The 282,945-nt window shown below is 46.9% G+C and overlaps 11 protein-coding genes, 5 long non-coding RNA genes and 1 pseudogene across 38 annotated transcripts; 11 read left to right on the forward strand and 6 right to left on the reverse strand.

Annotated features, from left to right (window-relative positions):
* Nucleotides 1-22,288: 22,288 nt before the first annotated feature.
* Nucleotides 22,289-30,870, forward strand: LOC308486282 (uncharacterized protein). 3 transcript variants are annotated; one of them, XM_081022962.1, is made up of 4 exons: nt 22,289-22,564; nt 23,715-23,755; nt 26,196-26,340; nt 26,853-30,870. In XM_081022962.1, exon 4 carries the CDS (start codon nt 27,004-27,006, stop codon nt 28,816-28,818), a length of 1,815 nt encoding a protein of 604 aa, XP_080879088.1. In that variant the 5' UTR covers nt 22,289-22,564; nt 23,715-23,755; nt 26,196-26,340; nt 26,853-27,003; the 3' UTR covers nt 28,819-30,870. The 3 variants fall into 3 exon arrangements, with proteins under 3 accessions (XP_080879088.1, XP_080879087.1, XP_080879089.1); XM_081022961.1 differs by lacking the exon at nt 23,715-23,755; XM_081022963.1 differs by lacking the exon at nt 22,289-22,564 and having other exon boundaries at nt 23,359-23,755; nt 26,877-30,870.
* A 2,983-nt stretch (nt 30,871-33,853) lies between these two features.
* On the forward strand, nt 33,854-50,224 carry LOC308457787 (uncharacterized protein; the record flags this gene model as incomplete). Its single annotated transcript, XM_080971959.1, has 3 exons — nt 33,854-34,919; nt 47,634-49,478; nt 49,647-50,224. The coding sequence occupies exons 2-3, from the start codon at nt 47,879-47,881 to the stop codon at nt 50,222-50,224; spliced, it is 2,178 nt and encodes a 725-aa protein (XP_080828085.1). The 5' UTR covers nt 33,854-34,919; nt 47,634-47,878.
* On the reverse strand, nt 45,561-88,674 carry LOC308486502. The gene is made up of 2 exons (XR_013991102.1): nt 88,130-88,674; nt 45,561-45,635 (listed from the first exon to the last, which is right to left on the reverse strand). It is a non-coding gene; the product is annotated as an uncharacterized lncRNA (long non-coding RNA).
* On the forward strand, nt 52,234-53,982 carry LOC308486102 (endoplasmic reticulum resident protein 44 pseudogene; annotated as a pseudogene). The gene has a single exon. The product of its transcript is annotated as an endoplasmic reticulum resident protein 44 pseudogene (transcript).
* Nucleotides 58,272-63,240, forward strand: LOC308486287 (uncharacterized protein). Of its 2 annotated transcripts, XM_081022977.1 has the most exons (3): nt 58,272-58,454; nt 59,487-59,622; nt 60,965-63,240. In XM_081022977.1, the coding sequence occupies exon 3, from the start codon at nt 61,389-61,391 to the stop codon at nt 63,150-63,152; it is 1,764 nt and encodes a 587-aa protein (XP_080879103.1). In that variant the 5' UTR covers nt 58,272-58,454; nt 59,487-59,622; nt 60,965-61,388; the 3' UTR covers nt 63,153-63,240. The 2 variants fall into 2 exon arrangements, with proteins under 2 accessions (XP_080879103.1, XP_080879104.1); XM_081022978.1 differs by lacking the exon at nt 59,487-59,622.
* On the forward strand, nt 67,442-111,216 carry LOC308486242 (uncharacterized protein). Of its 7 annotated transcripts, none has more exons than XM_081022828.1 (4): nt 67,442-67,631; nt 90,510-90,672; nt 106,964-107,108; nt 108,070-111,216. In XM_081022828.1, the coding sequence occupies exon 4, from the start codon at nt 108,195-108,197 to the stop codon at nt 110,340-110,342; it is 2,148 nt and encodes a 715-aa protein (XP_080878954.1). In that variant the 5' UTR covers nt 67,442-67,631; nt 90,510-90,672; nt 106,964-107,108; nt 108,070-108,194; the 3' UTR covers nt 110,343-111,216. The 7 variants fall into 7 exon arrangements, 6 of the variants coding, with proteins under 6 accessions (XP_080878954.1, XP_080878958.1, XP_080878955.1 ...); XM_081022829.1 differs by lacking the exon at nt 67,442-67,631 and adding an exon at nt 76,966-77,166; XM_081022830.1 differs by lacking the exon at nt 67,442-67,631 and adding an exon at nt 89,407-89,572.
* On the forward strand, nt 85,715-133,433 carry LOC308486526. Its single transcript, XR_013991127.1, has 3 exons — nt 85,715-86,219; nt 130,597-130,741; nt 133,382-133,433. It is a non-coding gene; the product is annotated as an uncharacterized lncRNA (long non-coding RNA).
* LOC308486350 (uncharacterized protein) lies at nt 112,407-123,530 on the forward strand. 4 transcript variants are annotated; one of them, XM_081023130.1, is made up of 4 exons: nt 112,407-113,600; nt 115,216-115,336; nt 117,201-117,322; nt 121,229-123,530. In XM_081023130.1, the coding sequence occupies exon 4, from the start codon at nt 121,355-121,357 to the stop codon at nt 122,579-122,581; it is 1,227 nt and encodes a 408-aa protein (XP_080879256.1). In that variant the 5' UTR covers nt 112,407-113,600; nt 115,216-115,336; nt 117,201-117,322; nt 121,229-121,354; the 3' UTR covers nt 122,582-123,530. The 4 variants fall into 4 exon arrangements, with proteins under 4 accessions (XP_080879256.1, XP_080879255.1, XP_080879257.1 ...); XM_081023129.1 differs by lacking the exon at nt 112,407-113,600 and adding an exon at nt 114,005-114,260; XM_081023131.1 differs by lacking the exons at nt 112,407-113,600; nt 117,201-117,322 and adding an exon at nt 114,005-114,260.
* Nucleotides 133,434-141,793: 8,360 nt separating the features above from the next.
* On the reverse strand, nt 141,794-147,972 carry LOC308457857 (regenerating islet-derived protein 3-gamma-like). Its single transcript, XM_080972062.1, has 5 exons — nt 147,854-147,972; nt 146,547-146,659; nt 145,327-145,470; nt 144,087-144,198; nt 141,794-142,361 (listed from the first exon to the last, which is right to left on the reverse strand). Exons 1-5 carry the CDS (start codon nt 147,960-147,962, stop codon nt 142,288-142,290), a joined length of 552 nt encoding a protein of 183 aa, XP_080828188.1. The 5' UTR covers nt 147,963-147,972; the 3' UTR covers nt 141,794-142,287.
* Nucleotides 147,973-151,445: 3,473 nt separating this feature from the next.
* On the forward strand, nt 151,446-154,281 carry LOC308486476. The gene is made up of 3 exons (XR_013991064.1): nt 151,446-151,614; nt 152,650-152,761; nt 154,139-154,281. It is a non-coding gene; the product is annotated as an uncharacterized lncRNA (long non-coding RNA).
* Nucleotides 154,282-154,919: 638 nt separating this feature from the next.
* HDAC8 (histone deacetylase 8) lies at nt 154,920-173,108 on the reverse strand. Of its 2 annotated transcripts, none has more exons than XR_013991030.1 (11): nt 172,965-173,108; nt 170,830-170,882; nt 169,787-169,917; nt 168,226-168,367; nt 165,809-165,921; nt 162,674-162,751; nt 160,815-160,923; nt 159,597-159,769; nt 158,685-158,783; nt 157,578-157,683; nt 154,920-155,303 (listed from the first exon to the last, which is right to left on the reverse strand). XR_013991030.1 is itself a non-coding variant. In XM_081023171.1 (11 exons), exons 1-11 carry the CDS (start codon nt 173,076-173,078, stop codon nt 155,281-155,283), a joined length of 1,137 nt encoding a protein of 378 aa, XP_080879297.1. In that variant the 5' UTR covers nt 173,079-173,108; the 3' UTR covers nt 154,920-155,280. The 2 variants fall into 2 exon arrangements, 1 of the variants encoding a protein (XP_080879297.1); XM_081023171.1 differs by having other exon boundaries at nt 158,685-158,779.
* Nucleotides 173,109-177,859: 4,751 nt separating this feature from the next.
* Nucleotides 177,860-193,488, forward strand: LOC308486418 (ciliary microtubule associated protein 1A-like). Of its 3 annotated transcripts, XM_081023254.1 has the most exons (9): nt 177,860-178,043; nt 178,721-178,847; nt 181,058-181,146; nt 181,740-181,856; nt 183,110-183,313; nt 185,194-185,295; nt 187,095-187,216; nt 189,950-190,090; nt 192,199-193,488. In XM_081023254.1, the coding sequence occupies exons 4-9, from the start codon at nt 181,748-181,750 to the stop codon at nt 192,277-192,279; spliced, it is 759 nt and encodes a 252-aa protein (XP_080879380.1). In that variant the 5' UTR covers nt 177,860-178,043; nt 178,721-178,847; nt 181,058-181,146; nt 181,740-181,747; the 3' UTR covers nt 192,280-193,488. The 3 variants fall into 3 exon arrangements, with proteins under 3 accessions (XP_080879380.1, XP_080879381.1, XP_080879379.1); XM_081023255.1 differs by lacking the exon at nt 178,721-178,847; XM_081023253.1 differs by lacking the exons at nt 177,860-178,043; nt 178,721-178,847; nt 181,058-181,146 and having other exon boundaries at nt 181,602-181,856.
* Nucleotides 193,489-193,703: 215 nt separating this feature from the next.
* LOC308486505 lies at nt 193,704-195,721 on the reverse strand. Its single transcript, XR_013991106.1, has 2 exons — nt 194,619-195,721; nt 193,704-194,115 (listed from the first exon to the last, which is right to left on the reverse strand). It is a non-coding gene; the product is annotated as an uncharacterized lncRNA (long non-coding RNA).
* A 343-nt stretch (nt 195,722-196,064) lies between these two features.
* On the forward strand, nt 196,065-220,025 carry TYMP (thymidine phosphorylase). 2 transcript variants are annotated; one of them, XM_081023100.1, is made up of 10 exons: nt 196,065-196,896; nt 202,038-202,205; nt 207,971-208,173; nt 208,382-208,480; nt 208,620-208,749; nt 209,515-209,633; nt 211,053-211,215; nt 211,905-212,135; nt 213,493-213,633; nt 218,473-220,025. In XM_081023100.1, exons 2-10 carry the CDS (start codon nt 202,088-202,090, stop codon nt 218,640-218,642), a joined length of 1,374 nt encoding a protein of 457 aa, XP_080879226.1. In that variant the 5' UTR covers nt 196,065-196,896; nt 202,038-202,087; the 3' UTR covers nt 218,643-220,025. The 2 variants fall into 2 exon arrangements, with proteins under 2 accessions (XP_080879226.1, XP_080879227.1); XM_081023101.1 differs by lacking the exon at nt 207,971-208,173 and having other exon boundaries at nt 196,071-196,896.
* Nucleotides 220,026-220,738: 713 nt separating this feature from the next.
* On the reverse strand, nt 220,739-229,361 carry CIMAP1B (ciliary microtubule associated protein 1B). The gene is made up of 7 exons (XM_081024184.1): nt 229,248-229,361; nt 227,742-227,882; nt 226,572-226,775; nt 226,089-226,190; nt 224,429-224,550; nt 222,318-222,458; nt 220,739-220,885 (listed from the first exon to the last, which is right to left on the reverse strand). Exons 2-7 carry the CDS (start codon nt 227,848-227,850, stop codon nt 220,805-220,807), a joined length of 759 nt encoding a protein of 252 aa, XP_080880310.1. The 5' UTR covers nt 227,851-227,882; nt 229,248-229,361; the 3' UTR covers nt 220,739-220,804.
* Nucleotides 229,362-229,665: 304 nt separating this feature from the next.
* Nucleotides 229,666-231,028, forward strand: LOC308457581. The gene is made up of 2 exons (XR_013977016.1): nt 229,666-230,103; nt 230,427-231,028. It is a non-coding gene; the product is annotated as an uncharacterized lncRNA (long non-coding RNA).
* Nucleotides 231,029-237,081: 6,053 nt separating this feature from the next.
* LOC308486434 (C-type lectin lectoxin-Thr1-like) lies at nt 237,082-281,205 on the reverse strand. Of its 6 annotated transcripts, none has more exons than XM_081023283.1 (6): nt 278,807-279,333; nt 276,807-276,886; nt 274,776-274,910; nt 274,373-274,467; nt 256,000-256,016; nt 253,949-255,426 (listed from the first exon to the last, which is right to left on the reverse strand). In XM_081023283.1, exons 1-6 carry the CDS (start codon nt 278,982-278,984, stop codon nt 255,344-255,346), a joined length of 588 nt encoding a protein of 195 aa, XP_080879409.1. In that variant the 5' UTR covers nt 278,985-279,333; the 3' UTR covers nt 253,949-255,343. The 6 variants fall into 6 exon arrangements, with proteins under 6 accessions (XP_080879410.1, XP_080879409.1, XP_080879411.1 ...); XM_081023286.1 differs by lacking the exons at nt 253,949-255,426; nt 256,000-256,016 and adding exons at nt 272,849-273,787; nt 280,063-281,205 and having other exon boundaries at nt 274,356-274,467; nt 278,807-278,933; XM_081023284.1 differs by lacking the exons at nt 253,949-255,426; nt 256,000-256,016; nt 274,373-274,467; nt 274,776-274,910; nt 276,807-276,886 and adding exons at nt 237,082-238,247; nt 238,828-238,939; nt 239,252-239,386; nt 247,176-247,255.
* Nucleotides 281,206-282,945: the final 1,740 nt, after the last annotated feature.

A 282,945-nucleotide genomic window follows, 5' to 3' on the forward strand; every position in this document is an offset into this window, starting at 1 on the left:
GTGATTTACAATGAGTTAAAAAAGGTATTTAGATATACCTTTCCTAAGAAACCAGAGGCCTTCCTTCTGGGCATTGTGGACCAGAAAGTGTCAAAGAAGGACAAAACCTTTTTTATGTATGCAACTACAGCAGCAAGAATCTTAATTGCAAAGTACTGGAAGACACAAGATCTACCCACACTGGAAGAGTGGCAGACGCAATTGATGGACTATATGGAATTGGCAGAAATGACTGGCAGAATCCGTGATCTGGGAGAAGAAACAATGGAAGAGGACTGGAAAAAATTTAAGGATTATTTGCAAAAACATTTTAAACTATATGAATGTTAAGAATGTGCATGATTTGGAAATTATAGCTTCAGCAACTAGATTTGATGAATTGGAAATTAAGTTATAAGAAAGACAAGGTAGAAACGTGAAGTAACTTTATTATGTTTATTTAAAGGTATAAGTAATTGGGAAACAGCATTTTGAATTTAGAAACATAATAACTGAAAGATACAGCAAGGTATAAAACAAGGTAACAAATTGCTGATGTTTTTATTGTAAAGAACGCAGGGTCTGGAAGATGTGGGGAAGTCCGATTAGATTGGCAAAAATGGTTTGGAAAGTTGGTTCTTCTTATATCTTTTTTTTTTTTTTTCCTTTATTTTCTTTTTTTTGTATTACATTATTGACTTTGTATAAGAAAATCTAATAAAATATTTATTAAAAAAAAAAAATGAATGCATCAGGATTCAGTCCACCATCCCGATGGATTTCTGCCTGGGGCATGTGCTGCCCTTGATCGCCTCCTGCCTCCTAAGGGATTATGGAGTCAGGGAGCCCTGGAGACCCCAATTCCAGAGGAGTCATTAGGCATTGGAACCTGGGAAATCCGTCAAACCGTTGACTTTGGGCGATTATTTGACGTTTCTTCAGTTTTCTATATGTTACGGTAAAATCTGGGTGCGGGGCTACTCTGCCACCCAGGTCGTCAGACTAAGCCCTGCGGAAGAAACTGAGCTCAGCCGGAGACAGGAGCAAACTGCAGAAGATCCAAGTTTATTGCGTAACAGGTTCAAGACGAGATTGAACCCCGAGAAAGGGGTGACATGAGCTTTTGAAACTTCCCTCCATGTCCCAGAATACAGTGCAAAATACATCATAATTACATCATGAATACATTAAAGAGAGGTTGGGTTACACGGATTACATCATGAATATATTAATGAGAGGTTGGGTTACACCAGATTAACATATAGAGGAGGGAGGGGGAATATGCAGAGCCAGAGATATGCACAGATAAGCACTTCCTGAGTGCCGGTGATGGGAAGACAATGGTCCATGTATGCATGGTCTGTCACCTGGCATTGCCCGGAGGAAAGGCTTGGCAGAGCGATTTGACCGGATTAGGGTCTTCCTGAGTACGTGATGTCTCGCTCGAGGGATCATGGAGGCAGGGGAGGTGTCATGGAGTCCTGAGGAGACTGAGCCGATCGGCACCAAAAGCAAGGAAATTGGAGTTGTGGTTGATTTTATACGAATTTCTAAAGATTTTAGTCCTTTTTTAGTCCATTTGATATTGGTGATTGAAGTTGGAAACAGAATAGATACATTGTAGCAAGATTTGACACTTTTATGAGTTCACAAGTTTCGGTTCCATTGTTCTCCCAGCGGGGAGCCGTCAGCAGCTTGTCAAGAGGTTAAATGGGGCGTGCAGGAGCTCGCTGAGCTAGCTCTGCAAAGCGAATGCATGGTTCTGATTGGATAGATCGCAGCCATTGAAAGGAATGGGGGATACAGCTTTGTACGGTCAACCCACAGTAAAGATAGAGCGGGAAAGAGGCATAAGAATTTGGTCGTATTTCGCCCGTAATAGCGGATCGGTGTAGGAGAGGCACTTCATTTATGGGGCTTGGGGTAGAGTGTGGTGCTTGTGTAATGGTGTGGGGGCTGAGGGGTCCATGTGGGGTTGGGAGCCCTTGAGGTCATCGCCTCGGACCTTCTGGTGGTCGACAGAAGGGTGAAGGAAGGCATGCCCCCCTCCTTCCGTATCACTATACATTATTGGAGAGTCGGAGGACACAGTACGATTCATGGTATCCGCTTCTTGCTACAATTGTATAGGCTGCTTTTCTGAGCCTCTTTGCTGCTGTGCATGGAAGGTGCCTGTGCAAATGGTCATTGTCCTGGCCTTAGTCAGAGGCTGTGGTGGGGACTTGGGGTTTTGGGGGAGTCATATAACTGTCCCCCCCTCCTGGTTTGAAGAGCACCAATACCTAAAACACGGACACACGGCTCGTGGCGTAGAAGAAGAAGAAGAAGAGTTTGGATTTGATATCCCGCCTTTCACTCCCTTTAAGGAGTCTCAAAGCGGCTAACATTCTCCTTTGCCTTCCTCCCCCACAACAAACACTCTGTGAGGTGAGTGGGGCTGAGAGACTTCAGAGAAGTGTGACTAGCCCAAGGTCACCCAGCAGCTGCATGTGGAGGAGCGGAGACGCGAACCCGGTTCCCCAGATTACAAGTCTACCGCTCTTAACCACTACACCACACTGGCTCTCAAGTAGAGTGGGGGAGGGAAGGATTTTGCAATGTAAACATTGGGGGGAACCCCACTTTGTAATTGGATTGCGGGATCAGCCCCTCCCCCGCTCTCCTGATCCACAGATGGAAGAGGGGAGGAGGGAAACCTTCCTCTCCCTCCCCCCAATTCCTCCCCTCCCCTCCCGGCACTTCCTTCCCTCACCCCGCCCCCACAACCCCAAATCCGCTCCCCAATATGTTGCTCCTCCTCCTCGCCATCCGACCTCTCTTCCAGGAATGGGAGGAGGATGAGCCCCCCTCCCAACCTGCCTGCTTCTTCCGGAAGTGGAGCTTCCACTCCGGATTGCTGTTCTGCGCCGGAGCTCTAGGGGCGCGTGCTTTCGGAGAGGGTAGGAGGGGCAGCAGGGAAACCCCCCACCCCACCCCGAGGAAAGGAAAGGAAAGGAGAATCTGGAGTGAGGACGAAGAGGTAAAGGGGTCGCGTGGGGGGGGGAGAAAAGGACCCAGAGACCCCAGCCAGCTCCCCAAAGCGCCTTTCGCGAGTCCCACCGGCAGGACCTGGATCCCCGCACGAGTTCTGCGAACGGAGCTTTCCTTGGCTGGGGGGCGGACATGGACCCCCGAACCAGGGGGTCCCCACAAGGGTCCACTTGCCCCGTTTCCCCCACGCAGGCATCCCTGGGGCCCTGTGGGCTCCGCATGGAGAAAGGCGGGTCATGAATGGGTTAACGGGCGCGAGGGACGCCTGGATAGCGACCCCCATGTGGCTTGTGTTGGGGGGGTGCTCTGAATGGAGAGATGGGGCGCGCAAGGCGAGGGGTGAGCCCCGCCAAGGCAGCCTCTGGCTGCAGTGGAGACTCAATGAAAGAGGGAGGGGGTCGAGGAAGTCGGGGGGGAGCATCCGTGGGGCTGGGAAGGGCAGCAATGAGAGAGAGAGAGAGAAAGGAAGAACAGTCTGTAGGGAGAGGTCCGCGTGGCGGACGCGGGGATTCTCCGGAGGGGCCACCTTGCCTTATCCCTCCCGCCCAGGAATTGGCCACCCTTCAAGGCCACCAGAGAGGGATCCCTGGAAAGTGGGGGGTCCAGTCCCCCCACCCCTTCCTTCCTGCAAGCTCCATGCTCTTCCCACCCCATAAACACCTGCCCTGTCCAGACGCAGCGGTTTAAATCCGGAGAGGAAGAGGGGAGGGGAGAGCCCTTTTCAGAAGCGGCTCTTGGTTTCCACAATCCCACCAGGAAGCAGCCAGGAACCATTCCTGTCTCTCAGGCTTCCATCTTTATTGTCTTTTCCACTGTGTTATGGTAAAATCTGGGTGCGGGGCTACTCTGCCACCCGGCTCGTCGGACTAGGTCTGCGGGTCCCTGCGGAAGAAAATGAGCTCAGCCAGAGACAGGAGCAAACAGCAGAAGATCCAAGTTTATTGCGCAACAGGTTCAAGACGAGATTGAACCCCGAGAAAGGGGTGACATGAGCTTTTGAAACTTCCCTCCATGTCCCAGAATACAGTGCAAAATACATCATAATTACATCATGAATACATTAAAGAGAGGTTGGGTTACACGGATTACATCATGAATATATTAATGAGAGGTTGGGTTACACCAGATTAACATATAGAGGAGGGAGGGGGAATATGCAGAGCCAGAGATATGCACAGATAAGCACTTCCTGAGTGCCGGTGATGGGAAGACAATGGTCCATGTATGCATGGTCTGTCACCTGGCATTGCCCGGAGGAAAGGCTTGGCAGAGCGATTTGACCGGATTAGGGTCTTCCTGAGTACGTGACGCCTCACTCGGAGGATCATGGAGGCAGGGGAGGTGTCATGGAGTCCCGAGGGGACTGAGCCGATTGACACCAAAAGCAAGGAAATCGGAGTTGTGGTTGATTTTATACAAATTTCTAAAGATTTTAGTCCATTTTAGTCCATTTGATATTGGTGATTGAAGTTGGAAACAGAATAGATACATTGTAGCAAGATTTGACACTTTTATGAGTTCACAAGTTTCAATTCCATTGTTCTCCCAGTAGGGAGCCGTCAGCAGCTTGTCAAGAGGTTAAATGGGGCGTGCAGGAGCTCACTGAGCTAGCTCTGCAAAGACGAATGCATGGTTCTGATTGGGTAGAACGCAGCCATTGAAAGGAATGGGGGATACAGCTTTGTACGGTCAACCCACAGTAAAGATAGAGCGGGAAAGAGGCATAAGAATTTGGTCTTATTTCGCCCGTAATAGCGGATCGGTGTAGGAGAGGCACTTCATTTAAGGGGCTTGGGGTAGAGTGTGGTGCTTGTGTAACGGTGTGGGGGCTGAGGGGTCCACGTGGGGTTGGGAGCCCTTGAGGTCATCGCCTCGGACCTTCTGGTGGTCGGTAGAAGGGTGACGGAAGGCATGCCCCCCCCTTTCTGTATCACACTGCCTGCTTCATTGAGGATGAGGATAATGTACACCTGTCATCAGAAACAGGGGTGCAGAGTCCATGGAATGGCTCTCTGGATTGATACAGAAGTTGCACCTCAAAGGCATTTCTGTTCCTCTTATTCTTTGTAGGCAGTGTCAGAGTGACTGACAAGCTGAGATTCTTCCCAGTCAAATGAGACATTTTCATGGTAGACAGTGCCTGTGGCTGGAGGCTCTACATACAAGGTGTGCTTATACAGGCCAAAGAGTGCCAGTATTAGCACAGGTGAGGTGTGCGACCTCCCAAATTTACAGACTGTATGTGAATGAGAAGTTGTGGGTGGGATTACAGTTTACGGCAGCCCTGTGAGTTTCTCCACCCATGACATTTCGTGAGCTGATATTGCAGTACAAATTCAAAAATAACTACAAATAATCACAATATAATAAGAATGATTGTAGTATTTCTACCCAACCCATCTGGCTGGGTTTCCCCAGTCACTCTGGGCAGCTTACAGTACATATAAAAGACAGGAAAACATCAGACATTAAAAACCTCCTGATACAGGGCTGCCTTCAGCTGTCTTCCAAATGTCAGATAGTTGCCCCTTTCCTTGCCCTCTGCCTGCTTCCCTGTAACTTCGCTTCTCATGGGGGGGGGTTCAACCAGCAGAAGACCCTCGAAGGAGGACCTCAGTGTACAGACTGAGCGATGGGGGAGGAGACAAATTAAACGTCATCACCAACAATGTGAATTGTGCTCAGAAATGTACTGGGAGTCAGTGAAGATCCTTTTGGACTGGTGTTATGTTGTCTCAACGGCTGCTCCTATTCTGTTGTCTAGCTGCCGCATTCTGTATTAGTTGCAGTTTATGAGTCACCTCCAAAGGTAGCCCCATGTAGCACATGGCAGTAGTCCAAGCGGGAGATCACCAGAGCATGCACCACTCTGGAGAGACAGTCTGCGGGCAGGTAGGGTCTCATCCTGCATACCAGATTGAACTGGCAGACAGCTGCCCTGGACACAGAATTGACCTGTGCCTACATGGACAGTTGTGAGTCCAAAATGACCCGCAGGTTGCTCACCTGGTCCTTTGGGGGCACAGTTACCCCCATCGGGTCTAGGGAGTCTCCCACACCTGCCTGCCCCCTTTCCCCCGGGACAGTATTTCTGCCTTGTCAAGATTCAGCCTCCATCTGTTAGCCGCCATCCATCCTCCAACTGCCTCCAGACACTCACACAGGACCTTCAATGGTTCCAAATTAAAAGAGAGGAAGAGCTGGGTATCATCCACATACTGGGGATCACCCAGCCCAAACCCCCTGATGATCTCTCCCAGCGAGTTCGTATAAATATTAAAAAGCATGGGGGAGAGGATGGAGCCCTGAGGCACCCCACAAGTGAGCACCCAGGGGTCTGAACACTCATCCCCCAACACCACTTTCTGTACATGGCCCAGGAGGAAGGAGGGGAACCACTGCATAGCAGGGCCCCCAGCTCCCCTAGAGGGTCCAGAAGGACACCATGGTCAAAGGTCTCCAAAGCCGCTGAGAGATCCAGCAGAACCAGGAAAGAGCTTCCTCCTCTGTCTCTAGCCCATCAGAGATCATCAAGCAGCGCAACTAGGGCAGTTTCCGTCCCATGATGAGGCCTGAATCCCAATTGGAAGGATAATGGTGGCAGAAGCTTTCCTGGTCCTGCAGCCCACAAAAGCTCCAGGCACAAGACGTTCATTAGTTTTGAAGGGGCCATTGGATAATTGGCGGTCTTTTCTTCAAAAGACAAATATCTTGAATACCTTTACAGTGACGTATGATGTAAATCGCGCTTCTGTTTTCCTTGTTCTACATCGGAGAGACTTTGATACACAGGTCTGAGCTCATCTCTCTGCCTGAAACTGCTGTGTTAGCAGCACTGCCTGGGCAGTGTGTTTGTGGATCCTGGGCTGCCTAGACAACAAGACCCCCTTCTCAGCCTGGCTTATATGGTCCCAAGGAAAGCAGAGCAGTACTTTTGGCTCCAGCTTGACTGCAGGAGTTGCTGGAAGGAGGTGTGCAGGGCACCATCCAACCGTCATAGAGACTCCACTCTGGATTTGTGTAGGTTTTCCTCCACAGCTTTTTCTTCTCCTGAAGATAACTCACGAGGCAATTAAGGTTTAGGACCAGAGCTTTCCTTATTGATCGGCTCCCTTCCCCGGTTGACGATCCCATGTGCCCTTCACTTTCCTCTGCAGCATGGGCAGAATCTGCCTTCTAGACTGTGGGATTCACTGTTGTTCTCCTCCTCTCCATCCACCAGGGCCTGCCTTCACCTGCAGCAGAATTCCCCAACCCACCAAGGATTTGAGACCCATCAGGTATCCTCACCTGGTTTAATCGGCCGGTTGAAGCCGTTCCTGGGATTGCGGCCCATTTTGCATGCTGACAGCTTCTGAAAGCCACAGGTGAGAGCTGAGTGCAGGGTGCAGAAGGTGGACTACATTTCCTCCACCAAAAGTACTACTGCTCCCGTAACACCCCAAGACATCCTATAATTATAATATTTAAGACAGATCAGGAATAAATTAATATCTCAAGAAATAACACAACTTCAGGTTGTTAATGAATCAATACTACATATTCAAGGTTGACGTTTCCACTAAGTACAGTTATCTCCTTGCCTTTAATATCCAGCTTTGTCAGTGCCAGATTAGGATAGTTCTGTGTCAGCAGAGGGGCACGTGATCAGGCAGCACATCATTATTATAAGCAGCAATGGGGGCGGGTGTTTCCGTCTGAGATTCCCATGCGCCACCTGCTTTCATAGAATCATAGAATCATAGAATCATAGAGTTGGAAGAGACCACAAGGGCCATCGAGTCCAACCCCCTGCCAAGCAGGAAACACCATCAGAGCACTCCTGACATATGGTTGTCAAGCCTCTGCTTAAAGACCTCCAAAGAAGGAGACTCCACCACACTCCTTGGCAGCAAATTCCACTGTCAAACAGCTCTTACTGTCAGGAAGTTCTTCCTAATGTTTAGGTGGAATCTTCTTTCTTGGAGTTTGGATCCATTGCTCCGTGTCCGCTTCTCTGGAGCAGCAGAAAACAACCTTTCTCCCTCCTCTATGTGACATCCTTTTATATATTTGAACATGGCTATCATATCACCCCTTAACCTCCTCTTCTCCAGGCTAAACATTCCCAGCTCCCTTAGCTGTTCCTCATAAGGCATCGTTTCCAGGCCTTTGACCATTTTGGTTGCCCTCCTCTGGACACGTTCCAGTTTGTCAGTGTCCTTCTTGAACTGTGGTGCCCAGAACTGGGCAAAGTACTCCAGGTGAGGTCTGACCAGAGCAGAATACAGTGGCACTATTACTTCCCTTGATCTAGATACTATACTCCTATTGATGCAGCCCAGAATTGCATTGGCTTTTTTAGCTTTCCTTCTGCTTCCCCTGCTCTCTCCATGCAATGTGAGGCATGTAGACGGAGGTCCATCTCCAAGAACAGGAGCTTCCCTGAGCACCCATTCAGCTGACCCCAAGCACCAAGCCTTGTCACTAGTTCTCTGACTGACCCAGACCACAGTCCCTGGAAGAAACTTAGACCTGGGTCTCCCAAAATGGTCCACTTGGACCTCTTGAAGCCATTGGGACTGTGAACGTGACTCATGAAGATCTAGAGGTGGATGAAGGATTATGATGCTGAGGATGGGAAATGTCCAAAGGAACGATGGACCTGAGAAAAAGAGGGCCTTTTCATGGACAGAGAGCAGCTGCCTTTCCTTGTGAGGAAACAATTGATGTGAAAGCCTGTTTTCCAAGATCATGCTGCTTTATTAATGATGATTAAGGATTAAGGTTGCTGATGCATTACTATCATGTGATGACATTGCATTTTTATTTCCTAAAAATTCAGAACCTGGGTAGGATGCGGGAAAATGTAGGATATGTTGAAATATGAGGTGGTGCTAATTGCATCTGATATGCTCTCTTTTCCTTTGTTCTCTTCCTTGAAACCCAAACAGGATTTCCTTTCCTCCCTGAAGGGAAGTTTTCTTTCTGCAGTTTCCCTGAAGGGAAGTTTTCTTTCCTTTTAGGAGCTGTGCGCGCTGCGCTCTCTTTGGCAAGGCAAAAAGGGCTCCTGTCCTTAGAAGAGGAGTCTGAGTGGCCAGGTGAAATGCCGTCTGCTTTCCCTATCTCTTATTCAAACCCTGGAACTGCTCAACAGCAGATTTATTATGAATCGCTTCCTTATTCTGTAATGAGGGAATTAAGGAAAGCCATTGCTGATTCTGGTCTGAAATCCTCTTATGTGACGGGAATGCTAGAAGGCATAGCAACTGGTTACATTATGCTACCTCAGGACTGGAAAGACCTGATGCGCATGCTTTTGTCCCCTGCTCAGTATGTGGTGTTTGAGAGTGAATTTAAACATAGCGCTTCAGCCCTGTCTGATCCGCAACATACTGCCAATGAACTTTATGACGCTGGTCAGTTTGCTGATATAACTGCCCAAGCAACACTGACACCTGTACATTTTGTTCGCACCGCGACCTGTGTACAACGCGCCTTTCGGAAAGTCCCTGTTTCTGGGCAACCGCTGAGCTCCTTTGTAAATATTAAGCAACAGCATTCGGAGCCATACCATCAGTTTATAGATAGATTGAAAGAATCAGTCACTAGGCAGATTGATAACACCACTGCTCAAAATGAATTGACGAAAAAATTGGCCTTTGAAAACGCAAACACTGACTGCAAGAAAGCTTTGCAGTCAATAAAAAAAGGGTGAGTCTTGGGCGCATTTGGTGGTGCTCCCTTCTCATCCTACTGCTTCTATTATGGATACTAATTTGCACGAGCTCTCTTCTTTCCCTCCACAGCTGTTAGCTGTAGTCCAGAGGATTGGTGAGAAGAAACTTCTTCTTAAGTATAAAATCAATGGTATTGTGCTGGAAGGCTTGATTGACACAGGCGCAGACGTTTCTGTAATTTCTAGTAGTTGCTGGGACCCCACGTGGCCCCTTGAGTCTGCCTCTGCAGTCTGGGGTGTGGGTGGCCCCCAAACCTCTTCCAAAAGCGTACAGTGGCTGCCTGTTTCTCTGCCTGATAGCTCTGAAACCATTGCTTACATCCAGCCCTGTGTGCTGAAAATCCACCTCAATCTGTGGGGAAGAGACTTGCTACAGCAATTACAAGCTACCATTCAATTTAATGAGTAAGCTTGCACTTCCCCTCAACTGGAAATCTTCTGGTCCTGTCCTGGCTATACGTTTAATTACATTCCAACAATACATCAACCATGGCACACCTTGTTGTTTAAGCCGTTTGTCCATCATTTTACCCAAGAAACATCATTTATCCCGCTCTCGATATCGCTGCAATATTTAATTGACTAATGATTGTGATGCTTTTGTCTCTCTTCTCAGTAGGTCTGAATATATCTCTTTAGTTGTTTCTCTCTTAGGAGTCCCTGGATTGGCTGTACAGAATCGTATGAACATTAATTCTTTAGCTTGTTATGAAGCAAAAACCCTGAATTTTACTTCACAACCTCTTCACCTTTTGAATAAAGAACAGTGAACTCCACTATGGACTTTTATGAAATCGTGCTGCTATCACTATTTGCTCATGCTTCATCATTATGGCTGTGAACAAGTGAATGACATGTGTTGTTTCAATATTACTGACAATTCTAGAGCCATTCAAAGCCAAATCTCTCATTTGCAAAATCTTACACATCACATTAAACAGGACATTGGTTTTCCTGGCCTCTGGGATTCTTTCACCCAGTGGCTTACCGCTTGGTTGCCAAACCTGAATTGGCTTCGTAATCTTTTTCAATATGCTATTGTCATAATTGTCAGGAAAAAGCAGCAAGGCAAAAGCCAGCTCCAGATGGCTGGAATGCAAAACAGGATGTTGTGGTTTGCAGATGTACTGTTGGGGAAAAGGTGGAGCCTATTCTCTGTACTGAGCACCGGATGTTAGCTCAGAGTGTCATATGACCTGTACTGGAAGTACAGGGGAGGAGTGTGTGACTCTTCTAATGGAGACTGAAGGGTGCAGTCACATTTCTATGTACTGTTGAGTGACAGGAATAAAACATGTAGAAAGGACTCCTGTCTGTCTCATTTCTCCTCCCTGGGAGAATGCAGGGAGGGAGAGAGAAGCAGAGAAGCAGAGGGTGTGTTCTATCTCACGACTAATGAGAAGAATCGCCGGGTTTGTTTACCTAGCCTGCCGGAGGTCGCAGACGGACGGTAAACACAGTATCTCGCTCAATTGCCTCGGGGGAGGCCAGGTACCTCTGACTGTGAGCCGAAGATACTAACATATGGTAGCAGAGGATGGTTGCGATTCATCGGACATCTGCATGAGAGGCTGGTGGATTGTCCTCCTCTGCTCCAAGGAGGAAGAGAAGCGTCTGAAAGAAGCCAGAGGCTCAACAGACAGCTGGTGGAAAGAAGAAGTGTTTTCAAAGCAACAAAGATCAAGGTATGCTGCATTTCGGGCGAAAAGTGTGAACGCAATTTGATTAATTCACTGGTTCACGGAGCTACGTTTCAAAGAAAACAAAAGCTCCGGAAGGAAAGGCCTGCAGCTCAGAGGCTGAAGCCTGCATTCCACAAATTCTTGTGGTTGATAAACTGTCCTATTGGAATGCATTGTTGCTAAGTAACGGAAAGTTGGAAAGTTACTGGCAAAGGGGCTGGACTGTGAGTGTGAGCCTGGGAAAGCGAAACAAAACCAGAGAGTGTTTTGGCTACAAGTTTACGTGCCCTTGGAAGGGACTTTCCATAGCAGCCAGAGTTTAGCTGCCAGGAGCAAAAGAGCGTAAACAACTTGCAGTTTGCCTGCGTGAGAAAGAACAAAGAATTGCAAAAGGGGATGAATGCGCAATTGCTGAGTTCACATTTGCCACATGAATATTGGGCCGAATCGCTAGCGTCCTATCTTCATGTGTGGTTGAGAAAAGTCTCAACAGAGTTGGGATGTTCTCCTTTTGAGAAGCTGTTCAATAGAAAACCTTCTGTTGCCTATTTTAAGGTTTTCGGGTCTCATGTGAGAACAGAAGCTCCAGGTGGAGTAAAGAATGCCAGAGGCATTTTTGTGGGATATGAAAAGGGTCTCTACAGAGTAATTTTGTCTGAATCTGGTCAGGTGATTCTCACAAAGTTTCTAGAGAGTGCTCCAGAGCAAGAGCGGGTTGTAGAACAAACATTTCCCACAGGTGGCAATTCAGATGATGTTGATGATTTTTCTGATGTCACAGATTACAGTGGTACTGACGATGACAGTGATAGCTCAGAGAGTTCAGTTGTAACGGTCATTGAGAGAAAATCTCACACAATGGATAGACCTTCACAGGTGAAGGAAGAACCACTGATAGCTACTGGTTCTCAACAGAGTCCAAAGGTTGAACCAGTGAGCACAGAGGATCAGAACCTCAAACGCAGGTCTGGGAGAGTCACAAAGGGTGTACCATCAAAGAGGTACTCAAAAGAGTTTGCTAACTTAGCTGTTGCATGTGTTGCTATTGTTAACAACTCAAAGCAGGTTAAAGCAGTGTCTAAGTCAGAGACAAAGACACAACAGAGAGTAGCAAGCCAAGGTAATGCAGAGGCACTCATTCCTTGGAAGCCAGACAACCAGAGAGGTACACTGGTGAAACCAGTGGTGGGGAGTTCCAAGGGTGGAACTGAAACAACAGGGGACTGTTATATGTATAACAACTGTTTGTTTTCTTCTCTGGATCATGTTTTGCCTATTGATGCTTTTGGGGGAGGTTGTCAGGAAAAAGCAGCAAGGCAAAAGCCAGCTCCAGATGGCTGGAATGCAAAACAGGATGTTGTGGTTTGCAGATGTACTGTTGGGGAAAAGGTGGAGCCTATTCTCTGTACTGAGCACCGGATGTTAGCTCAGAGTGTCATATGATCTGTACTGGAAGTACAGGGGAGGAGTGTGTGACTCTTCTAATGGAGACTGAAGGGTGCAGTCACATTTCTATGTACTGTTGAGTGACAGGAATAAAACATGTAGAAAGGACTCCTGTCTGTCTCATTTCTCCTCCCTGGGAGAATGCAGGGAGGGAGAGAGAAGCAGAGAAGCAGAGGGTGTGTTCTATCTCACGACTAATGAGAAGAATCGCCGGGTTTGTTTACCTAGCCTGCCGGAGGTCGCAGACGGACGGTAAACACAGTATCTCGCTCAATTGCCTCGGGGGAGGCCAGGTACCTCTGACTGTGAGCCGAAGATACTAACAATAATTTGTATTCTTATTTTACTATGCTGTTTCCTTCAATGCGTTCCTAGCCTCATGAGTCTTTTCTCTCGGCTTCTCTCCCCCCCTCAACCACCCAGTAAACTCCTTGCTGCTTACATTGCGAAATGGCAACACCAACAGTAAACCTTAGGGGAGATGTGGGCGGATTTATTTTGGGCATGCGCTGGCAAACCACGTATCCTGAAGTATTTTTGTCCTATCGACCCTGGCAGGCTTATTTCGGGCATTCGCTGGCACACCACTAATCCCGAAGTATTTTTGCCTTATCCACCAGGAACGCCTCGCAAACAAGAAAAGAAAGGGGGAGATGAAGGGAAGTTTTCTTTCTGCAGTTTCTCTTACTGCACATAATGTGGCATTGTGGGAAGTCTTACTATGAAATCTTTCTATGCTTACTATGAGAACTTTTGCTTCTTTCCTCTTGGATTCTGGGAAGTCTTGCTCATAATCTTTTCTCTGCTTCTGCACAAGAGTCTGAGAATGTTCTGAACAGTTCCCATTGAGTTCATGAAACAGTGTATCCTGACCTGTTCTTAATGCATTGCTGACCACATTTACGGAACGTGATTGTTGTATTCCTTCATGTTATGTTCTCTCAATATCAATCTTTAGTTATAATTTAATTAGGAGGATTCATGCCTGTCTAGTTCCAGCTCCGTTCCCAGTCTTTGAACTATCAGTGATTAATGTAATATGTTATTCCCGCCTTGTACCTATGTTAACCAATCAGCAACAAGATGCTTTGTGTTTGTATCAACCAATCAGCCACAAGCACACCTGTGGCAATGTTTGTAATATTCAATAAAAGAGAGTTCCCGGGGCTTGCCCCGGCAGACGCCTCTCCTTTGACACTCACCACTCGTCTGTCGTGATTTCAACCCAACACTCCCACTCTGAGGAAGGTCATGGAGAAGACAGTCAGACTTCCAGGGGAAAGACCACATTTGGTTTCATAAGATATAGACATTAAAATGTGTGAAATGTGGAATATGCTTCATTGAATGAGCACACATAGCTCACATAAACAAACCCAAAAAGGGGAGAAACCATTTAAAGGTGTGGAGTGTGGAAAGACTTTCACTGATAGAACACATCAGCCTTCTCACATGGGAAAGAACAGATTCAAATGCAAGGAGTGCGGGAAGAACTTCAGTCAGAGTGGACACCTCTATATACATCAACGGACTCACACAGGGGAGAAACCTTTTAAATGTATGGAATGCGGAAAGAGCATTAGTCGGAATACAAACCTTAAATTACACCAGCGTACTCACACGGGTGAAAAACCATATGAATGTATGGAATGTGAAAAGCGCTTCAGTCACAGTGGACAATTAAATATACATCTACAGACTTCAGAAAGAGCTTCAGTCAGAATGGTGACCTTAAATCACACCATCGGACTCACACAGGGGAGAAACCCTTTAAATGCATGGAATGTGGAAAGAGTTTCAGTCAGAATGGAAACCTTAGAAGACATCAATGGAATCACACATGGAAGAAACCATTTAAATGTATGGAGTGTGGAAAGAGATTTAGTGATAATGGAACCCTTAGAACACATCAATGGACTGACACAGGGGAGAAACCATATGAATGTATGGAGTGTGGAAAGACCTTCAGTTTCAATGCAACCCTTAGATGACATCAACAGACTCACACAGGGGAAAAACCATATGAATGTAAGGAGTGCGGAGAGAGCTTCGGTTTCAGTGAAACCCTTAGAAGACATCAATGGACTCACACAGGGGAAAAACCATTTAAATGCATTGAGTGCGGAAAGAGCTTTAGTGATAATGGAAAACATCAACGGACTCACACAGGGGAGAAACCATTTGAATGTATGGTGTGTGGAAAGAGCTTTAGTGCTAATGGACAACTTAAAACACATCAACGCACTCACACAGGGGAAAAACCATATAAATGCATGGGGTGCGGAAGGAAATTCAGTCAGAGTGGGCAGCTCAATATGCATCAACTGACTCACACAGGGGAGAAACCTTTAGTCAGAATACAAACCTTAAATTACACCAGCGTACTCACACGGGTGAAAAACCATTTAAATGGATGGAGTGTGGAAAGAGCTTCAGTCGGAATGGAAACCTTAAATTACACAAGCGGACTCATAGAGGGAAGAAACCATATGAATGTATGGAGTGCGGAAAGAGATTTAGTGATAATTCAACCCTTAGAAGACATCAACAGACTCACACGGGGAAGAAACCATGTAAATGTATGGAGTGCGGAAAGAACTTTCGTGATAATGGAGCCCTTGCAACACATCAACGGACTCACACAGGGGAGAAACCATATGAATGTATGGATTGCGGAAAGAGCTTCAGTCACAATGGAAGTTTTAGAAAACATCAGCAGACCCACATCAGAGAAACCATTTAAATGTTTGGCCTCTGGAAGGAGCTTCAGTCAGAGTGGAACCCTTGATTTACATTAACAAACTCACACAAGAGACAAACCGTATAAGTGTCAGGAAGTTAGACAGAGGTAGAGGTCCAGTTCTAGTGGAAGTTCTAAATCAACAGACTCATGCACAGGATGAACTTTAAGAGCTGAACCCCTACAAACCATCAACAGACATGAGGAGAAGCAGTTTAAATGGAAAGATTACAGAAAGTTATTTAATTATAATGGAATGTTTAAGAAACATCTAGGGACTCTCACATGGGAGAAACCATTTAGATGTATGGAACGCGGGACATGTTCCTCTTAGAGTCCACTCTTCTTCCCAGCAATGAACTCCAAAGAAATCCGTATTCCTGCTTCTGGGCCAGCTGAGTCTGTTTCTCTTGTCATTATCTCTTAGCTAGGCAACTCCTGTCTAATCTGCTCTGTATCGGTGTCACTCCCTGCTTCTGAGACCACTGGAAAAGAGGGGGGAGAATTCCCCCCCTCCAGCCCCCAGTGAAGCACGTGAACGTAAGCAGGTACTCGCTTGGTGTTAAATAAGGATCAGGCAGACCCAGCAATGGAGAATAAGAAGGTGAAGTTTATTGCCAGGCAATAAGGACCCAGTTTGGAATCTCTTCCAAAAGGAATTGGGACCCCGATTGACAGAAATCCAGAGGTCTTTATACCTGAGCAGATCACAGCAAATCATAGATCATGAGACAACCATGAGGGACTCACGATATTGTCAGCGAGAATTAGCCAATTAGCAAGCTCCTTGCCACGCTACCAGCTCCTGGTCAAGCACTGGTCAAGCACGGAGTTCTAGTTCTGCTTTCCGATGCTTGCAGTGACGCTCTGTCTAACCTCTCCCCTAGTTATGACAGGACAGGGAGTTTGGAGATTTTGTGGTTTTGCTCTTCCTGTTCTGTGGATTAATTTAGCCTGTATCTGAGGGGATTTTGTACCAGTATCTCTGATTCATGACTTCCCCTTGTCCAGGGTACACGGATGTTTGTAGGGGAAAGGTCGGCTCCTAACTTTGCTGTTTCAAGCAGTTTGCAGTTAGCTAAGGCACAGCTTCCCTTTGATTCAAAATGGATTATAAAATACTGTAAGCCTTGATTATGTGTAAGCATATATGAATATATTGATTACTGATAACTGATTATATGGATAGCATAGGGGTAGCCCTTCTTCCTTGCCTCACCAGGAAAGCTGATCTGCCTGAGAATGCATTCCCCCGTACTCAGCTTCCGACCATTCCCTGACGCATCGCGAGAACCCTTGAAAAAGAAGTGATTTGGCTCACCATTGGAAGCTCAGACCCATAAAAGGTTGAATATGAAAGATACGTGGTTGCAGTATAATGCTATTCTGATGGAAGTAGGGGACCAATTTAGATTGAAATCTTATGATCAGTTGAAAGATAAATTAGATGATTGGTTCCAGTACATCCAGATAAATGAAGTGTTTAAAATGGACAAGAAAATTGGTTTTCAAACAGAGAAATCCAAACTGGAAATGGAATTATTAGATACAAAACCAAAAAACCTATCTAAGATGTATAATTTATTGCTGGAATGGCATACAAAAGATGAACAAGTGAAATCTGTAATGATTGAATGGGCCAGGGATGTGGGGCACAATATCATGATGATAGATTGGGAGAAATTGTGGGGAAAAGGAATCAAATTTACAGCTTGTAACGCATTAAGTGAAAAATTGATGAAAATGATGTATAGATGGTATTTAACGCCAGTGAAGTTAGGAAAAATGTATCATACTCATGATAATTAATGCTGGACATGTAAAGAGATAGAAGGAACCTTTTACCACATGTGGTGGACGTGCCCCAAGGTAAAAGACTTCCGAGAAAGGATTTATAATGAACTGAAAAAAGTATTGAAAAACACATTTGTTAAAAAACCAGAAGCCTTTTTACTTGGTATAGTGGGGAGTGAAATTCCCAAAAAGGATGTTACTTTTTTTTCTGTATGCCACAACTGCTGCGAGAATATTGCTAGCGAAGAATTGGAAGAAACATGATTTACCAACTATCGAAGAAGGGCAGATGAAGATGATGGACTATATGAAACTTGCCGAATGACCGGGAGACTCTGAGACCAGAGAGAAGAAATGGTGGAAGAAGATTGAAAGAAGTTTAAAGAATATTTGAAAAAATATGTTAATATTTAAATCTTCAAATAACTTTGGAAGTGGATATAGGCTGTAGGGTTTAAAGTAGAAGATAGTGTATTTTAAAAAAGTATTATTTGTAAGTGATAAAATGTGAAGTTATTTTAAGTGTGATATAAAAAAAATATGGTTAGAAACGATGATATATGTAAACTGCTAAAGATGAAGTAAAATGAAAATCAGATAGGTGGGACTTGGAGAAGCCCACTTAACAATGTTTAGGAAAATAAGGATATGACAAGAATTTGTTTGAATTGTTTGTTTTTCTGTTTGTGTTCTTTATTTGTGTTATAAAATGAATATTTTTTTTTTTTTGAAAAAGCAAAAGAAAAAAACAATTCATACAGCAATACACCACAGATCCCAGTGTGTGTTTCTGTGATGCCCATTTGCCTGGAAGCAGCCGGCAGAAAGCTGTTCTTCATGAAGCCCATGAATATGCTGAGTTGCTGACTTCCCTCCAAGACGACAGGAAGTGAAACACACACATCCATTGCTCTGTGTCCTTCCAGCCTCTTTCCTCCCTTGCTCCCTTCTGCCGGTTTGTGTGCCTGACTTAGATATCCTGTGTGCTGTATTTTTTTACTGCTGAAACTGGATTTGCTCTCAGGAGCTAAGTTTTGTGCCTCACTGGGGACCCAGTGAGAACTGTATGCTTTGAAAGCTCAGTAAACTGTTACTGAAGAAGTCCTGCTGCCTCTGTGTGTGTTTTTGACCTCAGCGTGGGAATTGCTCTACCCGTGGCCCCTACCACGCCGATACTTGGCTGGAGCCCTGGAGTTGCTGTACTCAAGCATTCAAGATGGGTGTTTGTGTGTCAGACTGGTTTTTGCACCAAATTCTGCCACCCCCTCACCCCCAGCAATGCATGATCTCCAAACACTACTTATTCAACAGAACTTCATCCCTGCCCCCTGCACATTCTGAAGAAAACTTAAAATTTAATGGGAGATTCCTCCTTCCCCACCCACAATAGTGGGAAGGATGGGTTGCAGGTACCAGGGAAGTCTCCTGCGGGGCCCATCTTCCCTCATGAACCCCCTGGAGGAACCCCAGAGCTGCTGCTTATTCTGTGGTTTGGGGAAGATAGTATTTTTCCATTGCCCCCGAAGTTATTATTCTTCCTACTAGAGGACTAGTGTGCATATTATTAACGTACTGAATTTACTGTTGTTGTTGCTGCTGCTGCTGTCATGGACTGGCTGGGTGAAAGGGGGGGAGGCACCAACTTGGGAACCCCCAAGGGAAGAAGGCTCGGCACCCGGGTCTTGTATGCCCCCGAAGTCTATCAAAACTCCTAGGACTGGCCAATAAAAGGCTAATTTGGTGTTGGGGTGGTGGGGCCCAGGTGCAAGGCTGCTCAGCCACCCAGCTTATTGGGGCAGAGCCCGTGGGTCCCTGCTGAATAAAGGAAGGAGTCCAGCCACCAACCAGAGCAAATAGCTATAGATCAAAGTTTATTGCTGGTAGCTTCGAGAACACTGTCCAACCATCTCGTCCTCTGTCGCCCCCTTCTCCTTGTGCCCTCCATCTTTCCCAACATCAGGGTCTTTTCCAGGGAGTCTTCTCTTCTCATGAGGTGGCCAAAGTCTTGGAGCCTCAGCTTCATGATCTGTTCTTCCAGTGAGCACTCATGGCTGATTTCCTTAAGAATGGAGAGGTTTGATCTTCTTGCAGTCCATGGGATCTTCTTGCAGTCCATGGGACACTCAAGATTCTCCTCCAGCACCATGATTCAAAAGCATCAATTCTTCGGCAATCAGCCTTCTTTATGGTCCAGCTCTCACTTCCATACATCACTACTGGGAAAACCATAGTTTTAACTATACAGACCTTTGTTGGCAAGGAGTAAGGTAAAGGTAAAGGGACCCCTGACCATTAGGTCCAGTCGTGGCCAACTCTGGGGTTGCGGTGCTCATCTCGCTTTACTGGCCGAGGGAGCCAGCGTACAGCTTCCGGGTCATGTGGCCAGCATGACTAAGCCGCTTCTGGCGAACCAGAGCAGCGCACGGAAACACCGTTTAGCGGTACCTATTTATCTACTTCCACTTTGACGTGCTTTCGAACTGCTAGGTTGGCAGGAGCAGGGACCGAGCAACGGGAGCTCACCCCATCGCAGGGATTTGAAGCGCCAACCTTCTGATCAGCAAGTCCTTTGGGGTTTAACCCACAGCACCTTTCTGTAAATACGTGACCTCCCGCTTGAGGGATTATGGCGGGGACCGAGTGGTTTCAAAGCCCTTAGCCAAGGACGCAAATTGTCGGTGGAATGAAGAGAATCGTTGAAAAACCAGTGATTTTCTATGAATTTCTAAGCGTTTTTGGCTATTCACAATACAAACAGTGGGTTCGGAAATTGGCCTCGCTACATTGGATCCAGTTTTATGAGTGGATTACAAGGTAATGAGGTTTCGATGAATTTAGCCCATTGTTCTCTCAGCAGGAGCTGTCGTCACCTTGTCAGCGCTCACTGAATCGTGGAAGATAGCTGCGCTGAGCAGCTCCTGCAGAGCCATAGCATTGCTGGGATTGGCTGAAGGGCCACATTTGACGCGATTTGATTGGTCAGGACGCATCCTCATGCATATAAATTGTTCATTCATAAAATACATTGTTCATTCATTCTGCCTGCCTGTATATAGCACCGGGATACGCTGTCAGAAATGGCGCTTTACTCTTGGGGTGTTGGGGTTTTGTGTGGTGCTTGGTGCAACGTTGTGACAGGACGAGGGGAGCCCTTGTATAGCGGGGTTCCCTTGAGGTCATCGCCTCGGGTCCTACATCATTTACTCAGGAGTAAACCTCTGTTTATATGCTCCCCTCCATTCCGTAACAGTGGGAACCGTTGGGGGCCACATTGGTTATTTCGTTTTCACCTCTCCTCTGGAAAAGTGCTCTTTCTTTTGGGGTTTGATGACTTTTTCCTCCTCTAGTGCCCACTGCACCATCAGCGAGGTACAATACTGTCCTTTCAATTTCTGTAGCCGTGTAGGGCTCTCTCTCAGGACCGCTACCCAGGAGTCTGCGTATGCAAACTGCTCCGAACATCCAGGGTGTTTTGTCACGCTTCAAAGGACCTGGTTGGTTAGGTCCAGGTCCTATGAGCCCGGGGGGGGGGGTGATCGCTGGGAGTTCTCAGTCGTTTGGGGTTCATCGCTCCATCGTATTTGCGGTCGAATTTGCCAAAATTATTCACCATGCCTTGTAACGGAGTCCATTCCTCTTGCGAGTGTGACCCCCCCCCAATATGAGCTCCTGCTTAAGTTGTTACACAAGGGAGACTCCCTGCCCTTCCAACATGTTGCAGATAAACTAAAAGGTGGGGGAACCTTTTGAAAAGACTGATGGCCAGCAAGGCCCACAGTGAGAAAGCCTATAGAAAGAAAAGACTCGAAAAGCCCCCCCCCCCCCCCGCTGCACAGCCCGCCAGTCCTGGGCAGAGAACTCGCAGTTGTGCGGGGGGGGGGGGGGAGAGAGCCTGATCTCTGCAGCCCTCAGTCGGACAGGAGCCTTCAAGCAAAACACAAAGCGAGAAAACTCCTCTTTCCTCACAGCCTCAGCCCCTCTTGGCCGAGATAGAGACAATAAAATACATAGACATACACAGAGCTGGGAGCCTGTTGTTGCGGGGTGGGGGGTGTCCTCTCTCTCTCTCTCTCTCTCTCTCTCTCACTCACACACACACACACACACACACACACAGCTGGCCCCCCAGTCCCAGCTCCCCTGGCTGAGCTGGAAACACAAGTCTCAATGCAAAGCACACAAAAATAATGCGCCCCCCCCAAATGTGCAATTTAACTGCTAGCAAAACACACAGAGCAGCCTCCCCCTTTGCCTGAGACACACACAGAGCCACAGCCCACGGCTCCCTACATTTCAAGGAATGGGGGTCCCGCACAGCCCTCAGGACGCCTCAGCATCCCGGAGATTGCCTTGTTCCGGTGGGGGGGGGGATATTTTGCTTGCTGAGGGCAGGAGTCACAATCCTGGCACATTGCGGGGTGTCAGGCTTTTAGGTAAGGGGGTGAGGCTTGGGTGGGCCAGTCCTGTTCACAGTGAATTCTCAGTCTTTGGGGTTCATCGCTCCACCACAACCCCAGTTTCCCACACCTTTTAACTACCCTCCTCCCCAAAGCACCATAATAGTATTCACACATCCCCCAGCTGCAAGGCTTCCCTGCGCTTCACCTTGGAAAGTATCAGGATTCAATCCACCATCCCGATGGATTTGTGTCTTGACTGCCCCCCCCCCTGGAGTTAACAGCAGCAATACCTAAAACAATACCTAAGCTCATGGCGTGGGGTGGGGGAGGGAAGGATTTTGTAATATAAACATTGTGGGGGGGAACCCCACTTTGCAGTTGGATTGCCGGGATCAGCCCCTCCCCCACTCTCCTGATTCACAGGAGGAAGAGGGGAGGGGGGAAGCCTTCCTCTCCTCCCCGCCCCCCAAATTCCACCCCTCCCGGCACATCCTTCCCACACCCCGCCTCCGCAAACACCAAATCCCCTCCCCAATATGTTCCTCCTCCTCCTCGCCATCCGGCTTCTGTTCCGGGAATGCGGGGGGGGGTGAGCCCCCTCCCAAACTGCCTGCTTCTCCCGGAAGAGGAGCTTCTGCGCCGGATTGCTGCTCTGCGCCGTAGCTCTAGGGGGGCGCGCTTTCGGAAAGGGGAGGAGGGGCGGCAGGGAAACTCCCCCCCCACCCACGTGGATGTTGCAGGAAAGGAAAGGAGAATCGCGAGCGAGGACAAAGAGGTAAAGGGGTCGCGGGGGGAGGCGAGAGAAGGATCCAGAGACTCCCTCCAGCTCACCAAAGCGCCTGTCGTGGATCTGGATCCCTGCACGCGTGCTGCGAAGGGGGTTTTCCTTGGACCCTTAGGAAGCCCACCCAGGGGATCCCAACGAAGCCCCCTCGCCCCATTTCCCCGCGCAGGCATCCCTGGGGCGCTGTGGGTTCCGCGCGGAGAGAGGTGGGCCATGAAAGGGTTAACGGGAGTGAGGGACGCCTGGATAGAGACCCCCCCTGTCCCTCCCCTGCTCGTCTTGGGGGGCCCCTCCGGACGGAGAGATGGGGGCGCAGGGCGCGGGGTAAGCCGCGCCAAGGGGGCCCTCTGGGTGCAGGGGAGACTCTGGGACAGAGGGAGGGAGTCGAGGAAGTGGGGAGGGGGAGCATCCCTGGGGCAGGGAAGTGCAGCAATTGGGGAGAGAGCGAGAGCGAGAGCTAGGAAGACCAGTCTTTGGGGACACATCTCCATCATGGCGCCCGCGGGAATTCTCTGGAGGGGCCGCATTGGCTTCTCCCTCCCACCCAGGAAACGGCCACCCCTTCAAGGCGACCAGAGAGGGATCCCTGGAAAGTGGGGGGTTGTGTCCCCACACCAGTTCCTTCCTGCAACCTCTATCCTCTTCCCACCCCATAGGCCCCTGCCCTGCCCAGACTGTTGCAGGAATGTATGTATAGGTTGGTAGTCTGTATATCATGCACATGCAGCCCACTACCGAAATCAGCACCATCACTTTTGTGACTTTTCTGATTTGTCCCCACAATCATCACAGTTTCTTCCTATCTATTCAAAGGGCCTTTGCTGCACGATACCAAATGTAGGAATTCACTGATAAATGTCTCTATGTACTGGCTCACAGGGAAAACTTCAGAAATTCATACAGACATGTGAGCTCAGCAGCCCCTCTGCCTGAGTGATAATCCCTGGCCTCCTGATACCTGAGTAACAGACAGGTAGCCATTCCAGAAAGAACCAACCCAGATGAAGACAAAAGGGTGGGATTAACTTGGCTTGGAAACAGGTCAGGGAGGACAATGAATGGCCAGCCGGGGGTGGGGCAAAGGCCAAAGAAAAGAGGCCGACCCCTTTGTCCAAGCCCCTTTTGGTTTTCTTCCTTCCAGGATCAGGATCATCAAGAGCGTGTCCTGGCAGCCGGATTAAGGTAACTTCTGGCCTGATTGGAAGGGGCAGGGCCCCTCCGCCAAGCTAGGGTGCAATTTTCTTTCTGGGCAGGCGCCCAGCTAGACCGCAGAGGGTGGCCTTCTTGTTTTTGTAGCGGCAGGGGGGGGGGATGGATCCCTCGAGGCCGCCATTCGCCACCCTCCAGCTGTAGGCCACATTTCAGCTGTTTCCTTTTTGCAGGCGTGGGGGAGCATGGCCGTGGGCTCCACTGGCCATGAATGGTGGTGTGCGACCCCAGACGTAGGCCACACGGCAGCTTTTAATTCTGCTGACGCCGCTTTAAACAACAGGCCGCATTTCTGCCATTTCCTTTCTTGTTGGGGGGGGTATAAGTCAGGCCGCATGGTGGTAATGTTTTTTTGCACTCCCCCCACCCCCACCCCCATTCTCGCACTTCTGCTCCTAGCAGGGAAATGTAAATATCTCTTTTGTTACACTTGATGGGTGTTTGGTGGAGGGCAAGGAGAACTATGGGGCAGGGTCCAGGATGCTCAGATTACTGCCACCAGACCTCCCCTTTCATGATGTAAGCATGATGTAGTTTGGGGGGGTGTAACATTGGCATTAGCAGCTAATAAAAGATTGGGTTCTCTTTTGTTCAGGGCTTCCATCTTGTTTCACCTGGTGGCAGGTGGGAGTCCTGTCACGACAGTCTTCAATAAAGACCAAGCCTACTGGCTGCTGTTTTGCTCTGGTATTCCTGGCTGGTGTCCTTGTTTTTTGTCCAGGGGGGCCCTCAGATTTCTCCGTTAACAAGACACACCTTCCTTCCTGCAAGCTCCACCCAATTCCCACCCCATAAGCCCCTGACCTGTCCATAATAATAATAATAATAATAATTTATATCCCGCCCTCCCCAGCCGAAGCTGGGCTCAGAGTAGCTAACAACAATAAAAGTAACACAGTTTACATATAATCACAATCAGTTAATTAAAATGCATTCTAAAATCAATTCATTCTAATATCAATTCAAAATCAAAATCAAATTAATGGTAGATACAGCGGTTTTGCCAAGTCCAACCATTGGTCTCCCTGGAGAGGTAAGGAAATTCCAAGAGGAAGAGAGGAGGAGAGAGGCCTTCTAGGAAGCGGCTCTTTGTTTCCGCAGTCCTACCCAGGAATCAGCCAGAAACCTTTTCCTCTCTCTCAGGCTTCCATCTTAAAGTGTCTTTTCCACTGCCTGGTTCATTGAGGATGAGGATAATGTATACCTGTCATCAGAAACAGGGGTGCAGAGTCAATGGAATGGCTCTCAGGCTTGATATGGAAGTCAAAAGCATTTCTGTTCCTCTTATTCTTTGTAGGCAGTGTCAGAGTGACTGACAAGCTGAGATACAACCCATCAGCATCCAATGATAGCCATTGCATGAATCTTCCCAGTCAAAGGACCCATTTTCATGATAGACAGTGCCTGTGGCTGGAGGCTCTACATACAGGGTGTGCCTATACAGGCCAAAGACTGCCAGTATTAGCACAGGCGAGGTGTGTGACACACACCCCAAAAACTTTACAGACTTTGTGTGAATGAGAGTTTGTGGGTGGGATTATCGTTTACGGCAACCCTGTTGCTCCCACAAGGGAGCACCCAGGGGTCAGAACACTCATTCCCCAACATCAATTTCTGGACATGGCCTAGGAGGTAGGAGGGGAACCACTGCATAGCAGGGCCCCCAGCTCCCTTAGAGAGTCCAGAAGGATACCATGGTCAAAGGTCTCCAAAGCCGCTGAGAGATCCAGCAGAACCAGGAAACAGCACAGCCTGAATCCCAATTGGAAGGATAATGGTGGCAGAAGCTTTCCTGGTCCTGCAACCCCAAAGCTCCAGGCACAAGACTTCCATTAGCTTTGAAGGGGCCATCGGATACTTGGTAGTCTTTTCTTCAAAAGACAAATATTCTGAATACTTTTTAATTGATGTATGATATAAGCAGCAGTTCTGTTTTACATATTCCACATTGGAGAGATTCTGATACACAGATCTGAGTTCATCGCCCCCCTGAAACTGCTGTGTTAGCAGCACTGCCTAGGCAGTGTGTTTGGGGGTCCTGGGCTGCCTAGACAACAAGACCCCCTTCTCAGCCTGGCTTATATGGTCCCAAGGAAAGCAGAGCAGTACGTCAGGCACCAGCTTGGCTGCAGGAGTGGCTGGAAGGAGGTGTGCAGGGCAGCATCCAACCATCTTAGAGAGTCCACTCTGGATTTGTCTGGGTTTTCCTCCATAGCCTTTTCTTCTCCTGAAGATAACTCACGAGGAAGCGAAGGAGTGAACCAAAGTATTACGACCAGAGTTTTCCTTCTTGATGGGCTCCCTTCCCAGGTTGACTAGCCCCATCTGCCCTTCACTTTCCTCTGCAGAATGGACATAATCTGCCTCCTTGACTGTGGGATTCACTGTTGTTCTCATCCTTTCCATCCACCAGGGCCTTTCTTCACCTGCAGCAGAATTCCCTAATACACCAAGGATTTGAGACCCATCATCTATCCTCACCTGGTTTTGCCGGCCAGTTGAAGCCGTTCCTGGGATTGTGGTCCCTATTCCATCCTGACAGCTTCTGGAATACACAGGTGAGAGCTGAGTGCAGGGTGGGGACCAATGGTGGATAAATTACTCCAGAAGGCGGACTACATTACCTCCACCAAAAGTACTAACACTCCCCTAACACCCCATGATATTGTATCATTCGGATCTTTAAGACATAACAGGAATTCCTCTCCGCAGAAATAACACAGCTTCAGGCCATCAGTGAATCAATACTACAATTTCAAGGTACTACACATTCCACGAAGCACAGTTTATCTATTTGCCTTGAATATCCTGCTTTTCAGTGTCATTTTAGGATAGTCCTGCGTCAGAAGACGGGCAAGAGATGAGACAGCACATCATTCTTTAAAAAAATCATGCTGCTTTATTCACATTGATTGAGGATTTTGAAAGTTGCTGATGAATTACTATCATCTGATGACATTGCAACTTCATTTCCTAAAAATTGGGAACATGGATAGGAGGTGAGGGAATGTAGGAGATGTTGAAATAGGAGAAGGTGCTAATGGAGCTTGATATGTTCTCTTTCCCTTAGTTCTCTTCCTTGAAACCTAAACAGGATTTCCGTTCCTCCCACTCTGAAGAAGGAGATGGAGAAGACACTTCAAACCCCAGTGAATGGGGCACCTTTCGTATCATTAGGAATAGAAAAAAAAAAGTGTGAAATGCAGAAAATGCTTCATTGAATGAGCACCCATAGTTCACATCAACGACGTCCAACAGGGGGGAAACCATTTAAAGGTATGGAGTGTGGGAAAAGTTTCCCTGATAGTGGAAAACTTAGAACACATCAGCGGACTCACATGGGCAAGAAAGAATTCCAATGCAGGGAGTGTGGGAAGAACTTCAGTCAACATGGACAGTTAAGTTTACATCAACAGTTTCACACAGGGGAAAATCCTTTTAAATGTCTGGATTGTGGAAAGAGCTTCAGTCGGAGTGATATACTTAGAACACATCAATGGACTCATACAGGGGAGAAACCATATAAATGTATGGAGTGTGGAAAGAGCTTCAGTACCAGTGGAAACCTTAGAACACATCAACGGATTCACACAAGGGAGAAACCATATAAATGTATGGAGTGTGGAAAGAGCTTCAGTCAGAGTGGAAACCTTAGAACACATCAACGGATTCACAGAGGGGAGAAGCCATTTAAGTGCCTGGAGTGCGGAAACTGCTTCAGTCAGAATGGAGTCCTTAAATTACACCAGCGGATTCACACAGGAGAGAAACCATTTAAATGTATGGAGTGCGGAAAGAGCTTTAGTGATAATGGAACCCTTAAAAAACATCAATGGACTCACACAGGGGAGAAACCATTTAAATGCATGGAGTGTGGAATGAGATTTGGTGATAATGGAACCCTTAAAAAACATCAACGGACTCACACAGGGGAGAAACCTTTTAAATGCATGGAGTGCGGAATGAGCTTTGGTGATAATGAAACCCTTAAAAAACACCAACGGACTCACACAGGGGAGAAACCATTTAAATGCATGGAGTGCGGAATGAGCTTCAGTCAGAGTGGAAACCTTAGAACACATCAACGGATTCACACAGGGGAGAAACCATTTAAATGCATGGAGTGCGGAAAGAGCTTCAGTCGGAATGGAGTCCTTAAATTACACCAGCGGATTCACACAGGAGAGAAACCATTTAAATGTATGGAGTGCGGAAAGTGCTTCAGTCAAAGTGCACACCTCAATATACATCAACAGACTCACACAGGGGAGAAACCATTTAAGTGCCTGAAGTGCGGAAACTGCTTCAGTCAGAATGGAGTCCTTAAATTACACCAGCGGATTCACACAGGAGAGAAACCATTTAAATGTATGGAGTGCGGAAAGAGCTTTAGTAATAATGGAACCCTTAAAAAACATCAACGGATTCACACAGGGGAGAAACCATTTAAATGCATGGTGTGCGGAAAGAGCTTTAGTTTCAATGCAACCCTTAGAATTCATCAACGGACTCACACAGGGGAGAAACTATTTAAATGCATGGAGTGCGGAAAGTGCTTCAGTCAGAATAGAACCCTTAGAAAACATCAACGGACTCACACGGGGGAGAAACCATTTAAATGCATGGAGTGCGGAATGAGCTTTGGTGATAATGAAACCCTTAAAAAACACCAACGGACTCACACAGGGGAGAAACCATTTAAATGCATGGAGTGCGGAAAGTGCTTCAGTCAGAGTGGAAACCTTAGAACACATCAACGGATTCACACAGGGGAGAAACCATTTAAATGCATGGAGTGCGGAAAGAGCTTCAGTCGGAATGGAGTCCTTAAATTACACCAGCGGATTCACACAGGAGAGAAACCATTTAAATGTATGGAGTGCGGAAAGTGCTTCAGTCAAAGTGCACACCTCAATATACATCTACAGACTCACACAGGGGAGAAACCATTTAAGTGCCTGGAGCGCGGAAAGAGCTTTAGTGATAATGGAAAACTTAGAAAACATCAGCAGACACACAGGGGAGAAACTGTTTAAATGTATGGAGTGCAGAAAGAGCTTCAGGCAGATTGGACACCTTGATTTATGGTAACAAACTCACACAAAACACAAATCTTATAAATATCAGGAAAGTAGATAGAGGTTCAGTCTTGGTGGAAATTCTAAATCAACAGATTCACGGACAGGAAGAACCTTTGGAGTTGAAACCCTACAAACCATCAACAGACTCAAAGAGGAGAAGCAGTTTAAATGAAAAGATTGCAAAAAGTGCTTTATTTACAATAGTGTTTAAGGAAAATCCAGAGACTCTCAGATGTAAGAACCCATTTAGATGTATGAAGTGTTGGACGTCTTCCTCTCAGAGTCCACCCTTTTCTTCACAGAAATGAACTCAGGAGGAAATCAGTCTTTAACACATGTTGTGTATGTGAAGTTCTGGTTTTTTATGTGTAAAACTCTATCATAATAAATATTGAAGGCAATGACAAACAATGTGATTATGATCTAAGATGTAAAGTACCTTTTGATAAAGAAGGGGAGAGGGTTTGTATGGATTGTTGGTGGTGAGTGAGGATTAGGGCTGGGCGATATATTGTCCAAACTGGTTTCTAGACCACATCGTGATAACCTTTCAAAAACAATTGATATGGCAACACACCAAGAATCACAGTGTGTGTTTCCAGGATGCTCATTTGCCTGGAAGCTGCTGGCAGAAAGCTTTGCTTCATGAAGCCCCTGAATATGCTGAGTTGCTGACTTCCCTCCCAGACGACAGGAAGCGAAAGACACACATCCATTGCCCTGTGTCCTTCCAGCCTCTTTCCTCCCTTGCTCCCTTCTGCTGGTTTGTGTGCCTGACATAGATATCCTGTGTGCTGTATTTGTTTACTGCTGAAACTGCTGTACTCAAGCATGAAAAATTGGTGCATATGTGTGTGACTGGTTTTTGCACCAAACTTTCTCAACCCCACCACGTGTGATCTCCAAACACTGCTTCTTCACTAGAACCTCTCCCTGTCTCCTACACATTCAGAAGAAAACTTAAAATACTGTAATTTAATGGGAGATTTCCCCCCAAGCCTTCTTGCAAGAGAGGGAAGGAGGGGCTGCAGGTACCAGGGAAGTCTCCTGATGGGTCCCATCTTCACTCATGTACCCCATGGGGCAACCCCAGATCTACTGCTTATTCTGGGATTTGGGGATAGTCCTTTTCCATAGTCCCAGAAGTTATTAATCTTCCAGCCAGAGGACCAGTGTGCATATTATTATCATACTTATTTTACTGATGTTGCTGCTGTTGCTGTCATGGACTGGCTGGGTGAAAAGGGGGGGGGGAGGCAGCAGCTGGGGAACCCCCAAGGGAACAAGGCTCGGATCCCGGGTCTTGTATGCCCCCTAAGTCTATCTAAACTCCTAGGTCTGTTCAATAAAAGGCTAATTTGGTGTTAAGGGGGGGGGACCCAGGTGCGAGGCTGCTCAGCCACCCAGCTCATCAGGCAGAGACCGTGGGTCCCTGCGGAATAAAGGAAGGAGTCCGGCCACCAACCGGAGCAAATAGCTGTAGATCAAAGTTTATTGCGCAACAGGTCCAAAGAAGAATTGAACCCCGAGGATGGGGTGACAAGGACTTTTAAAAGTTTCTATCTTATCCCAGCATGCAGTTCGTGGAGCATCATCACTACAACATCGCTACATCAGGAGGTGAAAAAACCTATCTGAGGATGTACAAATTCCAACGCGCTTTAGTTCTGGGCTGCTTCACTCCTTGCATGAATTTTACCTGGGTGTCGGGGTTGTGTGTGAAAAAGCCAAAGCCCCATTTCCCCCCGTAACACAGGAGTCACAGAGTCCAAGCCGCTGCTCAATGTACACCAGTACCTAAAACACGGACGGATCTAATCTCGTGGCGTGGGGTGGGGGAGGGAAGGATTTTGCAATGTAAACATTTTGGGGTGCGAGACCCCACTTTCCGAGTGGATTGCCGGGATCAGCCCCTCCCCCGCTCTCCTGATCCCCAGAAGGAAGAAGGGAGGGGGGAAACCTTCCTCTCCCCACCCCCATTCCTCCCCTCCCCTCCCGGCCCATCCTTCTCTCTTACCCCGCCACCTCAACCCAAATCCCGCCCCCCTACGTTGCACCTCCTCCTCGCCATCCGACTTCTGTTCCGGGAGTGGAGAGGGGGGGAAGAGACCCCTCCCAAATTGCCTGCTTCTCCCGCGCCAGTAGCTCTAGGGGCGCGCGCTTTCGGAAAGGGGAGGAGGGGCGGCAGGTAACCCCCACCCACCCACGTGGATGTTGCAGGAAAGGAAAGGAGCGAGGACAAAGAGGTAAAGGGGACGCGGGGGGAGGCGAGAGAAGGATCCAGAGACTCCCTCCAGCTCACCAAAGCGCCTGTCGTGCATCTGGATCCCTGCACGCGTGCTGCGAAGGGGGTTTTCCTTGGACCCTTAGGAAGCGCACCCAGGGGATCTCAACGAAGCCCCCTCGCCCCATTTCCCCGCGCAGGCATCCCTGGGGCGCTGTGGGTTCCGCGCGGAAAGAGGTGGGCCATGAAAGGGTTAACGGGCGTGAGGGGCGCTTGGATAGAGACCCCCCTGTCCTCCCCTGCTCGTTTTGGGGGGACCCTCCGGATGGAGAGATGGGGGGGCGCAGGGCGACGGGTGAGCCACACCAAGGGGGGACTTTGGGTTCAGGGGAGACTCTGGGACAGAGGGAGGGAGTCGAGGAAGTGGGGAGGGGGAGCATCCCTGGGGCAGCGAAGGGGGGGGGGAGTGCTAGGTAGACCAGTCTTTGGGGATACGTCTCCATCTTGGCGCTCACGGGGATTCTCTGGAGAGACCACCTTGGCTTCTCCCTCCCACCCAGGAATCGGCCACCCCTTCAAGACTACCAGAGAGGGATCCCTGGAAAGTGGGGGGTTGTGTCCCCCCACCCCCCTGCTTCCTGCAACCTCTATCCTACTCCCCCCCATAAGCCCCTGCCCTGTCCAGACTGTTGCAGGAATTTATGTATAAGTTGGGGAGGTTGCACCTTCAGCAGATATCATGCACATGCAGCCCACTACCAGAATCAGCACCATCACTTTTCTGATTTGTCCCCACAAAGCACTTGATCACAGTTTCTTCCTATCTATTCAAAGGGCCTTTGCTGCACGATACCAAATGTAGGAATTCACTGATAAATGTCTCTAGGTACTGGCTCACAGGGAGAACTTCAGAAATTCATATAGACATGTGAGCTCAGCTCCTCAGCAGCCTCTCTGCCTGAGTGATAATCCCTGGCCTCCTGATACCTGAGTGCCGAACAGGTAGCCATTCCAGAAAGAACCAACCCAGATGAAGACAAAAGGGTGGGATTAATTTGCCTTGGAAACAGGTCAGGGAGGACAATGGCTGGCTGGCTGGGGGGCGGATCAAAGGCCAAAGAAAAGAGGCCGACCCCTTTGTCCAAGCCTCTTTTGGTTTTCTTCCTTCAGGGATCAGGGTCATCAAGAGCGTGTACTGGCAGCCGGATTAAGGTAACATCTGGCCTGATTGGAAGGGGCATGGCCCCTCCGCCAAGCTAGGGTGCAATTTTCTTTCTGGGCAGGCGCCCAGCTAGACCACAGAGGGTGGCCTTCTTGTTTTTGTAGCGGCAGGGGGGGGGATGGATCCCTCGAGGCCGCCATTCGCCACCCTCCAGCTGTAGGCCACATTTCAGCTGTTTCCTTTTTGCAGGCGTGGGGGAGCATGGCCGTGGGCTCCACTGGCCATGAATGGTGGTGTGCGACCCCAGACGTAGGCCACACGGCAGCTTTTAATTCTGCTGACGCCACTTTAAACAACAGGCCGCATTTCTGCCATTTCCTTTCTTGTTGGGGGGGTATAAGTCAGGCCGCATGGTGGTAATGTTTTTTTGCACTCCCCCCATCCCATCCCCATTCTCGCACTTCTGCTCCTAGTAGGGAAATGTAAATATCTCTTTTGTTACACTTGATGGGTGTTTGGTGGCGGGCAAGGAGAACTATGGGGCAGGGTCCAGGATGCTCAGATTACTGCCACCAGACCTCCCCTTTCATGATGTAAGCATGATGTAGTTTGGGGGGGTGTAACATTGGCATTAGCAGCTAATAAAAGATTGGGTTCTCTTTTGTTCAGGGCTTCCATCTTGTTTCAACTGGTGGCAGGTGGGAGTCCTGTCACGACAGTCTTCAATAAAGACCAAGCCTACTGGCTGCTGTTTTGCTCTGGTATTCCTGGCTGGTGTCCTTGTTTTTTGTCCAGGGGGGCCCTCAGATTTCTCCGTTAACAAGACACACCTTCCTTCCTGCAAGCTCCACCCAATTCCCACCCCATAAGCCCCTGACCTGTCCATAATAATAATAATAATAATAATAATAATTTATATCCCGCCCTCCCCAGCCGAAGCTGGGCTCAGAGTAGCTAACAACAATAAAAGTAACACAGTTTACATATAATCACAATCAGTTAATTAAAATGCATTCTAAAATCAATTCATTCTAATATCAATTCAAAATCAAAATCAAATTAATGGTAGATACAGCGGTTTTGCCAAGTCCAACCATTGGTCTCCCTGGAGAGGTAAGGAAATTCCAAGAGGAAGAGAGGAGGAGAGAGGCCTTCTAGGAAGCGGCTCTTTGTTTCCGCAGTCCTACCCAGGAATCAGCCAGAAACCTTTTCCTCTCTCTCAGGCTTCCATCTTAAAGTGTCTTTTCCACTGCCTGGTTCATTGAGGATGAGGATAATGTACACCTGTCATCAGAAACAGGGGTGCAGAGTCAATGGAATGGCTCTCAGGCTTGATATGGAAGTCAAAAGCATTTCTGTTCCTCTTATTCTTTGTAGGCAGTGTCAGAGTGACTGACAAGCTGAGATACAACCCATCAGCATCCAATGATAGCCATTGCATGAATCTTCCCAGTCAAAGGACCCATTTTCATGATAGACAGTGCCTGTGGCTGGAGGCTCTACATACAGGGTGTGCCTATGGAGGCCAAAGACTGCCAATATTAGCACAGGCGAGGTGTGTGACACACACACACCCCAAAAAATTTACAGACTTTGTGTGAATGAGAGTTTGTGGGTGGGATTATCGTTTACGGCAACCCTGTTGCTCCCACAAGGGAGCACCCAGGGGTCAGAACACTCATCCCCCAACATCAATTTCTGGACATGGCCTAGGAGGTAGGAGGGGAACCACTGCATAGCAGGGCCCCCAGCTCCCTTAGAGAGTCCAGAAGGATACCATGGTCAAAGGTCTCCAAAGCCGCTGAGAGATCCAGCAGAACCAGGAAACAGCACAGCTAGGGCAATTTCAGTTCCATGGTGAGGCCTGAATCCCAATTGGAAGGATAATGGTGGCAGAAGCTTTCCTGGTCCTGCAACCCCAAAGCTCCAGGCACAAGACTTTTATTAGCTTTGAAGGGGCCATCGGATACTTGGTGGTCTTTTCTTCAAAAGACAAATATTCTGAATACTTTTTAATTGATGTATGATATAAGCAGCAGTTCTGTTTTACATATTCCACATTGGAGAGATTCTGATACACAGATCTGAGTTCATCGCCCCCCTGAAACTGCTGTGTTAGCAGCACTGCCTAGGCAGTGTGTTTGGGGGTCCTGGGCTGCCTAGACAACAAGACCCCCTTCTCAGCCTGGCTTATATGGTCCCAAGGAAAGCAGAGCAGTACGTCAGGCACCAGCTTGGCTGCAGGAGTGGCTGGAAGGAGGTGTGCAGGGCAGCATCCAACCATCTTAGAGAGTCCACTCTGGATTTGTCTGGGTTTTCCTCCATAGCCTTTTCTTCTCCTGAAGATAACTCACGAGGAAGCGAAGGAGTGAACCAAAGTATTACGACCAGAGTTTTCCTTCTTGATGGGCTCCCTTCCCAGGTTGACTAGCCCCATCTGCCCTTCACTTTCCTCTGCAGAATGGACATAATCTGCCTCCTTGACTGTGGGATTCACTGTTGTTCTCATCCTTTCCATCCACCAGGGCCTTTCTTCACCTGCAGCAGAATTCCCTAATACACCAAGGATTTGAGACCCATCATCTATCCTCACCTGGTTTTGCCGGCCAGTTGAAGCCGTTCCTGGGATTGTGGTCCCTATTCCATCCTGACAGCTTCTGGAATACACAGGTGAGAGCTGAGTGCAGGGTGGGGACCAATGGTGGATAAATTACTCCAGAAGGCGGACTACATTACCTCCACCAAAAGTACTAACACTCCCCTAACACCCCATGATATTGTATCATTCGGATCTTTAAGAGAGAACAGGAATTCCTCTCCCCAGAAATAACACAGCTTCAGGCCATCAGTGAATCAATACTACAATTTCAAGGTACTACACATTCCACGAAGCACAGTTTATCTATTTGCCTTGAATATCCTGCTTTTCAGTGTCATTTTAGGATAGTCCTGCGTCAGAAGACGGGCAAGAGATGAGACAGCACATCATTCTTTAAAAAAATCATGCTGCTTTATTCACATTGATTGAGGATTTTGAAGGTTGCTGATGAATTACTATCATCTGATGACATTGCAACTTCATTTCCTAAAAATTGGGAACATGGATAGGAGGTGAGGGAATGTAGGAGATGTTGAAATAGGAGAAGGTGCTAATGGAGCTTGATATGTTCTCTTTCCCTTAGTTCTCTTCCTTGAAACCGAAACAGGATTTCCGTTCCTCCCACTCTGAAGAAGGAGATGGAGAAGACACTTCAAACCCCAGTGAATGGGGCACCTTTCGTATCATTAGGAATAGGGAAAAAAAAGTGTGAAATGCAGAAAATGCTTCATTGAATGAGCACCCATAGTTCACATCAACGACGTCCAACAGGGGGGAAACCATTTAAAGGTATGGAGTGTGGGAAAAGTTTCCCTGATAGTGGAAAACTTAGAACACATCAGCGGACTCACATGGGCAAGAAAGAATTCCAATGCAGGGAGTGTGGGAAGAACTTCAGTCAACATGGACAGTTAAGTTTACATCAACAGTTTCACACAGGGGAAAAACCTTTTAAATGTCTGGATTGTGGAAAGAGCTTCAGTCGGAGTGATAAACTTAGGATTGTGGAAAGAGCTTCTGTCGGAGTGATACACTTAGAAGTCATCAGAGGATTCATACAGGGGAGAAACCTTTTAAATGTCTGGATTGTGGAAAGAGCTTCAGTCAGAATGGAGACTTAAGTTTACATCAGCGGACTCACACAGGGGAGAAACCATTTAAATGTATGGAGTGTGGAAAAAGCTTCAGTCAGAGTGGACACTTCAACATACATCAACGGACTCACACAGGGGAGAAACCATTTAAATGTATGGAGTGCGGAAAGAGCTTCAGTTGCAGTGGAAACCTTAGAAAACATCAAAGGATTCACATGGGGGAAAAACCATTTAAATGTATGGAGTGCGGAAAGTGCTTCAGTCAGAATGGAGCCCTTAAATTACACCAGCAGATTCACACAGGGGAGAAACCATATAAATGTATGGAGTGTGGAAACAGTTTTACTGTTAATGGAAGCCTTAGAAAACATCAACGGACACATTCAGGGGCGAAACCATATAAATGTATGGACTGCGGAAAGAGCTTTACTGATAATGGAAGCCTTAGAAAACATCAACGGACACATTCAGGGGAGAAACCATATAAATGCATGGAGTGTGGAAAGAGCTTCAGTCAGAGTGGAGGCCTCAATATACATCAACGGACTCACACAGGGGAGAAACCATTTAAATGTTTGGAGTGCGGAAAGAGCTTCAGTCAGAATGGACACCTCAATATACATCAACGGACTCACACAGGGGAGAAACCATTTAAATGTATGGAGTGCGGAAAGAGCTTTCATCATAATGGAAACCTTAGAAAACATCAGCATACACACAGGGGAGAATCTGTTTAAATGTATGGACTGTGGAAGGAGCTGCAGTCAAGAGTGGAACCCTTGATTTATGTTAACAAACTCACACAAAACACAAACTGTATAAATATCAGTAAAATAGATAGAGTTTCAGTCCTAGTGGAAGTTCTAAATCAACAGACTCAGGTACTGGAAGAACATTCGTATTTGAAACCCTAAAAACCATCAACAAAGAGGAGAAGCAGTTTAAATGAAAAGATTGCAAAAAGTGCTTTATTTGCAATGGAGTGTTTAACAAACATCCAGGGACTCTCACATGGAAGAACCCATTTAGATGTATGGAGTGCAGGACGTGTTGCTTTCAGTGTCCACTCTTTCTTCACAGCAATGAACTCAGCAAGAAATCAGTCTTAAACACACAACGTGTATTTGAAGTTCTTGTGTTTATATGTAAAACTGAACAGCAATGAAATATTGAAGGCAATGTCAAACAATGTGAGTATAATCTAAGATTATAGAGATTATATGGGGACCCAGTGAGAACTGTATGCTTTGAAAGCTCAGTAAACTTTTACTGAAGAAGTCCTGGTGCCTCTGTTTGTGATTTTGACCTAAGTGTAGGAATTGCTCTACATGTGGCCCTTACCCTGCTGCTACTTGGCTCATGCCCTGGAGTTGCTCTATTCAAGCATGCAAGACGGTTTTTGCACCAAAGTCTCTCATCCCCACCACTGCACTATCTCAAAACACTGCTTCTTCAACAGAACTTCATCCCTGCCCCTGCGTGTTCTGAAGAAAACTTACAATACTGTAATTTAACAAGGATTCCCCCCCCCCCAGCCTTATTGCAAGACGGGGAAGAAGGGAAGTCTCCTGGTGGGTCCCATCTTCACTCGTGAACCCCATGGGGCAACCCCAGAGCTACTGCTTGTTCTGGGGTTTGGAGAAGATAGTTCTTTTTCATAGTCCCAGAGGATTTTATTCAGTCATGCTGCTAGGGAGTTTCCCTACCAGAGTGCATATTACCATCATACTGATTTTACTGTTATTTCTGTTTTTGCTGTCATGGACTGGCTGGGTGTGGGGAGGGGGAGGCACCAGCCGGGGGACCCACAAGGGAAGAAGGCTCAGAGCCTGGGGGCTGGTTGTGGGGTGGCAATGAGCAGATAGAGGGATAAAGGGGAGCAGACCGGGAGGGGAGGTGTTGCAAGCTGAGGAGGAAACAGGGTTTGGTGAGCAGGAAGACGCTGGGGCAGAGAGCAGTTCAGGCTCAGAGGGAGGAGAGGAGGGGGCCAGGAGACCCAGAGGAGGCCAGCCCCTGAAGCATCCAGGGAGACCCCCCCTCCTGCTGTGACAGGCTCCCCTCTCCCATGGTCTTCTAGAACACACAGAGAAACCCGCTTCAGACCCCATGATCCTGCACATGATATTAAGAGGGTGTTTCCCTGCCCCCCAACATGCATCACTTTATTTTTTAAAAAAATAATATTTATTAAAGTTTTAGGAATATAACAAAAGAAAAAACAACAACAAAGACATCAACAAAGAACAGAAAACAGTCAAACAGAAAAGAAAAAAAAAAGAAAAATACAGTAAAATACAATAAACCTTCTATAACTTAACATTCATTTACTTGTTTCTTTGACCTCCTCACACCTCCCTTTTTTGTATTCTGCTTCAATTAGCTATTTCAGCAAATCCTTTCCATCTTTCCCAAATTTTATCCAATCAATTTGTCTTAACATAGTATAATTTTACCTTTCCTGCTTTCCTTCAACAATCTATTTAACTTAAATCCTTTATATTGATTATGCAATAGTCACATAGCTTCATTCCAGCCTCCTTCTAAACTTCCTTAATTTTACTATGTTTCTGTAAATAAACTTTAAATTTCTTCCAATCTTCTTGCACCGACTCTTCTCCCTGGTCTCGGATTCTGCCAGTCATTTCCACCACTTCCATAAGATCCATCACCCCAACATGCCTCACTTTAATCTCTTTGACAATGAACTGTATTTTCAGCCCAATCACCCTGTTTGGAGAGCTCTTTTAGGGGCTCCTTGCAATCTCTCTCTGTTTGAGCAACTCTGAACAATTTACTGACTTCAGAGGAATCACTCTTTGGGAATGGCGGAGCAGAATGGAAGTGGGCAAGGAAGACCCACACTCACTCCGGTTGGAGGAATAGAGTCACTGACCCCTATATTCAAAGGTGATGGCCACTTCTGGAATCCAGGAAGGAACTCCCCCACTCTTGTCACACGCAGCTGGGCTCACTTGCCAGAGCCACCTGGAGATCCTGACGGAAATAGTCATCATCCCTGACCACTGGTCTTGCCTGCTAGGGGTGATGGGAGCTGTAGTCCAAAAACAGCTGGAGACCCAAATTTGGGAAACCCTGTTCACCTTGAAGGAGAAAAGAGGGTTCACTTGCATCAGAACGTCAGGTGAGCCCTGCAGGATCAGGCCCAAGGGGCCCCTGTCCTCCCAGGGGCCAAGCAGAGGCCTCTTCTGGGAAACCCACCGGCAGCACTTGAGCACCAGAGAAGGAAGGAGGCGCATTTCTTCTAGGGACACATTTCTGGGGTCCCCACGGTGCCCCCAGCCTGGCTCTACTCTGCAGGGCAGCTGTGTGTTGTTTCACTGCAAGTGAGCCTGCCCCGTGCAACGTGGGGCTCTTAGAAGGAATTTGAGGGGGGCCGGAGGGACTAGAGCTTCCCCGCACTTGCAAAGGACCAGTAGAAGCGGAGGGGAGGCAGGCAGGAGGAGGGCGATGGGGAGGAACCAGCGAGAAGGAGCTTCTGGAGCCTGGGAAGCCCCCTCCCCGCCTGCTCCCTGAAGGTTTCCCGAGCCCCCCCCCCTTTTCATTTCAAGGACTGGGGGACCTCAGCATCCCGGGGTTGCTTTGCTCTGGGGGGGGGGGAGGGGGTCCTATTTTGTTTGCTGAGGGCAGGAGTCACAATCCTGTCACATTGTGTTGTGTCTGGCTTTTAGATAAGGGGGTGAGGCTCAGGTGGGAAAGAGTTGAGAAGGAAAATATCCCGGGGTGCGGATTTACTCCGCTGCCCAGCTCGTCAGGGTGCCACTCCCCGGGGGTCCCTCCGGTCAGCAAAAGAAGGAGAATCCAGCCAAGTTAAAGAAGCAAACGGCGGTCAGTTGACCTGATCTTTATTTGTTGCAACAAGGTTCAAACACACCAAGAGTAGGAACCCCGAGAAGATGGTTGCATGGATTTTTAAGACCTCTCCCCATTTCCCACAATACATTTCCCAATACATTTTCTTTGATGCATGACAGATTTGTCCCAAAGTAGGAGTCTTTGGCATTCAGAAACATGAGCCCGTCACCCACCCCTGTCAACAACCCCAGTTTCCCACACCTTTTAACTACCCTCTTCCCCTAAGAACCATAATAGTGTTTACAGATCCCTCTAGGTGCAAGGCTTTCCTGGGCTTCTCCTTTGGAAGTATCAGGATCCTCCTCCTCCTCCTCCTCCAATCCGGCTTCTGTTCCGGGAATAAGGGGGGGGGTGAGCCTCCTCCCAAACTGCTGCTTCTCCCGGAAGTGGAGCTTCTACGCCGGATTGCCGCTCTGCCCCGTAGCTCTAGGGGCGCGCCCTTTCGGAAAGGGGAGGAGGGGCGGCAGGGGACCCCCCCCCCAACAAAACATCGATGTTGCAGGAAAGGAAATGAGAATCGGGATCGAGGACAAAGAAGTAAAGGGGTCGCGGCGGGGGGGGGGGAGAGGGGAGGGGAGAGAAGGACCCAGAGAGGGACTCCGCGCCATCTCCCCAAAGCGCCTTCCGTGGGCCCCCCCGGCAGGGCCTGGATCCCTGAACGTGCGCTGCGAAGGGGGCTTTCCTCGCAGGGGAGGACATGGGGCGCCCACCCACGAGGTCCCACGAGGACTCCCTGGCCCCGTTTCCCCCGCGCAGGCATCCCTGGGGCCCTGTGCGCTCCGCGCGGAGAGAGGCAGACCATGAAAGGGTTAACGGGCGCGAGAAACGCCTAGAGACCCCCCCGTCCCTCCCCATCTCGTCTTGGGGGGCCCCTCCGGATGGAGAGATGGGTCGCGCATGGCGAGGGGTGAGCCGCGCCAAGGGGCCTCTGGGTGCAGGGGAGACTCCGGGAGAGAGGGAGGGGGCCAAGGGGCAAGGAAGCGCAGCATTGGCGGGGGGGGGGGAGACGAGTCTTTGGGGAGACGTCTCCATCATGGCGCCCATGAGGAATCTCCGGAGGGGCCGCCTTGGCTTCTCCCTCCCATCCAGGAATCGACCCCCCCCTTCAAGGCAACCAGAGAGGGATCCCTGGATAGTGGGGGGGTCCAGTCCCCCCACCCCTTCCTTCCTTCAATCTCCATCCTCTTCCCACCCCCATAAGCCCCTGCCCAGACCCAGGGGTTCTGCCCAGTCCAACCTTTGGTCCCCCTGGAGAGGAAAGGAAATCCCTAGAGGAAGAGGGCAGGGGAGAGGCCCTCTCAGAAGCAGCTCTTGGTTTCCGCCATCCCACCCAGGAAGCAGCCAGAAACCTTTTCCTCTTTCTCAGGCTTCCATCTTGATTGTCTTTTCCACTGCCTGGTTCATTGAGGATGAGGATAATGTACACCTGTCATCAGAAACAGGGGTGCAGGGTCCATGGAATGGCTCTCAGGGCTGATATGGAAGTTGCACCTCGAAAGCATTTCTGTTCTCTTATTCTTTGTAGGCAATGTCAGAGTGACTGACAAGCTGAGATGCAATCCTTCAGCATCCTATGACAGCAACTGAATGAATCTTCCCAGTCAAAGGACCCATTTTCATGATAGACAGTGCCTGTGGCTGGAGGCTCTACATACAAGGTGTGCCTATACAGGCCAAAGACTGCCAGTATTAGCACAGGTGAGGTGTGTGACCCTCCCCTCAATTTACAGACTGGGTGAATGAGAGTTTGTGGGTGGGATTCTAGTTTACGACAACCTTTTTTTAAAATCATTTTTTCAACACAAACATCAACCACAAAAAAACACATAAAACAAAAACCACAATAACACTAATAACGCACTTTAGCAATTCAAATTTGAGTACTGATATACGTATAACTACACCTTTTTAACAATATTTCCGCACCTCTCCTCCCCCTACTTCACACTACTTTCTGCCTTATCTCTTAAGTAATCCTTCCAGATTTCTTCATATTTATCCTTTCTTATGGACACGGGTGGCACTGTGGGTTAAACCACAGAGCCTAGGACTTGCATTTTTTCTAGGGACACATTTCTGGGGACCCCCAGCCTGGCTCCACTCTGCCAGGGCAGCTGCGTTTTGTTTCGCTGCAGGTGAGCCCGCCCCGTGCAACATGGGTCTCTTAAAGGAACTTGGGGGGGGCGGGGGGCTGCAGCTTCCCCGCACTTGCCAAAGACTGACAGTATTAGCACAGGTGAACTGTGCAACCTTCCCAAATTTACAGACTGTATGTGAATGAGAGTTTGTGGGTGGGGTTATAGTTTACACTGGGAGCCAGTGTGGTGTAGTGGTTAAGAGCCATAGACTCGTAATCTGGGGAACCAGGTTCGCTTCCCCGCTCCTCCACATGCAGCTGCTGGGTGACCTTGGGCCAGTCACACTTCTTTGAAGTCTCTCAGCCCCACTAACCTCACAGAGTGTTTGTTGTGGGGGAGGAAGGGAAAGGAGAATGTTAGCTGCTTTGAGACTCCTTCGGTTAGTGATAAAGCAGAATATCAAATCCAAACTCCTCCTCTTCTTCTTTATGGCAACCCTGTGATTTTCTCCACCCATAACATTTTGTGACCTGATATTGCAGTACAGATTCCAAAATAACTACAAAATATACAAGATAATAAGAATGATTGCAGTATTTATACCCCGCCCATCTGGTTGGGTTTCCCCAGCCACTCTGGGCAGCTTCAAGTACATAAAAAATACAATAAAACATCAAACGTTAAAAACATCCCAATGCAGCTGTCTTCTAAATGTCAGAGAGTTGCCCATTTCCTTCCCTCTGATGGGAGGGCATTCCATAGGGCGGGAGGCCCTCTGCCTGGTTCCCTGGAACTTCACTTCTGACAGCAAGGGAACCAGCAAAGACCCTCAGAGGAGGACCTCCCTGCCCGGACTGAGCGATGGGGGTGGAGATGCTCCTTCAAGTTTCCAGCGCCGAGGCTGTTTATGGCTTAAGGTTGCAGATCTTGCTCCTCCATAACAATCTGCAGAGCAAGTTCGACGTATAATTAGCAGAGTAGCAAAAAAACCCCACTCGGACGCAGCAAAAAAATAATTCAGCTGAGAAATTGATTACAGTGGTACCTCTGGTTGCGAATGGGATCTGTTCCGGAGGTCCGTTCGCAACATGAGCAGAACACAATCTACGTCTGCACATACGCGGGTCGCGATTCGCAGCTTCTGCACATGCGCGTGACATCATTTTGCATGTCTGCGCATGCCCAAGTGGCGAAACCCGGAAGTAACCCTTTCGGGTACTTCTGGGTTGCCTCCGGACGCAACCTGAAAACATGCAACCTGAAGCAAATGTAACATGAGGTATGACTGTACTGAAGCATAACAGGATCCAAAAAATAGCAAAAATATATCGTATTTTTCGCTCCATAGGGCGCACCTGACCATAAGGCGCACCTAGTTTTTAGAGGAGGAAAACACGGAAAAAAATATTTAGAATCAAATGTTGTACTAAACTATTTAAAGCAGCAAAGTGGGTGGCTCCTGTCCGCTTTGCTGCTTTAAAGCGAGCCTCAGAGGAGGGAAGGAAGGGGAACCATGGCTTATCTAAGTCCAGTTAACAATGCTGAGCCTGACTTTATATGCATCTCAAAGCCCTTGACGTTTATACATTATAATGACAAGCCGAGATAGGCCTCCTGCAGAGGAGGAGGGGTGGAGAAGGGAGGGAGCCATCATAGCTCAATAGGGAGAACATGGAGAAGATCCCAAGTTCAGTCCTTGAAAGCTTCTCCAGGTAGGGCTGAGGGTGTGTTTCCTGAAACCCTGGTGAGCCTCTGCCCATCAGTGAAGACAAAAGTGAGCTAAATGGACTCAGGGGTCCTGACGTGGTATAGGGAAGGTCCCTCTGTTCCTGCTTAAATTAGCCCTTTCTTCAGAACCATGAGGACCATGAGTTTGTTTTTAAAGGGAACAGCTGTAACCTCAGTGGCTTTGCATGCAGAACACCACACGTTCAATCCCCGGCTTCTCCAGGCCTGAAACTCTGGCAAACTGCTGCCAGTCAGTGTTGACATTACTAAGCTAGATGGAGTAGTGGGTCCAACTCCTTATAAGGCAGCTTCCTAGGTTCCCATTTACCGGTATGCTTCAGATCTGAGCGTGAGGCTTGCTGTCACATTTAGTGTTGAGAGGGTGGTTCTTTGCACATCTGGAAGATGACTGTGTCACCTCCCATCACCCTACTGAAGGTGCTTTTATAGCTCAGGGGAAAGGGCAGGCAGTCACAGCATCTGTAGACTGTAGCATCCTGAATTAAGGGAGGAATTCCCCTTGCAGCCAAAGGGTTGTTTGATGCCACCACGAAAGAGCTGATCTTAAGCTTGAAACCAGGACTTGCTCTTTAACCATGCTGCTCTTCCAGTTGCCAATGCCATCCATGTAACTTGTGTGGATATCAAACGTGGGTTGTGTCCAGGAACCTGGGAGGATTTCTTTCACGTGTGTGCATGTTTTCGTCTTTAAATAAACAGCCCATGCAAGTTTCCAGCTCTTATGGCCATCGAGATTAACCTGGCCGTCTCAGTGGAAATCTGGGGAGGCTGAGGTGGACTTTCGAGTGGTCAAAGTGTGGTTGTGTCTTCCTGCCTGGCATCTATTTCCTGCCCTCTTTCCCCCTGCACCCCCGCACCCTGCTTCAAAGCAAGCCACTGGAGAGCCATGGATCCTCTGCTTGCAACTGCAGCGGATTCCCTCCATTTTGAAGCAGGAAAGTGGGAGAGGAGCTGCTTACTCGAGTGTAAGCTGCTCCCTTCCCACTTTCCTGCTTCAAAGGGAGCCCAGGAGGAGGGAATCCACTGCATGGATCCCCTTCCTTCCCTCCTCCTTGGTTGCTTTGAAGCAGGAAAGTGGGAGAGGAGCTGCTGCTGCTCCCCTCCCACTTTCCTGCTTCAAAGGGAGCCTGGGAGGAGAGAAGGGAGGAGGGAATCCACTGCCTTCGCTAGCAGAGGATCCATGGTCCCCTTCCTTCCCTTCTCCGTGGTTGCTTTGAAGCAGGAAAGTGGGAGAGGAGCCGCTTACACGAGTGTAAGCTGCTCCCCTCCCACTTTACTGCTTCAAAGGGAGCCTGGGAGGAGAGAAGGGAGGAGGGAATCCACTGCCTTCGCTAGCAGAGGATCCATGGTCCCCTTCCTTCCCTCCTCCATGGTTGCTTTGAAGCAGGAAAGTGGGAGAGGAGCCGCTTACACGAGTGTAAGCAGCTCCCCTCCCACTTTCCTGCTTCGATGGGAGCCTGGGAGGAGAGAAGGGAGGAGGGAATCCACTGCCTTCGCTAGCAGAGGATCCATGGTCCCCTTCCTTCCCTTCTCCTTGGTTGCTTTGAAGCAGGAAAGTGGGAGAGGAGCTGCTTACACGAGTGTAAGCAGCTCCCCTCCCACTTTCCTGCTTCAAGGGGAGCCTGGGAGGAGGGAGGGATGGACAGAATCCCCTTCCCTCCCTCTTGCCTGGCTCAGCTCAGCAGCAGCGGCTCTTGCTGGCTTCGCTCCATAGGACGCACAGACATTTCCCCTTACTTTTTAGGGGAGGAAAAGTGCGTCCTATGGAGCGAAAAATACGGTAACATACAGTAAAACCCTGACTTAGCATACTGTTAGGGAAAAATCTAGGTGTGAGGCTGCTCAGTCCCCCAGCTGGTCGGGCAGAGCCCGTGGGTCCCGGCGGAATAAAGGAAGGAGTCCAGCCAACTGGAGCAAATAGCTGTAGACCAAAGTTTATTGCGCAATAGGTTCAAAGAGCAAATTTTGAACCCCGAGGATGGGGTGACAAAGACTTTTAAAACTTTCCCACCACATCCCAGAATACAGTTTGAAGGGGAGGGGTTAACCTTGGCAAACATGTCCAGACAAGTCCTTGGTACAAGATTAGCATAAGCAGACATGGTAGGGCAAGACTCAGGTATAAGATTAGCATAGACAAATATGTCTTAAGTACCCACCACCCAAAAGTACAATAGAAGTTCCTTTGCATGTCTGGAGCCTGAGGCGAGTCAGGTGATGAGATTTGGCTTCCTTTGGCTAACAATGAGCCCAGCAACTGTCACCTCTGAAAACTTCCTGGAGTCCTTTTTCAAGGGGAAAATAGCTTTGGAATGGGGGGAACTGGGAAAGGAGATGATTTTATACTGTTTTTAAAGCTAGGTGACTTCCCTGAGCTGTCAAGTTGGAAGGATATATTCAGGCATAATATTTGTAATATTTAACTTTAAACATGTGCCCCCCCCCCGTAATTTCCATAACAATACCAAAACAGTACGCAAGTAAGAAACAGACAAACAGAGTAGAGTAATAACAGAATATGACATGGGAGCAGGCGCATTTCAATACTGTAATTTATATATAATTCAATGTCAGAGAAACTCTGGGACTTGATAACAAGCCTCCAGGTTGACCAGCCCCATCTGCCCTTCACTTTCCTCTTCAGCACAGGCAGAATCTGCCTTCTGGATTGTGGGATTCACGGTTGTTCTCCTCCTCTTCATCCACAAGGTTGGATTCTGTTCACCTGCAGCAGAATTCCCCAACCCACCAAGGATTTGAGACCCATCAGCTTTCCTCACCTGGTTTAGCCGGCCGGTTGAAGCTGTTGCTTGAACCCCTTTTGCATGCTGACAGCTTCTGGAAGCCACAGGGGGAGCAGAGTGCAGGGTGGGCACCAAGGGTGGAAAAATGACCCCAGAAGGTGCAGGAAATGTCCCCCACCAAAGGAGAACTACTGCTCCCCAACACCCCATGACATCTAGATTCAGGTAGGTAGTCGTGTTGCACACTTCTTCAGATACACTGAAACAGATGTCACCAGACCCTTGTATATCGTGGGAGGGTGGGGTTTTCCCCAAAAGGGTACTCCTACTACCATCTCCTACCACCCTTCACTATATGAAGAAGTGTGCATGTACACGAAAGCTTATACCTAGAACAAACATAGTTGGTCTCTAAGATGCTACTGGACTTTAAAAAAAAGAATTATTTCAGCTGCGTCAGACCAGCAATGCTACCTACCATTAAGTACAGTAATCTCTTTGCCTTGAATATCCTGCTTTTCAGTGCCAGATTAGGATAGTCCTGTGTCAGAAGACGGTGCAAGAGATCAGGCAGCACATCATTATTATAAAGAACCATTGTGGTGGGTATTTCTGTCTGGGATTCCCATGCGCCAGCTGCTTTCCTTCTGCTTCTCCTGCTCTCTCCATGCCATGTGAGGCATGTAGACAGAGGTCCATCTCCAAGAAAAGCAGCTTCCCTGAGCACCCATTCAGCTGACCCACGCACCAAAACTGGTCATTAGTTCTCTGACTGACCCAGACCACAGTCCCTGGAAAAGATGTAGACCTGGGTCTCATGTAATGGTCCACATGGACTTCCTGAGGCCATTGGGACTGTGCAGGTGATTCATGAAGATCTAGAGGTGGAAACGGGTGGTGGTGGATGGAGGATTATGACGCAGAGGATGGGAATTGTCCAAAGGAACAATGAACCAGAGAAAGAGAGGGCCATGTCATGGACAGAGAGCAGCTGCCTTTCCTGTGAGGAAACAATTGATTTGAGAAGGCTGCATTCCAAGATCATGCTGCTTCATTAATGATGATTGAGGATTATGAAAGTTTGCTGCTGCATTACTATCATTTGACATCATTGCATCTTTATTTCCTCAAAACTGGGAACATGGGTAGGAGGCAGGGGAATGTAGGAGATGTTGAAATAAGAAAAGCTGCTAATGGCATTTGATGTGCTCTCTTTCCATTTGTTCTCTTCCTTGAAACTCAAACAGGATTTCCTTTCCTCCCACTCTGAAGAAGGAGATGGAGAAGACAGTCAGAAGTCCAGGAGATGGGACACCTTTCGTTTCATTAGAAAGAGAAATTAAAATGTGTGAAATGTGGATTATGCTTCATTGAATGCAGCACACATAATTCACATCAATGATCTCCGACAGGGGAGAAACCATTGAAAGGTAAGGACTGTAGAAAGAGTTTCACTGATATTGGAAAACTTAGAATACATCAGCACATTAACATGGGCAAGAAAGGATTCAAATGCATGCAGTGTGGGAAGAACTTCAGTCAGAGTGGATCCCTCAATATACATCAACGGATTCACACAGGAGAGAAACCATACAAATGTATGGAGTGTGGAAAGAGCTTTAGTCAGAGTGGACACCTCAATTTACATCACCAGACTCACACAGGGGAAAAACCATTTAAATGTATGGAGTGCGGAAAGAACTTCAGTCGGAGGGGATACTTAACTTTACATCAACGGACTCATACAGGTGAGAAACCATTTAAATGCATGGAGTGTGGAAAGAGCTTTAGTGATAGTAGAAACTGTAGAAAACATCAACAGACTCACACAGGGGAGAAACCATTTAAATGCATGGAGTGTGGAAAGAGCTTTAGTGAAAATGGAACCCTTAAAAAACATCAACAGACTCACAGAGGGGAGAAACCATTTAAATGCATTGAGTGTGGAAAGAGCTTCGGTTTCAATGCAGGACTTAGAAGACATCAACGGACTCACAGAGGGGAAAAACCATTTAAATGCATGGAGTGTGGAAAGAGCTTTAGTGATAGTGGAAACTGTAGAAAACATCAACAGATTCACATAGGGGAGAAACCATTTAAATGTATGGAGTGCGGAATGAGCTTTAATGAAAATGGAACCCTTAGAAAACATCAACAGACTCACAGTGGGGAGAAACCATTTAAATGCATTGAGTGTGGAAAGAGCTTCGGTTTCAATGCAGAACTTAGAAGACATCAACGGACTCACAGAGGGGAGAAACCATTTAAATGTATGGAGTGTGGAAAGAGCTTCAGTTTCAATGCAGAACTTAGAAGACATCAATGGACTCACAGAGGGGAGAAACCATTTAAATGTATTGAGTGTGGAAAGAGCTTCGGTTTCAATGCAGAACTTAGAAGACATCAACGGACTCACAGAGCGGAAAAACCATTTAAATGTATGGAGTGTGGAAAGAGCTTTTGTGAAACTGGAAAGCTTAGAAGACATCAACGGACTCACACGGGTGAAAAACCACATAAATGTATGGAGTGCGGAAAGAGCTTTAGTGATAATGCACACCTTAGAAGACATCAACAGACTCATACAGGGGAGAAACCATTTAAATGTATGGAGTGTGGAAAGAGCTTCGGTTTCAATGCAGAACTTAGAAGACATCAACGGACTCACACAGGTGAGAAACCATATGAATGTATGGAGTGCGGAAAGAACTTCAGTCAGAGGGGATACTTAACTTTACATCAACGGACTCATACAGGCGAGAAACCATTTAAATGCATGGAGTGTGGAAAGAGCTTTAGTGAAACTGGAAAGCTTAGAATACATCAACGGACTCACACGGGTGAAAAACCATATAAATGTATGGAGTGCGGAAAGCGCCTCAGTCAGAGTGGACACCTCAATATTCATCTACAGACTCACACAGGGGAGAAACCATGTAAATGTATGGAGTGCGGAAAGAGCTTTCGTGATAATGGCAACCTTAGAAGACATCAACAGACTCACACAGGGGAGAAACCATTTAAATGTATGGAGTGTGGAAAGAGCTTTAGTGAAAATGGAACCCTTAGAAAACATCAACGGACTCACACGGGTGAAAAACCATATAAATGTATGGAGTGCGGAAAGAGCTTCAGTCAGAGTGGACACCTCAATATTCATCTACAGACTCACACAGGGGAGAAACCATATGAATGTATGGAGTGCGGAAAGAACTTCAGTCAGAGGGGATACTTAACTTTACATCAATGGACTCATACAGGCGAGAAATCATTTAAATGCATGGAGTGTGGAAAGAGCTTTTGTGAAACTGGAAAGCTTAGAATACATCAACGGACTCACACGGGTGAAAAACCATATAAATGTATGGAGTGCGGAAAGAGCTTCAGTCAGAGTGGACACCTCAATATTCATCTACAGACTCACACAGGGGAGAAACTGTATAAATGTATGGAGTGTGGAAAGAGCTTTTGTGAAACTGCAAAGCTTAGAAGACATCAACGGACTCACACGGGGGAGAAACCATGTAAATGTATGGAGTGCGGAAAGAGCTTTCGTGATAATGGAACCCTTAGAAGACATCAACGGACTCACACGGGGGAGAAACCATGTAAATGTATGGCGTGCGGAAAGAGCTTTTGTGATAATGGCAACCTTAGAAGACATCAACAGATTCACACAGGGGAGAAACCATGTAAATGTATGGAGTGCGGAAAGAGCTTTCGTGATAATGGAACCCTTAGAACACATCAACGGACTCACACGGGGAAAAACCATTTAATTGCATGGAGTGCGGAAGGAAATTCAGACAGAGTGGACACCTCAGCAAGCATCAACTGACTCACACAGGGGAGGAACCATATCAATGATTTTTTCTCAGGAGCTAAGTTTTGTGCCTCACTGTTGTCCCAGTCATAACTGTAGTCTTTGAAAGCTCAGTAAACTATTACTGAAGAAGTCCTGCTGCCTGTGTGTGTCTTTTTGACCTCAGTGTGGCACTTGTTCTACACATGGCCCCTACCCTGCTGCTACTTGGCTCATGCCCTGGAGTTGCTCTACTCAAGCACACAAGATGGTTTTTGCACCAAACTCTGTCACCCCCACCACTACAAACACTTCTTCTTCGACGGAACCTCATCTTGAAATACTGAAATTCAATGGGAGATTTCCCCCCAAAGCCTAAGTTCAAGAGGGGGAATATGGGGCTGCAGGTACCAGGGAAGTCTCCTGGTGGGCCCATCTTCACTCATGAACCCCATAGGGCAACCTGCTTATTCTGGGGTTTGAGAAGCAGTTTAAATGAAAAGATTGCAAAAAGTACTTTATTTACAATGGAGTGTTTAAGGAACATCCAGGGACTTTCCCATGGAAGAACCCATTTAGATGTATGGAGTGCGGGACGTTTTCCTTTCAGTGTCCACTCTTTCTTCACAGCAATGAACTCAGCAGGAAATCAGTCTTAAACACACGATGTGTATTTGAAGTTCTTGTGTTTATATGTAAAACTGAACAGCAGTGAAATATTGAATGCAATGTCAAACAATGTGAGTATAATCTAAGAGGTAAAGAACCTTTTGATAGAGAGGATGAATCTGGTTTGCTGGTGGTGAGTGAGGATTAGGGCTGGGCGATATATTGATATCTGGTCCAATACTGGTTTCTAGACCACATCTCGATAACCTTTGAAGAACAACTTATGTGGCAATACACCGTGAATCAGTGTGTGTTTCTGGGATGTGCCTGCAAGCAGTGGCAGAAAGCTTTTCTTCATGAAGCCCCTGAATATGCTGAGTTGCTGACTTCCCTCCAAGACTACAAGAAGCGAAAGGCAGGCCTCCATTGCCCTGTGTCCTTCCAGCCTCTTTCCTCGCTTGCTCCCTATTGCCGGTGTGTGTGCCTGACTTAGATATCCTGTATGCTGTATGATTTTACCGCTGAAACTGGATTTGCTCTCAGGAGCTAAGTTTTGTGCCTCACTGGGGACCCAGTGAGAACTGTATGCTTTGAAAGCTCAGTAAACTATTACTGAAGAAGTCCTGCTGCTTCTGTGTGTGTTTTTAACGTCAGTGTGGGACTTGCTCTACATGTGGCCCCTACCCCACCGATACTTGGCTAAGGCCCTGGAGTTGCTGTGCTCAAGCATTCAAGATGGGTATTTATGTGTCAGACTGGTTTTTACACCAAACTCTGTCACACCCACCACCGCATGATCTCCAAACATTACTTATTCAACAGAACTTCTTCCCTGCCCCCTGCACGTTCTGAAGAAAACTTAAAATTTAATGGGAGATTCCCCCCCCCCCCGAAGCCTAACTGCAAGAGGGGGAATGATGGGTTGCAGGTACCAGGAAAGTCTTCTGGCGGGCCCATCTTCACTCATTAACCACTTAGGGCAGAGGTCGGCAACCCGCGGCTCTTTTGCACCTTTGCCGCGGCTCCGCAGATCCTCGGGGACCCTGAGCAGAAAAGCAGAAGCGCCAGAAAGAGGAGGGGGATGGAGCTGGGCAGCCGAGCCGGGCAAAGCAAGGCAGCGGCGGCAGCGGAGCTCGAGAGGCGGCGGCTGCTGGGATGGAGGAGGAAGCGGCGGCGGCGGCCAGAGAAGGGCTGCTGCTGCTGCTTCTGCCGCCGGAGGGAAGTTCTGCCAGGCGCCTTCATGGCTCATAGCTTCCCCCGCCCACCCAGGCCACGCTCTCCTCAGCCCCGCGCGCGAGGCACCTGAGGCGAGGGGGAGAGAGAGAGCGCGCTCGAGATGGCGGGGCGGTATGTGTGTGTGTGTGTGAGAGAGAGAGAGAGAGAGAGAGAGAGGGGTGGCGGTGGTGCTTCAGGATCTCCGTGTCGGCGCCCGCCCGCCCGCCCGCCGCGCACTTCCCCTGGAGGCCGGGGGAAAAGAGAGCCACAGAGCCGGAGCGGCAGGGAGACCGAGCAACCCACCGCCTCACGCCCCCCCCCCCCGCCATGAGAGCTGCCGCCATCTTCCCCGAGCCCGGGGGCCGCCGCCGCCTCCTCCTCTTTCTGGTGTCCTGGTTTTTTAATCCAGCAAGAAGTGAAATAACAAGCCTCGATGGTGGGAATATAGATGATACTTTAAACAATGCAGATGTTGCTTTAGTGAATTTTTATGCTGATTGGTGTCGTTTTAGTCAAATGCTGCATCCTATTTTTGAGGAAGCTTCTAATGTCATTAAAGAGGATTTCCCAGATAAGAATCAAGTTGTGTTTGCCAGAGTAGATTGTGATCAGCACTCGGACATAGCTCAAAGGTACAGGATAAGCAAATATCCAACTCTAAAATTGTTCCAGAATGGAATGATGATGAAGAGAGAATATCGGGGTCAGAGATCAGTGACAGCCATAGCAGATTATATCCGACAACAGAAAAGTAATCCTATTCGAGAAATACTCAGCTTGGAAGAAATTAAGTCTCTAGATCACAGTAAAAGAAATATTATTGGATACTTTGAACACAAAGACTCTGATAATTACAAGACTTTTGAAAGAGTAGCAAATATTTTGCATGATGACTGTGTCTTCCTTGCTGCATTTGGGTCTGTTTCCAAACCAGAACGATTTAGTGGGGACAACGTGATCTATAAGCCACCTGGGGAAAATGCTCCAGATATGGTTTACTTGGGCTCTATGACCAATTTTGACTTGGCTTATGCATGGACTCAAGATAAATGTGTTCCACTTGTTCGTGAAATTACGTTTGAGAATGGAGAGGAATTGACAGAAGAGGGTCTTCCTTTTCTTATACTCTTTCATATGAAAGATGACACAGAAAGTCTAGAGAAGTTCCAGCAGGAAGTTGCACGGCAGTTAATAAGTGAAAAGGGTACGATAAACTTTTTACATGCTGATTGTGACAAGTTCAGACATCCACTCCTCCACATTCAGAAGACTCCAGCAGACTGTCCTGTTATTGCTATTGACAGTTTTAGGCACATGTATGTCTTCCCAGACTTCAGCGATGTGGCTACTCCAGGTAAACTCAAGCAATTTGTACTAGATTTGCACTCTGGGAAACTGCACAGGGAATTTCACCATGGCCCAGATCCAACTGATGTAGCACCTGGTCAGCCACTTCAAGACATAGTAAGCAGCCCACCTGAAAGTTCATTCCAGAAGCTAGCACCCAGTGGACATAGATACACCTTATTGCGGGAAAAAAGATGAACTCTGAAAGCTCGAAACCATCTCATAAGCCTTTCAAAACAGCAGCCGTGACTCCTGTGGGGTGGAAATAGGAAACCTATATTTTCATAAATTCTCTGTGTTTTTATTTTTAATCTTTTTTTTTTCTTTGCTCCCTGCGGTTTGTAAATACGTTAGTGTCATTTTGGACAGCATCTTTCCAAAATTCTTATTTCATCAAACGGTTAAGTAAAACTTTTTTTAAAATCCAAATGAAGGTGTTGACATGGCCAGCAACATGCTGTTAACTTGCACTATCCCATTAACAGGACTTCTAGGTTTCCTTTGGTGTAATCTGACCGCCTTATCCTTTACTTCCACATGAACATCATTTTGTTAATTTGTTTATTGATGGGCTATTCTGGATACTTGGGAGGGAAATAAATTACAAAAATATCTATGTATTAATTTGTATAATGCCCTCTATGCACATGGTGCTTTGCAAAAAATGGATATGAGAGGTACCATACCCCTCTTTGCTATCTGAAATAGACTCAGGGAAAAGAGAGAGAATGGGGGAAGGGGAAGAATGTGTGGTTATTTACATTTGGCTTGTTTTGCGGCTCCCAGTTTTTTTTTCCCCTTCGGAAACGGGTCCAAGTGGCTCTTTTTGTCTTAAAGGTTGCAGACCCCTGACTTAGGGGAACCTCAGCGCTACTGCTTATTCTGGCGTTTTGGGAGGATAATATTTTTCCATAGTCCCAGAGGTTATTAGTCAATCATGCTGCTACCAGAGGACCACAGCGCTTATTACTATCCTACTGATTTTACTGTTGCTGCTGCTTTTGCTGTCATGGACTGGCTGGGTGAAAAGGGGGGGGGGGAGACACCAGTCTGGGGGACCCACAAGGGAAGAAGGCTCAGATCCTGGGGGAGCCACAAGGGAAGAAGGCTCAGATCCTGGGGACTGGTGGTGGGATGGCGATGAGCAGAAAGAGGAAGAAAAGGGAGCAGAATGGGAGGGGAGGTGTTGCCAGCTGAGGAGGAAACAGGGTTTGGTGAGCAGGAAGAGGCTGGGACAGAGAGCGGTTCATGCTCAGAGGGAGGAGAGGAGGGGGCCAGGAGACCATCAGAGGAGGCCATCAGCTGAAGCATCCAGGGAGACTCCCCCTCCTGCTGCGACCAGCTCCCCTCTCCCCTGGTCTCCTAGAGCACACAGAGAAATCCACACTGAGGTCCAGCGCCGAGGGCCTTCTGGCGGTTCCCTCATTGCGAGAAGCGAAGCTACAGGCAGAGGGCCTTTTCGGTGGTGGCGCCCGCCCTGTGGAATGCCCTCCCATCGGATGTCAAGGTGATGGACAACTACCTGACATTCAGAAGACATCTTAAGGCGGCCCTATTCAGGGAAGCTTTTAATGTATGATATTTTAGTGTTTTTTGGTTTCTGTGGAAGCCGCCCAGAGTGGCTGGGGAAACCCAGCCAGATGGGCGGGGTACAAATAATAAATTATTATTATTATTATTATTATTATTATTATTATTCATACTCATGAGCCTATACATTATATTAATGGGTGTAGGTTTTTTTGCATCACTTTATGATGCTGTATTTTCTGCCCATTCACCCCATTTGGAGAGGTCCTTTTGGAGCTCCTTGCATCTCTCTTTGTTTGAGCAACCCTGGACAATTCATATCAACTTTTAAAACCTCCCCCCCTTCACCCAGAATACTTTTCGAGTAGCATCTTCACTAGTATGTATCAAAGGGTTACACAAGCGCAACAGTTGGTCACTCTATCAGATACATCTCTGGACACCTCTCCAGTACCCATCACCTAAAGAACAAGAAAACTATCGACACAATACAGTAGTACCTCGGGTTAAGTACTTAATTCATTCCAGAGGTCTGTTCTTAACCTGAAACTGTTCTTAACCTGAGGTACCACTTTAGCTAATGGGGCCTCCCTCTGCTGCTGTGCCACCACCGCACGATTTCTGTTCTCATCCTGAAGCATAGTTCTTACCCCGAGGTACTATTTCTGGGTTAGCAGAGTCTGTAACCTGAAGCGTCTGTAACCCGGGGTGCCACTGTAATAATAATAATAATAATAATAATAATAATAATAAATAAATAAATAAATAAATAAAATAAAATATATTTATATCCCACCCTCCCCAGCCAAAGCCGGGCTCAGAGCGGCTAACAACAGTAAAAGTAACACAGTTTACATAAAATCACAATCAATTAATTGAAATACATTCTAAAATCAATTCATAATCAAATTACATCCTTGCCCTCAGGGCTACTCCTGAGCTGGGCTTTCAGAACACCTGTGTTAACGGAGGAATCCGAGGGCTCCGTTGGACAAAAAAGACGCCAACCAGGACAATTTGGAGCAAAACAGCAGCCTGTAGGCTTGGCCTTTATTGGAAACTGTCGCGACAGGACTCCCACCCACCACAAGATGAAGCAAAATGGAAGTCCCGAACAAAAGAAGACCCCAACTTTTATTAGCTACTAAACCCCCAAACTACACCCCTGGAACTACATCACAACTACATCATGACTACATCATTGACACATCACCAACAGGAGGGGTTGAGGGAGGGGTTGTGGAAGTAACCTGAGTATCTTGACACCTTGCTGGTTCCTCTTTCCCCCTCCCCATGAGTCTCTTCCAGAAGACAAAGGGGAGTTGACAGTTTCCTGTCCCCCTACGTGGCTATCCGCTTCCAAGGTCATGGAGGAGGGTGAAGCCTAAATTCACCTTAAAATGGCGTCGGAATGGGAAGAATTGGTTATAGAATGGCTATTATATGAATTAACAAATTTAGGAATCATTCCCTGAGCTGTCAAGTTGAAAGGACACATTCAGACACAATTTTGTAACTTTAGGCAATCAAAAGCAAAATGGCTTTAATATACCCATAGTTTGAGCAGCAGAAAGGTGCTCAGAAAATCGTGCAAAGGCTGAGCTGAAAGGCTGGTTTGGAGGCAGTTTCAGCCGTCTACGGATTCCCCCATTGGTTAGCTGTCAAAACACAGCGCTCTTGATTGGTGAGCTTCAGATATTCATAAATCTCATTCATAAAACACAAAGTCCGTAAATCCCATCCATAATATGCAGAGACCGTGTTTTCCTGTATTTATAAGATGTGTGAGTCGTGTTTTTGCGACTGAGGGGAGAGGGGTTTGGGGTTCCTCGTCCCAGGGGTTAATGTCAGATGGTAACCCCCTCCCCTGTAATTTCCATAACACCAGAAAGGAATCCCCCCCTCACCCTTGTCACTTGCAGCTGGGCTCACTTGCCAGAGCCACCTGGAGATCCTGACGACAAAAGCCATCATCCCTGAACACTGGTCTTGCCTGCTAGGGGTGATGGGAGCTGTAGTCCAAAAGCAGCTGGAGACCTAAGTTTGGGAAATCCTGTTCTCCCTGAAGGACAAAGGAGGGTTCACTTGCATCAGAACGTCAGGTGAGCCCTGCAGGATCAGGCCCACGGGGGGCCCCTGTCCTCCCAGGGGCCAAGCAGCGGCCTCTTCTGGGAAGCCCACCGGCAGCACTTGAGCTCCAGAGAAGGGGGGAGGCGCATTTCCTCTAGGGACACATTTCTGGGGTCCCCACGGTGCGCCCCAGCCTGGCTCCAGTCTGCCAGGGCAGCTGCGTTTTGTTTCACTGCAGGTGAGGCTGCCCCGTGCAACGTGGGGCTCTTAGAAGGAATTTGAGGGGGGCCGGAGGGACTAGAGCTTCCCCGCACTTGCAAAGGACCAGTAGAAGCGGAGGGGAGGCAGGCAGGAGGAGGGCGATGGGGAGGAACCAGCGAGAAGGAGCTTCTGGAGCCTGGGCAGCCCCCTCCCCGCCTGCTCCCGGAAGGTTTCCCGAGCCCCCCCCCCTTTCCATTTCAAGGACTGGGGGACCTCAGCATCCCGGGGTTGCTTTGCTCCGAGGGGGGGGGGAGGGGGTCCTATTTTGTTTGCTGAGGGCAGGAGTCACAATCCTGTTACGTTGTGCTGTGTCTGGCTTTTAGGTAAGGGGGTGAGGCTCAGGTGGGAAAGAGTTGAGAAGGAAGATATCCCGGGGTGCGGATTCACTCCGCTGCCCAGCTCGTCAGGGTGCCACTCCCAGCGGGTCCCTCCGTTCAGCAAAAGAAGGAGAATCCAGCCAAGTTAAAGAAGCAAACGGCGGTCAGTTGACCTGATCTTTATTTGTTGCAACAAGGTTCAAACACACCAAGAGTAGGAACCCCGAGAAGATGGTTGCATGAATTTTTAAAGACCTGTCCCCATTTCCCACAATACATTTCCCAATACATTTTCTTTGATGCATCACAGATTTGTCACAAAGTAGGAGACTTTGGCATTTAGAAACATGGACCCGTCACCCACTCCTGTCAACAACCCCAGTTTCCCACACCTTTTAACTACCCTCTTCCAATAAGAACGTCTTCCAATAAGAAAAATCCTTCCAGTAGCACCTTTAAGACCAACTAAGTTAGTTCTTGGTATGAGCTTTCGTGTGCAAGCACACTTCTTCAGATACACTTAGTTGGTCTTAAAGGTGCTACTGGAAGGATTTTTTTTATTTTGACTATGGCAGACCAACACGGCTACCTATCTGTAACTCTTCCAATAAGAACCATATTCACAGATCCCCCCAGCTGCAAGGCTTTCCTGGGCTTCTCCTTTGGAAGTATCAGGATCCTCCTCCTCCTCCTCCTCCAATCCGGCTTCTGTTCCGGGAATAAGGGGGGGGGTGAGCCTCCTCCCAAACTGCTGCTTCTCCCGGAAGTGGAGCTTCTACGCCGGATTGCCGCTCAGCGCCATAGCTCTAGGGGCGCGCCCTTTCGGAAAGGGGAGGAGGGGCGGCAGGGGACCCCCCCCCCAACAAAACATCGATGTTGCAGGAAAGGAAATGAGAATCGGGATCGAGGACAAAGAGGTAAATGGGTCGCGGGGGTGGGGAGGGGAGGGGAAAGAAGGACCTAGAGAGGGACTCCGCGCCATCTCCCCAAAGCGCCTTCCGTGGGCCCCCCCGGCAGGGCCTGGATCCCTGAACGTGCGCTGCGAAGGGGGCTTTCCTCGCAGGGGAGGACATGGGGCGCCCACCCACGAGGTCCCACGAGGACTCCCTGGCCCCGTTTCCCCCGCGCAGGCATCCCTGGGGCCCTGTGCGCTCCGCGCGGAGAGAGGCAGACCATGAAAGGGTTAACAGGCGCGAGAGACGCCTAGATAGAGACCCCCCTGTCCCTCCCCACCTCGTCTTGGGGGGCCCCTCCGGATGGAGAGATGGGTCGCGCATGGCGAGGGGTGAGCCGCGCCAAGGGGCCTCTGGGTGCAGGGGAGACTCCGGGAGAGAGGGAGGGGGCCAAGGGTGGGGGGAGCCGGGGGGAGGAGGGAGGGGAGCATCCCCGGGGAAGGAAGCGCAGCATTGGCGGGGTTGGGGGGAGGAGACCAGTCTGTAGGGAGACGTCTCCATCGTGCGCCCACGAGGAATCTCCGAAGGGGCCGGCTCCGCTTCTCCCTCCCACCCAAGTATCGACCCCCCCCTTCAAGACAACCAGAGAGGGATCCCTGGAAAGTGGGGAGTCCTGCCCCCCTTCCCTTCCTTCCTGCAAGCTCCAACCTCTTCCCACCCCATAAACCCCTGCCCTGTCCAGACACAGCGAATCTGCCAAGTCCAACGGCTGTTCACCCTGGAGAGGAGAGGAAAGAGGAAGAGAGGAGGGGAGGGGAGAGGCCTTCTCAGAAGCGGCTCTTTGTTTCCGCAATCCCACCCAGGAAGCAGCCAGAAACTTTTTCCTCTCTCTCAGGCTTTTATCTTCAAGTGTCTTTTCCACTGCCTGGTTCATTGAGGATGAGGAAAATGTACACCTGTCATCAGAAACAGGGGTGCAGAACCTATTTAATTGATCTCAGGATTGATATAGAAGGTGCACCTCAAAAGCATTTCTGTTCCTCTTACGTTTTGTAGGCAATGTCAGAGTGACTGAGAAGCTGAGGTTCTTCCCAGTCAAAGGACCCATTTTCATGATAGACAGTGCTTGTGGCTGGAGGCTCTACAGACAGGGTGTGCCTATGGAGGCCAAAGACTGCCAGTATTAGCACAGGTGAGCCCTGTGACCTTCCCAAATTTACAGACTGTATGTGAATGAGAGTTTGTGGGTGGGATTATTGTTTACCGCAACCCTGTGATTTTCTCCACCCAAAACATTTTGTGACCTGATATTGCACTACGAATTCCAAAATAACTACAAAAAAATCACAAGATAATACAAATGATTGTAGTATTTATACTCTGCCCATCTGGTTGGGTTTCCAGTACACATAAAAGACAGTAAAACATCAAACATTAAAAACCTCCTAATACAGGTCTCCCTTCAACTATCTTCTAAATGTCAGGTAGTTGTTCATTTCCTTGACCTCTGAAGGGGGGGTACCAGCAGAAGACCCTCAGAGGAGAACCTCAGTGTTCAGACTGAAGGATGGGGTGGAGACACTCCTTCAGGTCTACAGGGCCGAGGCTGTTTAGGGCTCTAGGTTGCAGAACTTGCTCCTTCATAACGATCTCCTAGACTGACATATAGTTAGCAGAGTAGGAAAAAACACTCAGATCAGGAATAAATTCATATCTCAAGAAATAACACAACTTCAGGTTGTTAATGAATCAGTACTACATATTCAAGGATGAAGTTTCCACTAAGTACAGTTATCCATTTGCCTTTAATATCCAGCTTTTCAGTGCCAGATTAGGATAGTCATGTGTCAGAAGACGGTGCAAGAGATAAGGCAGCACATCATTATTATAAGGAACAATGGGGGTGGGTGTTTCCCATTTGCCAGCTGCTTTCCTTCTGCTTCTCCTGTTCTCTCCATGCAATGCAAGGCATGTAGACAGAGGTCCATCTCCAAGAACAGGAGCTTCCCTGAGCACCCATTCAGCTGACCCCAAGCACCAAGACTTGTCACTAGTTCTCTGACTGACCCAGACCACAGTCCCTGGAAAAGATGTAGACCTGGGTCTCATATAATGGTCCACATGTACTTCCTGAGGCCACTGGGACTGTGCAGGTGATTCATGAAGATCTAGAGGTGGAAACAGGGGTGGATGGAGGATTATGATGCCGAGGATGGGAAATGTCCAAAGGAACGATGAACCAGAGACAGAGAGGGCCTTTTCATGGAGAGAGAGTAGCTGCATTTCCTGTGAGAAAACAATTGATGTGAAAAGGCTGTTTTCCAAGATCATGCTGCTTTATTAATGATGATAGAGGATAATGAAAGGTTGCTGATGCATTACTATCATTTGACATCATTGCATCTTCATTTCCTAAAAATTCGGAACCTGGGTAGGGTGCAGGGGAAATATAGGACATGTTGAAATATGAGGTGGTGCTAATTGCATCTGATATGCTCTCTTTTCCTTTGTTCTCTTCCTTGAAACCCAAACAGGATTTCCTTTCCTCCCACGCTGAGGAGGGTCATGGAGAAGAGAGACAGACTTCCAGGGGAAAGGGCACCTTTGGTTTCACTAGATATAGACATTAAAATGTGTGAAATGTTCAACATGCTTCATTGAATGAACACACATAGCTCACATCAACAAACCCCAAAAGTGGCGAAACCATTTAAAGGTATGGAGTGTGGAAAGACTTTCACTGATAGAACACATCAGCCGACTCACATGGGCAAGAAAGGATTCAAATGCAAGGAGTGTGGGAAGAACTTCAGTCAGAGTGGACACCTCAATATACATCAACGGACTCACACAGGGGAAAAACCATTTAAATGCACGGAGTGCGGAAGGAAATTCAGTCAAAGAGGATAGCTAAATAGGGATCAACTAACTCACACAGGGGAAAAACCTTTTAAATGTATGGAGTGTGGAAAGAGCTTCCGTTTCATTGGAAACCTTAGAAGACATCAACAGACTCACACAGGGGAGAAACCATGTAAATGTATGGAGTGTGGAAAGACCTTTCGTGATAATGGAACCCTTAGAGGACATCAAGAGACTCACACAGGGGAGAAATCATATGAATGTATGGAGTGCGGAAAGAGCTTTTGTGATAATGGAAACCTTAGAACACATCAACGGACTCACACAGGGGAGAAAACATATGAATGTATGGAGTGTGGAAAGAGCTTCAGTTTCAATGCAAACCTTAGACGACATCAACGGACTCACACAGGGGAGAAACCATTTAAATGCATTGAGTGCGGAAAGAGATTTAGTGATAATGGAAACCTTAGAAGACATCAAAAGACTCACACAGGGGAGAAACCATTTAAATGTATAGAGTGTGGAAAGAGCTTCATTCAGAATGGAGACCTTAGAACACATCAACGGACTCACACAGGGGAGAAACCATATAAATGTATGGAGTGCGGAAAGAGCTTCAGTAAGAGTGGAAACTTCAATATACATCAACGGACTCACACAGGGGAGAAACCATATGAATGTATGGAGTGCGGAAGGAGCTTTCGTAATAATGGAACCCTTAGAACACATCAACGGACTCACACAGAGGAGAAACCATATGAATGTATGGAGTGCGGAAGGAGCTTTCGTAAAAATGGAATCCTTAGAACACATCAGCGGACTCACACAGGGGAGAAACCATATGAATGTATGGAGTGTGGAAGGAGCTTTCGTAATAATGGAACCCTTAGAACACATCAACGGACTCACACAGAGGAGAAACCATATGAATGTATGGAGTGTGGAAGGAGCTTTCGTAATAATGGAACCCTTAGAACACATCAGCGGACTCACACAGGGGAGAAACCATATGAATGTATGGAGTGTGGAAGGAGCTTTCGTAATAATGGAACCCTTAGAACACATCAGCGGACTCACACAGGGGAGAAACCATATGAATGTATGGAGTGTGGAAAGAGCTTTAGTGATAATGGAAAACTTAGAAGACATCAAAGGACTCACACAGGGGAGAAACCATTTAAATGCATGGAGTGCGGAAGGAAATTCAGTCAGAGTGGACACCTAAATATGCATCAACTGACTCACACAGGGGAGAAACCATTTAAATGTATAGAGTGTGGAAAGAGCTTCATTCAGAATGGAGACCTTAGAAGACATCAACAGACTCACACAGGGGAGAAACCATGTAAATGTATGGAGTGTGGAAAGGCCTTTCGTGATAATGGAACCCTTAGAGGACATCAAGAGACTCACACAGGGGAGAAATCATATGAATGTATGGAGTGCGGAAAGAGCTTCAGTTTCAATGCAATCCTTAGACGACATCAACGGACTCACACAGGGGAGAAACCATATGAATGTATGGAGTGCGGAAAGAGCTTCAGTTTCAATGCAATCCTTAGACGACATCAACGGACTCACACAGGGGAGAAACCATATGAATGTATGGAGTGCGGAAAGAGCTTTTGTGATAATGGCAACCTTAGAAGACATCAACAGACTCACACAGGGGAGAAACCATGTAAATGTATGGAGTGCGGAAAGAGCTTTAGTGATAATGGAACCCTTAGAACACATCAACGGACTCACACAGGGGAAAAACCATTTAATTGCATGGAGTGCGGAAGGAAATTCAGACAGAGTGGACACCTCAGCAAGCATCAACTGACTCACACAGGGGAGAAACCATATCAATGATTTTTTCTCAGGAGCTAAGTTTTGTGCCTCACTGTGGTCCCAGTCATAACTGTAGGCTTTGAAAGCTCAGTAAACTATTACTGAAGAAGTCCTGCTGCCTGTGTGTGTCTTTTTGACCTCAGTGTGGCACTTGCTCTACACGTGGCCCCTACCCTGCTGCTACTTAGCTCATGCCCTGGAGTTGCTGTACTCAAGCACACAAGATGGTTTTTGCACCAAACTCTGTCACCCCCACCACTACATGATCTCCAAACACTTCTTCTTCAACAGAACCTCATCCCTGCCCCCGCGTGTTCTGAAGAAAACTTCCCCATGGGTCAACCTGCTTATTCTGGGGTTTGAGAAGCAGTTTAAATGAAAAGATTGCAAAAAGTGCTTTATTTACAATGGAGTGTTTAAGGAACATCCAGGGACTTTCCCATGGAAGAACCCATTTAGATGTATGGAGTGCGGGATATTTTCCTTTCAGTGTCCACTCTTTCTTCACAGCAATGAACTCAGCAGGAAATCAGTCTTAAACACACGATGTGTATTTGAAGTTCTTGTGTTTATATGTAAAACTGAACAGCAATGAAATATTGAAGGCAATGTCAAACAATGTGAGTATAATCTAAGTGGTAAAGTACCTTTTGATAGAGAGGATGAATCTGGTTTGCTGGTGGTGAGTGAGGATTAGGGCTGGGCGATATATTGATATCTGGTACAATACTGGTTTCTAGACCACATCTCGATAACCTTTGAAGAACAACTGATATGGCAATACACTGTGAATCAGTGTGTGTTTCTGGGATGTGCCTGCAAGCAGCGGCAGAAAGCTTTTCTTCATGAAGCCCCTGAATATGCTGAGTTGCTGACTTCCCTCCAAGACGACAGGAAGTGAAACACACACATCCATTGCCCTGTGTCCTTCCAGCCTCTTTCCTCCCTTGCTCCCTTCTGCCGGTGTGTGTGCCTGGCTTAGATATCCTGTATGCTGTATGACTTTACTGCTGAAACTGGATTTGCTCTCAGGAGCTAAGTTTTGTGCCTCACTGGGGACCCAGTGAGAACTGTATGCTTTGAAAGCTCAGTAAACTGTTACTGAAGAAGTCCTGCTGCCTCTGTGTGTGTTTTTCACCTCAGTGTGGGACTTGAAATAAACGTGGCCCCTACCCTGCTGCTACTTGGCTCATGCCCTGGAGTTACTCTTCTCAAGCATGCAAGACCGTTTTGCACCAAACTCTGTCACCCCACCACCGCACGATCTCTACACACATCATCTTCAACAGAACTTCATCCCTGCCCTCTACACGTTCTGAAGAAAACTTAAAATTTAATGGGAGATCCCCCCCCCCAGCCTAGTTTCAAGAAAGGGAAGGTGGGGCTGTAGGTATGAGGGAAGTCTCCTGGGGGACCCATCTTCAATCATGAACCCCATGGGGCAACCCTAGAGCTCCTGCTTATTCTGGGGGTTTGGAGAAGATAATACTTTTCCATAGTCCCAGAAGTTATTATTCAATCCTGCTGCTAGGGAGTTTTCCTACCAGAGGACCACAGTGCATATTACCATCATACTGATTTTACTGTTATTTCTGCTTTTACTGTCATGGACTGGCTGGGTTCGGGGGGGGGGGAGGCACCAGCCGGGGGACCCACAAGGGAAGAAGGCTCAGAGCCTGGGGGCTGGTGGTGGGATGGCAATGAGCAGAAAGAGGTAGAAAATGGAGCAGAATGGGAGGGGAGGTGTTGCAAGCTGAGGAGGAAACAGGGTTTGGTGAGCAGGAAGAGGCTGGGGCAGAGAGCAGTTCAGGCTCAGAGGGAGGAGAGGGGGGGCCAGAAGACCCAGAGGAGGCCGGCTACTGAAGCATCCAGGGAGACTCCCCCTCCTGCTGCGACCAGCTCCCCTCTCCCCTGGTCTCCTAGAGCACACAGAGAAACCCGGTTCAGACCCCATGATCCTGCACATGATATTAAGAGGGTGTTTCCCTGCCCCCCAACATGCATAACTTTAATCTCGTTGACAATGAACTGTATTTTCAGCCCAATCACCCCGTTTGGAGAGCTCTTTAAGGTGCTCCTTACAATCTCTCTTTGTTTGAACAACCCTGGACGATTTACTGCCACCAGCAAACTTTGCCCCCTCCCTGCTCACTCCTAACTCTAGATCATTTATGAACAGGTTGAAAAGCCACAGGTCCCAATACTGATCTATTGGGGACCCCACTTTCTGCTTCTCTCCATTCACAGGAGTGTTCGTTTATTAGTACGTGTTCCTCCCTCCCCCCATCCTTCTGTGCTGTGCAGGAGAGAACCCTGCGGAAAAGTTATGGAGGGGTGGTGGGGAAATTGTTATCAGCTCTCCCACTGGTTCGGTAGTGATGCAACCGTTCTTAGGATATGCACGGTGGTGTTGTTCTCGGGGTTGAGTTGCAGCATTTTCCCAATTTCCCGGCATCGACGGTGTTATCTGAATTGCTGGGACCATCGGGGGGTCTTCATCAAAGACAATTAAATCTGTCTCTGGCTTTCTGTGTGTCACATTTCCCTTGGGAGGAGCGTCACTTGGCATTGGCTGATCAGATTCCAACTGGGGTAAAGAGTGGTGAAATTCTGGATCTGCCAAAGGCGTAATGGAGTGTCCTATCATTGAATTATCTAGATTGGGCTGGCGTTCTTTGTGTGTTTGGCCTTTTTTGCTCTGATGTTTTCCTCTCCAAGGGAATGTTACCGCTGGGTTCACCGCATGTATCCATCTTTGACGGCCCTTCCAAATGAATCATGGCCCTATGGCGAAAGCCCTTCGGCAGAGAGGGCGTTGATTGCTTGGGGTCGGTCCGGCAGAAAGAAAAGCAAAGCCTACTCCAAGGAAAGCCGCTCCAGCTTCCAGCCCTTCTGCTCCCACAATGGCTGAAGAAGAATTGCCCTTTGGGAATGGCGGAGCTGAATGGAAGCGGGCGAGGAAGCCCCACAATCGCTCCTGCTGGAGGAATAGGGGCACTGACCCCAATACTCAAAGGTGATGCCCACTTCTGGAATCCGGGAAGGAATTCTCCCCACACTGGTCACATGTAGCTGGGCTCTCTTGCCTGGGCCAGAGCCACCTGGAGGGCCTGCCAACAATTCCCATCATCCCTAGTCTTGCTAGCTTGGGATGGCGGGATCTGTAGTCCAAAAACAGCTGGTGACCCAAATTTGGGAAACCCTGTTCTCCCTGAAGGACAAAGGAGGATTCACTTGCATCAGAACATCAGGCAAGTTCTGTAGGATCAGGCCCAAGAGGCCCCTGTCCTCTCAGGGGCCAAGCAGGGGCCTCTTCTGGGAAGCCCACCGGCAGCACTTGAGCCCCAGAGAAGGGGGGAGGCGCATTTCTTCTAGGGACACATTTCTGGGGTCCCCACGGTGCGCCCCAGCCTGGCTCCACTCTGCCAGGGCAGCTGCGTTTTGTTTCGCTGCAGGTGAGCCTGCCCCGTGCAATGTGAGGCTCTTAGAAGGAATTTGAGGGGGGGGCGGAGGGACTAGAGCTTCCCCGCACTTGCAAAGGACCAGTAGAAGCGGAGGGGAGGCAGGCAGCAGGAGGGCGATGGGGAGGAACCAGCGAGAAGGAGCTTCTGGAGCCTGGGCAGCCCCCTCCCCACCTGCTCCCTGAGGGTTTCCCGAGCCCCCCCCTTTTCATTTCAAGGATTGGGGGACCTCAGCATCCCGGGGTTGCTTTGCTCCGGGGGGGGGGAGCTATTTTGTTTGCTGAGGGCAGGAGTCACAATCCTGTCACATTGTGCTGTGTCTGGCTTTTAGGTAAGGGGGTGAGGCTCAGGTGGGAAAGAGTTGAGAAGGAAAATATCGCGGGGTGCGGATTTACTCCGCTGCCCAGCTCGTCAGGGTGCCACTCCCCGCGGGTCCCTCCGGTCAGCAAAAGAAGGAGAATCCAGCCAAGTTAAAGATGCAAAGGGCGGTCAGTTGACCTGATCTTTATGTGTTGCAACAAGGTTCAAACACACCAAGAGTAGGAACCCCGAGAAGATGGTTGCATGGATTTTTAAGACCTCTCCTCATTTCGCACAATACATTTTTCAACAGCATCTTCGATGCATTACAGATTTGTCACAAATTAGTAGTCTTTGGCATTCAGAAACATGAGCCCGTCACCCACCCGTCACCCACCCCAGTTTCCCACACCTTTTAACTACAGTCTTTCCCTAAGAACCGTAACAGGATTTACACATCACCTAGCTGCAAGTCTTCCCTGGGCTTCTCCTTTGAAAGTATCAGGATCCTCCTCCTCCTCCTCCAATCCGGCTTCTGTTCCAGGAATGAGGGGTGTGAGCCCCCTCCCAAATTGCCTGCTTCTCCCGCAAGTGGAGCTTCTGCGCTGGATTGCTGCTCTGCCCCGCAGCTCTAGGGGCGCGCGCTTTCGGAAAGGGGAGGAGGGGCGGCAGGTAAATCCCCCCCACCCACGTGGATGTTGCAGGAAGGGAAAGGAGAATCGTGAGCGAGGACAAAGAGGTAAAGGGGTCGCGGGGGGAGGCGAGAGAAGGACCCAGAGACCCCCTCCAGCTCCCGAAAGCCCCTTTCGTGGATCTGGATCCCTGCACGCGTACTGCGAAGGGGGTTTTCCTTGGACCCTTAGGAAGCCCACCCAGGGGATCCCAACGAAGCCCCCTCGCCCCATTTCCCCGCGCAGGCATCCCTGGGACTCTGTGGGTCCCGCGCAGAGAGAGGTGGGCCATGAAAGGGTTAACAGGAGTGAGGGACGCGTGGATAGAGACCCCCCTGCCCTCCTCTGCTCGTCTTAGTGGTCCCCTCCGGACGGAGAGACGGGGGCGCAGGGCGTGGGGTGAGCCACGCCAAGGGGGGCCTCTGGGTGCAGGGGAGACTCTGGGACAGAGGGAGGGAGTCAAGGAAGTGGGGAGGGGGCGTATCCCTGGGGCAGGGAAGGGCAGCAATTGGGGGGGGGGGAGAGCTAGGAAGACCCGTCTTTGGGCAGACGTCTGTTGGAATGAATCCACGACAGACGAGTGGCAGGTGTCATATGAGGCGTCTGCCGGGGCAAGCCCCGGGAACTCTCTTTTATTGAATATTACAAACATTGCCACAGGTGTGCTTGTGGCTGATTGGTTGATACAAACACAAAGCAACTTGTTGCTGATTGGTTAACATAGGTACAAGGTGGGAATTACATATAACCATTTATCACTGATAGATTAAAGGCTGGGAAACGGAGCTGGAACTAGACAGGCATGAAACCTCCTAATTAAATTATAACTAAAGATTAATATAACATGACTAAAACAATTACTAATGATTGATCATAACATGAAAGAATATAATAATCGAGTTCCGTAGATGTGGTCAGCTATGCATTAAGAACAGATCATATTGTTTGTTCAAGAACTTAAAATGAACTGAGGAATGAGGGAATGTCTTGGTGTGTTTAGAACAGGTTTGTACAGTGTGTGCAGAAGCAGAGAAAAGATTATGAGCGAGACTTCCCAGAATGCAAGAGAAAAGAAGCAATAGTTCTCATAGCAAGATTACCCATAATGCCACAGTTGTGTGCAGAAAGAGAACTTCCCTTTAGACGTCTCCGTGGTGGGGCCTGCAGGGATTCTCTGGAGGGGCCGCCTTGGCTTCTCCCTCCCACCCAAGAATCGGCCACCCCTTCAAGGCGACCAGAGAGGCATCCCTGGAAAGTGGGGGGTCGTGTCCCCCCACCCCTTCCTTCCTGCAATCTCTATCCTCTTCCCACCCATAAGCCCCTGCCCTGCCCAGACTGTTTCAGGAATGTATGTATAGGTTGGGGGGGGGTTTGCCCCTCCAGCAGATATCATGCACATGCAGCCCACTACCAAAATCAGCACCATCACTTTTGTGACTTTTCTGATTTGTCCCCACAATCATCACAGTTTCTTCCTATCTATTCAAAGGGCCTTTGCTGCACAATACCAAATGTAGGAATTCACTGATAAATGTCTCTATGTACTGACTCACTGGGAAAACTTCAGAAATTCATACAGACATGTGAGCTCAGCAGCCCCTCTGCCTGAGTGATAATCCCTGGCCTCCTGATACCTGAGTGCCAGACAGGTAGCCATTCCAGAAAGAACCAACCCAGATGAAGACAAAAGGGTGTGATTAACTTGGCTGGGAAACAGGTCAGGGAGGACAATGGATGGCCAGCCGAGGGGTGGGGGGTGGGGTGGGGGGTGGGGCAAAAGGCAAAGAAAAGAGGCCGACCCCTTTGTCCAAGCCCCTTTTGGTTTTCTTCCTTCCAGGATCAGGATCCTCAGGACCGTGTCCTGGCGGCCAGATTAAGGTAACTTCTGGCCTGATTGGAAGGGGCAAGGCCCTCCGCCAGGCTAGGCTGCAATTTTATGGCTTCTTTTTCTGGGCAGGGGGCCAGCTAGGCCGTGGGGGTGCCCTTCTTGTTTTTTGTAGCAGCGGGGGAGGGCATGGCTCCCCCGACGATGCCATCCAGCCGGCCATTTTCTTTCTTGTTGGGTGTGTGTGTGTGTGTGTGTGTGTGCATAAGTCAGGCCGCATGTTACTCATGTTGTTTTGCACTGCGCCCCCCCCCCCCGATCCGCTCTGGCTACTGACGCACTCCTGCTCCTAGCAGGGAAATGTAAATATCTCTTTTGTTACACTTGATGGGTGTTTGGTGGAGGGCAAGGGGCAGGGTCCAGGATGCTCAGATTACTGCCACCAGACCTCCTCTTTCATGATGAAACATGATGTATTAGTGATGTAGTTTGGGGGGCTGTAACATTGGGATTAGCATCTAATAAAAGTTTGGGTTCTCTTCTGTTCGGGGCTTCCATCTTGTTCCACCTGGTGGCAGGTGGGAGTCCTATCGTGACAGTATTCAATAAAGACCAAGCCTACTGGCTGCTGTTTTGATTTGGTATTCTGGCTGGTGTCCTTGTTTTTTGTCCAGAGGGGCCCTCAGATTTCTCCGTTAACAAGACACAACTTCCTTCCTACAAGCTCCACCCAATTCCCACCCCATAAGCCCCTGACCTGTCCAGATAATAATAATAATAATAATAATAATAATAATAATAATAATAATTTATATCCCACCCTCCTAGCTGAAGCCGGGCTCAGAGCGGCTAACAACAATAAAAGTAACAGTTTACATAAAATCACAATCAATTAATTAAAATGCATTCTAAAATCAATTCATTCTAGTATCATTTCAAAAGGTACTACATATTCCACTAAGTACAGTTTATCTATTTGCCTTGAATATCCTGCTTTTCAGTGTCATTTTAGGATAGTCCTGTGTCAGAAGACGGGGACGAGATCAGACAGCACATAATTCTTTAAAAAATCATGCTGCTTTATGAACATTGTTTGAGAATTATGAAAGTTGCTCATGAATTACTATCATTTGATGACATTGCAACTTCATTTCCTAAAAATTGGAAACATGGGTAGCAGGTGAGGGAATGTTGGAGACGTTGAAAGAGCAGAAGGTGCTAATGGCGGCTGATGTACTCTCTTTCCCTTTGTTCTCTTCCTTGAAACCCATACAGGATTCCCTTTCCTCCCACTCTAAAGAAGGTGATGGAGTAGACACTCAGAACTCCAGGGAATGGGGCACCTTTAGTTTCATTAGCAATAGACATTTCAATGTGTGAAATGCAGAATATGCTTCATTAAATGAGCACACATAGTTCACATCAACGACCTCCAACAGAGGAGAAACCACATAAATGTATGGAGTGTGGAAAAAGCTTCAGTTTCAATGGAAACCTTAGATCACATCAACGGACTCACACAGGGGAGAAACCATATAAATGTATGGAGTGTGGAAAGAGCTTCAGTCAGAGTGGACAGCTCAATAATCATCAACGGACTCACACAGGGGAGAAACCAAATAAATGTATGGAGTGTGGAAAGAGCTTCAGTCAGAGTGGACAGCTCAATAATCATCAACGGACTCACACCGGGAAAAACCATTTAAATGCATGGAGTGCGGAAAGAGCTTTAGTCAGAATGGAGACCTTAAATTACACCAGCGGATTCACACAGGGGAGAAACCATATAAATGTATGAGGTGTGGAAAGAGCTTCAGTCAGAGTGGACAGCTCAATAATCATCAACGGACTCACACCGGGGAGAAACCATTTAAGTGTATGGAGTGTGGAAAGAGCTTTAGTTTCAATGCAAACCTTAGAAGACATCAACTGTCTCACACAGGGGAGAAAGCATTTGAATGCCTGGAGTGCGGAAAGTGCTTCAGTCAGAATGGAGACCTTAAATTACACCAGCGGATTCACACAGGGGAGAAACCATTTAAATGCATGGAGTGTGGAAAGAGCTTCAGTAAGAGTGGAAGCCTCAATATACATCAACAGACTCACACAGGGGAGAAACCCTTTAAATGTATGGAGTGCGGAAAGAGCTTTAGTCAGAATGGAGACCTTAAATTACACCAGCGATTCACACAGGGGAGAAACCATATAAATGTATGGAGTGCGGAAAGAGCTTCAGTCAGAATGGAGACCTTAAATTACACCAGCGATTCACACAGGGGAGAAACCATATAAATGTATGGAGTGCGGAAAGAGCTTCAGGCAGAATGGACACCTTAAAAAACATCAGCAGACTCACACAAGGGAGAAACTGTTTAAATGTATGGACTGTGGAAGGAGCTGCAGTCAGAGTGGAACCCTTGATTTATGTCAACAAACTCACACAAAGCACAAACCATATAAATATCAGGAAAGTAGATAGAAGTTCAGTCCTAGTGGAAGTTCTAAATCAACAGTCTCACGGACAGGAAGAAATTTAGGAGTTGAAACCCTACAAAGCATCAACAAACTCAAAGAGGAGAAGCAGTTTAAATGAAAAAATTGCAAAAAGTGCTGTATTTACAATGGACTGTTTAAGGAACATCCAGGGACTTTCACATGGGAGAACCCATTTAGATGCATGTAGTGCGGGACGTTTTCCTTTCAGTGTCCACTCTTTTCTTCACAGCAATGAACTCAGCAGGAAATCAGTCTTAAACACACGCCGTGTATTTGAAGTTCTTGTGTTTATATGTAAAACTGAACAGCAATGAAATATTGAAGGCAATGTCAAATAATGTGAGTATAATCTAAGTGGTAAAGTACCTTTTGATAGGATGAATCTGGTTTCCTGGTGGTGAGTGAGGATTAGGGCTGGGCGATAAATTGATATCTTGTCCAACATCTAGACCACATCAGGATACCCTTTGAAGAACAACTGATATGGCAATACACTGTGAATCACAGTGTGTGTTTCTGGGATGTGCCTGGAAGCAGCGGCAGAAAGCTCTGCTTCGTGAACCCCCTGCAGATGCTGAGTTGCTGACTTCCCTCCAAGACGACAGGAAGCGAAAGACACACATCCATTGCCCTGTGTCGTTCCAGCCTCTTTCCTCCCTTGCTCCCTTCTGCCGGTGTGTGTGCCTGACTTAGATATCCTGTGTGCTGTATTTTTTTACTCCTGAAACTGGATTTGCTCTCAGGAGCTAAGTTTTGTGCCTCACTGTGGACCCAGTGAGAACTGTATGCTTTGAAAGCTCAGTAAACTATTACTGAAGAAGTCCTGCTGCCTCTATGTGTGTTTTTGATGTCAGTGTGGGACTTGCTCTACACGTGGCCCCTACCCCGCTGATGCTTGGCTAAGCCCTGGAGTTGCTGTACTCAAGCATTCAAGATGGGTATTTGTGTGTCAGACTGGTTTTTGCACCAAACTCTGTGTACTGGTCCAGGGAGGAGGTTACCGTGGGGCGAGGTCCAGGACCTGAGTCGAGGGTCGGCAGACAGTCCTCCACGGGCGAAGCGGGGTCCATAGCAAGGGGCCGGGCAAGGACAGGAACTCTGGGGGAACCGGACTGGGTGCTGGCCGAAACAGCTCTTCAACGACGTTGCTCCCGCAACCTGGGACCGGGCTGACTGGCCTTTATCTTCTCTGAGGCCAGTGGCGGTGCCGGCCCCCAGGAGACCCGCCTCTCCTGGCCTTAAGGCGAGCACTTAAGGTGTTTCCTGCTTGGCAGGGGGTTGGACTCGATGGCCCTTGTGGTCTATTCCAACTCTATGATTCTATGATTCCTCCTCGGAGAAACCAGTTCCCTTCGCCTCTCTGCCCTGAGCCTCTGTAGTTCAGGAGAGGCTGAAGGGTTACTGGACCCAGGGGGAGACTCACCTGCAGGCACTGAGTCCTCAACCACCTCCGGAGCCAGAGTGGATTCACCTGGTGCCTGCTCCTGAGGATCCGGCACAGGTGCAGGCGCTTCAGAATCAAGGCCCTGCCCCAGTTCAGCCGGCCCAGGGGGCGGGGACTTCTGTTCAGGCTGGGATTCCTCCGGTTCAGCCTCTGAATCGGATTCCCAGGCCATCACACTCTGTCTCCCCCACCACCGCATGATCTCCAAACACTACTTGTTCAACAGAACTTCAACCCTGCCCCCTGCACGTTCTGAAGAAAACTTAAAATTTAATGGGAGATCCCCCCCCCCCCGCAAGCCTAACTGCAAGAGGGGGAAGGATGGGTTGCAGGTACCAGGAAAGTCTCCTGGGGGCCCCATCTTCACTCATGAACCACATAGGGGAACCCCAGAGCTACTGCTTATTCTGGCGTTTGGGGAGGATAATATTTTTCCATAGTCCCAGAAGTTATTAGTCAATCATGCTGCTAGGGAGTCTTCCTGCCAGAGGACCACAGTGCATATTGCTATCTTACTGATGTTACTGTTGTTGCTGCTGTTGCTGTCATGGACTGGCGGGGGGAGGGGGGAGGCACCAGCTGGGGGACTCCCATGGGAAAAAGTCTTAGAGCCTGGGGGCTGGTTGTGGGATGGCGATGAGCAGAAAGAGGGAGAAAATGGAGCAGAGTGGGAGGGGAGGTGTTGCAAGCTGAGGAGGAAACAGGGTTTGGTGAGCAGGAAGAGGCTGGGGCAGAGAGCAGTTCAGGCTCAGAGGGAGGAGAGGAGGGGGGCTAGGAGACCGAGAGGAGGCCCGCTACTGAAGCATCCAGGGAGACTCCCTCTCCTGCTGCGACCACCTCCCCTCTCCCTTGGTCTCCTAGAGCACACAGAGAAATCCAGTTCAGAGCCTATACATTATATTAATGGGCGTAGGGTTTTTTTGTCCCAACATGCATCACTTTAATCTCCTTGACAATGAACTGTATTGTCTGCCCATTCACCCCATTTGGAGAGGTCCTTCTGGAGCTCCTTGCACCTCTCTTTGTTTGAACAACCCTGGACAATTTACATCGACTTTTAAAACTTCCCCTCTTCACCCAGAATACGTTTCGAGTAGCACCTTCACTAGTATGTCACAAATAGGGAGGGGTATCAAAGTGTTACACAAGTTCAACAGTTGGTCACTCTATCAGATACATCTCTGGACACCTCTCCAGTACCCATCACCCAGAGAACAAGAAAACTATCGACATAATACAGTAGTACCTCTGGTTAAGAACCTAATTCATTCCAGAGGTCTGTTCTTAACCTGAGGTACCAGTTTAGCTAATGGGGCCTCTTGCTGCTGCTGCACCACCGGAGCATGATTTCTGTTCTCATCCTGAAGCAAAGTTCTTACCCCGAGGTACTATTTCTGGGTTAGTGCAGTCTGTAACCTGAAGCGTCTATAACCCTATGTACCACTGTAGTAGTAGTAATAATAATAATATTTATGTCCCACCCTCCCCCCTTGCCGAAGCCAGGCTCAGAGCGGCTAACAACAGTAAAAGTAACACAGTTTACATAAAATCACAATCAATTAATTGAAATACATTCTAAAATCAATTCATTCTAAAATCAATTCATAATCAAATTACATCCTTGCCCTCAGGGCTTCTCCTGAGATGGGCTTTCAGAACACCTGGCTTGGTCAACTGCCTCTGTGGAAGTCTGTTGTCACCCCTTGGTGGGGCGAAGTGTACGTGCTCTCACGCTCAGGGGATTATGGCAGGAGGCCCTGTTCTCACTGACTACGTGGCTATCCGCTTCCAGGGTCATGGAGGAGGGTCAAGCCTAAATTTACTTTTTCTTAAGAGTTAAAATGGTGTTGGAATGGGAAGAATCGGTTAAAGTATGGGTTTTATATGAATTTACAAATTTAGGTATCATTCCCTGAGCTGTCAAGCTGAAAGGATACATTCAGACACAATCTTTGTAACATTGTAGCAACTTTAGGCAATCAAAACCAAAATGGCTATATTTAATATACTTTGCCCATAGTCTGAGCAGCAGGAGGGCGCTGAGACAATCGTGCAAAAGCTGAGCTGAAACGCTGGTTTGCAGGCAGTTTCAGCCGTCTATGGAGTCACCCATTGGCTAGCTGTGAAAACATAGTGCTCTTGATTGGTGAGCTTCGGTTATTCATAAATCCCATTCATAAAACATAAAGTTCGTAAATCCCATCCATAATATGCAGAGACCGTGTTTTCCTGTATTTATACAATGTGTGAGCCGTGCTTTTGGGACTGAGGGGAGAGGGGTTTGGGGTTCCTCGTCCCAGGGGTTAATGTCAGATGGTAACCCCCTCCCCTGTAATTGCCATAACACCAGGAAGGAATTCCCCCCACCCAGCTCACATGCAGCTGGGCTCACTGGCCAGAGCCACCTGGAGGGCATGACTACAATTCCCATCATCCCTGACCTGCTAGGGGTGATGGGAGCAGTAGTCCAAAAGCAGCTGCAGACCCAAGTTTGGGAAATCCTGTTCTCCCTGAAGGACGAAGGAGGGTCCACTTGCATCAGAACATCAGGTGAGCCCTGCTGGATCAGACCCAAGAGGCCCCTGTCCTCCCAGGGGCCAAGCAGGGGCTTCTTCTGGGAAGCCCACCGGCAGCACTTGAGCCCCAGAGAAGGGGGTTTTCCCCGACTGGGAAGGCGCATTTCTTCTAGGGACACATTTCAGGGGTCCCCACAGTGCCCCCCAGCCTGGCTCCACTCTGCCAGGGCAGCTGCGTTTTGTTTCGCTGCAGGTGAGTCTGCCCCGTGCAATGTGGGGCTCTTAGAAGGAATTTGAGGGGGGCCGGAGGGACTAGAGCTTCCCCGCACTTGCGAAGCAGCCCTAGGAGCGGAGGGGAGGCAGGCAGCAGGAGGGCGATGGGGAGGAACCAGCGAGAAGGAGCTTCTGGAGCCTGGGCAGCCCCCTCCCCGCCTGCTCCCTGAAGGTTTCCCGAGCCCCCCCCCCTTTTCATTTCAAGGATTGGGGGACCTCAGCATCCCGGGGTTGCTTTGCTCCGGGGGGGGGGAGGGGGAGCCATTTTGCTTCTTGAGGGCAGGAGTCACAATCCTCTCACATTGTGTTGTGTCTGGCTTTTAGGTAAGGGGGGTGAGGCTCAGGTGGGAAAGAGTTGAGAAGGAAAATATCCCGGGGTGCGGATTTACTCCGCTGCCCAGCTCGTCAGGGTGCCACTTCCTGGGGGTCCCTCCGGTCAGCAAAAGAAGGAGAATCCAGCCAAGTTAAAGAAGCAAAGGGCGGTCAGTTGACCTGATCTTTATGTGTTGCAACAAGGTTCAAACACACCAAGAGTAGGAGCCCTGAGCATATATGGTTGCATGGATTTTTAAGACCTCTCCCCATTTCCCACAATACATTTTTCAACAGCATCTTCGATGCATCACAGATTTGTCACAAATTAGGAGTCTTCGGCATTTAGAAACGTGGACCCGTCACCCACCCCTGTCAACAATCCCAGTTTCTCACACCTTTTAACTACCCTCTTCCAATAAGAACCATAATAGTGTTTACAGATCCCTCTAGCTGCAAGGCTTTCCTGGGCTTCTCCTTTGGAAGTATCAGGATCCTCCTCCTCCTCCTCCTCCAATCCGGCTTCTGTTCCGGGAATAAGGGGGGGGGGTGAGCCTCCTCCCAAACTGCCTGCTTCTCCCGGAAGTGGAGCTTCTACGCCGGATTGCCGCTCTGCCCCGTAGCTCTAGGGGCGCGCCCTTTCGGAAAGGGGAGGAGGGGCGGCAGGGGACCCCCCCTCCAAAAAAAACATCGATGTTGAAGGAAAGGAAATGAGAATCGGGATCGAGGACAAAGAGGTAAAGGGGTCGCGGGGGGGGGGGAGAGGGGAGAGAAGGACCCAGAGAGGGACTCCGCTACAGCTCCCCAAAGCGCCTTCCGTGGGCCCCCCCGGCAGGGCCTGGATTTCTGCACGGCTGCAGCGAAGGGGTAGGTGTGGACATGGGGCGCCCACCCACGGGGGTCCCACGAGGACTCCCCGGCCCCGTTTCCCCCGCGCAGGCATCCCTGGGTCCCTGTGCGCTCCGCTCGAAGAGAGGCAGACCGTGAAAGGGTTAAGGGGCGCGAGAGACGCCTAGATAGAGACCCCCCCCCGTCCCTCCCCATCTCGTCTTGGGGGGACCCTCCGGATGGAGAGATGGGTCGCGCATGGCGAGGGGTGAGCCGCGCCAAGGGGGCCTCTGGGTGCAGCGGAGACTCCGGGAGAGAGGGAGGGGACCAAGGGTGGGGGGAGCCGGGGGGAGGAGGGAGGGGAGCATCCCCGGGGAAGGAAGCGCAGCATTGGGGGGGGGGGGGAGGAAGACCAGTCTGTAGGGAGACGTCTCCATCGTGCGCCCACGAGGAATCTCCGGAAGGGCCGCCTTGGCTTCTCCCTCCCACCCAAGAATCGACCCCCCCCCTTCAAGGCGACCAGAGAGGCATCCCTGTAAAGTGGGGGTTCCAGTCCCCCACCCCTTCCTTCCTGCAAGCTCCATGCTCTTCCCACCCCATAAGCCCCTGCCCTGTCCAGACGCAGCGGTTTAAATCCGGAGAGGAAGAGGGGAGGGGAGAGCCCTTTTCAGAAGCCGTTCTCTGTTTCCACAATCCCACCCAGGAAGCAGCCAGAAACCTTTTCCTCTCTCTCAGGCTTCCATCTTTAATGTCTTTTCCACTGCCTGCTTCATTGAGGATGAGGATAATGTACACCTGTCATCAGAAACTGGGGTGCAGAGTACATGGAATAACTCTCAGGCTTGATATAGAAGTTGTACTTCAGAAGCATTTCTGTTCCTCCTATTCTTTGAAGGCAATTTCAGAGTGACTGACAAGCTGAGATTCTTCCCAGTCAAAGGACCCATTTTCATGATAGACAATACCTGAGAGTGGAGGCTCTACAGACAGGGTGTGCCTATGCAGGCCAAAGACTGCCAGTATTAGCACAGGGGAGGTGTGTGACTTCCCCAAATTTACAGAATGTATGTGAATGAGAGTTTGTGGGTGGGATAATCATTTACGTCAACCCTGTGATTTCCTCCACCCATAACATTTCGTGAGATGATATTGCACTACAAATTCCAAAATAACTTTAAAAAATCACAAGATGATAAGAATGACTGCAGTATTTATACCCCACCCATCTGGTTGGGTTTCCCCAGCCACTCTGGGCAGCTTAAAGTACATAAAAAAGACAGTAAAACATCAAACATTAAAAACATCCCAGTGCAGCTGTCTTCTAAATATCCGAGAGTTGCCCATTTCCTTGCCTTCTGAAGGGAGGGCATTCCATAGGGCGGAAGACCCTCTGTCTGGTTCCCTGGAACTTCACTTCTGCCTGCAAGAGAACCAGCAGAAGACCCTCAGAGGTGGACCTCCCTGTCTGGACTGAGCGATGGGGGTGGAGACGCTCCTTCAGGTCTCCAGCGCCGAGGCTGTTTATGGCTTAAGGTTGCAGATCTTGCTTCTCCATAACGATCTCCAGAGCAAGTTCGATGTATAATTAGCAGAGTAGCAAAAAACGCTCAGAGGCAGCAAAAAATTAATTCAGCTGAGAAATCTATTACAGTTGTACCTCTGGTTGCGAACGGGATCCATTCCGTAGGTCTGTTTGCAACATGAGCAGAACACAATCCGCATCTGCGCGTGCACGGGTTACGATTCTCATTTCTGTGCATGCGCGTGACGTCATTTTGCATGTCTGCACATGCGCACCCTTTCCGGTACTTCCGGGTCACCACGGGATGCAACCTGAAAACACGCAACCTGAAGCAAACGTAACATGAGGTATGACTGTACTGAAGACAAATAAGCATAACAGGATCCAAAAATAGCAAAAATGTAACTTATAGTAAAACCCTGACTTCGCATACCGAAACCGCACTCAAGTAAGAAACAGACAAACAGAGTAGAGTAATATCAGAATATGAAGTGGGACCAGGTGCATTTCAATACTGTAATTTATATACAATTCAACGTCAGAGTAACCCTGGGACTAGATAACAAGCCTCCAAGTGGACGTGCCCCACCTGCCCTTCACTTTCCTCTTCAGCACGGGTAGAATCTGCCTTCTGGACTGTGGGATTCACAGTTGTTCTCTCCATCCACCAGGGCTTGACTTCAGGTGCAGCAGAATTCCCCAGCCCCCCAAGGATTTGAGACCCATCAGCTTTCCTCACCTGGTTTAGCCGGCCGGTTGAAGCCGTTCTTTGAACCCCTGTTGCATGCTGACAGCTTCTGGAAGCCACAGGTGAGAGCTGAGTACTCCACCAAAGGAACTACTGCTCCCCTAATACCCCATGACGTCTAGATTCAGGTAGGTAGCCATGTTGATCTGACACAGTTGAAATAAAAAATTAAAAAATAGTTCAGTAGCACCTTAGAGACCAAGTAAGTTTGTTCTAGGTATAAGCTTTGGTGTGCATGCACACTTCTTCAGATACACTGAAACAGATGTCACCAGACCCTTATATATCATGGGAGGTTGGGGTGGGGTTTTTTCTCAGAAGGGTACTCCTACTACCATTCTCTCACTACCCTTCACTATATGAAGAAGTGTACATACACATGAAAGCTTATACTTGGAACTATACTTATAATATCTTGGAATTATACTTATAATTTTTTCTTTCAACTGCGTGAGACCAACAATGCTATCTGCCATTAAGTACAGTTATTTCCTTGCCTTTAATATCCTGCTTTTCAGTGTCACATTAGGATAGTCCTGCGTCAGAGGAATGAGATCAGGCAGCACATCATCATTATAAAGAACAATGGGGGTGGGTGTTTCCGTCTGGGATCCCCGTGTGCCATATGCTTTCCTTCTGCTTCTCCTGCTCTCTCCATGCAATGTGAGGCATGTAGACAGAGGTCCATCTTCAAGAACATGAGCTTCCCTGAGCACCCATTCAGCTGACCCCAAGCACCAAGCCTTGTCACTAGTTCTCTGACTGACCCAGACCACAGTCCCTGGAAGAGATGTAGACCTGAGTCTCACAAAATGGTCTGCGTGGACCTCCTGAGGCCATTGGGACTGTGCAGGTGATTCATGAAGATCTAGAGGTGGAAACAGGGTTGGGCAGAGGATTATGATGCCGAGGATGGGAAATGTCCAAAGGAACGATGAACCAGAGACAGAGAGGGCCTTTTCATGGAGAGAGAGTAGCTGCATTTCCTGTGAGAAAACAATTGATGTGAAAAGGCTGTTTTCCAAGATTATGCTGCTTTATTAATGATGATTGAGGATTATGAAAGGTTGCTGATGCATTACCATCATTTGATATCATTGCATCTTCATTTCCTAAAAATCCGTAACCTGGGTAGGAGACGGGGAAATGTAGGATATGTTGAAATATGAAGTGGTGCTAATTGCATCTGATGTGCTCTCTTTTCCTTTGTTCTCTTCCTTGAAACCCAAACAGGATTTCCTTTCCTCCCACTCTGAGGAAGGTCATGGAGAAGACAGTCAGACTTCCAGGGGATGGGGCACCTTGGTTTCATTAGATATAGACATTAAAATATGTGAAATGTGCTTCATTGAATGAGCACACATAGCTCACCCAAAAAGGGGAGAAACCATTTAAAGGTATGGAGTGTGGAAAGACTTTCAATGATAGAACACATCAGCGGACTCACATGGGCAAGAATGGATTCAAATGCAAGGAGTACGGGAAGAACTTCAGTCAGAGTGGACACCTCAATATGCATCAACTGACTCACACAGGGGAGAAACCTTTTAAATGTATGGAATGTGGAAAGAGCTTTAGTCGGAATACAAACCTTAAATTACACCAGCGTACTCAACATGGGTGAAAAACCATATGAATGTATGGAATGTGGAAAGCGCTTCAGTCACAGTGGACAACTCAATATACATCTACAGACTCACAGACAGAAGAAACCTTTTAAATGCATGGAGTGTGGAAAGAGCTTCAGTCACAATGGTGACCTTAAATCACACCATCGGACTCACACAGGGGAGAAACCCTTTAAATGCATGGAGTGTGGAAAGAGTTTCAGTCAGAATGGAAACCTTAGAAGACATCAATGGAATCACACATGGAAGAAACCATTTAAATGTATGGAGTGTGGAAAGAGATTTAGTGATGATGGAACCCTTAGAAGACATCAACAGACTCACACAGGGGAGAAACCATGTAAATGTATGACGTGCGGAAAGAGCTTTCGTGATAATGGAACCCTTAGAAGACATCAACAGACTCACACAGGGGAGAAACCATATGAATGTATGGAGTGTGGAAAGAGCTTCAGTCACAGTGGACACCTCAATATACATCAATGGACTCACACGGGTGAAAAACCTTATAAATGTATGGAGTGCGGAAAGAGATATAGTGATAATGCAACCCTTATAAGACATCAACAGACTCACACAGGGGAGAAACCATGTAAATGTATGACGTGCGGAAAGAGCTTTCGTGATAATGGAACCCTTAGAAGACATCAACAGACTCACACAGGGGAGAAACCATATGAATGTATGGAGTGTGGAAAGAGCTTCAGTTCCAATGCAACCCTTAGAAGACATCAACGGACTCACACAGGGGAAAAACCATTTAAATGCATTGAGTGCGGAAAGAGCTTTAGTGATAATGGAAAACTTAGAACACATCAATGGACTCACACAGGGGAGAAACCATTTAAATGTATGCAATGTGGAAAGAGCTTTAGTGATAATGGACATCTTAGAACACATCAACGGACTCACACAGGGGAAAAACCATATGAATGTATGGAGTGTGGAAAGAGCTTTAGTGATAATGGACATCTTAGAACACACCAACGGACTCACACAGGGGAAAAACCATATGAATGTATGCAGTGTGGAAAGAGCTTTTGTGATAATGGAACCCTTAGAAGACATCAACGGACTCACACAGGGGAGAAACCATATGAATGTATGGAGTGTGGAAAAAGCTTTAGTAATAATGGAAACCTTAGAAGACATCAACAGACTCACACAGGGGGGAGACCATTTAAATGCATGGAGTGCGGAAAGAAATTCAGTCAGAGTGGAAATCTCAATATACATCAACGGACTCACACAGGGGAGAAACCATATGAATGTATGGAGTGTGGAAAGAGCTTTAGTGATAATGGAACCCTTAGAAGACATCATCGGACTCACACAGGGGAAAAACCGTTTAAATGCATTGAGTGCAGAAAGAGCTTCAGTCAGAGTGGAAATCTTAGAAAACATCAGCAGACCCACATGGGAGAAATCATTTAGATGTATGGCCTCTGGAAGGAGCTTCAGTCAGAGTGGAACCCTTGATTTACATTAACAAACTCACACAAGAGACAAACCATATGTGTCAGGAAGTTAGATAGAGGTAGAGGTCCAATTCTAGTGGAAGTTCTAAATCAACAGACTCATGCCCAGGATGAACTTTAAGAGTTGAACTCCAACAAACCATCAGCAGAAATGAGGAGAAGCAGTTTAAATGGAAAGATTACAGAAAGTGATTTAATTATAATGGAATGTTTAAGAAACATCTAGGGACTCTCACAAGGGTGAACCCATTTAGATGTATGGAGTGTGGGACAAGTTCCTCTCAGAGTCCACTCTTCTTCACAGCAAGAAACTCAGAAGAAATCCGTATTCCTGCTTCAGGGACAGCTGAGTCTGTTTCTCTTGTCATTATCTCCAACTAGGTAACTCCTGTCTAATCTGCTCTGTATTGGAGTCACTCCCTGCTTCTGAGACCACTGGAAAAGAGGGGGGAGAATTCCCCCCCTCCAGCTCCCAGGAAAGCTGATCTGCCTGAGAATGCATTCCCCCATACTCAGCTTCCGACCATTCCCTGACGCATCGCGAGAACCCTTGAAAAAGAAGTGATTTGGCTCACCATTGGAAGCTCAGACCCATAAAAGGTTGAATATGAAAGATACGTGGTTGAAGTATAATGCTATTCTGATGGAAGTAGGGGACCAATTTAGATTAAAATCTTATGATTCGTTGAAAGAAAAATTAGATGATTGATTCCAGTACATCCAGATAAATGAAGTGTTTAAAATGGATAAGAAAATTGGTTTTCAAAGAGAGAAATCCAAACTGGAAAGGGAATTATTAGATACAAAAACAAAAAAACCTATCTAAGATGAATAATTTATTGCTGGAATGGCATACAAAAGATGAACAAGTGAAATCTGTAACGAGTGAATGGGCCAGGGATGTGGGGCACAATATCATGATGGTGGATTGGGAGAAATTGTAGAAAAAGGAATCAAATTTACAGCTTGTAATGTATTAAGAGAAAACTTGATGAAAATGATGTATTGATGGTATTTAACACCAGTGATGTTTGCAAAAATGTATCATACTCATGATAATAAATGCTGGAAATGTAAAGAAAAAGAAGGAACCTTTTACCACATGTGGTGGACGTGCCCCAAGGAAAAAGACTTCTGGGAAAGTATTTATAATGAACTGATGAAAGTATTGAAAAACACATTTGTTAAAAAACCAGAAGCATTTTTACTTGGTATAGTGGGGGGTTAAATACCCAAAAAAGATGTTACTTTTTTTCTGTATGCCACAACAGCTGCGAGAATGTTGCTAGCAAAGAATTGGAAGAAACAAGATTTACCAACTATCGAAGAAGGGCAGATGAAGATGAAGGACTATATGAAACTTGCCGAACTGACTGGGAGACTCTGAGACCAGAGAGAAGAGATGATGGAAGAAGATAGGGAGAAGTTTAAGGAATATTTGAAAAAATATGTTAATATTTAAATCTTAGAATAGCTTTGGAAGTGGATATATGCTGCAGGCTTAGCAGTAGAAGATAATGTATTTTAAAATAGTATTATTTGTAAGTGATAAAATGTGAAGTTATTTTAAGTGTGATTTAAAAAAAAAAGATTGGTAGAAACGATGATATATGTAAATTGCTAAAGATGAAGTAAAATGAAAATCAGATAGGTGGGACTTGGGGAAGCCCACTTCACAATGTATAGGAAAATAAGGATATGACAAGAATTTGTTTGTATTGTTTGTTTTTCTGTTTGTGTTCTTTATTTGTGTTATAAAATGAATATTTTTTTTGGGGGGGGGGACAGAAAAAACCCCATAAAAACAACTGATATAGCAATATAGCACAGATCACAGCGTGTGTTTTTGTGTTGCATGTTTGCCTGGAATAGCCAGCATAAAGCTTTGCTTCGTGAAGCCCCTGCAGACGCCGAGTTGCTGGCTTCAATCCCAGGCGACAGGAAGCGAAAGACACACCTCCATTGCCCTGTGTCCTTCCAGCCTCTTTCCTCCCTTGCTCCCTTCTGCCGGTTTGTGTGCCTGACTTAGATATCCTGTGTGCTGTATGATTTTACTGCTGGAACTGGATTTGCTCTCAGGAGCTAAGTTTTGTGCCTCACTGGGGACCCAGTGAGAACTGTATGCTTTGAAAACTCAGTAAACTGTTACTGAAGAAGTCCTGCTGCCTCTGTGTGTGTTTTTGACCTCAGCATGGGAATTCCTCTACACGTGGCCCCTACCCTGCCGATACTTGGCTCATGCCCTGGAGTTGGTCTACTCAACCATGCAAGATGGCATGTACCAAACTCTGTCACCCCCACCACCGTATGATCTCCAAACACTACTTATTTAACAGAACTTCATCCTTGCCCCCTGCACATTCTGAAAAAAAACTTGAAATACCGAAATTGAATGGGAGATTTCCCCCCAAGCCTATTTGCAGGATGGGGAAGGAGGGGCTACAGGTATGAGGGAAGTCTCCTGGGGGGCCCATCTTCACTCATGAACCCCATGGAGCAACCCCAGAGTCGTGCTTATTCTGGGGTTTGGAGAAGATAGTACTTTTCCATATTCCCAGAAGTTATTATTCAATCATGCTGCTAGGGAGTTTTCCTACCAGAGTGTATCATACTGATTTTACTGCTATGGCTGCTTTTGCTGTCATGGACTGGCTGGGTGAGGGGGGGGGGGAGGCACCAGCTGGGAGACCCACAAAGGAAGAAGGCTCAGATCCTGGGGACTGGTGGTGGGATGGCAATGAGCAGAAAGAGGGAGAAAAGGGAGCAGAATGGGAGGGGAGGTGTTGCAAGCTGAGGATGAAACAGGGTTTGCTGAGCAGGAAGAGGCTGGGGCAGAGAGCAGTTCAGGCTCAGAGGGAAGAGAGGAGGGGGGCCAGGAGACCCAGAGGAGGCCGGCTACTGAGGCATCCAGGGAGACCCCCCCTCCTGCTGCGACCAGCTCCCCTAAATCTAATTCTTTGGAGCATAGCTACACGTTCCTCCAGTTGCTGGACTTTGTCTTCTAAGAGGGCAATCAACATACAAGATGGCAAACATTGCGTAGGAACCGCAGGCGACTGCAGCTGTTCCCTCACCCCTCTCCCCTGGTCTCCTAGAGCACACAGAGAAACCCGGTTCAGACCCCATGATTCTGCACATGATATTAAGAGGGTGTTTCCCTGCCCCCCAACATGCCTCACTTTAATCTTGTTGACAATGAACTGTATTTTCTGTCCAATCACACCATTTGGAGAGCTCTTTTTGGAGCTCCTTGCATTCTGTCTTTGTTTGAACAATCCTGGACAATTTACTGCCACCAGCAAACTTTGCCCCCTCCCTGCTCACTCCTAACTCTAGATCATTTATGAACAAGTTGAAAAGCCATGGGTCCCAATACTGATCTATAGGGGACTCCACTTTCTGCTTCTCTCCATTCATAGGAGTGTTCGTTTATTAGTACGTGTTCCTCCGTCCTCCCATCCTTCTGTGCTGTGGAGGGAACCCTGCGGAAAAGTTCTGGGGTGAATTTTGCTTCCCCACATATCCAACACTGGTCAGCATTCAAGGAAATGGAAGAGGACAGCTGGCCACAATCCAAGAGACTGAGGTCAGCAGAAAGTGAAGTAAATGCTACTCAAAGGGAAGCCGCTTCAGCTTCTAGCCGGTCTGCTCCCACAATGGCTGAAGAAGAATTCCCCTTTGGGAATGGCGGAGCTGAATGGAAGTGGGCGAGGAAGCCCCACAATCGCTCCTGCTGGAGGAATAGGGGCACTGACCCCAATACTCAAAGGTGATGACCTGGTCCTTTAGGGGCACTGTTACGCCATCAGGAACCGGGAGTCCCCCACACCTGCCTCCCCCACACCTGCCTCCCTCGTCTGGATTCAACCTCAATCTCTTAGCTGCCATCCATCCTCCAACCACCTTCAGAAAGGCACACAGGGAATTCACTGCCTTCACTGGTTCCAATTTAAAAGAGAGGAAGAGATGGGAGGAGCCTCCCTGATGTCTTTTCCTTCACAAATCCTGTCTTAAGGGCACATTTAAGATATGAATAGGGTGTGAGCCTGTGACCTGGCACAGGAACTAAGTATTTATCATTGTAAAAGGCTGGCCAGGCTCCCCAGGCAATCCAATCAAGTGACCATTAAACAGGTAACCTGGCAGACGGGGAGGTAAACAAACCACTCAGATTTCTACTGTAAACAGCCCTTTCTCTGATATAGGTATGATGTATCTGGGGGGGTGGACTTGGGTTACACCCCGTCTGTGATGTATTTATGATGTATGGAGGGATGGTCTAGAGCTCCAGGGCAGGGCATTTAAAATGTCTATATAAGGCCTTGTGTGCCATTGTTCTGGGTTCCTCCTCCCTCCTGCGTGTGGTGAGTGAGGACCCTGTTGCAACAGATCAATAAAGATCAGGCTTACTAGCTGCTTTGCTTCTCAATATTCTCTGGTTGGCCCCTGTTATTTTCTCCTACCAATAGGGAACCTACGTAAGGACTCTATATGGGCTCTTGGATACCCCAAAAGGGAAAAAGGGCAGATTTTCTGTTTACAACATTTGCTTGGAACATTTATTTTATATATATTAGACCTTAAAATTCTTCCAACAATTGCATACGGTTGCATGAACTTTTAAGACCTCTCCCCATTTCCCACAATGCATTTTTTCACAGCATCATCCATACATCACAAATGTGTCACAAAGTAGGAGTGTTTGGAATTTAGAAACATGAGCCCGTCACCCACCCTTGTCACAACCCCAGTTTCCCACACCTTTTAACTACCCTCTTCCCCAAAAAACCAGAATAGTTTTTACACATCTCCCTATCTGCAAGGCTTTCCTTCGCTTCTCCTTTAAATGCATCGGGATTCAATCCACCATCCGGATGGATTTCTGCCTGGGGCATGTGCTGCCCTTGATCGCCTCCTGCCTCCTAAGGGATTATGGAGTCAGGGGGAGCCCTGGATCCTCCAATTCTAGAGGAGTCATTAGCCATTGGAAGCAAGTAAACCGTTTAATTTTGGAGATTCTTTGACGTTTCAACAGTTTTCTATACAGCATTGGAGAGTCGGAGGAAACAGTCTGATTCATGGTACAATGCTTCTTGCTACAATTGTATAGGCTGCTTCTCTGAGCCTCTTTGCTGTTGTGCATGGAAGGTGCCTGTGTCAACGGTCATTGTCCTGCCCTTAGTCCGAGACTGTGGTCGGGACTTGGGGTTTTTGGGGAGTCGTATAACTGTCCCCCCTTCCTGGTTTGAAGAGCACCAATACCTAAAACACGGACGGACGACTTGTGGCGTAGAGTTGGGGAAGGATTTTGCAATATAAAGTGTTATGGAAAAATCTAGGTGCGAGGCTGCTCAGTCCCCCAGCTGGTCGGGCAGAGCCCGTGGGTCCCTGCGGAATAAAGGAAGGAGTCCAGCCAACTGGAGCAAATAGCTGTAGACCAAAGTTTATTGCGCAATAGGTTCAAAAAGCAAATTTGAACCCCGAGGATGGGGTGACAAGGACTTTTAAAACTTTCCCACCATATCCCAGAATACAGTTAATACATCATCATTGCTACATCACTGACATGTCACAGAAGGGGAGGGGTTAACCTTGGCAAACATGCCCAAAGATTAGCATAAGCAGACATGGCAGGGCAAGACTCAGGTATAAGATTAGCATAGACAAATATGTCTTAAGTACCCACCACCCAAAAGTCCAATAGAACTTCCTTTGCATGTCTGGAGCCTGAGGCGAGTCAGGTGATGAGATTGGGCTTCCTTTGGCTAACAATGAGCCCTGCAATTGCCACCTCTGGGAACTTCCTGGAGTCCTTTTTCAAGGGGAAAATAGCTTTGGAATGAAGAAAACTGGGAAAGGAGATGATTTTATATTATTTTTAAAGCTAGGTAACTTCCCTGAGCTGTCACGTTGAAAGGATACATTCAGGTATAATATATATAATACTTAACTTTAAAGATGCGCCCCTCCCCGTAATTTCCGTAACATTTAGATTGTGGGGTGGGGGACCCCACTTTGCAAGTGGATTGCCGGGATCAGCCCCTCCCTTCTCTCCTGATCCACTAGGAAGAGGGGAGGGGGAAAACCTTCCTCCCCCCCCCCACTAAATTCCTCCCCTTCCGGTACATCATTGTCGCACCCCGCCCTCACAACCTCAAATTGGTCCCTTACGTTGCACCTCTTCCTCCTCCTCGGAATCCCGTTTCTGTTCCGGGAATGGAGGGGTGGGGGTGAGTCCACCTCCCAAACTGCCTGTTTCTCCCGGAAGTGGAGCTTCCACTCCGGATTGCTGCTCTGCGCCGTAGCTCTAGGGGGGCGCGCTTTCGGAAAGGGGAGGAGGGGCGGCAGGGGAGGCAGGGAAACCCCCCCCCCCGTGGATGTTCCAGGAAAGGAGAATCTGGAGCGAGGACAAAGAGGTAAAGGGGTCGCGGGGGAGGGGAGAGAAGGACCCAGAGACCCCCGCCAGCTCCCCAAAGCGCCTTTCGCGGGTCCCATGTCCCATAGGCATGGGCTGGATCCCTGCACGAGTGCTGCGAAGGGGGCTTTCCTTGGCCCCTTAGGCGCCTTGGCAGCGGCGGACATGGGGCCCCCACCTAGGGGGTCCCCACGAGGACCCCTTGCCCCGTTTCCCCCACGCAGGGATCCCCCCTCCCCTCCCGGCACATCCTTCTCCCACCCCGCCCCCACAACCCCAAATCCCCTCCCCAATATGTTGCTCCTCCTCTCCATCTGACCTCTCTTCCGGGAATGGGGGGGGGGGGAAAGAGCCCCCCCAACCTCCCTTCTTCTCCCGGAAGTGGCTCTTCTGCGCCGGATTGATGCTCTGCTACGTAGCTCTAGGGGAGCGCGCTTTCGGAAAGGGGAGGAGGGGCGGCAGGGGAGGACACCCCCCCCCGGTGGATGTTCCAGGAAAGGAGAATCTGGAGCGAGGACAAAGCGGTAATGGGGTCGCGGGGGGGGGGGAGAGAAGGACCCAGAGACCCCCGCCAGCTCCCCAAAGCGCTATTCGTGGGTCGCGTCTGCATGGCCTAGATCCCTGCACGCCTGCTGCGCCTTGGCAGCGGCGGACATGGGGCGCCAACGGAGGGAGTCCCCACGAGGGCCCCTTTGCCCCGTTTCCCCCACGCAGGGGTCCCTGGAGAAAGGCGGGTCATGAATGGGTTAACGGGCGCGAGGGACGCCTGGATAGAGACCCCCGTGTGGCTCGTGTTGGGGGGGGGTTGTCCTCTGGATGAGGAGGGGGGCGCGAAGGCGGCCTCTGGGTGCAAGGGAGACTCCGGGAAAGAGGGAGGGGGTCGAGGAAGTCGGGGGGGGGGAGCGGAGCATCCCTAGGGCAGGGAAGGGCAGCAATGGGAGAGAGTGAGTGAGAGAGATACAGAGATACTGGAAGACCAGTCCTTGGGGAGAGGTCTCCATCGTGGCACCCGCCGGGAATCTCCAGAGGGGCCTCCTTGGCTTCTCCCTCCCACCCAAGAATCGGCCACCCCTTCAAGGCTACCAGAGAGGGATCCCTGGAAAGTGGGCGAGGGGTCCAGTCCACCTACCCCTTCCTTCCTGCAAACTCCATCCTCTTCACGCCCACATAAGCCCCTGCCCCGCCCAGACACAGTGGTTCAAATCCTGAGGAGAAGAGAGGAGGGGAAAGGCCTTCTGAGAAGTGGCGCTTTGTTTCCGCAATCCCACCCAGGAAGCAGCTACAAACCTCTTCCTCTCTCTCAGCCTGCCATCTTTGTCTTTTCCACTGCCTGGTTCATTGAGGGTGAGGATAATGTACACCTGTCATCAGAAACAGGGGTCCAGAGTCCATGGAATGGCTCTCAGGATTGGTATAGAAGTTGCACCTCAAAAGCATTTCTGTTCCTCTTATTTTTGGTAGGCAGTGTCAGAGTGATTGACAAGCTGAGATACAATCCTTCAGCATCTGATGATAGCAATTGCATGAATCTTCCCAGTCAAAGGACCCATTTTCATGCTATACAGTGCCTGTGGCTGGAGGCTCTACATGCAAGGTGTGCCTATACAGGCCAGTATTAGCACAGGTGAGGTGTGTGACCTTCTGAAATTCATAGACTGTATGTGAATGAGAAGTTGTGGGTGGGATTACAGTTTATGGCATCCCTGTGATTTTCTCCCCTCATAACATTTCATGAGCTGATATTGCAGAACGAATTCCAAAATAACTACAAAAATAACTACAAAAGAATCACAATATAATAAGAATGATTGTAGTATTTCCACGCTGCCTATCTGGCTGGCTTTCCCCAGACACTCTGGGCAAATTACAGTACATATAAAAGACAGTAAAACATCAGACATTCAAAACCTCCCTATACAGGGCTGCCTTCAGCTGTCTTCCAAATGTCAGATAGTTGCCCATTTCCTTGCCCTCTGCCTGCTTCCCTGTAACTTCGCTTCTCACTGGGAGGGGGGGGGGACCAGCAGAAGACCCTCGAAGGAGGGCCTCAGTTACAGACTGAGCGATGGGGGTGGAGACGTTCCTTCAGGTCTACATACCGAGGCTGTTTAGGGCTTTATGTTGCAGATCTTGCTCCTCCACAATGATCTCCAGAGCAAGTCCAACATACAATTAGCAGAGTAGGAAAAAACGCTCAGAGACAGCAAAAAATTCCTTCAGCAAATAAATTTGTGTCTGAAGGCATAACAGGATTCTGTGCCTGAAAAATGCAACCACAGCAATTTAAAGGTCATCACCAACAATGTGAATTGTGCTCAGAAATGTACTGGGAGTCAGTGAAGATCCTTTCAGACTGGTGTTATGCTGTCTCAGCTGCTGCTCTCATTCTGTTGTCTAGCTAACACATTCTGGATTAGTTGCAGTTTACGAGTCACCTCCAAAGGTAGCCTCATGTATCACATGGCAGTAATCCAAGTGGGAGATCACCAGAGCATGCACCACTCTGGTGAAATAGTTGGCAGGCTGGTAGGGACTCATCCTGCGTACCAGATGGAGCTGGCTGACAGCTGCCCTGGACACAGAACTGACCTGTACCTCCATGGACAGCTGTGAGTCCAAAATGATGCCCAGGCTGTGCACCTGGTCCTTCAGGGCCACAGTTACCCCATTCAGGACCAGGGAGTCCCCCACACCTGCCTGCCCACTGTCCCCCTGGAGCAGTATTTCTGTCTTGTCAAAATTCAACCTCAGTCTGTTAGCCGCCATCCATCCTCCAACTGCCTCCAGACACTCACACAGGACCTTCACTGGTTCCAATTTAAAAGAGAGGAAGAGCTGGGTATCATCCACATACTGGGGAACACCCAGCGCAAACCCCCTGATGATCTCTCCCAGCGACTTCATATAGCCATTAAAAAGCATGGGGGAGAGGACGGAGCCCTGAGGCACCCCACAAGTGAGCACCCAGGGGTCTGAACACTCATCCCCCAACACCACTTTTTGGACATGGCCCAGGAGGAAGGAGGGGAACCACTGCATAGCAGGGCCCCTAGCTCCCCTAGCGGGTTCAGAAGGATACCATGGTCAAAGGTCTCCAAAGCCGCTGAGAGATCCAGCAGAACCAGGAAACAGCGCAACCAGGGCAATTTCAGTCCCATGATGAGGCCTGAATCCCAATTGGAAGGATAATGGTGGCAGAAGCTGGTCCTGCAGCCCACAAAAGCTCCAGGCACAAGATGTTCATTAGCTTTGAAGGGGCCATTGGATAATTGGTGGTCTTTTCTTCAAAAGACAAATATTTTGAATACCTTTACAGTGACATATGATGTAAATAGCGCTTCTGTTTTCCTTGTTTCACATTGGAGAGACTTTGATACATAGGTCTGAGCTCATTTCTCGGCCTGAAACTGCTGTGTTAGCAGCACTGTGAGCCTGGACAGTGTGTTTGGGGGTTCAGGGCTGCCTAGACAACAAGACCCCCTTCTCAGCCTGGCTTATATGGTCCCAAGGAAAGCAGAGCAGTACTTTTGGCACCAGCTTGGCTGCAGGAGTTGCAGGAAGGAGGTGTGCAGGACACCATCCAACCCTCTTAGAGAGTCCACTCTGGATTTGTGTAGGTTTTCCTCCACAGCTTTTACTTCTCCTGATGATAACTCAAGAGGCAGTGAAGGTTTATTTTTTTAAAAAAAGATAGTTATTGAAATTTTAAACAGTAAAACAAACCTTCCAATCAAACCTAAAAAGAAACATCATCATCACACTCAAACAAAACAAAAAAATACAGTAAAAAACATAAAAAGATAGGAAATAAAGAAAAAGAAAAGAAACATAAAAAAGACATAAAAATCCAATTTTTTACTTGTTGTTTTCATAACCCTTCTTCCTGACTTCCTCACATCTCCCTTTTTTGTGTTCCTTTTTACACAACCATGTTCAGCAAATATCTTACCCTCTTTCAAATCTTGATCTATATTATAGATTTTCTTTTTTTTATAGAAATTTATTGGGTTTTACAATAGAAATAAACATAATAAACAATGTAACATATATCTTAACATAATTTCACATTTTCTTTGGACTTCCTCACATCTCCCGCTCCCACTTTCATCGTTATAACATTTTGTCAGCAATTTATTATCTTATTTACATTCTTATATCCCTTCTATGTTTCATAATCTTCTAGTTCTCAAAAAGAGTTATATTTTCACAATCTTACTTATTTTCTTAAAATCATCTAAATTAGTGGTGCTCAGTTATTTTGATCTAGCATCCTGTTTAGCATTCACTCAAGTTGCAATATTTTTGTAAATAATTCTTAAATTTCTTCCAATCCTCCTCAGTCCTCTCTTCTCCCAGGTCACGAATTCTGCCGGTCATCTCAGCCAGTTCCATGTAGTCTATCAGTTGCATCTGCCATTCTTCCAGTGTGGGTAGATCTTGAGCTTTTCAATGCTTTGCGAGTAGTATCCTTGCTGCTGTTGTTGCATACATAAAAAATGTCTGGTCCTTCTTTACCACCCCTTGGCCGACAATACCCAAAAGAAAGGCCTCTGGTTTCTTAGTGAAGGTATATTTAAATACCTTTTTCAGTTCGTTATAAATCATTTCCCAGAACGCCTTCACTTTAGGGCAAGTCCACCAGAGGTGGAAGAATGTTCCCTCACACTCTTTACATTTCCAACACTTATTGTCAGTCAGGTGGTAAATTTTTGCAAGTTTGACTGGGGTCATATACCATCTATAAATCATTTTCATTACATTTTCTTTCAAAGCGTTACATGCAGTAAATTTCAATCCAGTACTCCACAACCTTTCCCAGTCCTCAAACATGATATTATACCCAATGTCCTGTGCCCACCTTATCATAGCCGATTTAACCGTTTCATCTTGTGTATTCCATTTTAACAGCAAGTTATACATCCTTGAAAGTACCTTGGTCTTTGGTTCTAACAATTCTGTTTCTAGTTTCGATTTCTCCACCTGGAACCCTAGTTTCTTGTCATTTTTAAAAACTTCTTTAATCTGAGCGTAATGTAACCAGTCTCGCACTTTATCCTTCATTTTCTCCAAACTCTGCAATTTCCAGTTGTCTCCATCTTTTTCTAGTATTTCCCAATATTTTGGCCATTTAGCCTCCATATTGGGTCTTTTTCGGGCCTTAGCTTCCAAAGGTGAAAGCCACCTTGGGGTTTTATTTTCCAGCAAGTCTTTATATTTTGTCCAGACATTAAACAGTGATTTTCTGACAATATGGTTCTTAAAGGCCTTATTTGCTTTAACCTTGTCATACCATAAATATGCATGCCATCCAAAAGCATTGTTAAACCCTTCCAAATCTAACACATCAGTGTTTTCAAGAAGTAGCCAGTCTTTTAGCCAGCAGAACGCTGCGGCTTCATAATACAACTTTAGATCTGGCAGGGCAAAGCCCCCTCTTTCTTTCGCATCAGTTAATATCTTAAACTTAATTCTGGGCTTTTTGCCCTGCCAGACAAACTTAGAAATATCTCTCTGCCACTTCTGAAAGCACTCCGTCTTGTCCAAAACCTGAAGTGTTTGAAACAAAAACAACATCTTTGGCAATACATTCATCTTGATAGCAGCAATTCGGCCTAACAAAGAAAGTTTCAATTTTGACCAACTATCTAAGTCTCTCTTAATTTCTGCCCAGCATTTTTCATAATTATCCTTAAATAGACTTAGATTTTTTGCTGTTATGTTTACCCCTAGGTATTTTACTTTTTTAACCACATTAAGTTCTGTCTCTTTCTGAAACCGTTCTGACTCTGTATCTGTCAAATTTTTCCCCAAAACCTTAGTTTTCTGTTTATTTAATTTAAATCCAGCCACCCGACCAAAATCATTAATCAGTTGTAATACTCTTTTCGTACTAGACTCTGGCTCCTGCAGGGTCAGAACCAGGTCATCTGCAAAAGCTTTTAATTTATATTGTTTCTGTCCGACCTGAATTCCTTCCACCAACCGGTCCCCTCTAATCATATTCAATAGCACTTCCAGAACCGAAATGAATAACAAAGGGGAAATAGGGCAACCTTGTCGTGTTCCTTTTTCAATTTTAAACTCTTCTGTAACCACATTATTAACTATCAGTTTAGCTTTCTGCTCTGAATATATCGCCTCAATCCCATTCTCAAAACCCCGTCCCACTCCCATCTCTTTTAAGTTTCCCATCATAAATTTCCAGGAAATGTTGTCAAAGGCCTTCTCCGCGTCTATAAAAATTAAAACTGCTTTTGTGTTTATATCTGTTTGCAAAAGTTCCAAAATGTCAATAATGTTCCTTGTATTAGCAAATAAATGTCTACCTGGGAGAAAGCCTGCCTGGTCCTTATGGATTACTTCATTTAAAACTTTTTTAAGTCTACTTGCCAAAATGTCTGCAAATATTTTGTAATCCACATTTAGAAGGGAGATGGGACGGTAGTTCTTAAGTTGTGTCTTTTCAGCTTCCGACTTTGGTATTAATGTGATAAACGCTTCCTTCCACGACTCCGGAGCCCTCTTCCCCTCCATAATTTCATTGCTGACCTCCATCAAAGGTTGTATCAAATAATCTTTTAATGTCTTATAGTACTTGGAGGTCAGCCCATCTGGCCCTGGAGATTTGCCCAGTTGCGTGTTCTGAATGGCTTGTTCAATCTCCTGTCGTGTTATTTTAGAATTCAGGATTGTCCTATTTTCTTGTGACAATTTAGATAGTCCATTTTTTGCCAAAAATTGTTTAATCTCAACTTCGTCTTGCGGCCCTTGGGTGTATAGTTTTTTGAAGTATCTCTGGAAACACTTTTAATGTCCACCGGATTCTGAATGTTTTTTCCTTCAACCTCTAAGTTTGTAACCGTATTTAATCTTTGTCTTCTCTTCAACTGCCAAGCTAGCAGTTTTCCACATTTATTCACCGACTCAAACGTTTTTTGTTTCATTAATTTAACCTTCCATTCAATTTCCTGGTTTATCAGTTTAGAATATTGTGTTTGATAAAGTTTAATTTCTCTCAGAGTTGGCTGTGACTTCGGATTCAGTCTTAACTTCTTCTCTAATTCTTTTATTTTATCCAGGATCTTATCTTTTTTCTCATTTTGTGTTCTTTTCTTTACTGCATTCTGTTGTATCAAGAATCCCCTCATTACGGCTTTACTTGCGTCCCAGACGATTCTTTTTTCCACCGTAGTATTCATATTTATCTCAAAGTAATCCTTCAAGACTTTTTGGGCCTTCTTGGTAATTTCCTGATCTCTGAACAAATTGTCATTCATCTTCCATCTAAAGGATCCAGTTGGTAGTAGTGTCATATCCATCTTTACTGCATTATGGTCGGAACAGGTCTTTGGGCAGATTTCCACTTTTCTGACCTTAGGTGCCAGGCCTCTAGATATCCATATTTGGTCGATTCTTGTCCAGGTCAGTTGGGCTTCAGAAAAGAATGTTCCCTCTCTTCCTAGTGGGTTCTTTGTCCTCCAGATGTCAATCAAATCCATATTGTCTGTCATTTCAAAAAAGGTTTTAGGTAGTCTGCCGTCTTTTGTAACGTTTTGACTTTGTGACTTGTCCATGTTAGTTGATACGACCCCATTCATATCTCCCATCATTATGATGTTGTTGTAGTCCAGATAATCCAGCATTGTCTCCTGCAGCTTCTTGTAGAATTCCTATTTCCCTTCATTAGGTGCATAGATTCCTAATATCAACAATTTCTCTCCTTGATGTTGTATCTCAATTGCCAAAATTCTTCCATGTTCATCTTTAAATAAGAATTTAGGTGACAGGCTCTCTTTCGCATATATCACCACACCTCTCTTCTTAACTTTGTCCGACGATATAAATTCCTGGCCCAATCTTTTATTTATTAACACTTTTCTGTGGAGCCTTGTCACATGTGTTTCCTGTAGGCAAATAATGTCCAATTGTTCTTTTTTTAATATATGAAATATTTTCTTCCTTTTTTCCGGAATGTTACAACCGTTAATATTCCAGCTCAACAGTTGCAGAGACATCCTGAATTAATCTGGTTATTTTTCCAGGGGTGGTATCTTGTTCACAGAATCTTCAGGTTCCCCAGGTGCTGGTGTTGGTACTGGCGTTGCCCCAGGCCCAGAAGGTAGTTCAATTCCTTTTTGAAGGTCCTCTCCGTATGTAGACAGAAATTTGTCTCTCTCTTCCGATGTTCTGATTTTGACCTTTCTCCCTCTAAAGGTAAAGGATATTCCTTGGGGAAATTCCCACCTAAATGCAATTGCGTTGCTCCTTAGTAATTTGGCAAGTTCAGAATAGGTGGCTCTAAGGTCCAGCAGTTGTCTTGGAATATCTTTGTAAATTTCAATTCTTCTGTCCAAAACCTCCAGTGACTTTCCGTAGTGTAGGCCCAAAATCTTGTCCCTTTCCTCCTTTGATCTCAATGTTATCAAACAGTCTCTGGGCCTCTCCTTCTTTATAAATCTTCCAAGTCTGAAAGCTGACACAATTTTAAAGTCCTTTTCCTCCAAGTTCCAGAACTTGGAGAATTCTTTGGTTAAAAACTCAGCTAGATTTCCTTCTTCTGCCTCTTGTAGCGACCTAATCCTCAAATTATTCTCACGATTTCGCAGTTCTATCATAGAAAGATAAATCTGATGTTCCCCAACTTGTTTGGTGAGTGGTCTTACCTCTTGTTCTAAATTTTCTAATTTTTGTCTGGTATCCTCAGCCAATTTCCGATTTTCTGCTGTGGCCTCCGTTAACTGTCCAATTGCCTGTGTGTTCTGTGCCACTTGTACAGTTAATTTATTTAGGCATTCTGTATTTTGGTCAATCTTTGCTGTTTGCTCATCTGCTTTCTTGTCCAAAGCTTCCAATTTTTCAAAAATTTTGTCTAAAACAGAAGCAGATGCTCCTGAGGCCATATCTTCCAATTGTAACTGCTCTATTTCTCCCTCTCCCTCTTTTGCCTGTGGCGAAGCAACTTCTTCTACTTCTACTTCTGAAGGCAAAGTAGGTACAGATGATCTGCGTGTCTGTGAGGCTGAGGTTAGAGTTGTCAAAGTTGTTTGTCTAACTCTTCCTCTTCTTCTTGTGCCACTCATTACAACGTTATCTATCAGTCAAGGTCACACTGAGTTATTCCCATGGGAATAGAAAGGCCCAGAGAAAGCAAACAGCCAGGGAATCGAAAGTAAATGTAAAGTCACTGTTTTAATCCAATCCTCTAGAGGGAGCTTAAAATGTCTTTCAGAGTCTAATTTAATATCCAGGAACCTTCAAGTACAAATATTTAGCAGAGTTGATATTAATAATCACTTTGTTACAAGCAGTGCTTACTTGTCTCCAAAGAAATGTTTCAAATTAGAAGGTCTCAATACCCTCAGATTGTTGCAAGTTCCAATATACAGTATCCAAATCTGCAGTACTGACAGCTCAGTCTCTCAAAGCTCAGGCAGCTCCGGACCCTGGGTTTCACCTTTTAATTGTAATCCAATAAAAGGAGGAAAGTCAAATACAAATGATAATTCCAAATCTTTAACTTAGAATCTTTACTTTAAATTGCAGGTTCAGTGGATGCTTAGATCCATAAAGTTTAAAAGTTCTTTTTTCAGCCTCCACTCCTCCAGCTATTCGCTTTTTCAAGTTCAATGGCAGCGGAAGACGGACTTCCTGTTTCCACGTCTCTCCGCTCTCGGCCAAGTTCAAATCTTTTAATTTAAAGTCTCTAATTTCAAGTGATTCAGTCTTTGCTCACGAGTAAGTTGATTTTAATTCCGGATCCGAATTTCACAGGAAAAGGGATCAGCGCTCACCGGCGGCAGCAGCGCGGCTTCGCTCCGCAGATTGCGAAACGGCTCACAGCGCCGCAACCCCCCTCCACGCTCCGGAGCCCCTTACGGGGTTCCTTTGACGTTTGGAGGGTCGCTTTAGGCGCCCACCGAGCCTCAAGACCACAGGCTCTTGCCGCCTGTGGTTTTCCGAAGTGGGTCTCCGCTTTGCCGTAGCGGACGACCCGGTGTCTGCGGAGCCTCCTCTCCCGGTCAGAAGAGGACCGCCATTGCCGTTCGCGCCGCCCCCGGAACTATATTATAGATTTTAACCCATTGTGTCGCCAATTCTTCCCTTTATATCCTTTTGTTTACATTTGACACAATGTAATCTAGTTTTTTCACCCTTGTCTTTTGAAACATTTGTTACATACTCCTTTTACCTATGTCACTGATGCCACATTGTCTTTATATCTTGCATCATTTTAACATTCCAACATTTTACAATGTTTTTGCAAGTAGTCTTTAAACTTCTTCCAGTCCTCTTCCACTAACTCTTCTCCCAGGTCTCGGATTCTGCCAGTCATTTCTGCCAATTCCATGTAGTCTATCACCTGCATCTGCCATTCTTCCAGAGTGGGTAAATCTTGTGTCTTCCAGTACTTTGCGATGAGTATTCTTGCTGCTATTGTTGCATACATAAAGAAAGTTCTGTCCTTCTTTGGCACCATTTGGCCGACAATGCCCAAAAGGAAGGCCTCTGGTTTCTTAAGGAAGGTATATTTAAATACCTTTTTTAGTTCATTATAGATCATTTCCCAGAAGGCCTTAACCTTTGGGCACGTCCACCAAAGGTGAAAGAATGTTCCCTCAGTTTCCTTACATTTCCAACATTTATTATCAGGCAAATGATATACTTTTGCAAGCTTGACTGGGGTCATGTACCACCTATATATCATTTTCATAATATTTTCTTTTTTTTTTTTATCATATTTATTGAAGTTTCCAAAACTCAAAAAAGAAAAAAGAAAAGAAAAGAAAAAATAAAGCTTTACAATTGAGGCCTTACTTTCATTAACATCTTTCCAGGACTCCCCCATCCCCCTCCCTATTGTATTCCCCTTTCATTAATTTGGTTCCACAAGTTCTTACTCCCAATTTAAAACTTATTTTGTTTAATCCATTATTCAATTTAGTAATATAACCACTTTCCCTTTACATTCCACCATCCCTCATCATTAAAAGAAAGTTTTTTCCCCCAAGGTCCACCCCAATTTCCTTCCACGAATTCCCTTTTTTGATAAACACGTCCAAACAAGATAAAAAATATAAAAAAAATTCAAAAAATAGTTGTACCACCCTTTGGATTCCAGATCTCCCCCCGCCCTTCCCCGGTTTCGATTCCCCATGTCCATCAATCTATCTACTGTCAGCCTGGAGATCTCATGTCCATAGCCGGTTTTTTTTTCCCCCCCCTCAGTTCCACCTTGCCGGGGTTTTTTTTTTTTTAAATAATGTTTAACTTCAGACGCCCAGTCCCAAAGAGGCCCCTGACAGGCCTTTATTTTTCCTTGGTCTTTCACAATAATATGGCTCCTCCCTTGTTCTTTCCAAGTCGTCATCAGTCCTTTGTTCTTTTTTCTCACTTTCTCAGGTTTCTTTTCCTGTTCCACTGCAAAAACATTCTAATTCAAAAATTTGATACCTCTACAGGGGTTGTTGTTAGTTCAGGAACAAAAACTTGCGTCCAGTCCCTTCCATTCTTCAATAGATGATTCTATTGTCTCCTTTAATATAAACACCTCTGTAGACAAAATACTGTTTCGTTTTTGCAGCTTTCCCAGAAGATAACAAGTCCTGTGCGATTCCAAGAGTATTTTTCCACTTACGACCGTTCTTGTAGTGTCCCAAAACCCCTCTAGGGGGATTATAGTAACTTTGTTTCCTCAAATCCAAAAGTCAAATTGTTATTCCTTATTTTCGACAATTTATATCCAAATTATAACAGAACTAACCAGCAAAGTCCTCATAACAAAGTCCTCTTTATATTCTCCAACTTTGACAGCTACTTTGACAGCTGTCAAAGTCTCTGTCTCTCTTCGCCAGGCTCTCTCGCAGATCGCCCCGGTTCCCGGGGGGGGGGATTGCACTTTCACTCTCACCATCCACTCTTCTCCTCCAGCACAGTTCTTATAATTTCCCATCGTGGAATTAATAATTTTTATCAATAAACAGAAGCAAGCTCCTTTCTCGACCTTAGTTGCCAAATCCTTGTTTTAAAATGTCTACAATAGGGGGGAGACTGACTTCCTTTTTGGATCTCCCCCGCTCGTGCCAAATCCGAAAAAAAAAAATTTCTCCTTTTAAGTCCGATTTCCAAATTACTCACGGGTTGTTGTTTATAGTCCAAATTTTCGATAGAAGAAGTCAGCGCTCTCCGTCGAATGGCATGCGGCTTCGCTCGGCAGGGAAAGCAGAGGACTCATAGCACCACGCCACCCCCATCCCCCGCTCCGTAGCCTTTAAAAAGGCTCCTTCGCGGGTTGGGGGGGCGCTAACGGTGCCCGCCGAGTCAACCATGTCCACGGGCTCCGTGCCTGTGGTTTTTGAGGGTCCCTGCCTCGCCGGCGCTGTAGGACCCAACCCCTGCCGAGCAGACTCCCTCCGGAGCTCGGAGGGAGTCCGCCATTCGGCGATGGCGCCAACCCGGAAGTCTCATAATATTTTCTTTTAAGGCATTACATGCCGTAAACTTCACACCGGTGGTCCATAACCGTTCCCAGTCAGCAAACATGATATTATGACCAATGTCTTGCGCCCATTTAATCATAGCTGATTTGACCGTTTCATCCTGTGTGTTCCATTTTAACAGCAAGTTATACATTCTCGAAAGTACCTTAGTTTTAGGTTCTAACAGTTCTGTTTCTAGTTTCGATTTTTCCACCTGGAAGCCTACTTTCTTGTCCATATTAAAAACTTCTCTAATTTGATAGTAATGTAGCCAGTCTCGCACTTTATCTTTTAATTTCTCAAAACTCTGCAATCTCAATATGTCTCCATCTTGTTCTACTATCTCCCAATATTTCGGCCATTTGGCCTCCATATTGACTTTTTCAGAGCCTTAGCTTCCATAGGTGACAACCACCTTGGGGTCTTGTTTTCTAGTAGATCTTTATATTTTATCCAGGCATTAAACACTGCTTTCCTGACAATATGGTTCTTGAATGTTTTATGAGCTTTAACCTTGTCGTACCACAAATATGCATGCCACCCAAATGCATTATTAAACCCTTCCAAATCCAAAATGTCAGTGTTCTCAAGAAGTAGCCAATCTTTCAGCCAGCAAAATGCTGCTGATTCATAGTACAACTTCATGTCTGGCAGAGCAAACCCCCCTCTTTCTTTAGCATCAGTCAGTATTTTAAATTTTATTCTGGGCTTTTCGCCCTGCCAGACAAATTTAGAAATGTCTCTCTGCCACCCCCTGAAACAGTCCATCCTGTCAACAATCTGCAGAGTTTGAAACAAAAATAACATTTTTGGCAATACATTCATCTTTATAGCAGCAATTCGACACAACAAGGAAAGCTTCAATTTTGACCAAATTTCTAAATCTTTTTTAACCCCTGACCAACATTTCTCGTAATTATCTTTAAATAGATTCAAATTTTTGGCCGTCATATTTATCCCTAGGTATTTCACTTTCTTCACCACATTTAAATCTGTCTCCTTCTGAAACCTTTCTTTTTCCATTGTTGTCAAATTTTTCTCCAAAACCTTAGTTTTCTGCTTATTTAATTTAAATCCTGCCACCTGACCAAATTCTTGAATCAGTTCTAAAACTCTTTTCGTACTAGATTCCGGCTCCTGTAATGTCAAAACCAAGTCATCTGCGAAAGCCTTTAGTTTATATTGTTTAGCTCCGACCTGAATTCCTTTAATCAACCGGACCCTCCTAATCATGTTCAAGAGCACCTCCAGGACCGAAATGAATAGCAATGGAGAGATAGGGCAACCCTGTCGTGTACCTTTTTCAATTTTAAACTCTTCTGACACCACATTATTAACTATCAATTTTGCCTTTTGTTCTGAATAGATTGCATCTATACCATTTTCAAACCCCCGTCCCACTCCCATTCCCTTAAGATTTTTCTTCATAAAATTCCAAGAGATGTTGTCAAAGGCCTTCTCCGCATCAATAAAAATCAAAACTGCTCTTGTATTGATGTTCGTTTGTAATAGCTCCAGAATATCAATAATGTTCCTTGTATTATCAGACAGATGTCTGCCTGGGAGAAAGCCTGCCTGATCTTTGTGTATCACTTCATTTAACACTTTTTTTAATCTGCTAGCTAAAATATCTGCAAAAATTTTGTAATCCACATTTAAAAGGGAAATGGGACGGTAGTTCTTAAGTTGTGTCTTTTCAGCTTCCGATTTTGGTATAAGGGTGATGAAAGCTTCTTTCCACGACTCCGGTGCCTTCTTCCCATCCATAATCTCGTTACACACCTCCTTTAATGGTTGAATTAGATAGTCTTTCAAAGTCTTGTAATATTTGGAGGTTAACCCGTCCGGCCCTGGAGATTTGCCCAATTGCATGTTCTGAATGGCACCTTCAATCTCCTGTTCCGTTATCTTAAGATTCAATATTGTCTTATTTTCTTTAGATAGTTCTTGTAATCCATTTGTTCTTAAAAATTGGTCTATATCAGTCTCTTTCTGCGGCCCCTGAGTATAAAGTTGTTTAAAATATCTCTGGAAGCATTTTCTAATCTCCACAGGATTCTGAATGTTTCTCCCTTCAACCTCAAGATTAGTAACCGTATTCAGCTTCTGTCTTTTTTTCAACTGCCATGCCAGCAGTTTCCCACACTTATTAGCCGATTCAAAAGCCTTTTGTCTCATTTGTTTAATTTTCCATTCGACTTCCTGATTTATCAATTTCATATATTATGCTTGATATAATTTAATTTCTCTCAAAATCTCCTGTGACTTTGGTTTCGATCTTAATTTTTTCTCTCCTTTTATTTTTTCCAAAATTCTTTCTTTTTTCTCATTTTGGGTTCTCTTTTTTATTGCATTCTGCTGTATCAGAAACCCCCTCATGACCGCTTTGCTTGCATCCCAGATTATTCTTTTTTCCACTGTAGTTTTCAAATTTAGTTCGAAATAGTCCCGTAAGTTTTTTTGGGCCTTCTTAACAATCTCTTGGTCTCTTAATAAGGTGTCATTCATCTTCCACCTGAAGGAACCAGTTGAGGTTAATCTCATTTCCATCTTTACTGCGTTATGGTCGGAGCAGGTTTTTGGGCAGATTTCCACCTTTTTAGTCTTAGGTGCCAGTCCTCTAGTTATCCATATTTGGTCGATTCTTGTCCATGTCATTTTGGCTCCAGAGAAGAATGTCCCTTCTCTTCCTAGGGGGTTCTTTATTCTCCAGATGTCAATCAAGTCCATATCGTCAGTTAGTTCAAAAAAGGTTTTTGGTAGCCTGCCCTCTTTTGTTATGCTTTGACTTTGCGCTTTATCCATATTCGTGGATACCACCCCATTCATGTCACCTATCATAATGATGTTGTTGTAGTCCATATAGTCCAGCAATGTCTCATGCAACTTCTTGTAAAATTTCGACTTCCCCTCATTTGGTGCATAAATTCCCAAAATCAAAAAATTTTCTCCTTGTATTTGAATTTCAATTGCCAGGATTCTTCCTTGTTCATCTTTGAAGAGAAATTTTGGTGATAGGCTTTCTTTTGCATAAATAACAACTCCTCTCTTCTTGACTCTATCTGATGAGATAAATTCTTGACCCAGTCTCTTATTAATTAAAACTTTCCTATGAAGCCTAATCATGTGCGTTTCTTGTAGACAAATTAAGTCTAATTGCTCCTTTTTTAATAAGTGAAATATCTTCTTCCTTTTCTCCGGGGAGTTAAAGCCATGAATATTCCAGCTTAATAGTTGCAGAGACATGTTGGAGTAGTTCTATTCTCCCTTTGGCGGTGGTATCACTTTCTCAGGCTCAACAAAACCCAAAGGTGTAGGTACAGAACCTAATGGTCCAAGTTCTAAGGCTCTTGCTTCACCTTCAATCCCTTTCTGAAGGTCTTCTCCGTAGTTACTCAAAAAATTTTCCTTGTCTTCAGCTGTTTTGATTTTAACTTTCTTCCCCCTAAACGTAAAGGATAGTCCCTGGGGGAACTCCCATCTAAAAATGATTCCGTTACTTCTCAGTAGTTTCACCAAGTCTCCGTAGTTAGATCTAAGTTCCAATAAGTATTTCGGGATGTCCTTGTAGATTTCCACTTTAAGATCCTGAATTTCAAGGGTCTTTTGAAAATGTGCACTCAATATCTTATCTCTTTCTGCCTTATTCCTGAGGGAGATCAGGCAGTCTCTGGACTTAGCCTTCGTCCCTCCCTTTCCAAGTCTGAATGCACTTACAATTTTAAAATCTTTATCTTCTTCCAAAGGCCAAAATTTTGCAAATTCTTTTGTCAAAAATTTGATTAAATCTCCCTTTTCAAGTTCTGGAACTGACCTCAATCTCAAGTTATTTTCCTTACTTTTTAGCTCTACCATAGACAGATATGCCTGGTGTTCACCAATCTGTTTACGCATGGGTTTTATTTCCTCTTGCACGGCCTCTGCTTTCTGTTTAGCCTCCTCAGCTATTTTACGATTCTCTGTGGTAGATTCCAGGAGTTTCCCGATAGCTTGAGCATTTAAACTCACTTGTTGAGTCAGGTTGTTAACACTAGCCGTGTTTTGATCAATCTTAGATGATTGTTCAGTCACTTGCTTACTCAGGCCATCCAATTTTGCAAAGATTTTATCTAACACTGAAGTAAAGTCCCCTCCTGTGGCCATTCCTTCCAGCCTGGCTTGCTCTGGCTCTTCCTCTTGTGCCACAGAGACAATAGGAACAGATGATCTTCGCAGCTGTGAAGTTATAGTAGTTTGTTGTGTTTTGGCTTCGCCTGATCTTGTTTTCCCACTCATCCCACTTCTGTCTATGCGTCAAGGTCAGTCTCGTGGTTTGTAATTCCCATGGGAATCCACAAGTCCAAAGATGGAAAAAAACCCCAGTGATTGCAGATTTTCAATAGTCCTCTAGAGGGAGATTAAGTATATCTTAGAGGAGAAAAGTTGCAATCTTTCCAAAAATCCCTTAAACATTAATAACAATATCAAACAGCATCAAAGTCCCGAAGAGCTTCCAAATCTTTTCACCTTTGCAGAGTTAATCCTAAAGTACTTACAGTGTCTCTAAAAAGTGCAAGTTCAATGTAGCAATTCAATGTAACCGTCCAGTGTAGCAGCTCAATGCAACAATTCCCACAGCCTAGCAGTTCCAATAGTCTGGCAGCCCGATTGCCGGGATTTCTCAGTGCTTTTTGTAAATCCACAAAAGAAGAGGTAAAAAGGAAATATCCACCAATAAAAAAGTAAAATCCACAAGTAACAAGGTGCAATTCAAATTTTCTTCCACACCTCAATTTAGTTGATGCTCGGATTAGTTCCTTCTAAAGTCGCGATTTCAAAGGCATTAGAGAGTTTAACATCCTTGCTTTAAATCTTTAAACAGAGCCGGGAGACGGACTTCCTGGTTGCGTCTCCCGCTTCAGTGCCAAATTTTCAGTCAATTTAGTCCCAAATTCAGTAAACTTCACCTACTCACGGGAAGTTGTTTTTAAGCCGAATAGTCCCAGGAAAAGAGGTCAGCGCTCACCGACAGCAGCTTTGCGGCTTCACTCCACAGAAAGAGCGATCGACTCACAGCACCGCGCCAGCCCTTTCACGCTCCGGAGCCCCTTACGAGGTCCCTTCAACGTTTCGAGGGGCGCTGATGGTGCCCGCCGAGTCCCACGGCCACAGGCTATCACTGCCTGTGGGTTTCCAACCTGGGTCTCCGCTTCGCCGTAGCGGACGACCCTTTTCTTCGGAGCTTCCCCTTCACAGATGGAAGGAGACCGCCATTGCCGTTCGCACCGCCCCCGGAAGTCATCGAGGCAGTGAAGGTTTAGGACCAAAGTTTTCCTTCTCAATGGGCTCACTCCCCCGGTTGACGATCCCATCTGCCCTTCACTTTCCTCTACAGCATGGGCAGAATCTGCCTTTTTGACTGTGGGATTCACTGTTTTTCTCCTCCTCTCCATCCACCAGGGTCTGCCTTCACCTGCAGCAGAATTCCCGAACCCACCAAGGATTTGAGACCCATCAGGTATCCTCACCTGGTCTAGCCGGCCGGTTGAAGTCGTTCCTGAGATTGCGGCCCATTTTGCATGCTGACAGCTTCTGGAAGCCACAGGTGAGAGCTGAGTGCAGGGTGGGGACCAATGGTGGAAAAATTACCCCTACCAAAGGTACTACCGCTCCCCTAACACCCCAAGACATCCTATAACTATGATATTTAAGACAGATCAGGAATAAATTCATATATCAAGAAATAACACAACTTCAGGTTGTTAATGAATCAATACCACATATTCAAGGATGAAGTTCCCGCTAAGTACAGTTATCCATTTGCCTTTAATATCCAGCTTTTTCAGTGTCAGATTAGGATAGTCTTGTGTCAGGAGACGGGCACAAGATGAGGCAGCACATCATTATAATAAGGAACGATGGGGGTGGGTGTTTCCATCTGGGATTCCCATGCGCCACCTGCTTTCTTTCTGCTTCTCCTGCTCTCTCCATGCAATGTGAGGCATGTAGACTGAGGTCCATTTCCAAGAACAGGAGCTTCCCTGAGCACCCATTCAGCCGACGCCAAGCACCAAGCCTTGTCACTAGTTCTCTGACTGACCCAGACCACAGTCCCTGGAAAAGACGAAGACCTGAGTCTCACAAAATGGTTCATATGGACCTCCTGAGGCCAATGGGACTGTGCAGGTGATTCATAACGATCTAGAGGTGGAAACTGGGGTGGATGGAGGATTATGATGCAGAGAATGGGAAATGTCCAAAGGAACGATGAACCAGAGAAATAAACAGTCTTATCATAGACAAAGAGCAGCTGCCTTTCCTTTGAGGAAACAATTGATTTGAAAAGGCTGTATTCCAAGTTCATGCTGCTATATTAACGATGACTAAGGATTATGAAAGGTTGCTTATGCATTACTATCATTTGGTGACATTGCATCTTCGTTTCCTAAAAACTGGGAACATGGGTAGGAGGCAGGGGAAAGTAGGAGATGTTGAAATAGGAGAAGGTGCTAATGGTGCTTGCTGTGTTCTCTTCCCCTTTCTTCTCTTCCTTGAAACCCAAACAGGATTTCCTTTCCTCCCACTTTGAAGAAGGTGATGGAGAAGACATTCAGAATTCTGAGGGATGGGGCACTTTATTTCATTAGGTATAGACATTAAAATGTGTGAAATGTGGAATATGCTTCACTGAATGAGCACACATAGCTCACATCAGCGATCTCAAGAAGGGGAGAAACCATTTAAAGGTATGGAGAGTGAGAAAAGTTTCACCGATAGTGAAAAACTTAGAACACATCAGCGGACTCACATGGGCAAGAAAGGATTCCAATTCTTGGATTGTGGAAAGAGCTTCAGTCAGAATGGACACTTAAGTTTACATCAGTGGACTCACACAGGGGAGAAGCCATTTAAATGTATGGAATATGGAAAAAGCTTCAGTCAGAGAGGACAACTCAATATACATCAACAGACTCACACAGGGGAAGAACCATTTAAATGCATGGAGTGTGGAAAGTGCTCCAGTCAGAATGGAGACCTTAAATTACACAAGCGGATTCACACAGGGGAGAAACCATATAAATGTTTGGAGTGTGGAAAGAGCTTCAGTTTTAATGCAAACCTTAGAAAGCATCAGCGGACTCACACAGGAGAGAAACCATTTAAATGCATGGAGTGTGGAAAGAGCTTCAGTCAGAGTGGACACCTCAATATACATCAACGGACTTACACAGGGGAGAAACCATTTGAATGCATGGAATGCGGAAAGAGCTTCAGTCAGAATGGAGACCTTAAATTACACCAGCGGATTCACACAGGGGAGAAACCATATAAATGTATGGAGTGTGGAAAGAGCTTCAGTACGAGTTGCCAACTCAATAGGCATCAACAGACTCACACAGGAGGAAAACCACTTAAATGTATGGAGTGTGGAAAGAGCTTTAGTGATAATGGAACCCTTAGAACACATCAGCGGACTCACACAGGAGAGAAACCCTTTAAATGCATGGAGTGTGGAAAGAGCTTCAGTCAGAGTGGACACCTCAATATACATCAACGGACTCACACAGGGGAGAAACCATTTGAATGCATGGAATGCGGAAAGAGCTTCAGTCAGAATGGATACCTTAGAACACATCAACGGACTCATACAGGGGAGAAACCATATAAATGTATGGAGTGTGGAAAGAGCTTCAGTTTAAATGGAAACCTTAGAATACATCAACGGACTCATACAGGGGAGAAACCATATAAATGTATGGAGTGTGGAAACAGCTTTAGTGATAATGGAAGCCTTAGAACACATCAGCGGACTCACACAGGAGAGAAACCATTTAAATGCATGGAGTGTGGAAAGAGCTTCAGTCAGAGTGGACACCTCAATATACATCAACGGACTCACACAGGGGAGAAACCATATAAATGTATGGAGTGTGGAAACAGCTTTAGTGATAATGGAAACCTTAGAACACATCAGCGTACTCACACAGGAGAGAAACCATTTAAATGCATGGAGTGTGGAAAAAGCTTCAGTCAGAGTGGAAACCTCAATATACATCAACGTACTCACACAGGGGAGAAACCATATAAATGTATGGAGTGTGGAAGGAGCTTTAGTGATAATGGATACCTTAGAACACATCAACGGACTCATACAGGGGAGAAACCATATAAATGTATGGAGTGTGGAAAGAGCTTCAGTTTAAATGGAAACCTTAGAATACATCAACAGACTCACACAGGGGTGAAACCATTTAAATGCATGGAGTGTGGAAAGAGCTTCAGTCATAGTGGACACCTCAATATACATCAACGGACTCACACTGGGGATAAACCATTTGAATGCATGGAGTGCGGAAAGAGCTTCAGTCAGAATGGAAACCTCAATATACATCAACGGACTCACACAGGGGAAAAGCCATTTGAATGCCTGGAGTGCGGAAAGTGCTTCAGTCAGAATGGAGACCTTAAATTACACAAGCGGATTCACACAGGGGAGAAACCATATAAATGTATGGAGTGTGGAAAGAGCTTCAGTAAGAGTGGACACCTCAATATGCATCAACGGACTCACACAGGGGAGAAACCATTTGAATGCCTGGAGTGCGGAAAGTGCTTCAGTCAGAATGGAGATCTTAAATTACACCAGTGGATTCACACGGGGAGAAACCATATAAATGTATGGAGTGTGGAAAGAGCTTCAGTAATAGTGGACACCTCAATATGCATCAACGGACTCACACAGGGGATAAACCATATAAATGCATGGAGTGCGGCAAGAGCTTCAGGCAGAATGGACACCTTAGAAAACATCAGCAGACACACGGGAGAAAGTGTTTAAATGTATGGACTGTGGAAGGAGCTGCACTCAGAGCGGAACCCTTGATTTCTGTCAACGAACTCACACAAAAGAAAAACCTTATAAATGTCAGGAATGTAGATACAGGTTCAGTCCTAGTGGAAGTTCTAAATCAACAGACTCATGCACAGGAAGAACCTTAGGAGTTGAAACCCTACAAACCATCAACAAACTCTAAGAGGAGAAGCAGTGTAAATGAAAAGATTGTAAAAAGTGCTTTATTTACAATGGAGTGTTTAAGGAACATCCAGGGACTTTCACATGGGAGAACCCATTTAGAAGTATGGAGAACGGGACATTTTCCTTTCAGTGTCCACTCTTTCTTCACAGCAATGAAATTTTGAAGGCAATGTCAAACAATGTGAGTATAATCTAACAGGTAAAGTACCTTTTGAGAGATAGGATGAATCTGGTTTGCTGGTGGTGAGTGAGGATTAGGGCTGGGCGATATATTGATATCTTGTCCAATACCGGTTTCTAGACCACATCGTGATAACATTTGAAGAACTACTGATATGGCAATACACCGTGAATCACAGTGTGTATTTCTGGGATGTGCCTGCAAGCAGCGGCAAAAAGCTTTTCTTCGTGAAGCCCCTGCAGATGCCGAGTTGCTGACTTTCCTCCCAGGCAACAGGAAGAGAAACACACACATCCATTGCCCTGTGTCCTTCCAGCCTCTTTCCTCCCTTGCTCCCTTCTGCCGGTGTGTGTGCCTGACTTAGACATCCTGTGTGCTGTATGATTTTACTGCTGGAACTGGATTTGCTCTCAGGAGCTAAGTTTTGTGCCTCACTGGGGACCCAGTGAGAACTGTATGCTTTGAAAGCTCAGTAAACTATTACTGAAGAAGTAAGTCCTGCTGCCTCCGTGTGTGTTTTTGACCTCAGCATGGGAATTGCTCTACACGTGGCCCCTACCCTGCTGCTACGTGCCTCATGCCCTGGAGTTGGTCTACTCAACCATGCAAGATGGCATGTACCAAACTCTGTCACCCCACCACTGCATGATTTCAAAACACTACTTATTCAACAGAACTTAATCCCTGCTCCCTGCACATTCTGAAAAAAACTTGAAATACTGAAATTGAATGGGAGATTTTCCCCCAAGCCTATTTGTAGGATGGGGAAGGTGGGGCTGCAGGTACCAGGGAAGTCTCCTGGGGGGCCCATCTTCAATCATGAACCACATAGGGGAACCCCAGAGCTCCTGCTTATTATGGGGTTTGGTGAAGATAGTACTTTTCCATATTCCCAGAAGTTATTATTCAATCCTGCTGCTAGGGAGTATTCCTACCAGAGTGCTTATTACTATCATACTGATTTTACTGCTATGGTTGCTTTTGCTGTCATGGACTGGCTGGGTGTGGGGAGGGGGAGGCACCAGCTGGGGAACCCCCAAGGGAAGAAGGCTCAGAGCCTGGGGACTGGTGGTGGGATGGCAATGAGCAGAAAGAGGGAGAAAATGGAGCAGAATGGGAGGGAAGATGTTGCAAGCTGGAGGAAACAGGGTTTGGTGAGCAGGAAGAGGCTGGGGCAGAGAGGAGTTCAGGAGAAGAGGGGCCAGGAGACCCAAAGGAGGCCGGCTGCTGAAGCATCCAGGGAGACCCCCCCTCCCGCTGCGACCAGCTCCCCTCTCCCCTGGTCTCCTAGAGCACACAGAGAAACCCAGTTCAGACCCCATGATCCTGCACATGATATTAAGAGGGTGTTTCCCTGCACCCCAAAATGCATCGCTTTAATCTCATTGACAATGAACTGTATTTTCAGCCTAATCACCCCGTTTGGAGAGCTCTTTTAGGTGCCCCTTGCAATCTCTCTTTGTTTGAACACTCCTGGACAATTTACTGCCACCAGCAAACTTTGCCCCCTCCCTGCCCTGCTCACTCCTAACTCTAGATCATTTATGAACAAGTTGAAAAGCCACATGTCCCAATACTGATCTATAGGGGACTCCACTTTATGCTTCTCTCCATTCACAGGAGTGTTCGTTTATTAGTACGTGTTCCTCCTGTTGGGAAAAAGCCTCCCTCCCTCCCCCCATCCTTCTGTGCTGCGGAGGGAACCCTGCGGAAAAATTCTGGGGTGAATTTCGCTTCCCCACACATCCAACACTGCTCAGCACTCAGGAAAATGGAAGAGGAAAGCTGGCCACAATCAAAGAGACTGAGGTCAGCAGAAAGCGAAGCAAAGCCTACTCACAGGGAAGCCGCTTCAGCTTCCAGTCCGTCTGCTCCCACAATGGCTGAAGAAGAATTGCCCTTAGGGAATGGCAGAGATGAATGGAAGCGGGCAAGGAAGCCCCACAATCGCTCCTGCTGGAGGAATAGGGCCACTGACACCTATACTCAAAGGTGATGACCTGGTCCTTTAGGGGCACTGTTACGCCATCAGGAACCGGGAGTCCCCCACACCTGCCTCCCTCGTCTGGATTCAACCTCAATCTCTTAGCTGCCATCCATCCTCCAACCACCTTCAGAAAGGCACACAGGGAATTCACTGCCTTCACTGGTTCCAATTTAAAAGAGAGGACGAGATGGGAGGAGCCTCCCTGATGTCTTTTCCTTCACAAATCCTGTCTTAAGGGCACATTTAAGATATGAATAGGGTGTGAGCCTGTAACCTGGCACAGGAACTAAGTATTTATCATTACAAAAGACTGGCCAGGCTCCCCTGGGAATCCAATCAAGTGACCATTAAACAGGTAACCTGGCAGACAGGACCTAAACAAACCACTCAGATTTCTGCTGTAAACCGCCCTTTCTGTGATGTAGGTATGATGTATGGGGGTGGTGGTCTGGGGTTACACCCCTTCTGTCATGTATGTATGATGTATGGAGGGATGGTCTTGAGCTCCAGGGCAGGGAATTTAAAATGTCTATATAAGGCCTTGTGCGCCATTGTTCTGGGTTCCTCCTCCCTCCTGCGTGTGGTGAGTGAGGACCCTGTTGCAACAGATCAATAAAAGATCAAGCTTACTAGCGGCTTTGCTTTAAACGCTTTAAATGCATCAGGATTCAATCCACCATCCCGATGGATTTCTGCCTGGGGCATGTGCTGTCCTTGATCGCCTCCTGCCTCCTAAGGGATCATGGATTATGAATTGGATTCCCCAATTCCAGAGGAGTCATTAGGCGTTGGAACCCAGGAAATCCGTCAAACCATTGACTTGGCTGTTATTTGACGTTTCTACAGTTTTCTTTACAGTATTGGATAGTCGGAGGAAACAGTCCGATTCATGGTATCTGCTTCTTGCTACAATTGTATAGACTGCTTTTCTGAGCCTCTTTGCTGTTGTGCATGGAAGGTGCTTGTGTCAACGGTCATTGTCCTGGCCTTAGTCCGAGACTGTGGTCGGGACTTGGGGTTTTGGGGGAGTCGTATAACTGTCCCCCCCATCCTGGTCTGAAGAGCACCAATACCTAAAACACGGACGCACGGCTCGTGGCGTGGGGTGGGCGAGGGAAGGATTTTGCAATATAAACATTGGGGGGGGGCCACTTAGTAATTGGATTGCCACGATCATCCCCTCCCCCGCTCTCCTGATCCACAGATGGAAGAGGGGAGGAGGGAAACCTTCCTCTCCCTCCCCCCTGTTCCTCCCCTCCCCTCCCGTCACATCCTTCCCTCACCCCGCCCCCACAACCCCAAATCCCCATCCCAATATGTTGCTCCTCCTCCTCGCCATCTGCCTTCTGTTACGGGAATAAGGGGGGGGTATGAGCCCCCCTCCCAATCTGCCTGCTTCTCCCGGAAGTGGAGCTTCTAAGGCGGATTGCTGCTCTGCGCCGTAGCTCTAGGGGGGCGCGCTTTCGGAAAGGGGAGGAGGGGCGGCAGGGAAACTCCCCCCCCCATGGATGTTGCAGTAAAGGAAAGGAGATTCGCAAGCGAGGACAAAGAGGTAAAGGGGTCGCGGGGGAAGGGGAGAGAAGGATCCAGAGACCCCCTCCAAGCTCCCCAAAGCGCCTTTCGTGGGCCCCACGGGCAGGGCCTGGATCCCTGCACGTGTACTGCGAAGGGGGCTTTCCTTGGCCCCTTAGGCGCCCTGGCGGGGGCGGACATGGTGCCCCCACCCAGGAGGGCCCCACGAGGGCCCCCTTGCCCCGTTTCCCCCACGCAGGGATCCCTGGGGCCCTGTGGGCTCCGCATAGAGAAAGGCGGGTCATGAATGGGTTAACGGGCGCGAGAGACGCCTGGATAGAGACCCCCGTGTTGCTGGTGTTGGGGGGGGGGCGTCCTCTGGATGGAGAGATGGGGCACGCAGGGCGAGGGGTGAGCGAGAGGGAGGGGGGTCAAGGAAGTCGGGGGGAGCATCCCTGGGGGAAGGAAGGGCAGCATTGGCGTGGGGGGGGGGGAGAGAGAGAGAGAAAGGAAGACCAGTCTGTAGGGAGAGGTCTCCATCGTGGCGGGATTCTCCGGAGGTGCCGCCTTGGCTTCTCCATCCCGCCCAGGAATCGGCCACCCCTTCAAGGCGATCAGAGAGGGATCCGTCGAAAGTGGGGGGTCCCGTCCCCCCACCCCTTCCTTCCTGCAAGCTCCATCCTCTTCCCACCCCATAAGCCCCTGCCCTGTCCAGACGCAGCAGTTCAAATCCGGAGAGGAAGAGGGGAGGGGGGAGCCCTTTTCAGAAGCCGTTCTCTGTTTCCACAATCCCACCCAGGAAGCAGCCAGAAACCTTTTCCTCTCTCTCAGGCCTCCATCTTTAATGTCTTTTCCACTGCCTGCTTCATTGAGGATGAGGATAATGTACACCTGTCATCAGAAACAGGGGTGCAGAGTCCATGGAATGGCTCTCAGGATTGATATAGAAGGTGCACCTCAAAAGCATTTCTGTTCCTCTTCTTCTTTGTTGGCAGTGTCAGAGTGACTGAGAAGCTGAGATTCTTCCCAGTCAAAGGACCCATTTTCATGGTAGACAGTGCCTGTGGCTGGAGGCTCTACATACAAGGTGTGCCTATACAGGCCAAAGAGTGCCAGGTGAGATGTGCGACCTCCCAAATTTACAGGCTGTATGTGAATGAGAAGTTGTGGGTGGGATTACAGTGTACGGCAGCCCTGTGATTTTCTCCACCCATAATATTTCTTGAGCTGATATTGCAGTACGAATTCCAAAATAACTACAAAAAAATCACAATATAATAAGAATGATTGTAGTATTTCCACGCTGCCTATCTGGCTGGGTTTCCCCAGCCACTCTGGGCAGCTTACAGTACCTATAAAAGACAGTAAAAAATCAGTTACAGATAGGTAGCCGTGTTGGTCTGCCATAGTCAAAATAAAAAAAATCCTTCCAGTAGCACCTTTAAGACCAACTAAGTTAGTTCTTGGTATGAGCTTTCGTGTGCAAGCACACTTCTTCAGATACACAAATCAGACATTAAAAACCTCCTGATACAGGGCTGCCCTCAGCTGTCTTCTAAATGTCAGATAGTTGCCCCTTTCCTTGCCCTCTGCCTGCTTCCCTGCAACTTCGCTTCTCATGGGGTGTGTGGGGGTGAACCAGCAGAAGACCCTCGAAGGAGGACCTCAGTGTACAGACTGAGCGATGGGGGTGGAGACGCTCCTTCAGGTCTACAGAGAGTGAGGCAGTAGGGCTTTAGGTCAATGATCTTGCTCCTCCACAATGATCTCCAGAGCAAGTCCAACATACAATTAGCAGAGTAGGAAAAAATGCTCAGAGACAGCAAAAAATTCCTTCAGCAAATAAATTTGTTACTGAAGGCATAACAGGATTCTATGCCTGAAAAATGCAACCACAGCAATTTAAAGGTCAGCACCAACAATGCAAATTGTGCTCAGAAATGTACTGGGAGTCAGTGAAGATCCTTTTGGATTGGTGTTATGTTGTCTCAGCGGCTGCTCCCATTCTGTTGTCTAGCTGCCACATTCTGGATTAGTTGCAGTTTCCGGGTCACCTTCAAAGGTAGCCCCATGTAGCGCATGGCAGTAGTCCAAGTGGGAGATCACCAGAGGATGCACCATTCTGGGGAGACAGTCTCCAGGCATGGAGGGTCTCAGCCGGCATACCAGATGGAACTGGCAGACAGCTGCCCTGGACACAGAATTGACCTGTGCCTACATGGACAGTTGTGAGTCCAAAATAAAGCCCAGGTTGTGCACCTAGTCCTTTTGGGGCACAGTTACCCCAATCGGGTCTAGAGAGTCTCCCACACTCCCCCCCGGGACAGTATTTCTGTCTTGTCAAGATTCAATCTCAATCTGTTAGCCTCCAGACACTCACACAGGACCTTCACTGGTTCCAGTTTAAAAGAGAGGAAGAGCTGGGTATCATCCACATACTGGGGAAGACCCAGCCCAAACCCCCTGATGATCTCTCCCAGCGTCTTCATATAGATATTAAAAAGCATAGGGGAGAGGATGGAGCCCTGAGGCACCCCACAAGTGAGAGCCCAGGGGTCTGAACACTCATCCCCCAACACCACTTTCTGGACATGGCCCAGGAGGAAGGAGGGGAACCACTGCATAGCAGGGCCCCCAGCTCCCCTAGAGGGTCCAGAAGGATACCATGGTCAAAGGTCTCCAAAGCCGCTGAGAGATCCAGCAGAACCAGGAAAGAGCTTTCCCCTTGGTCTCTAGCCCATCGGAGATCATCAAGCAGCACAACCAGGTCAGTTTCAGCCCCATGATGAGGCCTGAATCCCAATTGGAAGGATAATGGTGGCAGAAGCTTTCCTGGTCCTGCAACCCCAAAGCTCCAGGCACAAGACGTTCATTAGCTTTGAAGGGGCCACTGGATGATTGGTGGTCTTTTCTTCAAAAGACAAAAATTTTGAATACCTTTACAGTGATGTATGATGTTATTAGCGCTTCTGTTTTCCAGAATTCCCCAGCCCACCAAGGATTTGAGACCCATCAGGTATCCTCCCTGGTTTAGCCGGCCGGTTGAAGCTGTTGCTTGGATCGCTGCCTCTGTTGCATTCTGGCAGCTTCTGGAAGCCACAGGTGAAAGCTGAGTGCAGGGTGGGGACCAATGGTGGAAAAATTACTCCAGAAGGCGGACTACATTTCCTCCACCAAAAGTACTACCGCTCCCGTAACACCCCAAGACATCTATAATTATGATATTTAATTTTTTTAAAAAAAAGATATTTATTAAAATTTCAGAGAAAAAAAGAATTACACAAAAACAAAAAGTAAAAATACAAGAAAAATACAGAATAAAAGAATAAAAAACACTTTAAAAGAAAAAAAGAAAAATGGATCAATCTTTCCATAGCTTACATTCCTATCCTTGTTTCCCTGACCTCCTCATACCTCCCTTTTTTGTATTCCAGTTCAATTAGTTAAGTCAGCAATTTCTTTCCCTCTTTGTTTTCTCATGATCCTTTAACTTAATATACTATAACTTTAAATTTTCATCTGTTATCAATCCTTTTTTACATACACCTTTATAGCATTACTGCTTAAACCACCTAGCTTCATTCCAACATCATTCTAACATTCATTAATTTTGCAATATTTCTGTAAATAGTCTTTAAATTTCTTCCAATCTTCTTCCACCGACTCTTCTCCCTGGTCTCGGATTCTGCCAGTCATTTCTGCCAATTCCATGTAGTCCATCACCTTCATCTGCCATTCTTCCAGAGTGGGTAGGTCTTGTGTCTTCCAATACTTTGCAATAAGTATTCTTGCTGCTGTTGTGGCATACATAAAGAAAGTTCCGTCCTTCTTTGACACCATTTGGCCGACCATGCCCAGGAGAAAGGCCTCTGGTTTCTTCAGAAAGGTATATTTAAATACCCTTTTCATTTCGTTATAAATCATCTCCCAGAAAGCCTTAGTCCTTGGGCACGTCCACCAAAGGTGAAAGAAATTATGTACCTTCAGTTTCTTTACATTTCCAACATTTATTATCGGGCAAATGATAGATTTTTGCTAGCTTGACTGGTGTCATGTACCACCTGTAAATCATTTTCATAATATTCTCTCTTAAGGCATTACATGCCGTAAACTTCAGACCTGTGGTCCATAACTGTTCCCAGTCAGCCATCATTATGTTATGTCCAACATCTTGTGCCCATTTAATCATAGCTGATTTCACCGTTTCATCCTGAGTATTCCATTTCAACAGCAAGTTATACATCTTTGACAGAATCTTGGTTTTGGGTTCTAACAGTTCTGTTTCCAATTTTGATTTTTCCACTTGGAAGCCAATTTTCTTGTCCAAATTATATGCCTCCATTATCTGATAATAATGAAGCCAGTCTCGCACTTTGTTTTATAATTTTTATAATTATGATATTTAAGACAGATAAGGAATAAATTCATATCTCAAGAAATAACACAACACCAGGTTGTTAATGAATCAGTACTATATATTCAAGGATGAAATTTCCACTAAGTACTTTTATCCATTTGCCTTTCATATCCAGCTTTTTCAGTGCCAGATTAGGATAGTCCTGAGTCAGGAGACGGGCACAAGATCAGGCAGCACATCATCATTATATATATATATATATATTTTTTTAAATCATATTTATTAGAATTTCCAATAATATAGAAAAATAACAGAAAAGAAAAGATAGAATACATTTAGAGCCTTACTTTCGTTATCTTCTTTCTAGGACTCCCTCCTCCCCCCCCCCCGACTGTATTCCCCTTTCATTAATTTGGTTCCACAAGCTCTCACTCCCATTTTAAAACTTAATATGTTTAACCCATTAACCAATTTAAATTATACAATTTTATCATCATCCCTCATCATTAACAGAAAAAGAAAAAAGATTTTTCCCCAAGATCAACCCCAATTTCCTTCCACGAATTCCCTTTTTTTTAAACATGCCAAATCAAAATACCATAATATACAAAAGTTATATAAAGAAATAGAAGATAAAAAGTATAAGAAGTTTCAAAAAGATGGTTACATTAGCCTTTGGATTCCAAAACTCCCCCTTCCCTTCCCCGGTTTGAATTCCACATGTCCATCAGTCTATATGTTGTCAGCCTGGAGATCTCAAGTCCATGGCCAGATTTTTCCCATTCCACCTTGCCGGTTTTCTTTTAATTTGTTTATTTTAATAATGTTTAACTTCAAAAATCCAGTCTAATAGATGCCTTTAATTTCCTTGGTCTTTGCTGCTCCTCCCATTGTTCTTTCCGTGTCGTAGTTAGTCCTTTGTTCTTTTTATTCCTTACTTTCTCAGGTTTCTTGTCTTGTTCAGCTGCTAAAACGTTCTTATTCCGAAATCTGGTATCTCTACAGAGGTTTGTTGTTCAGGAACAAAAACTTACGTCCAGTCCCTTCCTTTCTTCAATAGAAAATTCTATTGTCTCCTTTTAATGTAAACACCTCTGTAGACAAAATACTATGTCAGTTTTGCAGCTTTCCCAGAAGATAAGTCCTGTGCGAATCCCAGAGTGATTTTCCACATACGACCACTTGTAATGTCCCGAAACCCCTCTAGGGGGATTGTAGTAACTTTATATCCTCTAATCCAAAAGTCAAATTGTTGTTCCTTATTTTCCGACAGTTTATATCCATATTGTGTCAAATTGTAACAGAATTAGCCAGCAAAGTCCTTGTAACAAAGTCCTCTTTATATTCTCCAGCTTTGACAGCTACTTTGACAGCTGTCAAAGTCTCCGTCTCTCTTCGCCAGGTTCTACGAATCGCCCCGGTTCCCAGGGGGGGTTGCATTTTCCCTCTCACCCTCCACTCTTCTCCTCCAGCACAATTCTTGTAATTTCCCTTCGTGGAAATAATGATTTTTGTCAGCAATAAACTTCTCTTTCGATCTTGGTTACCCAGTCCTTGTTTTAGAATGTTTACAATCAGGGGGGGGACTGACTTCCTTTTTAGATCCCCCCCGCTCGTGCCGAATCCGAAAAAAATTTCTTTTTTTCTCCTTTTGTACCCGGTTTCCCAATTACTCACGGGTTGTTGTTGATAGTCCGAATTTCCAATGGAAGAAGTCAGCGCTCTCCGTCGAATGGCATGCGGCTGCGCTCGGCAGGGGAAGCAATGGACTCAAAGCACCACGCCACTCCCCGGCACCCGATCCGAAGCCTTTAAAAAGGCTCCTTCACGAGTCGGGAGGGCGCTAGCGGTGCCAGCCGAGTCCCCATGTCCACGGGCTCCGTGCCCGTGGTTTTTGAGGGTCCCCGCGTCGCCGGCGCGGTAGGACCCAGCCCCTGCCGAGCAGACTCCCTCCGGAGCTCGGAGGGAGTCCGCCATTCGGCGATGGCGCCAACCCGGTCATCATTATAAAGGACCTTTGGGGTGGGTTTTTCCGTCTGGGATTCCGATGCGCCAGCTGCTTTTCTTCTGCTTCTCCTGCTCTCTCCATGCAATGAGAGGCATGTAGACAGAGGTCCATCTCCAAGAACAGGAGCTTCCCTGAGACCCATTCAGCTGACCCCAAGCACCAAGCCTTGTCACTAGTTCTCTGACTGACCCAGACCACAGTCCCTGGAAGAGATGTAGGCCTGAGCCTCCCACAATGGCCCATATGGACCTCCTGAGGTCAGTGAGACTGTGCAGGTGATTCATGGAGATCTAGAGGTGGATGGAGGATTATGATGCAGAGGATGGGGAATGTCCAAAGGGATGATGAACCATGGAAAGAGAGGGCCTCTTCATGGAAAGAGAGCAGCTGCCTTTCCTTTGAGGAAACAATTGATTTGAAAAGGCTGTATTCCAAGATCATGCTGCTTTATTAAAGATGACTGAGGATTATGAAAGGTTGCTGATGCATTACTATCATTTGGTGACATTGCATCTTCATTTCCTAAAAACTGGGAACATGGGTAGGAGGCAGGGGAAAGTAGGAGATGTTGAAATAAGAGAAGGTGCTAATGGCGCTTGCTGTGTTCTCTTCCCCTTTCTTCTCTTCCTTGAAACCCAAACAGGATTTCCTTTCCTCCCACTCTGAAGAAGGTGATGGAGAAGACAGTCAGAATTCTGAGGGATGGGGCACTTTTGTTTCATTAGGTATAGACATTAAAATGTGTGAAATGTGGAATATGCTTCACTGAATGAGCACACATAGCTCACATCAGCGATCTCAAGAAGGGGAGAAACCATTTAAAGGTATGGAGTGTGGGAAAAGGTTCACTGATAGTGGAAAACATAGAACACATCAGTGGACTCACATGGGCAAGAAAGGATTCCAATGCAGGGAGTGCTGGAAGAACTTCAGTCAACATGGATACTTAAGTTTACATCAACGGACTCACACAAGGGAAAAACCTTTTAAATGTCTGGATTGTGGAAAGAGCTTCTGTCGGAGTGATACACTTAGAACACATCAATGGACTCACACGGGGGAGAAACCACATAAATGTATGGAGTGTGGAAAGAGCTTCAGTCAGAATGGAAACCTCAATATACACCAGCGAACTCACACAGGGGAGAAACCATATAAATGTATGGAGTGTGGAAAGAGCTTTACTGATAATGGAAACCTTAGAAGACATCAACAGACTCACACAGGGGAGAAACCATATAAATGTATGGAGTGCGGAAAGAGCTTCAGTCTGAATGGAAACCTCAATATACATCAACGGACTCACACAAGGGAGAAACCATTTGAATGCCTGGAGTGTGGAAAGTTCTTCAGTAAAAATGGAGACCTTAAATTACACCAGCGGATTCACACAGGGGAGAAACCATATAAATGTATGGAGTGTGGAAAGAGCTTCAGTAAGAGTGGAGAGCTCAATATACATAAACGGACTCACACAGGGGAGAAACCATTTAAGTGTATGGAGTGTGGAAAAAGCTTCAGTCAGAGTGGACACCTCAATATACACCAGCGAACTCACACAGGGGAGAAACCATATAAATGTATGGAGTGTGGAAACAACTTTAGTGATAATGGAAAGCTTAGAACACATCAACGGACTCATACAGGGGAGAAACCACATAAATGTGTGGAGTGCGGAAAGAGCTTTACTGATAATGGAAACCTTAGAACACATCAACGGACTCATACTGGGGAGAAACCATATAATTGTATGGAGTGTGGAAAGAGCTTCAGTCAGAGTGGAAACCTTCAAAGACATCAACAGACTCACACAGGGGAGAAACCATTTGAATGCCTGGAGTGCGGAAAGTGCTTCAGGCAGAATGGAGACCTTAAAGTACACCAGCGGATTCACACAGGGGAGAAACCATTTAAATGCATGGGGTGCGGAAAGAGCTTCAGTCAGAATCGAAATCTTAGAAAACATCAGCAGACACACAGGGGACAAACTGTTTAAATGTATAGACTGTGGAAGGAGCTGCAGTCAGAGTGGAACCCTTGATTTATGTCAACGAACTCAAACAAAACACAAACCACATAAAAATCAGGAAAGTAGATAGATGTTCAGTTCTAGTGGAAGTTCTACATCAACAGACTCATGGACAGGAAGAACTTTAGGAGTTGAAACCCTACAAACCATCAACAAACTCAAAGAGGAGAAGCAGTTTAAATGAAAAGATTGCAAAAAGTGCTTTATTTACAATGGAGTGTTTAAGGAACATCCAGGGACTCTCACAGGAAGAAACCATTTAGATGTATGGAGTGTGGGACGTCTTCCTTTCAGTGTCCACTCATTTCTTCACAGCAATGAACTCAGCAGGAAATCAGTCTTAAACACACGCCGTGTATTTGAAGTTCTTGTGTTTATATGTAAAACTGAACAGCAATGAAATATTGAAGGCAATGTCAAACAATGTGAGTATAATCTAAGAGGTAAAGTACCTTTTGATAGAGAGGATGAATCTGGTTTGTTGGTGGTGAGTGAGGATTAGGGCTGGGCGATATATTGATATCTTGAACAATACCGGTTTCTAGACCACATCGCAATAACCTTTGAAGAACAACTGATATGGGGCAATACACCGCAGATTACAGTGTGTTTCTGGGATGTGCCTGCAAGCAGCGGCAGAAAGCTTTGCTTCGTGAAGTCCCTGCAGGTGCTGAGTTGCTGACTTCTCTCCAAAATGACAGGAAACAAAACACACACATCCATTGCCCTGTGTCCGTCCAGCCTCTTTCCTCCCTTGCTCCCTTCTGCCGGTTTGTGTGCTTGAGTTAGATATCCTGTGTGCTTTATTTTTTTACTGCTGAAACTGGATTTGCTCTCAGGAGCTAAGTTTTGTGCCTCACTGGGGACCCAGTGAGAACTGTATGCTTTGAAAGCTCAGTAAACTATTACTGAAGAAGTCCTGCTGCCCCTGTGTGTGTTTTTGACGTCAGTGTGGGACTTGCTCTACATGTGGCCCCTACCCCACCGATGCTTGGCTAAGGCCCTGGAGTTGCTGTACTCATGCATGCAAGATGGGTATTTATGTGTCAGACTGGTTTTTGCACCAAACTCTGTCACTGTGGGTAAAACCTCAGCGCCTAGGACTTGCCGATCGCATGGTCGGCGGTTCGAATCCCCGCGGCGGGGTGAGCTCCCGTCGTTCGGTCCCAGCTCCTGCCCACCTAGCAGTTCGAAAGCACCCTTAAGTGCAAGTACATAAATAGGTACCGCTTTATAGCGGGAAGGTAAACGGTGTTTCCGTGTGCTGCTCTGGTGCCGGTTCGCTGGAGCAGCTTCGTCACGCTGGCCACGTGACCCGGAAGTGTCTGCGTACAGCGCTGGCTCCCGGCCTCTAGAGTGAGATGAGCGCACAACCCTAGAGTCAAGACTGGCCCGTACGGGCAGGGGTACCTTTACCTTTACCTTTACTGTCACCCCCACCACCGCATGATCTCTACACACATCTTCTTCAACAAAACTTCATCCCTGCCTCCTGCACGTTCTGAAAAAAACTTAAAATTCAATGGGAATTCAATTTTCAAGAATGGGAAGGTGGGGCTGCGGGTACCAGGGAAGTCTCCTGGGGGGTCCATCTTCACTCATGAACCCCATGGGGCAACCCCAGAGCTCCTGCTTATTCTGGGGTTTGGAGAAGATAGAACTTTTTCATAGTCCCAGAAGTTATTAGTCAATCATGCTGCTAGGGAGTCTTCCTGCCAGAGGACTGAGGAGATTTCACCCCTCCCATTGTAAGAATCTGCTGATTTTCCAGAGAGGAGGGGGCGGATTGTGCTTGCTACTTATTCCGCTCCAGCCTCACTTCAAAGGGGAGACTGAGTGTTATCTCTGTGTAGATAAGGTCGCTGCAGAAAGCAGCTGTAACACTCAGTGCAGTCCAGCGTCTCCATTTGTATATAGTTTGTATAGTACAGTAGCTGCAGTGAATAAAATAAGATATTCTTCAGCGCTGTCATCCGAGTGATTTATGCTCTGCTGTACTCTGCTGTGCACGACTGTCTTCTGGAAGTGAGTTCGGTGCTCACAGCTCTGAGTTGGGAGTCCACAGCACTTAGACCTGTTCCTGCAGAAGAAGGTCTCTGGAAGTGCTACCCCAGCTTGCCTGGCCCAGTCGGGGCTAAGTGGTTGAGCCCAGTCGGTGGTACTGGCTCAAAGGCGAAGCTGACAAGGACCACAGTGCATATTACTACCCTACTGATTTTATTGTTGTTGCTGCTGTTGCTGTCATGGACTGGCTAGGTTGGGGGGGGGGAGGGACCAGTTGGGAAACCCACAAGGGAAGAAGGCACAAGAGCAGAAAGAGGGGGGAAAGGGAGCAGAATGGGAGAGGAGTTGTTGCAAAATGAAGAGGATACAGGGTTTGGTGAGCAGGAAGAGGCTGGGGCAGAGAGCAGTTCAGGCTGAGAGGGAGGAGAGGAGGGGGCCAGGAGACCATCAGAGGAGGCCATCAGCTGAAGCATCCAGGGAGACTCCCCCCCCTGCTGCGACCAGCTCCCCTCTACCCTGGTCTCCTAGAGCACACAGAGAAATCCAGTTCATACCCATGAGCCTATACATTATATTAATGGGTGTAGGTTTTTTTGCATCACTTTATGATGCTGTATTTTCTGCCCATTCACGCCATTTGGAGAGGTCCTTTTGGAGCTCCTTGCATCTCTATTTGTTTGAGCAACCCTGGACAATTTACATCGACTTTTAAAACTTCCCCCCCTTCACCTAGAATACTTTTTGAGTAGCATCTTCCCTAGTATGTATCAAAGGGTTACACAAGTGCAACAGCTGGTCACTCTATCAGATACATCTCTGGACACCTCTCCAGTACCCATCACCCAAAGAACAATAAAACTATCGACAAAATACAGTAGTACCTCGGGTTAAGTACTTAATTCATTCCAGAGGTCTGTTCTTAACCTGAAACTGTTCTTAACCTGAGGTACCACTTTAGCTAATGGGGCCTCCCGCTGCTGCTGTGCCACCGCCATACAATTTCTGTTCTCATCCTGAAGCATAGTTCTTACCCCGAGGTACTATTTCTGAGTTAGCAGAGTCTGTAACCTGAAGCGTCTGTAACCCGAGGTGCCACTGTAATAATAATATTAATATTAATAATAATAATGATGATGATGAATAAAATAAAATATATTTATTTCCCACCCTCCCCAGCCAAAGCCGGGCTCAGAGCGGCTAACAACAGTAAAAGTAACACAGTTTACATAAAATCACAATCAATTAATTGAAATACATTCTAAAATCAATTCATAATCAAATTACATCCTTGCCCTCAGGGCTTCTCCTGAGCTGGGCTTTCAGAACACCTGTGTTAACGGAGGAATCTGAGGGCTCCCTTGGACAAAAAAGACACCAACCAGGACAATTTGGAGCAAAACAGCAGCCTGTAGGCTTGGCCTTTATTGGAAACTGTCGCAACAGGACTCCCACCCACAACAAGATGAAGCAAAATGGAAGTCCCGAACAAAAGAAGACCCCAACTTTTATTAGCTACTAAACCCCCAAACTACACCCCTGGAACTACATCACAACTACATCATGACTACATCATTGACACATCACAAACAGGAGGGGTTGAGGGAGGGGTTGTGGAAGTAACCTGAGTATCTTGACACCTTGCTGGTTCCTCTTTCCCCCTTCCCATGAGTCTCTTCCAGAAGACAAAGGGGAGTTGACAGTTTCCTGCCCCCAGAGGGGAGATCTGATCATTGTCCTTTGTTCCAGTCCGTGTTGAATCTACTCCCATATGCAAGTCCGTTGTGTCCTTGATGGTCTTCTGTCTGGGACCATCAAGGTTGCCATGCCAACTGGTCAGGGCTCCTGTGTATGTGCTGGTACGGTTAAGGGATTATGGCTGCCCTGTATCAGACGTTCCCCATTTTGTAGTCCTTCCTTCATGGAGTAAAAAGAACTGATTTTCTATGAATTTATAACAGAAGCGTAGCGTATGTAGTGTGTGAGTGTGTGTCAAGTTTGTAAAAACTGAATGATTGGGGGAGGGGGGGTTTCCTGCGACACCTGGGTTGGTCAACTGCCTCTGTGGAAGTCTGTTGTCGCCCCTTGGTCACTCCCTGGGTGGGGCGAAGTGTACGTGCTCTCACGCTCGGGGGATTATGGCAGGAGGCCCTGTTCTCACTGCCTACGTGGCTATCCGCTTCCAGGGTCATGGAGGAGGGTGAAGCCTATATTTACTTTTTCTTAAGAGTTAAAACGGCGTTGGGATGGGAAGAATTGGTTAAAGTATGGATTTTATAGGAATTTACAAATTTAGGTATCATTCCCTGATCTGTCAAGCTGAAAGGATACATTCAGACACAATCTTTGTAACATTGTAGCAACTTTAGGCAATCGATACCAAAATGGCTACATTTAATATACTTTGTCCATAGTCTGGGCAGCAGGAGGGCGCTGAGACAATTGTGCAAAGGCTGAGCTGAAAGGCTGGTTTGGAGGCAGTTTCAGCCGTCTACGGATTCCCCCATTGGCTAGCTGTCAAAATATAGTGCTCTTGATTGGTGAGTTTCGGTTATCCGTAAATCCCATTCATAAAACAGAAAGTCCGTAAATCCCATTCTTAAAATGCAGAGTGGGGGGAGCCGGGGGGAGGAGGGAGGGGAGCATCCCTGGGGCAAGGAAGCGAAGCACTGGCGGTGGGGCGGGGAAGGAAGACCAGTCTTTGGGGAGACATCTCCATCGTGCGCCCACGAGGAATCTCCAAAGGGGCCGGCTACCTCCCACCCAAGAATCGACCCCCCCCCTTCAAGGCAACCAGAGAGGGATCCCTGGAAAGTGGGGGGTCCTGTCCCCACCACCCCTTCCTTTCTGCAAGCTCCATCCTCTTCCCACCCCATAAGCCTCTGCCCTGTCCAGACACAGTGATTCTGCCCAGTCCAACCTTGGGTCCTCCTGGAGAGGAGAGGAAATTCCAAGAGGAAGAGGGGAGGGGAGAGCCCTTTTCAGAAGCCGTTCTCTGTTTCCACAATCCCACCCAGGAAGCAGCCAGAAACCTTTTCCTCTCTCTCAGGCTTCCATCTTTAATGTCTTTTCCACTGCATGGTTCATTGAGGCTGAGGATAATGTACACCTGTCATCAGAAACAGGGGTGCAGAGTCCATGGAATGGCTCTCAGGATTGATATAGAAGTCAAAAGCATTTCTGTTCCTCTTATTCAACCCATCAGCATCCGATGACAGCAACTGCATGAATCTTCCAAGTCAAAGGACCCATTTTCATTATAGACAGTCCCTGTGGCTGGAGGCTCTACATACAAGGTGTGCCTATGCAGGCCAAAGACTGCCAGTATTAGCACAGGTGAATGAGAGTTTGTGGGTGGGATTATCATTTACAACAACCCTGTGATTTTCTCCACCCATTACATTTCGTGAGCTGATGTTGCAGTACGAATTCCAAAATAACTACAAAAAATAACAAAATGATAAGAATGATTGTAGTATTTATATCCTGTCCATCTGGTTGGGTTTCCACAGCCACTCTGGGCAGCTTCCAGTACACATAAAAGACAGTAAAACATCAAACATTAAAAACCTCCAGATACAGGTCTCCCTTCTGCTATCTTCTAAATGTCAGGTAGTTGTTCATTTCCTTCACCTCTGAAGGGAGGGCGTTCCACAGGGTGGGTGCCACCACCCAGAAGGCCCTCTGCCTGGTTCCCTGTACCCTCACTTCTTGCAGGGAGGGAACCAGCAGAAGACCCTCAGAGGAGGACCTCCGTGTTCACACTGAAGGATGGGGGCGGAGACGCTCCTTCAGGTCTACAGGGTCGAGGCTGTTTAGGGCTTTAGGTCGCAGATCTTGCTCCTCCATAATGATCTCCAAGACCGACATATAGTTAGCAGAGTAGGAAAAAACACTCAGAGGCAGCAAAAAATTCATTCAGCAGAGAAATTTAGCACTGAAGGCAAAAGATAGCAAAAACGTAACTTACAGTAAAACCCTAACTTGGTATATCAAAACAGCACTCAAGTAAGAAACAGACAAGCAGAGTAGAAAATAGCAGAATACGAAGTGGGACCAGGCGCCCTTCAATACTGCGATTTATAAAAAATTCCATGTCAGAGTAACCTTGGGACTGGATAACAAGCCTGGCTCACTCCAGTTTAAACCAGCTTCTTCTGGTTCCCAAACACAAGAAGGTTCAGCATAATCTCATAACAACTGATCCCACCACCTGCTCTCAGCAGAAAGGAAACTTCCTGATCTGCTAAAATGTTCCAGCTAGAGAAAACACCAGCTTTGAATCACACAGAGTAAAACCACCAGAACAGTTCTAATGGTAGAAAAAAGAAATACAAACAAATCCAATCTTCATCCAACGTCCCTTCCTCCTGGTTCCGGGTTTTGTCAGTCCTTATTATAGTTTTTGGGTCACCTTCAAAGGTAGCCCCACAGAGAGCGCATGGCAGTGGTCCAAGCAGGAGATAACCAGAGCATGCACCACTTTAGTGAGACAGTGTGCAGGCTGGTAGGGTCTGCCTGCCACCTGTCCCCCAGGGACAGTGCTTCTGTCTTGTCAGGATTCAACCTCAATCTGTTAGCCGCCATCCATCCTCAAACCACCTACAGGAACCAACACAGGGCATTCACTACCCTCACTGGTTCCAGTTTCAAAGATAGGAAGAGCTGGGTATCATCCACATGCTTGTGAACACCAGCCAAAACCCCCCTGATGATCTCCCCTAGCATCTTCATATAGATATTAAAAAGCATAGGGAAGAGGACGGAGCCCCGAGGCACCCCACAAGTGAACACCCAGGGGTCAGAACACTCATCCTCCAACACCACTTTCTGGACATGGCCCAGGAGGAAGGATGGGAACCACTGCACAGCAGTGCCCCCAGCTCCCCTAGAGGGTCCAGAAGGATACCATGGCCAAAGGTCTCCAAAGCCACAGAGATCCAGCAGAACCAGCTTTCCCCTCGGACTCTAGCCCATCATAGATAATCAAGCAGCACAACCAGCGCAGTTTCAGTTCCATGATGAGGCCTGGATCCCAATTGGAAGGATCATGGTGGCAGAAGCTTTCCTGTTCCTGCACCCCCAAAAGCTCCAGGCACAAGACTTTCATTAGCTTTGAAAGGACCACCAGATACTTGGTGATCTTTTCTTCAAAAGACAAACATTTCAAATACTTTTACAGTGACGTGCACTGTGGGTTAAACCACAGAGACTAGGACTTACCGATCAGAAGGTTGGCAGTTCGAATCCCAATGACGGGGTGAGCTCCTGTTGCTCCTCGGTCCCTGCTCCTGCCCACCTAGCAGTTCGAAAGCATGTCAAAGTGCAAGTAGATAAATAGGTCCCGCTCCGGCGGGAAGGTAAACGGTGTTTCCGTGCGCTGCTCTGGTTCGCCAGAAGAGGCTTAGTCATGCTGGCCACATGACCCGGAAGCTGTAAGCTGGCTCCCTCGGCCAATAAAGTGAGATGAGTGCCGCAACCCCAGAGTCGGTCACGACTGGACCTAATGGTCAGGGGTCCCTTTACCTTTTTATGATGTAAATAGTGCTTCGTTTTCCTTGTTCCACACTGGAGAGAGTTTGATACACAGGTCTGAGTTCATCCCTCCCCCTGAAACTGCTGTGTTAGCAGCACTGTGAGCCTGGACAGTGTGTTTGGGGGTTTGTGGCTGCCTAGACAACAAGACCCCCTTCTCAGCCTGGCTTATATGGTCCCAAGGAAAGCAGAGCAGTACGTTAGGCACCAGCTTGGCTGCAGGAGTGGCTGGTCTTAGAGACTCTACTCTGGATTTGTGTAGCCTTTTCTTTTCCTGAAGATAACTCATGAGGCAGCAAAGGTTTAGGGCCAGAGTTTTCTTTCTCGAGGAGCTCCCTTCCCAGGTTGATGAACCCCATCTGCCCTTCACTTTCCTCTGCAGCATGGGCAGAATCTCTTTATTGACTGTGGGATTCACTGTTGTTCTCCTCCTCTCCATCCACCAGGGCCTGCCTTCACTTGCAGCAGAATTCCCCAACCCACCAAGCGTTTGAGACCCGTCAGGTATCCTCACCTGGCTTAGCCGGCCGGTTGAAGCCATACCTGGGATTGTGGCCCCTGTTCCATGCTGACAGCTTCTGGAAGCCACAGGTGAGAGCTGAGTGCAGGGTGGGGACCAATGGTGGATAAATTACCTTAAAAGGTGCCCAGCGTGACCCCCACCAAAGGAACTAATGCTCCCCTAACACCCCTGACATTGTATAATAATGATATTTGAGACAGAACAGAAATAAATTCATGTCCACAGAAATAGCACAACTTCAGGCCATAAATAAATCAATAGTACATTTTCAAGGTACGACATATTCCACTAAGTACAGTTTATCTATTTGCCTTGAATACCCTGTTTTTCGACTTCCGGAGGTGGCGCCAACGGTAATGGCGGATTCCCTCTAATTCGGAGGGAATCTGCTCCACAGAAATTGGGTCTGACACCGCTTCGGCGCAGCGGGGACCCCTTAAATCACAGGCGGGTGAAGCCTGTGACCCTGGGACTCGGCGGGCACTGTTTGCGCCCCCCCAATCTGCAAAGGAACCCGGCAACGGGCTCCGGAACAGAGCGGGGAAGTGGCGCTGTGCTGTGAGTCGTCTGCTTCTTTTGTGGAGTGAAGCCGTGTAGCTGTTGCCGGAGAGCGCTGCCTTTTTTCCTGGACAATTCGGACTTTAAAAACAAATACCCGTGAGTACTTAGAATTTGAACAAATGGGATAGTAAATGAAGATTTGTGAAAAGGACAGAATTGGACTATAAAAAAAAGAAAAAAAATTTATTGAATTCGGTACGGAGCAGGAAGGGCTAAACAGGAAGTCACCCTTCCGTTCTTTTGTAAATAGAACAAAGCAAAGGCAATTTACACTAGAGCTTAGAAAATCGCCTTTAAAAGAGTGGATTCCAACATTCTAAATTGGGAATATTTTTTTTTTTTTTTGGACTACTTGAAGTAGTAAAAGGAAGTTATTTTCGTCCTGATCCTGGAGCGGGGATGTCAGGACTGACGTGAATTTATCAAGATAATTGTGTGTGACAGACAGCTAAAAGAAGAGAATCTCTGTGACTTTACTGTCCCCTTTCACATTTTAAAGGAATATATATGGACAAAGTATCTTAAGTATTTTGGGGAAAAAAAGGGGGGGGGAACTGTGTAGCAAAAACAAATATAAGTCTTCCCCCTAGGGGGAGCTTTTGAAACTGTAACTAACTCCAAGGACTTGACAGCTGCTACAAAATAACCGTGGGAAAGTGTGACAATGTTTTCAGAAGTCCTGGTGTGCCTGTTTAACAAAACAAATGCTCTACTGGAAGAATTACATGATAAGGTGAACCGGATGGCCAATTCGACTAGAAATCTTAAACAGGCAGTGGAATGTTTTGACCAGACTGTGAGAATATATGTGGAGCCTATCCAGGACTCAAACCAGGAGTGTGTTTTGACAGAACAGGGGTTTGTGGCATTAAATCAGGAGTGTGTTTTGACAGAACAGACCCAACAGGAGTTTGATCCTTCGGATTGGACAAAGGAACTGGGAAAAAACCAGATCCGGGAAGGGAAAGTTCGGTGTGGTTTGGAAATGGGGGGCTGGATTGACCCCCCTATGTCGGGATATCTGGACCTTTTAAATACGGTAATAGGCTGCGATATGTTTGGGATTGTGGGGGCCCACAATTTTGGAGGGCCCTTGAAGCATGCTTTTAAATACTACATGGAATGCAGCGATGAATACAGAAAAGGATCTGATCTGACGAGAAGGGCTAAAAACACTACTAAGTCGGAGTTACTACGAGCAAGAGACTACAGCTACAAGTATGAAGAAGAGCCGCGGAAGGGCCATGGAAGTGACCTGAGGGCCTTGGACATAAGGTCACCGGGTTAGACTGAGGAATAAGGACTGACAAATCCCGGAACCAGGAGGAAGGGACGTTGGATAAAGATTGGACTTGTTTATATGCTTCTTTTTCTTTTTTTTACTAATAGAATGTTTTACAAAGTTGATGAATGATAGAAAAATGTTGGAAGAAATTACCTGGCTTTAGTAAAGATGCATAAAGAATTATGAAAGAACATTATGAACACAAGAAGTTGGTAAAGTTAAGACTTAAATTTTAAACTTTAAGGTTTATTTTATTATAGAAAGATAGGATTAAATTAGTTGAGAATTCTTTTTTATTTTTAATTTTTTTGAAAAATGGGGAAAGGATTTGCTGGGATAATTAATAACTAGAATACAAAGGAAGGGAGGAGGAGGAGGTCTAAGAAAGAAGGTAATGACAGTTAAGGATCTGAAAATAATGAACTTGTTTTGTCTCTTTTTTATTTTTCTTCTGTATCTTCTATTTTTTCATATTTTTATTTTTATTTTTTTGTATTTTTATTTTTACTTTTTGTTTTTGTTCTGTTTTTGTGTAAGCTTTGTATTTTTTGAAATTTTAATAAACATCATTTAATAAAATAAAAAATAAAAAATGAATACCCTGTTTTTCAGTGTCATTTCAGGATAGACCTGCGTCAGAAGACGGGCACAAGATCAGAGAGCACATCATTTTTAAAAATATCATGCTGCTTTATTAACATTGATTGAGGATTTTGAAAGTTGCTCATTAATTACTATCATTTGATGACATTGCAACTTCACTTCCTAAAAATTGGGAACATGGGTAGGAGGTGGGGGAATGTAGGAGACGTTGAAATAGGAGAAGGTGCTAATGGAGCTTGATGTGTTCTCTTTCCCTTAGTTCTCTTCCTTGAAACCCAAACAGGATTTCCTTTCCTCCCACTCTGAAGGAGATGGAGAAGAGAGTCAGAATTCCGAGAGATGGGGCACCTTTAATTTCATTAGGAATACAAGAAGAGTTTGGATTTGATATCCCGCTTTATCAATACCCTAAGGAGTCTCAGAGCAGCCAGCATTCTCCTTTCCCTTCCTCCCCCACAATAAACACTATGTGAGGTGAGTGGGGTTGATAGACTTCCTTGAAAGAAGTGTGACTAGCCCAAGGTCACCCAGCAGCTGCATGTGGAGGAGCGGGAACAAGAACCCGGTTCACCAGATTACAAGTCCACCACTCTTAACCACTATACCACACTGGCTCTCATAGAAATTAAAATGTGTGAAATGTGGGATATGCTTCATTGAATGAGCACATATAGTTCACATCAATGACCTCCAACAGGGGAGAAACCATTTAAAGCTATGGGGAGTGGAAAAAGTTTCACTGATAGTGGAAAACTTAGAACACATCAACAGACTCACATGGGCAAAAAACAATTTAAATGCAAGGAGTGTGGGAAGAACTTCAGTCAGAGTGGACACCTCAATATACATCATCGGATTCACACAGGAGAAAAACCATTTAAATGTATGGAGTGTGGAAAGAGTTTTAGTGAGAATGCAAGCCTCAGAATACACCAACAGACTCACACCAGTGAAAAACCATTTAAATGTATGGAGTGTGGAAAGAGCTTCAGTCAGAGTGGACACCTCAATATACCGTACATCAATGGACTCACATAGGGGAGAAACCTTTTAAATGCATGGATTGAGGAAAAAGCTTCAGTGAGAGTGGAAATCTCAGAAAACATCAGCAGACACACACGAGAGAAACCATTTAAATGTATGGCATTTGGAAGGAACTTCAGTAAGAGTGGAACCCTTGATTTATGTCAACAAACCCACACAAGAGACAAACCATGTAAATGTCAGGAAAGTAGACAGAGGTTCAGTCCTAGTGGAAGTCCTACATCAACAGACTCATGGACAGGAAGAACTTTAATAGTTGAAACCTTACAAACCATCAACAACTCAAAGAGGAGCAGCAGTTTAAATGGAAAGATTGCAGAAAGTGCTTTATTTACATTGGAGTGTTTAAGGAACATCCAGGGACTCTCACATGGGAGAACCCATTTAGATGCATGGAGTGCGGGACGTGTTCCTCTCAGAGTCCACTCTTTTCTTCACAGCAATGAACTCAGCAGGAAATCAGTCTTAAATGCATGGCGTGTATGTGAACTTTTACACCATGAAGGAAGGACTATCAAAGGGGAGAGACTTGACTCAAGGCAGCCAACACCCCTGCAGCTGCAGCAAGACCTACCCAGTTGGCATGCCAACTTTGATGGTCCTAGACAGAAGATCATTACACCCACAAAGGACCTGCATATGGGACTAAATGACTAAACAGCAACCTTATCCCAGCATATAGTTTGTGGAGCATCATCGCTACATCATTGTTACATCACTAAAGGGGAGGGTTATACATGATTAACATAGGAGAAAACTCACAGCCTCAGCCCCTCTTGGCTAAGCTAGAGACAATACGTAGACATACACAGAGGTGGGAGCCCGCTGTTGCCTGGAGGGCGCGTACACACACACACAGCGCTAGCCCCCCAACCCCAGCTCCCTCGGCTGGGGCTCAATGCAAGCCTCAATGCAAAACACACAAAAAGAGATAGAGACAATAAAATACATAGACCTACACAGAGTTGGGAGCCTGTTGTTGTCTGGGTGGGGGGTGGGTGGGTGAGTGGTTTCTGTTATAAGAATTTTAAGGTCTTAGATATATAATAAATGTACCAAGCAAACACGTACATAAATATATAAACCACCTGTCCGAAGCAGCACAGGAGGACAGTCCTGAAACAATTTTGACTCCCAAGCTGACTGTCAGGGAACTGCCATCGGAAGGAAGGGAGGTGGAAGGGCTCACACAGGTTGGGAGAGACTCAGCAGCTGAAGAGGGAACCAGTAGGGGGAGAAGAGCTGAGCTGAGGGAAAGTGAGCAGGAGGGATGGCTCCGAGACACTTCCAGCGAAAACAGTGGGGAGGTTTCAGGACCTCCTGTAGGGACACCCACTCCTCGCCGGAAACTGTCACGCAGAGAGTCCAGAAGACGTGTTTCCGTTAAGGAGCTTTTATGTTGGAAGCGATTCCGAAAGCAACCACTGTCGGAATCTGCAAGCGACTGACAGAGCCATGTTTAAGGGGCTCCGTTACAGACAGAGGTTTGCAAACTTGACCAAACTCTGAGGGACTTGGATTTTACGCACAAGCAGCTCATCGTCCCATCACAGCATTCCGACAGTCTCTGTGAGCAGTTTGTGCAGGAGAAGGCATCATGAGCAACCCAGCCGGAACCGGAGAAGCAGGAGCTGGAGCGGGTCCAAGCCTGGAGGAAAGGTACCGGGCGTTGGAGGTCCAGCTAGCGCTGCAGACGGCGAGGCTCGAGGAGAGGAGGGCTCAAGATGCAGAGAAGGGGAAAACCACCCCGCTCGCCAGAAAGTTGCCAGGATTGGTGCAGAAGTTTGGGGGGGAGCCCAAGGACTATCATGGCTTTAGGACAGAGATGCAATATGCCCTTAATCTGCAGTTTGATGACTTTCCCGACGAGGAATCGCGGGTGGCTTTTGTGATTGGGCATCTCGAAAAGGGGGCGAAAGACTGGGTGAGGCCCCTGATGGCAACAAACAATGACATCCTGAAGGATACGAGGAAGTTTTTTCGTGCAATGGATTTGATGTTTTCCAGTGATATTGAGCAGGGAGTGGTACGCAGACAGTTAATGGCGTGCAAACAGGGGAGCCGATCTGTGCGTGAGTACTGGACTGAGTTTACCATGTTGATCCATAAATTGGGGTGGGATCTATCGGCGGAACCCATTCAAATGCTCTTTGAAGAAGGGCTTGCTTCGGCGGTAAAGGATGAACTTTCCCGGGCGCCCAGGGCGGAGTCTATGGACCAGCTGACCAAATCAGCGCTGACCATAGGAGCGCGCCAAGAGGCAAGAGCCTTGGAGAGGCGGGAAGGGAAGGGGGAACGTTGGAGGGAGCTTCGCATTCCAGAGATTCCAGAGCCACCGTTCCCGCCGGGAGAGCCGATGGAAATTGGAACAGCGCGCGCGCGCGCAGTTTCAAAGCCCAGTGAAGAGCGGAAGAAGGAGGGAAAGGGCGCCAAGAAATGTTATCTCTGCCAACAGCCAGGTCATTTTGCCAGAGTCTGCCCCCAAAGAAAGGAATGGCAAGGAATGGCGGGAGCTGTTGGGGAGAGGGAGGAAAAGGTACCGGAGCAAGTAAAAGCCAACGCCTGGCTGCCACCGTCAGGGCACAGCAGCCAGGCCAAAGAGCAGTGAAAGTGCCCACGCCGGAACCTCCTAAACCCGCCCTAGTGATAGAGGTGTTACTAGAGCTGCCTAACGGACACCCACTAAAGATAAAGGCGCTATTGGACTCAGGCAGCTCCTGCAATTTCATGAGTAAGGAGTTTGCTGCTGAGCACCAGATACAGACTATCCCTTTAAGTAACCCTTTGCAGGTGACCACGATCAATGGAAGGGAGCTGCTGGGAGGAGAAGTCAGCCAGCAGACCGTCCCAGTGATAATGAGGGTAGCAAGACACACTGAGCTAATAGCGTTTAATGTGGCTACCTTGGGAGGAGCTCCCATTATTTTGGGGATGAGCTGGCTAGCGTTACATGATCCGCTAGTGGGCTGGCATCAGAGAGTGGTCTCCTTTGGGTCAGCACATTGTCTAGAACACTGCAAAGAGCGGGAGGCTCAAGGAGGGGCCAGAGCCACTCTAGCAGGGACGGAAGTAACGGAGAAGGGGAAGGTTCCCCAACAATACGCCGACCTGAGCAACGTCTTCAGCGAGAGGGAGGCAGACAAACTACCCCCACATAGGCCCTTTGACTGTCAAATCAATTTACTCCCTGGGGCACAGCTCCCTGTAGGCAAGCTGTACGCCATGTCAGACAGAGAGATGCAGGAGCTGAGGGAGTTCATTGACAAGAACCTGAAGAGAGGGTTCATCAGAGAGTCCAGGGCGGTGGGGGGCAGCCCACTGTTTTTTGTGGACAAAAAACACACGGACAAACCCAGGCTTGTAGTGGACTTCAGGGCCTTAAATGCAGTGTCAGAACCAGTGACTTTCCCGATGCTCAGAATTGATGACATTTTGACAAGGGTCAGGAAGGGAAAGATTTTTACTAAACTGGACCTGAGGGGGGCGTACAACCTGATACGAATAAGGAAGGGGGATGAATGGAAAACCACCATGTTCACCCCTTTGGGGGCATTTGAATATTTAGTTATGCCCTTCGGCCTACAAGCAGGCTCCGCGTGCTTTCAATCGTTTATGAACCACGTCCTGGGGCCTTTGCTTTACAAGAATTGTGTGGCCTTCTTAGATGACGTTTTAGTATATTCAGAGACTGAGGAGCAGCATGTAAAAGACGTCAGGGAAGTGTTGGGCAGACTGCAAGCCAATCAGCTGTGGGTGAAGCTAGAGAAGTGTCAGTTTCATGCCAAGGAGGTGGAATTCCTGGGGTACCGCTTGTCGGACAAGGGATTGGCCATGGATCCTGGCAAGGTCCAAGCGGTACTGGAATGGAAAACACCGAAAACAAGGAAGGATGTGCAAAGATTCCTTGGATTTGGAGACTTCTATCGGAAGTTCATCAGAAATTTTGCCCACTTGACGGCTCCCATTACGGACTGTCTCAGCAGTAAGAGGAAATTCTTTTGGACGGCGGAGGCGGAGCGAGCTTTTGAGGAACTGAAAAGGGCGTTCGCTTCGGAAGAACAGCTCCTGCATGTGGATTTACAAAAACCGATGCGAGTGGAGACGGACGCATCAGACCGGGCTGTGGGGGCGGTGCTTCTGCAGCCTGGGAAGGAGGAGTCAGAGTGGAGACCGTGTGCCTTTTTTTCGCGAAAGCTGAACAAATCTGAGAGGAACTACACGGTGTATGACCGAGAACTACTTGCCATTCATGAAGCGTTCAGGAGATGGAGGCATTTATTAATTGGGGCACAACATAAGGTGCAAGTGTGCACGGACCACAAGAACTTAGAGTATTGGAGAACGGCACGAGTGCTCAACCAACGGCAAGTGCGATGGGCCCAGGAGTTCTCCAAATTCCACTTTGAAATTTGTTATGTGCCAGGTCCAGAAAATGTTAGGGCGGACGCTCTCTCACGCAAACCGGAATATTTGGAAGGGGAGGGGGGACCCGAAGAGAGACATGTCATCCCAGAGGACCGCTGGGTGTGTGGGGCGGCATTGGTGGGGCAAAGAGAACTGGTAGAGGAAACAGAGAATGATGAATATGCCCAGAATAAGCTCAGAGGTCTTAGGGGTGAGGGAGAGGAACCAGGGGGTTTTGAGGAAAGAAATGGAGCGTTGTATTACAAAGGGGCACTGTATATCCCCGAAGGAGACTTAAGGGGGAGGGTACTCAAGCAGTTGCACGACAGCCCCACGGCGGGGCATTTTGGACAACACAAAACCATGTGGTTGGTCACCAGGGAATTTTGGTGGCCTAAGGTGAGGGAAGAAGTACGGGAGTATGTAAGAGGGTGTGAGCAATGCCAGCGAGCCAAAGGGGAGAGGCGGGCGCCGGCGGGGCTATTAGAACCCTTACCAACCCCAGAACGACCTTGGGAGGCAGTGTCGATAGATTTTATGACTGATCTGCCGAAGTCCAAGGGGAAAACAGCCATCATGGTGGTGGTAGACCTACTAACAAAGATGTGCCACTTTGTAGCCTGTTCGCATGCAGTCACGGCGGAAGAGACAGCGAAGTTATTTGTAGAACACATTTTAAGGTTGCACGGGGTGCCATTGAGGGTGGTCTCAGACAGGGGAAAACAATTTACTTCCAGGTTCTGGAGGAAGCTCATGAGCTTACTGCAGGTGGAGGTCAACTTTTCGACTGCCCGGCACCCTGAAACCAACGGGCAGGCGGAAAGAGCAAACGGTGTCCTCCAGCAATACCTGAGGTGTTATGTCAATGACAGAGAGAATGACTGGGTAGAGAAGTTGGCGCTGGCGGAATTTGCCTACAACAATGCAGAGAATGTGTCCACAGGGATGAGCCCCTTCTTGGCTAATTATGGGTGTCATCCCAGGGCATTCCCAGGGGGAGGAGGGGAGAGATGGAGTGTCCCGGCAGCCGAGCATTTTGTAGAAGAAATGGAAGCAATCCATCGTCAGCTCCAACTCAACTTAGAAAGGGCGAAGGAAGAATACAAGAGGCAGGCAGACAAGAACCGAAGGGAAGGTGAAACCATAAGGGTGGGAGATCGGGTGTGGCTGTCAACCCAAGGGTTGCCGTTCAAAGGAGGTTGTAAGAAATTAAGACCCAGGAGGTTGGGTCCCTTTGAGGTCATTCAACAAGTCAACCCAGTGGCTTTCAGGCTCCGGTTACCCAACCACATGAAACTGCACCCAGTATTTCACAGGTCGTTACTGTCACCGTATGAGGGGGGATGAGAAGGGATGTCCACTCGGGGACCGATCATAGAAGAAAGGGAATGCAGCAGCCATGTGGCAGAAATCCTCGACGCCAGGTGGAAGGGGGATCAGGTGGAGTATTTGGTAGCGTGGGAAGGAGAACCGGAGTCAGAAAACACTTGGGTAATGGCAGAAGATATCAATGACAAGGTATTGATAGAAACGTTCCATCAAAGGTTCCCAAGGAAACCTCAGCCTGTGGAGAGGTTCCGGAGGGAATACTTTGGGACCACCGATGAGGAGGAAGAGTTGGAAGGATTCACGGATTCGGAAGGGGAAGGGGAGATGGACTCTGAGGAGGAGGATTACTTCGAGACCAGGAACCGCAACAGGTGGAGAGAAGTGTTCGAGACATCGGAAGATGAAGGAAGTTCATTCCGGGGTTTTGCCTCCTCACCGCCCATAGAGGAGGGGGCGGGAGGGGGTGAAGGGGGCCCTGGAGGGGAGGTGGATGTCAGGGAACTGCCATCGGAAGGAAGGGAGGTGGAAGGGCTCACACAGGTTGGGAGAGACTCAGCAGCTGAAGAGGGAACCAGTAGGGGGAGAAGAGCTGAGCTGAGGGAAAGTGAGCAGGAGGGATGGCTCCGAGACACTTCCAGCGAAAACAGTGGGGAGGTTTCAGGACCTCCTGTAGGGACACCCACTCCTCGCCGGAAACTGTCACGCAGAGAGTCCAGAAGACGTGTTTCCGTTAAGGAGCTTTTATGTTGGAAGCGATTCCGAAAGCAACCACTGTCGGAATCTGCAAGCGACTGACAGAGCCATGTTTAAGGGGCTCCGTTACAGACAGAGGTTTGCAAACTTGACCAAACTCTGAGGGACTTGGATTTTACGCACAAGCAGCTCATCGTCCCATCACACTGACCAAATGTTTCTCTGCAAGGAAGGAGGAAGTGGAAAAAAAAACCTTCCTTGTTACACGAATTGGGTAATCACCATTTCAAAGGAATGGGCAGACTACCAGGAAAAGGCAATCAGATAAGGCATTATCAGATAACCTGGCAGACAGGAAAAACAACAACATTCAAATTTCTGTGATGTATGTATGATGTATGGAGGGGTGGTCTTGAGCTCCAGGGAGGGAATTTAAAATGTCTGTATAAGGGCAGGCACGCCTTGGTTCGGGGTCCTCCTCAGGGGAGCACCCTGTTGCAACAGATCAATAAAGATCAGGCTTATGAGCTGCTTTGCTGCTCAATATTCTCTGGTTGGCCTCTGTTATTTTCTCTTACCAATAGGGAGCCCACATAAGGACTCTATACAGGCTCTTGGATACCCCATAAGGGAATAAGAGCAGATCTTGTTTACAACATTTACACACACACACACACACACACACACACACACAGAGCTAGCCCTCCAGCCCCAGCTCCCCTGGCTGAGCTGGAAACACAAATCTCAATGCAAAGCACACAAAAAGAAAGCTGTCCCCCCCCCCCCCAAAATGTGCAATTTAACTTCTAGCAAAACACAGAGCAGCCCCCCCCTTTCCCTGAGACACACACAGAGCTGGGAGGCAGCTGCTCCCTGCTTGAGGCACCCACAGCTGGCCAAGACACTGACAAAAAGGAAATATATATAATATCACAGAAACTGCTTTGGTCACCCTGTATGATGACCTCTGTCGAGAGAGAGACAAGGGAAACATGTCCCTGTTAATTCTCCTCGACTTCTCAGCGGCTTTCGATACCATTGACTGTGAAATCCTTCTGAAGCGACTCTCCAAACTAGGGTTGGGATAGGATGGGGTTGGGGGAGAACCATGCCTGCCACATGGACCTTCTTGGGGGAAAGGTAGGATCTGAATGTCACAATAAACAACTATTTCAAGAATACAGAGGACATGGATGCAGAATTGCATGCACAGAAGGAGGTTTATTGTCACTACGGAGGAAGACGGGAGCTGGCCAGAGAGAGGGAGAGCAGACAGCCTGCAAAGGTTAGCGTTTCTATGATGTGGTCTGGGAAAGGGGGTTCCAAAGTTGGCCCCATCACTTTGCAAAGCACAAGGAAAGCCTCATTTACTCAGCTAACCAGTCCACAAAAGCATCTCTTTGCAGAAAAGTGAGACAGGTTTCATATCTCATGGGGCAAATTTCCCACTTTGGAGAGATGTACTGTTGCTCACAGCCTCAGGCTTCGGATTTGGCTAGGTCTTAGTGAACTCAAGAGTCCAAACTGGATTTATTTGGGGAAACCCCTCTTGTTTTTTCTGCTCCAGGCCAATAGAGGAGGGGAGGGAATAGATTTCCTGCAGGTGGACAGAGCAGTGGGGAAAGGGGGCTGGCCTTGGACCTGTCAGGAAGCTGGAGGTCTTTGGGTGTTCCTCTCAGGCCCAGGGTTTCAGGCCTAATAGGTGGCCTTGTACTTGCAAAGGTATGGCAAGGTAGTCGTACAGGAACGCTGGATCCATTTCTGGGAACCTGCAGGGCAGAAGGTTGAGAGAGATTGTTAGGGAGTGTCTAGAAATTGAGAGAGAATGTAGACTTCCTTTTGAGTAAATCAAGTATTTCCTTCCCTGTTTTGGAGAGGGAGACAATTACAAGGAAAAGCAGCAAAGAGAGCTGATAAATACGTAAGCAGAAGTATTTTGAACAAGCCATTCTACTTTTGCCGGTAGGGTGTGTGTGTCTGTGTGTGTCATACAGAACCCTTGGTTTGTGAGATCTTTGTGACGTTTGAGATGTTTTCTAGCATTCCCCATGCTTGCATGAATGAAACTTCACTGAAGCCGCCTATCAAAATGCTGAATTCTGCATTTAAATTAAGTTCCAACTTTTTCCATGGGGCAGAGTTCCCTGTTCCCTACTCTGGGACAAAGACTTTGCCCACCGACCCCAGTGGAGGTAACAGTTCAAAAACAAAAATGCAGCCCAGGTGATAAGAAGTGCCAAGTACAGTGGTGCCTCGCAAGACGAAATTAATCCGTTCCGCGAGAGTCTTCGTCTAGCGGTTTTTTCGTCTTGCGAAGCAACCCTATTAGCGGCTTAACGGATTAGCGCTATTAGCAGTTTAGCGGCTATTAAAGGCTTATCGGTTTATCGGATTAGCTGCTAAAAGGCTATTAAAGGCTTAGCGGCTTAGATAAAGGGGGGGAAAGCGAAAAAAAAATCTCAAGACTCGCAAGACATTTTCGTCTTGCGAAGCAAGCCCATAGGGAAATTCGTCCTGCGAAGCAACTCAAAAACGGAAAACCCTTTCGTCTAGCGGGTTTTCCGTCTTGCGAGGCATTCGTCTTGCGGGGCACCACTGTATAAAGAGGAAACTAGTGGGGTTCTCTCTCTGGAGCCCCATCTCTCCCTGTCCTCAGTTTCCTTGCCAAGCCCTTTCTGCACAGGAATAAGTAAGTCTGTCCTTTTCATTTTTTGTCAGTTTCCCATTTCCCCATTCTTGAGTTCTCTATATTTCCACATCAGTTTGTGATTCTTGAAGGGTTTGATTATTTAGCTCCTGAACATTCATCCGCATTTTAAGAACACATGACCTGGAAGCTGTACGCCAGCTCCCTCGGCCAGTAAAGCGGGATGAGCGCCGCAACTCCAGAGTTGTCTGCGACTGGACCTAATGGTCAGGGGTCCCTTTACCTTTGCTATCAACCAATTTTCCCATATACAACGGACCTTTGGATGTTACTTTTGCAGATGTTAGAATTTTAAAGCACACTGTGTCTAAAAACACTGAGCCTTGGGCTTGCCGATTGGAAGGTCGGCGGTTCGAATACCCACGATGGGGTGAGCTCCCGTTGCTCGGTCCCATCTCCTGCCAGCCTAGCAGTTCGAAAGCACATGAAGTGCAAGTAGATCAATAGGTACCACTCCGGCAGGAAGGTAAACGGCGTTTTGATGCACTGCTCTGGTTCGCCAGAAGCAGCTTAGTCATGCTGGCCACATGACCTGGAAGCTGTCTGCGGACAATCGCCAGCTCCCTCGGTTTATAGAGCGAGATGAGCGCCGCAACCCCAGAGTCGTTTGTGACTGGACTTAACTGTCAGGGGTCCTTTACCCAAGTACGGTATATGTGTTTTTGCACACACTTGGTTGGAGAACTGCATTGCAACATCCAGAGTGTCTGAGGGCGGATTTGTTTTATTTCCCCTCAATTCCTTGAATGGAATGGATTTTCCTTCCCCAGTGTCTCCTCCTGCATACCTGAATAAGAAAGAGAGACACATTCACTTGAAGAGATTGAGTGGCTGATGCTCCTGCCATCCCAGAGGGGTTGAGAGAAGACAGATCCATCGCTCCATTCCCAGATCATATTCTGGAGAGAGAGAAGGAGAAAGGAAGGTCTTGTGATAAAAGGGGAATGCAAGCCCATTGCTCCCCACATCCCCAGAGGGGACACAGCTGGGGAATCAGCGCAACTGACAAGACCAAGGGGTTCCCATCCTAGCTTCAGGAAGGTTGCTGCATCCTTTAGAACATATTGTTGAACCACCACACTTCCCCTAAGAAATGTTGTTATTTCTGTCCTGGCCTCCACTGCAGGAGATCAGAGCAGCATTTTAGCTTGACAAGCGCTTGGTTAGGTAGGCTGGAAGATAAGTGACTTGTCCAAGGCCAACTAGTTAGCTTTATAGTCGGGAAGATTTGAATATCCACAAAGATTTGTGGTGTAGTCCCTACACCACACCAGCTCTCATCATATGGCTATGAACTACAAGTCAGCATAATTACACCTTTTGCCCAGGATAAGGTCTAAGGGTGTGCTAATAAGACCCACATTGCTGCTGCTAAAAGGATCTGGGTCTGGTCAGTACCTGATTGGGATACTGGGCATACTTCAATGTGTGCATCATAGAAGATGCAAATGTATTAAATGGAACAAGCTATAAATTGCAGTGTGAATTATAGTAGAGTTATATTGTCCCACATTGATAGAAAAGACCACAAAGATGATAGAAAAGGTCTCATCTAACACTCCTTCCACTCATCTGAATTTACATATATTTTTATTTTCATGATCAGAACCTGCAATCCCATGTATACTTACCCGGGAGTAAGTAACACTGAACTCAACTGGGCTTTACTCAGGACATGTATAGGATTTCAGTGTTAATTTATTTTTGCCGGAGCCATAAAGGTGAAAGGGGACTGACAATTTGTACGGTGTTGGGGAGATGTCACAGAATCTGTGACTTTATAGATAGCGCAATGAGAGTTGGCAAGGAGGAAAGACAACGAGGATCTGGAGCTGGAGTTCCAGAACCTTCCACAGAGCCACTCCGAGAAATAATCCCATCTCCAAATGAGGACTTCAAGGTTTGACGTTTGGGGAAGGAAGTGGCTTCAGAGGGAAGTGAGAGCTAGTGAGCTATATCTGAAGGAGCTCAAGGGAGCTGAGCGGCTCGTACAGTCAGCATCTTCAGAGAGTCCTAAAGGCACCTACCACGTGGTAGCTACCACGGTCAGCTACCAGGCCGATCCAGACGTTGCTGGAGCCATATTGTCGCAGGTAACTGTAAACCACATTTGCTTCCCTTGCAGAAAGAATGGAGGCCAGCTGGGACCCATGTCTCCTCTGGCAGCTGACCTGCAGAGAGAAGAAAGGGGGAAACCAGTGAGATGCTGCCCAGAGCCAGGATTCCCAACAAGGAATTTTTTTTTTACAACTATTTTTTATTATTATTGCAAAGTAAATACATCAGTACCAAAGCATGCATAAAGGGGAAAAAATAATAAAGGGGGGGGGATGCAAAGAACAGTAGACAGTAAAAGAATAAAGCAAAGCATAAAATTTCAGTACAATAAATACTATTTTACAAAATAATAGTAGTAATAGGCTTCCATCACTCTCACAACACTTCCTTTCACATTTCATATTTTATCTGTATTTCAGTATTATTTTCATCTTAATATATAGATATGTATATAGGTAAAGGTAAAGGGACCCCTGACCATTAGGTCCAGTCGTGGCCGACTCTGGGGTTGTGGCGCTCATCTTGCTTTACTGGCCAAGGGAGCCGGCGTACAGCTTCTAGGTCATGTGGCTAGCATGACTAAGCGGCTTCTGGCGAACCAGAGCAGCCCACGGAAACGCCTTTACCTTCCCGCCAGAGCGGTACCTATTTATCTGCTTGCACTTGATATGCTTTTGAACTGCTAGGTTGGCAGGAGCAGGGACCGAGCAACGGGAGCTCACCCCGTCGCAGGGATCCAAACTGCCGACCTGATCGGCAAGCCCAAGAGGCTCAGTGGTTTAGACCACAGTGCCACCCGCATCCCATGTATATATGTATGTTTCCCCTTTCCCATTCACAAGTTCATTCTAGACACAGCCAAATTTTTACATTAGAACATTGTCTTTCTAAATAATCATTCAAGCGCTTCCATTCCTTCTTGACTGTAATCACTGGCTTTAGTCTTGTTACGTCCGTCAATTTGGCCAGTTCCAAATATTCACATAATTTAAATAACCATTCCTCTTTGGTCAGTACCTGGTTACCCTTCCAGTACTCAGCCACCAGGATTCTCGCCACAGAAAGAATTTAGTATTTTCTCTAGAAATATCACTATTCAATATTCCCAAAAGGTATATTTCTGGTCTTTTGCTATGTGAAGTTCTTAGTAACTTTCTTATTTCTTCTCATTCCCCCTGGTGAAACTTACCTCGGCATCATCCCACGAGCGGCTGGAGCTAAAATACTCGTAGCAGTACTTTCTGTAGAAGAGGGCTCCTGAAGGGCAGTGAGCGCGAGCGCTCTGGTTGCGATTGGCGGCACCTGTGAGGAATTGGATTGAGACTGGAATAGATCCCCCAGACCACCAACCCTTTCCTTGACAAATGGAGCCCCTCAAGGAAGCCCTGGCGTTAGGAATCGGGAGGTTCCTTCTGGCAATGGGGGTGGAGACGCTCCTTCAGGTATACTGGACCAAGGCCGCTTAGGGCTTTAAAGGTCAGCACCAACACTTTGAATTGTGCTCAGAAACGTACTGGGAGCCAATGTCCAGTGCAATAGTGACAGCCATCCAGCTAGTGTGACAAGATAAGACGCCGCTGGTGCTTTCAAATAAAATTGTTATACTTTTTTATCTATATATTCTTTTCAATTTTTCAAAAAGTAAACATATTTTTTTTAAAAAAAACAACAACACAGACATATACACCTAAGTGTAAAATGGTTATATCAAGCTGAAAGATTTCTATTATTGCAAAACAGCACTCTTTCTGGATTAATGGAAAGAAGGGGAGGGAATGATTTACTTAGTGATGGTGATGGAAGAAGCGCACTGGTGATTTAACAAACATACACAAGACGAAAGCAAAGACCCAAAACTTATGCCAGAAGGGGAGAGATTTCAGGAGAATGGGAGGCTGGTGCAGCCCCCCCCCCCCCCAGCCTTTGAGTGCTGCTCTTCCATCATTTTAAAAAGGGGCAGAGAGCAGCTCCAGACAGACAGCTAATTGGAAGAGACTCAGTGCTTTTCCCAGTTAGGAACAATCACTCTCTTTATTTATTCATCCAAGCAAAAGTGGTAACTCATACCTTCTATTAATTTACAATATATAGAAGTGCTGTAGAACTGCCTCTTTAAAATAAACATGCAGCAAAGTCTAAAAGCATAAAGCAAGAACGTTTTTTATTTCCACAGCGGGGACCAATAAATCCCCCCTCTGGGAGGAAATTCCACAGATAGGGAGCCACTACCAAGAGCAGCAAGGCCAGGAAAAAGCTGCCAGCTTTACAAAGGGAAACCTACACAGATCTAATGAACTGATTAGAAACAGAACCACAGAATTGTAGAGTTGGAAGAGACCCCCCCTACTCCCTGCGCTGCAGGATCCTGCCCACAGTTGGGCTCGAACCCCCAACCTCCTGCTTAAGAGCCAGAAGCACCAACCCGTTGCACCGTACAGCAAAGTTCCAAAACCAACAGCTGCAGCAGCTGGATCTGCCCCTTCTCCTAATGCTCACCTTCTGCCAAAGGGTTCAGGATCAGGCAGCCCAACAGGCAGAGTCCAAGGTAGACCACTTGCCCAATCTTCTGCTTCTCCTGGGAAAAGAAAGTGTCAGCAACATTCATCCCAGCTAAGGGCCTGGCATTTCCAGAAATGATGGGTCCAGTAGGTTGCGCCGGGTGTGTGTGTATTTTTTGGGCTTCGAGCTTGTGATCATTCAAAATTCAAAAAACAGGCAATGCTTTTGTTGTTGTTTAGTCGTTTAGTCGTGTCCGACTCTTCGTGACCCCATGGACCAGAGCACGCCAGGCACTTCTGTCCTCCACTGCCTCCCGCAGTTTGATCAAACTCATGCTGGTAGCTTCAAGAACACCATCCAACCATCTCATTCTCTGTCGTCCCCTTCTCCTTGTGCCCTCCATCTTTCCCAACATCAGGGTCTTTTCCAGGGAGTCTTCTCTTCTCATGAGGTGGCCAAAGTATTGGAGCCTCAGCTTCAGGATCTGTCCTTCCAGTGAGCACTCAGGGCTGATTTCCTTAAGAATGGAGAGGTTTGATCTTCTTGCAGTCCATGGGACTCTCAAGAATCTCCTCCAGCACCATAATTCAAAAGCATCAATTCTTCGGCGATCAGCCTTCTTTATGGTCCAGCTCTCACTTCCATACATCACTACTGGAAAAACCATGGCCTTTACCATACGGACCTTTGTTGGCAAGGTGATGTCTCTGCTTTTTAAGATGTTGTCTAGGTTTGCCATTGCCTTTCTCCCAAGGAGCAGGCGTCTTTTAATTTCGTGACTGCTGTCACCATCTGCAGTGATCATGGAGCCCAAGAAAGTAAAATCTTTCACTGCCTCCATTTCTTCCCCTTCTATTTGCCAGGAGGTGATGGGCCCAGTGGCCATGATCTTCGTTTTTTTGATGTTGAGCTTCAGACCATATTTTGCGCTCTGCTCTTTCACCCTCATTAAAAGTTTCTTTAATTCCTCTTCACTTTCTGCCATCAAGGTTGTGTCATCTGCATATCTGAGGTTGTTGATATTTCTTCCAGCAATCTTAATTCCGGCTTGGGATTCATCCAGCCCAGCCTTTCGCATGATGAATTCTGCATATAAGTTAAATAAGCAGGGAGACAATATACAGCCTTGCCGTACTCCTTTCCCAATTTTGAACCAATCAGTTGTTCCATATCCAGTTCTAACTGTAGCTTCTTGTCCCACATAGAGATTTCTCAGGAGACAGATGAGGTGATCAGGCACTCCCATTTCTTTAAGAACTTGCCATAGTTTGCTGTGGTCAACACAGTCAAAGGCTTTTGCATAGTCAATGAAGCAGAAGTAGATGTCTTTCTGGAACTCTCTAGCTTTCTCCATAATCCAGCGCATGTTTGCAATTTGGTCTCTGGTTCCTCTGCCTCTTCTAAATCCAGCTTGCACTTCTGGGAGTTCTCGGTCCACATACTGCTTGAGCCTTCCTTGTAGAATTTTAAGCATAACCTTGCTAGCATGTGAAATGAGTGAAATTGTGCGGTAGCTGGAGCATTCTTTGGCACTGCCTTTCTTTGGGATTGGGATGTAGACTGATCTTCTCCAATCCTCTGGCCACTGCTGAGTTTTCCAAACTTGCTGGCATATTGAGTGTAGCACCTTAACAGCATCATCTTTTAAAATTTTAAATAGTTCAGCTGGAATACCATCACTTCCACTGGCCTTGTTATTTGCAGTGCTTTCTAAGGCCCATTTGACTTCACTCTCCAGGATGTCTGGCTCAAGGTCAGCAACCCCACTACCTGGGGTGTACGAGACATCCATATCTTTCTGGTATAATTCCTCTGTGTATTCTTGCCACCTCTTCTTGATGTCTTCTGCTTCAGTTAGGTCTTTACCACTTTTGTCCTTTATTATGGTAATCTTTGTACGAAATGTTCCTTTCATATTTCCGATTTTCTTGAACAGATCTCTGGTTCTTCCCATTCTGTTGTTTTCCTCTATTTCTTTGCATTGCTCGTTTAAGAAGGCCTTCTTGTCTCTCCTTGCTATTCTTTGGAAATCTGCATTCAATTTCCTGTATCTTTCACTATCTCCCTTGCATTTTGCTTGCCTTCTCTCCCCCGCTATTTGTAAGGCCTCGTTGGACAGCCACTTTGCTTTCTTGCATTTCTTTTCCATTGGGATGGTTTTAGTTGCTGCCTCCTGTATAATGTTGCGAGCCTCCATCCATAGTTCTTCAGGCACTCTGTCCAGCAAATCTAAATCCTTAAACCTGTTCCTCACTTCCACTGTATATTCATAAGGGATTTGATTTAGATTGTATCTTACCGGCCCAGTGGTTTTTCCTACTTTCTTCAGTTTAAGCTTGAATTTTGCTATAAGAAGCTGATGATCTGAGCCACAGTCAGCTCCAGGTCTTGTTTTTGCTGACTGTATAGAGCTTCTCCATCTTTGGCTGCAGAGAATATAATCAATCTGATTTCGATGTTGCCCGTCTGGTGATGTCCATGTGTAGAGTCGTCTCTTGTGTTGTTGGAAAAGCATGTTTGTGATGACCAGCTTGTTCTCTTGACAGAACTCTATTAGCCTTTGCCCTGCTTCATTTTGATCTCCAAGGCCAAACTTGCCAGTTGTTCCTTTTATCTCTTGATTCCCTACTTTAGCATTCCAATCCCCTATAATGAGAAGAACATCCTTCTTTGGTGTCACTTCTATAAGGTCTTGTAAGTCTTCATAGAATTGGTCAATTTCAGTTTCTTCAGCACCAGTAGTTGGTGCATAAACTTGGATTACTGTGATGTTAAAAGGTCTGCCTTGGATTCGTATCGAGATCATGCTTGAATGGTGATTTAGAAAGCCAAGGTTCTAATGTAAAAATTTGGCTGGGTCTAGAATGACCTCATGAACGGAAAAGGGGAAACATACATATATCATAGCTATCAACTTTCTCTTTTTCTTGCGAGGAATCCTATTCGGAATAAGGGAATTTCCCTTTAAAAAAGGGAAAAGTTGACAGCTATGAGATATATACATATTCATATATTAAGATGAAAATAATACTGAAATACAGATAAAATATGAAATGTGATAGGAAGTGTTGTGAGTGATGGAAGTCTATTACTACTATTATTTTGTAAAATAGTGTTAGTGTATTGAAATATTATACTTTTCTTTATTCTTTTACTGTCTACTTTTATTTGCATCCCCCCCCTTTCTTATCCCCCCCCCTTTATATTACAGTTCGGTTGCTCGGGTTGCGAATGTGATCCATGCGGGATGCGCATTCGCAACCCGCAACATCCGCAACCTGCAGCGGTGCGTCTGCACACACCCAGGTTGTGTTTCTGTGCATGCGCAAAGCACGATTTAGCACTTCTGTGCATGTGCGACTGCTGAAACCTGGAAGTAACCCGTTCCAGTACTTCCGGGTTTCAGCGGTCTGTAACCTGAAAAAAACGCAACCTGAAGCATCTGTAACCCGAGGTTTGACTGTATTCTTTATGTATGGTTTAGTATTGATGTATTTACTTTGCAATAACAAAAAAAGTTGTAAAAAAGAGAGAGCGAGCGAGAGAGGAGCAAGGGCCGACTCCTTGGGAATCCTGGCTCTGGGCAGCATCTCACTGGTTTCCCCTTCTTCTCTCTGCAGGTCAGCTGCCAGAGGAGACATGGGTCCCAGCTGGCCTCCATTCTTTCTGCAAGGGAAGCAAATGTGGTTTACAGTTACCTGCGACAATATGGCTCCAGCAACGTCTGGATCGGCCTGGTAGCTGATCGTGGTACTTTGGTAGGTGCCTTTAGGACTCTCTGAAGATGCTGACTGTACGAGCTCCTCAGCTCCCTTGAGCTCCTTCAGATGTAGCTCACCGGCTCTCACTTCAGTCTGAAGCCACTTCCTTCCCCAAACGTCAAACCCTGAAGTCCTCATTTGGAGATGGGACTATTTCTTGGAGTGGCTCTGTGGAAGGTTCTGGAACTCCAGCTCCAGATCCTCGTTCACCTTTATGGCTCCGGCAAAAATAAATTAACACTGAAATCCTATACATGTCCTGAGTAAAGCCCAGTTGAGTTCAGTGTTACTTACTCCCGGGTAAGTATACATGGGATTGCAGGTTCTGATCATGAAAATAAAAATATATGTAAATTCAGATGAGTGGAAGGAGTGTTAGATGAGACCTTTTCTATCATCTTTGTGGTCTTTTCTATCAATGTGGGACAATATAACTCTACTATAATTCACACTGCAATTTATAGCTTGTTCCATTTAATACATTTGCATCTTCTATGATGCACACATTGATGTATGCCCAGTATCCCAATCAGGTACTGACCAGACCCAGATCCTTTTAGCAGCAGCAATGTGGGTCTTATTAGCACACCCTTAGACCTTATCCTGGGCAAAAGGTGTAATTATGCTGACTTGTAGTTCATAGCCATATGATGAGAGCTGGTGTGGTGTAGGGACTACACCACAAATCTTTGTGGATATTCAAATCTTCCCGACTATAAAGCTAACTAGTTGGCCTTGGACAAGTCACTTATCTTCCAGCCTACCTAACCAAGCGCTTGTCAAGCTAAAATGCTGCTCTGATCTCCTGCAGTGGAGGCCAGGACAGAAATAACAACATTTCTTAGGGGAAGTGTGGTGGTTCAACAATATGTTCTAAAGGATGCAGCAACCTTCCTGAAGCTAGGATGGGAACCCCTTGGTCTTGTCAGTTGCGCTGATTCCCCAGCTGTGTCCCCTCTGGGGATGTGGGGAGCAATGGGCTTGCATTCCCCTTTTATCACAAGACCTTCCTTTCTCCTTCTCTCTCTCCAGAATATGATCTGGGAATGGAGCGATGGATCTGTCTTCTCTCAACCCCTCTGGGACGGCAGGAGCATCAGCCACTCAATCTCTTCAAGTGAATGTGTCTCTCTTTCTTATTCAGGTATGCAGGAGGAGACACTGGGGAAGGAAAATCCATTCCATTCAAGGAATTGAGGGGAAATAAAACAAATCCGCCCTCAGACACTCTGGATGTTGCAATGCAGTTCTCCAACCAAGTGTGTGCAAAAACACATATACCGTACTTGGGTAAAGGACCCCTGACAGTTAAGTCCAGTCACAAACGACTCTGGGGTTGCGGCGCTCATCTCGCTCTATAAACCGAGGGAGCTGGCGATTGTCCGCAGACAGCTTCCAGGTCATGTGGCCAGCATGACTAAGCTGCTTCTGGCGAACCAGAGCAGTGCACGGAAACGCCGTTTACCTTCCTGCCGGAGTGGTACCTATTGATCTACTTGCACTTCATGTGCTTTCGAACTGCTAGGCTGGCAGGAGATGGGACCGAGCAATGGGAGCTCACCCCATCGTGGGTATTCGAACTGCCGACCTTCCAATCGGCAAGCCCAAGGCTCAGTGTTTTTAGACACAGTGTGCTTTAAAATTCTAACATCTGCAAAAGTAACATCCAAAGGTCAATTGTATATGGGAAAATTGGTTGATAGCAAAGGTAAAGGGACCCCTGACCATTAGGTCCAGTCGCAGACAACTCTGGAGTTGCGGCGCTCATCCCGCTTTACTGGCCGAGGGAGCCGGCGTACAGCTTCCAGGTCATGTGTTCTTAAAATGCGGATGAATGTTCAGGAGCTAAATAATCAAACCCTTCAAGAATCACAAACTGATGTGGAAATATAGAGAACTCAAGAATGGGGAAATGGGAAACTGGCAAAAAATGAAAAGGACAGACTTACTTATTCCTGTGCAGAAAGGGCTTGGCAAGGAAACTGAGGACAGGGAGAGATGGGGCTCCAGAGAGAGAACCCCACTAGTTTCCTCTTTATACTTGGCACTTCGTATCACCTGGTCTGCATTTTTGTTTTTGAACTGTTACCTCTACTGGGGTCAGTGGGCAAAGTCTAGAGTGGTTTTTTGGCCCAGAATAGGGCACAGGGAACTCTGCCCCATGGAAAAAGTTGGAACTTAATTTAAATGCAGAATTCAGCATTTTGATAGGCAGCTTCAGTGAAGTTTCATTCATGCAGGTTCAGGGAATGCTAGAAAACATCTCAACCATCACAAAGATCTCACAAACCAAGGGTTCTGTATGACACACACAGACACACCCCCTACCGGCAAAAGCAGAATGGCTTGTTCAAAATACTTCTGCTTACGTATTTATCAAATCTCTTCGTTGCTTTTCCTCGTAATTGTCTCCCTCTCCAAAACAAGGAAGGAAATACTTGATTTACTCAAAAGGAAGTCTACATTCTCTCCCAATTTCTGGGCACTCCCTAACAATCTCTCTCAACCTTCTGCCCTGCAGGTTCCCAGAAATGGATCCAGCGTTCCTGTACAACTACCTTGCCATACCTTTGCAAATACAAGGCCACCTATTAGGCCTGAAACCCTGGGCCTGAGAGGAACACCCACAGACCTCCAGCTTCCTGACAGGTCCAAGGCCAGCCCCCTTTCTGGGAAATTTGCCCCATGAGATATGAAACCTCAGTCACAAAAACAAAACAAAAAGAACCATAAAAACACAAAATAAATAGCAAAAACAGACCTCAGCGTAACACTCAAAACGGAAGTGTGGCACTCAAAACGGAGGATGTTTGGCTTCTGAAAACAGTTCGCAAACCGGAACACTTACTTCCGGGTTTGCAGTGTTTGGGTTCCAAGTTGTTTGAATACCAAGGCGTTTGAGAACCAAGGTGCCAGTGTAGTTTTACCACTGCCTCCTTCAAACAGGCAGGGACCTAGTACTTACAGGAATTAGAGGACAAATTTCGGTCAGGTTTTTTGGGCAGGAGTTTGAGACTCCAAAGAGTTTGAGAGACAAAATGTTTAGAACAACAGCAACAAAAACCTTAAGAGTAACCCAACCTCTTTTTATCAGCGCATTATTCATATTCTACACCTAAATCACTTAGGTCTAAACTAGATGTTGGAGGCAAGCATGTAACTGTAGCCTTCCTTAAAAGTTGAAAATTCACTTTGGGATGAAGAGAGTAGAAACGGGAGATGCTTAGACTTTTCGCTGCTGCAAATCATTTCCCCAACCAGCTGGGGAAACGGCAGAGAACTGAGGAAGGACAAAAAGGAAATATATCAAACACTTTTATTTTCAGAGCAGACAACCAACAACAAGACACAACCCACCTCGGCTGCGCAGGACATTTTAGTTAGCTGAGGGGGAGAGAACGCTTTTCTAACAGCCAAACCAGGCCATGGAAGGAAATGACCCCTCTGTTAAAAAAAAGAACCAGCTCCAACCCCATCGAACTCCTACCAAGAACCAGCCGCTTTATAAAAGGGGGCAATGAGTCGGAGCCGTGATGGGTTGGTGGCCAGGGGGCTTCCTGAGACCCCCAGAGGATTTCTTCAAGGATCCGGCAGGGGCAACCAGCGAATTTGCTCTCCCAGGAGGCCTTCGGCAGGAGCGAAGACAGGATCCGTCCTCTTCCGCTACACCACATTCTTCAGGTTGCCTGCAAACATTATTATTATTATTTATTCAACTTATACACTGCCCTATACCCGGAGGTCTCAGGGCCGTTCACAACAAGACCACAACATATAAAACCAAACCAAAAGCAATAACCCAATAACCCCCACAAAGCCACATTCTAAAAGGGTGTTGGATGTCAATAAGATCAACCAAAGGCCTGGTTTAAAAGGAACCTTTTTGCCTGGCGCCTCAAGGTGTATAATGAAGGCACCAGGCGAACTTCCCTGGGGAGAGCATCTTCCCAGGGAGCCACTGCAGAGAAGGCCCTGTTCTCGTGTTGCCACCCTCCAGACCTCTCAAGGAGGAGGCACATGAAGGAGGGCCTCACAAGATGATCTCAGGGTCCGGGTAGGTTCATATGGAAAGAGGCGGTCCTTGAGGTATTGCGGTCCTGAGCCATTTAAGGCTTTATAGGTCAAAACCAGCACTTTGAATTGGGCCCGGAAACTAATCGGTAGCCAGTGCAGCCAGACCAGGATCGGTGTAATACGCTCAAGCCGTCTTGCTCTGGTTAACAACCTGGCTCTGAATTCTGCACCAGCTGAAGTTTCTGAAACATCTTCAAAGGCAGCCCTACATATAACACATTGAAGTAATCTAACCTTGAGGTTACCAGAGCATAGACAACAGTAATTTGGCTATCCCAGATAAGGCAGGGATAGCCAAATTGGGCCCAGAAGCTAATCGGTAGCCAGTGCAGTCGGATCAGGATCAGTGTAACCGTCGGGTAAGCAACTTGGCTGCTGATTTCTGCACTAGCTGGAGTTTCCGAACCGTCTTCAGAGGAACCGGCATATTGCAGTAATCTAACCTTGAAGTCACCGGAGCATAGACAACAGTAGTTAGGCTGTCCCTGTCCAGATAGGGGCGTAGCTGGGCCACCAGCCGAAGCTGATGGAAGGCACCCCGGGCCACTGAGGCCACCTGAGCAACATTCGCAAAGCCCTCCCTTTTACCTGGAGAAGAAAGGCGGGAGGTTTTTTAAAGGAGGGGCTGGAGCAATAATTTAGCTGAGATTCCTGCACTGCAGGGGGTTGGACTAGATGGCTCCTGGGACCTTTCCACCTCTACAATCCCATCTGGAGACACTGGTGTCAGGAGTGCGTGCAGGAGCCAGGCCCTGGGACCAGTAGGACTCTGCAGGACTGGGGCCTTCCTAAGTTTGTTCTGAAGAGGCAAGGTGTGGCCGCACAGGTGAGGCCAATTGGTAACTCACAGCACCTGGTGGCAAGAGCTGGGAAGAGATATAAGGTCAGCATTTCCCTTCAGCTCTTTGCCACAGCAACATGTTCCCTGCCTTGTTGTGTTTAGTTCCTTGACTCCTTGATCCTCAGACCCGACTTTGTGACTCCTTACTTCTTGATCCTCAGACCCCTGCCTTCATGACTCCCTGCTTCTTGACCCTCGGACTCCTGCCTTCGTGACTCCTTGCTCCTTGACCCTCGGACTCCTGCCTTCATGACTCCTTGCTCCCTGCCTTCATGACTCCTTGCTCCTCGGACCCCTGCCTTTGTGACTCCTTGCTTCTTGACCCTTGGACTCCCGCCTTCGTGACGCCCTGCTCCTCGGACCCCTGCCTTTGTGCCTCCTTGCTCCTCGGACCCCCGACTTCGTGACCCTTTGCTTCTTGACCCTCGGACCCCTGACTTTGTGACTCCTTGCTTCTTGATCCTCGGACCCTTGACTTTGTGACTCCTTGCTTCTTGACCCTTGGACTCCCGCCTTCGTGACGCCCTGCTCCTCGGACCCCTGCCTTTGTGCCTCCTTGCTCCTCGGACCCCCGACTTCGTGACCCTTTGCTTCTTGACCCTCGGACCCCTGACTTTGTGACTCCTTGCTTCTTGATCCTCGGACCCTTGACTTTGTGACTCCTTGCTTCTTGACCCTCAGACCCGACTTTCTGACTCCTTGCTTCCTGACCCTCGGACCCCTGACTTCGTGACTCCTTCCTTCTTGACCCTCAGACCCTTGACTTCATGACTCCTTGCTTCCTGACCCTTGGACTCTTGACTTCCTAACTCCTGGCTTCTAGCTCCCCGTTCCTGCTCCCTCCCCGCCATCTTGCCCCCAGGTCCTGACGTCCCCAGCCAGGACTTCGATTACCTATGAACCGGTCTGTGACAACTGGGACTTGATCCCTTCTGCGCATAATTCAGGTGCTCTGCCAGCGGACGGCGCCCCTTCGCTGGGAGCCAGGCTCATTGGCACCCATCTCTGCAACCTCCTTCTCCCAGGTGAGGAGGGCAGGACTCACCTTTAATGCTGCCCAGGATTTCTTGGATTCTCTGCGGCTCGTTGCGGTCCAGCCTGCAGCTTGGTGTAACTTCCAAGACGTAATCAGGGCCGTATTCCGTGAAGTACTGCCAGAGGAGGAAGGAAAGGGTGAAGGAAGGAAACGGGAGCCGCTCCTGGCAGATCTAAGCGAGGCAAGGCGCACCCAGGGTGGTAACCCATGTTGCATGCCAGCCTCTGACTTCACAAGCAAAGGGCATTTTCCTCTCCTTGGGAAAAGAAACATACCCTCCTGCCCTAATCATCCACCGACCTTACATATGGCAAACTCTTATACAATAATAATAATACTAAATTTATTTACACCCCGCCCATCTGGCTGGGTTCCCCAGCCACTCTGGGCGGCTTCCAACCAAATATTCAAAACATTACAGCATCAAACATTAAAAACTTCCCTAAAGAGGGCCGCCGCCTTCAGCTGTCTTTTACAAGTAAAATAGTTGCTTATTGCCTTGACATCTGCTGGGAGAGCGTTCCAGAGGGCAGGCACCACTACTGAGAAGGCCCTCTGTAACCTCACTTCTTGCAGGGAGGGAACGGATTAATTCATTTTGCATTACTTTCTATGGGAAAGCGGGCCTCGGTTTTGGAACGCTTTGGTTTTTGAATGGTGTTCCGGAACGGATTAAGTTTGAGAACCAAGCTACCACTGTATTCTTACTGAGGTCCACTTCCAAGAGCCTTCTGGCAGTTCCCCTAATGTGAGAAGCGAAGTCACAGCGAAACAGGCAGAGGGCCTTCTCGGTAGTGGCACCTGCGTTCTGGAATGCCCTCCCATCAGATGCCAAGGAAATAAGCAGCTGTGTTACATTCTGAAGCCATCTGAAAGCTGCCCTATATTGGGAAGTGTTCAATGTCTGACATTTCACTATTTTTATATATGTTCTGTTGGAAGCCACCCGGAGTGGCTGGGGCAACCCAGCCAGATAGGCGGGGTATAAATAATAAGATTATAATATTATTATCGTTACTAGAAGGACTCTTAGCAAAAGGCTGGGAGGGGTTTCTGCCCAAGAGGAACGGATCAGTTCTTCTGCGCAGCGAAGGGACTGGCTAGCCAAGGCCTCACCTTGTGATCCGGGATTTCGGAGGGCAGCGTTTTCCCTAAGATGACCGCCGTCAAATACGCCCAGCAGCGAGCCGTGTTGGCGAGATGGTAGCCTCCTGCCTCCAGGAGCGAAGCAGCAGGAAGTCCGGAAAGGGAAGAAAGAGGAGTTAAAGAATGAGTTAAAGAAATTGTATAAAAGCACATTTGTTAAAAAAACCAGAAGCTTTTCTATTAGGTATAGTAGCAGGTGAAGAAATTTCAAAGTGAGACCAAAAACTGTTCATGTATGCAACAATGGCAGCAAAGACTCTTTTAGCCCCAAACCGGAAGCAACAGGAATTATTGACGATAGAAGACTGGCAGGTGAAGATGACTGAATATGCAGAACTGGCGAAACTGACGGGAAAAATCCAAAACCAGTGCGATCAAGCTTTCCAAAAAGACGGGGGTAAATTTGTACAATATTTGTTTTTGGTGTTTTTTATAAATCTTTTTTATTAGTTTTCTAATAAGAACATCCAATTAACAAATCCATCAAATCATAATACAATTAAAAAGAATAAAATAAAATAAACAGCCAAATTATTAATTTAAAAAAATTGTACAATATTTGAAGGACAATTGCAAACAATTAACAACATCAGCAGGGTTGAGTGATGTTAAGGATTCTTACCTTTTTATATTTAATTAGAAACGTGATAATTGGAAGGAATGAAATGTAAATAAGAAGAGGTACAAATGCTATGACAAAGAAAGGAATTATGAAAACCACGAGGCAGGAGGGAGGGAAGTCGACCAGCTCGTACGAGCAAAAACCAATGTGATTAACAAGGATGTATTCAACTATCATGAAATGGAAGCCTGATAAAAATATTATTAAAAAAGGTTTTTCATGTGTGCTAAAACTCAGCCCTCCCGGCCTCTTCTACTCACCTCCTCCCAGGACGAGGGTTGGACGCTGCCATTGCAACACATACTTCAGGCACCGGCCGACCCCTTCGGGGGTCAAGTTGAAGGAGCACATGGGGTCACCAGCGATGGTGTCCGCCCCCAACTGCAGGACGATGGCCTCAGGGCTGAACGCTGCGTAGACCTCCTTCAGGACACTGCAGGGAAAGGAACGAAGACCCCCGTTACCCGGAGAGCAGCCAGGCAGGGAGCCACTGGCAGCAGAGGTTAATGTTAATTATTATTATTATTATTATTATTATTATTATTATTATTATTTATTATTTATACCCCGCCCATCTGGCAGAGCTTCCCCAGCCACTCTGGGCAGCTTCCAACAAAACACTAAAATACAATAACCTATTAAACATTAAAAGCTTCCCTGAACAGGGCTGCCTTCAGATGTCTTCTAAAAGTCTGGTAGTTGTTTTTCTCTTTGACATCTCCTGGGAGGGCGTTCCACAGGGTGGGAGCCACCACCAATAAGTCCCTCTGCCTGGTTCCCTGTAACTTGGCTTCTTGCAGGGAGGGAACCACCAGAAGGCCCTCGGAGCTGGACCTCAGTGTCTGGGCTGAACGATGGGGGTGGAGACGCTCCTTCAGGTCTACTGGGCTGAGACCATTTAGGGCTTTCAAGGTCAGCACCAACACTTTGAATTGTGCTCGGAAACGTACTGGGAGCCAGTGTAGGTCTTTCAAGACCGGTGTTATATGGTTTTGGCGGCCGCTCCCAGTCACCATTCTGAAGCTGACCGGACACGGGTTAGAGCTCAATGTTGAGCCTACCAAGTGGCGGTAGCAACGGCGAGTAAGACTTCCCAGCAGATGTGAAGGAAATAAGCAGCTATCTTATCTTTAAAAGACATCTGAAGGCAGCCCTGTTTAGGGAAGTTTTTAATATTTAATGCTGTATTGTTTTTAACACTTGATTGGGGAAACTCAGCCAGATGGGCGGGGTAAAAATAATAAATTACTATTATTAGTTATTATTATTTATGCTAAATATGGCCCTGCTTCCTCGTGGAGCCCGGATGTGTTTCAAAAGCCACAGGGCCGATTCCAGCAGCTCGGCTGGAACAATCTGATTGAGAGACAGAGCGAGCCCCAAGTGCGAGTTATGTCAGGTGGGGCAGAAAAGAGGAACTGCAGGAGAACCACCGAAAACCTTTGCTCCCAAAGGGCCACCGGGTGGTGGGTTCTTACGTCTCGCAGATCTGGAAGTATCTGTCGTCCTGGATGCCGTCTTGAATGGGGACGTTGACGCTGTAGTAACGCCCCTTTCCCAGGCCTACGTCTGTCACATCTCCTGTTCCTGAGCAAAAGGCAGAAGAGAGGTTATTTTACAGACTAGGGACCAGGAAGCAGGACCATGAAGGATGCTTTGTGCCTCAGTGTAGTGATCAGGTGGGATTGCTATTAGGAATTATTAAAATATGGAGTAAGCCATTGTGTCCGCAATGAAAGCAGTGCGTTGACTGGGCTTGAGCCATTGACAATAATTTCTGATCAAATCCCACAAGCCTCTGCCATTTTGTCTACTGCCCATTTCTCTACGCCTGACAGGCACGTATAAGCATTCTAAAACACACAACAGTTGCTTCACCAGGCATCCTCAGTACATAAAGATAGAAGGTAGCTTTGATGTACCTTTCCTTGGTTTTGTTAATCTTAGGGCCAGGAAATAGAGTTTCACATAGAGGTGATAATGCTTTTGAATGATGGTGGTGGAGGAGACTCTTGAGAGTCCCATGGACTGCAAGAAGATCCAACCTCTCCATTCTTAAGGAAATCAGCCCTGAGTGCTCACTGGAAGGACAGATCCTGAAGCTGAGGCTCCAATACTTTGGCCACCTCATGAGCAGAGAAGACTCCCTGGAAAAGACCCTGATGTTGGGAAAGATGGAGGGCACAAGGAGAAGGGGACGACAGAGGACGAGATGGTGGGACAGTGTTCTCGAAGCTACAAACATGAGTTTGACCAAACTGCGGGAGGCAGTGGAAGACAGAAGTGCCTGGCGTGCTCTGGTCCAGGGGGTCACGAAGAGTCGGACACGACTAAACGACTAAAAACAATCTTTCCTTGCCATCCTTCCTCTCCTGTTTACGGCCTCTGGGGTTCGCTAAAAGCATTCCTCATTGATTCCTATTTTATTTACTCTGAACTACGTACGAATGCTCAAGTAGGAAATAGTTTCTTTGCAGTTAAAAGGATTTCTTTGATCAACTTTGTACCCACATGGTACGTTTTTTGAAATGCTCAGAGGACATCTGATTGTTTCTTACAAGCACTGTGCTATAAGTTCTTTTGTTAATAAAAGGGGCCTGGGCCAGGGTGTGACAGATTATTATTGGCACTCTTCCCAGAGTCTTGCTGGTCAAGCCTCGTGTGTATTTTATTAATCAGGATCCAATCCTTCCTTGCTTTTGGAACGCAACACCTCAGGTGGTGCCTGCGGACTGCCCATCGAGGGTTGGCCATTATGATAGCAGGATGCTGCCCTCTCTGGCCTGATCCAGTGGCTTCTTCTCAGGTTCTTATGCCTCTTGGGATTCAGAGAATGATATGAACAGAGAACAGGGGAAATAAACAGTGGGTACTGTTTGTGTAATTATATACACAAAATATAAATATACTAGGTGTATAAAAAACTAAAAAGGCAAAGGGGGACGCGGGTGGCGCTGTGGGTTAAACCACAGAGCCTAGGGCTTGCCGATCAGAAGGTCGGTGGTTCGAATCCCCGTGACGGGGTGAGCTCCCGTTGCTCAGTCCCTGCTCCTGCCAACCCAGCAGTTCAAAAGCACGTCAAAGTGCAAGCAGATAAATAGGTACCGCTCCGGCGGGAAGGTAAACAGCGTTTCTGTGCACTGCTCTGGTTTGCCAGAAGCGGCTTAGTCCTGCTGGCCACATGACCCGGAAGCTGTATACCGGCTCCCTCGGCCAGTAAAGCGAGATGAGCGCCGCAACCCCAGAGTCGGACATGAGTGGACCTAATGGTCAGGGGTCCCTTTACCTTTAAGGGAAGCAACACTCAAGCACAGTAAAAGAAATAATAATCACTTGCCTGGGAAAAATCCTGGAGAGAACTTATGCAGAGACACCGTCATCACTTTGGAGGTGAAGATGAAGGCATCTTCTACACCTGGATGGAAAGAAAGAAAGAGAGAGAGAGAGAGAGAGAGAGAGAAGTGAAATAATTGTGACAGGCTCCTTGCCCATCAGCCAGAGTCTAGTCCTGGAGGCCAGAGACCCTATAGCCAGAACAGAAGGGGGGGGGGGCTTATCAGGGAAGGAAGCTGAAAGACAACACAATCTCATAGCTTTTTTTGACAGAGTTGCAAGCTTGATGGATCAGGGGAATGCTGCGGGGGCATAGTGTATCTTGATTTCAGTAAGGCTCTGGACAAAATCCCCCATGATATTATAATAATAAATTTTTATTTATACTCTGCCCTCCCCGGCCAAGACTGGGCTCAGGGCGGCTAACATCGAATATAAATACAGTAAAAACATTAAAAACAAAACAACACCCCCCCCCCCAAAAAAACAGTTGATTAAAATATGATGATACAGATGATACAACGGTGGTTGGTTTAATCACGGCTGGAGAGGGGGAGGCGGCCTATAGGAAGGAAGTTGAGCAGTTGGGGGAGTGGTGCAGGAAAAACAACTTACTCCTTAACTTAAAGAAAACAAGAGATATTATTGTGATCTTTAGGAAATGTAAATTGAATATTCAGCCACTCATTATTGAGGGGAAGTGTGTGGAACAGGTCTCGTTGTTTCGATTTCTGGGAATGGAGTTGAGATACGACCTAACCTGGGGAGAAAACAGTAACATATACCGTATGTAACACACCGAGATTTGCCCCTGTGTACAGAAACCGAAAGTGGCGTCACTGAGGACTTTGGATTACAATAGGAAAATAAAGAAGAAGAAAAGTAAAAATATTTCACACAGAACTACAAACTCGCTTCCTAAATCAATTCAGTAACTGTTAAAAATAAATGAAGGATCAACATCGGAAATGTTTTATTTGGACTACTTGGACTCATTAAGAAATGCAATATGATATTAGATCATCACTCCCCGAACTTCAGAGCATGGGAAGTCACCCAAAAGATATATAATTCGGCATTGAATATTTGGCTTTTTTTATTGTATTATAATTTGGAATGTTTTATTGTGGTTTTTATTGGAATGCTAAAATGGAAATTTAATAAAAAATATATTATTTAAAATAATACCACCTTTATTGTCAATGTACAACCTGTGTACAATGAAATTAACTGAGCCCCACCACACAAACACTCAATCTCATTGCACTCTGTGTGCTTGTCGCACAACACACCAACCCCGAAAGTCAGTTGCACTATATTATTTTCCGTTCAGCAGCCTAACAGCCCATGGATAGAAACTGTTTTTTAGCCTGTTGGTACGGCTGTTTACTTCTATATCTCCTGCCCGAGGGTAGAAGATTAAGGAGTTGCTGGCCAGGGTATGAATTGTCCCTGAGAATTTTTCTCGCTCTCCTAAGGCAACGATCCTTTGTGAAGCCATCTAGCGGGCTCAGGGGACAGCCCATGATATCATGTGCTGTGTTCACCACCCTCTGTAAAGACTTTCTGTCCATGGCTGTCAAGCCAACGTACCACATTGTGATACAATATGAGAGGGCACTTTCTGTTGTGCACCGGTAGAAGGAGGTCATCAATTGTCGTTTAACACTGTTCTTTCGCAAGACCCTGAGAAAATGGAGTCTCTGCTGGGCCTTCCTAACCACCTGGGTCGTATTGAATTTCCAGGTGAGGTCTTCACTAAGGTAAACTCACAGGAATTTAAAGGAAGAGACTCTCTCCACACAACACCCCCTGATATACAACGGGGCTAGTTCCCCTTGCTTCTGTGGCGTTGGCCTCCTAGGATGGGTCAAGGAAAGGGTTAAAATGGGTGTGATGTGGTTGGCCAGTGAGAATGCAAGGGGGGAGTAAAAGATAAGAGTGGGAGGTTTTGAAAGTCAGTTGAGGTTTGTCAGTTGGGAGTTGAGGCTTGGTTGTTGGAGAAGGAAGAGGGAGGCTTACGTGTGGGATTGGCAGAGTTGTATTGTAAGAGAGAGAGGAATTGTTAGGTTGAGTCAGATAGATAGTTGGGAATAATTCAGTTTGAGGTTGTTAGGAACTAAGATTAGGAAACTGACAAGAGAAAAGTAAACTGTAACCATACGCTTGTTCGTGAGAAGCGGGGTGGGGGGCAGCGAAGAAAGCTAACGCAGTGGTGGCACAGGGTCAAAAGTCTGGGGGTCCTGCGTGATTGCCACAGCTTCCTCCGAAGGTCCAACACCATCTCCTCTGTCTTGCTAATATTTAGGTGCAAGCTATTCTCTAAGCACCATGTAGCTACTTTTTGAACCTCCCTCCCCCGTATGCTGATTCTTCTCCTCCTTCTTTGGCGATCCCTTGTAGCCAAGTAAGACTGTCTTCCATAAACGCAGTTTTAACAATGATTCCGTAAGTGACTGTGGAGGCCAATTCTGGATCCACACATCCTTCCACAGTGGGGACATTGGTTTCCAGACGGGAATTGATCCCGGTTGGCAAACACAAATACAGTGGTGCCTCGCAAGAAGAAATTAATTCGTTCCGCGAGTTTTGTCGTCTTGCGATTTTTTTCGTCTTGCGAAGCACGGTGTCGGGAAAGTTTTTGAAAAGCTTCAAAAATCACCAAAGTCTTTAAAAACCTCAAAAAAGGCTACCACACCGCGTTCTATGAGTTGCTCCTCGAAGTCAAGTCGCAACTGTATTAATGGTGTTAAGAAAAAGGAAACAAACTTGCAAGACGTTTCCATCTTGCGAAGCAAGCCCATAGGGAAAATCGTCTTGCGAAGCAGCTCAAAAAACAAAAAACCCTTTCGTCTAGCGAGTTTTTTGTCTTGCGAGGCATTCGTCTTGCGAGGTACCACTGTACAAATAGAAATACAAATATGAAAATATGAAAAAACCTGGAAGTAACCCGTTCCATTACTTCCGGGTTGCCGCGGGACGCAACCTGAAAACGCAGAACCTGAAGCGTCTTTAACCCGAGGTATGACTGTATTTAGGTGAGAGTTATTCTCTAAGCACCATGTAGAAAAAACACAAAAAACCAAAGCAGCAGGAACAAGTCAAGCCACGTCAACCCGTGTGTTGGAAGGAACCTTACCATCTCCGTGATGCAGATCTAAATCCACATAGAGAACGCGGCCAAATTTCTGCCGGAGCCGCAAGATGCCCAGGACGGCGTCGTTCAGGTAGCAGAAGCCGGAAGCTTCGTCCCTGCAAATAAAACATGACTGGTGAAATGTGAAGGTTCGGAAGCTGCCAAACGAAGCTGGCCTCAAGCCAAGAACGTGGCGCTCTTTGCCGCTCTGGCTAGTGAGCGGGCAGATTTTGTAGAAGAAAATTAGGAATAGGGAGAGGAAGAAGTTATAGTGACATTAATCTTATAGTGATATAAGATTTTGGATATAATATCCAGTTAGAATCCTGGGAAAGGTTGTGGAAGCAAGGTATCAATTTTACTGCAGGCAGCGCACTTGAAGAAAATGTTATGAAAATGATGTACTGATGGTATTTAACACCAGCTAAATTGGCTAAAATGTACAAGACAAGAACTAATGCCTACTGGAAATGTAAAGAAAAGGAAGGTATCTTCTACCACATGTGGTGGTCTTGCAAAGAGGGAAAGGCTTTCTGGGAAATGGTTTATAATGAGCTAAAGAAAATGTTTAAAAATACTTTTGTTAAAAAACCAGAAGCCTTTTTACTGGGTATAGTGGGTGAAGAGATACCAAGGGAAGATAAAAAACTATTTACGTATGCAACAACTGCGGCATAAATTATTTTAGCCCAAAAATGAAAACAAGAAGAAGTACCAATGAAAGAAGAGGGGCAGATGAAGATGATGGACTCTGCAGAATTGGCGAAGCTGGCAGGAAAAATCCAAAACCAGCACGATCAAGTATTCCAAAAGGACTGGAGTAAATTTATACGATATTTGAAAGATTATTGCAAGCAATTAAACATCACCAGCAGGGTTGCCCGATGACTTGCAAGGAGAAGTTTTCTACCTTCCTATATTTATTTAAATTTTGAAACATTTTGTAACGAGTGTCATTAGAATTGGAAAATGCATAAAATGCTATGATATAAAGGTTAATTTTGAAAGCCATGAGACGGGAGGGAAGGAAGTCGACAGGCTCTAGAGAGCCAGAGAGGTAAAGTGGATAATAATGATGTGATTAAAAGGTAAAGGTAAAGGACCCCTGACCATTAGGTCCAGTCGTGGCCGACTCTGGGGTTGCAGCGCTCATCTCGCTGTACTGGCCGAGGGAGCTGGTGTACAGTCATGTGGCCAGCATGACTAAGCCGCTTCTGGCGAATCAGAGCAGCGCACGGAAACGCCATTTACCTTCCCGCCAGAGTGGTACCTATTTATCTACTTGCACTTTGACGTGCTTTAGAACTGCTAGGTGGGCAGGAGCAGGGACCAAGCAAAAGGTGCTCATCCCGTCGTGGGGATTCGAACCGCCGACCTTCTGATCGGCAAGTCCTAGGCTCTGTGGTTTAACCCACAGCGCCACCCGCGTCCCAATGTTGTGATTAGATATCGATAAATGGAAAACTCATAAAAATTATAAATATAGTGACAAACCAGAAGACGGAACATTTTTGATGGCAAGTCTCCCCCTCTGGTAGGCAAGAGGAACATTCCCAGCTGCAGAAATGACCTCAGTCAGGTTTCTAACCAGCTAGGACTGCTTGCCCTCCTTTTTGGCCATCACCCTGAGCTGCTTAGCTAGCTGAGAGGAAATATGATAGACATCTTCATGTATTTCAAGGGGGCTGCCCCATGGAAGATGTAGCAAGCTTGTTTTTCTCTGGCTTTCTCTGGACCCAAACCAACGGCTTCAGGTTACAAGAAACGAGATTCTGACTCAACATCAGGAAGAACTTTCCGACAGTAGGAGACGTTCGACCGCAGAACAGCCTCCCTTGGATGCTGGTGGGAGTTTTAAAAATTATTATTAGGTTTTTACATTAGCAGGATTATTGTAGTAACCTGCAGTTTTATAAGAGTATCTATTTACAGTCGATAAATCAAACGAGCAATTGAATTTGGATATGCAGAAGGTATTAAAAAATAAATTTAAGGAACCGTGGAAAGAGGGGGAAGGAAGTCAAGCTTTGAAATGTTAAATGGGTTGTAAAACTAATGAAATGTATAAATTTGAAAAGTATAAATAAAAAATTATTAAGTTTTCACATCAAATTTAAGGTGCGTAAAAGTAAAACGAACAGAACTACAAACAACCAAAACAGACAATCAAATTCCGAATCAATGGCGAGTAGTTTCCAAATCTATGTCAAATTTAGAGGTTGGATGGATGCCTGACATGGATGCTTGAGATTCGTGCCTTGCAGGCGGGTTGGAATAGATGACCGCTGGGGTCCCTTCCAAGTCTACAGTCCTGTGATTCTGTGATTCCTCTCCCCGCAGGCCTGACGGATGCCAAGGTGGACTAGGCCTAACAGTGCAGGCTCTGGGAGAAGCAACAAGAAAAGACAGAACTTCCTTACTTCTTTGCGTGATGCCAGCCTCCGGGCCAATTGATGGCAACCTGGCAGTCACCATTCACCAAACACTGGGCGGCTGTGATGGTGGCTCCTCCCACGGCGGCCGCATAGTCAAAGATCCCTTCCGAGGTCGGGCAGTCGTAACCTGGAGGGAGCAGGAGAAAGGGGTGAGCGTGATAGAAGAATCAGAGACACCAGGTGTATCTTTTTATTATTTGGACAATTTTCCACTTTAATTGCATTTAACCTTTTACAGTGGTACCTTGGTTCTCAAACGCCTTGGTACTCAAACAACTTGGAACCCAAACACTGCAAACCCGGAAGTGTGTGTTCCGGTTTGCAAACTTTTTTTGGAAGCTGAACTTGCTCTGTTTTGAGTGTTACGCTGAGGTCTGTCTGTTTCTGCTATTTATTTTGCGTTCTTGTGGCTCTTTTTTTTTTTCGTTTTTGTGACCGTGTGGAACCCAGTTCAGCTCCTGATTGATCAATTGTGTGACTGCAGTAACATCATTTATTCCAGAGGAATACATAAGCAGAGGTACCTTTGTACTTCTTAATTGTATTTCAGTTCGACAATTACTTTGATAAAATACATATTTTGTTATGTGCAAATGGCTTTATTATTATTATAAACTCCATCTCCTCAGAGTCTTGCGGAAGAACAATGTCAATCAACATCTGATGATCTCCTTCTACCGGTCCACAATAGAAAGTGTCCTTTCCTACTGCATCACGGTGTGGGACGCTGGTTTGACATCAACTGATAGGAAGTGCCTACAGAGGGTGGTGAATACAGCACAAGATATTATGGGCTGTCCCGTGAATCCACTGGATGAAATAGCGGAAGAACATTGCCTCAGGAAAGTGAGGAAAATTCTCAGGGATGATGATTCACACCCTGGCCGGCACTTTCTTGATCTCCTGCCCTCGGGCAGAAGATATAGAAGCCTGATTAGTCGCACCAAAAGGGTAAAGAACGGCTTCTATCCGTGGGCTGTTAGGCTGCTGAATGAAAAGATAACAACAGGGCAATTGACTTTCGGGTTTGGTGGGTGTGCGTCAGTAAACGAGGGGAATTAAGACTAAGAGAGCTGAGTGGGAGGTCCACCTGTAATCTCACTGTATACAAGTTGTACAAGTGACAATAAAGTATTTCCATTTCAATTTAGATACCTGTTAGGTCCATAATTTTCCATATAGCATATATTCGACACAAAAAACAGTGACCATTTGTTGTTGACAAAGGACAGATGGACATATAAAGGGCACCATGACGTCCAGTAGATTAAGGGAAGGCATCCCCAACCTTCAGCCCTCCAGATGTTTTGGACTACAATTCCCATCAACCCTGACCACTGGTCCTTTTAGCTAGGGATGATGGGAGTTGTAGGCCAAAACATCTGCAGGGCCGCAGGTTTGGGGTGCCTGGCTTAGGGCCTCATCAAACCTAAATCTGGTCCTGGCTGTGAGATAAATCTCAGCACCCTGAGCCTGGAGGCAGATCTTCCCTGGCACCTTGCCTGGAGTTCTCCAGGGAAAAACCCCCAAACGGCCCCCTCCTCACCTAGTCCAAATCCCACCGATTCTGGATGGTCATCGTCGCCTTCCTCGCTCACTTTCTGCAGGTGCTGCAGGTAGGCATCAGTGTGGAAGCCGGCCATCTCCTCCATGGAAGCTACTTTGGGTGGGACAATCCTATGGAAATGAAGAACTTGGTGGATACGGCAGACCCAGAATATGGAAGGCAGCACCTCAACCACTGCAGGGGCTCGCCCAAACTTCCCCTTGCCTTGCTCCTCTGCAAGGAAAACCTGCTCTTTGGCTTTAAATTGGAATAAACGGCAATCCATTAAGAAAAACCCTAACTGCTGTTTGCTCCGACTGAGTGCCAAAGAGCGGTTTTTTGCTCCGATTAAGCGCCAAACAGCGGGTTTTTGCTCTGATTGAGCACCAAAGAGTATTTTTTTGCTCTGATTGAGCACCAAAGAGTGGTTTTTTGCCCCGATTAAGCGCCAAAGAGTATTTTTTTTGCTCTGATTGATTGCCAAAGAGTGTTTTTTTGCTCAAATTGAGCACCAAAGAGTGGTTTTTTGCTCTGATTGAGCGCCAAAGAGCGTGTTTTTTTACTCCTATTGAGCGCCAAAGAGCAGTTTTCCCAGGAGGAAAACCGTGGGACAAGAAGAACGATGGATAAGCCTCAAATCGAGCAGGTGTTTCTGCTATGGGATGGGTTAGGAGCAGAACAGAAGTCCTCTGAGGCTGCCCCTCTGTATCTCCTGGACTACAGCAAAGTTCCCCCCAGGGCAACATCCCCCTGTTGTCAGTCAAAGAGATCTCAGCTGCTTAGCAAGTATTCTTCAAGAGCTCTGAGAAATGTGGCCTAAAGAAAATATTTTTATGATCAATTTCATTTCTACCCCACTTTATATTTTTAAGGAAAAAATCTGAGCGGTTTGCAACCGGCCTTAAAGCATCAAACAAAACAATCCAGAATAAAATGCCCCTTTCCAGAAGAGGTGGAAGCTGCAGGAGCCCCTGGCAGCGACACCCCCCCTTGCCCAAGAGACCCCCACCTGCCCCATGGCAAGCTGCGCTGCTTGCGCCTACCTCATGTGATCAAGCAGCGAGTAGGATTCGATCAAGGAATGCACCATGCTGGCCTGTGGGAAAAGGGAGGGAGAGAGAAATTAAGCCAAACCAGACCATCCTCACGGAATCAGAAACCTGCAGTGCTGGAAGGGACATCCCAGTGATCATCTAGTCCAACCCCTTGCAAGGCAAGAATCTCAACCATAGCATCCCTTTTGGGTGGGCACTGAACTTCTGCTTAAAACTCTCCAAGGAAGGAGAGGCCATAGAATCGTAGAGTTGGGAGGGATTCCCTCCCAGGGGTCATCTAGTCCAACCCCCTGCAATGCAGGAATTTTTTTGGGGTTTCATTTTTTATTTTCAAAACTTTCACAGAAAAGCATAAAGAATAAGTTGATTTTACATGAGCTATTCTTAGAGACTGAAATAAACGTTATCTTGTACATGATAAAATTAATTAAAAAACTAAGATACAGTGGACGCTCGGGTTGCGAACATGATCCGTGCGGGAGGCACATTCGCAACCCGCAGTGCCGCGTCTGTGCACGCACGGGTCGCGATTCGGCGCTTCTGCGCATGCGCAAAACATTTAGTGTTTCTGCATATGCGTGAGTGCCGAAACCCGGAAGTACTGAAACCAAAAAACGCGCAACCTGAAGGGTCTGTAACCTGAGGTATGACTGTAACTCTAGGTATATAAATATAATACCACTAAAAAGAAAAAGGGGGGAAGGGGGGAGAGAAAAAGAAAAAACGGCAAAACAGAAAAAATATTAAAAATAAAAATACTTATTGATCGATAAGAGATTAGGAATTTGCTTAGGAATTCTATTTTTAATGTTCTGTTGGAAGCCGCCCAGAGTGGCTGGGGAAACCCAGATGGGTGGGGTAGAAACAATAAATTATTCTTATTATTATAACCTTCTGGCGGTTCCCACGCTGCGAGAAGCCAAGTTACAGGGAACCAGGCAGAGGGCCTTCTTGGTGGTGGCACCCGCCCTGTGGAACGCCCTCCCACCAGATGTCAAAGAGAAAAACAACTACCAGACTTTTAGAAGGCATCTGAAGGCAGCCCTCTTTAGGGAAGCTTTTAAGGTTTAACAGACTATTGTATTTTAATGTTCTGTTGGAAGCCGCCCAGAGTGGCTGGGGAAGCCCAGCCAGATGGGCAGGGTATAAATGATATTATATTATTATTATTATTATTATTATTATTATTATTATTATCTTAAAAAGTATTGTGGTAATGCAAATCTCCTGACAGGTCTAGCGCCTTTTGTACCCCCCCTCGCCATGCATATCCCCCCCTTCCAGCCCCTCCTTCATTGACTGCCCTCTCCCCCCCCTTTGCTGACCCAAAGGATCTCGCTGAGGACTAGCGCCTTGGGTAGATGGGTGGGTTGTCCCCCCCCATGCAATTCCTCCCCCTTTCCAGTCCCCCCCCTGAGGGACTGCCCTCTCCCCCCCCCCTTTGCTGGCCCAAAGGATCTCGCTGAGGACTAGCGCCTTGGGTAGATGGGTGGGTTGTCCCCCCCCATGCAATTCCCCCCCCTTTCCAGTCCCCCCCTGAGGGACTGCCCTCTCCCCCCCCCCTTTGCTGGCCCAAAGGATCTCGCTGAGGACTAGCGCCTTGGGTAGATGGGTGGGTTGTCCCCCCCCTGCAATTCCCCCCCCCCTTTCCAGTCCCCCCCTGAGGGACTGCCCTCTCCCCCTCCCTTCCTGGCCCAAAGGATCTCGCTGAGGACTAGCGCCTTGGGTAGATTGTCCCCCCCCTGCAATTCCCCCCCCTTTCCAGTCCCCCCCTGAGGGACTGCCCTCTCCCCCTCCCTTCCTGGCCCAAAGGATCTCGCTGAGGACTAGCGCCTTGGGTAGATTGTCCCCCCCCCCATGCATATCCCCCCCTTTCCAGTCCCCCCCTGAGGGACTGCCCTCTCCCCCCCCCTTGCCTGCCCAAAGGATCTCCCTGAGGACTAGCGCCTTGGGTAGATGGGTGGGTTGTCCCCCCCATGCAATTCCCCCCCCTTTCCAGTCCCCCCCTGAGGGACTGCCCTCTCCCCCCCCCTTGCCTGCCCAAAGGATCTCGCTGAGGACTAGCGCCTTGGCTAGTGCGCCTCCCCACTTCTCCGCCCCCTCCCGCCCCCCGGGCCCCGCACCCGCTCCGGGACTTTGCAGAGGGCGTCGCATCGCGCCAGGTACTCGGCGCTGTGGACGTAGACCGGCTGCGGCTGCGGCGGCGGCGGAGGCGGAGGGGCCGCCTGCTCGGCCATGGGCGCCACGGGAACCGCGCTTCCGGGCGCCGGTTGCAGCCCGGGCGCACTTCCGGGACGGGCTTCCTGCCGCCGCGCGGCATGACGGGAATGGTAGTTCCCCAGGGGAGAAAGGACGCTAGCGAGCGGGGCGAGGGGAGGGCGGGGCTGCTGCGCGAGAGGCGGGGCTTTTCCGGGCTCTTTCTGGAGCAATGATAGAAGAAAGTAAAAGAAAGTGAAATAATACAATGAAATAAATACCGCAAGCGAAGCGATGCTCTCCCTGCTCTTTCTGGAGAAATAAATTAAAATAAAATAAAATAAATAAAATGAAAAATAAAATAAAATAAATACTGCAAGCGAAGCACTGCTCTCCCTGCTCTTTCTAGAGAAATAAATTAAAATAAAATAAAATAAATACCGCAAGCGAAGCGATGCTCTCCCTGCTCTTTCTAGAGAAATAAATTAAAATGAAATAAATAAAATGAAAAATAAATGTAAAATAAAATAAAATAAAATAAATACTGCAAGCAAAGCAATGCTCTCCCTGCTCTTTCTAGAGAAATAAATTAAAATAAAATAAATAAAATGGAAAATAAAATAAAATAAAATAAATACTGCAAGCGAAGCACTGCTCTCCCCACTCTCTCTGGAGAAATAAAATAAAATAAAATAAAATAAAATAAAATAAAATAAAATAAAATAAAATAAATACTGCAAGCGAAGCACTGCTCTCCCCACTCTCTCTGGAGAAATAAAATAAAATAAAATAAATACTACAAGCGAAGCAATCCTCTCCCCACTCTCTCTGGAGAAATAAAATAAAATAAAATAAATACTGCAAGCGAAGCAATCCTCTCCCCACTCTCTCTGGAGAAATAAAATAAAATAAAATAAAATAAATACTACAAGCGAAGCAATCCTCTCCATAGTTTTCAGTTTAGTGATAAATTGTAATTCAGCTCAATCTATCCCAGCATCCTGTTCTTTCCGTGGTCCACTAGATGCATGTGGAGAAGCCCGTAAGCAGGACTGGCGCGTGAGTGGCCTCTCCTCTCCCGTTGTTCTTAAATCTGGAAGCTCAAGAACTCATCTTGAGGTCAACATCCCTACAGAGAAAAATGCAGGCAGCTGCATTGTTGAGTCTATATATTGCTGCAAGCTTGGTGTGTGTGTGTGTTAGTCTAGATGTCATCCTCTCTAAACCCATACGATGGAAATTCTGCTAGGAAAAACGTACAGTAGAATCCTGGTTCTTGAACGTCTTAGTTGACAAACAAATCGACTCCCAAACGTCGAAAACCCAGAAATAAGTGTTCTGGTTTTCAAACATTTTTCAGAAGCCGAACGTCTGATGCGACTGTCGGCTATTGTTTCTGGGGCACCTGAGCCAACTGGAAGCCGCGCCTTGGTTTTTGAACGTTTCAAAAGTCAAACAGACTTCCGGAACGGATTACGTTTGAGAACCAAGGTACCACTGTGCTTCTAAAATGGTATAATCATCAACATCAGGGCTTTTTTTCAGCCAGAACGAGCTAGAACTCTCAAGTTGGCGCCATTGCCGTTCGAAGAGAATGAGGGAGGTATTCACGATAAGTTCCAGCACCTCTTTTTCTGGAAAAATAGCACTGATTATTGTTATTTTGAACATATGTTTTGCTCCTCCCATCCAGAGGGAACAAGCTTGGGGAAAGCGGTCCAAATTCTTCCAAAATCAAGACACGCCCCTAGCCAGGGCATGGCCTCTGTTTCAATGCCAAGTTGTGGCAAGTTCTGTGGCATTTATCTGCAATAAACAAGCCCTGACGTGAAGCCTCTGTTCCAGGAACATGGATTGAGAATCAGCACCCGACATGCACCTTGGTGATTTCCTTGTTCCTGGTCCTTTATTCCCTGTGCCCAGGTGCATAATCTGAGAACAACAGAGCAGTGCCCACAGGTGCTAAAAACTGATACCATAATTCCTGGTCCTCCATTCTTTGCCACTGTGCTGTGTGCTTCTAAAGGCTCAGTTCAGGTAAAATCAGTATACATTCCAGCTGACCTGCCCTCAAGGCCGTGTCCCAACATGACCCAGTAGATGGCTCCCGGCCAACTGTTCTATAAAGTGGCAGAGGCATAAATCAATCAAGGCCATGATTTGATTCCGAAACCACCTGTCGTATAAAAGCCATTGCAAGAAACTGTCCTAAAAATCAATAATATCAACCTACAGAATCATCTAAAAATCAATCATATCCACTTGCAGAATCACCGGGCAGTGGTATGCATCACAATACATTGGCAGGGTTATTGCAATCACCTGAAGTTTTATAAGGCGTCAGTCCAGTATACCTGAAGAAGTGTCTCCACCCCCATTGTTCTGCCCGGACACTGAGGTCCAGCGCCAAGGGCCTTCTGGTGGTTCCCTCGCTGCGAGAAGTGAGGCTACAGAGAACCAGGCAGAGGGCCTTCTCGGTGGTGGCACCTGCCCTGTGGAACGCCCTCCCACGAGATGTCAAAGAGAAAAACAGCTACCAGACTTTTAGAAGACATCTGAAGGCAGCCCTGTTTAGGGAAGCTTTTAATGTTTGATGCATTACTGTATTTTAATATTTTATTGGAAGCCGCCCAGAGTGGCTGGGGAAACCCAGCCAGATGGGTGGGGTATAAATAATAAATTATTATTATTATTATTATTATTATTATTATTATTATTAGGGTATATATTTAAAATAGATAAATAAATGAGCAAATTAAATTCCTTTGGATATACAGAAGACATTAAAAATAAATTTAAGGAACTGCAGAAAGAGAGGGAAGGAAGTCAAGTTTTGAAATGATAAAATGATTGTAAAATTAATGAAATGTATAAAGCCAAAAAGCATAAATATATATATATATAAAAGGAATGCAGTAGTTTTAATGACACAACGGGAATCACTTCTGAGCAGACGCGTAGAGGGTTGGGCTTGAGTATGCCCGTTGTTTCCCCAGAAGGTGCGTGTAGCACAGACACAGGCAAACTTGGCCCTCCAGATGTTTTGGGACTACAACTCCCATCATCCATAGCTAACAGGACCAGTGGTCAGGGAAGATAGGAATTGTAGTCCCAAAACATCTGGAGGGCCAAGTTTGCCTATGCCTTGTGTAGCATAAGCGAGTTGTATGACCCTATTGATTTTACAGTTGTGGGATTGGAAGGGACCCCATGGGTCATCTAGTCTAACTCCCTGCAAGGCAGGAAGTTCAGCTCTCGAATCCAGGACAGGTGGCCATCCAACCGCTGCTTAAAAACCTCCAAGGAAGGAGAGTTCGCCACCTCCCAAGGGAGACCGTCCCGCTGTCCGACGGCTTTTGCTGTCAACTGGGATGTGAGTTCATTAGCAAAGAAAACGGAAAAGGCAGTTCTCTGAGCATGTGTAGAATGCCCTTCCCTCTCTGGGTAACTCCAGCCAATGGTTTTCATTTCTTTAAATTCATATAGCGTTATTCACAGTGCTTTTTTTCTGGGGGGGACGCAGGGGGAAGCATACCCCTAAACATTTTGTGAATCTTTGTACTTTTGTCCACTTACTGTATTTATTTCCCCCAATTTGAACCATAAAATGGTGGTTTTCTTGAGTCAAAAGGAGAGTTGTTGTTGTTGTTTAGTTGTTTAGTCGTGTCCGACTCTTCGTGACCCCCTGGACCAGAGCACGCCAGGCCCTCCTGTCTTCCACTGCCTCCCGCAGTTTGGTCAAACTCATGCTGGTAGCTTCGAGAACACTGTCCCACCATCTCGTCCTTTGTCGTCCCCTTCTCCTTGTGCCCTCCATCTTTCCCAGCATCAGGGTCTTTTCCAGGGAGTCTTCTCTTCTCATGAGGTGGCCAAGTATTGGAGCCTCAGCTTCAGCATCTGTCCTTCAGTGAGCACTCAGGGCTGATTTCCTTCAGAATGGATCGGTTTGATTTTCTTGCAGTCCATGGGATTCTCAAGAGTCTCCTCCAGCACCAGAATTCAAAAGCATCCATTCTCCGGCGATCAGCCTTCTTTATGGTCCAGCTCTCACTTCCATACATCACGACTGGGAAAACCATAGCTTGAACTATACGGGACCTTTGTCGGCAAGGTGATGTCTCTGCTTTTGAAGATGCTGTCTAGGTTTGTCATTGCTTTCCTCCCAAGAAGCAGGCGTCTTTTAATTTCGTGGCTGCTGTCACCATCTGCAGTGATCATGGAGCCCAAGAAAGTAAAATCTCCCACTGCCTCCATTTCTTCCCCTTCTACATTTTTAAAAAGAAATAAAGTACAGTGGTACCTCGGGTTACATACGCTTCAGGTTACATACACTTCAGGTTACAGATTCCGCTAACCCAGAAATAGTGCTTCAGGTTAAGAACTTTGCTTCAGGATGAAGAACAGAAATCGCGCGGCGGCAGAGGGAGGCCCCATTAGCTAAAGTGCTGCTTCAGGTTTAAGAACAGTTTCAGGTTAAGAACGGACCTCCGGAACGAATTAAGTACTTAACCCGTGGTACCACTGTACTGAGTTATTCATAAAACCAAACTAAACCAGAGCCGCTTGCAACAATTGTTCATAAAACCATTCGATGGGGAAACCTGTTTTAAAAATCTGGAAACTCAAATTACAATCACATTGCAACAAAAGAGAAACCCCGTAAAAATGTTACAATAAGAAACCCGAGACTTACTAGGAGCCCGCCTGACACCTCCCCTCCCCGCCCGCTCTCTTGAACCCAGGACAGACTTTACGCAGGCAGACCAGAGGCGCTGGTTAGGGACGCAGCGGGCGCTGCGCTGAAGCCGCCCGACGGAGCCGCCCCGGGACCGGGGAAAGGAGGAGGCGCCGTTGCCGGGAAACAGCGTACACACTGCGGGCCGGAGGGACGGAGGTTGGGGCAGCTCCGGGCCGGCTCAGTCCGGCTGCCTCTCTCTCTCTCCGGGGTCCGCCTTGCGCCGAGCGGGGGTCCAGCAGCTCTCCCTGCCGTTCGCTCCCAGCCCCAGGTCGGTGCTCCGGGATCCCAGCCCCGTCTCCCGCAGGATCCATCCCTTCTCCGCCTCTTCAGTGGCTGGGGATGAGACCTTTAAGTGCTGGGGATCCCACACCCCGTCGGGGATCGCTTTTCTGAAAGGCTCCCTTTCTCCTTCCAAGATCTCCCCACCCCACCCACGCTGGATCTCCTGGGATCTGTCCTCTGCTGGTTGGAAAGGCGGTGGGGTGCCCTCGTCCGTCGCCCCGTGTCTGGCTGGGATGAGTGGCAGAATATTGGGGGAGAAACTGGGGGGTGGAATCGAGGCAGCTGTGTTGCCAGGGGTTCTTTAGCCGAGATTCCTGCCTGGCGCGTAGGGTGGGTGTGTGTGGACTAGATCAGGCATCCCCAAACTCGGCCCCTCCAGCTGTTTGGGGACTACAATTCCCATCATCCCTGACCACTGGTCCTTTTAGCTGGGGATGATGGGAGTTGTAGTCCCAAAACAGCTGGAGGGCCGAGTTTGGGGGTGCCTGGACTAGATGGTTCTTGGGTCTCTTCCAACTCCACGATTCCCTGATTCTAGCGATTCATCGGAGGTTTTCCAGCAGAGGCTGGGGTTTTTAAGCTGACATTCCCGCATTGCAAAGAGCTTAGGGTCCCTTCCGACGTTACAGTTCTTCCTTTCCTTGGGATGACTCTCCCTTGCAGGGACTCCCTCGCCTGGACCGTCCACGGAAGGGACTCATCCAAACCGCTAGGCGAGTCTAGCTCAGCCTGCCCCGGCGCCACCTGAAGACCTGGCCAGGTGATCCTCCCAATAGCCTCAAGAGATCAGGTGAGGGGTCATTCCAAAACACCGCCTTAGAACTAAATTGCAATAAGATCTATCTGCGCTACATAGGGGTCTGTCATGTTCCCTGCCCTCTCTCTAGCCCTGATTCCTGCATTACAGGGTGGGAGGTGTGTGTGGACACGTTGGGTTCCTTATAACTAGTGCTTTTTTCCTGGGGGTACGCAGGGGTACGCATACCCCCTAAATAATTTGCAAATCTAAGTTTGGCCTCATTGGGGGGCAGCGTTTCAATAGGAGTAGGAAAATGAGAGCAACCCTAAACATTTGTTTAGAGAGAAAAAAAGCACTGCTTATAACTACTATGCTCTCCCTCTCATTGAAATATTTCCCTCTCTCTCACACATGCATGAAGAAGATTAGGAGTTTCTCATGGCCTCAGGCAACCCCACCATCTCAAACAGGAACCTGGTGCCCTCCATTTTTAAATTTATTTCTTACAGCTCTTTTTTTTGTGCTCCAGCTTCCAGAGCTAGGCTGGCTGGGTCTCTCTTTCTCTGTGTGTGATGAATTAAAATAAGATAGCACAAAATACTTTGAAGCAACAGGAAATCCAAGGACTTAAAAATGTGAAATACCGTATTTTTTGCTCTATAAGACTACTTTTTCCCTCCTAAAAAGTAAGGGGAAATGTGTGTGCGTCTTATGGAGCGAATGCAGGCTGCACAGCTATCCCAGAAGCCAGAACAGCAAGAGGGATTGCTGCTTTCACTGCGCAGTGATCCCTCTTGCTGTCCTGGCTTCTGAGATTCAGAATATTTTTTTTCTTGTTTTCCGCCTCCAAAAACTAGGTGCGTCTTGTAGTCTGGTGTGTCTTATAGAGCGAAAAATACGGTAATTGTTTTAATAATCGGACTTGCCATTATTATTATTATTATTATTATTATTATTAGCATTACCAGATAGGATCCTGGGGATTCCTCATTGCCTGGTATCCAAACAACTCACTCGTCCAGGACAGATCTGACTTTGGCTAAAAAAACCCACTAATTTAGAGGCAGGAGAAGCCAAGCTGGGTCACCTCTCGCTTACTACGCATTTTGCGTCATAACTCTCCTTCCAGGAGGGCTAGAGACTGCCTTTTTCTTTTATTAAAGAAAAATAGATTCCTGCATTTCTGGGCGGGTTAGACCGAATGGCTTTTGTGGCCCCTTCCAACTCTACTGTCCTGTGATTCCAGGAAGTTTTAAAGGGCAGGGATTGGGTGGTCATCTGCCAGGCATTCTTTAGCTGTGTATGTGGGTGCTTTTGTGCAAAGAAGGGCACTGCCGCAGCTGCTGCCAGCGCATGGTCAATCTCTGTTTTGCTGTCCCCGCTGGCATGGCAACTGGGCTAGAGAGAGGAGGGAGAGAGAGAGAGAGAGAGAGACCCAGACAATGGCGTGTGTTTGCTGGTTTTGTTTGGAAACCATGTGGGAGACTACCTGGCAGGCACAGAGAAAGAAGCAAATACAAAGCGCATTAAGGAATATCACACTGATTATGGCACAGGCTTCTGTCCACTTCATCAGATTCCTGGAATTATCTTAGGGTCCCGGGCCCTAAGGAAGTCAGATTATCCTCCACCAGGGCCAGGGCCTTCTCAGTGATGGCTCCGACCTGGTGGAATGCTCTGTGCCATGAGACCAGGGCCCTCCTTCCGCTGGGCCTCTGTGACAGATCTATTCCACCTGGTTTTCAACTTGAACTTAGCCTGATCTTTTATTCCTCTTCCTTCCCTCCCTCTCTCCTTCTTATGAAGATTACCTGCTCTGGGATCCCACAGCTAATTCTCCCCTGGTCTCCTCGCTGGCCCAAATAGGACTAATTTAGCCAGCTAGCCCTGGTGATCATCTAATGTTTACTGGATGGATTCCCCCCTAAATTGATTTTTGAATTCTGAATTTATTGTTATTCACATTTTATACTGTATTTTATGCTGTTTTTTGTTGCATCAATTAAGTGTTTTAAATTTGTTGTTAGCCGCCCTGAGCCCGGTTTTCTGAACCAGGAAGGGTGGGGTATAAATAAAAATTTATTATTATTATTATTTTATTATTATTATTATTATTATTATTATTATTATTATTATGCATGCATAGAATTGTAGAGTTGGAAGGGACCCCCTGGGTCATCTAGTCCAACCCTCTGCAATGCAGGAATCTCAGCTAAAGCATTCAGGACAGATGGCATTTGTGTGTGTTTTATTATCTGTAGTGGGAAATTGTCGCCTGCTCCAGGACTGCTTCTGGGTCACAGCCTGAGCTGACCCCGCAACTAAGAGGGAAGGGAGCTGCAAGGGAACTGTGAGTGTCAATGACTATCAGACTTTGAACAGCTGGAGCCAACTCACCAGATTTGTTGCATTAATTAAACTAAATAGTTGGATTTTGCAGCGTTGTTTGTTGGCATCCATATTTCTCGGGAGGCAACAGACGAGTTTGCCTTTGGGGGGGTGAAGTCAAACTGATAGAAGTTTGTAGAGACCAATGTGGGAGAGACATGTTTTGTTGCAGCTGGGGCAGAGGAACAGCTGTGGATGCACCATGACATTTCTTATCTTTGCACCCCTCCCAGCAGTCATTCCTCCCCTGGTCACTGCTGTGGATGCATGACTTTGTGGGAATGTTGTGAGTAACAGGAGAGGATATATTGATTAGTATTATTTTTCCTAACTCATGCTAGCAAGGTTCTTCACTTAGCAGAGTGCATTCCCCTATTATACAGCAGGAAGAAGAAGAAGAAGAAGAAGAAGAAGAAGAAGAAGAAGGAGGAGGAGGAGGAGGAGGAGGAGGAGGAGGAGGAGGAGGAGGAGGAGTTTGGATTTGATATCTCGCTTTATCACTACCCAAAGGAGTCTCAAAGCAGCTCACAATCTCCTTTCCCTTCCTCTCCCAAGACCGGAACATGTCGACAGATGTTTGGGTGGGGTCCTGGCGCCCCCACCGGCCCAGAGGGCCAATTGCTGCCCTCTACAGCAGCCCCGGGCCCAAATATGCTCTCCCATCAAACGTAGGTGAGTGAATTTGGGGTGGGGACAAAGTCCAGCTTTCAAACCCTAGAATGGGCTAAACAGGAGCAGTCTACCCAGCACAGAAACGACTTGTGAAACTCCTTGCCACTAGATGTTGCAGCGGGCATGAGAATAAAAGGCTGAAAAAGGACAGGAGGTGTCAGCTCAGGAGGGAAATGTCAACCACTTGCAGAAAACAAGAACCAGTTCTCCAAGACAGTGTCGCTCTTGGGACAAGCAAGAGGGGGCGGCCAGTTGTCATTTCTCTCTCTGCTTTTGAGCTTTGCTGTGATTGCTCACAGGATTTTAAAAACTGATTCTTGAAAAGGGGTGGTTGGGAAGAAACTGTACCAAAATGATATTTTACGCTAAAAATTTCCTTCCCCTGTATATTTTCGTTAGGGAGAATGCATAAAAATATTTCTCATGCAATATCTCGTATCAAACTAAATTTTTTTTGAATCGACTAAATGCTTTCAATTCGATTTTGAGCAAATGTGCAATTAATTGTTACTGTTTTGAATTTTGTTGGGTTCTTAGCTTCCCTAGCGGGTGATGGAAGCCTCTATTCTGCATAATGTATTTATAATAGTAGTAGTAGTAATAATAATAATAATATATTATTATTATTATTATTATTTTATTATTTGTATCCCGCCCATCTGGCTGCTTCCAACAAAACATTAAAATACAGTAATGCATCAAACATTAAAAGCTTCCCTAAACAGGGCTGCCTTCAGATGTCTTCTAAAAGCCTGGTAGTTGTTGTTCTCTTTGACATCTGGTGGGAGGGCGTTCCACAGGGCGGGCGCCACCACCAAGAAGGCCCTCTGCCTGGTTCCCTGTAGCTTTGCTTCAGAAGGCCCTCGGTGCTGGACCTTAGTGTCCCGGCTGAACAATGGTGGTGGAGACGCTCCTTCAGGTCTACTGGACCGAGGCCATTTAGGGCTTTCAAGGTCAGCACCAACACTTTGAATTGTGCTTGGAAACATACTGGGAGCCAATGTAGGTCTTTCAAGACCGGTGTTATGTGGTCTCGGCGGCCACTCCCAGTTACCAGTCTAGGATTAGTTGCAGTTTCCGAGTCACCTTCATAGGGTTCAGGAGGGGGCCCTGGGGTGTGTTTATGGAACCTAGCGGGCAGTGGCCCCAAAATGTTTGGCAACCACTGGGGTAGAGCATCACCCGCCCACCCCCGCCATGTCTCTCTGGCCCAACGTCTAACCTTCCTTCCCTGTTGCTGTTTCTCCTTGCAGGCTACCAACTGCATGACCCATCTCGCACCCGGGCCCCGGCCTACAGCTTTGGCACTCGCCACTCCCAGGACCAAGAGAACTGCTCCCCCGGCCCGGGCTACCTCATCCCAACCAACATGACCATGAGGGGCAGGGCTGGGATTCCTGCTTATTCCATCTACGGACGCCCCAAGGACGTGCCGCCTTTTAGGACCCCGGGGCCAGGTCTGTCTTGAAATCTGGGCCTGAGGCACCCCATTTGTGCTGGTCCTGGGGGGGGGTTACCGTGCGGTGTGGTCTAAGTCTGGTCCTAGGTCGAGGGTATGGAGGCTGTCTGTCAGGGGCGAAGCGAGGTCCAAAGCGAGGAGTCGGGTGTGGTCAGGAAATCTGGCAGGAGAGCAGGTCAGGGTACCAGCAGGAACAGGTTACCAACGATGTTGCTCCCGCAACCTGGGACTGGGCTGGCTGGCCTTTATCTCCTCTGAGGCATAGGGTGGCCCCGGTCCACAGGTGACTCGCCTCTCCTGGCCTGAAGGTGAGCACTCCTCCTGCAGGAACTTAGTTCCCTCCGCCTCTCTGCCCTGAGCCTCTGCAGCTCAGGAGAGGCTGGAGGGTTACTGGACCCAGAGGCAACCTCACCTTCCCCTGACGGGGCTGAGAGTGGAGCACCTGCAGGCAATGGGTCCTCCATCACCTCCGGAGCCAGAGCGAATTCAGCTGGTGTCTGCTCCTGAGGATCCGGCACAGGTGAAGGCCCTTCAGGTTCAAGCCCCAGCCCCGGCTCAGCTGGTTCTGGAGGCGGGGACTCCTGTGCAGGCTGGGATTCCTCAGGTTCAGCCTCTGAATCCGATTCCCAGGCCATCACACCATTGTAGGAATAACGAGGACCACGGGAGGTTGAATGCAACTGAGCTGTGCGGAAGCACTCTGGCAAGCATGCTCCAAGCAAGCTGCCGACTAGCGCTGAAGAGGCTCCTTTTATTAGCAGAAGTCAACAATTGGAAACAGTAGTGAGACAGGGGGTTCAATGGGGGTTAGAGTTAGCGAAGAGGCACTTCCCAAGCTGGTCACCCCATTTTTCTTTTGGGAAGAAAGGGAGCAGCCGCAAGACCAAAACTCCCTTTCTAACCCTTGAAGCTGTCCCAGAAACTCCAGCGGGTGCCAGTGAGGCTCCTCAGGGGGTCTCTGCCATGGAAGCATATTCACCCAGTGCTTTTCCAGTTGCACTGGCTCCCGGTGGAGTACAGGGTCAGGTTTAAGGTGCTGGTTTTGACCTTTAAAGCCCTTCACGGCCTAGGACCCTCGTACCTACAGGACCGCCTCTCCCAGTATGCCCCACAGAGAGCCTCAAGGTCCATAAATAGCAACACCCTAGTGGTCCCGGGCCCTAAGGAAGTTAGATTAGCTTCAACCAGAGCCAGGGCCTTTTCAACACTGGCTCCGGCCTGGTGGAACGCTCTGCCTCATGAGACCAGGGCCCTGCAGGATCTGATTTCTTTCCGCAGGGCCTGTAAGACAGAGTTGTTCCGCCTGGCCTTTGGCTTGGAGCCAGTTTGATTCCCTCCCTCTTTCTTTTTTCTTTTCCTTCTCCTCCTGTGATGAGGCTACATTTTAATATTTTAATGTTTCATTATTTTAATGTTGTATTTTAATGTTGTTTTTAAGTTGTAATCATTCAACTTGTTTTTATTATTCCTTGTAAGCCGCCCTGAGCCCGGCCTTGGCTGGGGAGGGCGGGGTATAAATAAAAATTATTATTATTATTATTATTATTATTATTATTATTCACAACTCAGCAGTATTCCAGTGTTCTTCCATTGGGGAAAGTGGAGCAAACTTGCTTTTCTGCAGCTCTGGAGGAGATGGAATCAAGTTACAAGAAGGGAGATTGTGACTGAGCCTTAGGAATAACTTCCTGGTGGTAAAGAACTGTTCATCAATGGAACGGATTCCTTCAGAAGGTGGTGGACTCTCCATCGGAGGTTTTTAACAGGGGTCCATACGGAGAATCATAGAGTTAAGGAGCTGGAAGGGACTGCGGAATGTCAACCCTCACCTGTGCCCTTCTGCCTCCTGATCAGATTGTGTCTCTCTGCTTCCAACAGGCTGCTATTCTCCGGAGAAAGCTGGGAGATGGGCTTACCGCTCTGCCCCCATGTACTCCCTTGCCTACCGGACGAAGGAATTCCAGAACGACCAGACACCAGGTGAGAGAGTGGACGCCAGGTGGGAAGGGTGTTTGCAGACAAAGGTAAAAATGACATTTATTGGTTATAAGAAAAAAATTGCTCCTTTTCCCTTATGGGGTATCCAAGAGCCTGTATAGAGTCCTTAAGTGGGTTCCCTATTGGTAAGAGAAAATAACAGAGGCCAACCAAAGTATATTGAGAAGCAAAGTGGCTGTTGTTGTTGTTGTTGTTGTCTAGTCGTTCAGTCGTGTCCGATTCTTCGTGACCCCTGGACCAGAGCACGCCAGGCACTCCTGTCTTCCACTGCCTCCCGCAGTTTGGTCAAACTCATGTTTGTAGCTTCGAGAACACTGTCCCACCATCTCGTCCTCTGTCGTCCCCTTCTCCTTGTGCCCTCCATCTTTCCCAGCATCAGGGTCTTTTCCAGGGAGTCTTCTCTTCTCATGAGGTGGCCAAAGTACTGGAGCCTCAGCTTCAGGATCTGTCCTTCCAGTGAGCACTCAGGGCTGATTTCCTTCAGAATGGATCGTTTTGATTTTCTTGCAGTCCATGGGCCTCTCAAGAGTCTCTTCCAGCACCATAATTCAAAAGCATCCATTCTTCGGCGATCAGCCTTCTTTATGGTCCAGCTTTCACTTCCGTACATCACTACTGGGAAAACCATAGCTAGCAAGCCTGATTTTAGTCAAGGAACTGTTGCAAAAGGGTCCCCACTCACCACACGCAGGAGGGAGGAGAACCCCAAAGAATGGTGCGCAAGCCCCTATATAGACTTTTGAAACTGCCCCACCCTGTAGCCCAAGACCACCCCCAGAAACATCATCCATACATCACAGAAGGATGCGGTCTACAGCAGAAATCCTGTTTGCCAGGATATCTGTTAATGGTTACTGACTGCATTACCTGGGGAGTCTGGCCATTCTTTTGTGATGGTAAATACTTTAGTTCCTGAATCCAGGTCACAGGCTCACCTTATTCATACACAAATACACCCTTAAGACAGGTAAGCAAAAGACTTTTCCCATTTCCTCCCTCCTTTCAGAGAAATATTTGAGGTCAATTTGGGAGAGTCAAAATGGCTTCAGTATTGCTCTCCTGTACTATTTCAGATACATGGTTTATATACAGTGGTACCTTAGTTTACGAACTTCATCCGTTCCAGAAGTCCATTCTTAAACCAAAGTGTTAAACCAAGACGTGCTTTCCCATAGCAGCGGGGGACTCAATTTACAAATGGAACACACTCAACCTGTTCTGCTTCCAAGGCAAAGTTCACAAACCCAAACAACTACTTCCGGGTTTGCAGCGTTCTTAATCCAAGTTGTTCATAAACTAAGCTGCTCTTAAACCAAGGCACCAGTGTACTTACATCTGTGTTTGCCTTGTACATTTATGAACATTTAATTTATATTTGAGACCTTAGAATTCTTATAACATCGCTTTGGCCTGAGTGACATGGACCCAGTGGAGGACTATGGCCTCTCAAATTTCAGTGGTGTCCTGTGCAGTGTGAAAATTCAGTGCCCCCTTCGGCTTTCGCTCTCCGTTCTATAGCATTATGGTGACGCCCCCAGCAGTGCGGCGCCCAGTGCTGTCAAACCGGCCGCGCTACCCTTAAAATACCTCTGTTGGACTTGGACCGGTGGTTTGGCTCTGTATGGGGTAGTTTCATACGTCTCTATTTTGGAAAGGCCATTGCAGCTCAGCAATAGAAGGTTTGCTTTGAGTGCAGAAGGTTCCAGGTTCTCACACGCTTCTATACGTTCCCATATGCCCCACTGAATCATTTCTCTCCACTTCCTGCCCCCCACCTCTAGGGCCTGCAGCCTACTGGCTCCCTCCCATGCTGGGGCCCAATGTGGTTGGCAAGACCTCTGCCCCCAATTTCTCCATTTATGGGCGCAAGTCAATCGGCAGCTTCTATGAGGACCTCAGCAAGGTGAGTAGCCGAACGGACAGGTTTTGAAGACCGTGGAGTGAGAGATTTACGAAATCCTCTTCCCCCTTGCCGGTGACCTTGAAATTGTCTGATGAACGCACAACCAAGAAATCCAGGGTAGTTATTTTAATTAAATAATAATAATAATAATAATAATAATAATAATAATAATAATAAATTATTTCTACCCTGCCCATCTGGCTGGGATTCCCCAGCCACTCTGGGCGGCTTCCAACAAAGATGAAAAATACATTAAAATGTCACACATTAAAAACTTCCCTGAACAGGGCAGCCTTCAGATGTCTTCTGAATGTCAGATAGTTGTTTATCTCCTTGACATCTGATGGGAGGGCGTTCCACAGAGCGGGTGCCACTACCGAGAAGGCCCTGTGCCTGGTTCCCTGTAACTTGGCTTCTCACAATGAGGGAACTGCCAGAAGGCCCTCGGCGCTGGACCTCAGTGTCCGGGCAGAACGATGGGGGTGGAGACGCTCCTTCAGGTATGGTGGGGTGGTGCATTGATCTGGTTCTTAAACAAAAGAGTAACAATATTTTCAAATAGGAGATTATTTTCAAACAGTTAAGTCAGAGGTCAGCAACCTAAGGCCCATGGGCCAGAAGTGGCCCATGAGGGTCGCTTAATCAGCCCATGAGCCGCCCCCGAACCATGCTGCCTGCTTGGCCAATCCCTACATGCTGCACTAAACCAGCAAAGCGCAGCGTGGGGACTCTCTTCTGTGGCTCTGGAAATCGCTTCTTCACATGCTCAGATGCTGGAAATTGCCTCTGCACATGCCCAGATGCTGGAAATTGCTTCTGCCCAGGTGCGGTTTTCGGCATCTGGGCATGCGCAGAAGTGATTTCCAGTGCCGTGATGTGCCAGCCTGGCTCACGGAGGATCTCTGCAGGAGTGATCCGCCCCATGCCCGGTAAAGGTAAAGGGACCCCTGACCATTAGGTCCAGTCATGGCCAACTCTGGGGTTGCGGCACTCATCTTGTTTACTGGCCGAGGGAGCCGGCATACAGCTTCCGGGTCATGTGGCCAGCATGACTAAGCCGCTTCTGGCGAACCAGAGCAGCACACAGAAATGCTGTTTACCTTCCCACCAGAGCGGTACCTATTTATCTACTTGCACTGGTGTGCTTTCGAACTGCTGGGTTGGCAGGAGCAGGGACCAAGCAACGGGAGCTCACCCCGTCATCGTGGGGATTTGAACCGCCGACCTGCTGATCGGCAAGTCCTAGGCTCTGTGGTTTAACCCACAGCGCCACCCTCTTTGCCAACCCCTGACTTAAGTCTTCACCTGTCGCTGATGATTGTAAAGTCTAGTCTCAGCACCTCTGCTACGTTTAATAAAGATCCTAAGGGTTTTTTTTGCTTTCGTTTCCAAAACCTACGATCCAAACTACTTAGCAGTTCATAACTGGGTAACTCCCCTATAAGCTGTTCAGCTTCTGCCTCTCTCTGTGCTTCTCAACATGCTGTGGACAAGGGGCAGGCGACTCATCCCCCTCCAGCTCTCCATCGGAGAGAAGCTGGTCGTCTGTAATAAACAAAAATATGCCCTTATTCCCTTATGGGGGACACAAGAGCCCTTATAGAGTCTTTTGTAGGTTCTCCATCTGTCAGAGAAAATAACAGAGGCCAGCCAGAGAATATTGAGAAGTAAAGCAGCTAGTAAGCCTGATCTTTATGCGCCCCCTTCACACGCAGGAAAGGAGGAGGACCCTGAACAAAGGTGTGTCCCCCCTTATATAGACATTTTAAATTGCAAGCCCTGGAGTCCAAGACCACCCCCAGAAACATCATACATACATACATCACAGAAGGGGTGTAGCTTAAGACCACTCCCCAAACATATCATACCTACATCACAAAAACGGCGGTCTACAACAGAAATCTGAGCGCATTGTTTATCTCCTGTCTGGCAGGCTACCTGTTAATGGTCACTTGATTGGATACGCTGGGGAGCCTGGCCAGTCTTTTGTAATGATAAATACTTAGTCCCTGAGCCAGGTCACAGGCTCACCCTATTCATACACAGACAGACATACCCTTAAGACAGGATTTGTGAAGGAAAAGACAATGGGGAGGCTTTTCCATTTTCCTTCGACCTTGCAGAGAAAACATTTGGTCAGTTTGGGAGTCAAAATGGTTTCAGGGATGTTTTCCTTTGCTGCTTCAGACATGTGGTTTATATATTTATGTACGTGTTTGCTTGGTACATTTATGAATATTTATTATATATAAAGGTAAAGGTAAAGGTAAAGGGACCCCTGACCATTAGGTCCAGTCGTGGCTGACTCTGGGGTTGCGGCGCTCATCTTGCTTTATTGGCCGAGGGAACCGGCGTACAGCTTCCGGGTCATATGGCCAGCATGACTAAGCCGCTTCTGGCGAACCAGAGCAGCACACGGAAACGCCGTTTACCTTCCCGTCGGAGCGGTACCTATTTATCTACTTGCACTTTGATGTGCTTTCGAAATGCTAGGTTGGCAGGAGCAGGGACCGAGCAACGGGAGCTCACCCTTTGCGGTGATTCGAACTGCCGACCTTCTGACTGGCAAGCACTAGGCTCTGTGGTTTAACCCACAGCGCCACCCGCATCCCTTTATTATATATATAAGACCTTGAATTTTTTATTTCACTACCATAGAAGGCATTCCCCAGTCCTTGTCTCCAGACCATTCCCTGACACCTAGTGATCCTTTCCCCCCTCCTTGCATGACAGACACCAGGGCCCTGCAACTACCGCCTGGTGGATCCCAGCATCTACAAGAAACGGCCACCGCACTTCAGCATGCTGGCCCGCAACATGCCCCCAGGAGACAACACTTTGAAGCCGGGTCCAGGAGCCTACAGCCCCGAGAAGGTGAGGGCAGGTGGCAGCAGAAGGCATTATGGGGTTGGGGGGGAACTGTCCTGCAGCAAAGATAATAATAATAATAATAATAATAATAATAATAATAATAATAATTTTATTTATATCCCGCCCTCCCCAGCCGAAGCTGGGCTCAGAGCAGCTAACAACAGTAAAAATAACACAGTTTACATAAAACCACAATCAATTAATTGAAATACAGTCTAAAATCAATTCATTCCAAAAGAGGGTTGGAGAAATTCGTGGAGGGGGAGAGAGTTGTTGATGACTGCTAGCAATACTCTGCCTCCACAGTTTGATGCCTAAGTTCTGCCTCTGAATCCCCAGTTGCTGGGAACCCTGGGAGAGGAGAGGACTCTCGTGACTGAATCCTGCTTTTCTACAATGGGCACTGGTTTGGCCACTGTGAGAACAGGAGCAGGGCTGGATTTAGGTTTGATGAGGCCCTAAGCTGCTGGAGGTAATGGGGCCCTATATAATAATAATAATAATAATAATAATAATAATAATAATAATAATAATTTTATTTATATCCTGCCCTCCCCAGCCGAAGCCGGGCTCAGAGCGGCTAACAACAGTAAAAGTAAGACAATTTGCATAAAATCACAATCAATAGAAATACATTCTAAAATCAATTCATTCTAAAATCAATTCAGAGTCAAATTAATGGCAACCATTGGGCTAGAGTTCTTTGAGGATTACCAAAGGAGGGGGTCAGACTGCGCCTTGGCCAAAGGCCAGGCGGAACAGCTCTGTCTTGCAGGCCCTGTGGAAAGATGTCAAGTCCCGCAGGACCCTAGTCTCTTGGGACAGAGCATTCCACCAGATCGGGGCCACGGCCGAAAAAGCCCTGGCTCTGGTTGAGGCCAGCCTAACCTCCCTGTGGCCTGGGACCTCCAAGGTGATTTTGTTTGAATATTCATTTAAGCATTCCCATTGTTTCTGAATTATAGTTTTGGATTTATGCCTTATTAAGTCCATCAATTTTGCTAACTCCACGTAGTCACATAGTTTACTTAACCATTCCCCTTTCCATGATTCTATGATATCCCACATCCCTCCAACGAGCTCAAGGTGGCATGCATAGTTCTCCCCTTTTTTAAATCTTCACAACAACCCTGCAATGTAGGTGAGCCTGTAAATATGCTCTCACAGCCGTTTCCTGCCACTTCTGTTTGCACAGTGTTATTTACTCTGCTGATTAGAGCATGCTCCAGCTTCCAAAGGCTTCTGAAGCTGCGAGTCACTGTTTCATGCTGAGCCAAGGACCGGAGATCGCCCGGCTACCCTCATCTCCGTCAAGCTAAGCAGTTGGCTCCTTACCTCTCCCGCCCTGACCTAGCCACTGTGATCCACGCGGCGGTCACCTCCAGACTGGATTATTGTAACTCACTCTACGTGGGGCTGCCCTTGAGACTGATCCAGAAACTCCAGCGGGTGCAGAATGCCGCGGCGAGACTCCTTACGGGGTCCTCACTGTGGGATCACATTCACCCGGTGCTATACCAGCTGCACTGGCTCCCGGTGGAGTACAGGATCAGGTTTAAGGTGCTGGTTTTGACCTTTAAAGCCCTATATGGTTAGGCTGGCCTCAACCAGAGCCAGGGCTTTTTCGGCTGTGGCTCCAATCTGGTGGAACGCTCTGTCACAAGAGACTAGGGCCCTGCAGGACTTGACATCTTACCGCAGGGCCTGCAAGACAGAGCTGTTCCACCAGGCCTTCGGCCAGGGCACAGCCTGACCCCCTCCTTTGGCAATCCTCACAGAACTCTAGCCCAATGGTTGCCATTAATCTGATTTGAACTGATTTTATAATGAAATGATTTTAGAATGTTGTATCATTTTATTGTGGTTAGCTGCTCTGAGCCCGGCTTTGCCTGGGGAGGGTGGGATATAAATAAATTAATTATTATTATTATTACTGGCCGGTGGGCTGGATCCAGCTGGGTGTTTGTAAATTGCCCCCTTTCCCTTGGAAGCATCCCAACACTAACCACTGCACCAGCTTTCCAGCTACTCTCCATTGTTCGGTGCCCCCACCCCTTCCTTTCCGCTGGCGGTGCCTAACCCTGTCCCTCCGTCTCTCCTTCCTCCTGCAGCACACCCCGCAACGTGGCTTGACCTTCGGGATCCGCCACTCGGACTACGTGGCTCCGCTCATTGTGGACGTGGCAGATTAAACTGGCTCCATTGGTGAAGATGGTCTGGACAAGAAATATTCCTTTGGAAACATACGGATCTCTCGGTGCTTTGTGTTGTCGCTGGAGATTGGGGCCTGGGGAGGGAAGTGGGGTGGGCAGTATCTGAGGCCTGGGAGGGTCCTCAGAGCTGGGGGGCCTGGGTTCAGCGAGGCTCATAGCCTACCCTCTCAGTTCCTTTGGGAAACTGTTGCAGCTTTGATTCTCCCTGTTCCCAGATCCTTTGACTGCATTGCTCTGATCCATTCACCCCTTAGTCACCCCAGTTTTCTCTAAGGATGTGTGCGCTGAGGAAGGTCCAGGAAGGCTGTGCAGTGAGATGGGGGGCAGGAGGGAAATATCTTCCTATTTGTACCTCACAGCTATTACAGCAGAACCTCGGTTTTCAAACGTAATCCATTCCAGAAGACCATTCGACTTGCGAAATGTTCGAAAACCAAGGATCAATGGGTGGTTCCATTGAAAAAATGGAAAAACACACACCGGAAGCCGTTTGACTTCCGAGGCGTGTTCAAAAACGGAAGCAATCACTTATGGGTTTTTGGCGTTCGGCTTCTGAGACGCTCGAAAACCAAGGTTCCACTGTACAGTCATACCTCATGTTACGTTTGCTTCATGTTACGTCTTTTCAGGTTGTGTCCTGTGGCGACCCAGAAGTACCGGAAAGGGTTACTTCCGGGTTTTGCTGCTCGCGCATGCGCACAAGACCAAATCATGCCACGCACCTGCGCAGATACGGCGCTTCAGGTTGCGGGCTTTTCATGTTGCGAAAGCGAACGGGCCTCTGGAACAGATCCCGTTCGCAACCAGAGGTACCACTGCATCTCGGTTTTGTGTGCTTGAATCCAAATTCTGTGCCCAGAAAGGCTGAATTCTGCAATCTGTATGAATTACATAGTTAGAAAACATTACGGATCTTCCCCAGTTTGCATCCTCTGCTCTCCTTCCACCAGTCAAGGGATCCCACCTCAGTTTTGTGCCAAACTGGCCTCTCCAGACTCCATGCCTCCGAGGTAGACTCACATCCCAGAAGTGAAATGACCTTTCCTTGGCTCTGACTCCCTGCATTCATCACCTTAAGCCCATTTGCCAGGTGCTAGCCCTGCAGACCTCTTCTTCCCAAGACTGTGCAAAGGTTGCTGCTTGTATAGTCCCCGGTTCATTGATTAAAAAGAAACGGTGCCAACAAAATACTTTGCAAGATGATTGGGATGATACAAATGGTGTGTGACTCTTTCTTGTCTTGGGGTTGTTGTACGACAATCCTTGGGCTCACTTGGATTTGACAAACAAAGACACCAACCAAGAATATTGGAGCACAACAGCAGCTTGCGGGCACACGCGCTAAACCCTGTCTGTGGTGCCTACCCCTTTTCCCCAAATGATGAGATAAGAGACCAGAGTATGGGTTCAAATTGGCCACAACTTTATTGAGCTTCAGAAGTGGGAAACTTGGCACAGGCCTTGGCAGGTAACCCTCTCAGCCCGCCTGGCTGAGGATATGCAGGCTGATGAGGCCCAGTGAGAGGGGACTGCAAAGCGCAAACTTACACAGCATGCCCTTCCACCGCTGCTCTAGGGCCAGGGACTCGCGGGTTTTGCCCTTTAATGGGCCCTGCAAACGCCACCGCATGGGGAGGGAGCATGAATGCATCACCCCCGACTTGATCCTAGACTAAAGGATACCTTGCCAAGGCCTAAAACCGGCAAGGTTGTGACAAAATGCTATGGGGAAGGCGAAACCTGCCAATGCAGGGAAAATTCCTTCCCGGTTCTGAATACAGCAACCATCTTACGACCGTAGCAGTGCCCGCTGACCTGAAACACAAAATCTTAGCCTGTAAGGAAAGAATCATTAATTTGAAGACCGCTGACCTAGGATGAAATTATGGAGGCAAGAAATTATTAATTTGAGGGAGGGTGGGTGGGTGATCCTGGAAGGAAGAACAGCAAAAGAGTCAGCCTCTTTTCTTTTGGCCGAGGGCAAGTCAAAGGCCGGCCCAAGCAGGTGGGTCTTCTACCCACCTCATGGAAGAAGCAGGAAGAAGCCTCAAACAAAGGATGGCTCCCACTTTTATAAGTTTCCCCTTATACCCATAATACACTTAGTGAAGCATCATGCATACATCACAAATACATCATGGTTATGTAACATTATGGGAGGGGGTTTCCGGCAGAAACCTGATCATCAGGTTTGCCCCCATCTCTCCCTTGCCCTCCACCTCACACCCATCAAGTGATGCAATAGGAATATTTACAAGTTCCTGGTTATCCCCGTCAGGTAATCACACTTCTTTGTCCTGACCGAGAGGACAACCCACCTGCGTCCCTGCTCTATCTTAGAATCATAGAATTGCAGAGTCGTCCACAGGGCTCCCCAGACATTCATTTTCTCCTCTCATGAAATGATTGAGCAACGATAGCCAAGACCAGTGCAATAATTGATTGCGGCAGGTTAATCAACAGCCCAACCTCCTGGGAGCCAATGAGAAAAGGAGAAAGCAAGAGGTGGACTCCTGGCCACAGATGACCTTTGCTTTGTAAGTGACAGGACGGAATGAAGGCACTCTCAGGGGGTCGGTGCTGCAAGAGAAACCATTGGCTTTTGCACTTTGCAAGCAGACCAACTTACAACCTTCTTTCCGGGTTGATGACCAGCTTGTGGGAGAGGGAATCTGGGGCTCAGAGAGGCTGAGAGAGCTACAATGGGCCCCAGAAGGTCCTGGTGGGCAGCGCACTTAGGGCTGCTGCAGACTTAAAGCAACACCCTCTCCTTCCGTTGAACTTTGTGACCTCCCCAAATGAGCTGTTATCTCACAGAGGGCTTGCAATAGCTGGGATTGTTGTTGTTTAGTCGTTGAGTTGTGTCCGACTCTTCGTGACCCCATAGACCAGAGCATGCCAGGCACTCTTGTCTTCCATTGCCTCCCGCAGTTTGGTCAAACTCATGCTGGTAGCTTCGAGAACACTGTCCCACCATCTTGTCCTCTGTCGTCCCCTTCTCCTTGTACCCTCCATCTCTCCCAACATCAGGGTCTTTTCCAGTGAGTCTTCTCTTCTCATGAGGTGGCCAAAGTCTTGGAGCCTCAGCTTCAGGATCTGTCCTTCCAGTGAGCACTCAGCACTCAGAGGCTGGGATTAGCCTCTGGGAGAATTTGCCCTCATCAGAACATAAGAAGAGCTTGCTGGATCAGGCCAATGGACCATCATCTAGTTCAGCATCCTGTGTTCACAGTGACAACCTAGAGGCCTGGGGTAAACCCACAAGCAGGGTCCAAGCACAGCAGTAACACTCATTCAAAGTGCTGGTACTGACCTTTAAAGCCCTAAACGGCCTCGGCCCAGTAGACCTGAAGAAGCATTTCCACCCGCAACTTCCATCCCAGACACTGAGGTCCAGCGCTGAGGCTCTTCTGGCGGTTCCCTCCCTGTGAGATGTGAGGTTACAGGGAACCAGGCAGAGGGCCTTCTCGGTGGTGGCTCCCTCCCTGTGGAACACCCTCCCATCAGATGTCAAGGAAATAAACAACTATCTGACTTTTAGAATACAATCCTGGCAGCTGTTATTGCATGTGGAAAGACTCTTTTATTATCCTTTGGGATGTCTGTTGTGAATATACCTAACAAGAAAAGGTGTGTCTTAACACACACCTTTCTACTCCCATTTCTGGTTCCAAATCTTGTTTGGGCCTCGAATCTCATTCTGTTCGGACTTTAGCATTTTGCGGCGCAAGGGGAGAACCTGCAGCTGAGTGGACAAGCTTGGCGCAGAGCGAGCCACAAGTCACTGACCTGCCTTGGCCGCATGTGGAACAAGCAGCTTGTTGCTCAAATAAGTAGGTCAGGTGGGATCAAGTGCAAAGAGCAATCTGTTCAAGAGCCGTCATCTCCATGTCCTGGCAGGGGAACGGACTCTTTCAGAAGGTGATGGACTTGCCTTCATTGGGGGTGTTCTAAACAGAGGTCAAATGGCCCGCCACTGAGGATGCTTCAGCTGTGATTCCTGCATTGCTAGATGGTCCTTGGAAGTCCCTTCTGACTCTACAGCTCTATGATTCTAGGCTGTGTGCCTAGTCCTGAATGGGTACCAGGCCTGGAGACCTCGGAGGATGACAGCAGGTCAACAGCCTTGAGGAGGAAGCAGGGCCTTCTGAATCGAGTGCTGTGGAGCCCTCTGGGCTGACGTCTGGTGAAGAACCTATGGAGGTGGAGCTGCTGGAGAAGGTGGAGTCCCCACCACCCAGTCCTTGAGAGGGTGCCAGAAGCTTCAGGTCGGCGCTGAAGGGCGACCGCACAGCATGTGCCAACAGACCCAGGGTTCTGCACAAGGGAGATACTCACGAGGAAGCAATATCTGCCAGCACTTGTGGCCAGGGTGTGGTTCAGGATGACAGAAGATATATGGTCTGCCTTTCAAGACTTCTAATTCTTGGAAATGCTACTAAGTCTAGACGCCCAGGCACTTTTGCCTGAATTCCCCCAGGTTCTAGGTCTTGGACAGTTGTCTCTGGCTTCATCTCTGTTTGGACCTGGACAGATTCACCGTGCTTGACCACGCTGGGCTTGGATTGGGCTTCAGTGGCAACTCTGCCCTTGTTGGTGAGTACTTTAGGAAAGCGTTGTATCCTCAGTGCCTGGAACTTTATCCCTGGGGGTATCCAAGAGGTATATCACGATCTACTGGTCGATCCCCGAGTGATCGCTGTTGATTGCGGGCTCCCTTCCAACCGTGGGTTCCCTTCTGATCGCTCCCATCTGATTGCTTCTTGGAAGCACCCCACCTCCGTCCTCTGCCCCACCTCCGTCCTCGCTCTGCCTGTCTGTTACGTGAAATGGGAGGTCGTTATTGCTAGTTTAGTTTCCTGTATTGCTGCATTCACCTGTTATCGTCTGTATTGGTTTTGCGCATCTTATGACACCCCCTAAAAAAGCTAGACGACTTTGTCACCCACCAAAAAAGCTCAACAACTTTGGGCTCCCCTAAAAAAGCTGAACAACTTAGGTTTCTCTCCTCCCTCCAGTGACCACTGCAAGTTGTTTTATACTAGGAGTAGATCATGGTCTTTAGGGCATGGGTAGGCAAACTAAGGCCTGGGGGCCGGATCCGGCCCAATCGCCTTCTAAATCCGGCCTGCGAATGGTCCAGGAATCAGTGTGTTTTTACATGAGTAGAATGTGTGCTTGTATTTAAAATGCAACTCTGGGTTATTTGTGGGGCATAGGAATTCGTTCTCCCCCCCCCAAATATAGGTCTGAGGGACAGTGGACCGGCTGCCTGCTGAAAAAGTTTGCTGACCCCTGCTTTAGGCACCACCCACCAAGGAAGGTAACACAATAAAATTCAAAACAGTAACAATTAGTTGCACATCTGTTCCAAATCCAGTCAGAACTTTAGTTTGATTAATTCAACAAAACTGATGAACTTGGTTCAGTGATACCAGCTTTTCAAAATCTGATAGTTATTTATACCTCCAGCATGCCCCCAAGGGATTTATTTATTCCATAACATTTATGCGCTGCTTGATTGTTTAAAAAAAATAAACCCTCAAAGCAGTTTACAAAGAGAATGCAATAAAAACATGGTCAGGAAGAATCCAGAAAGCAACTCCTCAAAATATTCAAAAAAATAAAACCAGCAATAAACTGAAAACTCATTCATGTTCTACATGCCCAGGTAGACTTGTCTAAGCAAAAATGATTTTAGCAGGCATCGCAACACCTGTTTGGTGTCAGTAGGCAGGGAGATCGAGTTTAGGTGCTGCTACACTAAAATATATCATTTTCTTACAAATGCATAATGGGTATTATGTAGCGCCTGTGACAGGGCCACCGATCGAAGGGGTCAAGTGGTCAGGAAAAGCCTGGGAAGGCAGTGATTTGGAGAAGAATGTCGTGTGGACAAGGAAGAATTACTGGTCGTGAGGACAAGGAAGAAAATTACTGTCCATGTTAAATGACAGTGTGCATCAGTGCTGGATTTTCGTTTAAGCTAAACAAGCTCTAGCTTAGGGCCCCACTCTCTTGGGGGCCCCCAAAACATTTAAAGGAAAAAAACAAACCTGGATGTACATTTCCAAAATATAAGATAAAAAACAAATAAAATAAAACCTACATACAGCAACAGTGTTTTGTGTTGTGTAGGCTCCTATGATGTAAGCAATGGGCCCCGCCTGCTAGCCTGCTCCCTAAAATATCACTGGTTTGCTCCTTTCTATATATAGGGTGCCTACATTCTGCATAGACTGGTTGCACTACAACATGGGCAAATGGCTTGAGATGCCTATTAGGTCCATCAATTACCATACAGTATATATTCCACACAAAAAACAGCGACAATTTGTTGCTGACAAAGGACAGCTGGACATATCAAGGGCCCCATTACCTTCAGTAGCTTAAAGGTAAAGGGACCACTGACCATTAGGTCCAGTCGTGGCCGACTCTGGGGTTGCGGCGCTCAGCTCATCTAGCTTTATTGGCCAAGGGAGCTGGTGTACAGCTTCCGGGTCATGTGACCAGCATGACTAAGCCGCTTCTGGCGAACCAGAATAGCGCACGGAAACACCGTTTACCTTCCCGCTGGAGCGGTACCTATTTATCTACTTGCACTTTGACGTGCCTTCGAACTGCTAGGTTGGCAGGAGCAGGGACGGAGCAACGGGAGCTCACCCCGTCGTGTAGATTTGAACCGCCGACCTTCTGATCGGCAAGTCCTAGGCTCTGTGGTTTAACCCACAGCGCCACCCACGTCCCATTTGGCCTGTAAAAGCCAATGCCAATTTTCTTAGGACATCACTTTTTTTTACTCCAAGGGGCTCAAGGTGGCAAATATGGTTCTCCTCCTCATTTAAACTCCCAGTGCTGCTGCTGCCACCAGTTTACACCACCCCCACCCCCACCCCCACACTATAGACTCTACTGGAGTTAAACTCAGGAAACGGACAAGGGGAGCAGTTAGTCATTTCTCACTAGGTTTATACTCTTTCCACTCTAGCAAAGCAGAGTAAACATGATAGGACACAGGCAGGAACTTTCAGGAAGAGACAACAGAACAATAGAAAAGAGGTTTTATAAGAAATTAGTCATCCCAAAGACTAGCTTCTCCTCCTCGTAACCTCTGAATAGTGTAAAATCCCTAGATTAGTGGCTCACAAAGTGGGTGGTTCCATCTCCGGGGGGGGGGGGGGGGAGAGGGGAAGTCATGAGTGGAAGCCAGGCTTCAGAAGAAGAAGAAGAGTTTGGATTTGATATCCCGCTTTATCACTACCCGAAGGAGTCTCAAAGCGGCTAACATTCTCCTTTCCCTTCCTCCCCCACAACAAACACTCTGTGAGGTGAGTGGGGCTGAGAGACTTCAGAGAAGTGTGACTAGCCCAAGGTCACCCAGCAGCTGCATGTGGAGGAGCGGGGAATCGAACCCGGTTCACCAGATTACAAGTCCACCTCTCTTAACCACTACACCACAGTGGCTCTCCCAGCTGCACAGAAGCTGGTGGTGGAGAGAACTTGTTGATATTTTGTATTTTTATATTTTTAAATGGTAATAAGAACAAGCAGAGGGGAGGACTGTTGGGGCTCCTGGATGAGGAACAGTGAGAGGGGCAGCAAGCTCATAATATAATAATTTATAATTTGTACCCTGCCCATCTGTCTGGGTCTCCCCAGCCACTCTGGGCAGCTTCCAACAAAGATGAAAAATACATTAACATGTCACACATTAAAAACTTCCCTAAACAGGGCTGCCTTAAGATGTCTTCTAAATGTCAAGTAGTTGTTTATCTTTTTGACATCTGATGGGAGGGCGTGCCAAAGGGCGGGCGCCACTACCGAGAAGGCCCTCTGCCTGGTTCCCTGTAGCTTTGCTTCTTGCAATGAGGGAACCACCAGAAGGCCCTCGGAGCTGGACCTCAGTGTCCGGGCTGAACGATGGGGGTGGAGACGTTCCTTCAGGAATACTGGGCCGAGGCCGTTTAGGGCTTTCAAGGTCAGCACCAACACTTTGACTTGTGCTCGGAAACGTACCAGGAGCCAATGTAGATCTTTCAAGACCGGTGTTATGTGGTCTCGGCTGCCACTCCCAGTCACCAGTCTAGCTCAGTGACTGCCCCGGGCAGCAAAAACCCAGCTATGCCACTGGCAAGAACTTAGGTTTAGCTTGGAAAAGGGAAATAGAGGGGTGATATGAGAGCCATCTTCAAATATCTGCATGGCTGTCCCATGGAAGATGGAGCATACTTTTTTTCTCCTGTTCTGGAGGGTAGGACTCAAACCAATGACTTCAAGTGACAAGAAAGGAGATTCCGACTAAATGTCAGGAAGAACTTTCTGACGGTAAGAGCTGTTCAACCATGGAATGGTCTCCATCGGGAGGTTGGGTGGCCCTCTATCAGGGATTCTTTACAGTGGTACCTCGCAAGACGAATGCCTCGCAAGACGAAAAACTCGCAAGACGAAAGAGTTTTTCGTTTTTTGAGTTGCTTCGCAAGACGAATTTCCCTGTGGGCTTGCTTCGCAAGACGAAAACGTCTTGCAAATTTGTTTCCTTTTTCTTAAAACCGTTAATACGGGAAGGAGAAGTTTACGCTGGAAATGAAGAAAGAGATCATCCGGAAGCACGATGGTGGAATGCGTGTGACAGACCTCGCACGACAGTGGAATGCGTGTGACAGACCTCGCAAGACGAAAAATTTGCAAGACGAAAAAACTCGCAGAACGAATTAATTTCGTCTTGCGAGGCACCACTGTAGTTGGGATTCCTGCGTTGCAGGGGGTTGGACTAGATGACCATTGGGAGTAATTTCCAGCTCTATGATTCTATGAATCCTTGCAGGGCACGTCCAGTATAAGGACTTCTACCAGGGTCTACAATATCCTTTTTGACCCAAGGCAACCAGAACTGGACACAGTACTCCCAATGTGGTTGCACCATAGATTTGAAGAATGGCACTGAGATTTTCAATTCCTTTCCTAATAATCCCTAGTATGGAATTTGCCCTTTTCACAGCTGCCACACAATGGAAAAATGTCTTCATTGAGCTATTCACTACAACCACCTTGAGTCCCTGACAGGAAAGAATGCATAAAAAAAATATAAATTAAATGTAAGCCTAAGGTCTCATGTTAGAATATCTGCAATTAGCAAAACTGACGGGATCAGTTACAGGAATATCAAAACAAAAAAACAACTAGAGAATGGATAATATTTAAGAATTATGCAAAACTTTATTGTACAAATAACTCCATATTAGCAGAAATTGAGTGATATTTGTAAAGAAAAAGATCAAAGGAACGTATACAAAGCAGAAAGAAATGATATTATACAATGTAAACCTGTGAAAAAAAGAATGTTATAGCAAACAGTATAATGAGAAGGATGGGAAGGAATGCGTCGATGAGTACTTTTACTATGTAAATAACTTTGTCTCTTTTTTAAAAATTTGATTTCTTTGTTTCTTATCTTTGTTACTTCTTTATTTCTTTATAAATTTTCTATTTTATATAATATTCTTTTTTTTACCTGTTAAGAGATAGTACATAATGTTTATATAGACATGCAAATCTTTTAATCAATAAAGAATTGATAGTTAAAAAGAAAAAGAAAAAGTAAAGCCCAAGGTCTCGTTCCTAGTCCACCAATTCTAGTTCGGGACCCACAAGCATATTTGTGAAATTAAGATTTTTTAAATCCTCGCTTTACACTTGTTTCCACTGAATTGTACATGCCATTGCATATACCCCTGCAGTTTCTGGACGCACCACCAGCTCCGGCTCTGGAGCCCCCAATTCTGGCAGCATGCTCAGCATCCCAGAAATAATCCGGAAGAAGCGGGATGGGGAGAAGCTGCAGCAGGAGGAGATCATCTACTTTGTCCAGGCTGTGTCCAGGAAGGCCTTGCAGGAAGGGCAAATTGGTAAGGAAGGTTCTGGGGCTGGGGAATCACGGGGGTGGGATTGTGGGTGGGGGGAAGAGGAGGATGCATTCAAGAATGAGGAGGAAACTCTGCAAACAGGCGCAGCCTGTTACCATAAAGCACCAATGCTGCAGCAAGCAAAGGCTCTAGCAGCTCAGCCAGCTGCTTGTGGCTGGAAAGCCAGACAGGATGTTTGTGACTGTTGCCATGGAAACAAAGGGGCAGTCCATTCTGTACTGAGCACCGGATGTTAGCTCAGTGTGTGTGTGTGTCATATGACCAGTACTGGATGTACTTGGGAGGAGTTTTTCTTCTTGCTGTTGTTGAGTGCAGACATGATTCTCTGTACTGATGTAAGAGACAGAAATAAATGATGTAAATAGTTTTCTGTCTGCTTCTTTCCCCTCCCTGGGGACACCAAAGGGGAGAGAGGAAGAACGGTGTGTTCCTCTCATACATCTGAGAAGAATCGCCGGACCTCGCCTGCTTATCAGCAGAGGTTGGGAGACGCGGGGAGGTCGACAGGAATATCTGCCGGTGCCTACGCTTGTGGCACATTCCTCTGACCCAGGCAGAATTCCAACAGTGGCAGCCTTCGGATGGTTGCGATTCATCGGACATCTGCATGAGAGGCTGGTGGATTGTCCTCCTCTGCTCCAAGGAGGAAGAGAAAAGCGTCTGAGAAATGCCAGAGGCTCAACAGACGGCTGGTGGAAAGAAGAAGTGTGTTCCAGAGCAACGGAGCTCAAGGTATGCTGCATTTCGGGCTAAAAGTGTGAACGCAGGAAGATTAATTCCCTGGTTCACGGAGCTGCGTTTCAAAGAAAACAAAAGCTCCGGAGGAAGAGGCCTGCATTCCACAAATTTTTGTGGTTAAGATAAGAAGTCCCATTGAAATGCATTGTTGCTAGGTAACGGTCCTGGGAAGTTACTGGCAAAGGGGCTGGACTCTGAGTGTAAGCCTGGGAAAGCGAAACAAAATCAGAGAATGTTTTGGCTACAAGGTTTACGAGCTCTTGGAAGGGACTTTTCAATAGCAGCCTGAGTTTAGCTGCCAGGTGCAAAGAGCGTAAACAATTTGCAGTTTGCTGCGTGAGAAAGGAAAAAACAACTGTTGGATTTTACAGTTTGTTTGACAGTGTCAGCTGGAGGCTTGGCTTCAAGATGGATGCCAAGAAAGGGGGAGCTTTGCCTTGCCCTCCTTGCTTAACCAATGACAATTATTCATCTTGGTCTGTAAAGATGAAGGCCCTGCTGCAGAATCAGAGGCTTTTTGATGTAATTGAAAACCCCATCCCTGCAGCACCAACCAGAGGTTGGGAGTCACGGAATGTAAGGGCCAGGACTGCTATAATTCTGTGTGTCTCAGATGATCAGTTGGTGCATGTTCAGCATTTAGAAAATGCGAAAGAGGTATGGGACACGCTGCGTACAACGCATCAGAGAGATGCTGGTTCTTCAGCGTTGCTGTATTTTGAGAAATTGACCAATCTGAGACTTGCGCCTGATGGAGATGTTCAAGCGCACCTGACAGAAATGAAGTTTCTGCGTCAACAGATGGTGGAACGCAATTTCCGTCTTCAGGAGGAAGTGTTTTGCTTCATGATGATAAACAGCCTTAGCCGCACCTACAAGGTTGTTGCCAGTCAGCTTGGTTCCCTACCGGCCGCGCAGCTGACCGCGGAGAGAGTTTGTGCTGTGGTTCTGAATGAACACGACAGACTTGCTGCACTGGAAGAAAAAGACAGGGGGAGGGAAGAACAGAGTTCTAATTCCCCCACTGCTGATGCTACTGGAGAGCATGGTGTAGCATTGAGTGCTGTCCGATGCTACAATTGTGGACAGACTGGGCATCTACAGCGAAACTGTAAGAAGCCGCGCCAGTCAAGAGGAGCAAAGAGCAGCTCTACGAAGCCTCAGGCGTCAGGCAAAAGCCGTACCAAGTGCCAGGTGAAACCTGCAAAGGCTATGATGGCGAAAGGAACCACGCCAGATGTTGGGAACTCGTTCATAATTGACACGGGCGCCACGGTTCATATGTGCCCGCACAGAGGACTGTTTTCGACGTTGAAGAAGCAAAGCTTCACTGTGAAACAGGCCAACGGTCAGGAGTTGGAAGCGACTGGAATTGGGACTGTGTATCTTGAGAGTCTGAACTTGACTATAAATGATGTTTACCTGGTTCCAGAACTGAGATTTAATCTGCTGAGCGTGTCGCAGATTGCAAAGAAAGGACTGAAACTGTCCTATGATGCTAAAAGCTGCAAGATATACAAAGATGGAGAACTGTTTCTTACTGCCAAAGAGAAAGATGGACTGTATTTGTTGACTTTTGATCAAAGTGATTACATGAAATGTAATTCCTCTGTTTCTAACGAAATCTCTCTTGCAGGTGTGACCAGTGTGACCAGTGTGAGCACCAGGAAGGTGACGAACAAGGTCGACAGAGCATTTCAGCGGGTGTATGCTGATGTGATTGGTCCTCTAGAACCATCTAGAGGCGGTGCACGATTTTACCTTGTGTGTGTGGATTGTTTCACTAATTATTCTTGGGTTTATATGATGGAGAAACCGCAAGAAACTTTAGAAAAGTTTCAGGAGTTTTGTGACAAGGTTAAAAGTATGCATGATGCTAACATTGATTGTCTTTTCACAGATGAGAAGCAAATTTTTCTGTTACAGAAGTTTCAGAAGTTCCTGGATGGAAAAGGGATAGACCACAAAGTGGCAGTTTCGCAAGAAGCGTGGAACAAAGGAGTCTGTGTAAAAGTGAACAAAGAATTGCAAAAGGGAATGAATGCGCAATTGCTGAGTTCACATTTGCCACATGAATATTGGGCCGAATCGCTAGCGTCCTATCTTCATGTGTGGTTGAGAAAGGTCTCAACAGAGTTGGGATGTTCTCCTTTTGAGAAGCTGTTCAAGAGAAAACCTTCTGTTGCCTATTTTAAGGTTTTCGGGTCTCATGTGAGAACAGAAGCTCCAGGTGGTGTAAAGAATGCCAGAGGCATTTTTGTGGGTTATGAAAAGGGTCTCTACAGAGTAATTTTGTCTGAATCTGGTCAGGTGATTCTCACAAAGTTCCTAGAGAGTGCTCCAAAGCAAGAGCGGGTAGTACAGACATTTCCCACAGGAAACGATGATGATGATGATGATGAGTTTGATCTTATTGAGTTCAGTAGTACTGATGATGACAGCGATAGCTCAGACAGCTCAGTTGTCACAGTCATTGAGAGGAAATCTCACATAATGACTAGACCCTCAGAAGAGGAGGATGAACCATTGATTAAGCTTAGTACTGGTTCTCCAGAGAGTTCAAAGGCTGAACCAGAAAGCACAGAGGATCAGAACCTCATACGCAGGTCTGAGAGAGCAACGAAGGGTGTACCACCCAAGAGGTATTCAAAGGAGTTTGCTAACCTTGCATATGTTGCTATTGTAAACGACCAAGGACAGATTGAAGCTGTGTCTGAGTCAGAGACAAAGGCACAACAGAGAGTTGTTAACCAAGGTAATGCGAAGTCACACAACCAGAGAGGTACATTGGTTAAACCAGTGGCGGGTAGTTCCAAGGGTGGAACTGAAACAACAGGGGAATGTTATAAATATAACAACTGTTTGTTTTCTTCTCTGGATGACGCTTTGCTCGCAGCACACATTGATACTTTAGGGGGAGTATGTTACCATAAAGCACCAATGCTGCAGCAAGCAAAGGCTCTAGCAGCTCAGCCAGCTGCTTGTGGCTGGAAAGCCAGACAGGATGTTTGTGACTGTTGCCATGGAAACAAAGGGGCAGTCCATTCTGTACTGAGCACCGGATGTTAGCTCAGTGTGTGTGTGTGTCATATGACCAGTACTGGATGTACTTGGGAGGAGTTTTTCTTCTTGCTGTTGTTGAGTGCAGACATGATTCTCTGTACTGATGTAAGAGACAGAAATAAATGATGTAAATAGTTTTCTGTCTGCTTCTTTCCCCTCCCTGGGGACACCAAAGGGGAGAGAGGAAGAACGGTGTGTTCCTCTCATACATCTGAGAAGAATCGCCGGACCTCGCCTGCTTATCAGCAGAGGTTGGGAGACGCGGGGAGGTCGACAGGAATATCTGCCGGTGCCTACGCTTGTGGCACATTCCTCTGACCCAGGCAGAATTCCAACACAGCCAAGGCAACCCTTCCCATGACTTCCTATGTGGGGATTTAGCCAGAACTTATTTCTACTGCTCTCCAAGAATAATGCTACAGGGTTCAAATGAGGATGCACTGGAGACTTAGGATGCCTTCATAGGGTTTGCTTAACTTACAAGGAGGCCCTAGTGGAAGCCGACTGACATTCCTGCAGCAGAAAACACAACCACTGGTCCTGCCTTCTTGTCTCTCCTTGCTATTTTTTGGAAATCTGCATTCAATTTCCTGTATCTTTCACTATTGTTTCACTATGGTTTCACTATGTTTGAGAGCCAGTGTGGTGTAGTGGTTAAGAGTGGTGGACTCGTAATCTGGTGAACCGGGTTCGCGTCTCTGCTGCTCCACATGCAGCTGCTGGGTGACTTTGGGCTAGTCACACTTCTCTGAAGTCTCTCAGCCTCACTCACCTCACAGAGTGTTTGTTGTGGGGGAGGAAGGGAAAGGAGAATGTTAGCCGCTTTGAGACTCCCTAGGGTAGTGATAAAGCGGGATATCAAATCCAAACTCTTCTTCTTCTCTTCTTACCTCCCTCGCATTTTGCTTGCCTTCTCTCCCCCGCTATTTGTAAGGCCTCATTGGACAGCCACTTTGCTTTCTTGCATTTCCTTTTCACGGGGATGGTTTTCGTTGCTGCCTCCTGTATAATGTTGCGAGCCTCCATCCATAGTTCTTCAGGCACTCTGTCCACCAAGGAAATAATTAATGCAAAGGAATTATGGAAACCAAGAGCTGGTTGATTTCATCTTGAGCAGCTGGATAGCATTCTCCTGAAATATTGCATGCTTTTCCTTATTATATAGTTGTAAGTAGAATATCCGATGATTTCTTTAAAACTAAAAAAAGGGGGAAACTACCTAAAACTTGTGCAATCATATCTGTACAAATATCTCTTTTTAGCCATGTCTTTACAAATAGAGCTTTGGGTGAGCAGCCACAACAGAAGACTCTCTTGTGGCCTAGAATAATCACCTTGCTAGTGATCAAAAGAATTGATGCTTTTGAATTCTGGTGCTGGAGGAGACTCTTGAGAGTCCCATGGACTGCAAGAAGATCAAACCTCTCCATTCTGAAGGGAATCAGCCCTGAGTGCTCACTGGAAAGACAGATCGTGGAGCTGAGGCTCCAAGACTTTGGCCACCTCATGAGAAGAGAAGACTCCCTGGAAAAGACCCTGATGTTGGGAAAGATGGAGGGCACGAGGAGAAGGGGACGACAGAGGACGAGATGGTGGGACAGTGTTCTCGAAGCTACCAGCATGAGTTTGACCAAACTGCGGAAGGCAGCGGAAGACAGGAGTGCCTGGCGTGCTCTGGTCCAGGAGGTCATGAAGAGTTGGACATGACTAAATGACTAAACAACAACAACAAAGTGATCCAACACTTCGCTGTTCTCAGAATCAGAATGGTCAAGGTTCCACAGTATGGGCAGGTTCTTAAAACAATACAAAAACCTTCACAACCTGCTGACTGACCCAAATCCAGCATGTGTGACATGCCAGGCCATGTCTGTGGCTTGTGCTCGCCCCTCTCAGAATATTCCTCTGGCTTAAGCACCTCACCCTCATCACCTGTTGTCTTCTAGGAGCGATGCTGATGGCCATCCGACTACAGGGCATGGAGCCTGACGAGACTCTGGTGCTGACGCAGGCAATGGCTACATCAGGGAGGGTCCTTGAGTGGCCGGGGAAATGGCAAGGACTCCTGGTGGACAAGCACTCCACTGGGGGAGTGGGCGACAAAGTCAGCCTGTCTCTGGCACCAGCCTTGGCTGCCTGTGGCTGTAAGGTGAGTTGAGAAGGTTCTTCCAACCTCTCTGGTTCCCGGGCAAAAATGAAAGAGGCCCACAGCCCATTCTCAAGCCACGATGCTGAACTAGGTCAGCCATTCAGCAGATTCCTCTGAGCTTCTTAAAGAAACACCTTCCCCCCTACCCAACTTCCTACGCTGCTCATAACCTAAGACAACCCAGACTTTCCTCCTTTCCTTTGAACAGGTGCCCATGATCAGTGGCCGAGGTCTGGGCCACACCGGAGGCACGCTGGACAAGCTGGAGTCCATACCTGGCTTCATGGTCTCCCAGAGCCCAGAACAGGTGAGGTGTCCCAGGTTGTGATGGAGACAAAGGGGCTTATGCGGTATGTGTTGAGGGTATGTGGCTGTCTGTTTCTGTCGGCCGAGAACTCTGATGACGAGTGGCCCATGCAGACAGCCCAGGACTTGTTCTCTTGCAGATGAAGCAGATTCTGGAACAGGCTGGTTGCTGCATTGTGGAGCAGAGTTCAGAGCTGGTCCCAGCAGACAAGGTCCTCTATGCCCTGAGAGATGTAACAGCCACAGTGGACAGCTTGCCCCTCATCACAGGTATGGGGTGAGATCCAGCTGCAGGAGAAATTCCGGGTGCTGAGGCCCTGGCTATGGGCTTCTTCCAATCAGGCAGCTGTCAGGGAACTGTGGGCTGAGAAGGGGGAAACGCTTGGGAAATATAGAGAGCAGCCTCCGATAATGAGTAGCTGCACCTCGTCAGAGAGGGAAGATGAGGAGGGGCTGTCAGGAAACAATGAATCAGGGAGGGAGGGGCAACTTCCAAAGCTTCGCTCTTTACATAAGGGAGGAAGGAAGAGGAGAGGTTTCAGGAAGTTGTTATGCTGGAGAGGAAGAAAGGAGGGGCCAGTCTCGACAACTGACACCGAATGAGTAGGACATGCTTTTAAGAGCTCTGTATTGTAAATAGTATAATGGACTTAATAAATTCTGTAAAGCTGGCTGGAGTCCCGGGCTGTTATCTCTTCTAGCACCCACCAATCATCCTGACAGCAGCAGTTATGTGCCTATAGCATAACTGACTACATTATTCTTCATAATTGAAGAATTCATTACTTTGTCTAGCGTGTACCCCCCAATTGCACCCAAGGCTACTACCGCCCCCTGGATTCTTCCAACGCCGTTGCCCCCTCCCCCAGGAGACAGTATTGCCCACTTTGGTAAACACTGGCTTAGATGAACCCAACAGTTTTTATTCTGTGAATAAAAGCCGATAGCACTTCATGTCCCGAGTCCTCTTCCTGACCTGTGGATGTACCTGCATTCCTGACAGCCCCTTGACACTGCCTCTCTCTTTCCTCACAGGCTCCATCCTGAGCAAGAAGGCTGCAGAGAACATCTCTGCCCTGGTTCTGGATGTGAAGTTTGGCAGCGCAGCCCTTTACCCCACCCTGGAGAGCGCCCAGCAGCTGGCTGAGAGCCTGGTGAGTCCTCAGAGAAGGGCCACTGGCTTCTGGGGGCTTTCAGCTCCTTCATGGAGGAGAGGGCTATCGGGGGGTTACCAGCCAGGACAGCTCTGCCCTGCCGCCATAGTTGGGGGCAGCAGTGATTCTGAATCCCAGTTGCTCTTGAACCCTGCTTGTGGACTTGCCACAGGCATCTGGTGAGAAGAACAACAACAGGATGCTGGTCTAAATGGCCTGATCCAATAAGCCCTCCTTATGTTCTGCTTCTTGGGATGGGGATTTGGAGACCGAATGGTCTCCTTAAATCCTTCCAGTGGCAGACAAAGATGATGGACTATGCAGAATTAGCAAAGTTGACCGGTGGAATCCGGAACCAATGCAACCAAAAGTTTCAAAGAGACTGGAGTAAATTTATTGGGTATATGAATAATTATTGCAAAAATGGGAAGACACTAGCGGGATTGAAATAAATCCTGAAATGAAATTCAAAACATTTTATAACTTTCTAGATCAAAGAGACAGCGTTGACTATAAGGACATAAAAGTCATAAGTGGAGGTTTTAAAGTGCGATATAAAGTCTTGAAAACAAAAAACCAGTTGAAGGGATGGAGGGACGCGGGTGGCACTGTGGGTTAAACCACAGGGCCTAGGGCTTGCCAATCAGAAGGTCGGCGGTTCGAATCCCTGTGATGGGGTGAGCTCCCATTGTTCGGTCCCTGCTCCTGCCAACCTAGCAGTTCCAAAGCACGTCAAAGTGGAAATAAATAGGTACCGCTCCAGCAGGAAGGTAAATGGAGTTTCTGTGCACTGCTCTAGTTTTGCCAGAAGTGGCTTAGTCCTGCTGGCCACATGACCCGGAAGCTGTACGCTGGCTCCCTCGGCCAGTAAAGCGAGATGAGCGCCACAACCCCAGAGTCGGCCACAACTGGACCTTTACCTTTATCTTTATAAAGTCTTGAAAACAAAAAACCAGTTTAAGGGATGGAGGGAAGTGACGAGCTCGGCAGAGCAAAGAGTAATTTTATTTGCTATTGTAATGTTGGAAATATTGTGTTAAAAAAGAAATTAATAAAAATTATATGTAATAATAATAATAATAATAATAATAATAATAATCCCACAGAGGGAAGGCAGACAGAAAATGCCTCTTGCTGAGGGGAGTTTTGGCATAAGTGCCATTCAGGGACACCTTTGTTTGTGCCACATTCTCCCCTGGCAGCCCATTGACAACATTTTCATAGAAGCAAAAGAATAATTCCGGGCGGTCGTGTCTGCGTTAACTTCCCATTAGTGCAAAGGAGTTAAAAATTTTTAGGGATGTCTTTTCTTTATCTAAAGAGGGAGCAGTGCTTTCTTTCCTGGGTGCAAATCATAGAACACTTTATCCTTTACCATGTTCCGGTCTCATTCATTCATTCATTCTCTCTCTCTCAAAGGTGTGTGTTGGGACCCAGCTAGGGATATGCACATCAGCGGTGCTCAGCAAGATGGACGGACCTTTGGGGTCTCGAGTGGGTCACTCCTTGGAGGTCCTTGAATCCTTGGAGTGCTTGGAAGGACAAGGACCTGGGGATCTCCGTGAGCTGGTGACCACGCTAGGTCTGCACTGGGGGGGGGGGCACTCGAGTGGCATTATAAAACGTTTCACTATGTTGTGTTGGGAGGGAGAGAGGGAAGTTTTCTGTTGAATGTCCATCAAGGCTGCGAACAGCGGACCTGTTGTGGCGTCCAGTCCACTGCCATTGCGCCAATCTGCTTCTCCCAGCTACAGCAGAGTATCTTGAGCAGCGGTGTGCCTGTGTGGAAGGAATCTCAGCCATGCAGTAAAACTCTCGTACAACAGCTTCTTCTATTCTGTTGTTGTTGAGTTGTTTAGTCGTGTCCGTTTCTTTGTGACACCCTGGACCAGAGCACGCCAGGCACCCCTGTCTTCCACTGCCTCCCGCAGTTTGGACAAACTCATGCTGGTAGCTTCGAGAACACTGTCCAACCATCTCGTCCTATCGTCCCCTTCTCCTTCTGCCCTCCATCTTTCCCAACATCAGGGTCTTTTCCAGGGAGTCTTCTCTTCTCATGAGGTGGCCAAAGTCTTGGAGCCTCAGCTTCATGATCTGTCCTTCCAGTGAGCACTCGGGGCTGATTTCCTTCAGAATGGAGAGGTTTGATCTTCTGTGTTTCTGGGAAATCAGGACACTTGGAGGGCATGAGGATGTGAGTTGGGGGTGGGGAAAGGAAGCCTCTCTCTCCATGGACCACCCAACTCATCCATTTTTCTTCCATCTCTCCAGGAGGAACCTTACTGTGGCAGTGTGGGAGAGCTAGCTCTGTTTCCCAAGGCGCTGCCCGCATTGCCAAAGCCCTGGACAATGGCTCTGCCCTGAGGACTTTCCAGGCCATGCTGGAAGCGCAAGGGGTGGAAGCCAATGTGGCCCATGCCCTATGTGCCGGGGGTCAGGAAGAGCGCTTCCAGGTGCTGGGGCAAGCCTGGGCGCAGGAGGAATTGGTGGCTCTGAGTGATGGTAAGGATGGGGGTGAGCCTGGGCAGAACTCCCAGGTCCTCCTTCAAAATTCTCTGACTAGGGTATTCAGCCATAAAACAAGGGAGCTGGGCCTTTTCTGTGGTGGCTCCCTGTTCGCAGAATGATCACCCCAGAGAAGCTCGCCTGGCACCATCATTACATGTCTTTAGATTTTTTTCCCAATAAATCTGGGGACACAATCAATCAATCAATCAATCAATCAATCAATCAATCCTACATGTTCAGGACATTGATGCTGCAGTGATGGCGTTGGCAGAGGGGCAACTGCCGCCTTGACCTCAACCGCCATGTTCCCCCTTCTTCTGAGGCTTTTATCTCCTTTCTTCATGAGGCTGGGCAGCCCCTGAGTTGTTGAGTCTTTGATGGTGGTGGTGGGGAAGCAGTGCGCGGTGGGTCAGGCATGGAAGGTGGAAAAGGAAGGCAGAGAGTGGGGGCAGTGAGGCTCAGGCAGCATGATGCCTTCCTTCCCATCGGAGCAGCCCCAATCCCATTCCTACTTGCGTGCAAGCAGGAGGGGGCTGGGATCCCTCAGCTGGGAAGGGAGGCTTCCCGTTGCCTAACTGAGAGATCCCTGCCCCCTCCTGCTTGCACGCAAGTAGGAGTTGGGAGGCTGTTCCGATAGGCAGCATGAAGCCTCCCTTCACAGCTTAGTTGCTGGGCTCAGGGAAGGTGGAGGCAGCCTGGAAGCTGCATCTGAGAGCCCCTGCACCACCATCATATGGGGACTTCTGAGCAGCTCCTGAAGCCAGCAAGAGCCAACTGCTCCGGGCTGCTGAGACTGCCGCTACTGCGTTTCCCGGAGACATTAAATGGCCTCGGTCCAGTATACCTGAAGGAGCGTCTCCACCCCCATCGTTATGCCCGGATACTGAGGTCCAGCTCCAAGGGCCTTCTGGCGGTTCCCTTGCTGTGAGAAGCCAAGTTACAGGGAACCAGGCAGAGGGCCTTTTCAGTGGTGGCGCCCGCCCTGTGGAACGCCCTCCCACCAGATGTCAAAGAGAAAATCAACTACCTGACATTTAAAAGACATCTGACGGCAGCCCTGTTCAGGGAAGTTTTTAATGTGTGACATCTTAGTGTATTTTTGGTCTTTGTTGGAAGCCGCCCAGAGTGGCTGGGGAAACCCAGCCAGATGGGCGGAGTATAAATAATAAGTAATAAATTATTATTATTATTATTATTATTATTATTATTATTATTATTATTATATGAAATCCAGGGACATTCCGGGGATGGAATTTGTCCGGGGACCTATTTGCAAATCCGGGGACTGTCCCCAGGAAATGGGGATGCCTGGTAACCCTATGCTAACCACCGTCCTGACTTTCCTCCACAGGGACAGTCCAGCAGATCCTTGGCCTCCCCATTGCCCGGGTGATACATGGTCTGGGAGGCGGCCGCAGCCAGAAGGGGCAAATGATCAATCACAGAGTGGGAGCTGAGGTGCTGGTCTCTGTGGGGCAGAAAGTGAGGAAAGGTAAGAACTTCAAGCGGTGTGTGTGTGTGTGTGTGTGTGTGAGAGAGAGAGAGAACCAAATGCTCATATTCATCTTCTAGTTTGTTCCGCTTTCGTACATGGGATGGGGCAGATGGGGAAGACTATGAGCTAAACTGAACACCTCAAGCATAGACTAAAGATTATTATATCTGATTAACTGCCTTTATAAAGACACTGTGCTGAAAGCGCATTGCTCTACAAATGGCCAATTTACAGGATCTGTACCAGCCACAAAGGGAGTCAAGCAAGGGTGCACATACGACTTCCGGGTCAGCGCCATCGGTGAATGGCGGAGTTCCTCCGTCCGGAGGAACGGGCTCCGTGGAAACTGGGTCTTCCCGCTGCGGCGAAGGTGGGGACCCGCTAGAAATCCCAGGCGGAGGAAGCCTGGGAACGTGGGGTGCGGCAGGGCACCAGGAGCGCCCCCCTACTCGCAGGGAATCCCATTTAGGGGCTCCGGAGCGAAGTGGGGTGAGAAGCGCGGTGCTGCGAACTGACTGCTACTTTCACGGAGTGAAGCTGCACAGCCATTGCCGGAGAGCGCTGACTTTTTCCTGTGGACAATTGGATTTAAAACAAGTACCCGTGAGTAGAAACGGAAAATTGGATCAAGAAATTTCTTAATTTGGTAACGAAGCGGGAAGGTTCAAAACAGGAAGTCTGCCTTCCGCTTTTTGTATATAGACTAAAGCAAAAACTTTGTAAGCTAAAGCCTGGAAAGCTGTCAAAAAAGTCTAAATTTTCTTCATTTAGAATTACTGCACCCCCCTTGGAAGCAGGAGAAAAGGGGGGGAACTTTGTTCAACCCTAGCAGGAGAGGGAGTGAAGAAGGATAAGTTTTCACCGTCTCTAACCTGGGAACCGGGTGTCAGAGACAGAAATTGTTGGAGAGGTTCATTGACTGTGAATGGGATATTTTGACAGATAGCTAAAGAAGAGAAACAAATTGTCAAATTGTCAAATTGTTGCTGCAGTACACTTGAGGGCTCAACAGATGTGAGATTAAGACCGTGGGAACAGGCTTTTCTGACCTTGACTAAAGATGAGTTGGAAAGAAGACTGGGTGCTTGCCTTATGTAAGACAAGTGCCCTGCTGGAACAGATGCATGAGAAGATGGACTTGATGAATGAGAAAATGGATTTGACTGTTGCAGTTAATAACTGTGGGCAAACAGGGAATATTGATACAGAAATTATCCAGGGACCAACTCATGAATCTGTACTGACTGGGCAAGTGCAGAAGATAATGGAGGAGGATGCGGTTGCACCCCAAATAATACAAATGGAGAGTCCCGAGGCCCTACAGGAGTATGAGCCGCTGTCATTGAAGATTGAAGTTGGAGTGGGCCAGGGGGAGTCTGGAGTTGAGGAAGTTCCCAACGTTGGAGAGACCTTGGAACATGCTTTTAAATACTTTTTGGACTATATTGAGGATTGTGGGGAGTGGGACTGTGGGGAATGGGCGGGTTTGATGAAGGGAGATGGAGACAATTCTGGCTTGGAACCCCCCAGAGGCCTACTCCTCGATCAGAAAGGAAAGAAACTAAGAAAGAGACCAACAAAAGACAAGGAAAAGGGCAAGTATAAACAACAAGAAGAAGAATTGCAGAAGGGACATGGAAGAGACTTAAGGGCCTCAGACATAAGGCTTCCAGGTTGATGGACTAGATGGAATGGACAGTAAGGACTGACACGATCTGAGACCAGGAAGAAGGGACGCTGGATGAAGATTGGAAGAAAATTTATAAAGAAAAATTTCTAATTGGGGAATTGGCTAAAAATTAATGAATATTAGGGAAAATGTTGGAATGAAACTATATGACTTTAGCAGAAATGATATCAGGAGTAATGTATATTTGATAACTAAGACTCAAGCTTTAAGGTGTTTTAGGGTAAGATAAGGTTAAATTAATTAAGGTAATGTGAATGATAGAATATGGGGAAAGATGGAAAGGATTTGTTGAGTTAATTATTAGATTAAATTAGGTTAGGATGAATTTTTTAACAAAAATTGAGAAAGATGGAAAGAATTTGCTGAAATAGCTAATTAAACTAGAATACCAAAAGGGAGGTGTGAGGAAGTCAATGAAACAAGTAAATGGAAGTTTTAGCTATGTAAGTTGGGACTTGTGTTGTTTTCTTTTTATTTTTTGTTGTATTGTTGTATTGGTTTTTGTGTTTTTTCTTTTCTTTTTGTCTATTATAGTGTTGTTTTTTAATGTTTTTTTTCTTATAATTCTGAAAACTACTAATAAATATTATTTTAAAAAAAAAGCAAGGGTGCACATACATAAGTATTTGAATTGAATTTATTACAGTCCCAGACCAGACTCACATACCGTACTAAACAAATCAGAAACACAGTAAAATTAAGTTAACAATCAATATAACGATAAACAAGACAGTTATGGCAGCAGGTAAAATATGGTTTAAGTTTTAATCTCTACAATATTATCTATAATTTGCTTCTAAGGCCTTAGTCTTTATAATAGCACAGCTTGGAATTTTCTGTATAACAAGGGTGATAAAAACCTAGTGTATATCCCTGTAAAAATGGCATCCTAGCAGGACATGAGAGATAGTTTCCACCTCTATCAAGCTGCAGGGGCAGATTCGTTCCACGTGCAGTTTACTTGCATATCTGCCCTGCAACAAGGTGGACGGCAGTACATTGAATCTAGTGAGGGTAAACGACCATCTATATTTAGGTACATAAAGGTAAAGGTAAAGGGACCCCTGACCATTAGGTCCAGTCGTGGACGACTCTGGGGTTGCGGCGCTCATCTCGCTTTACTGGCCAAGGGAGCCGGCGTACAGCTTCCGGGTCATGTGGCCAGCATGATTAAGCTGCTTCTGGCGAACCAGAGCAGCGCACGGAAACGCCATTTACCTTCCCGCTAGAGCGGTACCTATTTACCTACTTGCACTTTGACGTGCTTTCGAACTGCTAGGTTGGCAGGAGCAGGGACCGAGCAATGGGAGCTCACCCCATCACGGGGATTCAAACCGCTGACCTTCTGATCGGCAAGTCCTAGGCTCTGTGGTTTAACCCACAGCGCCACCCGTGTCCCATTTAGGTACATACATAAGTATATAAACCACATGTCTGAAACAGTGCAGGAGAGCAATCTTAAAGCCATTTTGACTCTCCCAAATTGACCTTAAATATTTCTCTGCAAGGAGGAAGGAAATGGGAAAGCCACTCCATTGTCTTTTCCTTCCCTGTCTTAAGGGCATATTTGTGTATGAATAGGGTGAGCCTGTGACTTGGACTCAGGAAATAAAGTATTAACCATTACAAAAGAATGGCCAAGCTGCCCAGTTAAAGCAATCAGTGACCATTAACAGATATCCTGGCAAACAGGATTTCTGCTGTAGACCTTTTGTGATGTATGAATGATGTTTTGGGGGGTGGGTGGTCTTGGGCTACAGGGTGGGCAGTTTCAAAAGTCTATATAAGGGCGGGCACACCTTGGTTCTGGGTTCCTCCTCCCTCCTGCGTGGGGTGAGTGGGGACCCTGTTGCAACAGTTTAATAACGATCAGGCTTACCAGTTGCTTTGCTTCTCAATATTCTCTGCTTGGCCTCTGTTATTTTCTCCTTCCGATATGGAACCCACTTAAGGACTATATATGGGCTCTTAGATACCCCATAAGGGAAAAGGAGCAGGTTTCCCCCCCTCTTATAATATGGGGGAGGCACAATCTTGATTCAGGCAGAATTTCTTGGTCCAGCCCTGTCAGTAGGGTGTCCTCCCAAGTGTTTTGCATCACAACTTCCATCAGCCTTAGCCAGTGTGTATAGGGGTCATGGTGTTAGAATTCCTGCTCCATGATTGCAGTCATGGGATTGTTGTCTTTCACATGATGGTGTATGTTTTGACTCCACAGAGTGGGAAGTGACGGAGACAGGATGTTTGTGTTACTGTGTTTCGTGAAGTGGGGCTATTGTCCTTTGTTCTTTTTCTCTTTGCTGTCTGATGCTAGAGAGAGAGGGAGCCATGTTGCAGTGCTCCGTGTGTGTTTATATGTAAATAAAGTAGATTAGCCAACTGGCTGGCTTCAGGAGCTGCTTGGAATTCCCCATATGATGGTGGTGCAGGGGCTCTCAGATGCAGTTTCCGGGCTGCCTCCACCTTCCCTGACCCCGGCAACTAAGCTGTGAAGGGAGGCTTCATGTTGCCTATTGGAGCAGCCCCAATCCCATTCCTACTTGCGTGCAAGGAAGAGGGGGCAGGGATCTCTGTTAGGCAACGGGAAGCCTCCCTTCCCAGCTGAGAGATCCCCACCCCCTCCTGTTTGCACGCAAGTAGGAATGGGATTGGGGCTGCTCCGATGGGAAGGGAGGCATCGCGCTGCCCGAGCCTCGCCGCCACCGCTGCCGCTTCGGCCGTCCTTCTCTGCCTTCCATGCCTGACCCACTGCGCACCACTTCCCCCCCCCCACCACCACCGAAGAACCAACAACTCCGGGGCTGCCCAGCCTCATGGAGAAAGGAGACAGAAGCCTCGGAGGAAGGGGAAACGTGGCGGTTGAGGTCAAGGCGGCGGCCGCCCCTCTGCCACCGCCATCGCCGCAGCATCAATGACCCGAACATGTAGTATTTATTTATTTATTTATTTAAAGACATTGGAGTCAGTGGAGTCATTGGAAAAAATCTGGTAACCTTAGGATAGGAGATTTGCTCTTGTCCTTGAATCCTGCTTGTGGCATCTGTTTGGCCCCAGTGAGAACAGGATCCTGGGCTGGGCGGTCCATTGGCCTGATCCAGCACACTCTTCTTATGTCCTTACAACTGCTTCTTTCCCCTCCCTTCCAGGGGATCCATGGATCCGGATCCATTATGAGAATCCAGAGTTGGGTGACGCTGGCCGGCGTGAGTTGCAGGAGGCTTTGATCCTGGAAGACTCTGAGCCCTTCGTTCCTGGCTCAAAGGTGGCAAGAACTATTCTCCCGCAGGGCCAGTGGGCCAGGGCAGATAAAGATTAGCAGGACTTAAGAGGGCTGAACAAAGTCAGTCCCCTGTCGACTGTCAACAGGGTGCGGGACGAGATTGGATATGGGACTGATTATGTTATGATCACTGCGCTTAGCTCTTGAATCACCTACAGCCTCGGAATGGGGAGCTGCTTCTTTTTTTACTGAACCCTTGGCAGGATGAAAGAATGTGAGTTTTGATTTGGCAGGATTTGAGTAATACTTGTAATGTACTAAAAAACTAAGGTAAAAATGGATTACCATACTTTAAGAAAAATGGAGAGATTATATGATGCAGTAGACAAAGTTTGATGATGGAAACCATGGAGGGGAAGAGGGAAGTCTAGGGAATCCTAAATGTTGATTATTGTGATTACCGTTTGAATTAAAATGTATAGTGTAAAACTGAATTTTAAAAAAATTAAAAAAGAGAAAATGTGAGTTTTGCGGTGCTCCCCCCCCCCTTCTCTTATAGAGGTGTCACAATGCAATTTTTGTTGCATGTTTTGAAATTTGCAGTATACTTCCATGTCCCTGTGTTATAATGCCCATTCTTGAATGGTACTCAGGTCCACTTCTGAGAAGTTTCTGCTGTGTATGCTTAAGAAAACCATTATTAGGGGCACCTTCAGAATTCTGGTACTATGCGGGTGGAATTTAGTCATGTCCTGGCAAATTCAGGTTGTGTACTTCAAAGGTCTTTCTAGCCAAGGTTGTGGATAGGCCCTGGATTCTACAGAGCGAAAAGAACAGAGGGTGTTAGGCACACAGTTCAGCTTCCTAAGAAACTCGCTCTCTCTTTGAAACAATCCCAAGAACCTTGCCAAGATGGCTGCAGAGATGTTCTTAGGAGCACTGGAGCCATGGCAAGCACATTGTAGAAAGCCAGAGGATTGACTGATTAAGGCTTCCTGCGGTCAGAGGGTTGGGACAACTGACTGCAGTTCCAGATTTACATATAAAGTAAATAAGCTATAGCTTAGGGCCCCACTCTATTGGGGCCCCCAAGAAAAATTAAAGGAAAAAAACAACCTGGGTGTACATTTCCAAAATATAAGATAAAAAACAAAACAAAACCTACCTACAGCAACAGTGTTTTGTGTTGTGTAGGCTCCTATGATGTAAGTCATGGGCCCCGCCTGCTAGCCTGCTCCCTAAAATATCACTGGTTTGCTCCTTTCTATATATAGGGTGCCTACATTCTGCTCTTTATAATTATTAGTAGTTTGCATCACATATTTACACCTATTATTATTTCACGTTATAGCAAGTTTCTAGAGACTAGATTCCGAGTCTTTGTAAATTGTGTTTCAAAAGGAACTTTTGTTATTGCAAAATGCCCATGTGTATGCATTATTAAGTTCGTTATGAATAAAAAATCAAGTTGGTGCTTAATACTTATTTCACTATTAATATATTTCTTCTTAATTATATTTCAGTTCAACAATTACTTTGATAAAATACATTTTTGTTATGTGCAAATGGCTTTAGAAACCTATTAGGTCCATAAATTACCATATAGCATATATACAACACAAAAAACAGCGACCATTTGTTGTTGCCAAAGGACAGCTGGACATAGAAAGGGCCCCATTGCCTTCGGTAGCTGAGGGCCTCATCAAACCTAAATCTGGCCCTGTGTGACTGGCAGAAGGAGAGCACATGATGCAAATTGGGAAAGGTATGTACAGTTTTCTCAGGCTTCAGAATTTATACAGGTTGCAGAATTTTGCCCTTATGGGCACAGAATTTTGATTTTTTTTTTTTGATTTTTTTTTTTTTTGCTTCAAGCTCACAAAACAGAGAAATTAGCAAATATTACAGTTATGGAGATCTTTGCCTCCCTGCCCCCTATAAAGCCCACCATGCAGAAATGGGAAAACCCACACTTCCCAGCCCTGCTTCAACTCACCCACACTTAAGACAACTGGATAGACTGGGTGATTCAGCCAGGGGAATCCAGCCACAGAATCCGGGAACAGGGAGACCCAAAGGCGCAGCCGTCTCATGGAACCCAGCTCCCCAGCTCTGAGGACCCTCCCAGGCCTCGGATGCTGCCCTCCCCAGTTCCCTCCCCAGGCCCCAATCACCACCAACGACACAAAGCATTGAGAGATTCACGTCTTTCCAAAGGAACATTTCTTGTCCAGACCATCTCCGCCGGTGGGGCCAGCTTAATCTGCCACGTCCACAATGAGAGGAGCCACATAGTCCGAGTGGCGGATCCCGAAGGTCAAGCCACGTTGCGGGGTGTGCTGCAGGAGGAAGGAGAGAGGGAGGGGCAGGGTTAGGCACCGCCAGCGGAAGGGAAGGGGTGGGGGCATGGAAGGCTCTTGGCAGGCCAAGATCTCACATCACACTCTGTTCTGTCAGACCACACCCAGAATATGGTGTCCAATTCTGGGCACAATTTAAGAAGGATGTTGACAAGCTGGAAGGTGTGCAGAGGAGGAAGACCAAGATGATCCTGGGTCTGGAAACCAAGCCTGATGAGGAGTGGTTGAAGGAGCTGGGTATGTTTAGCCTGGAGTGTGATGCAGCAGCAAAAAAGGTCAAAGCAATTTTAGGCTGCATCAACAGAAGCTGAATGTCCAGGTCAAGGGAAGTCATAATACCACTCTATTCTGCCTTGGTCAGGCCACACCTGGAATATGGTGTCCAGTTCGGGGAACCACAGTTTAAGAAGGATGTTGACAAGCTGGCAGGTGTACAGAGGAGGGAGACCGAGAGTATATTTAATTTTTGGTTAGGTGGTCAACATGCATGCTCCTGCTTGCAGAGATTGTGGCTTCTGCTGGTTCCACAATGGAGGGATAATAATAATAATAATAATAATAATAATAATAATAATAATAATAATTTTTATTTATATCCCACCCTCCCCATCCGAAGCTGGGCTCAGAGCGGCTAACAACAGTATAAGTAACACATGTTTACATAAAATCTCAATCAATTAATTGAAATACATTCTAAAATCAATTCATTCGAAAATCAATTCAAAATCAAATTAATGGCAACCATTGGGCTAGAGTTCTATGAGGATTACCAATGGAGGGGGTCAGGCTGTGCCCTGGCCAAAGGCCTGGCGGAACAGCTCTGTCTTGCAGGCCCTGTGGAAAGATGTCAAGTCCCACAGGGCCCTAGTCTCTTGTGACAGAGCGTTCCACCAGATCAGGGCCACGGCTGAAAAAGCCCTGGCTCTGGTTGAGGCCAGCCTAACCTCCCTGTCGCCCAGGACCTCCAAGATGTTTTTGCTTGAAGACTGTAAGGTCCTCTGTGGGGCATACCAGGAGAGGCGGTCCCGTAGGTACGAGGGTCCTAGGCTGTATAGGGCTTTAAAGGTCAAAACCAGCACCTTAAACCTGACCCTGTACTCCACCGGGAGCCAGTGCAGCTGGTATAACACCAGGTGAATGTGATCCCACAGCGAGGACCCCGAAGGAGTCTCGCCGCAGCCTTCTGCGCCTGCTGGAGTTTTTGGGTCAGACTCAAGGGCAGCCCCACGTAGAGTGAGTTACAATAATCAAGTCTGGAGGTGATGCTAATGAAGATCACCTTGCCCATTCACATTTGAATGTTGGGGCAAGAGCTATCCGCCTCTCCCACCAGACCCATATCTTTGCTGCAGGAGAACTGCACCCCTCGCCCCAGAACAATACCAAGCCTTCTGCTGCCACCTGCCCTCACCTTCTCGGGGCTGTAGGCTCCTGGACCCGGCTTCAGAGTGTTGTCTCCTGGGGGCATGTTGCGGGCCAGCATGCTGAAGTGGGGCGGGCGGTTCTTGTAGACGCTGGGATCCACCAGGCGGTAGTTGCAGGGCCCTGGCGTCTGTTGAGCAAGGGGAGAAAAAGGGTCACACGGGTGGCGCTGTGGGTTAAACCACAGAGCCTAGGACTTGCCGATCAGAAGGCGGTTCGAATCCCTGCGACGGGGTGAGCTCCCGTTGCTCGGTCCCTGCTCCTGCCAACCTAGCAGTTCGAAATCACGTCAAAGTGCAAGTAGATAAATAGGTACCGCTCCTGCGGGAAGGTAAACGGTGTTTCTGTGCGCTGCTCTGGTTCGCCAGAAGTGACTTAGTCATGCTGGCCACATGACCCGGAAGCTGTATGCTGGCTCCCTCAGCCAATAAAGCGAGATGAGTGCTGCAACCCCAGAGTCGGTCATGACTGGACCTAATGGTCAGGGGTCCCTTTACCTTTTAGGCCAGGCATGCCCAAGATCAGTCTCAGCCACCCACCCTGGACCTCTCCAGTGCCTTCTAGGGTGCTTCAATGTCCTCTGATTATGGACATGTGAAAGCCATTGAGAAGAACCCCATTTCCCTTCTCATCATGGTTGGCATCCATCTGTCTCGAGAGACAATGGCGTGCACTTTTGAGGGTGAAGCCAAGCTGCTCCAGTAGCAGCCCCAAAGGGACCGCTCTGGGGCACAAGCCTGAGCCGGCTGTCTGGAGGTCCTGGGCTGCCCAGGTGACAAGACCTCTCAGCCTCGCTAATGTGGTCAGAAGACGCTTGGCCCCAGCTTGGCTGCAGGAGTTGCCAGAAGGAGGTGTAGAAGAAGAAGAAGAAGAAGAAGAAGAAGAAGAAGAAGAAGAAGAAGAGGAGGAGGGGGAGGGGGAGGAGGAGGAGGAGTTTGGATTTGATATCCCGCTTTATCACTACCCTAAGGAGTCTCAAAGCGGCTAACAATCTCCTTTCCCTTCCTTTCCCTTCCTCCCCCACAACAAACACTCTGTGAGGTGAGTGGGGCTGAGAGACTTCAGAGAAGTGTGACTGGCCCAAGGTCACCCAGCAGCTGCATGTGGAGGAGCGGGGAAGTGAACCTGGTTCACCAGATTACGAGTCCACTACACCACACTGACCACAAGGCACTATCCAACAGTCTTGGAGTCTCCACACTGGATTGTATAAGGCATGCTTGGCAAATCGACACCGTGATCAACTCCCAATCAGAAACCTGTGTCCCCACTGTGGAAGGACGTGTGGATCCAGAATTGGCCTCCACAGTCACTTATGGACTCATTGTTAAAACCGTGTTTATGGAAGACAATCTTACTTGGCTACGAGTGATCGCCAAAGAAGGAGAAGAAGATTCTATTCTATTCTATTCTATTCTATTCTATTCTATTCTATTCTATTCTATTCTCTATTCTACAGTCATACCTTGGGATGAATACGCTTCAGGTTGAGCATTTTCGGGTTGCGCTCTGCAGCGACCCGGAAGTAACGGACTGCATTACCTCCGGGTTTCACTGCTTGTGCATGCGCAGACGCTCAAAATGACGTCACACGCATGCGCGGAAGCGGCGAAACGCGACCCGCACACACGCAGACACCCAGTCGCATCTTACGTTCCTTTCAGGATGCGAATGGCCTCCGGAACAGATCCCGTTCAGAATATTCTATTCTACTTATAGAATATTCTATAGAATATTCTACTTATAGAATATCTATTCTATATCCATATTCTACTTATTCTGCTTGTGTTTTTTGTGTAGCTGTTTTTTTAGATTAGTTTTCTATATCTTATTGCATTATGAAAGATTCAGTTAAAAATTTTACATGCAAAAAAAAGAAAGAACATTGAATGCAAAGCATAGCCCCCCACTTTGTCCTGCATATTCCTCACACACCAGCCCCAAGAAAACTTCACATTTGAGCCCCTCGGTCACCGAAGAAGCAGAAGATGACTCCTCAGCACATATTTAAAGAATTCCCCCACGTTTTCTTGATTTTGCTTTCATCAAATCGTTTCAGGGTCTCCTAAATCTCTCACTCCTGGCTGTTCGGCTGCTCACCTTGCTGAGGTCCTCATAGAAACTCCCAATCATGCTGCGTCCAAAAATGGAGTAATTGGGGGCGGTGCTCTTGCCAATCACCTTGGGCCCAAGCATGGGAGGGAGGCCGTAGGCTGCAGGCCCTAGAGGAGGAAAATGGGAGAGAAGGGATTCAGTGCGTTACGGCATCTGGGGAACTTTCCTATTCCACTACCCCCTGCAAATTGCTCTGTTTATCTTGTCTCTGGAAGAGTCCCAGAGAACTTGAATGCTTGCACAGTATTTTGTCGAAATATATATATACAGTCATACCTCTTGTTACATTTGCTTCAAGATACGTTTTTTCAGGTTGCGTCCTGCGGCGACCCGGAAGTACCGGAAAGGGTTACTTCCGGGTTTCGCCACTCGCGCATGTGCAGACACGCAAAATGATGTCATGCACATGCGCAGAAGCGGAGAATCGCAACCTGCACGTGCGCAGGTGCGGGCTGCATTCCTTTCAGGTTGTGAACAGGGCTCCGGAATGGAGGTACCACTATATATATATATATATATGCGCATATATATATATATATATATATATATATTGTCCAGTAGCACCTTAGAGACCAACTAAGTTTGTTCTTGGTATAAGCTTTCGTGTGCATGCACACTTCTTCAGATACGTATTTTGTGATATTCTTAGTTGGCTAAGTAAAGAGATCCTGCACCCAGACAGGATCCACATGTGACTGAAATCCAACAGGGGTAATTGATTTGGATCAAAAACCATCCAAGGGGAAGTTTTATTAGGAAAGAAAAACCTTGGAGACTTCTGAATTCTTCCCCTTAGCTCAAGGGATCTGTGATTCCCCTCAATGTCCTCTTGTTGGTCAGAAGAAATCTGAGATGGCAACCAAGTATATAAAAAGCAAGGTGGCAACTAAGCCTTTGAGCTTTATTGATCTGTTGCAACAGAGGCCCTGGCACCCACAAACAAGAGGAAGGGTAAGACGTCCAAACAAAAGTATGCCACAATTTTTAAATTCTTGGACAGTGTCTAAAAACCACCCAGAAAACACAATAGTCACAATAATGGGTTGTACACGTATATCAGGACATGGTACAGAATATATGTTTTTCTCTAATATTTGCAAGTCTGTCCTTGACCTGCTTTTCCTGGGCTGCCCCAGACATCCTTTAGAAATGTTGAACAACCTGGCTCCAGAATCTGTTGACAAAGGCAGGTTTCATTCGTACACAGCGATCTGCCCTTTTAGACTGGTATGCTTGGATAGTTATTGATGCTTGTTAAACCAGTTTCAAAGAGGGGAGACTCAGGAAGAATTTCCTGAGGTCGACTGGCTATACATCTGTATATTTGCTTGCTTTAATCGAGTAAAGTATTGTTTCATTGATAAATTGGCCCTTTCATTGAGAAAAAGGGATTGATTGACAGTACCTGCAAGCAACTGACAGATAAGTGGAGACATTGTAAGTTTCAGCTCAGCTGAGCTCTTTTGCAGATTGCCTTTGCAAAGAGAACTTGTTGGATGGGGCTGTTTTGCAATAGATCTTGTTCTTTTAAGCTTAGGGAATATGCATTTATAGATCTGCATTGATGCACATGCACCCTATATTAGTATAACAGGAGGTCAGCAGCCAGATGGAGGGAGCTTCTCTGTGGTTGCTGCTCTCTCACCTGGTGACTGGTCGTAATCGAAGTTCTTCGTCCGGGAAGCGAGAGAGTAGTTGGGGGCAGAAGGGTAGGCCAAATTCTTTGCTTTCTCTGGCGAATACCGACCTGCAAAAAGCAAAGCACACAGCTGAAGGCTGAATTCACAACACCGCCCTGCATTTCTGTTACTATTTTTTATTAAATTTAAACACCGCTCTTCATCCTAGGATTGCAAGAGCAGTTTACAGTACAAAAACAGAAACACGCATAACATAACAATGAACAAAGCAACAACTTCCCCCCACAACACATTTAAAAAGGTAAAGGATGCCTGACAGTTAAGTCCAGTTGCGAACGACTCTGGGGTTGCAGTGCTCATCTCACTTTACTGGCCAAGGGAGCCAGCATTTACTGGCTGAGGGAGCCTATTCTAGTAAAATGGTCCTTTATATTCATAAGCCAGTTTTGGTGCTGTTGGTTTGTTGTATAACAGATTTCAAGACTGACCTGGGCCTGGAGTCATAAAAGACATCACATCCCTGGGGCGTCCGTAGATGGAGAATGCAGGGATTCCGTCCTTGCCCCTCATAGTCATGTTGGTTGGGATGAGGTAGCCTGGCCCAGGGGAGCAACCCACTAGCTCTTGGGGCCGGCGGATCCCAAAGCTGTATGCGGGAGCCCGGTAGCGAGAAGGGTCGTGTAGCGGGTAGCCTGAAAGGAAGAGCGAGCACAGAGAGGGAAGAGGAGAACTTGAGATGGATAGAATCCATCTTGTCCATTAACAGCAACCAAGGGCAAAGTGGTAACTTCCAACCCCCCCCCCTTTTTCCTCCATGAGATGGAGGAGCTATACTGCCTCAGAGCAGGGACAATCTTTTATTTTTGCAAGTAGTAGACCTTTCCACTCTCTACATCTTTGTTCAGCCTTCTACACCCCTGCTCATCACAACATCCAGTAGCGAGGAGTTCTACAAGTTGATTCGATGCTGGGGAAAGAAGCAACTGTTAAGTATATTTGTTGAATTCACACTGAAATGAAGAGTACCTGTGTGTTTTGCTGAAAGGGTTTAACTGGAAGATTCCATTGGAACAAAAGAAGAGCAAGAAGAGCTCTCTTTGCACCTAGATGGGCTGATAACTAACTGTATTTGTTCTCTGCCAACTAACACGTGAGTGTTTAACCTTAGATCAGGTGATTAAAGTATTCAATTGCAAATCAGCATCTTGGGGAGTTGGTCTTTGGTCTTTTGTTCCCAGCAAAAGTGGGAGTAAGATGTGATAATGAAGCTCTCCAGGAGATGCATAGCCTTAAGCAGGTGAATGCAGCCTAGAATGGGAGAGAGGCACAGTTTTGATTTCTGGAAGAAGTAAAGTTATTTCTTATAAAATGCTGAGCTTGTGCTGGACATGCTCTTGATATTAAGGAACTGTTTGGATGTATCATTTACTGCTTTTTGATCTGTTTGGAAGAAAGTTCTGCAAGTAAAGCTTTGAATCAATGTTTTACCCCCAAAGGAGTTGTTTTTTATGCATCCAGTTGCTTCAAGCTGCACAATATTAATATCTGCAAAAGCAGCAACCCAGACTTCTCCCATTCTAGGATTGTGATGCTGGACTATATCACCTCTTACAGAAACGGGCTAGGGCCAGTATCTGGACTCCTTGATTTTCACTTACCTACATTTGTTGGGAGAGCATATTTGGGTCCGGGGCTGCTGTAGAGAGCAGCGATTGGCCCCCTGGGCCGGTGAGGGCGCCAGGATCCCACCCACACATCTGCAGACATGTTGAAATCTTTGTACTATTCTTCTTCTTGCCCTGAAAGGAGATCAGGAGGAGAAAGGAGATTATCAGGGCTGTGAAAGTAATGGATGCAAATCCTGAACTGGATCTGATCAATTTAAGTCAAATGCATATCATTCTGAGGCAACTATAGTTGCTGCAGAGCAGGACGAATGGACCCAAATCAACTTGTCATGAATTATGCTGATCCAGAACTGAAAAAGCTTTCTGGGAGAAAATAAACAAAGAGTGTTGTAGTTATTAATCACATCCTGTAAGGTAAATCCTGGGGTAGGGAGATGGGGAAAAGGAGGTGAGCTGGATTTTGCTTCCAACCTAGTTTCTAATCCAGGCCACACTCTCATGAAACAACCTTGACTCACAATGCTTGCTGAAACAGATGGTAGGACCCATCTTCAGTACAAACATGTCTTTGGGATTTCTTGATTCGTACCATATAAATGAATGGTGGTATGTTGGGAATCTGAATACGTGCAGATACTCACACAGAGTCAGTTAAGGTTTGGCAGACAGCCAGAAGGCAATCTGAAGGAGTAAGTCTGCCTGGTGATAACAGAGACATGGAGACAGCCTTCTGATTGGTCAGGTTCTCTCAAGGGAGTGATAATTAATGGTCCACTAACTGGAATGTGTTGGTTCAGTAGTTCAGAGTTCTGTGTGTCAGGGTAGGAGTTGTGAGTCGTGTATGAGAGAGCTAGCTAAAGATCCGTGTTCTGTTCCTGTAAATAGTCCACTGTATATAATAAACACCTAACTACAAGTTCCTGGTTCCTGCTTCGTCTATCCTGTCTGCAGCCAAGTCGCCATTTGCTTCCGTGGATTCTGCGTTTACTCTGCTAGGTCTGGCTAAGGTCCTGCAACTAGTCAGAAAGTTGCGAAACACCAATAGGTTTTGCCAGTAGGTAGTGCTATCATTGCACATCATCTTTAGGTTAGGCTGTGGTCCAGAGTCACACACCACCAATGGGTCAGAGGACCACAGAGTGCTGGGATTCCACTTTGGTTTTGCTCTGTGCAGAACAGAGGAACATCAGAAGAGCCTTATGGGTCAGGCCAATGTCCCACCTAGCCCAGAATCCTGTTCTCGCAAGGGCCAGCCAGCCACAGGCCTGTGCAAGTCGGAGCCAAAGCAATAACAACTAATTGCACATTTATTCCAAATCCAGTTATTCAGAAGAGATTCACATGGGCAATTTGCTTGCCTTTACAAGCCCTTTGGCTGCATTGCTGGTTTAAAATATTCAGCCTTCTCTTCTCCACCCACCACCCTGTAATTTTGGTACATAATATTTTGCTTCCCTTTTCTTGCTTGTATTCGAATATTTCTTTTCCAAAAGGAGGGGGGGAAACCTTCAACATCTTTTTAAAAAAGAATCCAACCTCAGTCACAGCAAAGAAGATGGTTGTGTGCTCTTAGAGTTGTCCACCTCAGTTTAGAGACTGTTCCCGTCCACTCTGGCCTGTGCCTGCCTGCTTGCCAGGAGAGGTGATTTGGTCGCATTGTGACCTCATGCTGATGACACTTCCCTGAAAAAGGACTGGCCTGCAAATGGACACCTGCAAGTAAAGGTAAAGGTAAAGGTAAAGGGACCCCTGACCATTAGGTCCAGTCGTGACCGACTCTGGGGTTGCGGCGCTCATCTTGATTCACTGGCCGAGGGAGCCGGTGTACAGCTTCCGGGTCATGTGGCCAGCATGACTAAGCCACTTCTGGCGAACCAGAGCAGCACACGGAAACACCCTTTACTTTCCCCCTGGAGTGGTACCTATTTATCTACTTGCACTTTGACGTGCTTTTGAACTGCTAGGTTGGCAGGAGCTGGGACCGAGCAACGGGAGCTCACCCCGTCGCGGGGAATCGAACCACCGACCTTCTGATCAGCAAGTCCTAGGCTCTGTGGTTTAACCCACAGTGCCACCCGTGTCCTGCAAGTAGGAGGTACCATAGAAAGCTGCCAGGCACTGAGCCAGACCCATTGGTCTATCTAGCTCAGTCCTTTCTATGCCGACTGTCAGGGGCTCTCCAGGATTCCACACAATATTCTCTCCCAGTCCCAGCTGGAGATTGTGGGGACTGAACCTGCGAGCTTCTGAATGCAGGGCAGATTCTCGGCCGCTGAGCTATGTGTCATTGAAATTCTACTCAGTATGATCCAGAGCAGAACTCTGGCATATACCGTATTTTTCGCTCCATAAGACACATCTGACTGTAAGACGCACCTAGTTTTTAGAGGAGGTAAGCAAGAAAAAAATATTCTGAATGAAACAGTGGATGTATGATTTTTGTGCTTATAGTAAGACTAAACCTTAACACTAAGCATACTGTGTACAGACCACACCAGAAGGAAAAGAGATAGAAAGAGAAAGTGAAACCCAGCCACCTTCTGGTCTTATTATCATATTATTATTATTATTATTATTATTATTATTATTATTATTATTATTATCAGCATGACCTTGACAGAAGAGATAACAGAACCACTTTAAACCAGCTGTAGTCAGCTTCTCAGAAGGAATAACCCAAACATCACAAACCTGCTGCTTGTTTCTTTCACACAGAGAAGCTTCCAGAACCCTTTTGAATTAATGACAATAGGAAAGATCTCTACACATCAGATCAATACTTTCTGCACTAAGAAATGCAAACTGACACTATGACCTTTCCCAAATGCTGCCCAATTTAAGGAGGCAGAAACTGGGCACTGCCCCTCCTGCCATTCCAGTGCGTCTGAAGGAGACACACACTGACTGATGTGTAGGTGATCACTTTCCCGAGAAAATATGCTCTCTACTTTCCCAGGCAGTCCAATCTGGGGGCCCTGTCAACTAAGATTGCTTTCATTGGAACTGAGTGAAGATGGCAGCTGCCAGCAGCAAAAAGACCTTTGGATTGATTCGGCAGAAACACCAGCGTGTGAGGAGATGCTGTGAACTTATAGAGGGGAATCATAGACATAAAATCCACACAGAAACACATCATTGCTTGTTTTAACTCGCTTGTGGGAACAACTCAGAGTCTGTGAAAGAAGGAAGGTTAACAACAGAAAGAATTAGAGGAACCATCAGAAGTGACTATGAAAAGCACTAGAAGTATGAGATGATCAGAACCCTCCGAACTTGAAGCATGGGAAGTCCTATTAAAGCTTTATAATTTGGCAGAATATTCGGATTCTTTGATATGTATATTTATAATTTGGAATACTGAATGTGATTTGATTGGATTGTTAAAGTGGAAAATTTAATAAAAATGAATTTTAAAAAAAGATTGCTCTCATTGGAGATTCCAATTAAACATCAGGAAGAACTTTCTGAAAGTAAGAGCTGTTAGACAGGGGAACAGTCTCCCTTGGGTGGTGGGTTCTCCTTCCTTGGAGGTTTTTAAGCAGAGGTTGGGTGGCCATCTGTCCTGGATGCTTTAGCTGAGATTCCTGCATTGTAGGGTGTGTGTGTGTGTGTGTGTGTGTGTGTGTGTGTGGACTTGATGACTCTTGGGGTTCCTTCCAACTCTACAATTCTATGATTGTCTGTCCAGCTTGCAGATTTCCCATTATGACATGTGGTCAGCCAGTGGCAGAACAGGATGTTAAACTAGGTGGTTCATTGGCCTAATCCAGCAGGCTCATTCAGAGCCATAGCTAGGTGATCTTGCACCCCTGGCAGTGTTGGGATGCATCTGGTGAGACGGGGGCATCTGGCAGGCCCTCAGCTGGCTCCAGCCACCGGCCAGCAGTCGAGCGAACTCCAGTTCTTGGAACAGCATCAATCAGCAACTCGAGCCTCAGAAACCTTTAGAGACTGAGCACGCTCTTATCAGCAGAGTGAATAAATCTTCACAATGGAAGAGGCGGACAGAGGCAGATGTAAGCATATTTACAGCATTTTATTCAGCAGCAGGACAAAGGAAACACATGTCTGCTTCCCTTCGTGCCCAAGCAAAAAGCATAGGCAAAAGCTATATACAACGGAAGTTCCCAGCAGACTGTACTGGAAGTAAACAGACATGTGACTTACAACAACTCCACATGCCTGTTCTAAAGGTGGAATGGAACTATATCCTAACAGGTAGAACCGTCCAGAGTGTGCCCCCAACAATGAACAAATTAGCTCTTCTTTCTGCCTCTCCTCCAACCCCACATTCAATTCACTCTCTATTAAAAATCTTTTTTTATGAGGCAATAATTGATATTTTTATTTATAGACATATTTATAGGCATCTTTTAAGCCGATTTTGTGCCCCCCCCTTGCCTGCGCCCCGTGGGGGCCCCACCTCGCTGCCCCCTAGCTACGGCCCTGGGCTCATCCTAAATTCTTTTAAGGCGAAGTCTTGTCCAAATTAAGAGAACAAGAAAGGAACATAGATTCTGGCAAAGGGAATGCAAGCAGGCAAGGAAGGATGCTGATAGAAGCTGAGGAGCATTTTCCTAAAAACAGAAAGGTCACAAATGAAAGCAACCTTTAAATACATTAGGAGAAGCAGGGGACTAGCTAGAGAGGCGGTTGGATCCTTGGATGACTAGGGAGTGAAAGGTGTTGTGATGGCCTGGGACTGGGGCTCAGACTCAGAGCCAGAGGAGACTCAGTCTGCACCGGATCCTCTGCCTCAGGCATCATCTGAACCAAGACAGGGGCCTGATCCTGAAGAGTCCCAGTCTGCACAGGTTCCCCTGCAACAAACCCCAGCTGGGCCGAGTCAGGGGCCTGAGCCTGCCCTGGCTCCAGATGCAGGGATTACCTCCTTGCCTCCAGCTGGGCCATCACGTACCGCTGCTCCACTACTGGTATGGTCAGGGGAGGCTGAGGCGGCCCCTGGGTCTAGTAACCCACCGACGTCTCCCGAGCTGCAGAGACTGAGGTCTGAGAGAAGGAGAGACCTGAGTACTCGCAGGAGGAGTGCTTGCCTTTAGGTGAAACAAGGAGGTGAGTCGTCGGGGGATCAGGACCGGCTGTTACCCCGACAAAGATAAAAGGCTGTCGGACCCTGCCCCAGGTTGCAGGAGCAACATTGCTGTATGCCAGATCCTGCCTGAGATCCTGTACCTGTCCTTGCCTGGTTTCCTGCCTCATGTCCTGCCTTGGCCCTGTTGGACTGACTCCTAGCAGAACCTTCGAATTCTGGACCAGTCTTGGACCACGTTTCACGGGTTACCCATGGGCCCAGCACAATTGTGCTCAAGGAAGATTCTGAAAATGCAGAGAACATGAATGTGAGCATGGAGCTGGGAGGCCCAAATGTACAGTAGCCCCCTCAGGTAGGGATGGGAGGGGCTCTCCATTTTGGTTCTTCTCCAATTCTCATTTTTCAATTCTTAAATTCACTTCTCTGCATGTCTGCAGCCAGTTCTCTCTCTCTCTCTCTCTCTCTCTCTCTCTCTCTTCCTCACCTGCCCTGTGGAATGCCCTCCCATCAAATGTCAACGAAATAAACAACGACCTGACAGCAAACAAACCAAGCTTTATGAGGAATGGTTGAAGGAGCTGGGTATGTTTAGCATGGAAAAGAGGAGACTGAGAGATGGTAGCTATCTTCCAATATCTAAAGAGCAGTGCCTAATCCCATGGCACTGTTAGATTTCTGTTCCTGTGCCCCTGTGCAGTTTTTGGAGTCACAAGACTGCTGACATTCCAGACTGTTGGAAGTCACGGGAGACGGATGTTGATGTTACTGGTTTCCTGTTTCTTTGTTTCAGTTGTTCACTGACTCTCACAGAGAGCAGATGCATATTCTTTCTGTCCTGAGTAGGTAGAAATAAACGTAGTGATGTAGCACATATTTTTATCTCTCCTTCTGCTGCTGTTTGGATACTCTGCGTAATGGGAGCGTGCCTGAAGCCTCATTAAAGGCTTAGGTTGTTAATCACCATCAGAGCAGAGGTTGATGGAGTCCAAAGATATGACGTGGAGCAGAGCCATTTCAGCTCGGTCGCAACGGAAGCTTCGACAGGCACCACTGGCTTCCCAAATACAGTTCTGATTTTGGGGATACTTGAAGGGGAGACTACCTGAGAGGCTTCCACGAGTTTCATAGCTTATAGAAGAGTAGATTGCCCTCAAGGCCAACGTGTTGAAGGCCCTAACCAGCACTTTGAAGTGTTTGCACAAATGACAGAGAAGCCACTGAGGCTGATGCAATATAGAAGTATTTATTTCTGCAGCATATTTGTAGAGGCATGCACACATTATAGACAGTTACATTTCCCTATCAGAATGACTTAAAGGTTAGGGATCTGCAGAGGAGGGTTCCTTCTTCTGCTCATTATCCAGTAGATCCAGTGTAAGGTGTGGAGCAGGTAATCCTATGGGACAATTGGGAGCAGAAAGTGAGCTCCTAATTAATCCTTTGCAAGCAGGACTTGGGGATAGCAAGCACTCCTTGAGTTGGTTGCATTACAGATTCCCCCCCATAGATTTCCCTTCCAAATAGATGGGAAAGTGCATTTCAGAGGCCCTCCTCTTCACCACTGATCGGTGCTAAGAGCAAGCCCCATAGGGAACGTCCTACTGCCTTGCTCTCATCTAATTAGTGCTGGACTGAAGCCCCTTTAGAGACACTCTTTCAGCAACAAGCAGCTGGTTTGCGCTGAGAGCACAGCTGCAAGGGGGCTGGCTGCAAGTCCCACTTTGTCTTTTTGCAGGTGTGGTTTGGATTCAAGCCGCACCTGCAAACAGTCATTTCTCCTCTGCAGAGGGCTTGCTTTCATTAATCGACTTTCAAGTCTACACCCTTCCCAGGGCTCTAGAAGACACTGCCATAAAAGTGCATTGGTTCTTTGCAAAGTAAAAGAGACCAGTTGAATGTCCTAAATGGCTCCAGCCACCGGCCAGCAGTCGAGCGAACTCCAGTTCTTGGAACAGCATCAATCAGCAACTCGAGCCTCAGAAACCTTTAGAGACTGAGCACGCTCTTATCAGCAGAGTGAATAAATCTTCACAATGGAAGAGGCGGACAGAGGCAGATGTAAGCATATTTACAGCATTTTATTCAGCAGCAGGACAAAGGAAACACATGTCTGCTTCCCTTCGTGCCCAAGCAAAAAGCATAGGCAAAAGCTATATACAACGGAAGTTCCCAGCAGACTGTACTGGAAGTAAACAGACATGTGACTTACAACAACTCCACATGCCTGTTCTAAAGGTGGAATGGAACTATATCCTAACAGGTAGAACCGTCCAGAGTGTGCCCCCAACAATGAACAAATTAGCTCTTCTTTCTGCCTCTCCTCCAACCCCACATTCAATTCACTCTCTATTAAAAATCTTTTTTTATGAGGCAATAATTGATATTTTTATTTATAGACATATTTATAGGCATCTTTTAAGCCGATTTTGTGCCCCCCCCTTGCCTGCGCCCCGTGGGGGCCCCACCTCGCTGCCCCCTAGCTACGGCCCTGGGCTCATCCTAAATTCTTTTAAGGCGAAGTCTTGTCCAAATTAAGAGAACAAGAAAGGAACATAGATTCTGGCAAAGGGAATGCAAGCAGGCAAGGAAGGATGCTGATAGAAGCTGAGGAGCATTTTCCTAAAAACAGAAAGGTCACAAATGAAAGCAACCTTTAAATACATTAGGAGAAGCAGGGGACTAGCTAGAGAGGCGGTTGGATCCTTGGATGACTAGGGAGTGAAAGGTGTTGTGATGGCCTGGGACTGGGGCTCAGACTCAGAGCCAGAGGAGACTCAGTCTGCACCGGATCCTCTGCCTCAGGCATCATCTGAACCAAGACAGGGGCCTGATCCTGAAGAGTCCCAGTCTGCACAGGTTCCCCTGCAACAAACCCCAGCTGGGCCGAGTCAGGGGCCTGAGCCTGCCCTGGCTCCAGATGCAGGGATTACCTCCTTGCCTCCAGCTGGGCCATCACGTACCGCTGCTCCACTACTGGTATGGTCAGGGGAGGCTGAGGCGGCCCCTGGGTCTAGTAACCCACCGACGTCTCCCGAGCTGCAGAGACTGAGGTCTGAGAGAAGGAGAGACCTGAGTACTCGCAGGAGGAGTGCTTGCCTTTAGGTGAAACAAGGAGGTGAGTCGTCGGGGGATCAGGACCGGCTGTTACCCCAACAAAGATAAAAGGCTGTCGGACCCTGCCCCAGGTTGCAGGAGCAACATTGCTGTATGCCAGATCCTGCCTGAGATCCTGTACCTGTCCTTGCCTGGTTTCCTGCCTCATGTCCTGCCTTGGCCCTGTTGGACTGACTCCTAGCAGAACCTTCGAATTCTGGACCAGTCTTGGACCACGTTTCACGGGTTACCCATGGGCCCAGCACAATTGTGCTCAAGGAAGATTCTGAAAATGCAGAGAACATGAATGTGAGCATGGAGCTGGGAGGCCCAAATGTACAGTAGCCCCCTCAGGTAGGGATGGGAGGGGCTCTCCATTTTGGTTCTTCTCCAATTCTCATTTTTCAATTCTTAAATTCACTTCTCTGCATGTCTGCAGCCAGTTCTCTCTCTCTCTCTCTCTCTCTCTCTCTCTCTCTTCCTCACCTGCCCTGTGGAATGCCCTCCCATCAAATGTCAACGAAATAAACAACGACCTGACAGCAAACAAACCAAGCTTTATGAGGAATGGTTGAAGGAGCTGGGTATGTTTAGCATGGAAAAGAGGAGACTGAGAGATGGTAGCTATCTTCCAATATCTAAAGAGCAGTGCCTAATCCCATGGCACTGTTAGATTTCTGTTCCTGTGCCCCTGTGCAGTTTTTGGAGTCACAAGACTGCTGACATTCCAGACTGTTGGAAGTCACGGGAGACGGATGTTGATGTTACTGGTTTCCTGTTTCTTTGTTTCAGTTGTTCACTGACTCTCACAGAGAGCAGATGCATATTCTTTCTGTCCTGAGTAGGTAGAAATAAACGTAGTGATGTAGCACATATTTTTATCTCTCCTTCTGCTGCTGTTTGGATACTCTGCGTAATGGGAGCGTGCCTGAAGCCTCATTAAAGGCTTAGGTTGTTAATCACCATCAGAGCAGAGGTTGATGGAGTCCAAAGATATGACGTGGAGCAGAGCCATTTCAGCTCGGTTGCAACGGAAGCTTCGACAGGCACCACTGGCTTCCCAAATACAGTTCTGATTTTGGGGATACTTGAAGGGGAGACTACCTGAGAGGCTTCCACGAGTTTCATAGCTTATAGAAGAGTAGATTGCCCTCAAGGCCAACGTGTTGAAGGCCCTAACCAGCACTTTGAAGTGTTTGCACAAATGACAGAGAAGCCACTGAGGCTGATGCAATATAGAAGTATTTATTTCTGCAGCATATTTGTAGAGGCATGCACACATTATAGACAGTTACATTTCCCTATCAGAATGACTTAAAGGTTAGGGATCTGCAGAGGAGGGTTCCTTCTTCTGCTCATTATCCAGTAGATCCAGTGTAAGGTGTGGAGCAGGTAATCCTATGGGACAATTGGGAGCAGAAAGTGAGCTCCTAATTAATCCTTTGCAAGCAGGACTTGGGGATAGCAAGCACTCCTTGAGTTGGTTGCATTACAGATTCCCCCCCATAGATTTCCCTTCCAAATAGATGGGAAAGTGCATTTCAGAGGCCCTCCTCTTCACCACTGATCGGTGCTAAGAGCAAGCCCCATAGGGAACGTCCTACTGCCTTGCTCTCATCTAATTAGTGCTGGACTGAAGCCCCTTTAGAGACACTCTTTCAGCAACAAGCAGCTGGTTTGCGCTGAGAGCACAGCTGCAAGGGGGCTGGCTGCAAGTCCCACTTTGTCTTTTTGCAGGTGTGGTTTGGATTCAAGCCGCACCTGCAAACAGTCATTTCTCCTCTGCAGAGGGCTTGCTTTCATTAATCGACTTTCAAGTCTACACCCTTCCCAGGGCTCTAGAAGACACTGCCATAAAAGTGCATTGGTTCTTTGCAAAGTAAAAGAGACCAGTTGAATGTCCTAAATGGCTTGCAGTCTGAATGAGGATATTGGAGACATGTGAGTTGGGAGGGGCAGGAAGTAATAAAGGAAAGGAATTGGTTCTTGTTTCAGGGGCATGTGTTTAAATTCACAATGGGCTGAGGCATCTATTAGGGAAGGGGAGGCTGCTGTCCTCCTGACGTTGGTGAACCCCAGGTTTCTTCATCCTGGGCTCCCAGAGAAGGGGGCTCTTGCTACTTGCAGGATTCAATTAGATCTATTGCAGGCTACTGTGAGAGCAGGACGCTGAAATAGATGGGCCACTGGAATGGGGCAGAAGGGCACCTCTGACGTTTTCATATTCTGAAAAAGGCGCAGGTAGAAAGACAGCGTTGGATGGAAGCTTCTGAGATTTGATGGGGTCAGCCAGGGAGAGCAAACAGGTCAGGAGGATGCGTAATTTGGCCTATGTTTGCAAACATAGGACTCTACATTCTTGCAGCTCTCTGCTCTAAATTTCTCAAAACCTGGAAAAACACAGAGAAATGGTCTTAGGCAGAGTCAACAGCAGACACCAGGAGCTCCTTGGCGTGCTGCTGCTGCTGGGACCCCAACACCCTCAAAACACATGTACCCCCACCCCACGGTGGCCACAGGGAATGTCCTTTCTTCTTCTCCCATTCAAAAGAAACCAAGCCACTCATCCAATACTAAATTGGCCAAGGTGGGTGGTGGCATCTATGGGGAGGACCTTGAGTAGAAAGCAAAAGTGGATTAGGATGGTGTTCCCTGTCAGTCTGAGCCACCTTGGGAACATAGCTGTCAATGTTTCCCTTTTTTAAAGGGAAATTCCCTTATTCCGAATAAGAAAAGGGAAAAGTTGACAGCTATGCTTGGGAAGGCTAGATTCTTGTAAGGCAGCTTGGAAATATTTCTATCTAACAGATGAAAGGGCACCAAAGGAAGTCCTTCACTCACGACCTCTTGGCCAAAGAGCAGGCAAGGAGCACATCTCATACCCTCAGTAGAAATTTAGAAAATACTGCAACCCACATTGCATTGAGCATGGCAGCTCCAAAGTACCAGCCCTGAGAGCGGACTCCTTACCGTCCCCACGAAACAAGGAGGCACATGAGTTGATGCCATGTTTATTAGGTTCTCCCTCAGCCCATGGTAAGAACTCGGCAGCAGAGCCATCTGTCCACTTCCAATTTCCATCCTGCAGGGACAAGAGAGTTGGTATGCTCTTTAGAAAGAACAGATCACAAGGAGACACTTCCAAGGACACAACACGCTCCTTGATGATTCTACCCAAACGAACCACAGACAACATTATTTGCCTTGCAGGACATCAGCCAGGAGCCCACCATGACTGTTTTGGCCTCAAGTATGTTGAGTCCAGAGAACCTTCTCATAACATTTCGAGGACATCAGTTGGGGAAGCCCCATAGAAGAATCTTCGCACTGAATTCATTTACTATCAGCTCCAACAGTGCTGACGGAGGAGGAGGAGAAGGCCTTGGAGACTCACCCTATCCTCGTCTGACAATCCAATCCAGACACTTAGTTCCAGCGATCTTTTAAGGTCTTTAGCCAATAAATCCAGTTCTGTTGCTTCACGGATAGAGACAAGCTCAGAAGTCGGGTCAAATACACGGCAGGCTTTCTGAGAGGTGGAAAAAAGAATGAGTTTTATGCAGCTAGACTTACCTTTGAATTCTCATCAAAGTCAGGTTCAAGGTTGAATATTGCAGTTGCAATACATGGAAATCCAGTTCCGGACATGTGACTGATTGAAATGCAAGCTTTGTTTGGCCACCTGAGATCCAGCATGATGCAATATCCCCATTTGTGTCTTGCTCAGTTTCTTCATTATCTGATTTTTAATTAGAATCTCCACTTTTAGTTTGTGATTTTGTTTATAAAAAGAAAAGTTCTCGGGAGGACTGAGCAGCATTTGAGTGGACATTGCCCCAATATAAAAACATTTGTTTGCAATATCATTTGATATACTGCAGTTTGAGGTGTTATTTTTAATAATACTGTATTTTTCACCCTATAGGGCGTACCGGTCTGTCAGGGAACTGCCATCGGAAGGAAGGGAAGTGAAAGGGCTCACACAGGTTGGGAGAGACTCAGCAGCTGAAGAGGGAACCAGTAGGGGGAGAGGAGCTGAGCTGAGGGAAAGGGAGCTGGAGGGATGGCTCAGAGACACTTCCAGCGAAAACAGTGGGGAGGTTTCAGGACCTCCTGTAGGGACACCCACTCCTCGCCGGAAACTGTCACGCAGAGAGTCCAGAAGACGTGTTTCCGTTAAGGAGCTTTTATGTTGGAAGCGATTCCGAAAGCAACCACTGTCGGAATCTGCCAGCGACTGACGGAGCCATGTTTAAGGGGCTCCGTTACAGACAGAGGTTTGCAAACTTGACCAAACTCTGAGGGACTTGGATTTTACACACAAGCAGCTCATCGTCCCATCACAGCATTCCGACAGTCTCCGTGAGCAGCTTGTGCAGGAGAAGGCATCATGAGCAACCCAGCCGGAACCGGAGAAGCAGGAGCTGGAGCGGGTCCAAGCCTGGAAGAAAGGTACCGGGTGTTGGAGGTCCAGCTAGCGCTGCAGACGGCGAGGCTTGAGGAGAGGAGGGCTCAGGATGCAGACAAAAAGGGGAAAGACACCCAGCTCGCCAGAAAGGTACCAGGATTGGTGCAGAAGTTTGGGGGGGAGCCCAAAGACTATCATGGCTTTCGGACAGAGATGCAATATGCCCTCAATCTGCAGTTTGATGAATTCCCTGACGAGGAATCACGAGTGGCTTTCGTGATTGGGCATCTTGAAAAGGGGGCGAGAGACTGGGTTAGACCCCTGATGGCAGCGAATAGTGACGTCCTAAAGGACACGATGAAGTTCTTTCGCGCCATGGATCTGATGTTTTCCAGCGATATTGAACAGGGAGTGGTGCGCAGACAGTTAATGGCTTGCAAACAGGGGAGCCGATCTGTCCGTGAGTACTGGACTGAGTTCACCATGTTGATCCATAAATTGGGGTGGGATCTATCGGCGGAACCCATTCAAATGCTCTTTGAAGAAGGGCTTTCTTCGGCTGTGAAAGACGAACTTTCCCGGGCGCCCAGGGCGGAGTCTATGGACCAGCTGACCAAATCAGCGCTGACCATAGGAGCGCGCCAGGAGGCGAGAGCATTGGAGAGGCGGGAAGGGAAGGGGGAACGTTGGAAGGAGTTCCGCATTCCAGACATTCCAGAGCCAACTTTCCCGCCGGCAGAGCCGATGGAAATCGGAACAGCGCGCGCGCGCGCAGTTTCAAAGCCCAGTGAGGGGGGAAAGAAGGAGGGAAAAGGCGCCCGGAAATGCTATCTCTGCCAACAGCCAGGTCACTTTGCCAGAGTCTGCCCCCAGAGGAAGGAATGGCAAGGGATGGTAGGAGTTGTGGAGGGAAGAGAGGAAGAAATACCGGAGCAAGTAAAAGCCAACGCCTGGCTGCCACCGTCGGGGCACAGCAGCCAGGCCAAAGAGCAGTGAAAGTGCCCACGCCAGAACCTCCTAAACCCGCCCTAGTGATAGAAGTGGCGCTAGAGCTGCCAAACGGACACCCTCTAAAGATAAAGGCGCTGTTGGACTCAGGCAGCTCCTGCAATTTCATGAGCAAAGAGTTTGCAGCTGAACACCAGATACAGACGATCCCTTTAAGCAACCCCCTGCAGGTGACCACGATCGATGGCAGGGAGCTGTTGGGAGGAGAAGTCAGCTTGCAGACCGTCCCAATGATAATGAAGGTGGCAAGGCACACCGAACTGATAGCGTTTAATGTGGCCACCTTGGGAGGAGCTCCCATTATATTGGGGATGAGCTGGCTAGCGTTACATGATCCGCTGGTGGGCTGGCATCAGAGAGTGGTTTCTTTTGGTTCAGCACATTGCTTAGAACACTGCAAAGAGGGAAAGGGTTTGGCAGGGGCCCAAGCCACCCTAGCAGGGACTGAAGTAACGGAGAACGTGAAGGTACCACGACAATACGCAGATCTCCGCGACGTCTTCAGCGAAAGGGAAGCTGACCAACTACCTCCGCATAGACCCTTTGACTGTCAAATCAATTTACTCCCTGGGGCACAGCTCCCTGTAGGCAAGCTGTACGCCATGTCAGACAGAGAGATGCAGGAGCTAAGAGAGTTCATTGACAAGAACCTGAAGAGAGGGTTCATCAGAGAGTCCAGGGCGGTGGGGGGCAGCCCAGTGTTTTTTGTGGATAAAAAAAACACGAACAAGCCGAGGCTGGTGTGTGACTTCAGGGCCTTAAATGCAGTGTCAGAACCAGTGGCTTTCCCTATGCCCAGGATTGACGACATTTTGACAAGGGTGCGGAAGGGAAAGATTTTCACAAAGCTGGACCTAAGGGGGGCGTACAACCTGATACGAATAAGGAAGGGGGATGAATGGAAAACCACCATGTTCACCCCTTTAGGGGCATTTGAATATTTAGTTATGCCCTTCGGCCTACAAGCAGGCTCCGCATGCTTTCAATCGTTTATGAACCACGTCCTGGGGCCTTTGCTTTACAAGAATTGTGTGGCCTTCTTAGACGACGTGTTGGTGTATTCTGAGAATGAGGAGCAGCATGTGAGAGACGTCAGAGAAGTGTTGAGCAGGCTGCAAGCCAACCAGCTGTGGGTGAAACTGGAGAAGTGTCAGTTTCATACCAAGGAGGTGGAATTCCTGGGGTATCGCCTGTCAGACAAGGGATTGGCCATGGATCCCGGCAAGGTCCAGGCGGTGCTGGAATGGAAAACACCCAAAACAAGGAAGGATGTGCAGAGGTTCCTAGGATTTGGGAACTTCTATCGTAAGTTCATCCGAAACTTTGCCCACCTGACGGCGCCCATTACGGACTGTCTCAGCAGTAAGAAGAAGTTCGTTTGGACTGAGGAGGCGGAGCGAGCATTTGAGGAACTAAAAAGGGCCTTCGCCTCGGAACAACAACTCCTGCATGTGGATTTACAAAAACCGATGAGAGTGGAAACTGACGCATCAGACAGAGCGATTGGGGCGGTGCTTCTGCAGCCAGGGAAGGAGGAGTCAGAGTGGAGACCGTGTGCCTTTTTTTCGCGAAAGCTGAACAAATCCGAGAGGAACTACACGGTGTATGACCGAGAACTACTAGCCATTCATGAGGCGTTCCGGAGATGGAGGCACCTGCTAATTGGCGCACAACATAAGGTGCAAGTGTGCACTGACCACAAGAACCTAGAGTATTGGAGGACGGCACGAGTGCTCAACCAACGGCAAGTGAGATGGGCCCAGGAGTTCTCCAAATTTAACTTTGAGATTTGTTACGTGCCAGGCCCAGAGAACATTAGGGCGGACGCTCTCTCACGCAAACCTGAATATTTGGAGGGGGAGGGAGCACCCGAAGAGAGACATGTCATTCCAGAGGACCGCTGGGTGTGTGGGGCCGCATTGGTGGGACAAAGAGAACTGGTAGAGGAAACAGAGAATGATGAATACGCCCAGAATAAGCTCAGAGGTCTTAGGGGTGAGGGAGAGGAACCAGGGGGTTTCGAGGAAAGAAATGGAGCTTTGTATTACAAAGGGGCACTGTATATCCCTGAAGGAGACTTAAGGGGGAGGGTACTCAAGCAGTTGCACGACAGCCCCACGGCGGGGCATTTTGGACAACACAAAACCATGTGGTTGGTCACCAGGGAATTTTGGTGGCCTAAGGTGAGGGAAGATGTACGGGAGTATGTAAGAGGGTGTGAGCAATGCCAGCGAGCCAAAGGGGAGAGGCGGGCACCGGCGGGGCTATTAGAACCCTTACCAACCCCAGAACGACCTTGGGAGGCAGTGTCGATAGATTTTATGACTGATCTGCCGAAGTCCAAGGGGAAAACAGCCATCATGGTGGTGGTAGACCTACTAACAAAGATGTGCCACTTTGTAGCCTGCTCGCATGCAGTCACGGCGGAAGAGACAGCGAAGTTATTTGTAGAACACATTTTTAGGTTGCACGGGTGCCATTGAGGGTGGTCTCAGACCGAGGAAAACAATTTACTTCCAGGTTCTGGAGGAAGCTCATGAGCTTACTGCAGGTGGAGGTCAACTTTTCGACTGCCCGGCACCCTGAAACCAACGGGCAGGCGGAAAGAGCAAACGGTGTCCTCCAGCAATACCTGAGGTGTTATGTCAATGACAGAGAGAATGACTGGGTAGAAAAGTTGGCGCTGGCGGAATTTGCCTACAACAATGCCGAGAATGTGTCCACAGGGATGAGCCCCTTCTTGGCTAATTATGGGTGTCATCCCAGGGCTTTCCCAGGGGGAGAAGGGGAGAGATGGAGCGTCCCGGCAGCCGAGCATTTTGTAGAAGAAATGGAAGCAATCCATCGTCAGCTCCAACTCAACTTAGAAAGGGCGAAGGAAGAATACAAGAGGCAGGCAGACAAGAACCGAAGGGAAGGTGAAACCATAAGGGTGGGAGATAGGGTGTGGCTGTCAACCCAAGGGTTGCCGTTCAAAGGAGGTTGTAAGAAATTAAGACCCAGGAGATTGGGTCCCTTTGAGGTCATTCAACAGGTCAACCCAGTGGCTTTCAGGCTCCGGTTACCCAACCACATGAAACTGCACCCAGTATTTCACAGGTCGTTACTGTCACCGTATGAGGGGGGACGAGAAGGGATGGCCACTCGGGGACCGGTCATAGAAGAAAGGGAATGCAGCAGCCATGTGGCAGAAATCCTCGACGCCAGGTGGAAGGGGGATCAGGTGGAGTATTTGGTAGCGTGGGAAGGAGAACCGGAGTCAGAAAACACTTGGGTAATGGCAGAAGATATCAATGACGAGGTATTGATAGAAACGTTCCATCAAAGGTTCCCAAGGAAACCTCAGCCTGTGGAGAGGTTCCGGAGGGAATACTTTGGGACCACCGATGAGGAGGAGGAGTTGGAAGGATTCTCGGACTCGGAAGGGGAAGGGGAGATGGACTCTGAGGAGGAGGAGTACTTCGAGACCAGGAACCGCAACAGGTGGAGAGAAGTGTTCGGGACATCGGAAGATGAAGGAAGTTCATTCCGGGGTTTTGCCTCCTCACCGCCCGTAGAGGAGGGGGCGAGAGGGGATGAAGGGGGCCCTGGAGGGGAGGTGGATGTCAGGGAACTGCCATCGGAAGGAAGGGAAGTGAAAGGGCTCACACAGGTTGGGAGAGACTCAGCAGCTGAAGAGGGAACCAGTAGGGGGAGAGGAGCTGAGCTGAGGGAAAGGGAGCTGGAGGGATGGCTCAGAGACACTTCCAGCGAAAACAGTGGGGAGGTTTCAGGACCTCCTGTAGGGACACCCACTCCTCGCCGGAAACTGTCACGCAGAGAGTCCAGAAGATGTGTTTCCGTTAAGGAGCTTTTATGTTGGAAGCGATTCCGAAAGCAACCACTGTCGGAATCTGCCAGCGACTGACGGAGCCATGTTTAAGGGGCTCCGTTACAGACAGAGGTTTGCAAACTTGACCAAACTCTGAGGGACTTGGATTTTACACACAAGCAGCTCATCGTCCCATCACACGGTCCATAGGACACACCTAGTTTTCAGGGGGGGGGGGAATCAAGGAAAAAAATATGATTTCCCCCCCACAGCTCTGGGAGCAGCGGATAGGCTGCACGCAGCCTGTGTGCTACTCCAAGACCTTCCCTCTGCTTTTGCAGGAGGTAGCGGAATTCCCCCACCGGCAGAAGCCACGCAGCCTTTAAAGAGCGCGTGGCTTCTGGGTCCTTTTGCAGGAGGTGGGGGAATTCTCCCATCTCCCGCAAAAGCCCACAGGAGGGAGAAGGGACTGACTCAGCCAGCCAGTCCCTTCTCCCTCCTTGGGGAAAAGCACCGAAGAGCGGCGCGCTCCTTAAAGGCTGCGTGGCTCCTGCGGGCTTTTTGACCCAGCTTGTGGGGCTGGCAATGGGGGGAAGCACTGCTTTCCCCCACCGCCAGCCTCAAAGCGGGGTCAGGGAACAGCGCGAAGGCGTCACGCGCCTTCCTGCTGCCCCCCGATCCTCTGGGGCTGGCGATGGGGGGAAGCGCTGCTTTCCCCCACTGCCAGCCTCAAAGAGCAGACTCTCCTGGCTTCAGTGAAAGCAACGCGAAGACTCCGGAGCGCAGGCTTCGGAGGCTTCGCGTTGCTATCGCTGAAGCCAAGGAGCCTGCATTCGCCCCATAGGATGCACACACATTTCCCCTTCATTTTTGAAGGGGAAAAAGTGCGTCCTATAGGGCGAAAAATACGGTACACTTTGCCACTGAGGCGGGTGACAAAATGCCGGGCGGCACTCACCGCGGGGCCTGCAGCGCACCTGAGCTATGTGTCTCTCCTGGGAGTGACGCGGTGGCTTGATTGCCTGCAGGTTCTACACTGCCCCAAATGGTCTGCCCGCCACCTCCCCATCAGCTGTGGGGTGCCTGAGTGGGAGGAGGCATGCAGACTCCTCGGAGGCCCAGCGGAGAGTCCTGCCCCAGCTGGGCCCGCCTCTGGACGCAGGGCATGCGCGCCACCCCAGGCACCCAATTGGCTTGTTCCACTGCTGCATCTCTGCTGTTGATCTGACAGGGCAGGCGTGCGACAGGACAGGTTTGAGTTCAGAGTAGTGCAAGCAGACTAGCTGTGTGCATCAGATATCATTCCTCAGGGTGCTGACACGGCTGTTATTTTCCTGGTGGGCTTCCGTGACTCCCACACCATACATTTCAAGCACCTTCAGTAAACATTCAGAGCATGTAGGTTTTACCCACGAACCATGGGGACTGTAGCCCTGCGGACAGCAACCTACAGTTCCCAGGATTCTTAAGGGAAGTTCATGTTCTTCAAATGTGTGTTCAATGGGTGTTGGAGATCTTGCTCACTTCGTCTCTAAGGTATGGTGGGTTCTCCAAGTTGTTCCTGATAAATGGTTGTTGCTTATGACCCTACCCTGTCCCTGGGGGTTCACTTGAAAGCAGAACATGTTGGAGCCTTCATGAAACCTGAGTAAGTACTCCAACCTTTTGGGCCAACGGGTATTTTCTGGGATGTTGAGCCCACCATCTCAAGTCATCTTAAAGAAGGCCTGCCTACTTCCAGCCTATGAACAGCGTATCTATCCAATCACTATCCCACATAACCTGTATCTTTCCAGAATTGAGTTTCAGCCTGGTGGCCCTCATCCAGCCCTCTAGTGGTTCCAGGCTATGGTCCTGAGCTTCCTCAGCCTCATCTGAATCTGAGAAGAACGATAAACTGATGAACTGAGCTGGTTGCCCAAGGCCTCACTTCAGATGCCTAAATGACATCTCATCAGCTCTTGAGATGCAAAAGATGGCCATGGGATTGAGATTCATAACAGGTCTTCTGCAGAGACTCTCAAGAATATCTTCTGTTTTGTGCCCTTGCTCTTTCTGGACCCACCCAAAGCACCTAGAGGTCCCTCTTACCACTGCCTCGTGCCATGTTAGCCGGTTGGTAAAGCCATGATAGCAGCTTTCCATTTCTTTTTTCCAGCCCCGGAGGCAGCCTTGAGGTAACAGAGAGGGAGAACATTAGCATTCAACATTGTCACGTCAGCACATGAAACAGTGGAAATAAAATATTTTTGGGGTGTCATAAAAGCCAAAGGGAAATTGAACGTCCTCAAAGACGTCCCAGGTCATGGGGTCCTCCACTTTCTTGGTGTCCAATATGACATATATTTTCATTGTATTAAATTTTTTACCTGCCCATTTTCCAGCCAAGGAAAGCTAATGAGAATAACAGCAATAGATAATCTTATTTCAACCAATAATAAAAAACCACTAGGAAATAAATACTACTAAACCCAGAATGATTCTGAAAAGTGTAGCTGGTCACTGCAACTATACTGAGGGTGCGGGTTCCAAAGGTGTGCAGCCACCTCAGAAAAGACCTACTGACAGATGAAGATGGTGGACAGACCAGTATCCAACTGGAACGTCCGTGTGCAAGGAAGAGGATACAGGCACAAACAAGTCCACAGATTTCATAGGTCCATCCCATTCAGGGGCCTGAAGGTTAAAGTCAGCACGATGAAATGCACTGGGAGACATTAAAACTGGTACGATCTAAGTGCTATTCAAGCTGCGTGCTGTAAACAGAACAGGATTCTGTCATTTTGAACCAAACAGTCTACAGGGCCAGACCCACACACGACACATTACAGTAGTCTAGCATGGACCAAGACCAGCACATGGATCACAGTGGCTAAAACTCACCTCTTCAGAAAGGGATACAACTATTTTATCCTAGGAAACTGATGAAATACAATACGCATCATCCAAGATTGGCTGGAATTGCTGGATCTGATAATTTAACCAAAATGGCACGTGAGAGGTTGGGCAAAAATGCCAATGGATCTACACTTGGCTTTCTAATGCTGCCAGAAGCTTCTCTTTCTCTAAGGAGACATCAACCACCTTCGAGATGAAATGATACCTTACCAGTGGGACCATAGTAGTTTTTTTCTGCTTCTTTTGTTTTCATTGCGAAGCCAAAGGAGAGCTGCCATATCAGAACAAGGCAGGTGCAAAGGAGGCTGAGCCTGGGGTCAGAGGAAGGCCCCATCTGCTTCTGGAGAAAGAAAACACAAAACACATAATTGCTAGGCTGAGTTTCCTCTATCCATCGGTCAGGAGGCGAGGCATTCGCTTTCTAACAGAAAAAACACTCATTATCTCACCCAGATAGAATAAAGTAAAGGTGAAGGTAAAGGGACCCCTGACTGTTAGGTCCAGTCCTGGCTGACTCTGGGGTTGCGGCGCTCATCTCGCTTTACTGGCTGAGGGAGCCGGCGTACAGCTTCCGGGTCATGCGGCCAGCATGACAAAGCCACTTCTGGTGAACCAGAGCAGTGCAAGGAAATGCCGTTTACCTTCCCGCCGGAGTGGTACCTATTTATCTACTTGCACTTTGATGTGCTTTCGAACTGCTAGGTTGGCGGCCTCATTTTTAATAGTAGCCCATAAATCAAAACCATAAGGGGAGGGAAACATAAGGGTCAGACCGAGCCCAAACCAAGGCCAGGCGGAACAGCTCTGTCTTGCAGGGTCTTGCAGGCCCTGTGGAAAGATGTCAAGTCCCGCAGGGCCCTAGTCTCTTGTGACAGAGTGTTCTACCAAGTTGGGGCCAGTACTGAAAAGGCCCTGGCCCTAGTTGAGACCAATCTAACCACCTTGCGACTTGGGACTTCCAAACTGTTGTTATTTGTGGACTTTAAGGTCCTCCGTGGGGCATACCAGGAGAGGCGGTCCCATAGGTACAAGGGTCCTAGGCCGCATAGGACTTTGGAGATATAGCTGCCATTTAAAGGCCAGCATGGAGAGTCAAAGAGATCAGAAAGGGGGAGATAACTCACCTGGTTTTTCAGCTTCTCTCTCTCTCTCTGAGCTGCTGATTCTTTCTTATTCAAGTGTTCCAGTTGAGCTATGCCTGGGTGGGAAGCTGGTCTTTATGTGTCATTTATAGTCTGATAGGTAGGCAATGGCATGTGGTGAGAGACACTTGGCAGCACAAGGGAAGCCTAATGGTTCAACGCAAACATACACTGAGATCTTTTGCATCAGAACACAGAAGTACAGAAAGATCTCTTTCACCTGAAAGCCACTGTGGATTGAAATATATCCAGCTGCTATGAAGTGGAAATTAGCAAGGAGGAGAGTCATGCTAGGCAAGGAGGAAGTAAGAAGCTAGGAAGAGTGCTCCTGGTTCTGCCCACCCGTTTTACAAAATGTGGCCATTGCTTCTTCTCTCCACAGCGCCTCTTACTTTGAGTGTATTGTGTTAGCTAATGAAGCCCCACCTCTTTCCCTCACTTTAAGGAAGAAAAAGGGGGTCCTTCTTCAGAGTGAGGCAATCTGGTTGAGATGGACAAGGAGAGTGTCTGTTCTACCACAAATACATCTTCAGAGTGATCATGAATGGCTGGGTGAGATTTTTGTCCACTCAGTTTCCTGATCTGGAATTGGGGGGGGGGGGATATCACCTTCTGCGCAGGGTGCAACTGAAGTGGAATGGCAGGGCTGTGTGGTCCCCTGATCCACTGGGTCCTTCCTTCCTTCCTTCCTTCCTTCCTTCCTTCCTTCCTTCCTTCCTTCCTTCCTTGCTGTCCTCTTCTGATCCAAATGCACAAGTGCATAAGACTGGTGTATACTTTCCCAATGTCGTCAACATCAGCAAATGTTCTTGCAACTCGGCATCATCAAGAGGAATCCATTCTCCATCAGCAGATAAGACAAAGCATGAAACATCACATTCCTTTGCCTAATCAGAATATAGATTGAAATCCTGCCCACCAGCTGATGCATTTTGTGGGCTGTTATGAGCACATCCTGATATACTTGGGGGAAGGGGGTGTTAGTGTCAGAAGAACTGCCCCTGGTCTTCTGCAGTAAAGGTACAGAGTGTTCACACCACCAACAGTGCACTTCAAAGGCCACATCTTGTTTTTCAAGGTTGTTGTTGTTTATTCGTTTAGTCGTGTCCGACTCTTTGTGACCCCCTGGGCCAGAGCACGCCAGGCCCTACTATCTTCCACTGCCTCCCACAGTTTGATCAAACTCATGTTGGCACCTTCGAGAACACTGTCCAACCATCTCGTCCTCTGTCGTCCCCTTCTCCTTGTGCCCTCCATCTTTCCCAACATCAGGGTGAACCTCAATATATCCCTTTGCCACTCCTTGAAGCATCCTCCCTCCCCCCCCGAATCGACTGAAACAAAAAAAGCGTCTTCATTAGCACATTCATTTTGATTGCAGATATCCTTCCCCAAAATGTGAGATTCAGTCTACCCCAAATCTCTAGGTCTTTTTAAATCTCTTTTCACGACCTTACATAATTATCCTTTAATAAATTAATGTTTTTTGTTGTAAGCCAAATTCCCAGATATTTAACTTTTTTACTGATTGTAATACCAGTAATTGTTTGCAGATCATCTCTATCTTGTTCTGAAATACTTTTCACCAACAATTTATTTTTATTTTTATTAAGTTTGAATCCTGCCACCCGACCAAACTCATTAATTCTTTCCAAAACTTTGGGCAGACTTTCTAATGGATTATCTGTTGTTCTTATAAGATCACCTGCGAAAGCTTTTAGCTTAAATGATTTCCCGATCACCACTATCCCCTTTATGCCTTCATCTGCTCTTATCCTCCTTGTCAACGTTTCTAGGATCAAAATAAACAGTAATGGGGACAGTGGACAGTCCTGTCTTGTTCCCTTAGTTATTTTAAAGCTTTCTGTTATTCCATTGTTGAAAATCAGTTTGGCTTTTTGATTCCTGTAAATGGCTTCTGTGCCCCTATTAAAAGACTCCCCCAGGCCCATTGATTTTATCATTTTTTCATAAAATTCCATGACACATTGTCAAATGCCTTTTCCGTGTTGACAAACATTAATACCGGCTTCAGGTGGTAGCCTGGTTTGTCTGACGCAGTCAAAATAAACAAAAAATTGTCCAGTAGCACCTTAGAGACCAACTAAGTTTGTTCTGGGTATAAGTTTTTGTGTGCATGCACACAGGTATCTGAAGAAGTGTGCATGCACACAGAAGCTTATACCTAGAACAAACGTAGTTGGTCTCTAAGGTGCCACTGGACAAGTAATACCGGCAGTTTGTCACTTCTTGCCTCCAAGTACTCCAATATGTCAATTACAGTTCTTATGTTATCTTTCATTCTTTGAAGTCTCTCAGCCCCACTCACCTCACAGAATGTTTGTTGTGGGGGAGGAAGGGAAAGGAGAATGTTAGCTGCTTTGAGACTCCTTAAAGGGAGTGAAAGGCGGGATATCAAATCCAAACTCCTCTTCTTCTTCTTCATTTGGAATCCCGGTTGGAAACCTGCTTTATCTTCATTTACAGTGGTACTTTGGGTTAAGTACTTAATTCGTTCTGGAGGTCTGTTCTTAACCTGAAACTGTTTTTAACCTGAAGCACCACTTTAGCTAATGGTGCCTCCTGCTGCTGCTGCGCCGCTGGAACACGATTTCTGTTCTCATCCTGAAGCAAAGTTCTTAACCCGAGGTACTATTTCTGGGTTAGCAGAGTCTGTAACCTGAAGCATATGTAACTCGAGGTACCACTGTATTGTGTCTTTTAGTATACTTTTTAATCTATTTGTCAGAATATCTGCAAAGAGTTTATAATCATTATTTAAGAGGGATAACGATCTATAATTTTGAACTGTTGTTGAATCTGTACCTTGCTTCGGGATTAGTGTTATGAATGCATCTTGCCACAATTCTGGCAATTTCCCTTTACATAATATCTCATTCATAACCTCCTGAAGCGGTTGTGCTAGGGATTCTTCCAATTTCTTATAAAAAGAAGCTGGTAAACCATCTGGGCCTGGTATTTTCCATTGGAAGTTTTGCATTGGAAATTGTCTGCTGAATTTCCATCATAGTAACTGGAGAATTTAACCATTTAATTTTCTCATCCGGTATCTTCGGGAAATTATTTTGACATAAATACAGTGGTACCTCGGGTTAAGTACTTAATTCGTTCCAGAGGTCCGTACTTAACCTGAAACTGTTCTTAACCTGAAGCACCACTTTAGATAATGGGGCCTCCTGCTGCCGCTGCGCCGCCGGAGCACAATTTCTGTTCTCATCCTGAAGCAAAGTTCTTAACCTGAAGCACTATTTCTGGATAAAAAAATTCCTTCCAGTATCACCTTAAAGACCAACTAAGTTACTTCTTGGTATGAGCTTTCGTGTGCACGCACACTTCTTCAGATACACTATTTCTGGGTTAGCGGAGTGTGTAACCTGAAGCGTATGTGACCTGAAGCGTATGTAACCCGCGGTACCACTGTATTTTTCTGTTTTCTCTTGGTTTTCTTTCCCGTCTTGATATAATTCCCTAAAGTAGTTTTCAATTTTTTTAGTTATCTCCTTTGGATCATCAATAATTTCCCCCTATCTTCGAATTTGTTTATCACCTTTTCTTTTTGTTTTTTCCTTAATTGCCAAGCTAACATTCTTCCCGGTTTATTAGAGAATTCAAAGTTTCTTTGTTTTGACATTTTTTATTTTCCATTCAATTTCCTGGTTCAAGAGTATTGAAATCTGAGTTTGTAACGTTTTAATGTTTTGTTTCGCTTTCACATTTCCTGGAGTTTGGCATAAATCTTTTTCCTTTTCCTTTATCTCTTCCAAAATTTCCAATCTTTTCTTTGTCCTGAGCTATCTTAGCCAACCCCTTTTAATGCAACCATAATGGGGTCCAATAAACACTAAATATTATTTTCTGTTGTATTAGTCCTAATTTAAAATCTAATAACACCTTAGGTATTGGAGCTAGTACATTTCCCCAATGTCTGGGTAATAATGAAAGTTCCAGTTCCTTATTCCAATCATTTCTTACAGTCTGCATATTGAACTTGTGTGTTGTTATGAAAAATAAAAATCTTCTAGTGCTCAATTGCTAGCCCCACCTGGAGACTATTTCCCATTAATGCTTGGATATAGGCCTCTGCTTTCTTTGGTACTGTAAATTTGTGTGTTTCCTCACCACTTCTGACACAGAAAATAGCTGGGAATCTGACGCAGAACTCCAGATTAGCCGCTCTTTGCCATGCGTCTTGTTTGGAGGGTTTTGGGGATAACTGAAGGGAAGACTCCCTGGGATGCCTCCATCTCAATATCAAAGCTTATAGAGGAGTTGATTGCCCTCAAGGCACCATATTGCCAACGTGTCAAAGGTCTTAGCCAGCACTTTGAAGTGGATGCACAAATGACAGAGAAGCTGTTGGGTGTAGTGAAGGGTTAACCTTCTATGCCTCGAGCCTGAAGGGACGGGCTTACAAGGGAAGTAAGCCAGGACTTGAGGAAAGCAGCTTGGAATGCTGTGAGCTGAGTGGGAATCGAAAGCATTCAGTTCAGCCGCTGCAAAGAGAGAGAGAGGAGGCAGAGACGATGCAGCTTAATACGGATGGCTGATTGTGGATTGGAAATACGCTATTTGTTTCCAATAAAGAGATATTAGGACAGAAGAACCGTCTGGACTGATTTACTGCCCTTTCGACACACAGGCGCTGTGTAATTCTGCTAATTGCTTTACGACCGCTCTAAAGCCACACTGCGTAAACAGAAGCTGCAGAGGCTCGAAGGGGAAGCGTGGCTGGGCGCCAAACAATAAAGCAATAAAACTATACAAGAGAAGCCACTGAGGCTGATGCAATATATGAGTATTTACTTCTGCAACATATGTGCAGAGGCATGTACATATTTTAAAAAGTATGCTTCCCCATCAGAATGATGAAAAGGTCGGGGATCTGCAGTGAAGGAGGTTCCTTCTCCTGCTCATTGTCCAGTAGAATTCTTGGCATCTCAAAATCTGTTGCCATCAGTCCCCATCATCTTATATATATTATACGAGGGGTGGGGCACCTGCAAGGCTGTTCCCCTCCCAACTACATCCTCAATGGATTCAAGTTAAAAGAAAGGAGATTCCAGATAAACACAAGGAAGAACTTTCTGAGTGTAAGAGCTATTTGACAGTGGAATGGACGCCCTCAGAAGGTGGTGAATTCTCCTTCCTTGCAGGTTTGAAAGCAGAGGTGGGATGACAGCCTGCCAGGGATGTATTCATTATGATTCCAGCATTCCAGGGGGTTGGCCTAGATGACCCTCAGGGTCCCTTCCACTTCCACAATTTTATGTTTCTGTGTAACATTAGGTGGGGACAAAGGGACAATTGGGAGCTGAAAGTGAGCTCCTAATTAATCCTTTGCAAGCAGGAATGGGGACAGCAAGCGCTCCTTGAATTGGTTGCATTACAGATCCCCCCCCCCATAGATTTCTCTTACAGATTGGAAAGTGCATCACAGAGGCCCTCCTCTTCACCACTGATCGGTGTTAAGAGCAAACCCCATTGGGAACGTCCTACTGCTGCTGGGGGGGGGGTCTTTCTCTCATCTAATTAGTGCTGGACTGAAGCCCCTTTGGAGACACCCTTTCCGCGACAAGCAGCTGGTTTGTGCTGAGAGCACAGCTGCAAGGGGGCTGGCTGGAAGCCCCACTTTGTCGTTTTGCAGGTGTGGTTTGGAATCAAGCCGCACCTGCAAACAGTCATTTTTTCTCTGCAGAGGGATTGCTTTCATTAAGGCTCCACCCTTCCCAGGACTCTAGAAGACACTGCCATAAAAGTGCATTGGTTCTTTGCACAGTAAAAGAGACCAGTTGAATGTCCTAAATGCAATCTGAATCAGGATATTGGAGACCAGTCAGCTGGGAGGGGCAGGAAGTAATAAAGGAAAGGAATTGGTTCTTGTTTCAGGGGCATGTGTTTAAATTCACAATGCGCTGAGGCATCTATTAGGGAAGGGGAGGCTGTTGTCCTCCTGACGTTGGTGAACCCCAAGTTTCTTCATCCTGGGCTCCCAGGGAAGGGGGCTCTTGCTACTTGCAGGATTCAATTAGATCTATTGCAGGCTACTGTGAGACCAGGACGCTGGCATAGATGGGCCACTGGAATGGGGCAGAAGGGCACCTCTGACGTTTTCATATTCTGAAAAAGGCGCAGGTAGAAAGACAGCGTTGGATGGAAGCTTCTGAGATTTGATGGGGTCAGCCAGGGAGAGCGAACAGGTCAGGAGGATGCAGATGCTGGCTCATGTTCACAAATATAGGGTTCTTCATATCGGCAATCGTCAGCTCTAAATCTCAAAAAAACTGGAAAGAAAAAGAGAAATGAGTTTAGGCAGAGTGACATCAGGGGCTCCGTGGTGTGCTGCTGCTGGGACCCCAACACCCTCAAAACACATGCACCCCCACACCCCATGGTGCCTGCAAAGAATGTCCTTTCTTCTTCTCCCATTCAGAAGAAACCCAGCCACCCATCCAATACTAAATTGGCCAAGGCGGGTGGTGGCATCTATGGGGAGGACCTTGAGTGGAAAGCAAAGGGGATTAGGATGGTGTTTCCTGTCAGTCTGAGCCACCTTGGGAACACAGCTGTCAACGTTTCCCTTTTTTAGGGGAAATTCCCTTTTTCCGAATAGGATTCCTCCCAAGAAAAGGGAAAAGTTGACAGCTATGCTTGGGACGGCTAGATTCTTGTAAGGCAACTTGGAAATATCTCTACCAAACAGATGAAAGGGCTCTAAAGGAAGTCCTTCACTCTTGGCCTAAGAGCAGGCAAGGAGCACATCGCACACCCGCAGTAGAAATCAAGAAACTACTGCAACCCGCATTGCTTTGAGCATGGCAGCTCCAAAGTACCAGCCCTGAGAGTGGACTCCTTACCGTCTGCACGAAACAAGAAGCCACATGAGTTGTATCTAGTCATAGGTTTTCCCTTAGGCCACGGTAGGAACTCGGGAACAGAGCCATCTGTCCACTTCCAATTTCCATCCTGTAGGGACAAGAGAGGTGGGATGTTCTTTAGAAAGAACAGATCACAAGGAGACACTTCCAAGACACAGCACACTCCTTGATGATTCCACCCAAAAGAACCACAGACAACATTATTTGAGTTGCAAGACATCAGCCGGGAGCCCACCATGACTGTATTGGCCTCCAGTATGTTGAGTCCAGAAAACCTTCTCATAGCATTTCATCAGCTGGGGAAGCCCCATAGAAGAATCTTCCCACTGAATTCATTTACTATCAGCTCCAACAGTGCTGACGGAGGAGGAGGAGAAGGCCTTGGAGACTCACCTTATCCTTGCCTGACAATCCAATCCAGACACGTAGTACATTTGTAATTAGAAGCATGTCAGACACTGAACGCAGTTCTTCCATATCATGGATAGAGGCAAGCTCAGAAGTCGGGTCAAATATACGGCAGATTTTCTGAGAGGTGGAAAAAAGAATGAGTTTTATGCAGCTACACTTAACTTTGAATTCTCCTCAAAGTCAGGCTCAAGGTTGAATAGTGCAGTCGCAATACGTGGAAATCCAGCTCTGGACATGTGACTGATTGAAATGCAAGCTTTGTTGGGCCAACTGAGATCCAGCACGGTGCAATATCCCCATTTGTGTCTCACTCAGTTTCTTCATTGTCTGATTTTTAATTAGATTCTCCACTTTCAGTTTGTGATTTTGTTTATAAAAAGAAAAGTTCTCGGGAGAACTGAGCAGTATTTGAGTGGACATTGCCCCAGTATAAAAACATTTGTTTGCAATTTCACCTCATATACTGCAGCTTTGGGTGTTATTTTCAAGAATACACTTTACCCACAATTTCCTCTAATACAGTGGCGCCAACTGCTGGGCAGGGGGCCAAGAGCCCCACAAATCTTCAAGGATGTGCCCGGGGCCCCTCAAAATTCTGTGGTGTCTGTGCGTGCATGCCTCCTAACGTGCCTATCTTACTCATGTACACTGCATGTCGTTTGTATGTTTGTTCAAAATATTTTGGGGGAAAACGAAATTTCAAATGATGCCTCTGTTTTGATGTGTGTTATTTCAGGACATGCCAAATCGAGTTGCTCTCATTAAAATGTGCTTCAAAGCCAAATTTCCCCCCATCATGCCTGTCAGGGAACTGCCATCGGAGTCAGGAGTGGAGGAAGGGCTCCCGAGCGATGCCGGAGAAGGTCCCAGCAGGAAAAGAGGGGACTCAGTGACCGGGGAAGGAAATCAGCGTTACACCAGGGAGAAAGGGGGGCAGAGGCAGGCTTCGGAGGGATGGCTCCAGGACTCTTCGCCAGAGACCAGCGGGGAGAGCATTGGTCCTCCACTGCCCACACCCACCCTGCGCAGAAAACCTCCGCGCAGGGAGGCTAGGCAGAGACTATCCGTCAAGGAACTTTTATGTTGGAAGAAGTTCAGGAAACGCCCACTGACGGATTCTGCCAGTGACTGAGACAGACGCGGAATCAGGACTGTCCAGCCAGGGAAAGGTTTATCCAGGCAACCTCACCGAGAGTGGCAGCAACTTACGCACAAGCAACCCCCAATTCCCATTACAATGCCCATCTAATGAATTGCATGTGCACTTTTAAGGCTGCCAGATCCATCATGCAGCATGCTTGGGCAATGTCCGGTGGCGTAGTGGTCATTTTATGTTTGTGCAGAAGCTGGACACAACAGCCAACCTGTCCCCAAGGAGAACTGAAAGCCTTGCCTTGAAAGAATGAAAAAGTGCAGGTAGCTGTGTTGATCTGTTAATATATTCCCTCCCGGAAGGAGGAACAGTACCTGGCAAAATACCCATTCTATTCAGATGAGCTTGGCTAATCAGGACATGGTAGGAGAATGCCAGGGACGTGCCCTATCATAGCAGGAACATCATTGCTATTTATTTAGACAGGGCAGCCTTGAGGTCAGAGCTGAGCAAGCCAACTAGCTGGTGCATCAAATGGCATCCCTCAGGGTGCTCACACGGCTGTTATTTTCCTGGTGGGCTTCAATGACTCCCACACCAAACATTTCAAGCACCTTTAATAAACATGTAGCTTATACCCAAGGACCATGGGAACTGTAGCCTTGCGGACAGCAACCTACAGCTCCCTGGACTCTTGGGGGAATGCCATGTTCTTCAAATGTGTGTTCAGTGGCTGTTGTGGATCTTGCTTGCCTCATCCCTTATTGCATAAGCTGTTCTGACTCTCTCTAACGTACTTTGGGTTCTCCATGCTATTCCCAACAAATGGGCATCATTTATGAACCTACCTGTCCCTGGAGGCTCATTTGAAAGCAGAACATGTTGGAGCCTTCTTCAAACCTGAGTAAGTACTCCAGCCTTTGGGGCCAATGGGTCTTTTCTGGGATGATGAGCCCACCATCTCAAGGCATCTTAAAGAAGGCCTGCCTACTTCCAGCCTATGAAGAGCGTATCTATCCAATCACTATCCCACAGAACCTTTCCAGGATTGAGTTTCAGTGGCCTTCATCCAGCCCCCTAGTGGTTCCAGGCAATGGTCCTGAGCTTCCTCAGCCTCATCTGAATCTGAGAAGAAAGATAAACTGATAAACTGAGCTGGTTGCTCAAGGCCTAGTGAAGGAAAACCTCACTTCATATCCATAAATGACATCTCATCAGCTCTTGAGATGCAAAAGATGGCCTCCTGGGATAAAAAACATGGCCATGGGATTGAGATTCATAACATGTCTTCTGCAGAGACTCTCAAGCATATCTTGTGTTTTGTGCCCTTGCTCTTTCTGGACCCACTCAAAGCACTTAGAGGCCCCTCTTACCATTGCCACATGCCATCTCAAAGGGTCGGAAAAGATTCGATAGCAGCTTCCCTTTATTCTGGTCCAGCCCCAGAGGCAGCCTTGAGGTAATGGAGAAGGAGAACATTAGCATTCAACATGGTCATGTCACCACAGGAAACAGTGGAAATAAAATACCTGTATTTTTCCATCTATAAGATGGAAAAGATATCTATAAGATATCTTTTGGGGGCCTGAAAATTGAGAAAAAAGAGGGGGATTGAGCTTTTGGGGAGGATTATTTGGGGGGAATGCCAAAAATCGCCCACCCACCAGAACACAGCACACAACCACTCGTGTTGCTTACAATTGCTGCTTATTATCTTGGGCTCACACTTCGTTCTGACGAGTGAGCAATTTTTGGCATCTTCTCCCCAACAATCAAGTGGCTAATCACCGCTTAAAAACGCTTCGTTCTGGCAGGTGAGCAATTTCCGGCATTGGCCACCTGATTGTTGTGGGCGGGGGGAATACCGAAAATCGCTTGCGCACTGGAACGGAGCACACAACCGCTCACATTGCAGCTGCCTGATCGCCGCCATTAGCTCTCCTGCTTGCCACTGTGGCACCCAGTAGACAGCTGACCTTGTCGCAGGAAGCAGGAGCGTGATTGGTGGCCGCTGGCAGCAATAAGGGAGCTGATAGGTGGTTTCTGCACCGTGGCCAGTGGCCGCCAATCATGCTCCCGCTTGCTGTGACAAGGGCAGCTGTCTATTGGCTGCCACAGCAGCAAGCAGGAGGGCTAATGGTGGCGATCAGGCAGCTAAGATGTGAGTGGTTGTGTGCTGTGTTCCAGCGGGTGAGCGATTTTCAGGATTTCCCCCTCACCACTACCCGTGTATAAGACGAGCCTAAATTTTGAACCTCATTTTTGGGTCAATAAAGGTAAAGGTAAAAGGACCCCTGACCATTAGGTCTAGTCGTGACCTACTCTGGGGTTGCGGTGCTCATCTCACTTTATTGGCAGAGGGAGCCACGTACGGTTTCCGGGTCATGTGACCAGCATGACTAAGCCGCTTCTGGCGAACCAGAGCAGCGCATGGAAATGCTGTTTACCTTCCTGCCGGAGCGGTACCTATTTATCTACTTGCACTTTGACGTGCTTGCGAACTGCTAGGTGGGCAGGAGCAGGGACCGAGCAATGGGAGCTCACCCCGTCGCAGGGATTCGAACCTCCAACCTTCTGATCGGCAAGTCCTAGGCTCTGTGGTTTAACCGACAGCACCACCAGCTCATCTTATTCACCTAAAAATACGGTATCTTTGGGGTGCCATAAAAGTCAAAGGGAAACTGAACAGCCTCAAAGACGTCCCAGATCACGGGGTTCACCACTTTCTTGGTGTCCAATAGGACATATAATATTTTCATTGTATTGTATTGAATTATTTACCTGCCAAGTTTCCAGCCAAGGGAAGCTAAGGAGACTAACAGCAATAGATAATCTTATTTCAACCAATAATAAAAACCACTAGGAAATAAATACTACCAAACCAAGAATGATTCACAGCAAAAAAAAAGTTGAAATTCTAATAGTAAAAGGCTGTTCCAAAAAAAAAAAGGGGGAAATAATGATTCACGGGAAGTTTTACAGATCTAAGCATCTATTTGAACTTGCATCTTAAAGTAAAGACTTTAAGCTAAAGATTTGGGATTTCTATTTGCACTTGACTTTCCTCCTCTTATTGGATTACAAACTAGAAGGTGAAACCCAGAATCAGGAGCTGCCTGAGCACTAAGGGAGCTGTCAGTACTGCAGATTTGGATACTGTATATTGGAACTTGAAACAATCTGAGGGTATTGAGACCTTTTAAATTTGAAACATTCTTTTTGGAGATAAATAAGCACTGTCTGCAACAAAGTGACCATTTATAAACTCTGCTAAACATTTGTATTTGAAGGTTCTTGGACATTAAATTAGACTCTGAAAGACAGATTAAGCTCCCTCTAGAGGATTGGATTATAACAGTGATTTTACACACACTTTTTACTTTCGATTCCCTTGCTGTTTGCTTGCTCTGGACCTTTCCATTCCCATGGGAACAACTCAGTGTGACCTTGACTGACAGATAACGTTGGAATGAGTGGCACAAGAAAAAGAGGGAGAGCTAAACAAACAACTCTAACAACTCTAACCTCAGCCTCACAGACACGCAGATCATCTGTGCCTACTTTGCCCTCAGAAGTGGAGGGAGAGGGCGAAGCAGAGCAGTTACAACTGGAAGATATGGCCTCAGGAGCATCTGTTTCTGTACTAGACAAAATTTTTGAAAAATTGGAAGCTTTGGACAAGAAAGCAGATGCGCAATCAGCAAAGATTGACAAAAACACAGAATGTCTAAATAAATTAACCACACAAGTGGTACAGAATGCACAAGCAATTGGACAGTTAACGGAGGCCTCAGCAGAAAATCGGAAATTGACTGAGGACACCAGACAAAGATTTGAAAATTTAGAGCAAGAGGTAAGACCACTCACTAAACAAGTCGGGGAACACCAGATTTATCTCTCGATGATAGAACTGCGAAACCGTGAGAACAACTTAAGGATTAGATCACTACAAGAGGCAGAAGAAGGACATCTAACTGAGTTTTTGACCAAAGAATTCTCCAAGTTCTGGAACTTGGAAGAAAAGGATTTTAAAATTGTGTCAGCTTTCAGACTTGGAAGATTTATAAAGAAGGAGAGGCCCAGAGACTGTTTGATAACATTGAGATCAAAGGAGGAAAGGGATAAGATTTTGGGACTACACTTTGTAAAATCACTGGAGGTGTTGGATAGAAGAATTGAAATTTATAAAGATATCCCAAGACTACTGCTTGATCTTAGAGCCGCCTATTCTGAACTTGTTAAACTACTAAGGAGCAACGCAATTCCATTCAGGTGGGAATTTCCCCAAGGATTATCTTTTACCTTTAGAGGGAGAAAGGTCAAAGTGAGAACACTTGAAGAGAGAGACAAATTCCTGTCTACATACGGAGAGGACCTTCAAAAAAGAATTGAACTACCTTCTGGGCCTGAGGCAACGCCAGTACCAACATCAGCATCTGTGGAACCTGAAGACCCTGAGAAGATACCACCCCTTGAAAAATAACCAGATAGTTCAGGATGTCTCTGCAACTGTTGAGCTGGAATATTAATGGTTGTAACATTCCGGAAAAAAGGAAGAAAATATTTCATATATTAAAAAAAGAACAATTGGACATTATTTGTTTACAAGAAACACATGTGACGAGGCTCCACAGAAAAGTGTTAATAAATAAAAGATTGGGCCAGGAATTTGTATCTTCGGACAAAGTTAAGAAGAGAGGCGTGGTGATATATGCAAAAGAGAGCCTGTCACCTAAATTCCTGTTTAAAGATGAACATGGAAGAATTTTGGCTATTGAGATACAATATCAAGGAGAGAAACTTCTGATATTAGGAATTTATGCACCTAATGAAGGGAAATCGGAATTTTACAAGAAGCTGCAGGAGACAATGCTGGACTATCTAGACTACAACAACATCATAATGATGGGAGATATGAATGGGGTCGTATCAACTAACATGGACAAGTCACAAAGTCAAAATGTTACAAAAGACGGCAGACTACCTAAAACCTTCTTTGAAATGATTGACAATATGGATTTGATTGACATTTGGAGGACAAAGAACCCACTAGGAAGAGAGGGAACATTCTTTTCTGAAGCCCAACTGACCTGGACAAGAATCGACCAAATATGGATTTCTAGAGGCCTGGCACCTAAGGTCAGAAAAGTGGAAATCTGCCCAAAGACCTGCTCCGACCATAATGCAGTAAAGATGGATATGACACTATTACCAACTGGATCCTTTAGATGGAAGATGAATGACAATTTGTTTAGAGATCAGGAAATTACCAAGAAGGCCCAAAAAGTTTTGAAGGACTATTTTGAGATAAACATGAATAATATGGTGGAAAAAAGAATAATCTGGGACGCAAGCAAAGCTGTAATGAGGGGATTCTTGATACAACAGAATGCAGTGAAGAAAAGAACACAAAATGAGAAAAAAGATAAGATCTTGGATAAAATAAAAGAATTAGAGAAGAAATTAAGAGTGAATCCGAAGTCACAGCCAACTCTGAGAGAAATTAAACTTTATCAAACACAATATTCTAAATTGATAAATCAGGAAATTGAATGGAAGGTTAAATTAATGAAACAAAAAACGTTTGAGTCGGCGAATAAATGTGGAAAACTGCTAGCTTGGCAGTTGAAGAGAAGACAAAGATTAAATACTGTTACAAACTTAGAGGTTGATGGAAAAAACATCCAGAATCCAGTGGACATTAGAAAGTGTTTCCAGAGATACTTCAAAAAACTATACACCCAAGGGCCGCAAGATGAGGTTGAGATTAAACAATTTTTGGCAAAAAACGGACTATCTAAATTGTCACAAGAAAATAGGACAACCCTGAATTCTAAAATAACACGACAGGAGATCGAACAAGCTATCCAGAACATGCAACTTGGCAAATCTCCAGGACCAGATGGGCTGACCTCCAAGTACTATAAGACATTGAAAGACTATTTGATACAACCTTTGATGGAGGTCAGCAATGAAATTATGGAGGGGAGGAGGGCACCGGAGTCGTGGAAGGAAGCGTTTATCACATTAATACCAAAGTCGGAAGCTGAAAAGACACAACTTAAGAACTACCGTCCCATCTCTCTTTTAAATGTGGATTACAAAATATTTGCAGACATTTTGGCAAATAGATTTAAAAAAGTTTTAAATGAAGTAATTCATAAGGACCAGGCTGGCTTTCTCCCAGGAAGACATCTGTTTGCTAATACAAGGAATATTATTGACATTTTGGAACTTTTGCAAACAGACATAAATACAAAAGCAGTTTTAATTTTTATAGATGCGGAGAAGGCCTTTGACAATATCTCCTGGAAATTTATGATGGGAAATTTGAAAGAGATGGGAGTGGGACGGGGTTTTGAGAATGGGATTGAGGCGATATATTCAGAACAGAAAGCTAAACTGATAGTTAATAATGTGGTTACAGAAGAGTTTAAAATTGAAAAAGGGACACGACAAGGTTGCCCTATCTCCCCTTTGTTATTTATTTCGGTTCTGGAAGTGCTATTGAACATGATTAGAAGGGATCGGTTGGTGGAAGGAATTCAGGTCGGTCAGAAACAATATAAATTAAAAGCTTTCGCAGATGACCTGGTTTTGACCTTGCAGAAGCCAGAGCCCAGTACGAAAAGAGTATTACAATTGATTAATGACTTTGGTCGGGTGGCTGGATTTAAATTAAATAAACAGAAAACTAAGGTTTTGGGGAAAAACTTGACTAATACAGAGTCAGAACGGTTTCAGAATGAGACGGAACTTAATGTGGTTAAAAAAGTAAAATACCTAGGGGTAAACATAACAGCAAAAAATCTAAGTCTATTTAAGGACAATTATGAAAAATGTTGGACAGAAATTAAGAGAGACTTAGATAGCTGGTCAAAATTGAAACTTTCTTTGTTAGGCCGAATTGCTGCTATCAAGATGAATGTATTGCCAAGGATGTTGTTCTTATTTCAAACACTTCAGGTTTTGGACAAAACGGAGTGCTTTCAGAAGTGGCAGAGAGACATTTCTAAGTTTGTCTGGCAGGGCAAAAAGCCCAGAATTAAGTTTAAGATATTAACCGATGCAAAACAAAGAGGGGGCTTTGCCCTGCCAGACTTAAAGTTGTATTATGAAGCCGCAGCGTTCTGCTGGCTAAAAGACTGGCTACTTCTTGAAGACACTGATGTGTTAGATTTGGAAGGGTTCAACAATACCTTTGGATGGCATGCATATTTATGGTATGACAAGGTTAAAGCAAATAAGGCCTTTAAGAACCATATTGTCAGAAAATCATTGTTTAATGTCTGGACAAAATATAAAGACTTGCTGGAAAATAAAACACCAAGGTGGCTTTCACCTTTGGAAGCCAAGGCCCGAAAAAGACCCAATATGGAGGCTAAATGGCCAAAATATTGGGAAATACTAGAAAAGGATGGAGACAATTGGAAATTGCAGAGTCTGGAGAAAATGAAAGACAAAGTGCGAGATTGGTTACATTACGCTCAGATTAAAGAAGTTTATAAAAATGATAAGAAACTAGGGTTCCAGGTGGAGAAATCGAAATTAGAAACAGAATTGTTAGAACCAAAGATTAAGGTACTTTCAAGGATGTATAACTTGCTGTTGAAATGGAATACACAAGACGAAACGGTTAAATCGGCTATGATAAGGTGGGCACAGGACATTGGGCATAATATCATGTTTGAGGACTGGGAGAGGTTGTGGAGTAATGGATTGAAATTTACTGCATGTAACGCCCTGAAAGAAAATGTAATGAAAATGATTTATAGATGGTATATGACCCCAGTCAAACTTGCTAAAATTTACCACCTGTCTGATAATAAGTGTTGGAAATGCAAAGAGTGTGAGGGAACGTTCTTCCACCTCTGGTGGACTTGCCCTAAAGTGAAGGCGTTCTGGGAAATGATTTATAATGAACTGAAAAAGGTATTTAAATATACCTTCACTAAGAAACCAGAGGCTTTCCTTTTGGGTATTGTCGGCCAAGGGGTGGCAAAGAAGGACCAGACATTTTTTATGTATGCAACAACAGCAGCAAGGATACTTCTCGCAAAACATTGGAAAACTCAAGATCTACCCACACTGGAAGAATGGCAGATACAACTGATAGACTACATGGAACTGGCTGAAATGACCGGCAGAATCCGTGACCTGGGAGAAGAGAGGATTGAGGAGGACTGGAAGAAATTTAAGAACTATTTACAAAAGTATTGCAATTTGAGTGAATGTTAAATAAGATGCTAGATCAAAATAACTGAGCACCACTAAATTTAGAAGTTTTTAAGAAAATAAGTAAGACTGTGAAATTTAGCTTCTTTTGAGAATTATAAGATTAGGAAATATAGAAGGGATATAAGAATTTAAATAAGATGATAAATTGCTGACAAAATGTTTTAACGATGAAAATGGGAGCGGGAGATGTGAGGAAGTCCAAAGAAAATGTGAAAATATGTTAAGATCAATGTTACATTGTTTATCATGTTTATTTTTATTGTAAAATTTAATAAATTGCTTTAAAAAAAAATAATAATAATGATTCACGGGAAGGCTCTTTGGCACTTTAAGGCCTTCTGAAAAGTGTAGCTGTTCACTGCAACTATAATGGGGGTGGGGCCACAACAGAAAAGACCCCCTCTATTGGTGATAGCTCAACTGACAGATGAAGATGGTGGAAAGATCAGTATCCAACTGGAACATCTGTGTGCAGGGAAGAGGATACAGGCACAAACAGTTTAACAGATTTCATAGGTCCATCCCATTTAGGGGCCTGAAGGTTAAAGTCAGGGGGCCTGAAATTGAAGTGCCCTGGGAGACATTAAAACTGGTACAATCTAAGTGCTATTGAAGCTGCGTGCTGTATACAGAACAGGATTCTGTCATTTTGAACCAAACAGCCAATGGATCTACACTTGGCTTTCTAATGCTGCCAGAAGCTGCTCTTTCCCTAAGGAGACATCAACCACCTTCAAGATGAAATGATACCTTACCAGTGGGACCATAGTAGTTTTTTTCTGCTTCTTTTGTTTTCATTGCGAAGCCAAAGGAGAGCTGCCATATCAGAACAAGGCAGGTGCAAAGGAGGCTTAGCCTGGGGTCTGAGGAAGGCTGCATCTGCTTCTGGAGACAGAAAACACAAAACACACAATTGCTAGGCTGAGTTTCCTCTATCCATCGGTCAGGAGGCGAGGCATTCGCTTTCTAACAGAAAAAACACTCATTATCTCACCCAGATAGAATAAAGTAAAGGTGAAGGTAAAGGGACCCCTGACTGTTAGGTCCAGTCCTGGCTGACTCTGGGGTTGCGGCGCTCATCTCGCTTTACTGGCTGAGGGAGCCGGCGTACAGCTTCCGGGTCATGAGGCCAGCATGACAAAGCCACTTCTGGTGAACCAGAGCAGCGCAAGGAAATGCCGTTTACCTTCCCGCCGGAGTGGTACCTATTTATCTACTTGCACTTTCATGTGCTTTCGAACTGCTAGGTTGGCGGCCTCATTTTTAATAGTAGCCCATAAATCAAAACCATAAGGGGAGGGAAACATAAGGGTCAGACCGAGCCCAAACCAAGGCCAGGCGGAACAGCTCTGTCTTGCAGGGTCTTGCAGGCCCTGTGGAAAGATGTCAAGTCCCGCAGGGCCCTAGTCTCTTGTGACAGAGCGTTCCACCAAGTTGGGGCCAGTACTGAAAAGGCCCTGGCCCCAGTTGAGACCAATCTAACCACCTTGCGACTTGGGACTTCCAAACTGTTGTTATTTGTGGACTTTAAGGTCCTCTGTGGGGCATACCAGGAGAGGCGGTCCCATAGGTACAAGGGTCCTAGGCCGCATAGGACTTTGGAGATATAGCTGCCATTTAAAGGCCAGCATGGAGAGTCAAAGAGATCAGAAAGGGGGAGATAACTCACCTGGTTTTTCAGCTTCTCTCTCTCTCTCTGAGCTGCTGATTCTTTCTTATTCAAGTGTTCCAGTTGAGCTATGCCTGGGTGGGAAGCTGGTCTTTATGTGTCATTTATAGTCTGATAGGTAGGCAATGGCATGTGGTGAGAGACACTTGGCAGCACAAGGGAAGCCTAATGGTTCAACGCAAACATACACTGAGATCTTTTGCATCAGAACACAGAAGTACAGAAAGATCTCTTTCACCTGAAAGCCACTGTGGATTGAAATATATCCAGCTGCTATGAAGTGGAAATTAGCAAGGAGGAGGAGAGTCATGCTAGGCAAGGAGGAAGTAAGAAGGTAGGAAGAGTGCTCCTGGTTCTGCCCACCCGTTTTACAAAATGTGGCCATTGCTTCTTCTCTCCACAGCGCCTCTTACTTTGAGTGTATTGTGTTAGCTAATGAAGCCCCACCTCTTTCCCTCACTTTAAGGAAGAAAAAGGGGGTCCTTCTTCAGATCTGGTTGAGATGGACAAGGAGAGTGTCTGTTCTACCACAAATACATCTTCAGAGTGATCATGAATGGCTGGGTGAGATTTTTGTCCACTCAGTTTCCTGATCTGGAATTGGGGGGGGGGGGATATCACCTTCTGCGCAGGGTGCAACTGAAGTGGAATGGCAGGGCTGTGTGGTCCCCTGATCCACTGTGTCCTTCCTTCCTTCCTTCCTTCCTTCCTTCCTTCCTTCCTTCCTTCCTTCCTTCCTTCCTTGCTGTCCTCTTCTGATCCAAATGCACAAGTGCATAAGACTGGTGTATACTTTCCCAATGTCGTCAACATCAGCAAATGTTCTTGCAACTCGGCATCATCAAGAGGAATCCATTCTCCATCAGCAGATAAGACAAAGCATGAAACATCACATTCCTTTGCCTAATCAGAATATAGATTGAAATCCTGCCCACCAGCTGATGCATTTTGTGGGCTGTTATGAGCACATCCTGATATACTTGGGGGAAGGGGGTGTTAGTTTCAGAAGAACTGCCCCTGGTCTTCTGCAGTAAAGGTACAGAGTGTTCACACCACCAACAGTGCACTTCAAAGGCCACATCTTGTTTTTCAAGGTTGTTGTTGTTTATTCGTTTAGTCGTGTCCGACTCTTTGTGACCCCCTGGGCCAGAGCACACCAGGCCCTACTATCTTCCACTGCCTCCCACAGTTTGATCAAACTCATGTTGGCACCTTCGAGAACACTGTCCAACCATCTCGTCCTCTGTCGTCCCCTTCTCCTTGTGCCCTCCATCTTTCCCAACATCAGGGTGAACCTCAATATATCCCTTTGCCACTCCTTGAAGCATCCTCCCTCCCCCCCCCGAATCGACTGAAACAAAAAAAGCGTCTTCATTAGCACATTCATTTTGATTGCAGATATCCTTCCCCAAAATGTGAGATTCAGTCTACCCCAAATCTCTAGGTCTTTTTAAATCTCTTTTCACGACCTTACATAATTATCCTTTAATAAATTAATGTTTTTTGTTGTAAGCCAAATTCCCAGATATTTAACTTTTTTACTGATTGTAATACCAGTAATTGTTTGCAGATCATCTCTATCTTGTTCTGAAATCCTTTTCACCAACAATTTATTTTTATTTTTATTAAGTTTGAATCCTGCCACCCGACCAAACTCATTAATTCTTTCCAAAACTTTGGGCAGACTTTCTAATGGATTATCTGTTGTTCTTATAAGATCACCTGCGAAAGCTTTTAGCTTAAATGATTTCCCGATCACCACTATCCCCTTTATGCCTTCATCTGCTCTTATCCTCCTTGTCAACGTTTCTAGGATCAAAATAAACAGTAATGGGGACAGTGGACAGTCCTGTCTTGTTCCCTTAGTTATTTTAAAGCTTTCTGTTATTCCATTGTTGAAAATCAGTTTGGCTTTTTGATTCCTGTAAATGGCTTCTGTGCCCCTATTAAAAGACTCCCCCAGGCCCATTGATTTTATCATTTTTTCATAAAATTCCATGACACATTGTCAAATGCCTTTTCCGTGTTGACAAACATTAATACCGGCTTCAGGTGGTAGCCTGGTTTGTCTGACGCAGTCAAAATAAACAAAAAATTGTCCAGTAGCACCTTAGAGACCAACTAAGTTTGTTCTGGGTATAAGTTTTTGTGTGCATGCACACAGGTATCTGAAGAAGTGTGCATGCACACAGAAGCTTATACCTAGAACAAACGTAGTTGGTCTCTAAGGTGCCACTGGACAAGTAATACCGGCAGTTTGTCACTTCTTGCCTCCAAGTACTCCAATATGTCAATTACAGTTCTTATGTTATCTTTCATTCTTTGAAGTCTCTCAGCCCCACTCACCTCACAGAATGTTTGTTGTGGGGGAGGAAGGGAAAGGAGAATGTTAGCTGCTTTGAGACTCCTTAAAGGGAGTGAAAGGCGGGATATCAAATCCAAACTCCTCTTCTTCTTCTTCATTTGGAATCCCGGTTGGAAACCTGCTTTATCTTCATTTACAGTGGTACTTTGGGTTAAGTACTTAATTCGTTCTGGAGGTCTGTTCTTAACCTGAAACTGTTTTTAACCTGAAGCACCACTTTAGCTAATGGTGCCTCCTGCTGCTGCTGCGCCGCTGGAACACGATTTCTGTTCTCATCCTGAAGCAAAGTTCTTAACCCGAGGTACTATTTCTGGGTTAGCAGAGTCTGTAACCTGAAGCATATGTAACCCGAGGTACCACTGTATTGTGTCTTTTAGTATACTTTTTAATCTATTTGTCAGAATATCTGCAAAGAGTTTATAATCATTATTTAAGAGGGATAACGATCTATAATTTTGAACTGTTGTTGAATCTGTACCTTGCTTCGGGATTAGTGTTATGAATGCATCTTGCCACAATTCTGGCAATTTCCCTTTACATAATATCTCATTCATAACCTCCTGAAGCGGTTGTGCTAGGGATTCTTCCAATTTCTTATAAAAAGAAGCTGGTAAACCATCTGGGCCTGGTATTTTCCATTGGAAGTTTTGCATTGGAAATTGTCTGCTGAATTTCCATCATAGTAACTGGAGAATTTAACCATTTAATTTTCTCATCCGGTATCTTCGGGAAATTATTTTGACATAAATACAGTGGTACCTCGGGTTAAGTACTTAATTCGTTCCAGAGGTCCGTACTTAACCTGAAACTGTTCTTAACCTGAAGCACCACTTTAGATAATGGGGCCTCCTGCTGCCGCTGCGCCACCGGAGCACAATTTCTGTTCTCATCCTGAAGCAAAGTTCTTAAACTGAAGCACTATTTCTGGATAAAAAAATTCCTTCCAGTATCACCTTAAAGACCAACTAAGTTACTTCTTGGTATGAGCTTTCGTGTGCATGCACACTTCTTCAGATACACTATTTCTGGGTTAGCGGAGTGTGTAACCTGAAGCGTATGTGACCTGAAGCGTATGTAACCCGCGGTACCACTGTATTTTTCTGTTTTCTCTTGGTTTTCTTTCCCGTCTTGATATAATTCCCTAAAGTAGTTTTCAATTTTTTTAGTTATCTCCTTTGGATCATCAATAATTTCCCCCTATCTTCGAATTTGTTTATCACCTTTTCTTTTTGTTTTTTCCTTAATTGCCAAGCTAACATTCTTCCCAGTTTATTAGAGAATTCAAAGTTTCTTTGTTTTGACATTTTTTATTTTCCATTCAATTTCCTGGTTCAAGAGTATTGAAATCTGAGTTTGTAACGTTTTAATGTTTTGTTTCGCTTTCACATTTCCTGGAGTTTGGCATAAATCTTTTTCCTTTTCCTTTATCTCTTCCAAAATTTCCAATCTTTTCTTTGTCCTGAGCTATCTTAGCCAAACCCTTTTTATGCAACCATAAAGGGGTCCAATAAACACTAAATATTATTTTCTGTTGTATTAGTCCTAATTTAAAATCTAATAACACCTTAGGTATTGGAGCTAGTACATTTCCCCAATGTCTGGGTAATAATGAAAGTTCCAGTTCCTTATTCCAGTCATCTCTTACAGTCTGCATATTGAACTTGTGTGTTGTTATGAAAAATAAAAATCTTCTTGTGCTCAATTGCTAGCCCCACCTGGAGACTATTTCCCATTAATGCTTGGATATAGGCCTCTGCTTTCTTTGGTACTGTAAATTTGTGTGTTTCCTCACCACTTCTGACACAGAAAATAGCTGGGAATCTGACGCAGAACTCCAGATTAGCCACTCTTTGCCATGCGTCTTGTTTGGAGGGTTTTGGGGATAACTGAAGGGGAGACTCCCTGGGATGCCTCCATCTCAATATCAAAGCTTATAGAGGAGTTGATTGCCCTCAAGGCACCATATTGCCAACGTGTCAAAGGTCTTAGCCAGCACTTTGAAGTGGATGCACAAATGACAGAGAAGCTGTTGGGTGTAGTGAAGGGTTAACCTTCTATGCCTCGAGCCTGAAGGGACGGGCTTACAAGGGAAGTAAGCCAGGACTTGAGGAAAGCAGCTTGGAATGCTGTGAGCTGAGTGGGAATCGAAAGCATTCAGTTCAGCCGCTGCAAAGAGAGAGAGAGGAGGCAGAGACGATGCAGCTGAATACGGATGGCTGATTGTGGATTGGAAATACGCTATTTGTTTCCAATAAAGAGATATTAGGACAGAAGAACCGTCTGGACTGATTTACTGCCCTTTCGACACACAGGCGCTGTGTAATTCTGCTAATTGCTTTACGACCGCTCTAAAGCCACACTGCGTAAACAGAAGCTGCAGAGGCTCGAAGGGGAAGCGTGGCTGGGCGCCAAACAATAAAGCAATAAAACTATACAAGAGAAGCCACTGAGGCTGATGCAATATATGAGTATTTACTTCTGCAACATATGTGTAGAGGCATGTACATATTTTAAAAAGTATGCTTCCCCATCAGAATGATGAAAAGGTCGGGGATCTGCAGTGAAGGAGGTTCCTTCTTCTGCTCATTGTCCAGTAGAATTCTTGGCATCTCAAAATCTGTTGCCATCAGTCCCCATCATCTTATATATATTATACGAGGGGTGGGGCACCTGCAAGGCTGTTCCCCTCCCAACTATATCCTCAATTGATTCAGGTTAAAAGAAAGGAGATTCCAGATAAACACAAGGATGAACATTCTGAGTGTAAGAGCTATTTGACAGTGGAATGGACCCCCTCAGAAGGTGGTGAATTCTCCTTCCTTGCAGGTTTGAAAGCAGAGGTGGGATGACAGCCTGCCAGGGATGTTTTCATAGTGATTCCGGCATTCCAGGGGGATTGGCCTAGATGACCCTCAGCTCCCAGTTGTCCCTTTGTCCCCACCTAATGTTACACAGAAACATAAAATTGTGGAATTTTATGTTTCTGTGTAACATTAGGTGGGGACAAAGGGACAACTGGGAGCTGAATGAGCTCCTAATGAATCCTTTGCAAGCAGGAGTGGGGACAGCAAGCGCTCCTTGAATTGGTTGCATTACAGATCCCCCCCCCATAGATTTCTCTTACAGATTGGAAAGTGCATCACAGAGGCCCTCCTCTTCACCACTGATCGGTGCTAAGAGCAAACCCCATTGGGAACGTCCTACTGCTGCCGGGGGGGGGGGGGGTCTTTCTCTCATCTAATTAGTGCTGGACTGAAGCCCCTTTGGAGACACCCTTTCCGCGACAAGCAGCTGGTTTGCGCTGAGAGCACAGCTGCAAGGGGGCTGGTTGCAAGTCCCACTTTGTCGTTTTGCAGGTGTGGTTTGGAATCAAGCCGCACCTGCAAACAGTCATTTTTTCTCTGCAGAGGGATTGCTTTCATTAAGGCTCCACCCTTCCCAGGGCTCTAGAAGACACTGCCATAAAAGTGCATTGGTTCTTTGCACAGTAAAAGAGACCAGTTGAATGTCCTAAATGCAATCTGAATCAGGATATTGGAGACCAGTCAGCTGGGAGGGGCAGGAAGTAATAAAGGAAAGGAATTGGTTCTTGTTTCAGGGGCATGTGTTTAAATTCACAACGGGCTGAGGCATCTATTAGGGAAGGGGAGGCTGTTGTCCTCCTGACATTGGTGAACCCCAGGTTTCTTCATCCTGGGCTCCCAGAGAAGGGGGCTCTGCTATGTGCAGGACTCAATTAGATCTATTGCAGGCTACTGTGAGAGCAGGACGCTGAAATAGATGGGCCACTGGAATGGGGCAGCAGGGGACCTCTGACGTTTTCATATTCTGAAAAAGGCGCAGGTAGAAAGACAGCGTTGGATGGAAGCTTCTCAGATTTGATGGGGTCAGCCAGGGAAGCGAATAGGTCAGGAGGATGCAGATGCTGGCTTATGTTCACAAATAAAGGGTTCTTCATATTCGCAATCCTCAGCTCTAAATCTCAAGAAAACTGGAAAGAAAAAGAGAAATGAGCTTAGGCAGAGTGACATCAGGGGCTCCTTGGCATGCTGCTGCTGTTGGGACCCCAACACCCTCAAAACACATGTACCCCACAGGGAATGTCCTTTCTTCTTCTCCCATTCAGAAGAAACCCAGCCACCTATCCAATACTAAATTGGCCAAGGTGGGTGGTGGCATCTATGGGGAGGACCTTGAGTGGAAAGCAAAAGTGGATTAGGATGGTGTTTCCTGTCAGTCTGAGCCACCTTGGGAACACAGCTGTCAACGTTTCCCTTTTTTAGGGGAAATTCCCTTTTTCCGAATAGGATTCCTCCCAAGAAAAGGGAAAAGTTGACAGCTATGCTTGGGAAGGCTAGATTCTTGTAAGGCAACTTGGAAATATCTCTACCAAACAGATGAAAGGGCTCTAAAGGAAGTCCTTCACTCACAACTTCTTGGCCAAAGAGCAGGCAAGGAGCACATCTCATACCCGCAGTAGAAATCAAGAAAATATTGCAACCCGCATTGCATTGAGCATGGCAGCTCCAAAGTACCAGCCCTGAGAGCGGACTTCTTACCATCTGCACGAAACAAATAGGCACATGAGTTGATGCCACTACTCATAGGTTCTCCCCTAGTCCACGGTAGGAACTCGGGAACAGAGCCATCTGTCCACTCCCAATTTCCATCCTGTAGGGACAAGAGAGGTGGGATGCTCTTTGGAAAGAACAGATCACAAGGAGACACTTCCAAGACACAGCACACACCTTGATGATTCCACCCAAAAGAACCACAGATAACATTATTTGAGTTGCAGGACATCAGCCAGGAGCCCACCATGACTGTATTGGCCTCCAGTATGTTGAGTCCAGAAAACCTTCTCGTAGCATTTCATCAGCTGGGGAAGCCCCATAGAAGAATCTTCCCACTGAATTCATTTACTATCAGCTCCAACAGTGCTGACAGAGGAGGAGGAGGAGAAGGCCTTGGAGACTCACCTTATCATTGACTGACAATCCAATCCAGACACGTAGTACCTTTGGAATTAGAAGCATGTCAGACACTGAACGCAGTTCTTTCATATCATGGATAGAGGCAAGCTCAGAAGTCAGGTCAAATATACGGCAGATTTTCTGAGAGGTGGAAAAAAGAATGAGTTTTATGCAACTACACTTAACTTTGAATTCTCCTCAAAGTCAGGCTCAAGGTTGAATAGTGCAGTCGCAATACGTGGAAATCCAGCTCCGGACATGTGACTGCTTGAAATGCAAGCTTTGTTGGGCCAACTGAGATCCAGCATGATGCAATATCCCCATTTGTGTCTCGCTCAGTTTCTTCATTGTCTGATTTTTAATTAGATTCTCCACTTTCAGTTTGTGATTTTGTTTATAAAAGAAAAGTTCTCAGGAGAACTGAGCAGCATTTGAGTGGACATTGCCCCAGTATATAAACATTTGTTTGCAATTTCACCTCATATACTGCAGCTTTGGGTGTTATTTTCAAGAATACACTTTACCCACAATTTCCTCTAATACAGTGGGGCCAACTGCTGGGCAGGGGGCCAAGAGCCCCACAAATCTTCAAGGATGTGCCCGGGGCCCCTCAAAATTCTGTGGTGTCTGTGCGTGCATGCCTCCTAACGTGCTTATCTTACTCACGTACACTCCATGTTGTGTGAAGTGTATGTATGTTTGTTCAAAATATTTTGGGGGAGAACCAAATTTCAAATGATACCTCTGTTTCGATGTGTGTTATTTCAGGACATGCCAAATCGAGTTGCTCTCATTAAGATGTGCTTCAAAGCCAAATTTTCCCCCATCACACCCATCTAATGAATTGCATGTGCACTTTTAAGGCTGCCAGATCCATCATGCAGCATGCTTGGGCAATGTCCGGTGGCGTAGTGGTCATTTTATGTTTGTGCAGAAGCTGGACACAACAGTCAACCTGTCCCCAAGGAGAACTGAAAGCCTTGCCTTGAAAGAATGAAAAAGTGCAGGTAGCTGTGTTGATCTGTTAATATATTCCTTCCCGGAAGGAGGAACAGTACCTGGCAAAATACCCATTCTATTCGGATGAGCTTGGCTAATCAGGACATGGTAGGAGAATGCCAGGGACGTGCCCTACCATAGCAGGAACATCATTGCTATTTATTTAGACAGGGCAGCCTTGAGGTCAGAGCTGAGCAAGCCAACTAGCTGGTGCATCAGATGGTGTCCCTCAGGGTGCTCACACGGCTGTTATTTTCCTGGTGGGCTTCAATGACTCCCACACCAAACATTTCAAGCACCTTTAATAAACATGTAGCTTATACCCAAAGACCATGGGAACTGTAGCCCTGTGGACAGCAACTACAGCTCCCTGGACTCTTAGGGGAATGCCATGTTCTTTAAAAGTGTGTTTAGTGGCTGTTGTGGATCTTGCATAAGCTGTTCTGACTCTCTCTAACGTACTTTGGGTTCTCCATGCTATTCCCAACAAATGGGCATCATTTATGAACCTACCTGTCCCTGGGGGCTCACTTGAAAGCAGAACATGTTGGAGCCTTCATCAAACCTGAGTAAGTACTCCAATCTTTGGGGTCAATGGGTCTTTTCTGGGATGATGAGCCCACCATCTCAAGGCATCTTAAAGAAGGCCTGCCTACTTCCAGCCTATGAAGAGCGTATCTATCCAATCACTATCCCACAGAACCTTTCCAGGATTGAGTTTCAGTGGCCTTCATCCAGCCCCCTAGTGGTTCCAGGCAATGGTCCTGAGCTTCCTCAGCCTCATCTGAATCTGAGAAGAAAGATAAACTGATAAACTGAGCTGGTTGCCCAAGGCCTAGTGAAGGAAAACCTCACTTCATATCCATAAATGACATCTCATCAGCTCTTGAGATGCAAAAGATGGCCTCCTGGGATAAAAAACATGGCCATGGGATTGAGATTCATAACATGTCTTCTGCAGAGACTCTCAAGCATATCTTGTGTTTTGTGCCCTTGCTCTTTCTGGACCCACTCAAAGCCCCTAGAGGCCCCTCTTACCATTGCGTCAAGCCATCTCAAAGAGTCGGAAAAGATTCGATAGCAGCTTCCCTTTATTCTGGTCCAGCCCCGGAGGCAGCCTTGAGGTAACAGAGAGGGAGAACATTAGCATTCAACATGGTCATGTCAGCACAGGAAACAGTGGACATAAAATTCCTGTATTTTTCCATCTATAAGACCCCCCATCTTTTGGGGGCCTGAAAATTGAGAAAAAAGGGGGGATTGGGCTTTTGGGGAGGATTATTTGGGGGGAATGCCGAAAATCGCCCACCCACCAGAACACAGCACACAACCACTCGTGTTGCTTACAATTGCTGCTTACAATCTTGGGCTCACACTTCGTTCCGACGAGTGAGCGATTTTTGGCATCTTCTCCCCAACAATCAAGTGGCTAATCGCCACTTAAAAACGCTTCGTTCTGGCAGGTGAGCAATTTCCGGCATTGTCCACCTGATTGTTGTGGGCGGGGGGAATACCGAAAATCGCTTGCGCACTGGAACGGAGCACACAACCGCTCACATTGCAGCTGGCTGATCGCCGCCATTAGCTCTGGCACCCAGTAGACAGCTGACCTTGTCGCAGGAAGCAGGAGCGTGATTGGTGGCCGCTGGCAGCAATAAGGGAGCTGATAGGTGGTTTCTGCACCGTGGCCAGTGGCCGCCAATCATGCTCCCGCTTGCTGTGACAAGGGCAGCTGTCTATTGGCTGCCACAGCAGCAAGCAGGAGGGCTAATGGTGGCGATCAGGCAGCTAAGATGTGAGTGGTTGTGTGCTGTGTTCCAGCGGGTGAGCGATTTTCAGGATTTCCCCCTCAGCACTACCCGTGTATAAGACGAGCCTAAATTTTGAACCTCATTTTTGGGTCAATAAAGGTAAAGGTAAAAGGACCCCTGACCATTAGGTCTAGTCGTGACCTACTCTGGGGTTGCGGTGCTCATCTCACTTTATTGGCAGAGGGAGCCACGTACGGTTTCCGGGTCATGTGACCAGCATGACTAAGCCGCTTCTGGCGAACCAGAGCAGCGCATGGAAATGCTGTTTACCTTCCCGCCGGAGCGGTACCTATTTATCTACTTGCACTTTGACGTGCTTGCGAACTGCTAGGTGGGCAGGAGCAGGGACCGAGCAACGGGAGCTCACCGCGTCGCAGGGATTCGAACCTCCAACCTTCTGATCGGCAAGTCCTAGGCTCTGTGGTTTAACCCACAGCACCACCAGCTCATCTTATACACCTAAAAATACGGTATCTTTGGGGTGCCATAAAAGTCAAAGGGAAATTGAACAGCCTCAAAGACGTCCTAGGTCATGGGGTTCACCACTTTCTTGGTGTCCAATATCACATACAATATTTTCATTGTATTGTATTAAATTGTTTACCTGCCTAGTTTCCAGCCAATGGAAGCTAAGGAGACTAACAGCAATAGATAATCTTATTTCAACCAATAATAAAAACCACTAGGAAATAAATACTACCAAACCAAGAATGATTCACAGCAAAAAAAAGTTGAAATTCTAATAGCAAAAGGCTGTTCCAAAAAAAAGGGGGGAAATAATGATTCATGGGAAGGCTCTTTGGCTCTTTAAGGCCTTCTGAAAAGTGTAGCTGTTCACTGCAACTATACTTGGGGTGGGGTCACCACAGAAAAGACCCCCTCTATTGGTGATAGCTCAACTGACAGATGAAGATGGTGGAAAGATCAATATCCAACTGGAACATCTGTGTGCAGGGAAGAGGATACAGGCACAAACAGTTTAACAGATTTCATAGGTCCATCCGATTCAGGGGCCTGAAGGTTAGAGTCAGCACGTTGAAGTGCACTGGGAGACATTAAAACTGGTACAATCTAAGTGCTATTGAAGCTGCGTGCTGTAAACAGAACAGGATCCTGTCATTTTGAACCAAACAGCCAATGGATCTACACTTGGCTTTCTAATGCTGCCAGAAGCTGCTCTTTCCCTAAGGAGACATCAACCACCTCTGAGATGAAATGATACCTTACCAGTGGGACCGTAGGTGTTTTCTGCTTCTTTTATTTTCATTGCGAAGCCAAAGGAGAGCTGCCATATCAGAACAAGGCAGGTGCAAAGGAGGCTGAGCCTGGGGTCAGAGGAAGGCTGCATCTGCTTCTGGAGACAGAAAACACAAAACACACAATTGCTAGGCTGAGTTTCCTGCATCCATCGCTCAGAAGGCGAGGCTTTGTCTTTCTTTCTAACAGAAAAAAAACACACATTATCTCATCCACACAGAACAAAGTAAAGGTAAAGGTAAAGGTAAAGGGACCCCTGACCGTTAGGTCCAGTCGTGACTGACTCTGGGGTTGCAGCGCTCATCTTGCTTTACTGGCCGAGGGAGCCGGCGTACAGCTTCCGGGTCATGTGGACAGCATGACTAAGCCACTTCTGGCAAACCAGAGCAGCGCATGGAAACGCCGTTTACCTTCCCGCCGGAGCGGTACCTATTTATCTACTTGCACTTTGACGTGCTTTCGAACTGCTAGGTTGGCAGGAGCAGGGACCGAGCAACGGGAGCTCACTCCTTCGCGGTGATAGAACAAAGTAAGGAGTTACAAATCCTCAAGATCAAAGCATTTCACTTTATAGATTTATCAACTCTTTGATTTGTTGGGGAGCTGGTCCATGAGATGCAAAGGTACCCCATTGTTAGTGTGCTGCTCACTTTAATAAATAATAATAAATAATAATAATTTTTTATTTATACCCCGCTCTCGCCTGCCAGAGCTGGGCTCAGGGCGGCTAACACCAATAAAATTACAATAAAACATAATAGGGGAAAACAAACAAAGAAACAAACAAAAACCAGTTTATTAAAATATGGGTTAAAATGCAATTTAAAATGCAGCCTCGTTTTAAAAGTAGCCCATAAATCAAAACCATAAGGGGAGGGAAACATAAGGGTCAAACCGAGTCCAAGCCAAAGGCCAGGCGGAACAGCTCTGTCTTGCAGGCCCTGCGGAAAGATGTCAAGTCCCGCAGGGCCCTAGTCTCTTGGGACAGAGCGTTCCACCAAGTCGGGGCCAGTACTGAAAAGGCCCTGGCCCTAGTTGAGACCAATCTAACCACCTTGCGACTTGGGACTTCCAAAGTGTTGTCATTTGTGGACCTTAAGGTCCTCCACAGGGCATGCCAGGAGAGGCGGTCCTGTAGGTACAAGGGTCCTAGGCCGCATAGGACTTTGGAGATATAGCTGCCATTCAAAGGCCAGCATGGAGAGTCAAAGGGGGAGATAACTCACCTGGTTTTTCAGCTTCTCTCTCTCTCTCTGAGCTGCTGATCCTTCCTTATTCAAGTGTTCCAGTTGAGCTACGCCTGGGTGGGAAGCTCGTGTTTATGCGTCATTTATAATCTGATAGGTAGGCAATGGCATGTGGTGAGAGACACTTGGCAGCACAAGGGAAGCCTAATGGTTCAACGCAATCATACACTGAGATCTTTTGCATCAGAACACAGAAGTCCAGAAAGATCTCTTTCACATGAAAGCCACTGTGGATTGAAAAATATCCAGCTGCTATGAAGTGGAAATTAGCAAGGAGGAGGAGAGTCATGCTAGGCAAGGAGAAAGTAAGAAGGTAGGAAGAGTGCTGCTGGTTCTGCCCATCCGTTTTACAAAATGTGGCCATTGCTTCTTCTCTCCACAGCGCCTCTTACTTTGAGTGTATTGTGTTAGCTAATGAAGCCCCACCTCTTTCCCTTACTTTAAGGAAGAAAAAGGGGGTCCTTCTTCAGATCTGATTGAGATGGACAAGGAGAGTGTCTGTTCTACCACAAACACATCTCCAGAGTGATCATGAATGGCTGGGTGAGATTTTTGTCCACTCAGTTTCCTGATCTGGAATTGGGGGAAATATCACCTTCTGCGCAGGGTGCAACTGAAGTGGAATGGCAGGGCTGTGTGGTCCCCTGATCCACTGGGTCCTTCCTTCCTTCCTTCCTTCCTTCCTTCCTTCCTTCCTTCCTTCCTTCCTTCCTTCCTTCCTTCCTTCCCTCCTTGCTGTCCTCTTCTGATCCAAATGCACAAGTGCATAAGACTGGTGTATACTTTCCCAATGTTGTCAACATCAGCAAATGTTCTTGCAACTCAGTTGGCATCATCAAGAGGAATCCATTCTCCATCAGCAGATAAGACAAAGCATGAAACATCACATTCCTTTGCCTAATCAGAATATAGATTGAAATCCTGCCCACCAGCTGATGCATTTTGTGGGCTGTTATGAGCACATCCTGATATACTTGGGGGAAGCGGGTGTTAGTTTCAGAAGAACTGCCCCTGGTCTTCTGCAGTAAAGGTACAGAGTGTTCACACCACCAACAGTGCACTTCAAAGGCCACATCTTGTTTTTCAAGGTTGTTGTTGTTTATTCGTTTAGTCATGTCCGACTCTTTGTGACCCCCTGGGCCAGAGCACGCCAGGCCCTACTATCTTCCACTGCCTCCTGCAGTTTGATCAAACTCATGTTGGCACCTTCGAGAACACTGTTCAACCATCTCGTCCTCTGTCGTCCCCTTCTCCTTGTGCCCTCCATCTTTCCCAACATCAGGGTGAACCTCAATATATCCCTTTGCCACTCCTTGAAGCATCCTCCCCCCCCCGAATCGTCTTCATTGGCACATTCATTTTGATTGCAGATATCCTTCTCCAAAATGTGAGATTCACCAACAATTTATTTTTATTTTTATTAAGTTTGAATCCTGCCACCTGACCAAACTCATTAATTCTTTCCAAAACATTTGGCAGACTTTCTAATGGATTATCTGTTGTTCTTATAAGATCACCTGCGAAAGCTTTTAGCTTAAATGATTTCCCCATCACCACTATCCCCTTTATGCCTTCATCTGCTCTTATCCTCCTTGTCAACGTTTCTAGGATCAAAATAAACAGTAATGGGGACATGGACAGTCCTGTCTTGTTCCCTTAGTTATTTTAAAGCTTTCTGTTATTCCATTGTTGATAATCAGTTTGGCTTTTTGATTACTGTAAATGGCTTCTGTGCCCCTATTAAAAGACTCCCCCAGGCCCATTGATTTTATCATTTTTTCATAAAATTCCATGACACATTGTCAAATGCCTTTTCCGTGTTGACAAACATTAATACCGGCTTCAGGTGGTAGCCTTGTTTGTCTGACGCAGTCAAAATAAACAAAAAATTGTCCAGTAGCACCTTAGAGACCAACTAAGTTTGTTCTGGGTATAAGTTTTTGTGTGCATGCACACAGGTATTTGAAGAAGTGTGCATGCACACAAAAGCTTATACCCAGAACAAACTTAGTTGGTCTCTAAGGTGCCACTGGACAAGTAATACCGGCAGTTTGTCACTTCTTGCCTCCAAGTACTCCAATATGTCAATTACAGTTCTTATGTTATCTTTCATTCTTTGAAGTCTCTCAGCCCCACTCACCTCACAGAATGTTTGTTGTGGGGGAGGAAGGGAAAGGAGAATGTTAGCCGCTTTGAGACTCCTTAAAGGGAGTGAAAGGTGGGATATCAAATCCAAACTCTTCTTCTTCTTCTTCTTCATTTGGCATCCCGGTAGGAAACCTGCTTTATCTTCATTTACAGTGGTACCTTGGGTTAAGTACTTAATTCGTTCTGGAGGTCCGTTCTTAACCTGAAACTGTTTTTAACCTGAAGCACCACTTTAGCTAATGGTGCCTCCTGCTGCTGCTGCGCCGCCGGAAAACGATTTCTGTTCTCATCCTGAAGCAAAGTTCTTAACCCGAGGTACTATTTCTGGGTTAGCAGAGTCTGTAACCTGAAGCATATGTAACCCGAGGTACCACTGTATTGTGTCTTTTATTATACTTTTTAATCTATTTGTCAGAATATCTGCAAAGAGTTTATAATCATTATTTAAGAGGGATAACGGTCTATAATTTTGTCTTTTTTTTTTTTTAATGAATCTTTGGAAAATTTAGCTAAGCATGTAGCTGAGACAAATAAACAAGTAGCTGAAGCATCAGTTAAAATTGACCTGAATACAACAAGCATTAATAATTTGGGACAGAAGGTGAATACCAATACAGAGTCTATTGAAAAATTATTACAGGAATCTGCTTCGACCCGAAAGATAGCTGAAGAAGCAAAAGATATAGCAACTGCTACTCAAGAGAAGATACCACC

The sequence above is a fragment of the Podarcis pityusensis genome, assembly GCF_964106645.2.
Source record: "Podarcis pityusensis genome assembly, chromosome: 10".
NCBI lineage: Eukaryota > Metazoa > Chordata > Lepidosauria > Squamata > Lacertidae > Podarcis > Podarcis pityusensis.

Coding starts and splice junctions, on each gene's coding strand:
- CIMAP1B (XM_081024184.1), bottom strand. CDS start 227,850: ATGTCTGCAGATGTGTGGGTGGGATCCTGGCGCCCTCACCGGCCCAGG. Junction 226,191..226,571: donor TTTTATGACTCCAGGCCCAG/GTCAGTCTTGAA, acceptor TGCTTTTTGCAG/GTCGGTATTCGCCAGAGAAA. Junction 222,459..224,428: donor TCTATGAGGACCTCAGCAAG/GTGAGCAGCCGA, acceptor CTTGCTCAACAG/ACGCCAGGGCCCTGCAACTA.
- TYMP (XM_081023100.1), top strand. CDS start 202,088: ATGCTCAGCATCCCAGAAATAATCCGGAAGAAGCGGGATGGGGAGAAG. Junction 202,206..207,970: donor CTTGCAGGAAGGGCAAATTG/GTAAGGAAGGTT, acceptor GTTGTCTTCTAG/GAGCGATGCTGATGGCCATC. Junction 208,481..208,619: donor TCTCCCAGAGCCCAGAACAG/GTGAGGTGTCCC, acceptor GTTCTCTTGCAG/ATGAAGCAGATTCTGGAACA.
- LOC308457857 (XM_080972062.1), bottom strand. CDS start 147,962: ATGAATGTTGCTGACACTTTCTTTTCCCAGGAGAAGCAGAAGATTGGG. Junction 146,660..147,853: donor CCTGAACCCTTTGGCAGAAG/GTGAGCATTAGG, acceptor AATTCCTCACAG/GTGCCGCCAATCGCAACCAG. Junction 145,471..146,546: donor GCTCGTGGGATGATGCCGAG/GTAAGTTTCACC, acceptor TTCTCTCTGCAG/GTCAGCTGCCAGAGGAGACA.
- LOC308486350 (XM_081023130.1), top strand. CDS start 121,355: ATGAGCACACATAGCTCACATCAGCGATCTCAAGAAGGGGAGAAACCA.
- LOC308486434 (XM_081023284.1), bottom strand. CDS start 278,984: ATGCAGGAAACTCAGCCTAGCAATTGTGTGTTTTGTGTTTTCTGTCTC. Junction 238,940..239,251: donor GATTGTCAGACGAGGATAGG/GTGAGTCTCCAA, acceptor TTGTCCCTGCAG/GATGGAAATTGGAAGTGGAC. Junction 238,248..238,827: donor CTCCTTGTTTCGTGGGGACG/GTAAGGAGTCCG, acceptor GTGTTTTTCCAG/GTTTTGAGAAATTTAGAGCA.
- LOC308486242 (XM_081022828.1), top strand. CDS start 108,195: ATGAGCACACATAGCTCACATCAGCGATCTCAAGAAGGGGAGAAACCA.
- LOC308486287 (XM_081022977.1), top strand. CDS start 61,389: ATGGAGTGTGGAAAGAGCTTCCGTTTCATTGGAAACCTTAGAAGACAT.
- HDAC8 (XM_081023171.1), bottom strand. CDS start 173,078: ATGGCCGAGCAGGCGGCCCCTCCGCCTCCGCCGCCGCCGCAGCCGCAG. Junction 162,752..165,808: donor AGATCTGCATCACGGAGATG/GTAAGGTTCCTT, acceptor CTTTCCATCCAG/GTGTAGAAGATGCCTTCATC. Junction 157,684..158,684: donor CCGAAATCCCGGATCACAAG/GTGAGGCCTTGG, acceptor CTCCTCTGGCAG/TACTTCACGGAATACGGCCC.
- LOC308486282 (XM_081022962.1), top strand. CDS start 27,004: ATGAGCACCCATAGTTCACATCAACGACGTCCAACAGGGGGGAAACCA.
- LOC308486418 (XM_081023254.1), top strand. CDS start 181,748: ATGTCGACAGATGTTTGGGTGGGGTCCTGGCGCCCCCACCGGCCCAGA. Junction 181,857..183,109: donor TGCTCTCCCATCAAACGTAG/GTGAGTGAATTT, acceptor TTCTCCTTGCAG/GCTACCAACTGCATGACCCA. Junction 190,091..192,198: donor GAGCCTACAGCCCCGAGAAG/GTGAGGGCAGGT, acceptor TTCCTCCTGCAG/CACACCCCGCAACGTGGCTT.